This window comes from Telmatherina bonti (genome assembly GCF_933228915.1).
Source record: "Telmatherina bonti genome assembly, chromosome: 5".
NCBI classification, from domain to species: domain Eukaryota; kingdom Metazoa; phylum Chordata; class Actinopteri; order Atheriniformes; family Telmatherinidae; genus Telmatherina; species Telmatherina bonti.
This window is the reverse complement of record NC_136623.1, coordinates 3832216-4077215: the sequence shown is the minus strand read 5'-3', so window position 1 is coordinate 4077215 and position 245000 is coordinate 3832216. Positions and strand designations below refer to the sequence as shown.

The 245000-nt window shown below is 49.8% G+C and overlaps 6 protein-coding genes across 12 annotated transcripts in view; 1 reads left to right on the top strand and 5 right to left on the bottom strand.

The window, feature by feature from the left end:
* Window positions 1-29913, bottom strand: part of dennd4b (DENN/MADD domain containing 4B) — a 52449-nt gene extending 22536 nt beyond the window's left edge. Inside the window, exons 1-16 of one of the 2 annotated variants that reach the window (XM_079240412.1) lie at window positions 29772-29913; window positions 13801-14139; window positions 9866-10121; window positions 9155-9224; window positions 8195-8364; window positions 7839-8080; window positions 7683-7749; window positions 4742-4800; window positions 4489-4633; window positions 4022-4197; window positions 2364-2464; window positions 2073-2288; window positions 1841-1986; window positions 1631-1764; window positions 1444-1558; window positions 364-570 (exon numbers count right to left, since the gene is read on the bottom strand). In XM_079240412.1, coding sequence (XP_079096538.1) covers window positions 364-570; window positions 1444-1558; window positions 1631-1764; window positions 1841-1986; window positions 2073-2288; window positions 2364-2464; window positions 4022-4197; window positions 4489-4633; window positions 4742-4800; window positions 7683-7749; window positions 7839-8080; window positions 8195-8364; window positions 9155-9224; window positions 9866-10121; window positions 13801-14120 — 2424 coding nt within the window. In that variant the 5' untranslated portion in view covers window positions 14121-14139; window positions 29772-29913. The remainder of the gene's footprint in view (window positions 1-363; window positions 571-1443; window positions 1559-1630; window positions 1765-1840; window positions 1987-2072; window positions 2289-2363; window positions 2465-4021; window positions 4198-4488; window positions 4634-4741; window positions 4801-7682; window positions 7750-7838; window positions 8081-8194; window positions 8365-9154; window positions 9225-9865; window positions 10122-13800; window positions 14140-29771) is intronic. The other variant, XM_079240413.1, reaches the window with a different exon arrangement.
* Window positions 29914-37402: 7489 nt separating this feature from the next.
* On the bottom strand, window positions 37403-83018 carry LOC306756499 (CREB-regulated transcription coactivator 2; the record flags this gene model as incomplete). Of its 2 annotated transcripts, XM_079241241.1 has the most annotated exons (16): window positions 37403-38455; window positions 38674-38824; window positions 40297-40368; window positions 49623-49793; window positions 49859-50053; window positions 50140-50609; window positions 51974-52242; window positions 52529-52578; window positions 56958-57037; window positions 57145-57171; window positions 59677-59780; window positions 60592-60660; window positions 78571-78632; window positions 78842-78958; window positions 79444-79545; window positions 82851-83018. In XM_079241241.1, 16 exons carry the CDS (start codon window positions 83016-83018, stop codon window positions 38265-38267), a joined length of 2298 nt encoding a protein of 765 aa, XP_079097367.1. In that variant the 3' UTR covers window positions 37403-38264. The 2 variants fall into 2 exon arrangements, with proteins under 2 accessions (XP_079097367.1, XP_079097368.1); XM_079241242.1 differs by lacking the exon at window positions 60592-60660.
* A 5755-nt stretch (window positions 83019-88773) lies between these two features.
* slc39a3 (solute carrier family 39 member 3) lies at window positions 88774-93985 on the bottom strand (the record flags this gene model as incomplete). Its single annotated transcript, XM_079240533.1, has 4 exons — window positions 88774-89451; window positions 91299-91429; window positions 91545-91668; window positions 93923-93985. 4 exons carry the CDS (start codon window positions 93983-93985, stop codon window positions 88774-88776), a joined length of 996 nt encoding a protein of 331 aa, XP_079096659.1.
* A 9635-nt stretch (window positions 93986-103620) lies between these two features.
* Window positions 103621-132890, bottom strand: LOC306755942 (histidine N-acetyltransferase-like; the record flags this gene model as incomplete). Its single annotated transcript, XM_079240532.1, has 4 exons — window positions 103621-104169; window positions 132119-132343; window positions 132615-132734; window positions 132813-132890. The coding sequence occupies 4 exons, from the start codon at window positions 132888-132890 to the stop codon at window positions 103621-103623; spliced, it is 972 nt and encodes a 323-aa protein (XP_079096658.1).
* Window positions 132891-137144: 4254 nt separating this feature from the next.
* On the bottom strand, window positions 137145-156011 carry creb3l4 (cAMP responsive element binding protein 3-like 4). Of its 4 annotated transcripts, XM_079239951.1 has the most exons (12): window positions 155900-156011; window positions 154767-154866; window positions 154624-154670; window positions 154399-154491; window positions 153240-153498; window positions 153050-153153; window positions 152810-152899; window positions 152632-152738; window positions 152208-152276; window positions 140891-140975; window positions 140666-140759; window positions 137145-140437 (listed from the first exon to the last, which is right to left on the bottom strand). In XM_079239951.1, exons 2-12 carry the CDS (start codon window positions 154834-154836, stop codon window positions 140148-140150), a joined length of 1308 nt encoding a protein of 435 aa, XP_079096077.1. In that variant the 5' UTR covers window positions 154837-154866; window positions 155900-156011; the 3' UTR covers window positions 137145-140147. The 4 variants fall into 4 exon arrangements, with proteins under 4 accessions (XP_079096077.1, XP_079096078.1, XP_079096079.1 ...); XM_079239952.1 differs by lacking the exon at window positions 154767-154866 and having other exon boundaries at window positions 155900-156004; XM_079239953.1 differs by lacking the exon at window positions 154767-154866 and having other exon boundaries at window positions 154576-154670; window positions 155900-155998.
* Window positions 156012-186830: 30819 nt separating this feature from the next.
* Window positions 186831-245000, top strand: part of LOC306756480 (atrial natriuretic peptide receptor 1-like) — an 83320-nt gene continuing 25150 nt past the window's right edge. Inside the window, exons 1-21 of one of the 2 annotated variants that reach the window (XM_079241214.1) lie at window positions 186831-187150; window positions 195846-196646; window positions 209942-210129; window positions 210365-210478; window positions 213928-214063; window positions 224010-224104; window positions 226245-226380; window positions 226929-227013; window positions 227120-227237; window positions 227353-227427; window positions 227672-227749; window positions 232707-232811; window positions 232896-232967; window positions 233144-233306; window positions 233485-233640; window positions 235743-235911; window positions 236558-236704; window positions 237077-237200; window positions 238410-238478; window positions 238582-238756; window positions 239728-239826. In XM_079241214.1, coding sequence (XP_079097340.1) covers window positions 195872-196646; window positions 209942-210129; window positions 210365-210478; window positions 213928-214063; window positions 224010-224104; window positions 226245-226380; window positions 226929-227013; window positions 227120-227237; window positions 227353-227427; window positions 227672-227749; window positions 232707-232811; window positions 232896-232967; window positions 233144-233306; window positions 233485-233640; window positions 235743-235911; window positions 236558-236704; window positions 237077-237200; window positions 238410-238478; window positions 238582-238756; window positions 239728-239826 — 3079 coding nt within the window. In that variant the 5' untranslated portion in view covers window positions 186831-187150; window positions 195846-195871. Of the gene's footprint in view, window positions 187151-195845; window positions 196647-209941; window positions 210130-210364; window positions 210479-213927; window positions 214064-224009; window positions 224105-226244; window positions 226381-226928; window positions 227014-227119; window positions 227238-227352; window positions 227428-227671; window positions 227750-232706; window positions 232812-232895; window positions 232968-233143; window positions 233307-233484; window positions 233641-235742; window positions 235912-236557; window positions 236705-237076; window positions 237201-238409; window positions 238479-238581; window positions 238757-239727; window positions 239827-245000 lie in introns of those variants that run through there. The other variant, XR_013771322.1, reaches the window with a different exon arrangement.

Below are 245000 nucleotides of genomic sequence, written 5' to 3'. Positions count from 1 at the left end.
CCAAGGCACCGTATGATGAAGAGCCACCTTCAGTGAAGCGAAGTGTTGGTGGACTATCAGAGAGCTTACACATGTCCTCATGTGTAATCATGTTAACTCCAGGTGGTAACCGGGATGGACCAGGATCGGTACCAGTTAAGATATTACCATTTAGAACCATGAACAAGGACAGTTAATACTGATCGGACAAAATAAAAACATGGCCCACGCGGCTCAGACGCTGATGAATAAACATCGGTCTCAGGTTGACAGCAGATGTTTGTCTGAACTAGTTCTCACCACTAACCCAGACTAACCAGCATCTAACTTGAACCAGAACCTGAGCTGAATTCTAACTGTGACCCAGCAGGGACCCGGTCTCACCTCATCCGGCAGCACCACCTTGCGGTTCTCCATGTGTTTGAGGACATCGTAGGCTGTGTGCAGGGCCCGGACCTTGGCGGTCTCAGCCCGGACGAAGGTGGGCAGGTAGATAAACCAGAGACCATAACAGTGACCCAGCAGACACTTGGACCACATGTCCGGAACCGCAGAGTACTTCTGAGCTCGCTTCTGGGCCAACTTGATTTCCTGCAGACACAAAAAAAACCATCCAATCAGAACCCAAGGAACCTTTCTTTCTGTTTTTCCTGGAACTGCTGAGCAGTAATGTTCCAGCCTGGTTCTTTATGTGGTCCAGAGACAGTCCAGAACCACCAGAGACAGTCCAGAACCACCGGAGAACAAGCAGAAGCTGAGCTGTAATACAACTTCCCAACATAAGCTGGCGGTAACGTGCCAGTTAGACGTCGTTTTATTCCGTTTTTATTTTGGCCGATTGTGTACAGCACTTTCTTTGGATTCTGGTTGTTTTGAAGGGCTTTATAAATAAAGTTGAGTTGAGTTCAACGAACTTTAATAAGTAGAAGACACGAAGCTAGCTGCTAGCATGTAGCTAAAGTTTCATAAAAAAGAAGACCGAGATGGTGCCAAAACACCTAAAAGGTAAAAATATTGCAAAAGAACAATCCAGTTCATAAAGTTTGTTTTTGTAAACGGAGGTAACACAGTAGAACCGAGAAGTCTGTATGGAGCTAGCGCGAAGTGCGTTAGCACTTAAAGAAAAGGGAAGTACTTAAATTTCTAAAGAAATTATAAATTTGTTTCATTTTAAACTTCTATTTTCATCTCCTCACCATTTTTTTGTGCAGTAAAATCAAACATTTAGAGGATTCTGGGTTTCTGTCCTCCGATTCCTCTCGAAGCAACATGGTTTTATGTCCACGCCATCTTTTTGACCAGGACCTAAAGCTTACAGGACTTATTGAGCTCAATCCAATATCAGTAGTTTGGTTTTGTTTTCCGGCAGAAGTTTGGTTAATGTCAGCCTCTGCATCTTTTCCCATGTGGTCGGACAGGATAAACTGTCAGGAATCCAGGTTCCTGGCCGAATAATTGCATTACCTGTTTGGTGCGTCGGGGGGCGGGGCTACTGGGGGCGCTGCCTTTAGCTGGGACCCGGAGCTGGTCCTGGGGTCGGTCGAACAGCTCTGGTTTCAGGGTGGGGAATGTCTCGTAACTAGACACACAAGGAGAAAGCGGTCAGCGGTTGGACGATTCAGCTCCGCCCAGTTGCTGGTTTTAAGCGTACCTGTAGACGGCGGGGCTCTCAGAACCATCGGCCTCCTGCGGCTCTTCGGGAGGCATGATGAAAACGGTGTGCTCTCCGCAGTGAGTTTCGTCTAGATCGATCAGCCTCACTTCCTCCGGCTTCTCCACGTCCACCTGATCACACAAACACAAACGTTACCCCGGTGCTGGGGCGGCCAGTTTCTGAGGATCCAACCTCCTGCACACCCACCTTCTGAACGCATTCGTCGAAGAACTCCAGGCAGGCGTGTCGGTCGCTGACGAAGGAGCACTCCTCGATGAACTGCGTGAACATCTGAGTTCGGGTCAGCTGGGTGTAGAACTTCTGCTGGGTCCGGTCCCTAGACTTCAGGAAACCTGGAGGAAGAACCATCGACAAAGATCACGTGATGCAGTGGAGCTCCTCAGAGTTTCATGGTTCAGTTTCAGAAGCACCAGCGCACCCTGCAGGTTGAAGAGGGAGCTGCAGTCGGTGGTGGTGTCCGATGGCGCCGCCGTGATGGGCAGCAGGAAGGCTCGGTACCCTCGTAGCAGGCAGCTCATGAAGCGCAGGAAGGCCTCCTGGATCTCCAGCTCCAGCTGCTTCTGACGCCTGTAGATCTGGTCGTAGTCAGTCAGCAGGAACTCCAGCGTCGCCTCCTCCTGGCCAGGACTGCAAACTGCAGGACAGAGGACAGCGTGCACGTGTGATGGAGGGAGAACTGGGCAGGATGAGCGTGCATGTGGTTACTCACTCTTCTCCAGGGTCCTGTGGAGGTTTGTCAGGGTGTTGAGCAGGGTCTTGCCGGGTTTCCTGGGTAACGATCGCCATGACAACGGCTTCTTGTCCTCTGACCTGAGACAGAAGGAGGAGACAGACTCCATCAGCACATTAAGGAATCAGTTTATTGGTTCTTAAAAAGCCGTTCTAAACATCACATGTGAGAGAACACAGAACACAGCGGATAAGCGATCATCTGTTGGTGATGCAGCGGTGTTGGTTTAGTCCACTATGATGTCCATCCATCCATGTTAATCATCTCATCCATGTTCCTCCGTCCCTACATCGGACCTGTTCCAGCCTGGGTTCCAGGTAGGGTCTGTCCCTCCATTGGACCTGTTCCGGTCCAGGTTTCAGGTAGTGTGATCCAAACATATCACCAGTACTTTCGCATGGTCTGCGTGCCACTCCCACAAGTCTCATGCAAATAAAAAAGCGCTGCTCGTGGTTGGCTTAGCACCAGGCCTCATCGCATCGTGCTATTTCACACTCTTTCGTCCATTTCTCTGTACAGGCAGAGCTGAGTCCTCTGGCCTCTGTTAAACCCTGATACTGCTTTGCATCTCTGGACCTCCGACATGCTACCGCAGTGAAGCTCCTGGAATCTGTTCCTCCACTGAGCGCCCCTCGTCAAGCTCTTCATGTCGACCTCTTCTCCCTTTTCCTTCATGTCTTCTGTTACAGAGCCGAGACCGTCAGTCCGGTGGATTCAGATTCTAGTCAAGGGTCTCTGGAACCTGATGCCTTTCAGCGTCTGTTTTACGCTTCTGTACCAGAAGCTTCTGGCCACGTTGTCATGGTCGATGTATAGAGGTGTGTTGTGGAGTTTAATCTGTTTAATCTTCCTTTTAGTATCTTCTCTTTGCTGTCAAATGGCTGGAAGTAGATGATTATGGACTGAGGTGTCTGACCAAGACCAGGTCTCTTCCCTGCTGCTCGATATGCCCATTGAATTAGCAGGTTGGTCCTGGGGGGCAGAGTTCATTATTTAGGTAACAGGTCCTCAACAAAGCGGGGAACCGAGTCCCCTTCCGCCACCTCAAAATCCCCAAAAATCCAAACATTGTTCCTCTGCATCTACTCTCTAGATCTGTTAACTTGTCTTGTAGTTTTCTTTGCTGGTGTAGTTTCAGTAGAGCTTCTTTGGCCTCCATGTTGAATGTCTGGAGCTCCTCGGCCTGCATTTGGACTTCAGTGAGATTTCTCCTCGTCACTCAGCTCTTAGCTTGTTGTTAACATCTTCTCTGAAACTAGCAAACTCCTGTTTGAAGCTCAGATTAAGAGATGTAGCATTTTTAATTCTTCTTTCAGTTCCCGTACTTCTTTGGTAGTGTCCGTCAAATATTTAGCATTGAGATGTCTCCCTGAGATCATCTTCGCTATCCGCCGTCTTTTCCCTGTGCGTTTTTGGTTGGCTCTTTAAATTCTCCGACTCATTCCCCCGCTTCTAACTCTTCAAGTTAGACTCTTCTCTTAACTCTTCACATTGAATTCAAGTTTTTGTAATTTAGGGGTCATTTGTTCCCTTGAGAACAGTGAAAGATGGAATCTATGCTGCCACTCCTCTTGCCACTCAACCAAAATCCAAAATTCACAAGTTTTAATCTGGGTTCAGGTTGGAGTTGGACTCACTGGAAGATGGTGTTGGTGTCCAGGTCCACACAGACCACTTCAGCAGGGGGGTCGTACAGATCAAAGTAGCTGGAGTGGACGCCGACGATGAAGGGCATGGGTGCCAGAAGGACATCGGCCAGTCTCAGTGGACACAGAGGGATGTAGGGACAGATCCAGCGTAGAGGAAATGTCATCTGGGAGAACAAAGGTAGGTTTTTTTAGGAGACACTAACAACGTCTGCACCATGAAACCATCTGATCAACAACAAGATCAAGAAAACAAACCCACTGTCCAGTTCATACCAGACTAGCCCACACCAGACTGGGCGGGACATGAAACCAACAAACTGGGCCTCTGGTTGAAAACTGGACTATGAATTATTCAGTTTTAGTTTTATGCCTGCAGTTGGATCCTGTAGTGCTCCTGGATGCTAACTGTTAGCTGCTAGGCAGAAGACACCAGCATCCACGCCAGAGTGTCTTACCGAGACGAATGCCTCGCTGACGGAGGTCAGGACGTCAGGTCGCAACGAGTGCAGCAGTAGTTTGTGTTCGGTGAGGACGGCAAGCAGCAGCGTGCAGGCATTCTCTGGACCGAGGTTCTGAAGAAGCTTCAGGAAGCTCGCGCCACTGTCACACACACACACACAGATTATAAACAGGCTCCACCCACCTGAGATGCACCTGGTCACAAAACAAGCTCTACATGATGTCGACTGTGTGATGCTATCAGCTGACCTGAGAGGGAGGGGAGAGGACACCGGCTGGCATAGCAGCAGGTTGTCGTATGGTGAAAGCTGCAACACAAACGCACCATGAACACACTCGTCTTTAAACAACGGATCAGTAATTTGTGCTAGGGAGAAGTTACCCCGTTTACCCTGCAGGACGGTTACCCCGTTTACCCTGCAGGACGGTTAACCCGTTTACCCTGAAGGACGGTTACCCCCTTTACCCTATAGGACGGTTACCCCCTTTACCCTGTAGGACGGTTACCCCCTTTACCCTGCAGGACGGTTACCCCGTTTACCCTGCAGGACGGTTAACCTGTTTACCCTGAAGGACGGTTACCCCCTTTACCCTGCAGGACGGTTAACCTGTTTACCCTGCAGGACAGTTAACCTGTTTACCCTGCAGGACGGTTACCCCCTTTACCCTGCAGGACGGTTACCCCGTTTACCCTGCAGGACGGTTACCCCGTTTACCCTGCAGGACGGTTAACCCGTTTACCCTGAAGGACGGTTACCCCCTTTACCCTATAGGACGGTTACCCCCTTTACCCTGTAGGACGGTTACCCCCTTTACCCTGCAGGACGGTTACCCCGTTTACCCTGCAGGACGGTTAACCTGTTTACCCTGAAGGACGGTTACCCCCTTTACCCTGCAGGACGGTTAACCTGTTTACCCTGCAGGACAGTTAACCTGTTTACCCTGCAGGACGGTTACCCCCTTTACCCTGCAGGACGGTTACCCCGTTTACCCTGCAGGACGGTTACCCCGTTTACCCTGAAGGACGGTTACCCCGTTTACCCTATAGGACGGTTACCCCCTTTACCCTGCAGGACGGTTACCCCGTTTACCCTGCAGGACGGTTAACCCGTTTACCCTGAAGGACGGTTACCCCGTTTACCCTATAGGACGGTTACCCCCTTTACCCTGTAGGACGGTTACCCCCTTTACCCTGCAGGACGGTTACCCCGTTTACCCTGCAGGACGGTTAACCTGTTTACCCTGAAGGACGGTTACCCCCTTTACCCTATAGGACGGTTACCCCCTTTACCCTGTAGGACGGTTACCCCCTTTACCCTGCAGGACGGTTACCCCGTTTACCCTGCAGGACGGTTAACCTGTTTACCCTGAAGGACGGTTACCCCCTTTACCCTATAGGACGGTTACCCCCTTTACCCTGTAGGACGGTTACCCCCTTTACCCTGCAGGACGGTTACCCCGTTTACCCTGCAGGACGGTTAACCTGTTTACCCTGAAGGACGGTTACCCCCTTTACCCTATAGGACGGTTACCCCCTTTACCCTGTAGGACGGTTACCCCCTTTACCCTGTAGGACGGTTACCCCGTTTACCCTGAAGGACGGTTACCCCCTTTACCCTAAAGGACGGTTACCCCCTTTACCCTATAGGACGGTTACCCCCTTTACCCTGTAGGACGGTTACCCCCTTTACCCTGAAGGACGGTTACCCCGTTTACCCTGCAGGACGGTTACCCCCTTTACCCTATAGGACGGTTACCCCGTTTACCCTGCAGGACGGTTACCCCCTTTACCCTATAGGACGGTTACCCCGTTTACTCTGTAGGACGGTTACCCCCTTTACCCTGAAGGACGGTTACCCCGTTTACCCTGCAGGACGGTTACCCCCTTTACCCTATAGGACGGTTACCCCGTTTACCCTGCAGGACGGTTACCCCCTTTACCCTGAAGGACGGTTACCCCCTTTACCCTGTAGGACGGTTACCCCCTTTACCCTGTAAGACGGTTACCCCGTTTACCCTGTAGGACGGTTAACCGGTTTACTCTGCAGGACGTTTACCCCGTTTACCCTGAAGGACGGTTACCCCGTTTACCCTGCAGGACAGTTATCCTGTTTACCCTATAGGACGGTTAACCGGTTTACCCTGCAGGACGGTTACCCCCTTTACCCTGTAGGACGGTTACCCCCTTTACCCTGCAGGACGGTTATCCCGTTTACCCTGCAGGACGGTTATCCCGTTTACCCTGAAGGACGGTTACCCCGTTTACCCTGAAGGACGGTTACCCCGTTTACCCTGCAGGACGTTTACCCCGTTTACCCTGAAGGACGGTTACCCCGTTTACCCTGCAGGACGGTTAACCTGTTTACCCTGAAGGACGGTTACCCCCTTTACCCTAAAGGACGGTTACCCCCTTTACCCTGTAGGACGGTTACCCCGTTTACCCTGCAGGACGGTTACCCCCTTTACCCTGCAGGACGGTTACCCCCTTTACCCTGAAGGACGGTTACCCCCTTTACCCTGTAGGACGGTTACCCCCTTTACCCTGTAGGACGGTTACCCCGTTTACCCTGTAGGACGGTTACCCCGTTTACCCTGAAGGACGGTTACCCCCTTTACCCTGTAGGACGGTTACCCCGTTTACCCTGTAGGACGGTTACCCCCTTTACCCTGTAGGACGGTTACCCCCTTTACCCTGTAGGACGGTTACCCCCTTTACCCTGTAGGACGGTTACCCCGTTTACCCTGCAGGACGGTTATCCCGTTTACCCTGAAGGACGGTTACCCCCTTTACCCTGTAGGACGGTTACCCCCTTTACCCTGTAGGACGGTTACCCCCTTTACCCTGAAGGACGGTTACCCCGTTTACCCTGTAGGACGGTTACCCCGTTTACCCTGAAGGACGGTTACCCCGTTTACCCTGTAGGACGGTTAACCGGTTTACTCTGCAGGACGTTTACCCCGTTTACCCTGTAGGACGGTTACCCCGTTTACCCTGTAGAACGGTTAACCGGTTTACTCTGCAGGACGTTTACCCCGTTTACCCTGTAGGACGGTTACCCCGTTTACCCTGCAGGACGGTTAACCTGTTTACCCTGAAGGACGGTTAACCTGTTTACCCTGCAGGACGTGCAGGGTAAAGGGGGTAACACTATGAAATGGCAGGTCATTGGATGTTGGCTGAGGTTGGTACCTGAACGAGGATGCGGGGACGTTGAGGGGAAGGAAACGGGACGTTGTGCATGAAGCTGGAGATGTGTCTGTAAACACACAGAAAACCAACATTCTTTAACTCTTTAGAACGTTTTCTTCACTGCCTCATGTGGACATAAAGATGCTGTGTACGAACTTCTCCAGGGGTAGTACGTGCGGTCCAGAGATGGAGTATCTGTAGACGAAGGTGAGGAACTTCTGGAAGACGGTGAAGAATGGCCAGTGGGACAGGACGCAGATGCTCTTCTTCACCTGGAGACTGCGGCTGGTGATTGGCCGCCGGTCCACCACGCTGAGCAAGCCAAGCCGGATGCTCTGCCGCTCCGACAGCAGCTCCCGAGAGAACACCTCGTAGAACTGGATGGCAGCACCGTAAACCTGCAGAATGGAGGAGGACTCAAGTTTCACATGTTCCAAACCAAGAAGATTCCAATGATTGATTGCTTCACCAGATAAATTAATACAGGTGTCCTGTGTGATGGCCCCGCCCACCTTGTCCCCGGAAGCGGAAGTGAAAACGAAGGTGGAGAAGACAGGCAGCTGATACTTGGAGTTAAGGGGCCAGCTCTCCACGGTAACGCCCATCGGCAGACAGAAGACCGGCACAGACTCGGGAAGTGGGAACGAGTCCAGGTCCTCCTCCGGGTACCGACTGATCAGACCTGAAAGACAAGAGGTTTCCTGTTACCAAGGTTCCTGCTGACAGGTCAGGTTTAGATGGACTGAGGGTTCAGATGGAGGGTTCAGATGGAGGGTTAGGGTTCAGATGGAGGGTTCAGATGGAGGGTTAGGGTTCAGATGGAGGGTTCAGATGGAGGGTTAGGGTTCAGATGGAGGGTTCAGATGGAGGGTTAGGGTTCAGATGGAGGGTTCAGATGGAGGGTTAGGGTTCAGATGGAGGGTTCAGATGGAGGGTTAGGGTTCAGATGGAGGGTTAGGGTTCAGATGGAGGGTTCAGATGGAGGGTTAGGGTTCAGATGGAGGGTTAGGGTTCAGATGGAGGGTTCAGATGGAGGGTTAGGGTTCAGATGGAGGGTTAGGGTTCAGATGGAGGGTTAGGGTTCAGATGGAGGGTTAGGGTTCAGATGGAGGGTTCAGATGGAGGGTTAGGGTTCAGATGGAGGGTTAGGGTTCAGATGGAGGGTTCAGATGGAGGGTTAGGGTTCAGATGGAGGGTTAGGGTTCAGATGGAGGGTTAGGGTTCAGATGGAGGGTTAGGGTTCAGATGGAGGGTTAGGGTTCAGATGGAGGGTTAGGGTTCAGATGGAGGGTTCAGATGGGGGGTTAGGGTTCAGATGGAGGGTTCAGATGGGGGGTTAGGGTTCAGATGGAGGGTTCAGATGGGGGGTTAGGGTTCAGATGGAGGGTTAGGGTTCAGATGGAGGTGATGTGATGGAAGCAAACCTGGACCAGATCCAGGTAAACATCAGGTGTGGGTGGACAGGTACTCACCGGCTTCGAACACCAGGGCGTTGGCTTTGGCCACGGCTCTCTTGTAGCAGATGAACAGAGCTGGACCCCACTGCAGATATAAATATGCTGGATGAACAGAACCGGGTTGTTGCTTCTGATCTTTCTCTGCTGAAGGTCAGACCCACTTGGTTTCTGAACTGGAACTGATCCAATACCAGCAGAGCCATCCCAGAACTCAGGACTATAAAAAATACCAGCTCATTCTGATCCAGCAGCTGGAGGCATGGTTTCCATGGTAACATGATGCCCAACGTGAAGGCAGCAGGTTTCCAGCAGAACAGATTCCCTCTGAGTTCTGGTCTAACGGTGGACCACTGGTTCTGGTTCCAAACTGGTTCAGAGATGAAATTATTGAAAGATCTCTGCATTCTGATCACATTAATCACTGATCAGAAACAGTTTAAATATTTAGTTCTAGTTTTTTCAGAACCAGAATCTCTCAGAACCTCGGACAGTGTGGTTCTGAGCGGGTTCTCTTGGTCCGAACTGAAACACTGCATTCTGCATTGGTTACCGTGGCGATGCGGAGAGCATCAGTTACTATGGCGACATGTTTGTTACCGTAGCGACATGTAGGGCATCCTTTGCCTTGGCAACATGTTTGGCATCAGTTACCATGGTAACGTTGGCGGGTTAACCTCCAGTCTGTGGGTCATCACACTGTGGCCCCAGAAGCTTCCCAGAACTCACCATGCCCGTGTTGAGGTTCTTCTCGACCCGACAGAATGTGTGTGGAGCCACCTCTCCCTTGCTGGGCAGCAGCAGGGCGATGTCGGTCACACCCAGCGTGTGGAGGCCCTGTGAGTCCAGAGCTCGGCGGTACATCAGGAAGACCCGGTGGGCTGTCGGCGCCCCGCCAGAGCTCAGGCTGGCTGAGCGACTGTAAGGAGTGGTCTCGACGACGTACCAACCCTGTTTCAGCTGCTCCTTCCCCTCATATAGAACCCTGCAGGGACAAAAACCATCAAAACCACCCCCGCGCCATTTCCACAGGGTTCTGGATGTGGAGCAGTCTGATCCATTCGTTCAATTCCAGAATCTTCCAGCTCTGTAAGTCAGTTCAACCTACAGCTGCTGAAATTATGCACTTTTCATTCAGGCAAACGTTTGGTCAGATCTTCAGGCACTGAGCCTCAGCGACCCAGATGGCAACGTTTTAACCGTAGACATCATAAACATAGACGCTGCGTCACGCTGCCAAAACGAGCTGACGTCTCGTCACGCCGCCATCTTGGATGGGTCTACATGAACAGCACAGGCCTAATTTCATCTTCATGGACGACAATGCTCCTGCTCATCGAGGCCGCATCATCAGGGAACGGCTGTTGGAGACTGGTGTACCTCAAATGGAACGGCCTGCACTCTCTCCAGACCTGAATCCCATTGAAAACCTGTGGGATCAGCTGAGCCGTCGTGTAGAGGCTCGAGACCCTGCACCCCAGAACCTCAATGACCTGAGGGCTGCCCTTCAAAAAGAGTGGGATGCCATGCCTCAGCAGGCAATAAGTTGCCTTGTGAACAGCATGAGACGTCGTTGTCAAGCTGTAATTGATGCTCAAGGGCACATGACCAGATATTGAGACGTTCAAATTTTTTGTTGTGGTGTAACTACCATTGTTGTTACCTTTTGTGTTGAATGAATTTTTTGAGATGAGGAAATCAGTAGTGCATCCTTCTACTTAAATGTCTTACTTTTATGATATTATATCACTGTAGCATGAACATATTGCATTTTCCATAAATTTCACCTGAAAGCCAAATATCCCTAACTTTTTGTGAGTAGTGTAAATAAATGTATAAATGAATTTGATACTAACATGTTTGTTTATAGATGAATTTGGATTTATCTATTTCTATCTGGTCAAATAAATTATTATTCAACCTTGTGAAATGTAATTCCACACGTTCTGATTGAAATATTTCACCGGTTATTGCAACCATATGCTGATATGCATATCCACCAAGGCCTTTAAAAAGTTCCTGGATCCAAACGGTGATCCGGATCACCACCAGAATTAAAACAGTTCTTCCTTTTCACATTTCCAACAAGGCCTGAAAATTTAATGAAAATCTGTCCAGAACTTTTAAAGTTATCTTGAACACAAACAGACAAACAGATAAAGTAAAAACATGACCTCCATGGTGGAGGTAATTATGCTTCCATGTAAAACTCTCTTTGTGAAACATCAATATCATATTTTTCCAAAAACACCTCATAGGAGCAAAATTTATCATTTAGTAAATTATTCACTGTGTTAACATTATTTATAAACCAGTTATGTAGAAAAGTGTTTTGTTTGTGTGTAATATATACGTGTTGTTCCACAGAAAACAGTTATGTGGGGAAACTACATCGACCCTGCAGCAAGACTCGAAAGCAGAGACCCATCCAATATGGCGGAGACCCATCCAATATGGCGGAAACCCATCCAATATGGCAATGAAGCTGGTCCACTCTCCAGCGTTAAATGAGGCGTCTACGTATATGTGATGTCTATGGTTTTAACTTCTTCATGTCTGACCCGTTTTAAGTCGCCAAGTCGCCAAATAACACCTTGATTCACCAACTGAAGACCTGAATGAGGACTGATCAATCAGCTGATCAGAGTGACTGATCAGCTGATTGATCAGCTCCTGTCAGCCAATCACAGGGCAGTAAAAGCATTCATAAAACATGTCATCAGTCCCTCCTCCCTCTGCTCAGATGGAGGGAAGATCTTCCTCCCTCGCCATGACGATGATGATGGTGATAATGACAATAATGGTGATGATGGTGATGGTGATAATGATGATGATGATGATGGTGATAATGACGATGATGGTGATGCCATAAATCCAGCCTGACCTGATGACCTTTGCGATCAGATGTGAGACATCTTCCCGGTCCACCACTAAACCCGTCATGTGATGATGGGAGAGAGGATTCCCATCATCATCATCATCATCAGCTGTCATGCAGAATGAGCTGATGAAGATGAAGATGAAGATGAAGGCTGCTTCCATGTTGCATAATTCTGCTGTTACATAACCAGCAGCTTCATACGAGCCTGCAGGGTCAGAGAGACCGCTTCCCGTCCTGGACCTCCCTACGGACCAGGACCGATCCCAGACCAGGACCTCCCTACGGACCAGGACCTCCCTACGGACCAGGACCGGTCCCAGACCAGGAACTCCCTACGGACCAGGACCTCCCTACGGACCAGGACCGGTCCCAGACCAGGAACTCCCTACGGACCAGGACCTCCATACGGACCAGGACCGGTCCCAGACCAGGAACTCCCTACGGACCAGGACCTCCCTACGGACCAGGACCGGTCCCAGACCAGGAACTCCCTACGGACCAGGACCTCCCTACGGACCAGGACCGGTCCCAGACCAGGAACTCCCTACGGACCAGGACCGATCCCAGACCAGGACCTCCCTACGGACCAGGACCTCCCTACGGACCAGGACCGGTCCCAGACCAGGAACTCCCTACGGACCAGGACCTCCATACGGACCAGGACCGGTCCCAGACCAGGAACTCCCTACGGACCAGGACCTCCCTACGGACCAGGACCGGTCCCAGACCAGGAACTCCCTACGGACCAGGACCTCCCTACGGACCAGGACCGGTCCCAGACCAGGAACTCCCTACGGACCAGGACCGGTCCCAGACCAGGAACTCCCTACGGACCAGGACCTCCCTACGGACCAGGACCGGTCCCAGACCAGGAACTCCCTACGGAACAGGACCGGTCCCAGACCAGGAACTCCCTACGGACCAGGACCTCCCTACGGACCAGGACCGGTCCCAGACCAGGAACTCCCTACGGAACAGGACCGGTCCCAGACCAGGAACTCCCTACGGACCAGGACCTCCCTACGGACCAGGACCGGTCCCAGACCAGGAACTCCCTACGGACCAGGACCGGTCCCAGACCAGGAACTCCCTACGGACCAGGACCTCCCTACGGACCAGGACCGGTCCCAGACCAGGAACTCCCTACGGACCAGGACCGGTCCCAGACCAGGAACTCCCTACGGACCAGGACCTCCCTACGGACCAGGACCGGTCCCAGACCAGGAACTCCCTACGGACCATGACCGGTCCCAGACCAGGACCTCCCTGCGGACCAGGACCTCCCTACAGACCAGGACCTCCCTACAGACCAGGACCTCCCTACGGACCAGGACCTCCCTACGGACCAGGACCGGTCCCAGACCAGGACCTCCCTGCGGACCAGGACCTCCCTACGGACCAGGACCTCCCTACGGACCAGGACCTCCCCACAGACTAGGACCTCCCTACAGACCAGGACTGGTCCCAGTCCAGGACCAGAACCCATCCTGGACCACAGACCAGGACCTGTCAAAGACCAGGACCCGTCCCAGACTGGGACCAGGACCCGTCCCAGGCCAGGACCATGACCCGTCCAAGACCAGGACCCATCCCAGACCAGGACCCGTCCCAGACCAGGAACAGGACACGTCCCAGACCAGGACCAGGACCCGTCCCAGATTACAGAAACTGTTCCCAAACAGATCCAAACTAGTCCTGAACCAGTCCATCTCAGCCCAAAGTCAGGTCCCTAATGCGTCCAAGAGAAGTCCAACACGAGACCTGAAGCTGTCCGGGGTCTTACCCCAGGTCCAGTATGGGTGGTTTGTCCCGCCCTCTCCGGTAGCACAGGTACAGGTGTGGGTTGTTGATGAGCCCAGCGCTCAGCTCAGCAGAGTGGCCCCCCAGCGTCTTCTCGATGCAGGTGAAGCCCTCTGGGACTTCCTCTCCCAGACCCCGAGCGATCACCACCAGGTCCGTCACCGGCTCCGCTGCCCGGACCGAGGAGGGCGCAGACGAGGAGGAGGCCTTGCCGTCCTCGTCCAGGGGCCTCCAGGGCCCCGTAGGGTGGAGACCTGCTACCACAAAGTAGTCCACCAGCTGGGGACACTTCTCCTCCGTCATGCCTCCTGTCTGGCCTCCACTGCAGGACACAGAGAGGTTCAGCTTACAGAGACATGCTGCTGGGAACAAAGACAAGCTCTTCATTCAGAACACAGAAAATTCTTTTCAAGTTATAAAATAAATGGAATGAAAGAAGATTTCATTTCATGTTTAATAAAAAAAAACCAAGAAATTCACAATAAAAAGGACAAAAATGAAGCCAGTAGCTTCAACGTTCGTGTCACCTTGAGCTCCTGCCTGACCGGTCCACTGACCATCCCAGTCCAGGACTCAGTAGGTTTCAAGTCCACTAGACTGGGTCCGGTCGGGGACTGGGTCCGGTTGGGGACTCGGTCTGGTCCTGATGGAGGTTTTCCTTCCTGGTTCTGTTCCTGATGGAGGTTTTCGTTCCTGGTTCTGGTCCTGATGGAGGTTTTGCTTCCTGGTTCTGGTCCAGATGGAGGTTTTCCTTCCTGGTTCTGGTCCAGATGGAGGTTTTGCTGCCTGGTTCTGGTCCAGATGGAGGTTTTCCTTCCTGGTTCTGGTCCTGATGGAGGTTTTCCTTCCTGGTTCTGGTCCTGATGGAGGTTGTCCTTCTGGTTCTGGTCCAGATGCATGTTTTGCTTCCTGGTTCTGGTCCAGATGGAGGTTTTGCTTCCTGGTTCTGGTCCTGATGGAGGTTTTGCTTCCTGGTTCTGGTCCAGATGGAGGTTTTCCTTCCTGGTTCTGGTCCTGATGGAGGTTTTCCTTCCTGGTTCTGGTCCTGATGGAGGTTTTCCTTCCTGGTTCTGGTCCAGATGGAGGTTTTGCTTCCTGGTTCTGGTCCAGATGGAGGTTTTCCTCCCTGGTTCTGGTCCTGATGGAGGTTGTCCTTCTGGTTCTGGTCCAGATGCATGTTTTGCTTCCTGGTTCTGGTCCAGATGGAGGTTTTGCTTCCTGGTTCTGGTCCTGATGGAGGTTTTGCTTCCTGGTTCTGGTCCTGATGGAGGTTTTCCTTCCTGGTTCTGGTCCTGATGGAGGTTTTCCTTCCTGGTTCTGGTCCAGATGGAGGTTTTGCTTCCTGGTTCTGGTCCAGATGGAGGTTTTCCTCCCTGGTTCTGGTCCTGATGGAGGTTGTCCTTCTGGTTCTGGTCCAGATGCATGTTTTGCTTCCTGGTTCTGGTCCAGATGGAGGTTTTGCTTCCTGGTTCTGGTCCTGATGGAGGTTTTGCTTCCTGGTTCTGGTCCTGATGGAGGTTTTGCTTCCTGGTTCTGGTCCTGATGGAGGTTTTGCTTCCTGGTTCTGGTCCTGATGGAGGTTTTGCTTCCTGGTTCTGGTCCTGATGGAGGTTTTGCTTCCTGGTTCTGGTCCTGATGGAGGTTTTCCTCCCTGGTTCTGGTCCAGATGGAGGTTTTGCTTCCTGGTTCTGGTCCTGATGGAGGTTTTCCTTCCTGGTTCTGGTCCAGATGGATGTTTTGCTTCCTGGTTCTGGTCCTGATGGAGGTTTTCCTTCCTGGTTCTGGTCCAGATGGATGTTTTGCTTCCTGGTTCTGGTCCAGATGGAGGTTTTGCTTCCTGGTTCTGGTCCTGATGGAGGTTTCTTATTATAATAAACTGGACTGATGCGGATCATGGTGAACCGGTCTGACTGGATTATAACTTTGCCTGTAAATCGTTTCTGTACAAATGATGCGCGGTAAACACAAAAACGCCTTCAGGTCCAGTTTTACCAAACATGAAAAGAGAGTCTAGAATCCTGAGAAAACTGGATTTCATGTATAAGGTCATGACAACACCATGTGGTTCATCAGGTCTTTAAATAAAGGAGTCACCTCCTCCTGCATGGACGCGCCCCCCAGATCTGTCATCACAGGGTGAGAGCGAGAGGAAGACCTTCACAGGGACAGAAGGGAGGGGGTGAAGGTCGGATAGAAAACAGGAAGAGGATGGGCAGCCTGCTTCCTGGTGACATGGCATCATGTATGACTAGAATGCTGCTGGTAAGAACACAGATCACCTGGAAACATCCCGGCTGGACCATCCTGGTCCACAGAGCCCGCCATAGCTACAACGTAGCTCAGAGACCTCAGAAAAGATGGCAAAGCAGCTTCATGCCAGAGATCTGTCCAACAGTTTTCTGTGACTGGAGTAAAGTTCAGATAAAGATGGTTTTACAGGAAGTCAGGGAAGACTGAAATGTTACGATTTGCTGCGTCAGCTGCATAAATAATGCCTCTTCTGCAGTCATGAAGCAAGTTCCCTCTTCCGGAAACAGCCCAACCGATCGGATTCATGACCTGATCGCTTGCTTTACTCGCCCTAACCCACCTGCAACGTTCGGCTTCGTTCTTCATCTTTGTGGTTTGCAGAAGCTGAAATAGATCGGACATGAAAGTTCATTCCTCTGAGCTGCTGAGGAGACTGATTTCATCTCCCGAACTTCCCCTTTTGACACCAGAATGAAAACATGGTGGAAAACCCAGAGATTTCCTCACCGCTTCCTCTGGTAGTCACACGTGTGGCCATGGCAGCCCAATCTGATCCTGCACCAACCAACAACCACAACCTCCATCCAACATCATCACACGGGACGAAATTCAGCCTGATGGACATTAGATACGCACATTAGATCAGGTTTTTGGCTCAGCAACTACATGGACCAAAAGTAATCTGATCAGAGGATGGATACACTGATCAATCAGAAGCTTTACATGACAGACAGGCTTACTATGATGTAAGCAATGTGGACTGACTGGAGAAGAAAACAAAGAAGAAAAAAGATGAAGATGAGGAAGTACAAGAAAGATTTTATCTTAGAGAAATATATGGAACAATATTGTGTATCTGTGTTAAAAACTTGTTATTTTAAGCCTTTAGATCACCAAGATAATCAACAATCCAGTTCCCACTGGGCTCCACATTGGGCCCCTGTTGTTCAGTATCTACACGTGGAGTTCCACCAGGCTCCACGTTGGGCCCCTGTTGTTCAGTATCTACATGTGGAGTTTCACCAGGCTCCACGTTGGGCCCCTGTTGTTCAGTATCTACATGTGGAGTTCCACCAGGCTCCACGTTGGGCCCCTGTTGTTCAGTATCTACACGTGGAGTTCCACCAGGCTCCACGTTGGGCCCCTGTTGTTCAGTATCTACATGTGGAGTTTCACCAGGCTCCACGTTGGGCCCCTGTTGTTCAGTATCTACACGTGGAGTTCCACCAGGCTCCACGTTGGGCCCCTGTTGTTCAGTATCTACATGTGGAGTTCCACCAGGCTCCACGTTGGGCCCCTGTTGTTCAGTATCTACATGTGGAGTTCCACCAGGCTCCACGTTGGGCCCTATTGTTCAGTATCTACACGTGGAGTTCCACCAGGCTCCACATTGGGCCCCTGTTGTTCAGTATCTACATGTGGAGTTCCACCAGGCTCCACGTTGGGCCCCTGTTGTTCAGTATCTACATGTGGAGTTCCACCAGGCTCCACGTTGGGCCCCTGTTGTTCAGTATCTACATGTGGAGTTCCACCAGGCTCCACATTGGGCCCCTGTTGTTCAGTATCTACATGTGGAGTTCCACCAGGCTCCACGTTGGGCCCCTGTTGCTCAGTATCTACATGTGGAGTTCCACCAAGCTCCATGTTGGAAGTGAAACAGAGAAAGTTCCTCCTGATTAAAAAAAATAGATGACATGTTCTGACCTGCAGAGCTGTTGTGACATGAGAATCCGAATAGGACGTCCAGCCCCGTCCGACTAGGATGTTCTACTCCTTCCGACTAGAACATACAGCTGCGTCCGACTGAAACGTACAGCTGCGTCCGACAAGGACGTCCGGCTCCCTCCGACAAGGACGTCCGGCTCCCTCCGACAAGGACGTCCGGCTCCCTCCGACAAGGAGGTCCGGCTCCGTCCGACAAGGAGGTCCGGCTCCGTCCGACAAGGAGGTCCGGCTCCGTCCGACAAGGAGGTCCGGCTCCGTCCGACAAGGAGGTCCGGCTCCGTCCGACAAGGAGGTCCGGCTCCGTCCGACCAGGACGTCCAGGTCCGTCCGATTAGGACGTGTAGGTCCGTCCGACTAGGATGTCCGGGTCCGTCCGACTAGGACGTCCGGGTCCGTCCGACAAGGACGTCCGGGTCCGTCCGACTAGGACGTCCGGGTCCGTCCGAATAGGACGTCCGGGTCCGTCCGAATAGGACGTCCGGGTCCGTCCGAATAGGACGTCCGACTCCGTCCGACAAGGAAGTCCGACTCCGTCCGACAAGGAAGTTCGACTCCGTCCGACAAGGAAGTTCGACTCCGTCCGACAAGGATCTTCGACTCCGTCCGACAAGGATCTTCGACTCCGTCCGACAAGGATCTTCGACTCCGTCCGACAAGGATCTTCGACTCCGTCCGACAAGGAAGACCAGGTCCGTCCGACAAGGAAGACCAGGTCCGTCCGACAAGGAAGACCAGGTCCGTCCGACAAGGAAGACCAGGTCCGTCCGACAAGGACGTTAAACTCCGTCCGACTAGGACGTCCAGCTCCATCCGGCTAGAACGTCCTGGACTATCTGACTAGAACCTCAAGGTCCGTCTGACTGACTGACCGTCTCAGGGGGACAACCAATTCTGTGTGCAGTGCTGTGATGGAGTAAACAAAGCTTTCACTTCTAGTTTTTCAAGTGAAATGTGGATCTGAGAAACCACAGCTGAGGAGGAAGGAGGTCTGAAAGGAGGGTTTTATTCCTCCTCCATACGTGGAGGTGACGTATGGACAACTCGTGCCAACAACAACTAGTGCCGTGTCACCCTAACACAAAGACTCCCTGTCTCATCTGGGTGTCATGACAACACAGCATCTCTCTGGCACTCTTGCATCTTTTCTCTACAACTCCACTGAACATGGATGACATCACCAAGCCACATGACTGCCTAAGAATCTGCATGTTCATCACTTTCTGCTCCAAACATCTGAACCATAAACCGTCTTTTATAAACAGTCTGTGGTCTTAACGCATCCCTGAACCACATCAGGATCAACACTAGGGTCGATACCAGGATCATCACTAGGACCAACACTAGGGTCGATACCAGGACCATCACCAGGACCAACACTAGGGTCGATACCAGGACCATCACCAGGACCTACACGAGGGTCGATACCAGGACCTACACTAGGGTCAATACCAGGACCATCACCAGGACCTACACTAGGGTCGATACCAGGACCATCACCAGGACCTACACTAGGGTCGATACCAGGACCATCACCAGGACCTACACTAGGGTCGATACCAGGACCATCACCAGGACCTACACGAGGGTCGATACCAGGACCTACACTAGGGTCAATACCAGGACCATCACCAGGACCTACACTAGGGTCGATACCAGGACCATCACCAGGACCTACACTAGGGTCGATACCAGGACCATCACCAGGACCTACACTAGGGTCGATACCAGGACCATCACCAGGACCTACACTAGGACCATTACCAGGACCTACACTAGGGTCGATACCAGGACCTACACTAGGGTCGATACCAGGACCATCACCAGGACCTACACTAGGGTCAATACCAGGACCATCACCAGGACCAACACTAGGGTCGATACCAGGACCATCACCAGGACCTACACGAGGGTCGATACCAGGACCTACACTAGGGTCGATACCAGGACCATCACCAGGACCTACACTAGGGTCGATACCAGGACCATCACCAGGACCTACACTAGGGTCGATACCAGGACCATCACCAGGACCTACACTAGGGTCGATACCAGGACCATCACCAGGACCTACACGAGGGTCGATACCAGGACCATCACCAGGACCTACACTAGGGTCGATACCAGGACCATCACCAGGACCTACACTAGGGTCGATACCAGGACCATCACCAGGACCTACACGAGGGTCGATACCAGGACCTACACTAGGGTCGATACCAGGACCATCACCAGGACCTACACTAGGGTCGATACCAGGACCATCACCAGGACCTACACTAGGGTCGATACCAGGACCATCACTAGGACCTACACTAGGGTCGATACCAGGACCATCACCAGTTGGACTCAACTCAATCTCCCATCCTGAGCAAGCACACTGGCAACAGCGGGAAGGAAAAAACTCCCTTTTAACAGGAAGGAAACCTCCGGCAGAACCCGGCTCAGGACAGGCAGCCATCTGCCTCTGCTGTGTGGGGGGAAGAGGACAGAAAGACAACAGACAACAGGAACTGCTACTCCCGGCCAGGGAGACCTGCTAAGACAGGAGACATACATATTAATGATGCAACACTGTTATTGGGGGTGGGCGGGGGGGATAAAAGAGAGAGATAAAGAGAAAGAAGCTCAGTGTATCAGGAAATGTCCCTCAGCAGTCTAAACCTATAGCAGCATAACTAAGGGATGCTAACCATCCCTAGCTATAGGACTTATCAAAAAGATAAGTCTTCTTCAGCCTCGTCTTAAAGGTGGGGAGGGTGTCTGCTTCCCTAACACTAACTGGGAGCTTATTCCATAAGAGAGGGGCCTGATAACCAAAGGCTCTGCCTCCTGCTCGGCTCTTTGAGACTCTGGGAACCACAAGTAAGCCTGCAGTCTGCGAACGAAGTACTCTGCTTGGTATATAAGGAACAATGACGTCTTTGATATATAGTGGTGCCTGGTTGTGGAGGGCTTTATATGTAAGGAGAAGGATTTTAAATTCTATTCTAGATTCAACAGGCAGCCAATGAAGAGAGGCTAAAACTGGAGAAATATGATCTCTCCTGCTGGTTCTGGTCAGGACTCTGGCTGCAGAATTCTGGATCAGCTGAAGGCTTTTCAGGGCATATTTAGGACAGCCCAGTAATAGAGAGTTACAGTAATCTAGTCTCGAAGTAACAAAAGCATGAACCAGTTTTTCTGCATCACCCTGAGACAGAATGTCCCTAATTTTGGCTTTATTACATAAATGAAAGAAGGCCGTTTTAGTAACCTGCTTAATATGTGGGCCAAAGGACAGGTCCGAGTCAAATATAACTCCAAAGTTTCTCACTGTAGCACTGGAAGCTAAAGTAATGCCATCCAGGTTCATTACAAAACCGGAAAATTTAGCTCTGAGTTTTTCAGATCCAACGAGAATTACTTCAGTCTTATCTGAGTTTAAGACGAGAAAATTTCTAGACATCCAAGTCTTTATGTCTATGAGACAATTTTGTAGCCTATTGGGCTGATTTGTTTCATCTGGTTTAAAGGATAAGTATAGTTGAGTATCATCTGCATAACAATGAAAGTTTATTCCAAGCTGTCTAATAATTTTGCCTAAAGGGAGCATATATAGCGTGAAGAGTACTGGTCCAAGTACAGAACCTTGAGGAACTCCATGACTTACTGTAGTTTGTGAGGAGGACTTGTCATTTACATGAACGAACTGAAGTCTATCAGATAAATATGATTTAAACCAGCTTAACGCTGTACCTGTAATTCCAATCACCTGTTCTAGTCTCTGTAACAGAATGTTATGATCGACTGTATCAAATGCAGCACTAAGATCAAGCAAGATAAGTACGGACACAAGTCCTTTGTCTGAGGCCATAAGAAGGTCATTAGTAACTTTCACCAATGCCGTCTCAGTGCTATGATGAGCTCTAAATCCTGACTGAAACTCTTCACATAAATTATTTCTGCTCAGGTGGGCATGTAGCTGAGCGGAAACTATTTTCTCCAGAATTTTGGACATAAACGGGAGGTTAGATATAGGTCTATAATTTGCTATCACCTCTGGATCCAGAGATTGCTTTTTAAGTAAAGGCTTGATTACAGCAGTTTTAAATTATTGTGGTACATATCCTGTCACTAAAGACATAATGACAAGATTTAGTAGTGATGTATTAATTAAAGGGAAAATGTCCTTAAAGAGGCTCGTTGGGAGAGGATCTAAGATACAGGTGGATGATTTAGATCAGAGGTGTCCAGCTCCGGTCCTCGAGGGCCAGAATCCTGCAGGTTTTCTATGTATCCCTGCTCAGACACACCTGATTCAAATTAACTAGTAGTAGAGCTTAATCAGTTGTGCACGTCACTGGCTGTTTGATCCATTTAGTGGAAGCTAGATGTGTTGGAACAGGAATACATGGGAAACCTGCAGGACAGCGGCCCTCGAGGACCGACTTTGGACACCCCTGATTTAGATGAAGCTATTATTTTAGTTAATTCAGAGGGTTGGACAGGACAGAAACTATTTAGACACAAGTCAGATCCTGGTTCTAAGGATGCTTCGGAGACCACAACAGGCTCAACATTATAAGTAGAAGGAAGAGTATTGTGGATTTGATCTCTAATAGTATCAATTTTATTCCTGAAAAAATACATGAAATCATCACAGCTAAGTGAGAAAGGAATACATGGCTCCACAGCGCTCCGGCTCCTAGTAAGCCTAGCTACAGTGCTGAAAAGAAACCGAGGGTTGTTTTTGTTTTCCTCTATCAATGATGAATAATAAGCTGTTCTTGCCGTACGTAAGGCTTTTTTGTATACGCTTAAACTTTCTTTCCAGGTTAAGTGAGACTCCTCTAGTCCTGATGAACGCCATCTGTTTTCCAAACGCCTTGATGCCTGTTTTAGAGCTCGAAGCTGGGAATTAAACCAGGGAGCCTTCATAATCTTACCTAATTTCTTCTTCTTTAGGGGAGCAACATTATCCAAGGTTGTACGCATTGAAGCTGTTATAGTATCAGCATGTTGATCAATCTGAGCAGGAGTAAAGCTTAAAGGGGGACTCTCAGTCATGCTAACACATGGTAGATGTGAAAAAATTGATTCAATTGATTGTTTAAATTTTGTAATATTATTGTCTGATAAACATCTACTATAGTAGAATTTATTTTTGGTCAGTGAGTAATCAAATAAAGTGAATTCAAAGGTTAACAAGAAGTGATCGGACAAGACAGGGTTTTGAGGAAATACTTTGAGCTTATCAGTCTCAATACCAGATGTTAGAACCAGATCAAGAGTATGACCATGAGAGTGAGTGGCTACATTGACATTTTGTGAAAACCCAATTGAGTTTAGAATAGAGCTAAAGGAAATGTTTAAACTACCATTTTCATGGTCAACATGAATATTAAAATCACCTAGTACAATGACCTTATCAGTAGTCAGCACTAACTCAGACAAGAGATCAGAGAATTGGGTCAGAAACTCGGAGTAAAGGTCCAGGTGGGCGATACACTAATGCTAAAAGGAGCGGTTTCTCTGAATTCCATTTTGGATGAGATAAATTTAATGTCAGGAATTCAAAGGATATATAGTTAGTTTTGTGCTTAGGATTAATTAATAATTCTGACTGAAAAATAGCTGCAACACCTCCTCCTCTGCCTGTAGTTCTAGGAATGTGAAAGTTTAAATAGTTAGCTGGCGTAGCTTCATTAATACTAACATAATCCTCTTGCTGTAACCAGGTTTCCGTAAGACAGAATAAATCAATGTGGTGATCACCTATCAAGTCATTGACTAATAAAGACTTATTTGGGAGGGATCTGATATTCAGAAGGCCACACTTTATTGTCTTATTTTCAGATTTTATTAGATCTATTGTTTTTATTTTTATGAGGTTTTCACGATTAACCCCAGAAGTGTTTTTGTGTTGTTTAATTCTTACTGCTGGGGAGGTGTATAAGGTCAGAATGGGGTTTTGGGTGGGCGGCGGCAGGTGGGAAGCTGCAGAAAAGTGTGTAGGACTACAATTCTGCCTCCTGGTCCCAACCCTGAGTTGTCAATTTAGCTGACTAATAAAAGAGTCCATATTGCTAGATAAGAGAGCGGCTCCATCCAACGTGGGATGGATGCCATCTCTCCTAATAAGACCACGCTTTCCCCAAAAAGTGCTCCAATTATCTATAAAATACAAGGACCATCACCAGGACCTACACTAGGGTCGATACCAGGACCATCACCAGGACCTACACTAGGGTCGATACCAGGACCATCACTAGGACCTACACTAGGGTCGATACCAGGACCATCACCAGGACCTACACTAGGGTCGATACCAGGACCATCACTAGGACCAACACCAGGGTCGATACCAGAACCATCACTAGGACCTACATTGGATTAATACCAATATCAACACCAGGACCTACATTGGATCGATACCAGAACCATCGCCAGGACCTACATTGGATCGATACCAGGACCATCACTAGGACCTACACTAGAGTCGATACCAGGACCATCACTAGGACCAACACTAGGGTCAATACCAGAACCATCACTAGGACCTACATTGGATCGATACCAGGACCATCACCAGGACCTACATTGGATCGATACCAGGACCATCACTAGGACCTACACTAGGGTCAATACCAGAACCATCACCAGGACCTACATTGGATTGATACTAGGACCATTACCAGGACCTACATTGGATCGATACCAGGACCATCACTGGGAATACTAGGGTCAATACCAGGACCATCACTAGGACCAACACTAGGGTCAATACCAGAACCATCACTAGGACCTACATTGGATTGATACTAGGACCATTACCAGGACCTACATTGGATCGATACCAGGACCATCACTGGGAATACTAGGGTCAATACCAGGACCATCACTAGGACCAACACTAGGGTCAATACCAGGACCATCACTAGGACCAACACTAGGGTCAATACCAGAACCATCACTAGGACCTACATTGGATCGATACCAGGACCATCACCAGGACCTACATTGGATCGATACCAGGACCATCACTAGGACCTACATTGGATTAATACCAATATCAACACCAGGACCTACATTGGATCGATACCAGAACCATCGCCAGGACCTACACTAAGGTCGATACCAGAACCATCACCAGGACCTACATTGGATCGATACCAGGACCATCACTAGGACCTACACTAGGGTCAATACCAGAACCATCACTAGGACCTACATTGGATCGATACCAGGACCATCACAGGGAATACTAGGGTCAATACCAGAACCATCACTAGGACCTACATTGGATTGATACCAGGACCATCACCAGGAACAATATTTCTTATTGTTCATGATTACAGAATGTATCGACTACTATCAGGACGAGGAACCACTTCACCCAAAGGAACATGTCTCTGAACAGGAGGACCTACTTCAGATTGAAATTAAGTTAATCATATTGTAATTATAAATTATAATATTGTACAATATAATAAATGTGTTGTATAATATGCAATATAAATTAAATAGCTACAGGAAAAAAATGAGGTGGTCCTGTTGGCTTCATCTGGTCGTGATCTCCAGCTCTCACCTGAGCGATTCGCGGCCGAGTGTGAAGCAGCTGGGATGAGAATCAGCACTTCCAGATCTGAGACCATGGTCCTCAGCCGGAATAGGGTGGATTGCCCTCTCCGGGTCGGGAGTCAGGTCCTGCCTCAAGTGGAGGAGTTTAAATATCTCGGGGTCTTGTTCACGAGTGAGGGAAGGATGGAGCGTGAGATCGACAGACGGATCGGTGAGGCGTCTGCAGTAATGCGGACTCTGCGCCGGTCTGTCGTGGTGAAGAAGGAGCTGAGCCAGAAGGCGAAGCTCTCGGTTTACCAGTTGATCTACGTTCCTACCCTCACCTATGGTCATGAGCTGTGGGTCGTGACTGAAAGAAGGAGATCTCGTATACAGGCGGCTGAAATGGGTTTCCTCCACAGGGTGGCCGGGCTCTCCCTTAGAGATAGGGTGAGGAGCTCGGTCATCCGGGAGGAGATCAGAGTAGAGCCGCTGCTCCTCCGCATCGAGAGGAACCTGTTGAGGTGGCTCGGGCATCTGGTCAGGATGCCTCCTGGACCTCCCTGGTGAGGTGTTCCAGGCACGTCCCTCTGGGAGGAGACCCGGGGAAGACCCAGGACACGCTGGAGGGATTATATCTCTCGGCTGGCCTGGGAACACCTCGGGATCCCCCCGCAGAGTTGGCAAATGTGGCTGGGGAGAGGGAAGTCTGGGCTTCCCTGCTTAGGCTGCTGCCCCCGCGACCCGACCCCGGATAAGCGGCACGAAGATGGATGGATGTTTACTTCACAGCTGTGTGAACTAATAACAGTAAATATGTTCTAAGTTTAATATAAACAAAAAATAAATAAATTCTATTTTTTATAATATATGAAATATTTACATATGTATTTGCAATGCTAATTTTATTAACAGCATCATCGCTGAGATAAAGTTGTTTTCATTTAACAATAAATCAAGCATCATAATCTTTTAACGCAAGAACAATGAGACGAATAATATTATAGTTTTGAGGCGTTGATTGCAGGAGATACCAGACCCCCCCCAGACCCCCAGACCCCCACAGTCTGCAGCTGACCTGGTTTACTGCTCCGACCAGCTGAAAGTGGAGGAGCTGCAGCTCCTGGAGGAGATTTAAATATCTGGAGTCTAAATTTAGAGCATCCACGGAGCGCCGGCAGCATCATGGGGACGGAGAGGACGCAGTCAGCTTCCATAATTACTTCAGCAGGATGATGCAGCAAAGGTGACGTAAACGCCACGGAGAGGTCTCTGGGTTCCAGCCGACGTCTGGCCGGCCCGTCAGATCAGCTGCTGGTCTAAAGGAGCACGTCGTGGTTTTTCTGCAGCGTCTGGAAACATGTCAAACTGGCAGGACCAAGTACCTCCAGGACCTGGCGTTGGAGTGGGAAACATGTAAAACATGCAGGACCAAGTACCTCTAGGACCTGGCGTTGGAGCGGGAAACATGTAAAACATGCAGGACCGAGTACCTCCAGAACCTGGCGTTGGAGCGGGAAACATGTAAAACATGCAGGACCGAGTACCTCCAGAACCTGGCGTTCCAGTAAGTGAATGAACTGGTCTGTGTGGAGTCACCAGACAGCTGATGCCGCACAGCTGCTGGTTGGAAATCTGCAGAAGAAGAAGTTCCAACAGGAAACAATTGTGGTGGACATCCACATAGGAACCTGAAGACAGTTCTCCAGGAATTACATCTGGGAATACCTGGAATTATCAGTCATATCTGGGAAAACCTGGAATCATCCATCTAGGAAGAAGCGGATCAAGCGCCAGGTCAGGTTCTCCGCATCTTCATCGGACAGTAAATGCAGCGTCTGTTCCAGTATTTGTGGTATTCCCATCTTTTCCGGGACGTTTTTCCATCAACGATGAAACGTTTGTGGGGAGATCCAGTCGTTAATCCCGTTACATAAGCGTGTGCACAGCCTTCAGAGAACACGCGTGACACGATGCAGCCGTCACACTACCGAGTGTGAGGGATGCTGGGCTCAGACGGAACAACCCACGTGTTGCATAACGTCCTGTGCTCAGACGGAGGCAGTGAACGCAGCGCTGCTTCTGTCAGCTCTTCACCGCGGAAACACAAGCTGCTGCTGCCCAGTGCATGCTGGGAAACGCCCAGCTCCACCAGTCTGGAGCCTTTCCCACTTCTGGGTGTCGCTAAGCAGGACTCTGCTGACTTTATTGATCGGATTCAGATCAGAAGGATCAGACAATCATTTCTGATCAAAAATCACAGCATGAGTCTTCCTCATTAAAAACAAAGGAAAAAATTATCAGAAATTATAAAGAAATAATTAAAACTCTTCTGGACTAAATAAATAAATACTTTTTCACGTTTTTATCTTTTCACAAAATAAAATAAATACATTTTAAAATAAACTTCATGTAAAAAGTAGAAATAAAAACAAAATGAAGCTGCAGAGTTTTCCTCAGAGCGTCTTCTTCCTGCAGCGACACATTCCTGGCGAGACGCGACACGTCCCGACATCTTCCTCCCGACCAGCGGGTACCTGAACGCACCACATTCCCAACCAGCAGCCTCTGCTCACGCCTCCTCGTCACATGACCCCCAACGCCGTCCCACCTCACCAAGTCACATGACCCCCAACGCCGTCCCACCCCACCAAGTCACATGACCCCCAACGCCGTCCCACCCCACCAAGTCACATGACCCCCAACGCCGTCCCACCTCACCAAGTCACATGACCCCCAACGCCGTCCCACCCCCACCAGGTCACATGACCCCCAACGCCGTCCCACCCCCACCAGGTCACATGACCCCCAACGCCGTCCCACCCCACCAAGTCACATGACCCCCAACGCCGTCCCACCCCACCAAGTCACATGACCCCCAACGCCGTCCCACCCCACCAAGTCACATGACCCCCAACGCCGTCCCACCCCCACCAAGTCACATGACCCCCAACGCCGTCCCACCCCCACCAAGTCACATGACCCCCAACGCCGTCCCACCCCCACCAAGTCACATGACCCAACGCCGTCCCACCCCCACCAGGTCACATGACCCCCAACGCCGTCCCACCCCACCAAGTCACATGACCCCCAACGCCGTCCCACCCCCACCAAGTCACATGACCCCCAACGCCACCCCACCAGATCACATGACCCCCAACGCCGTCCCACCCCCACCAAGTCACATGACCCCCAACGCCGTCCCACCCCACCAAGTCACATGACCCCCAACGCCGTCCCACCCCACCAGGTCACATGACCCCCAACGCCGTCCCACCCCCACCAGGTCACATGACCCCCAACGCCATCCCACCCCCACCAGGTCACATGACCCCCAACGTCACCCCACCAGATCACATGACCTCCAACGCCGTCCCACCCGAACCAGTCCAGAACCAGAACTCCTCCCAATACAGAAAGGATGGCCTCAGATCTGGCCGCCATTTTCCAGCTGATCCAATTGGCGGAGGAGGCAGAGCTCTAATCCCGAACAGAACCTTCTATTCCCATCAGAACTTTAACTGGAACATGTCTTAAGCTCCCCCCCCCCCCGTATGAGCCAACTGGGTCTGGTTCGGGCCTGGTTCAGAACCAGAACTTAAACAGCTGGGGAGCGGTTCTGGGACACTAAGATCTGGTCTGTCTGGGCCGGTTCGGTCCACCATACAGCAACTCTGACCTGGTTTTGGGACTGCAGTCTGGTTTTGCACCTGCAGCGTCTGGTCATGTGACACAAACACACTTCCTGTCAAACCGCAGAGAGCAAAACTTCCTGTTGGGGGGGGCGTTGGGTCCGGGGCAGAACCCCATCTGGGTCTGGGTCTACAGAAGCACCAGCATTAACTCACAACGGAAACCGGAACCAGAATCTGGTCTGTGTGTCTGGGTGTGTGTGTGTGTTGGGGGGGGTAGACCTGCAACCAGGCCTCATCAGCTGCAGCCCCACATCCCTGTGCGGGTTCCATTATCGGACAGAACTCCCCACGGTTTCCCGGAACCTTTCACCGCGTTTGTCTCCAGAACCGAACCGGTAGAGACCGTGGCGGTTTACCGGCACACCGCGGTGGAGCCACAGGGTTCCATTACCGGACGCAGAGCTGAACACACCTCGGTCTTCAGAACCGTTCTGGTTCACGACCCGTTAAAACCCCGTTAACCAGAACCGGGAACAGCAGGTCTGGCTCCAGGTTTCAGCAGAAACTCGTCAAATAAAAACCAGGAGAAAGACGCAGCGTGGTGCGTTCAGGCGCAGCGTGGTGCGTTCAGGCCCAGTTCTAACAGAAACAACGACACCGGAGCTTCTGACGGAGGTGTGTCCGATAATTGGCGCACCACGGTTCCGTTAAACGCGCTGCCTTCTACCGTTGCTTGCTGAGCGGCTAGCCGCGCGCAGCTGACCCGGTTCGGTCCCACTCCGCACCGGAACCGAGGCGGACCTACCTGCTTGTCTGAGCTGGTTTGTCCCGCAGGCGACTGGAAGAACCATGGTCAGGTTATTTTCTCACATGGACGTCCATGTTCGCAGGAAGGCTCGAACAGGCGCAGCGCGCGACTATCACCGTCAACACTGCCGATCTCTTCCGGTACCAACTTACAAAATAAAAGCACGACAGGAAGTAGACCAGAGCTGACGGTAACTATCAAAATAATTGTCATTGGTCGGTTTTTTTGTTGTTGTTTTTTTTGTTTTTTTTTGCTGATTTCACTGCAAAATAGTCTAAATATACGTCTTTATACTGACTTTATTTTAACTCAAGCATCTCATTAGCCTAGTAGAGAGTCCTATTCCATCCTATGCAAACACAACAGCAACTTTATTTAGTTTATAGACACTGCTCAAAAAACTAAAGGGAACACCTAAACAACACGATGTAACTCCAAGTCAACCAGACTTCTGTGAAATGGAACTGTCCACTTAGGAAGCAACACTGACTGACAATCAGTTCCACCTGCTGTTGTGCAAATGGAATAGACAACAGGTGGAAATTATAGGCAACTGGCAAGACACACCCAATAAAGGAGTGGTTCTGCAGGTGGAGACCACAGACCACTTCTCAGTTCCGATGCTTTCTGGCTGATGTTTTGGTCTGAATGCTGGCGGTGCTTTCACTCTAGTGGTAGCATGAGACGGAGTCTACAACCCACACAAGTGGCTCAGGTAGTGCAGCTCATCCAGGATGGCACATCGATGCCAGCTGTGGCAAGAAGGTTTGCTGTGTCTGTCAGCGTAGTGTCCAGAGCATGGAGGCGCTACCAGGAGACAGGCCAGTACATCAGGAGACGTGGAGGAGGCCGTGGGAGGACAACAACCCAGCAGCAGGACCGCTACCTCCTTCTTTGTGCAAGGAGGAACAGGAGGAGCACTGCCAGAGCCCTGCAGAATGAGCTCCAGCAGGACACAAATGTGCATGTGTCTGCTCCAACAGTCAGAAACAGACTCCATGAGGGTGGTATGAGGGCCCGACGTCCACAGGTGGGGGTTGTGTTTACAGCCCAACACCGTGCAGGACGTTTGGCGTTTGCCAGAGAACACCAAGATTGGTAAATGACCTCATGTGGCTGGAGTGTGTCAGCAGTTCCTGCAACACCAAGGCATTGATGTTATGGACCGGCCCGCCCGTTCCCCAGACCTGGATCCAGCTGAGCACATCTGGGACATCATGTCTCGCTCCATCCACCAACGCCAAGTTGCACCACAGACTGTCCAGGAGTTGGCGGATGCTTTAGTCCAGGTCTGGAGATCCCTCAGGAAAACATCCGCCGCCTCATCAGGAGCATGCCCAGGTGTTGTAGGGAGGTCATACAGGCACGCGGAGGCCACACACACTACTGAGCCTCATTCTGACTTGTTTAAAGGACATTACATCAAAGATGGATCAGCCTGTAGAACTCCAAATCCAGACCTCCATGGGTCGATATGTTTGATTTTCATTGATAATTTATGTGTGATTTTGTTGTCAGCAGATTCAACTATGGAAAGAACAAAGTATTTAATAAAATATTTAATTCATTCAGATCTACAACGTGTTACTTTAGTGTTCCCTTTGTTTTTTGAGCAGTGTATTTTAAAGTTTGCCTAGATATGGTCATGCATAATATAATGGATTTATAACAGTAATAAGTTGTTTTAGCCTGTAAAACGCTTAATATTTTTTTTTCTTTTTATGTGTTTATTTCATGGTTTTTGTGTTTTTTCCACTGATCATCTCTAGGATGTGGAAGTTCATTCATTCATCATCCTAACCGCTTCATCCGATGAAGGGTGGCGGGGAAGCCGGAGCCTAACCCAGGACAGGCAGGATACACCCTGAACAGCTCGCCAGTCCATTGCACGGCCTAAATACGGTCATATATAATAAAATGTTTTCTTAGAAGTAATAAAAGGAAAAATTGTTTGAGTCTGTAAGATAAAGTTTTTTTTATATTGCGCTTTTCATAGACACAAGGTCACAAAGTGCTTCACAACATAAAAACTGCAGCGTGTGGAAAAAAATAAAGAAATAAAAACAGTATAATACACAGCAGTGTCACAGAGTCTTTTGGAGCCATAATGCCTGAGCAAATATGTTTTTGAGAGGTCTTTAGAAGCATCTAGAGAACCCAGAGGGTGCAGATCCTGGGGAAGCTCATTCATAAAACGCATGTTTTATTTCTTTTTATGTTTTTTATTTCATGGTTTTTTCACTGATCATCAGGATGTGGAAGTTGCTCATGTGGATTATCTGTTTTACTGCTTGGCACAGGGCGTCCAAAGTCGATCGAGGGCCACTGTCCTGCAGGATTTCCATGTATCCCTGCTCCAACACACCTGACATCCATTAAATAGACTGCACAGCCTATGAAGTTCTGCAAAACAAGTGATTAGTTTGACTCAGGTGTGTTGGAGCAGGGATACATGGAAAACCTGCAGGATTGTGGTCCTGGAGGACCGGAGCTGGACACCCTGGCGTTAGCATGTATTTAGCTGTGACGATAAGTGCAATGTTTTTTCCAGATGTTTAATGTTTGTTTGGGAGACAGAATCCGTGATCTGAAAGATTCTTCTGCACCTGAAGGTGGAGAAAGTTTAAATGTGAAGGTCAGGTATCAGTAAAAGTTCCTCTGCAGACTGCAACAGGATGGATTTCCCTGATCAAACCCTGGTTGATGGGGAAATGTGCTTTAACATAAGGGTGGAAACAGAACAAACTGCAGATGGTTGCTGCTGCCAAGACGTGTCAATGTCCCACTGGGGGACAGATAACGTCTGATCCGATCTTTCCAAGGTAACTTTAAGAGATGGAAAGAATTAGTGATGCTATATATTCAGACTTTTATGAAGAGGTGACAAAGCAGAGGTCCTCATCAGTGCACCTGATTGGTCCGCCTGGTTTTGGTGTCCACCCACAGACTTACAGGCTGATTGGTTAATCGCCGAACCAGTGAGGAAGATTTTATCAGTCCAGGTTTAATCTTGATGTGAGTTTTATTCATGTTGATAAAATCAAAAGTTGATCTGAGGTTTTAGTTACGTCCGTTTCCATGGTAACAGCGAGGCTTGTTTAACGGGATGAAACATAAGGTGGGTTCTGCTGGAGCAAACAGCTGTGTTAACCCTCCGGAAGCGTTACCCATTCAAGTGATTGTTTTCTACCATTGCGTGAATCCCACCAGCTGCAGCTGCAGCAGACCACCACCTGATGGTGCTGTGTTTATGTACTACAGTTGTCGTGGGTCCAGTTGTCCTTGGAAAGGTGTCTGCACCCAGAACCGCAAGTTGTCTTTTGTTCTATTCTCTTCTAGTCATTCAGCAGACGCTTTTATCCAAAGCGACTTATAAATAAGTAAAAACACAGCAGGAAATCAAACAGCAGAGGACATCGTAGGAAGGTGCTGGTGGACTGCTGGAGTCCAGTTGGACGCCGGTCTTGTGAGTGTAGAGCTACAGGCTTTTCTTCCCACACCCCACAATATTACATTTGTTAAAATACAAGAATGAATACCATAATATTTGTTCCAAAGAACTGGGCTAAGTTCTCCAGCTCCTCTGACAAACAGTTAAACTAAGTTCAGAAACGAACAGCTGAGTCTTCATCTTGAAGCAGATCAGGACTCTGCAGAGCGGACAGAGTTCGGCAGGTCTGGTGGTGGTTTCATCCAACGTTGTCATGGTAACGCTAGGCGTCTTCTAGCTGTGGAGAGGGAGTGTAGGTCTGGATTAGGGAGTGGAGGTAGACGGGAGACGTTTCAGTTATTGTTTTGTAAACCAGAAGCAGAGCTCTGAATCTGATGCTCTGCAACTGGAAACCAGTGAAGCGCGATTAGCAGCGGAGTGACATGAACCCGTTTGGGTTGGTTGAAAACCAGACGCGCTGCTGGTTCTGGATCATCTGCAGAGGTTTAACCAGCATGCAGGCAGACCTGCCAGTAGGGAACTGCAGTAATCCATGTGTGAGATGACCAGAACCTGAACCAGAAGCTGAGTTGTGTGTTCTGTCAGGTACGTCTGATTCTCTTGATGTTGTAGAGAGCATATCAGCAGGTACGGGCAACCGAGGCAACATGGACCTTAAAGGTCAACTGGTCACCCACCATGACACCCAGATTCCAGGCAGCAGACGTAGGAACAAGTGTGATAGAGTGGAGCTTCACGTATCTGCAGAGGTAATGAAGGATCAGCTGGACAGACAATGAGCTCTGTCTTGGACAGATTGAGCTGAAGGTGGCGATCCTTCATCCATGCAGAGATATCAGCAAGACAAGCTGATATTCTCAGAGAAACGTTGTGTCGTCTGGTGGGAAGGAGAGGAAAAGCTGAGTGTCATCTGCATAGCAGTGGTAGGAGAAGCCATGAGAGCTTCTAACTGCACCGAGTGAGGAGGTGTATGGTGGAAAGAGAAGAGGGCCGAGCACCGATCCCTGAGGCTCCCCTGTTTTCATGTGATCTGGACACTTCTCCTCACCAGGATACTCTGAAGGAGCTTCCTGAGAGGTAGGACGTGGACCACGAGAGGACAGATCCAGAGATACTGAGCTCAGAGAGTGGAGAGGAGAATCTGATGGTTGGCTGGGTCAGAAGCAGCAGACTCGAGGACTGACCGGTAGATCTGGTCCAGCAGGACCAGGACTAACCAGTGGATCTGGTCCAGCAGGACCAGGACTGACCAGTGGATCTGGTGGTAGGGAACCAGTAGCAGACAGGAGACCAGTTCCAGTGGAGTGAAGCCAGACTGATGTGGATCTAACTGGTTTCTATCATGGAGGAACTGGGAGACTGAAGACGACCCGCTCCAGTAGTGTGGACATGAACGGCACCAGTGGGACCAGTCGGTAGTTTCCATCTGGACTGGGTTGAGTGTGGGTTTCTTCAGCAGTGGGGTGACCCGAGCCTGCTGAAAGTTATCAAAATTCTTTTTGTGTCGTCTTCATCAGTAACTGTGTTGCGGCGGCGGCGCATTCATTTAAAAAAATTGCATCAATATCTTTACTTTATTGATCATTATCAGCTAAATCGGCTGCTGTTGGCATGGTGACGTCTTGATGTCTGACTTGGTACTGACGTCACCTCCTCCAGAGACAACTGGAGTCACCCGTTTTGGTCCATCGGTGGGAATAAAAGAGACGTCCTGGATTCGAGGTCTGTTTCCAAACTCAGGACGCACCAAACAAACCGACAGGTTGGTGGAAATGAAAAGAATGAAAGTCATCTTTCATCTGTTTATTTTCTGGAAAATAATGTGAATATACATTTTCTTTAAAAATCTCTCCTGTTAGCTTCTGGAAACAATATTTACAGCTCAGCCTTCCAAGTTGTCAAACAAGAAAAACAGGAATGGAAACAAAACAAACAAACTATCAACATCAATAATGTCAGAAATTATGATACATCATACAAAATATTAAAAATATAAAATATGGCCTGAAACTGATCCCTAATCTGTGTGCACGAACACACACGCAGAACGCCTGGCTGGTCAACAGCTCCTCCTACAGGCCTAGTCTGGAACTGCACATAAACTCATTTCAACTTTAAAGGAGAATAACAACACACACACACACACACACACGCACACACACTCGGGGAGTGTTGTTTCAGATGTTGTGGACATTTTGGACACTGAACGTTTTGGACATCGTGGACACTATGGACGTTTTGGATATTGTTGGACTTTGTGGACATTAGTGGACGCACACATTAACAGTGTTAACTTGTTAAAGCGGCTCTATGATGCTATGTCTAGCTTTCTACGGTGATATCGTGATGAATCCTCATCAGACACGTGAACGGTGCCGTTTTTTTATCACCTAATTTTGGAGTTTTCCCGCATTCTACGTTCGGTTTCCATGGAAACGATTGGTTTTTAAGGGTTTTGGTCGTCTTCTCTCGGTTGTGCACGTTCACGAGAAGAAAGACACGCCCACCTTCACTGCTCGGTATAATTACTCCTAGCAATGACCAATCAGACGCAGCGGGCAGGACATAGGGCGGAGCTTCCTCTGATGGCGTGTTTCTGGCTGATCACAGAGGATCAATACAAGATGAATAAAGAGGTTTGTGGAAAATGATTACTTCTTGTCCTTCTGGACTGGATTAAAATACATAAGACCCAAATGAGACAACCAGGACCTCCAACTGGTTCCATTGGTCACAGGTTGTGTACAGCTGTCCAGTCCAGCTGGTCCCGGTTCTGGTTCTGGTCCAGGTGTAGCTCAGACAGAACCTCTCCGGTTCCAATCACGACCCGTCTCTGATGCATTGATCCCAGAGTCTATAGACTGGCCGACCTGGGACCACATGGGACGTGTGAACGGTTCTGATCAGACAGTAAAGGTCAGTACGGCGGGTTATTGATCCGTCTGCAGCCCGGCCCGACCAGCAGGGGACAGCAGTCTGACTCCAAACCTTCATCTTCATCACTTTCAACTCAGATCAGCTGAGCAACGCGACTGACTTTCATTTTTCTCTGTCTAAGCTGAAACTCCATCCGGTTTGTTTGCACCTGGAACATTTTCAGAACTTTCCAGGACTTCCCAGAACTTTTCAGGCTGTGCTGCCTTCACGTCCCCCAAATTTCATGTTTGCTGTCATTTTGATCCGTCAGCTCATCAGCTTAACCTGCGTTTGTTTAAAGGGAGCTGCATAAAGATTCACTCTGCGCACGTGTGTGCACGTGTACATGCACGCGTGTAATTCACTGCTGTTTTTAAAAATACATATTATATCTGAAAAATATTTACAAACAAAAATAGAAAAATTTTCTGAATATTTTAAGTTACAGAAAAATACGAAAGTGGCTGCAGCAAGCGAGGGGGCGGGGCTTAGAGCTGTCAATCACAGTGACTGGGTGGAGTTAAAGGACCATCCCACCAATAATCTCAGAGCTTTTAGTTGACGTAGTGACGGAGTTCGGGCCTGAAATTAATCTGGAAACTGAAGAAATGATGAAACGTGTCCGATCGTCAAAACGCTCAAATACAAAAAATAAAAACAAATCTCAAGTTGGTACAAGTCGAGGACCAGTTCACGGTCCCGAGTCGGAACTGGTCGAGGACCGGTTGACGGTCCCGAGTCGGAACTGGTCGACGACCGGTTGACGGTCCCGAGTCGGAACTGGTCGACGACCGGTTGACGGTCCCGAGTCGGAACTGGTCGACGACCGGTTGACGGTCCCGAGTCGGAACTGGTCGACGACCGGTTGACGGTCCCGAGTCGGAACTGGTCGACGACCGGTTGACGGTCCCGAGTCGGAACTGGTCGATGGTCCCGAGTCGGAACTGGTCGACGACCGGTTGACGGTCCCGAGTCGGAACTGGTCGAGGACCGGTTGACGGTCCCGAGTCGGAACTGGTCGATGGTCCCGAGTCGGAACTGGTCGACGACCGGTTGACGGTCCCGAGTCGGAACTGGTCGACGACCGGTTGACGGTCCCGAGTCGGAACTGGTCGATGGTCCCGAGTCGGAACTGGTCGACGACCGGTTGACGGTCCCGAGTCGGAACTGGTCGACGACCGGTTGACGGTCCCGAGTCGGAACTGGTCGATGGTCCCGAGTCGGAACTGGTCGACGACCGGTTGACGGTCCCGAGTCGGAACTGGTCGACGACCGGTTGACGGTCCCGAGTCGGAACTGGTCGACGACCGGTTGACGGTCCCGAGTCGGAACTGGTCGACGACCGGTTGACGGTCCCGAGTCGGAACTGGTCGACGGCCGGTTAACGAGTCAACGGTCCCGAGTCGGAACTGGTCGATGGCCGGTTAACGAGTCAACGGTCCCGAGTCGGAACTGGTCGACGGCCAGTTAACGAGTCAACGGTCCCGAGTCGGAACTGGTCGACGGCCAGTTAACGAGTCAACGGTCCCGAGTCGGAACTGGTCGACGGCCAGTTAACGAGTCAACGGTCCCGAGTCAGAAGCAGTCAACAACCAGTTGGTGGAAGAGCCCTTTAAATCTACACCAGAGGGGGCGGAGCTCTGCGCCGAAGGCTGTCGGGTTTCTGTGACATCACAGTGCATCCGACACACACACACACACACACACACACACACACACACACACACACACACCCACGTCATTCATCAACGCCACGGTTCCCATCAGAGACCAGATCAGGAACCAGTTTTTACTGGTTTCAGATGGGAACTCAATCCGGACCGATCTCGACCAGATGGGGACCGATCTGGACCTGATCCGGTCTGGAACGGCAGATGGACGGGGGTCTTGGCGAGACCACCGCAGCCTGAATGATGGCTGACTTCCTGTCAACATGGCGGCAACAGCAGAAAGCGGCGCGGCGCCGCCAACGGCGACGGTGGCAGTTCAAGCTTTTCCAAGTGCTGCTGGTTTTTTACAGGAAGTGATGTCACCATGACTCATCAGTGAGCAGAGACCGCTGGAGGACCTGACGAGTTGGGTTCTGGACCAGGACCATCCTGAGGATGCGGTTCCCAGCGGGGTCACTTGAGCCGGTCGGACCGGAAGGAGTCCTCCACTGCCGGGTCGGCGAGCATCAGGTCCCCCTCCAGCATGTCCAGAGACAGCGGGTCCATCCGGAGCGGGTCGTCCAGGCTGAAAGGGTCCATCTCAAAGCCGGGGACATGGGACAGAGCGCTGGTGATCTCCTTGGACAGACCCGTCTGGAAGTCACCTGCAGGGACCAGACGGGAAGGTTACACTGGGTCAACTGGGATGGAGACAGCGGGTCCGACCCGTTTCGTGTCCCGATGCGGATTCTGGACTCGGGATCTGATCCAGGCTGTGTACCGGTTCCACAAATCCAGATCTCCCCACCAGGACACCAAAAGCTCCTGACTCCAGGACAGATGTGTGGCTGAACAGTGACCATGACCAACAGTGACATGTGACCTGTGAGGATGATGTTGGGGACGTCGTGGCGTCTGTCTCCGCTGCCGTAGTTCTGGTTCTGGTTGTTAAGCAGCTGCTGGTTCCCGGGGTCCGGCAGCTCCACGGTGCTGCTGCAGCTCAGACCGCCGTCAGACCGGGTCTCCGCCGGAAACTGGAGCAGGTGCAGAGGGGGAGGAGTTACAAGCTGCAGGTATTTTACAGCACAAAACACCTGATTTCAATAAAGGTGACGGGGAAGGACCGGTCCCGCATGTGGACCGGGTTGGATCCGGTTCTGAGAACGTCTGCCCAGGCAGGTCTTCCGTGTCCAGATGGATCGGAACCATTTTTAGATTTAAAGCGTCAAACACCCTGCAGACAAACCAAAGTCTGAGGGACAGTTAAGGCATCATCCAGGTACTGGACTGGGACAGTAAGGGCATGGTCCGGGTACTGGACGGGGACAGTAAGGGCATGGTCCGGGTACTGGACTGGGACAGTAAGGGCATGGTCCGGGTACTGGACGGGGACAGTAAGGGCATGGTCCGGGTACTGGACTGGGACAGTAAGGGCATGGTCCAGGTACTGGACGGGGACAGTAAGGGCATGGTCCGGGTACTGGACGGGGACAGTAAGGGCATGGTCCAGGTACTGGACGGGGACAGTAAGGGCATGGTCCGGGTACTGGACTGGGACAGTAAGGGCATGGTCCAGGTACTGGACGGGGACAGTAAGGGCATGGTCCGGGTACTGGACGGGGACAGTAAGGGCATGGTCCGGGTACTGGACGGGGACAGTAAGGGCATGGTCCGGGTACTGGACGGGGACAGTAAGGGCATGGTCCAGGTACTGGACTGGGACAGTAAGGGCATGGTCCGGGTACTGGACTGGGACAGTAAGGGCATGGTCCGGGTACTGGACGGGGACAGTAAGGGCATGGTCCGGGTACTGGACGGGGACAGTAAGGGCATGGTCCGGGTACTGGACGGGGACAGTAAGGGCATGGTCCGGGTACTGGACTGGGACAGTAAGGGCATGGTCCGGGTACTGGACAGGGACAATAAGGGAATGGTCCAGGTACTGGACGGGGACAGTAAGGGCATGGTCCGGGTACTGGACTGGGACAGTAAGGGCATGGTCCGGGTACTGGACTGGGACAGTAAGGGCATGGTCCAGGTACTGGACGGGGACAGTAAGGGCATGGTCCAGGTACTGGACGGGGACAGTAAGGGCATGGTCCAGGTACTGGACGGGGACAGTAAGGGCATGGTCCAGGTACTGGACGGGGACAGTAAGGGCATGGTCCAGGTACTGGACGGGGACAGTAAGGGCATGGTCCAGGTACTGGACTGGGACAGTAAGGGCATGGTCCGGGTACTGGACAGGGACAATAAGGGAATGGTCCAGGTACTGGACGGGGACAGTAAGGGCATGGTCCGGGTACTGGACGGGGACAGTAAGGGCATGGTCCAGGTACTGGACTGGGACAGTAAGGGCATGGTCCGGGTACTGGACAGGGACAATAAGGGAATGGTCCAGGTACTGGACCGGGACAGACACGCCGGATCAGACTCAGGTGACGCTGTAACATGTGACATCACTGTGACATCACTGATGACATCAGGTGTATGACATCATACGTACCTGCTGGTTGGGTTTTCCTGCCAGCTGCAGACTCAGGTACGGGTCGTCCAGCAGGGAGCTGAACAAGGCATCCTGGGAAACAGAAATAGTCTCGTTAGACCAAGAGGACAAACGGATCAGGGAAGGAAGCCACCAGATCCCAACGCTCCCGACAGCGTTTTCCGACAGCGCTCCCGCTCTGCTGACGGAGGCACAAGTTTTCAGTTGGAATTTGCAAGAAGAAAAACTGAAACTGAGAAACAAACGTGAACAAAGACAAGTTTTTTTTTTAACCTCCAGAGACAAACGGTGACGCCACGGCGGCTCGGACCATACAAGGCCCTAAAACGCCACCAGGTGGCACCACATGAACCACTTCTTTCATGTTTATATGAGCCACGATTCAGAAAACCGGATCCAGATGTTCTCAGAGGCAGAATGAAAGTGAATAGAGACAAACCAGACCAACTGAACCAAAACCAGTCCGGTCTTCAGAAAGCTGGATTCTGAGTACACTGTTCCCACCTGGAAGAATCTCTGACTCAATAAACATCCAATTCATGAAAATGGAGTCACTCAAAGGACTCGAATCCGTGGACACGAGTCGGATCTATGGACACGAGTCGGATCCGTCGACACGAGTCAGATCTACAGAGATGAGTCGGATCCGTGGACACGAGTCAGATCTATGAAGATCAGTCAGATCCGTGGACACAAGTCAGATCCATGGATACGAGATTGGCTCTATGGAGAGGAGTCGGCTCTCTGGAGACAAGTCGGATCTGTGGACACGAGTCGGCTCTATGGAGACGAGTTGGATCCGTGGACACGAGTCGGCTCTATGGAGATGAGTCGGATCCGTGGACACGAGTCGGCTCTATGGAGACGAGTCAGATCCGTGGACACGAGTCAGATCTATGGAGACGAGTCGGATCCGTGGACACCAGTCGGCTCTATGGAGATGAGTTGGATCCGTGGACACGAGACAGATCTATGGAGACTAGTCGGATCCATTGACATGAGTCGGATTGGTGGACACGAGTCGGATCCGTGGACACGAGTCGGAATCGTGGAGAGGAGTCGGATTCGTGGAGACGAGTCGGATTGGTGGAGACGAGTCGGATTGGTGGAGAAGAGTCGGATTGGTGGAGAAGAGTCGGATCCGTTGACACAAGTCGAATCTGTGGAGACGAGTCGGAACTATAGAAACGAGTCAGATCCATGGAGACGAGTCAGCTCTCTGGACACGAGTCAGATCCATGGAGACGAGTCGGCTCTCTGGACACGAGTCGGATCTGTTGACACGAGTCGGATCCGTGGAGATGAGTCGAATTCGTGGAGAAAAGTCGGATCCGTGGACACGAGTCAAATTCATTGACACAAGTCGGATCTATGGAGACGAGTCGTAACTGTGGACACGAGTTGGATCTATGGAGACGAGTCGTAACTGTGGACATGAGTCGTATCCATGGAGAGGAGTCGGATCCGTGGACACGAGTCGGATCTATGGAGACTAGTCGGATCTATGGAGACGAGTTGGCTCTGTGGACACGAATCGGATCTATGGAGACGAGTCGGATCCGTGTACACAAGTCGGCTCTCTGGAGACGAGTCGCATCCGCGGACACCAGTCGGCTCTATGGAGACAAGTCGGATCCGTGGACACGAGTCGGATCTATGGAGACTAGTTGGATCTATGGAGACGAGTCGGCTCTGTGGAGACGAGTCGGATCCGTGGACACGAGTCAGAAATATGGAGACTAGTCGGATCTATGGAGACGAGTCGGATCCATTGACACGAGTCGGATCCGTTGACACAAGTCGGATCCGTGGACACCAGTCGGATCCGTGGACACCAGTCGGATCCGTGGACACGAGTCGGATCCGTGGACACCAGTCGGCTCTATGGAAACAAGTCGGATCCGTGGACACGAATCGGATCTATGGAGACGAGTCAGATCCGTGGACACCAGTCGGCTCTCTGGAGACGAGTCGGATCCGTGGACACCAGTCGGCTCTCTGGAGACGAGTCGGATCCGTGGACACCAGTCGGCTCTATGGAGACAAGTCGGATCCGTGGACACCAGTCGGCTCTCTGGAGACGAGTCGGATCCGTGGACACCAGTCGGCTCTCTGGAGACGAGTCGGATCCGTGGACACCAGTCGGCTCTATGGAGACGAGTCGGATCCGTGGACACCAGTCGGCTCTATGGAGACGAGTCGGATCCGTGGACACCAGTCGGCTCTATGGAGACGAGTCGGATCCGTGGACACCAGTCGGCTCTATGGAGACAAGTCGGATCCGTGGACACCAGTCGGCTCTATGGAGACAAGTCGGATCCGTGGACACCAGTCGGCTCTATGGAGACTAGTCAGATCTATGGAGACTAGTCGGATCTATGGTGACAAGTCGGATCCGTGGACACGATTCGGATCTATGGAGACGAGTTGGCTCTGTGGACACGAATCGGATCTATGGAGACGAGTCGGATCCGTGTACACAAGTCGGCTCTATGGAGACAAGTCGGATCCGTGGACACCAGTCGGCTCTATGGAGACAAGTCGGATCCGTGGACACCAGTCGGCTCTATGGAGACAAGTCGGATCCGTGGACACCAGTCGGCTCTATGGAGACAAGTCGGATCCGTGGACACCAGTCGGCTCTATGGAGACGAGTCGGATCCGTGGACACGAATCGGATCTATGGAGACGAGTCAGATCTGTGGAGACGAGTCGGCTCTGTGGAGACAAGTCGGATCCGTGGACACGAGTCAGATCTATGGAGACTAGTCGGATCTATGGAGACGAGTCGGATCCGTGGACACGATTCGGATCTATGGAGACAAGTCGGATTCGTGGAGACGAGTCGGATCCGTTGACACAAGTCACATCCGTGGAGACGAGTCGGATCTATGGAGACAAGTCACATCCGTGGACACGAGTCGGATCCGTGGAGACAAGTCGGATCCGTGGAGAGGAGTCGGATCTATGGAGACTAGTCGGATCCGTGGACACGATTCGGATCTATGGAGACGAGTTGGCTCTGTGGACACGAATCGGATCTATGGAGACGAGTCGGATCCGTGTACACAAGTCGACTCTATGGAGACGAGTCGGATCCGTGGACACGAATCGGATCTATGGAGACGAGTCGGATCCGTGTACACAAGTCGGCTCTATGGAGACGAGTCGGATCCGTGGACACCAGTCGGCTCTATGGAGACAAGTCGGATCCGTGGACACCAGTCGGCTCTATGGAGACGAGTCGGATCCGTGGACACCAGTCGGCTCTATGGAGACGGGTCGGATCCGTGGACACGAGTCGGCTCTATGGAGACGAGTCGGATCCGTGGACACGAATCGGATTTGTGGAGACGAGTCGGATCTATGGAGACGAGTCGGCTCTATGGAGACGAGTCGGCTCTATGGAGACGAGTCGGATCCGTGGACACGAATCGGATCTATGGAGACGAGTCGGCTCTGTGGAGACGAGTCGGATCCGTGGACACAATTCGGATCTATGGAGACAAGTCGGATTCGTGGAGACGAGTCGGATCCGTTGACACAAGTCACATCCGTGGAGACGAGTCGGATCTATGGAGACTAGTCGGATCTATGGAGACGAGTCGGATCCGTGGACACGATTCGGATCTATGGAGACAAGTCGGATTCGTGGAGACGAGTCGGATCCGTTGACACAAGTCACATCCGTGGAGACGAGTCGGATCTATGGAGACAAGTCGGATTCGTGGAGACAAGTCGGATCCGTGGAGAGGAGTCAGATCTATGGAGACTAGTCAGATCTATGGAGACTAGTCGGATCTATGGTGACAAGTCGGATCCGTGGACACGATTCGGATCTATGGAGACTAGTCGGATCTATGGAGACGAGTTGGCTCTGTGGACACGAATCGGATCTATGGAGACGAGTCGGATCCGTGTACACAAGTCGGCTCTATGGAGACGAGTCGGATCCGTGGACACCAGTCGGCTCTATGGAGACAAGTCGGATCCGTGGACACCAGTCGGCTCTATGGAGACGAGTCGGATCCGTGGACACGAGTCGGCTCTATGGAGACGAGTCGGATCCGTGGACACGAATCGGATCTGTGGAGACGAGTCGGATCTATGGAGACGAGTCGGCTCTATGGAGACGAGTCGGATCCGTGGACACGAATCGGATCTATGGAGACGAGTCGGATCTATGGAGACGAGTCGGCTCTGTGGAGACGAGTCGGCTCTGTGGAGACGAGTCGGATCCGTGGACACGAGTCAGATCTATGGAGACTAGTCGGATCTATGGAGACGAGTCGGATCCGTGGACACGATTCGGATCTATGGAGACAAGTCGGATTCGTGGAGACGAGTCGGATCCGTTGACACAAGTCACATCCGTGGAGACGAGTCGGATCTATGGAGACAAGTCGGATTCGTGGAGACAAGTCGGATCCGTTGACACAAGTCACATCCGTGGAGACGAGTCGGATCCGTGGAGACAAGTCGGATCCGTGGAGAGGAGTCGGATCCGTGGAGAGGAGTCAGATCTATGGAGACTAGTCAGATCTATGGAGACAAGTCGGATCTATGGTGACAAGTCGGATCCGTGGACACGATTCGGATCTATGGAGACTAGTCGGATCTATGGAGACGAGTTGGCTCTGTGGACACAAGTCGGCTCTATGGAGACGAGTCGGATCCGTGGACACCAGTCGGCTCTATGGAGACAAGTCGGATCCGTGGACACCAGTCGGCTCTATGGAGACAAGTCGGATCCGTGGACACCAGTCGGCTCTATGGAGACAAGTCGGATCCGTGGACACCAGTCGGCTCTATGGAGACAAGTCGGATCCGTGGACACCAGTCGGCTCTATGGAGACAAGTCGGATCCGTGGACACCAGTCGGCTCTATGGAGACAAGTCGGATCCGTGGACACCAGTCGGCTCTATGGAGACGAGTCGGATCCGTGGACACGAATCGGATCTATGGAGACGAGTCAGATCCGTGGAGACGAGTCGGCTCTGTGGAGACAAGTCGGATCCGTGGACACCAGTCGGCTCTATGGAGACGAGTCGGATCCGTGGACACGAATCGGATCTATGGAGACGAGTCGGATCTATGGAGACGAGTCGGCTCTGTGGAGACGAGTCGGATCCGTGGACACGAGTCAGATCTATGGAGACTAGTCGGATCTATGGAGACGAGTCGGATCCGTGGACACGATTCGGATCTATGGAGACAAGTCGGATTTGTGGAGACGAGTTGGATCTATGGAGACAAGTCGGATTCGTGGAGACAAGTCGGATCCGTTGACACAAGTCACATCCGTGGACACAAGTCGGATCCGTGGAGACAAGTCGGATCCGTGGAGAGGAGTCGGATCCGTGGAGACGAGTCGTAACTGTGGACACGAGTCGGATCTATGGAGACGAGTCGGATCCGTGAACACAAGTCAGATCTATGGAGACTAGTCGGATCTATGTTGACAAGTCGGATCCGTGGACACGATTCGGATCTATGGAGACGAGTCGGATCTATGGAGACGAGTCGGATCCGTGAACACAAGTCAGATCTATGGAGACTAGTCGGATCTATGTTGACAAGTCGGATCCGTGGACACGATTCGGATCTATGGAGACGAGTCGGATCCGTGGACACCAGTCGGCTCTATGGAGACAAGTCGGATCCGTGGACACCAGTCGGCTCTATGGAGACAAGTCGGATCCGTGGACACCAGTCGGCTCTATGGAGACAAGTCGGATCCGTGGACACCAGTCGGCTCTATGGAGACGAGTCGGATCTATGGAGACGAGTCGGCTCTGTGGAGACGAGTCGGATCCGTGGACACGAGTCAGATCTATGGAGACTAGTCGGATCTATGGAGACGAGTCGGATCCGTGGACACGATTCGGATCTATGGAGACAAGTCGGATTTGTGGAGACGAGTCGGATCCGTTGACACAAGTCACATCCGTGGAGACGAGTTGGATCTATGGAGACAAGTCGGATTCGTGGAGACAAGTCGGATCCGTTGACACAAGTCACATCCGTGGACACAAGTCGGATCCGTGGAGACAAGTCGGATCCGTGGAGAGGAGTCGGATCCGTGGAGACGAGTCGTAACTGTGGACACGAGTCGGATCTATGGAGACGAGTCGGATCCGTGAACACAAGTCAGATCTATGGAGACTAGTCGGATCTATGTTGACAAGTCGGATCCGTGGACACGATTCGGATCTATGGAGACGAGTTGGCTCTGTGGACACGAATCGGATCTATGGAGACGAGTCGGATCCGTGTACACAAGTCGGCTCTATGGAGACGAGTCGGATCCGTGTACACAAGTCGTCTCTATGGAGACGAGTCGGATCCGTGGACACCAGTCGGCTCTATGGAGACAAGTCGGATCCGTGGACACCAGTCGGCTCTATGGAGACAAGTCGGATCCGTGGACACGAGTCGGCTCTATGGAGACAAGTCGGATCCGTGGACACCAGTCGGCTCTATGGAGACGGGTCGGATCCGTGGACACGAGTCGGCTCTATGGAGACGAGTCGGATCTGTGGAGACGAGTCGGATCTATGGAGACGAGTCGGCTCTATGGAGACGAGTCGGATCCGTGGACACGAATCGGATCTATGGAGACGAGTCGGATCTGTGGAGACGAGTCGGCTCTGTGGAGACGAGTCGGATCCGTGGACACGAGTCAGATCTATGGAGACTAGTCGGATCTATGGAGACGAGTCGGATCCGTGGACACGATTCGGATCTATGGAGACAAGTCGGATTCGTGGAGACGAGTCGGATCCGTTGACACAAGTCACATCCGTGGAGACGAGTCGGATCTATGGAGACAAGTCGGATTCGTGGAGACAAGTCGGATCCGTTGACACAAGTCACATCCGTGGAGACGAGTCGGATCCGTGGAGACAAGTCACATCCGTGGAGACGAGTCGGATCCGTGGAGACAAGTCGGATCCGTGGAGAGGAGTCGGATCCGTGGAGAGGAGTCAGATCTATGGAGACTAGTCAGATCTATGGAGACTAGTCGGATCTATGGTGACAAGTCGGATCCGTGGACACGATTCGGATCTATGGAGACTAGTCGGATCTATGGAGACGAGTTGGCTCTGTGGACACGAATCGGATCTATGGAGACGAGTCGGATCCGTGTACACAAGTCGGCTCTATGGAGACGAGTCGGATCCGTGGACACAAGTCGGCTCTATGGAGACAAGTCGGATCCGTGGACACCAGTCGGCTCTATGGAGACAAGTCGGATCCGTGGACACCAGTCGGCTCTATGGAGACGGGTCGGATCCGTGGACACGAATCGGATCCGTGGAGACGAGTCGGATCTATGGAGACGAGTCGGCTCTGTGGAGACGAGTCGGATCCGTGGACACGAGTCGGCTCTGTGGAGACGAGTCGGATCCGTGGACACGAGTCAGATCTATGGAGACTAGTCGGATCTATGGAGACGAGTCGGATCCGTGGACACGATTCGGATCTATGGAGACAAGTCGGATTCGTGGAGACGAGTCGGATCCGTGGAGACAAGTCGGATTCGTGGAGACGAGTCGGATCCGTTGACACAAGTCACATCCGTGGAGACGAGTCGGATCCGTGGAGAGGAGTCGGATCCGTGGAGAGGAGTCGGATCCGTGGAAAGGAGTCGGATCTATGGAGACGAGTCGAATCCGGGGACGCGAGTTACTCATGGAAAATAGTCTAGTTCACAGCAACACGTCGGATCGTGGTTTTGTGTTCCTGTCGCTCTACCAGACTGTATGAGGCTGAAACAGAATCCCTGGAAATCTCAGTTTTCCGACGTTTTGTCCCAGTCAGACGTCTGATCAGAAGATAAAATCTTTGTGAGACAGTTCACTCGAGTCTCTGTGCACTCAGTCCTGGACTCTACAAATCTCCAGAAGCTGGTCCTGGTTCAGAGTCTCTCTGGTTCCACCGCGGCATGAGACCAGACAGTAAACATGACGCCGACAGGTGACTGAACCAGGTGATGAGTTCATGGCGAACATCAGCGGTGTTTCTCTGGCCGTTGGCTAAGTGGCTCCCAGAAACATGTAATTGTGTGAAGACATTGTAAACATGACGAGCAACAGCAGCAGGTTACAAAACGACCAGCTCTGACTGGATTATACAACTGAACCACTTCCAGAACACAACATAACCAGATTAATGCAAATGGATTCATCAGCTGAGTCTAATCAGGCATCTCCAGACAGAAAACACCCAAACTGACTCAAAGTGCTTATCAAACACACCGCTGCTCCATGTTTTCCAGCTTCTGCTTTACTTTAACCCTGAAACCTCCACCAGACCTCCCCGAGGACTCCCCACCGTCAGGAACCTGCAACTGGTCATGTGACCCTCCAGCTGGTCTACGGAGGTTTTCCAGCGTTTCTATCCGTCCAGGAGGTTTACAATCCAGACACAACATGTAGTGTTTATTCAGAGACTCTAGATGGTAAATCCACCATTATTTATCACATCTTCATCACCATCACTACCATGTTGCTAAGAGACCTCTATTTCCACCTGGACATGATGATGAAGACACTTCCTGTCAGACTTTCCACCAATCAGAGAGCTTAAACTGACGGTAACGTCCAATCAGGAGCAGCCAAAGATCAACAAGTGATGAGAAAAGCAGGAAAATAATGATCCTCTATGGCTGGAATAAAGCCAGGAAGACGTTTGGGATGCAGCTGAGGTGGAGGTGCTGCAGTGAGGACAGCAGGTAGATAGGAGCAGGAAGATGTGTGGAAACATGGAAACTGTGTGTGTGTGTGTTTCAGACGGGGGAGAATGATGTGCAGATGAGAAAAGGCTTGGTCACTGGTGATGTCTCCATGGAAACATCTTGTGTCCATGGAAAGCATGGGACCTTTCTCTTCACCAGCAGTCATGACTCATCAGATGGGACGGTACTGGACTCATTGTTGGATCCTGCGGCCCGGACTGAACCGAATCACATGGGACCCCGAGCCATGGGTCTGGACCCGGATCTGGATCTGGATCTCGACCCCGAGCCATGGATCTGGATCTTGATCTGGAACCGGAACCGAATCTGGACCCCGAGCCATGGATCTGGATCTGGACCCGGAACCGGATCTGGACCCCGAGCCATGGATCTGGATCTTGATCTGGAACCGGAACCGAATCTGGACCCCGAGCCATGGATCTGGATCTGGACCCGGAACCGGATCTGGACCCCGAGCCATGGATCTGGATCTTGATCTGGAACCGAATCTGGACCCCGAGCCATGGATGTGGACCTGGATCCGGACCCGGGATGTGAGGGGGTGTCCGGATGCTGCTGACTCACGTTGTAAAGGTCGGAGGTCAGGTTGATGTGCTGATGCTGCTGGACGCCGCCGGCTTGCTGCTGCTCCGCTTCCTGTTTGACCTGACAAAGAAAGGACGAGGTGGTCTGGGTGCCCGGGTCCAGCACGCCAACAGGCTTCACGGGCGCGTTGATCTGCGGTCCCATCGGGCCCTGCGGGGACACAAGCCAGGTCAGAACCATGCGGTTGACCGGGAAGCAGACGAGCCGCGTCCTACCGGTCCGAAGTGCTGCTGCACGTTGCGCAGGTTCTGCAGGTGGAGCTGTGGTTGCTGAGCAACGGGTCGCGGCTGCTGGAGACGCTGCAGCGGCTGCTGAGCGACGGGGAGCGGCGGGTGCTGGTGGGTCTGGCTGAGGGGGTACGGGGGAAGGCGCTGGTCCAGAGGCAGCTTACTGGTGTCCAGCGGGACGCCCTGCAGGGACAACAGAAGAAGAAAAGTGGGACTTCCTGCGGAGCGGCGGGATGACTTCCTGTCAGCACGGCGTGCGTCTCTCTCACCTGTGTGATGGAGGACAGGGTGGGGGACATGGTGGGGGAGAACTGCTTGGAGTGATGCCGCCGCGCCTCCCCTCCCATGGGCAGAATGAGCGGCGACAGCTGGGCTCGTCTCCGTGGTGACGTGCTGAGGGCGGGCTGAGCTTGACTGTTGAGAAGTGCCGAATAGGAGGAGGCGACAGTTCCGGCCCCGCCCACTCCACCACTGTAGGTGTGGTTACTGCTGGACACGGACTGGAGGGAGGAGTTACTGAGGGATGAGTGCAGCGATTGGCTGCTGAGTGAAGATGGGAGGGAGGGGGAGGAGCTGAGCGACGACTGCAGGGAGGGGTTGCTTAGCGACGACTGCAGGGAGGCGGAGCTCAGAGAATTAGAAAAGGAGTGGCTGCTCAGAGATGATTGGATGTTGGGGTTGCTAAGCGACGACTGTAAGGAGGGGTTACTGAGCGCGCTCTGTAGAGATGCCAGCAGTCCTGAGGAGAGAAGAAACATGAAGCGGTCAGAACCAAATCCTGCTGATGTGGATCCAGTCCACATCCTGTATAGAGTCACATCAGATCCAGTCCAGATCTAGCCCAGAGCCACGTCGGATCCAGTCCAGATATAGTCCAGATCCAGTCCAGATCTATATCCAGATCCAGTCCAGCTCTTGTCCAGATCCAGTCCCGATCTAAGTCCAGATCCAGTCCCGATCTAAGTCCAGATCCAGTCCAAATCAAGGTCCAGATCTAGATCCACATTCAGTCCAGATCTAGGGTCAGATCTATATCCAGATCAAGTCCAAATCTAGGTCAAGATCAAGATCCAGATCCAGATCCATGTCAGATCTAGTCTAGACCAAGATCCAGATCCAGTCCAGATATCGTCCAGATCTAGATCAGATTCAGATCCAGATCCACAGCAGATTCAGTCCAGGTCTAGATATAGTCCAGATACACGTCAGATCCAGATCTAGATCCACGTCAGACCCAGATCCAGATCAGATCCAGTTTAGATCCACGTCAGATCCAGACCAAGTCAGATCTAGTCCAAAACCAGCAAAACCAGCGAGACCAGCGAGTCCAGAGAGACTAGCAAAACCAGCGAGTCCAGCGAGTCCAGCGAGACCAGCGAGACCAGCGAGTCCAGCGAGACCAGCGAGACCAGCGAGACCAGCAGGCTGTTTGCAGCTGAGCTGCTCTCCAGGTGATCAGATCAGGTGGAGACATCAGGTGTCCTCCAGGATCCCCGGCTTCGCAGCTGTAACTCGGTCCAAACCCGGCTGGACATCTACTCCCTCGTCCTCGTACCGGTCCTTCTGCTTCACAGCGTGAAACTGGTCCAGGTTCAGCCCTGAGACAAGCGGACAGCAGCTTCTGTCCTGCGGTCGCCACCATAAACCCTTCCCGCCTCCCTCCTCTCAGAACGTGCCTTAAATTTAGCGCCTAGCGGATGGTTTCATGTCGCCCCCCCACTGGCGGATGGTTTCATGTCGCCCCCCCACTGGCGGATGGTTTCATGTCGCCCCCCCACTGGCGGATGGTTTCATGTCGCCCCCCGCTGCCGGGCGGTTTCATGTCGCCCCCCGCTTCCTCTGCTAACACGTCATTCAGCCCAGCTCCTCAGTTTCTGGACCAGAACCGCCTGATCCAAGCACCTCTGAGACCTTTACAGAACGCAGAGCCTCAAGTGACACCTGCAAGGCATTGTGGGTAAAAAGCCTCTCCTTTCCTTCATGAAGGATGCTCCTAAAGGAGACAATGCAGGAAGCAGGAAGTCCTTTTTAAAGCCTTTACAACAGCCTGACTCCGCCCCTTTCCAATGAAATGACCAATCAGACCAGGCTGCTTGGACCCACCTGGTGCAGGCTGGTGGAAGCTGCCGTTTCCTCCAGGTGTGTTGGCGGCGTTGATGCCCAGCTGGGTGAGGGTGGAGGCCAGGTTCCCGGTGCTGCTGCCCCCGCTCAGAGAGGAGGATCCTGGGTATCCGGGTTCGTCCTGGTCCAGCGGCGTGGGAAGCGGGGAGGGGAAGTGGAGGCTAGAGAGGTCGGGGAGCGAGCCGCCGGTGTTCAGAGCCAAGGGGATGCCGTGAGCTGGTGTGGATGGCTGCTCCGGTGACGTGAAGATGCTACGAAGGAACAGAAGTAATGTCACACTGGTTTTATTTAATCTCGTCTGTCGTTTTTATATCTGCTACCATGACAACCTCATGACAACATCCTGCATTGCTGAAAGAAACAGTTTAAAAACAACGTGTGTTCCACCTGCTGGTAGACCGGGATTTACAGTCCAGTAGAATTACTCAGGACTTCTAGATCTGATCCGATCCTGTTTTTATGTCTCCGAGTTGTTTTTACATGTCCTGTCTCAGAGTCATTTCCATCTGTCCCGTCTGTGTCCTTCAGGTGACTTACTTGATGCCAGGAACTTCACATGACTTTGGTCGGGACGACAATAAGGGAAGCTGAAAGAAAAAACATGAAAAACTGAGTTCTAGTTTGATAAAATCCAGAATTAAAGAAACGAATTGTTAAGTTCATTCAGATTCCAGAATAAAAGCCTCCAACCATGCAAAATACTGGGACTATGTGTCCTTGGCACACATGGATAGATGGATGGATGAAGGATGGATGGATGATGGATGGGTAGATGGATGGATGGATGGATGGATGAAGGATGGATGGGTGGATGGGTAGATGGACGGATGAATTATTGGGTGGATGATGGATGGATGGATGATGGATGGGTAGATGGATGGATGATGGGTGGGTGGGTGGATAGATGGATGGATGGTGGGTGGGTGGATGGATGGATGATGGATGGATGAATGGGTGGATGATGGATGGATGAATGGACGATGGATGGATGGATGGATGGGTGGATAATGGATTATTGGGTGGATGGTGGGTGGATGGATGGATGGATGAACGGTGGGTGGATGGATGGATGATGGGTGGATGGATTATTGGGTGGATGGATGGATGGATGGACTGATGGGTGGATGATGGATTATTGGGTGGATGGTGGGTGGATGGATGGATGGATGAATGGTGGGTGGATGGATGGATGATGGGTGGATGGATGGATGGATGGATGGGTGGATGGTGGGTGGATGGATGGATGGATGAACGGTGGGTGGATGGATGGATGATGGGTGGATGGATTATTGGGTGGATGGTGGGTGGATGGATGGATGGATGAATGGTGGGTGGATGGATGGATGATGGATGGGTGGATGGATGGTGGGATGGATGGATGGGTGGATGATGGATGAATGAATGGACGATGGATGGATGGATGGATGGATGGGTGGATAATGGATTATTGGGTGGATGGTGGGTGGATGGATGGATGGATGGATGATGGATGGATGGACGGATGGAGGGGTGGATGATGGATGGATGGATGATGGGTGGATGGATGGATGGTGGGATGGGTGGATGATGGATGGATGGATGGATTATTGGGTGGATGATGGATGGATGGATGGATGGGTGGATTATTGGATGGTGGATGGATTATTGGGTGGATGGATGGGTGGTTGAATGGATTATTGGGTGGATGATGGATGGATGGATGTATGGTGGGTTGGGTGGATGGACGGATGGATGGTGGATGATGGATGGATGGATGGGTGGATGGATGGATAATTGGGTGGATGGTGGATGGATGGATGGATGGGTGGATGGGTGGATTATTGGGTGGATGGATGGATGGGTGCATGATGGATGGATGGGTGCATGATGGATGGATGGATGGGTGGGTGGATGGATTATTGTGTGGATAGTGGATGGATGGATGGATTATTGTGTGGATAGTGGATGGATGGATGGATTATTGGGTGGATGATGGATGGATGGATGGGTGGAAGGATGGATTATTGGGTGGATGATGAATGGAAGGATGGATGGTGGGTGGATGGGTGGATGGATTATTGGGTGGATGACGGATGGTGGATGATGGATGATGAATGGATGGATTATTGGGTGGATGATGGATGGTGGGTGGGTGGATGGATGGATGGATGATGGATGTATGGATGGATTATTGGTGGATGATGGATGGTGGGTGGATGAATGGATGGGTGGATGGATGGATTATTGGGTGGATGGTGGATGGATGGATTATTGGGTGGATGATGGAAGGATGGATGGGTGGATGGATGGATTATTGGGTGGATGATGGATGAATGGATGATGGATGGATGGATGGGTGGATGGATGGATTATTGGGGGGATGATGGATGGATGGATGGATGGATGGTGGGTGGATGGGTGGATTAATGGGTGGATGGATGGATGGGTGGATGGATGGATTATTGTGTGGATAGTGGATGGATGGATGGATTATTGGGTGGATGATGGATGGATGGATGATGGATGGGTGGATTATTGGGTGGATGGTGGATGGATGGGTGGTTGGATGGATTATTGGGTGGATGATGGATGGATTGATAGATGGGTGGGTGGGTGGATGGATAAGTGCGTGGGTGGATGGATGAGTGGGTTGGTGGATAGGTGGGTGGGTGGATAGATGGGATGGATGGATGGATTATTGGGTGGATGATTGATGAATGGATGGGTGGGTGGATGATGGATGGGTGGATGGATGGATTATTGGGTGGATGATGGATGGATGGATGGATTATTGGGTGGATGATGGATGGATGGATAGGTGGATGATGGATGGGTAGATGGATGGATTATTGGGTGGATGGTGGATGGATGGGTGGTTGGATGGATTATTGGGTGGATGATGGATGGATGGATGGATTATTGGGTGGATGATCGATGGATGGATGGTGGGTGGATGGATGGATGGATGGGTGGATGATGGATGGGTGGATGAATGGATTATTGGGTGGATGATGGATGGATGGATGGATGGACGGTGGGTGGATGATGGATGGATGGATGTATGGGTAGATAGATGGATTATTGTGTGGATAGTGGATGGATGGATTATTGGGTGGATGATGGATGGATGGATGGATGGGTGGATGATGGATGGATGGATGGGTGGGTGGATGGATCGATGGATGGGTGGGTGGGGGGATGGATGGATGAGTGGGTGGGTGGATGGATGGATAGATGGGTGGGTGGATAGATAGATGGATGGGTTGGTGGATAGGTGGGTGGGTGGATAGATGGCTGGGTGGATGATGGATGGATGGATGGATTATTGGGTGGATAGATGGATGGGTTGGTGATGATGGATGGATGGGTGAGTGGATGGATGGATTATTGGGTGGATAGATGGATGGGTGGGTGGGTGGATGGATGGATGGATGGATGGGTGGATGGGTGAGTGGGTGGGTGGATGGATCGATGGATGAGTGGGTGGGTGGGTGGATGGATGGATAGATAGGTGGGTGGATAGATGGATGGATGGATGGATGGGTGGATGGATGGATATAGGTGGGTGGATAGATAGATGGATGGGTTGGTGGATAGATGGCTGGGTGGATGATGGATGGATTATTGGGTGGATAGATGGATGGGTTGGTGATGGATGGATGGGTGGTTGATGGATGGATGGATGGGTGGATGGATGGATTATTGGGTGGATGATAGATGGATGGATGGATGGGTGGATGGGTGGATGATGGATGGATGGGTGGGTGGGGGGATGGATGGATGAGTGGGTGGGTGGATGGATGGATAGATGGGTGGGTGGATAGATAGATGGATGGGTTGGTGGATAGGTGGGAGGGTGGATAGATGGCTGGGTGGATGATGGATGGATGGATGGATGGATTATTGGGTGGATAGATGGATGGGTTGGTGATGATGGATGGATGGGTGAGTGGATGGATGGATGGGTGGGTGGGTGGATGGATGGATGGATGGATGGGTGAGTGGGTGGGTGGATGGATCGATGGATGAGTGGGTGGGTGGGTGGATGGATGGATAGATAGGTGGGTGGATAGATGGATGGATGGATGGATGGGTGGATGGATGGATATAGGTGGGTGGATAGATAGATGGATGGGTTGGTGGATAGATGGCTGGGTGGATGATGGATGGATTATTGGGTGGATAGATGGATGGGTTGGTGATGGATGGATGGGTGGTTGATGGATGGATGGATGGGTGGATGGATGGATTATTGGGTGGATGATAGATGGATGGATTATTGGGTGGATGATAGATGGATGGATGGGTGAATGGATGGTGGGTGGATGATGGATGGATGGAGGGATGGATGGGTGGATGGATGGATTATTGGGTGGATGATGGATGGATGGATGGATGGATTATTGGGCGGATGGATGGATGGATGGATGGGTGGATTATTGGGCGTATGGATGGATAGATGGATGGGTGGGTGGGTGGATGGATAGATGGATGGGTGGATGGATGAGTGGGTGGGTGGGTGGATGGATGGATGGATGGATGGGTGGGTGGATAGATGGATGGGTGGGGGGATAGATAGATGGATGGGTGGGTGGATAGGTGGGTGGGTGGGGGGATAGATAGATGGATGGGTGGGTGGATAGGTGGGTGGGTGGATAGATGGATGGGTTGGTGGGTGGATGGATGGATGGGTTGGTGGGTGGATGGGTGGACAATGGGTGGGTGGATGGGTGGGTATGTGGATAGAGGGATGGGTGAGTGGATGGATTATTGGGTGGATGGATGATGGATGGGTGGGTGGATGGATCATTGGGTGGACTGTGGATGGATGATGGATGGGTGGGTGGATGGATCATTGGGTGGACTGTGGATGGATGATGGATGGGTGGGTGGATGGACTATTGGGTGGACTGTGGATGGATGATGGGTGGATGTCATGGAAGGCGGATGAACCAGGTCCAGGACAGTGGGTGGTGTCTGACTTCACCTTCTTGGTGTCCCAGGGTTTGAGCAGTTTGCCTTCATCCAGGACGTTCTCCTCAATGGGAGGAACCGGATACGGGAATGCTGCGGAACAAGAAGAGGTTCCAGATATTTCTACGGTAACCGATGGGTTCACATAGACAGCAGCATGGAGGAACAGAAGGTAATGATGCAGATTGGGATCAACTCACTTCTTCTGCCGTCCCCATCTCCGAGACCTGCAGGACCAGAGAACAGGTTCGTCATTTTACCCTCCAGTCCGGGTCGGATCTCAGGAGTCCAGACCGGAAACCTGGACCAGGAGTCTCGACTGGAACCTGGACCAGGAGTCCATACCTGAAACCTGGACCAGGAGTCCCGACTGGAACCTGGACCAGGAATCCATACCTGAAACCTGGACCAGGAGTCCCGACCGGAAACTTGGACCAGGAGTCCCGACCGGAAACCTGGACCAGGAGTCCATTCCTGAAACCTGGACCAGGAGTCCCGACCGGAAACCTGGACCAGGAGTCCCGACTGGAACCTGGACTAAGAATCCCGACTGGAACCTGGACCAGGAATCCCGACTGGAAACCTGGACCAGGAGTCCCGACTGGAACCTGGACCAGGAGTCCATTCCTGAGACCAGGACCAGGAGTCCCGACCGGAAACCGGGACCAGGAGTCCCGACTGGAACCTGGACTAAGAATCCCGACTGGAACCTGGACCAGGAATCCCGACTGGAAACCTGGACCAGGAATCCCGACTGGAAACCTGGACCAGGAATCCCGACTGGAAACCTGGACCAGGAGTCCCGACTGGAAACCTGGACCAGGAGTCCCGACTTGAACATGGACCAGGAGTCCCAACTGGAACCTGGACCAGGAGTCCCGACCAGAAACCTGGACCAGGAGTTGTGACTGGAACCTGGACCAGGAGTCCATACCGGAAACCTGGACCAGGAGTCCCGACTGGAACCTGGACCAAGAATCCCGACCGGAAACCTGAACCAGGAGTCCAGACTGGAAACCTGGACCAGGGGTCCCGACCGGAAACCTGGACCAGGAGTCCCGACCGGAAACCTGGACCAGGAGTCCCGACCGGAAACCTGGACCAGGAGTCCCGACTAGAACCTGGACTAAGAATCCCGACTGGAACCTGGACCAGGAGTCCCGACTGGAAACCTGGACCAGGAGTCCATACCTGAAACCTGGACCAGGAGTCCATACCTGAAACCTGGACCAGGAGTCCCGACTGGAAAACCTGAACAAGGAGTCCCGACTGGAACCTGGACTAAGAATCCCGACTGGAACCTGGACCAGGAGTCCCGACTGGAAACCTGGACCAGGAGTCCCGACTGGAAACCTGGACCAGGAGTCCAGACCGGAAACCTGGACCAGGAGTCCCGACCGGAAACCTGGACCAGGAGTCCCGACCGGGAACCTGGACCAGGAGTCCCGACTGGAACCTGGACCAGGAGTCCAGACTGGAAACCTGGACCAGGAGTCCATACCTGAAACCTGGACCAGGAGTCCCGACTGGAACCTGGACCAGGAGTCCCGACTGGAAACCTGGACCAGGAGTCCCGACCGGAAACCTGGACCAGGAGTCCCGACTGGAACCTGGACCAGGAGTCCCGACTGGAACCTGGACCAGGAGTCCAGACTGGAAACCTGGACCAGGAGTCCAGACTGGAAACCTGGACCAGGAGTCCATACCTGAAACCTGGACCAGGAGTCCCGACTGGAAACCTGGACCAGGAGTCCCGACTGGAAACCTGGACCAGGTGTCCCGACTGGAAACCTGGACCAGGAGTCCCGACTGGAAACCTGGACCAGGAGTCCATACCTGAAACCTGGACCAGAAGTCCCGACCGGAAACCTGGACCAGGAGTCCCGACCGGAAACCTGGACCAGGAGTCCCGACTGGAAACCTGGACTAAGAATCCCGACTGGAACCTGGACCAGGAGTCCCGACTGGAACCTGGACCAGGAGTCCCGACTGGAAACCTGGACCAGGTGTCCCGACTGGAAACCTGGACCAGGTGTCCCGACTGGAAACCTGGACCAGGAGTTCCGACTGGAAACCTGGACCAGGAGTCCCGACCGGAAACCTGGACCAGGAGTCCCGACTGGAAACCTGGACTAAGAATCCCGACTGGAACCTGGACCAGGAGTCCCGACTGGAAACCTGGACCAGGAGTCCCGACTGGAACCTGGACCAGGAGTCCAGACCGGAAACCTGGACCAGGAGTCCCGACTGGAACATGGACCAGGAGTCCATACCGGAAACCTGGACCAGGAGTCCCGACTGGAACCTGGACAAGGAGTCCAGACCAGAAACCTGGACCAGGAGTTCTGACTGGAACCTGGACCAGGAGTCCATACCGGAAACCTGGACCAGGAGTCCCGACTGGAGCCTGGACTAAGAATCCCGACCGGAAACCTGGACCAGGAGTCCCGACTGGAGCCTGGACTAAGAATCCCGACTAGAACCTGGACTAAGAATTCCGACTGGAACCTGGACCAGGAATCCCGACTGGAAACCTGGACCAGGAGTCCATACCTGAAACCTGGACCAGGAGTCCCGACTGGAAACCTGGACCAGGAGTCCCGACTGGAGCCTGGACCAGGAGTCCCGACTGGAGCCTGGACCAGGAGTCCAGACCAGGAACCTGGACCAGGAGTCCAGACCACGAGTCTGGAACCTCTCTGGTGGACCATGAGGTGTGTTTGTGGTCTCACCGCAGTGTCTGGCCTGGACGGTGAGGCCGGCCCCTCCCGTGTTGAAGGGGTCTCCGGTGGGGGGGTTCATGGCGCTGGTGTGGAGGGCCGAGTCAGAGTTGGTCCTGGGGGGCCGAGAGACATAGAGAGTGAAAAGCAGATACTGTGAGAGAGACTCGGTCCAACATCCCCACAGAACCGTCCAGAACCGGTCAGAACCGTCTGGAAGCACCTGATCCTCCAGACCTCCTCATCGTCAGCTACGCAGGAGAAGAGAGGAGGAGGAGGAAGAGGAGAACGAGGAGGAGCAGGAGGAAGAGGAGAACGAGGAGGAGAACGAGGAAGAGGAGAACGAGGAGGAGCAGGAGGAAGAGGAGAACGAGGAGGAGAATGAGGAAGAGGAGAACGAGGAGGAACAGGAGGAAGAGGAGAATGAGGAGGAGCAGGAGGAAGAGGAGAACGAGGAGGAGCAGGAGGAAGAGGAGAACGAGGAGGAGCAGGAGGAAGAGGAGAACGAGGAGGAGCAGGAGGAAGAGGAGAACGAGGAGGAGAACGAGGAAGAGGAGAACGAGGAGGAGAATGAGGAAGAGGAGAACGAGGAGGAACAGGAGGAAGAGGAGAATGAGGAGGAGCAGGAGGAAGAGGAGAACGAGGAGGAGCAGGAGGAAGAGGAGAACGAGGAGGAGCAGGAGGAAGAGGAGAACGAGGAGGAGCAGGAGGAAGAGGAGAACGAGGAGGAGCAGGAGGAAGAGGAGAACGAGGAGGAGAACGAGGAAGAGGAGAACGAGGAGGAGAATGAGGAAGAGGAGAACGAGGAGGAACAGGAGGAAGAGGAGAACGAGGAGGAGCAGGAGGAAGAGGAGAACGAGGAGGAGCAGGAGGAAGAAGAGGAGGAGGACCAGGAGGAAGAAGAGGAGCAGGAGGAGGAGGATTCACCTGTTGAGTGCGGTGGTGGGGAGACGGAACGACTGGCTTTTATCTCCGGGGAAGTTTCCAGACCAGTTCCTTTTCGATAAGAACAAAACGTTAATTCCTCCAGAGAGGAAGGAGGGAAGCAGCGGCGAGGGCCAGGAGGGCGAGGAGGAGCAGCAGGAGGAGGAGGAGGGCGAGGAGGAGCAGGAGGGGGAGGAGGAGCAGGAGGGGGAGGAGGGGGAGGAGGAGCGGGAGGGGGAGGAGGGGGAGGAGGGCGAGGAGGAGCGGGAGGGGGAGGAGGGCAAGGAGGAGCGGGAGGGCCAGGAGGGCAAGGAGGAGCAGGAGGGCCAGGAGGAGGAGGAGGGCGAGGAGGAGGAGGGCGAGGAGGAGCAGGAGGGGGAGAAGGGCGAGGAGGAGCGGGAGGAGGGGGAGGAGGAGGAGGAGGAGGGCAAGGAGGAGGGCGAGGAGGAGGAGGAGGGCGAGGAGGAGGAGGAGGGCGAGGAGGAGGGCAAGGAGGAGGGCGAGGAGGAGGAGGAGGAGGGCGAGGAGGAGGAGGAGGGCCAGGAGGAGGGCGAGGAGGGCCAGGAGGGCAAGGAGGAGGGCAAGGAGGAGAGCGAGGAGGGCAAGGAGGAGGAGGGCAAGGAGGAGGAGGGCAAGGAGGAGGGCGAGGAGGGCAAGGAGGAGGAGGGCAAGGAGGAGGGCGAGGAGGAGGAGGGCGAGGAGGAGGGCGAGGAGGAGGAGGGCGAGGAGGAGGAGAAGGGCGAGGAGGGCCAGGAGGAGGGCGAGGGTGAGGAGGAGGGCCAGGAGGAGGGCGAGGGTGAGGAGGAGGGCCAGGAGGAGGGCGAGGGTGAGGAGGAGGGCCAGGAGGAGCAGGAGGAGTGTAGGTGCTAAAAGCCGAGGAAGGAGGACACAAAGTCTCCAGAACTGGCTAGAGCCGGAACCAGAATACTGGACCAGAAGCAGGTCCTAACCAGACATGACCAGAAGCAGGACTTAACCAGACCGGACCAGAAGCAGGTCCTAACCAGACCGGACCAGAAGCAGGTCCTAACCAGACCGGACCAGAAGCAGGACTTAACCAGACCGGACCAGAAGCAGGTCCTAACCAGACCGGACCAGAAGCAGGACTTAACCAGACAGGACCAGAACCAGGACTTAACCAGACAGGACCAGAAGCAGGTCCTAACCAGACAGGACCAGAAGCAGGACTTAACCAGACAGGACCAGAACCAGGACTTAACCAGACAGGACCAGAAGCAGGTCCTAACCAGACAGGACCAGAAGCAGGACTTAACCAGACAGGACCAGAAGCAGGACTTAACCAGACAGGACCAGAACCAGGAGTTAACCAGACAGAACCAGAACCAGGTCCTAACCAGACCAGACCAGCGCCACACCGGACCAGACTGGATCAAACAGGAATCGCCTGGGTCAGCTCAGAACCATACCAAAACCAGCCAGAACCAGCCAAGACCACAGGATGAGACCAAAGGTCAAGCCGGGACCACACCAGAACCGGACCAGAACGAGTCTGGAACAGAAATGACAGGTGGGATTTAGCAGACCAGTTCAAGGTGCAAGTTAGAAGCAGCCGTGGTTCTGTTAGAAGGAAAGGCAGCGGAGAGACCGGATCAGAACCGGAAAGAGAGCAAGAAGGAGCACAATGATGCCAGACGGAGACCGTGGAGCGGGAGGTCACCCGGTGCTGCCTTTGGGTACCAACACCTGGAACTAAACCGGACCAAAACCGGTCCAGATTGTTCCCAACACAGAACAAAACTTTCACCTTTACATGTTTGAGACGGAGCTGGATTACATCCATCACCTGCTATGAGTCACAGAAACAAGTCAGAGTCACGTAAACAAGTCAGAGTCACGGAAACAAGTCAGAGTCACGGAAACAAGTCAGAGTCACGTAAACAAGTCAGAGTCACGTAAACAAGTCAGTCACGTTAAGTCAGAGTCACGTAAACAAGTCAGAGTCATGGAAACAAGTCAGTCACGGAAACAAGTCAGAGTCACGTAAACAAGTCAGAGTCATGGAAACAAGTCAGTCACGGAAACAAGTCAGAGTCACGTAAACAAGTCAGAGTCACGTAAACAAGTCAGTCACGGAAACAAGTCAGTCACGTTAACAAGTCAGAGTCACGGAAACAAGTCAGAGTCACGGAAACAAGTCAGTCACGGAAACAAGTCAGAGTCACGGAAACAAGTCAGAGTCACGGAAACAAGTCAGTCACGGAAACAAGTCAGTCACGGAAACAAGTCAGAGTCACGGAAACAAGTCAGAGTAACAGTAACGGAAACGAGTCACGGAAACGAGTCAGAGTCACGGAAACGAGCCAGAGTCACAGAAACGAGTCAGTCACAGAAACGAGTCAGAGTCACGGAAACAAGTCAGAGTCACGTAAACGAGTCAGAGTCACGGAAACAAGTCAGAGTCACGGAAACAAGTCAGAGTAACAGTAACGGAAACGAGTCACGGAAACAAGTCAGTCACGGAAACAAGTCAGTCACGGAAACAAGCCAGAGTCACAGAAACGAGTCAGAGTCGCGGAAACGAGTATGAGTCACGGAAACGAGTCAAGAGTCACGGAAACGAGCCAGAGTCACGGAAACGTGCCAGAGTCACGGAAACGAGCCAGAGTCACGGAAACGAGTCAGTCACGGAAATGAGTCAGTAACAGTAACGGAAACGAGTCAGTCACAGAAACAAGTCAGAGTCACAGAAACAAGAGTCACGGAAACGAGCCAGAGTCACAGAAATGAGTCAGTCACGGAAACGAGTCAGTCACGAAAACAAGTCAGAGTCACGGAAATGAGTCAAGAGTCACGGAAATGAGTCAAGAGTCACGGAAACGAGTCAGTCACGGAAACGAGTCAGTCACGAAAACAAGTCAGAGTCACGGAAATGAGTCAAGAGTCACGGAAACGAGTCAGTCATGGAAACGAGTCAAGAGTCACGGAAACGAGTCACGGAAACGAGCCAGAGTCACGGAAACGAGTCAGAGTCACGGACACAAGTCAGAGTCAGGGAAATGAGTCAGTCACGGAAACAAGTCAGTCACGGAAACAAGTCAGAGTGACAAAGGAGTCAGAGTGACGTAAAGGAGTCAGTCACGGAAATGAGCCAGAGTCACGGAAACAAGTCAGAGTCACGGAAACGAGTCAGTCACGGAAATGAGTCAGAGTAACAGTAACGGAAACGAGTCACAGACAAGTCAGTCACGGAAACGAGTCAGAGTCACAGAAACAAGTCAGAGTCACGGAAACGAGTCAGTCACAGTAACGGAAACGAGTCAGTCACGGACACAAGTCAGAGTCACAGAAACAAGTCAGTCACGGAAACAAGTCAGTCACAGTAACGGAAACGAGTCAGTCACGGACACAAGTCAGAGTCACGGAAACAAGTCAGAGACACAGAAACAAGTCAGAGTGACGGAAACAAGTAAAAGTCACGGAAACAAGTCAGTCACGGAAACAAGTCAGTCACTGAAACGAGTCAGAGTCACAGTCACGGAAAACGAGTCACAGAAACGAGCCAGAGTCACGGAAACGAGCCAGAGTCACGGAAACGAGCCAGAGTCACGGAAACGAGTCAGAGTCACAGAAACGAGTCAGAGTCACGGAAACAAGTCAGAGTTGCAGAAACGTGTATGAGTCACGGAAACGAGTCAGAGTCACAGTAACGGAAACGAGTCAGTCACAGACACAAGTCAGAGTCACGGAAACAAGTCAGAGTCACAGAAACAAGTCAGAGTCACGGAAACAAGTCAGAGTCACAGAAACAAGTCAGTCACAGAAACAAGTCAGAGTCACGGAAACGAGTCAGAGTCACAGTAACGGAAACGAGTCACAGAAACAAGTCAGAGTCACGGAAACGAGTCAAGAGTCACGGAAACGAGTCAGAGTCACTGAAACGAGTCAGTCACCGAAACAAGTTAGTGTCACGGAAACGAGTCAAGAATCACGGAAATGAGTCAGTCACAGAAACAAGTCAAGAGTCACGGAAACGAGTCGGAGTCACGGAAACGAGTCAGTCACTGAAACGAGTTAGTGTCACGGAAACGAGCCAGAGTCACGGAAACGAGTCAGTCACTGAAACGAGTTAGTGTCACGGAAACGAGCCAGAGTCACGGAAACGAGTCAGAGTCTCGGACAGAAGTCAGAGTGACAGAAAGGAGTCAGTGACGGAAAGGAGTCAGAGTCACGGAGTCAGTCACGGAAACGAGTCACAGTAACAGTAACGGAAACGAGTCAGTCACAGAAACAAGTCAGTCACGGAAACAAGTCAGTCACGGAAACGAGTCAGTCACGGAAACGAGACAGTCACAGTAACGGAAACGAGTCAGTCACGGACACAAGTCAGAGTCACGGAAACAAGAGTCACGGAAACGAGTCAGTCACAGTAACGGAAACGAGTCAGTCACGGACACAAGTCAGTCACGGAAACAAGAGTCACGGAAACGAGTCAGAGTCACAGAAACAAGTAAGAGTCACGGAAACGAGTCAGTCACGGAAACGAGTCAGTCACGGAAACGAGTCAGTCACGGAAACGAGTCAGTCACGGAAACGAGTCAGTCACGGACACAAGTCAGAGTCACAGAAACGAGTCAGAGTCACGGAAACAAGTCAGAGTTGCAGAAACGTGTATGAGTCACGGAAACGAGTCAGAGTCACAGTAACGGAAACGAGTCAGTCACAGACACAAGTCAGAGTCACGGAAACAAGTCAGAGTCACAGAAACAAGTCAGAGTCACGGAAACAAGTCAGAGTCACAGAAACAAGTCAGTCACAGAAACAAGTCAGAGTCACGGAAACGAGTCAGAGTCACAGTAACGGAAACGAGTCACAGAAACAAGTCAGAGTCACGGAAACGAGTCAAGAGTCACGGAAACGAGTCAGAGTCACTGAAACGAGTCAGTCACCGAAACAAGTTAGTGTCACGGAAACGAGTCAAGAATCACGGAAATGAGTCAGTCACAGAAACAAGTCAAGAGTCACGGAAACGAGTCGGAGTCACGGAAACGAGTCAGTCACTGAAACGAGTTAGTGTCACGGAAACGAGCCAGAGTCACGGAAACGAGTCAGAGTGACAGAAAGGAGTCAGTGACGGAAAGGAGTCAGAGTCACGGAGTCAGTCACGGAAACGAGTCACAGTAACAGTAACGGAAACGAGTCAGTCACAGAAACAAGTCAGTCACGGAAACAAGTCAGTCACGGAAACGAGTCAGTCACGGAAACGAGTCAGAGTCACGGAAACGAGACAGTCACAGTAACGGAAACGAGTCAGTCACGGACACAAGTCAGAGTCACGGAAACAAGAGTCACGGAAACGAGTCAGTCACAGTAACGGAAACGAGTCAGTCACGGACACAAGTCAGTCACGGAAACAAGAGTCACGGAAACGAGTCAGAGTCACAGAAACGAGTCAGTCACGGAAACGAGTCAGTCACGGAAACGAGTCAGTCACGGAAACGAGTCAGTCACGGAAACGAGTCAGTCACGGAAACGAGTCAGTCACGGACACAAGTCAGAGTCACAGAAACAAGTCAGAGTCACGGAAACGAGTCAGTCACAGTAACGGAAACGAGTCAGAAACAAGTCAGTCACGGAAACGAGCCAGAGTCACGGAAACGAGTCAGTCACAGAAACGAGTCAGAGTCACGGAAACGAGCCAGAGTCACGGAAACGAGTCAGAGTCACAGAAACGAGTCCATCACAGAAACAAGTCAGAGTCACAGAAACAAGTCAAGAGTCGCAGAAACGAGTCAGAGTCACAGTAACGGAAACGAGTCAGTCACGGACACAAGTCAGAGTCACGGAAACAAGTCAGAGTCACAGAAACAAGTCAGAGTCACGGAAACGGAAACGAGCCAAAGTCACGGAAACGAGTCAGAGTCACAGTAACGGAAATGAGTCAGTCACGGAAACAAGTCAGAGTCACGGAAACAGTATAAGTCACGGAAACAAGTCAGAGTCACAGAAACGAGTCAGAATCACAGTCACGGAAACGAGTCAGAGTCACAGTAACGGAAATGAGTCAGTCACGGACACAAGTCAGAGTCACGGAAACAAGTCAGAGTCGCAGAAACAAGTCAGTCACAGAAACAGTATAAGTCACGGAAACAAGTCAGTCACAGAAACGAGTCAGAATCACAGTCACGGACACAAGTCAGAGTCACAGAAACAAGTCAGAGTCACGGAAACGAGTCAGTCACAGTAACGGAAACGAGTCAGAAACAAGTCAGTCACGGAAACGAGTCAGAGTCACGGAAACGAGCCAGAGTCACGGAAACGAGTCAGTCACAGAAACGAGTCAGTCACAGAAACAAGTCAGAGTCACGGAAACAAGTCAGAGTCGCAGAAACGAGTCAGAGTCACAGTAACGGAAACGAGTCACGGAAACAAGTCAGTCACTGAAACGAGTCAGAGTAACAGTCACGGAAACGAGTCACAGAAACGAGCCAGAGTCACGGAAACGAGCCAGAGTCACGGAAACGAGTCAGAGTCACAGAAACGAGTCCATCACAGAAACAAGTCAGAGTCACAGAAACAAGTCAAGAGTCGCAGAAACGAGTCAGAGTCACAGTAACGGAAACGAGTCAGTCACGGACACAAGTCAGAGTCACGGAAACAAGTCAGAGTCACAGAAACAAGTCAGAGTCACGGAAACGGAAACGAGCCAAAGTCATGGAAACGAGTCAGAGTCACAGTAACGGAAATGAGTCAGTCACGGACACAAGTCAGAGTCACGGAAACAAGTCAGAGTCGCAGAAACAAGTCAGAGTCACAGAAACAGTATAAGTCACGGAAACAAGTCAGAGTCACAGAAACGAGTCAGAATCACAGTCACGGAAACGAGTCAGAGTCACAGTAACGGAAATGAGTCAGTCACGGACACAAGTCAGAGTCACGGAAACAAGTCAGAGTCGCAGAAACAAGTCAGAGTCACAGAAACAGTATAAGTCACGGAAACAAGTCAGAGTCACGGAAATGAGTCAGTCACGGAAACGAGTCGGAGTCACGTAAACGAGTCAGAGTCGCTGAAACAAGTATGAGTCACGGAAACGAGTTAGTGTCACGGAAACGAGTTAGTGTCACGGAAACGAGCCAGAGTCACGGAAACGAGTCAGTCACGGAAACAAGTCAGTCACGGAAACGAGTCAGTCACGGAAACGAGTCAGTCACGGAAACGGAAGCGAGTCAGTCACGGACACAAGTCAGAGTCACGGAAACAAGAGTCACGGAAACGAGTCAGAGTCACAGAAACAAGTAAGAGTCACGGAAACGAGTCAGTCACGGAAACAAGTCAGTCACGGAAACGAGTCAGTCACGGAAACGAGTCAGTCACGGAAACGAGTCAGTCACGGAAACGAGTCAGTCACGGACACAAGTCAGAGTCACAGAAACAAGTCAGAGTCACAGAAACAAGTCAGAGTCACGGAAACGAGTCAGTCACAGTAACGGAAACGAGTCAGTCACGGACACAAGTAAAAGTCACGGAAACGAGTCAGAGGCACAGTAACGGAAACGAGTCACAGAAACAAGTCAGTCACGGAAACGAGTCAGTCACGGAAACGAGTCAGTCGCAGAAACGAGTCAGTCGCAGAAACGAGTCAGTCACAGAAACAAGTCAGAGTCACGGAAACAAGTCAGAGTCGCAGAAACGAGTCAGAGTCACAGTAACGGAAACGAGTCACGGAAACAAGTCAGTCACTGAAACGAGTCAGAGTAACAGTCACGGAAACGAGTCACAGAAACGAGCCAGAGTCACGGAAACGAGCCAGAGTCACGGAAACGAGTCAGAGTCACAGAAACGAGTCCATCACAGAAACAAGTCAGAGTCACAGAAACAAGTCAAGAGTCGCAGAAACGAGTCAGAGTCACAGTAACGGAAACGAGTCAGTCACGGACACAAGTCAGAGTCACGGAAACAAGTCAGAGTCACAGAAACAAGTCAGAGTCACGGAAACGGAAACGAGCCAAAGTCACGGAAACGAGTCAGAGTCACAGTAACGGAAATGAGTCAGTCACGGACACAAGTCAGAGTCACGGAAACAAGTCAGAGTCACAGAAACAAGTCAGAGTCACGGAAACGAGTCAGTCACAGTCACGGAAACGAGTCAGAGTCACAGTAACGGAAATGAGTCAGTCACGGACACAAGTCAGAGTCACGGAAACAAGTCAGAGTCGCAGAAACAAGTCAGTCACAGAAACAGTATAAGTCACGGAAACAAGTCAGTCACAGAAACGAGTCAGAATCACAGTCACGGACACAAGTCAGAGTCACAGAAACAAGTCAGAGTCACGGAAACGAGTCAGTCACAGTAACGGAAACGAGTCAGAAACAAGTCAGTCACGGAAACGAGTCAGAGTCACGGAAACGAGCCAGAGTCACGGAAACGAGTCAGTCACAGAAACGAGTCAGTCACAGAAACAAGTCAGAGTCACGGAAACAAGTCAGAGTCGCAGAAACGAGTCAGAGTCACAGTAACGGAAACGAGTCACGGAAACAAGTCAGTCACTGAAACGAGTCAGAGTAACAGTCACGGAAACGAGTCACAGAAACGAGCCAGAGTCACGGAAACGAGCCAGAGTCACGGAAACGAGTCAGAGTCACAGAAACGAGTCCATCACAGAAACAAGTCAGAGTCACAGAAACAAGTCAAGAGTCGCAGAAACGAGTCAGAGTCACAGTAACGGAAACGAGTCAGTCACGGACACAAGTCAGAGTCACGGAAACAAGTCAGAGTCACAGAAACAAGTCAGAGTCACGGAAACGGAAACGAGCCAAAGTCACGGAAACGAGTCAGAGTCACAGTAACGGAAATGAGTCAGTCACGGACACAAGTCAGAGTCACGGAAACAAGTCAGAGTCGCAGAAACAAGTCAGAGTCACAGAAACAGTATAAGTCACGGAAACAAGTCAGAGTCACAGAAACGAGTCAGAATCACAGTCACGGAAACGAGTCAGAGTCACAGTAACGGAAATGAGTCAGTCACGGACACAAGTCAGAGTCACGGAAACAAGTCAGAGTCGCAGAAACAAGTCAGAGTCACAGAAACAGTATAAGTCACGGAAACAAGTCAGAGTCACGGAAATGAGTCAGTCACGGAAACGAGTCGGAGTCACGTAAACGAGTCAGAGTCGCTGAAACAAGTATGAGTCACGGAAACGAGTTAGTGTCACGGAAACGAGCCAGAGTCACGGAAACGAGTCAGTCACGGAAACAAGTCAGTCACGGAAACAAGTCAGTCACGGAAACGAGTCAGTCACGGAAACGGAAGCGAGTCAGTCACGGACACAAGTCAGAGTCACGGAAACAAGAGTCACGGAAACGAGTCAGAGTCACAGAAACAAGTAAGAGTCACGGAAACGAGTCAGTCACGGAAACAAGTCAGTCACGGAAACAATTCAGTCACGGAAACGAGTCAGTCACGGAAACGAGTCAGTCACGGAAACGAGTCAGTCACGGACACAAGTCAGAGTCACAGAAACAAGTCAGAGTCACAGAAACAAGTCAGAGTCACGGAAACGAGTCAGTCACAGTAACGGAAACGAGTCAGTCACGGACACAAGTAAAAGTCACGGAAACGAGTCAGAGGCACAGTAACGGAAACGAGTCACAGAAACAAGTCAGTCACGGAAACGAGTCAGTCACGGAAACGAGTCAGTCGCAGAAACGAGTCAGTCGCAGAAACGAGTCAGTCACAGAAAAAAGTCAGAGTCACGGAAACAAGTCAGAGTCGCAGAAACGAGTCAGAGTCACAGTAACGGAAACGAGTCACGGAAACAAGTCAGTCACTGAAACGAGTCAGAGTAACAGTCACGGAAACGAGTCACAGAAACGAGCCAGAGTCACGGAAACGAGCCAGAGTCACGGAAACGAGTCAGAGTCACAGAAACGAGTCCATCACAGAAACAAGTCAGAGTCACAGAAACAAGTCAAGAGTCGCAGAAACGAGTCAGAGTCACAGTAACGGAAACGAGTCAGTCACGGACACAAGTCAGAGTCACGGAAACAAGTCAGAGTCACAGAAACAAGTCAGAGTCACGGAAACGGAAACGAGCCAAAGTCACGGAAACGAGTCAGAGTCACAGTAACGGAAATGAGTCAGTCACGGACACAAGTCAGAGTCACGGAAACAAGTCAGAGTCACAGAAACAAGTCAGAGTCACGGAAATGAGTCAGTCACAGTAACGGAAACGAGTCAGAAACAAGTCAGTCACGGAAACGAGTCAGAGTCACGGAAACGAGCCAGAGTCACGGAAACGAGTCAGTCACAGAAACGAGTCAGTCACAGAAACAAGTCAGAGTCACGGAAACAAGTCAGAGTCGCAGAAACGAGTCAGAGTCACAGTAACGGAAACGAGTCACGGAAACAAGTCAGTCACTGAAACGAGTCAGAGTAACAGTCACGGAAACGAGTCACAGAAACGAGCCAGAGTCACGGAAACGAGCCAGAGTCACGGAAACGAGTCAGAGTCACAGAAACGAGTCCATCACAGAAACAAGTCAGAGTCACAGAAACAAGTCAAGAGTCGCAGAAACGAGTCAGAGTCACAGTAACGGAAACGAGTCAGTCACGGACACAAGTCAGAGTCACGGAAACAAGTCAGAGTCACAGAAACAAGTCAGAGTCACGGAAACGGAAACGAGCCAAAGTCACGGAAACGAGTCAGAGTCACAGTAACGGAAATGAGTCAGTCACGGACACAAGTCAGAGTCACGGAAACAAGTCAGAGTCGCAGAAACAAGTCAGAGTCACAGAAACAGTATAAGTCACGGAAACAAGTCAGAGTCACAGAAACGAGTCAGAATCAGTCACGGAAACGAGTCAGAGTCACAGTAACGGAAATGAGTCAGTCACGGACACAAGTCAGAGTCACGGAAACAAGTCAGAGTCGCAGAAACAAGTCAGAGTCACAGAAACAGTATAAGTCACGGAAACAAGTCAGAGTCACGGAAATGAGTCAGTCACGGAAACGAGTCGGAGTCACGTAAACGAGTCAGAGTCACGGAAACGAGTTAGTGTCACGGAAACGAGCCAGAGTCACGGAAACGAGTCAGTCACGGAAACAAGTCAGTCACGGAAACGAGTCAGTCACGGAAACGGAAGCGAGTCAGTCACGGACACAAGTCAGAGTCACGGAAACAAGAGTCACGGAAACGAGTCAGAGTCACAGAAACAAGTAAGAGTCACGGAAACGAGTCAGTCACGGAAACAAGTCAGTCACGGAAACAATTCAGTCACGGAAACGAGTCAGTCACGGAAACGAGTCAGTCACGGAAACGAGTCAGTCACGGAAACGAGTCAGTCACGGAAACAAGTCAGAGTCACAGAAACAAGTCAGAGTCACAGAAACAAGTCAGAGTCACGGAAACGAGTCAGTCACAGTAACGGAAACGAGTCAGTCACGGACACAAGTAAAAGTCACGGAAACGAGTCAGAGGCACAGTAACGGAAACGAGTCACAGAAACAAGTCAGTCACGGAAACGAGTCAGAGTCACGGAAACGAGCCAGTCACGGAAACGAGTCAGTCGCAGAAACGAGTCAGTCACAGAAACAAGTCAGAGTCACGGAAACAAGTCAGAGTCGCAGAAACGAGTCAGAGTCACAGTAACGGAAACGAGTCACGGAAACAAGTCAGTCACTGAAACGAGTCAGAGTAACAGTCACGGAAACGAGTCACAGAAACGAGCCAGAGTCACGGAAACGAGCCAGAGTCACGGAAACGAGTCAGAGTCACAGAAACGAGTCCATCACAGAAACAAGTCAGAGTCACAGAAACAAGTCAAGAGTCGCAGAAACGAGTCAGAGTCACAGTAACGGAAACGAGTCAGTCACGGACACAAGTCAGAGTCACGGAAACAAGTCAGAGTCACAGAAACAAGTCAGAGTCACGGAAACGGAAACGAGCCAAAGTCACGGAAACGAGTCAGAGTCACAGTAACGGAAATGAGTCAGTCACGGACACAAGTCAGAGTCACGGAAACAAGTCAGAGTCGCAGAAACAAGTCAGAGTCACAGAAACAGTATAAGTCACGGAAACAAGTCAGTCACAGAAACGAGTCAGAATCACAGTCACGGAAACGAGTCAGAGTCAGTCGCAGAAACGAGTCAGTCACGGAAACAAGTCAGAGTCACGGAAACAAGTCAGTCACGGAAACGAGTCGGAGTCACGGAAACGAGTCAGAGTCGCTGAAACAAGTATGAGTCACGGAAACGAGCCAGAGTCACGGAAACGAGCCAGAGTCACGGAAACGAGTCAGTCACAGAAACAAGTCAGAGTCACGGAAACAAGTCAGAGTCGCAGAAACGAGTCAGTCGCAGAAACGAGTCAGAGTCACAGTAACGGAAACGAGTCACGGAAACGAGTCAAGAGTCATGGAAACGAGTCAAGAGTCATGGAAACGAGTCAAGAGTCATGGAAACGAGTCAAGAGTCATGGAAACGAGTCAGAGTCACAGTCACGGAAACGAGTCACAGAAACGAGCCAGAGTCACGGAAACGAGTCAGAGTCACAGTAACGGAAACGAGTCAGTCACGGACACAAGTCAGAGTCACAGAAACAAGTCAGAGTCAGGGAAACAAGAGTCACGGAAACGAGTCAGAGACAGTAACGGAAATGAGTCAGTCACGCACACAAGTCAGAGTCACGGAAACAAGTCAGAGTCGCAGAAACAAGTCAGAGTCACAGAAACAATATAAGTCACGGAAACAAGTCAGAGTCACAGAAACGAGTCAGAATCACAGTCACGGAAACGAGTCAGAGTCACAGTAACGGAAACGAGTCAGTCACGGAAACGAGTCAGTCACGGACACAAGTCAGAGTCACAGAAACAAGTCAGAGTCACAGAAACAAGTCAGAGTCACGGAAACGAGTCAGTCACAGTAACGGAAACGAGTCAGTCACGGACACAAGTAAAAGTCACGGAAACGAGTCAGAGGCACAGTAACGGAAACGAGTCACAGAAACAAGTCAGTCACGGAAACGAGTCAGTCACGGAAACGAGTCAGTCGCAGAAACGAGTCAGTCACAGAAACAAGTCAGAGTCACGGAAACAAGTCAGAGTCGCAGAAACGAGTCAGAGTCACAGTAACGGAAACGAGTCACGGAAACAAGTCAGTCACTGAAACGAGTCAGAGTAACAGTCACGGAAACAAGTCACAGAAACGAGCCAGAGTCACGGAAACGAGCCAGAGTCACGGAAACGAGTCAGAGTCACAGAAACGAGTCCATCACAGAAACAAGTCAGAGTCACAGAAACAAGTCAAGAGTCGCAGAAACAAGTCAGAGTCACGGAAACGGAAACGAGCCAAAGTCACGGAAACGAGTCAGAGTCACAGTAACGGAAACGAGTCAGTCACGGACACAAGTCAGAGTCACGGAAACAAGTCAGAGTCACAGAAACAAGTCAGAGTCACGGAAACGGAAACGAGCCAAAGTCACGGAAACGAGTCAGAGTCACAGTAACGGAAATGAGTCAGTCACGGACACAAGTCAGAGTCACGGAAACAAGTCAGAGTCGCAGAAACAAGTCAGAGTCACAGAAACAGTATAAGTCACGGAAACAAGTCAGTCACAGAAACGAGTCAGAATCACAGTCACGGAAACGAGTCAGTCACAGTAACGGAAACGAGTCAGTCACGGAAACGAGTCGGAGTCACGGAAACGAGTCAGAGTCGCTGAAACAAGTATGAGTCACGGAAACGAGTTAGTGTCACGGAAACGAGCCAGAGTCACGGAAACGAGTCCATCACAGAAACAAGTCAGAGTCACAGAAACAAGTCAAGAGTCGCAGAAACAAGTCAAGAGTCGCAGAAACGAGTCAGAGTCACAGTAACGGAAACGAGTCAGTCACGGACACAAGTCAGAGTCACGGACACAAGTCAGAGTCACGGAAACAGTATAAGTCACGGAAAAGTCAGAATCACAGTCACGGAAACGAGTCAGAATCACAGTCACGGAAACGAGTCACAGTCACAGTAACGGAAACGAGTCAGTCACGGAAACAAGTCAGAGTCACGGAAACAAGTCAGTCACGGAAACGAGTCGGAGTCACGGAAACGAGTCAGAGTCGCTGAAACAAGTATGAGTCACGGAAACGAGTTAGTGTCACGGAAACGAGCCAGAGTCACGGAAACGAGTTAGTGTCACGGAAACGAGTCAGTCACGGAAACGAGTCAGTCACGGAAACGAGTCAGTCATGGAAATGAGTCAGAGTCACGGAAACGAGTCAGTCACAGTAACGGAAACGAGTCAGTCACGGACACAAGTCAGAGTCACGGAAACAAGAGTCACGGAAACGAGTCAGTCACAGTAACGGAAACGAGTCAGTCACGGACACAAGTCAGAGTTACGGAAACAAGAGTCACGGAAACGAGTCAGAGTCACAGAAACAATTAAGAGTCACGGAAACGAGTCAGTCACGGAAACAAGTCAGTCACAGAAACAAGTCAGTCACGGAAACAATTCAGTCACGGAAACGAGTCAGTCACGGAAACAATTCAGTCACGGAAACGAGTCAGTCACGGAAACGAGTCAGTCACGGACACAAGTCAGAGTCACAGAAACAAGTCAGAGTCACGGAAACGAGTCAGTCACAGTAACGGAAACGAGTCAGTCACGGACACAAGTAAAAGTCACGGAAACGAGTCAGAGGCACAGTAACGGAAACGAGTCACAGAAACAAGTCAGTCACGGAAACGAGTCAGAGTCACGGAAACGAGCCAGTCACGGAAACGAGTCAGTCGCAGAAACGAGTCAGTCACAGAAACAAGTCAGAGTCACGGAAACAAGTCAGAGTCGCAGAAACGAGTCAGAGTCACAGTAACGGAAACGAGTCACGGAAACAAGTCAGTCACTGAAACGAGTCAGAGTAACAGTCACGGAAACGAGTCACAGAAACGAGCCAGAGTCACGGAAACGAGCCAGAGTCACGGAAACGAGTCAGAGTCACAGAAACGAGTCCATCACAGAAACAAGTCAGAGTCACAGAAACAAGTCAAGAGTCGCAGAAACGAGTCAGAGTCACAGTAACGGAAACGAGTCAGTCACGGACACAAGTCAGAGTCACGGAAACAAGTCAGAGTCACAGAAACAAGTCAGAGTCACGGAAACGGAAACGAGCCAAAGTCACGGAAACGAGTCAGAGTCACAGTAACGGAAATGAGTCAGTCACGGACACAAGTCAGAGTCACGGAAACAAGTCAGAGTCGCAGAAACAAGTCAGAGTCACAGAAACAGTATAAGTCACGGAAACAAGTCAGTCACAGAAACGAGTCAGAATCACAGTCACGGAAACGAGTCAGAGTCAGTCGCAGAAACGAGTCAGTCACGGAAACAAGTCAGAGTCACGGAAACAAGTCAGTCACGGAAACGAGTCGGAGTCACGGAAACGAGTCAGAGTCGCTGAAACAAGTATGAGTCACGGAAACGAGCCAGAGTCACGGAAACGAGCCAGAGTCACGGAAACGAGTCAGTCACAGAAACAAGTCAGAGTCACGGAAACAAGTCAGAGTCGCAGAAACGAGTCAGTCGCAGAAACGAGTCAGAGTCACAGTAACGGAAACGAGTCACGGAAACAAGTCAAGAGTCATGGAAACGAGTCAAGAGTCATGGAAACGAGTCAAGAGTCATGGAAACGAGTCAAGAGTCATGGAAACGAGTCAGAGTCACAGTCACGGAAACGAGTCACAGAAACGAGCCAGAGTCACGGAAACGAGTCAGAGTCACAGTAACGGAAACAAGTCAGTCACGGACACAAGTCAGAGTCACGGAAACAAGTCAGAGTCGCAGAAACAAGTCAGAGTCACAGAAACAATATAAGTCACGGAAACAAGTCAGAGTCACAGAAACGAGTCAGAATCACAGTCACGGAAACGAGTCAGTCACGGAAACAAGTCAGAGTCACGGAAACAAGTCAGAGTCACGGAAACAAGTCAGTCACGGAAACGAGTCGGAGTCACGGAAACGAGTCAGAGTCGCTGAAACAAGTATGAGTCACGGAAACGAGCCAGAGTCACGGAAACGAGCCAGAGTCACGGAAACGAGTCAGTCACAGAAACAAGTCAGAGTCACGGAAACAAGTCAGAGTCGCAGAAACGAGTCAGAGTCACAGTAACGGAAACGAGTCACGGAAACAAGTCAAGAGTCACGGAAACGAGTCAGAGTCACAGTCACGGAAACGAGTCACAGAAACGAGCCAGAGTCACGGAAACGAGCCAGAGTCACAGAAATGAGTCAGAGTCACAGAAACGAGTCACAGAAACAAGTCAGAGTCGCAGAAACAAGTCAGAGTCGCAGAAACGAGTCAGAGTCGCAGAAACAAGTATGAGTCACGGAAACAAGAGTCACGGAAACGAGTCAGAGTCACAGTAACGGAAACGAGTCACGGAAACAAGTCACGGAAAGAAGTCAGTCACGGAAACGAGTCAGAGTCACAGTAACGGAAACGAGTCACCGAAACAAGTCAGAGTCACGGAAACGAGTCAAGAGTCACGGAAACGAGTCAGTCACAGAAACAAGTCAGTCACAGAAACAAGTCAAGAGTCACGGAAACGAGTGAGTTAGGGATGCACCGATCCACTTTTTGGGAGTTCCGATCAGATAACAGTATCTGAAACTGAATATCTGCCGATATCAAATCTATTTATGTAATCATTATTATAACTGCTGTTATAACTGTATAAGATTTCATTAGGTTCTAATAAATGACCCATCCTTTATGAAGTTACCTCGCCAATGCAAATATAATAACATTAAAGATCAAAAAATTTCAACAGGTTTTATTTTGATTTGGCACATTTTACCTAAATACAACTATAAATGTGTGGTTTTGAAACAGAGATCCAGCTTTTAGTGCCGTGTTCCTCATCGCATGCGGCCCACTGACTTGCGGCCTGTAAAGCAGCCCCTGGCTTTCTGAAAATGCATCTAAACAAGTCATAATGATCCTCAACGCTGCAGTTCTCTCCACAAACAAGAGCTGCAGGCTGCTTGCAGAAACTTTGCTGTCCTAACGGCCCTGATTGACTGTCAGAGTTGCTAGTTTTGGTTGATTTCAGCTGCACTGAACTCCGCCAAAGAGCTGCTCCGTCGGTAGCTCCGTGTATATATTGAAAAAGAAACGGCCACATTCTGAAGGCATTATTGTATTTTCACCATATACTGTTGCATGAGAATGCCGTTACTGCGTGCAACATTTAGGATAACCATTCCTTGCTAAAAACCTAATGTTACTGATTTGGCAACGTAGCAGGACACGTAGCATGGGAACGCTTTTTTTGCGGGATGGCGGCTCTCCTCTTGTTCTATTCTATTCTATTCTACAGTCATTCAGCAGACGCTTTTATCCAAAGCGTCTTACATATAAGTGAGAACAACACAAGCAGGAAACCAAACAGTAGAGGACATCGTAGGAAGGTGCTGGTGGACTGTCCAGTTGGACGCAGGTCCTAGACTAGACAGTTTAGACTGGTGGAAGACCAGACGTGGTAAGGATCCACTGCAGAGGTTTAACCAGCATGCAGGCAGACCTGCCAGTATGGAACTGCAGTAATCAATGTGTGAGATGACCAGAACCTGAACCAACAGCCGAGTCGTGTGTTCTATCAGGTACGTCTGATTCTCTTGATGTTGTAGAGAGCATGTTGGCAGATACGGGCAACCGAGGCAACATGGACCTTAACATGCTTGGTATCGAGCCGATACTGATGCTGGTATTGGTATCGGTGCATCCGTAGTCATGGAAAAGAGTCAGATTCATATTGGATTCCAAGAAATGATTCATGGAAAAGAGTCTGCTTTAGTGAAACGGACATGAAGCTCGCTGAATCCGGTATGGATTAATGAAGCTTATCTAAACCACTTCAGGTGACACAGAGAGGCTGCAGCAGCAGTGGGAGCAGATATGGAAACAAAGCAAACAAGCATCTCTGTGGACAGACACGTCTCCATGGAGACAGAGGGGTGGGGGGGTAACACACGGCACCTTCTCCAGCTGGCGTCAGGTGGGGGCGACAGGTAAGCTGAGTTGTATGGAGAGTTGTCCACCTGAGGAGAAGCTGGTGAAGGAAACAACGCTGCACCGTCATACATCATCATTTCCTTCACAAATAAACAATGTTAACAAGAAACCACATCACCGAATCCACCGTGGAAAATAGCTCCCATCCTCTCCCCAGCACCATCTCGCCGAGCACAAAGTCACATAAACACAACATGGAGAAGAGAAGCTCACCCAGAGCAGTCTGAAAGGATACTGGTCGGTTCCGGTAGGGTCGGACAGGCGAGATGAAGCGCCGGTCTCTCTGGACCCTCTCCACCAGACCGTGATGCCGGGTGGACCGGTTGGACTCCAGCGTGGAGGGGAAGGAGCCCTGAGACGGACAGGAACAGCACCAGTCAGAGAGGAAAACGAAACAGAAAATCTCCTGTCCAGGAGAGACATCCAGATCTCTGAGAGGCAGAGGATTCATCCAATCAGATCACAGAAACAAAACCGGGACAGAAAGAGTCTCCGTCTGTCCCACAGCGCTGGACGAATAAAATGTCTTCCTTTACATCCCATCATCCAGCCTGCAGAGGAGGACGAAGAGGGCAGGGATGCCCTTATTTCACATCTGGTTCGGCTGACTGGAGGAGAAACTCAGAGGTGGATCCAGTCCAGTGAAGCCAGACAGAACCGAATACGCAGGACTTATCTGTTTGACCTGTAACCATGGTAACAGTACACTGATACAGCTGCATGCTTGGAAAGATGAGAATAAATGATAGATCACCATGACAACCTGGATGAGGATGCAGGAAACCAACTGGATAGGAAGTGATGTCACAAGTGAGAGCAGACTAGTGGGTGAGTCACCTGGAAGTCCTGAGGGTTCCTGCCAATCTGGTTAACGTTGGGTAAGGAACCTCCGTAGTACTGGCCCTGGTTCCTGGCGATACGGATCTTCTGGGCCTGGAGCTGCAGGACACGGAGACAGGTGTCACATTCGGAATAACGGGAACAGAAACATGGATCAGATGCAGGTCTCTTGAGCCGTGTGGGTCTGGCTGTATGAGCTCCATAGACCCCATCAGACCATCTACTTCAGTATGTTACATCAGACTGATGCTTCTTAGCATGTGCAGGTCATGTGATCTGCGCGTATCAATAGGCTAAGTCTCAATTTGATCTTTTACCCCTTCCCCTATCCCTAACCCTCGGCCCCCCAGTGGAGGGGTAAGGGACAAGTGGTGAAAATGTTCCCCTAAGAAATGGGACACCACTCCACCGTGACGACGTCATCAAGCTGCGGCACTCTAGCTGCTACGCAATCAGAGGCGAGTGATTGTTTTCCAAGATGTCGTCAGCCGTGCTATTTTCTGCTGTCTGGCCAATCGGTATATCTCCCATTTTTTCTCTGCTTGTTGGCCAGTCACCTTTCCTTCCAACCACACCGCCTTTATGAATGTTCTGTATCGAAAGTAGATCCAGAACATTTCATCAGCCCAATGCGTTCCATTACAAGGGTCAGATACAAGTTGTCTATGAGATACATATGCATAGCTTGATTTTTTTTTTTTTTTTTAATGTAGATATAAATACAGACTGTAGCAGTAATTGTATAAAAATGTTAATGCTGCGTAAACTGCATAAACGGGAACTACTGTCCCTGGAACGTTGTTTTGCAAACATTGTATTCACAACATGGGAATTGAACGTGTAACTTCTTTATGTAATTATAACTTAAAAGAGGCTTTTTAACAGAAATTAGTACAAGAACAGGAATGTAAACGATAAACTCCTCTCTTTCTGCTCGGTAGTGGATAAGTGCCCTCGTGTGTTCTGGTGTCCCTGGTTAGAACATATGATACAATTTAGCAGTGAGCACAGAAGTAAAGGAAATGCTGCAACATATAGATGATTGTCCCTGAAAGAAAACAGCCACAGTGGTTTTATGTGTTCATATATCAAACCAGCAGTTCAGCAAATGCTAGCCTCTTGTGCTAACTGTAGCAAACTTTCACAGAGCAGAACATACCATCGTAAAATAAAACGCCGTAATTTCAGTCTTGTTATTGAATCGTATTTTAATGCTGAAAATACTTAAATGTGTAAACCTCTTTTTCAGCATTGGTAGACATGTTGCCGGTGAACGCGCTGGACAGGAACTAGAAACTGGCAGCCGTACGCTTCTACACCTTCTTCAATGAAGTGTGGTCCTGGAACATCTTCACTTTAAGGGGTGTGTAGCCCTCACCCTTCCCCTTAGCCTTTGTCCAAAGGAGAATTGGGATACCTCTTCCCCCCACAGGATTACGCAATATGGAGGGATAGGGCTCAGTGGAAGGGGGAGAACTGAGAATCACCCTTATAAGTTACATCCTCAACATTCAGTCAAATGTCCACGACACTAAGGTGGTGTTCACCTCAGATGCAGGTACTACAGGGAACCTCAGCCACAGGGAACCCTAGCTACGGGGAACCCTAGCTACGGGGAACCTAAGCTACGGGGAACCCTTGCTACGGGGAACCCTAGCTACGGGGAACCTAAGCTACGGGGAACCCTAGCTACGGGGAACCTAAGCTACGGGGAATCTAAGCTACGGGGAACCCTAGCTACGGGGAACCCTAGCTACGGGGAACCCTAGCTACGGGGAACCTAAGCTACGGGGAACCCAAGCTACGGGGAACCTAAGCTACAGGGAACCCTTGCTACGGGGAACCCTAGCTACGGGGAACCCTAGCTACGGGGAACCCTAGCTACGGGGAACCCAAGCTACAGGGAACCTAAGCTACGGGGAACCTAAGCTACGGGGAACCCTAGCTACAGGGAACCTAAGCTACGGGGAACCCTAGCTACGGGGAACCCAAGCTACGGGGAACCTAAGCTACGGGGAACCCTAGCTACGGGGAACCCTAGCTACGGGGAACCTAAGCTACGGGGAACCCTAGCTACGGGGAACCTAAGCTACGGGGAACCCTAGCTACAGGGAACCTAAGCTACGGGGAACCCTAGCTACGGGGAACCCAAGCTACGGGGAACCTAAGCTACGGGGAACCCTAGCTACGGGGAACCCTAGCTACGGGGAACCCTAGCTACAGGGAACCCTGTATCCGCCATGGGGAACCAGACAGAGTCCAGGTCCACCTGGAAGGCAGATGAGCGAGTAAAGCCCAGCTAATCATCAACTCCGACTCCAGATGTTGATTAAACGTCCAGTCGGTTCAAACTGGTCCTGGATGGTCCTGAAGCCTGTAGCTGATTAAATATTGGCAGATCCTGACACAGAACCGGACCAGACCTGCCATGGTTCAGAAACCCAGCATCACACCTGACGGTAACTATGGCGATCTGAACATAGAGGATACAGCGGCAGCACAGGGTGAGAACGGTCCAAAGTCCAGACCTGGACATGTATCTGGGTCCTGATCCAAACATCTCAACCAGGGCGTCCAGCTCCGTGCCTCCAGGACCACAATCCTGCAGGTTTCCCCGTCTCCCAGCTTCAACACCAATGAACCAATCCTGAAGCAGAGCTTCACTGGCTGTAGGAACCTCAAAGAGAACCAGGTGCGTTGGAAACATGGAAAACCAGCAGGATTGTGGCCCTCCAGGTCTGAACTTGGACACCCCTGATTTTTGTTTTGGACAAAGGCAGGAAAGTCATGAACGCACCACGTCTTCCAGTCCCAAACCAGGACAGTATGGAGAATAAAACTGGTTTAGTCCCAGTCTGCCTGGACACGAGCTGCTCAGGTGGCCCATGTCAGGCTGGTAACTTACACGGCAGCTCAGGTAGGAACATCCTGGAGGTCAGGTGTGCACACCTGCCTGAAAACTCCCCCCTTTTTCTTTACCAAAAAGACGTGTTAGTTTAAAAATACCGAGGACGAAACCAGCCGATAAACACATCCAACATGATCATATTATTCTATCATCAGCTGTTAAATAAAGGTGATTTATATGAAAGGAAACTGTGAAATTTCGTATTTTCTGGCCGGAGTTCGGCGGGACGTCCTCGGCGTCCTGCGGGGTGACAGCTGGCACAGTAAACAAGCAGTTAGCCTGGGAGCTAACGGTGGCTAAGGGCGCATCGGAACCGGCGGAACCGGACTCCTGCTACCGGATACAAACCGACCGCTTCGCGCTCGCAGACTGGTATCCACTACGAACACATGTGATCCACGCAAAGCGCCACGCAGACACGCTGGGAACGCGGAGCCCGGCCGAGGCCTCGCTTCCTCCGGCAGCTCTCCTCCTCCTGCCTCCGTCTCAGACTCACCCTGGTGGAGGTGATGTCCATCATGACCTCCTGGAAAGCGGCTGTCTCCTCCGCCTGCCGCTGGGTGTGCAGGGCTATCTTCTCACTAAACTTGCGGGGATTGGAGGCCCCGGAGCCGGGGACCGAGCTGGGTCCGGGTCCGCAGCCCGCTGAGCCCGTCGCAGACATCTTCACCGAGCGGACGGGACGACTTGACGTAGTGGAACTACTTCCAGCAGAGAGGGGCCACAAGCGAAGAGCTCTCACTCTGATGCTCTCATATACACCCAAAACACTAGATTTTCTAACTCTTGGAAACCATCCATCCATCCATTTTCTAAACCGCTTAATCCAATTCAGGGTCGCGGGGAAGCTGGAGCCTATCCCAGCCGGCTTTGGGCGACAGGCAGGGTACACCCTGGACAGCTCGCCAGTCCATCGCAGGGCCACACAGAGAGATGAACAACCACTCATGCTCACTCATTCCTAGGGGCAATTTAGAGTAACCAATTAACCTAACATGCATGTCTTTGGATGGTGGGAGGAAGCCGGAGAACCCGGAGAGAACCCACGCAGACACAGGGAGAACATGCAGACTCCACACAGAAAGGCCACTGACCAAACCCCTCTCCAGCCAAGGATCGAACCGGTGACCTTCTAGCTGTGAGGCCACAGTGCTAACCACCGTGCAGCCCTCTTGGAAAACAGATAAATGAAAAAATATGAAAATGACCCAGAAACCAAATGAGTCAGACTGAAGCTGTTAAGTGGTTTTAATAAACCAACACCCGACAGGAAGCAGTTTTATAGATGTCCGCAGGATCATTTTTCTCCTTTTGTTCTATCAAACAGATAAGTTCAGCCCTCATTTTACACCCAGAAGAGGCGTTGTGAAATCACCAGAGAACAGCTGGTTTCTACCTCAGCCTGTTTGCAACAGGGGGAACTCTGGGATTCAGGATTGCGAGCGGGGTGTGGGTCATCCTGTTTCTTGGACGACCTTTGTGTGGGGAAAGATGGTGGTAGCACGCCACCTGCTGGCGAGTCGCAGTTATTGCATGGTGAAATCACAGGAGCCAACTTCCTCTGATGGTTGAGATTAAAGCAGCTATGCTTTAAAATGTTTTTTTGTTTCTTTTTTTTTTTAGAAGAGGAATTTATGTATATATAAAAAACTCCTCTCTCACCCACCTCTCCCATCTCCCAGGGTAGGGCGGGTGGCTGTTCATCTCTCCAGCTCCGGTTCTCTACCAGAGTCCTGGGAGCTTGAGGGTCCTACGCAGTATCTCAGCTGTTCCTAGGACTGATCTCTTCTGGATGGAGATGTCTGATGTTCCACCAGGTATCTGTTGGAGCCACGTCTCCAGTGTGGGGGGCAAGGCCCCCAGTGCTCCCATCACTATGGGTACTACTGTTGCTTCCACCCTCCAGGCCTTCTCCAGGTCTTCCTTGAGGTCTTGGTACTTCTCCAGTTTCTCCTTTTTCCTGATATTTCCATCATTGGGGATGGATACATCGATCACTACGGCTTTCCTCTGCTGCTTCTCCATGATCACTATGTCCGCTTGGCTGGCCACCACCATTTTATCTGTCTGGATCTGGAAGTCCCAGAGGATCTTAGTCCTCTCATTCTCCACCACCTTGGGGGGAGTTTCCCACTGGGACTTAGGGGTCTCCAGTCCATATTCTGCACAGATGTTCCTGTACTCTATGCAGCTACTTGGTTATGGCGCTCCATGTATTCTTTGCCTGCCAGTATCTTCCACCCTGCTGTGAGGTGCTGGATTGTTTCAGGGGCTCCTTTTCATAGTCTGCACCTGGGATCCTGCCTGGTCTGGTAGATCTGGGATCCTGCCTGGTCTATGTAGGTCTGGGATCCTGCCTGGTCTGGTAGATCTGGGATCCTGCCTGGTCTGGTGGATCTGGGATCCTGCCTGGTCTGGTAGATCTGGGATCCTGCCTGGTCTGGTGGATCTGGGATCCTGCCTGGTCTGGTGGATCTGGGATCCTGCCTGGTCTGGTAGATCTGGGATCCTGCCTGGTCTGGTAGACCTGGGATCCTGCCTGGTCTGGTGGATCTGGGATCCTGCCTGGTCTGGTAGATCTGGGATCCTGCCTGGTCTGGTAGACCTGGGATCCTGCCTGGTCTGGTAGACCTGGGATCCTGCCTGGTCTGGTAGACCTGGGATCCTGCCTGGTATGGTAGATCTGGGATCCTGCCTGGTCTGGTGGATCTGGGATCCTGCCTAGTCTGGTAGATCTGGGATCCTGCCTGGTCTGGTGGATCTGGGATCCTGCCTGGTCTGGTAGATCTGGGATCCTGCCTAGTCTGGTGGATCTGGGATCCTGCCTGGTCTATGTAGGTCTGGGATCCTGCCTGGTCTGGTGGATCTGGGATCCTGCCTGGTCTGGTGGATCTGGGATCCTGCCTGGTCTGGTAGATCTGGGATCCTGCCTGGTCTGGTAGATCTGGGATCCTGCCTAGTCTGGTGGATCTGGGATCCTGCCTGGTCTATGTAGGTCTGGGATCCTGCCTGGTCTGGTGGATCTGGGATCCTGCCTGGTCTGGTAGATCTGGGATCCTGCCTGGTCTGGTAGATCTGGGATCCTGCCTGGTCTGGTAGACCTGGGATCCTGCCTGGTCTGGTAGACCTGGGATCCTGCCTGGTCTGGTGGATCTGGGATCCTGCCTGGTCTGGTAGACCTGGGATCCTGCCTGGTCTGGTAGACCTGGGATCCTGCCTGGTCTGGTAGACCCTCTCCAGCCATTGATAGGACTTGTTTATATCGGCCACTTCGGTGATCTGCCGGTGGTACATCCCATGCAGGGGCTTTTCCTCCCATGATGGTTCTTCCATCACGTGTTCCTCCAGACTCCATTGTCTGAGACGTTCACTAAGTCCTTCATCCCTCGGTGCCCTCTTCCTGATGTATTCGTGGAGCTTGGATGTTTCATCTTGGGTGGTGGCCTTGATGCTCACTAGTCCCCGGCCCCTTCTTTGCTCTTAGTGTATAGTCGCTGGACACTGGACTTCCATGTTTAGACGTCTGTGGTCTGAGCTTCCTCCTTTGGCCAGCTTATTATCCCAGCAGGGTATCGGATCACTGGCAGGGCGTAGCTGTTAATTGGCCGGATCTTGTTCTTGCCATTGAGCTGACTTCTCAGTACTTGCCTCACTCGTTGCAGGTATGTAGCTGTGGCAGCTTTCCTTGTGGCTTCTTCATGGTTACCATTCGCCTGTGTTATGCCCAGGTACTTGTAGCTTTCCTCCACATCTGTTATCCTGCCCTCTGGGAGTGCAATGCCCTCCGTATGGATTACCTTCCCTCTCTTTGTGATCATCCGCCCACATTTCTCCAGTCTGAATGACATTCCGACGTCCCTGCTGTAGATCCTGGTGGTGTGGATCAGTGAGTCGATGTCCCGCTCATTCCTAGCGTACAGCTTGATGTCATCCATGTACAGGAGGTGGCTGATGGTGGTTCCATTCCTGAGTCGGTATCCATAGCCAGTCTTGTTGATTAGTTGGCTGAGGGGGTTCAGGCCGATACATCAAATCAAATCAAATCAAAGATACTTTATTTATCCCCAAGGGTAAATTCAAGAACATATATATGTATAAAGTTTATATATACATATATATAAATACACTGCTAAAAAAACTAAAGGGAACACCTAAACAACACTCTGTAACTCCAAGCCAACCAGACTTCTGTGAAATGGAACTGTCCACTTAGGAGGCAACACTGACTGACAATCAGTTCCACCTGCTGTTGTGCAAATGGAACAGACAACAGGTGGAAATTATAGGCAACTGGCAAGACACACCCAATAAAGGAGTGGTTCTGCAGGTGGAGACCACAGACCACTTCTCAGTTCCGATGCTTTCTGGATGATGATTTGGTCTGAATGCTGGCGGTGCTTTCACTCTAGTGGTAGCATGAGACGGAGTCTACAACCCACACAAGTGGCTCAGGTAGTGCAGCTCATCCAGGATGGCACATCGATGCCAGCTGTGGCAAGAAGGTTTGCTGTGTCTGTCAGCGTAGTGTCCAGAGCATGGAGGCGCTACCAGGAGACAGGCCAGTACATCAGGAGACGTGGAGGAGGCCGTGGGAGGACAACAACCCAGCAGCAGGACCGCTACCTCCTTCTTTGTGCAAGGAGGAACAGGAGGAGCACTGCCAGAGCCCTGCAGAATGAGCTCCAGCAGGACACAGATGTGCATGTGTCTGCTCTGTCAGAAACCTGCCTCCAGCAGGACCGGTTTGGCAGTGGGTCAGTAATGGTGTGGGGGGGCATTTCTTTGGAGGGCCGCACAGCCCTCCATGTGCTCGCCAGAGGTAGCCTGACTGCCATTAGGTACCGAGATGAGATCCTCAGACCCCTTGTGGGACCATATGCTGGTGCGGTTTTTGAAACTGCTCTGTCTAAAACCTAAAAACAGCACAGAATGTGGTGTCCACTGATGGAATCGAACCTGCGGACTCACCGGATTGTGGGCTTTTTTTTTCTTATTTGTATCTTCTGCATTTTCATTTTCCAGATACATTTGGGACGGATATTTCCCCGCCACTTTCTTCCAGAATGCGCTCGTCAGTAAACATTTCAAACTTCACCAAAAACATTTCATATTTTTTTATTTCTTTTCTATGATAATTTTACATTTAAAACAACCTTTTTCTTTTCATACATCCCAGCGTCTGAGCCTCCGTGAGGTTTCTGAAAAGCTGAATTGAAGCTCATTGGGTGGTTTCCACTGTCACTTTACAAGAACTGTTTCAGCACCATCATCGGAGATCTTTCAAAATCAAAAGCTTTAAAAAAAAAAGGTATATTTAGGAAAAAGTCTGACTTGATAGAGATAATCCTTTTGTCTGTTACACTTTCCCTGATGTAGAAATGCATGTGCGTACGCACAAATGAAGATACACACATGTATTAGCCAACCAGCTAATGGAGGTAACCAGGCTAAAGCTTAGTTGTTAAGTGGCTAAAAACTGGTTGTTCTATGTTCCTCCTTCTTGAACTGGAAGTTCAGGTACCTGTTAATCAAAAGGACACGCCCCTAATTATACTGAATTTTGATTTGAAATTACCTCTAAACAGAGAAGTTAGAAAAATAATTCACTCTCCACTACAGTTGTCATATTTCTACCGTAAACATGTTTATTTCTGTCGTAAACGTGTTTATTTCTGCCGTAAACGTGTTTATTTCTGCTGAGAAGTTGGTCTTTTTAACATGGGAGTCTATGGGGATTTGTTCTGTTTTGGAGCCCCTAGTGGATGAAGGGGGAACTGCAGCATCCTGCTCATGCTGTATAAAGCAGGGGCGCCCAGCTCCAGTTTGATCCTCGATCCAGCAGGTTTTCCAGTTATCCCAGCTCTAACACACCTGACTTGAATGATTTGTGTCGTTGTGCAGAACCTTCTTGGCTGTTGGATCCATTTCAGGTGTAGCAGCAGAGATGAATAGAAAACCTGCAGGACCCTCGAGGACCCGCTGTAGACCCTCCTGGCATGAAGCGTCTCCACAGAGTGCCGCTGCAGCAGGAGGACAATGATGATGGTCAGAGAGCAAGATGAAGACTCGTGCTGGTGGTTGGAACTTCATTGTGTTTGTTCAGATAAACACGTCTTTCAAACATCAGCGTTGCCATGGAAACCGAGCGAAAAGATGCCCTGATTTGCTGAGATGAAACTGGGCCAGAAGAATAATATTCGGTTTAGTCCGCCGACGCTCCAATCAGACAGATCTGGCTCAGATCTGGACCGTAACGCTCAGATCAGTTCCAGTCCAGCGTCTCCTTCAGTTTGTGGTTCTGATCCATATCTGGACTCCAGATCCAGATCTCCAAGGACTCTGTGTGTCCAGCAGAGAAGACCTTGGTTCATCACAGATCTAAAACTGTTTGTGCCGATGTGTCGGCTATGTTACCATGGTTACATCTTGATGAAGAGCACACCGGTTACCACGGTGAAACCCAGCAGCATCATGGCCACCTTGGGGATGCAGCTCCTGGAGGAAGCCAGCTCGTGGGGCAGGATCTCCATGAAGGTGATGTAGATGAAGGTCCCGGTGGCCAGTCCCTCCAGCGAGCAGCGGGCCAGCTGATGCTGGGGGGACGTCCTGGTCTCAGAGAGACCGACGCCCAGTGCGATGCCCAGCGGGGACATGACAGCGAACAGCAGCAGGCATCCGACCACCGCCGAGCGCCGCAGGCGGCCCTGACACAGCTGGAAGCTCAGGCTGAAGGAGATGATGCTCTTGTGGATCATCAGGGCCACACAGACCTCCAGGACCTCTTGGCCCTCTTCCAGCAGCCCCACTGCCAGGCCTTCGAATACTGAGTGCAGGGACAGCGAGAAGACCAGAATGAAGGCTCGCAGTGCCGACTGGGAACCGAAGTCCGCATGGACGTGTCCGTCAGACCCAAAAGAACCCAGACGGTAGCGGTGGGGACGCCCCGCCTCCGCCTGTACGCTGGAGTCCACCATCAGAGCCCGGTGCTCCTCCGAGTGAGACGAAGACCGGTCCTTGAAGGCCAGGACCATCTGCTCCAGGACCAAGACGAGGAAGAAGCCCATGGCCACAATGAACTCTGGCAGAGGGAACTGGAGCTGAGACGGGAAGAGAAGACGGTCAGAAAATTGTCTCGTCCACACGGTTACCACAGCAACCAATCCAAAGAGTTTATGCTGATTTATGAATAAAGGCCATTTTGGTTTAAGGTCACATGGTTGCTGTTTGTTTTATGTTAATCAGTTCCAATAAAAACATAAAAATAATATCATGGTGATGTCATTAATATGATCATCATTACAGTATGTTTAAATTATGGTCTATGTGATGGAGGGACGGACGGAGAGACGGATGGATGGATGGACAGAGGGATGGATGGATGAATAATGGATGGATGGATGGATGGATGGATGAATAATGGATGGATGGATGGATGAATGAATAATGAATGGATGGATGGATGGATGGATGGATGAATGAATAATGAATGGATGGATGGATGGATGATGGATGAGTGGATGGATGGATGATGGATGGATGGATGGATGATGGATGAAGGATGATGGATGGATGGATGAATAATGGATGGATGGATGAATGAATAATGAATGGATGGATGGATGATGGATGGATGGATGGATGGATTGATGGATGGATGGATGGATGAAGGATGAGTGGATGGATGAATAATGGATGGATGGATGGATGAATGAATAATGAATGGATGGATGGATGAAGGATGAGTGGATGGATGGACGATGGATGACGGATGAAGGATGATGATGGATGGATGAATAATGAATGGATGGATGGATGAAGGATGAGTGGATGGATGGATGATGGATAAAGGATGATGGATGGATGATGGATGGATGGATGGATGAATGAATAATGGATGGATGGATGATGGATGAAGGATGATTGGATGAATAATGGATGATGGATGGATGGATGGATGGATGGATGAATGAATAATGGATGGATGGATGATGGATGAAGGATGATTGGATGAATAATGGATGGATGGATGGATGGATGGATGAATGAATAATGGATGATGGATGAAGGATGATTGGATGAATAATGGATGATGGATGGATGGATGGATGAATGAATAATGGATGGATGGATGATGGATGAAGGATGATTGGATGAATAATGGATGGATGGATGGATGGATGGATGGATGAATGAATAATGGATGATGGATGAATAATGGATGATGGATGGATGGATGGATGAATGAATAATGGATGGATGGATGATGGATGAAGGATGATTGGATGAATAATGGATGGATGGATGGATGAATGAATAATGGATGGATGGATGATGGATGATTGGATGAATAATGGATGGATGGATGATGGATGATGGATGAAGGATGATTGGATGAATAATGGATGGATGGATGGATGGATGGATGAATGAATAATGGATGATGGATGAATAATGGATGATGGATGGATGGATGGATGAATGAATAATGGATGGATGGATGATGGATGAAGGATGATTGGATGAATAATGGATGGATGGATGGATGAATGAATAATGGATGGATGGATGATGGATGAAGGATGAATAATGGATGGATGGATGATGGATGAAGGATGATTGGATGAATAATGGATGGATGGATGATGGATGATGGATGAAGGATGATTGGATGAATAATGGATGGATGGATGGATGGATGGATGAATGAATAATGGATGATGGATGAAGGATGATTGGATGAATAATGGATGATGGATGGATGGATGGATGAATGAATAATGGATGGATGGATGATGGATGATGGATGAAGGATGATTGGATGAATAATGGATGGATGGATGATGGATGATGGATGAAGGATGATTGGATGAATAATGGATGGATGGATGGATGGATGGATGAATGAATAATGGATGATGGATGAAGGATGAGTGGAACATCTGACCACGATGCCGGCGCTGCTGAAGGCGTCCCTGATGCCCTGCAGGAAGTCTGGCAGCAGGTCCAGCAGACATGTTGCCAGGAACACACCTCCTGCAAAACAGCTGATCAGACTCAGCAGCCGCCGCCGAACATCTGAGAGGAAACACCTTCATCATCACCATGGTTACCATATACTGAGATAAAACAAAGTCACATGATCACACACACAACTTGGAAAGTCCTTCCGGGACCTTCTTCATGGACTTACCGGGGTCCACGGTGCAGCGACCCGTCCTCCGGACCACACAGAGGGGAACCAACCCGAACAGCAGCGTGACGGACAGCAGCACCGCCAGCGCTCCCAGTTTGATGTCCAGGGCGGGGACGTCCCGCTGCAGCATATCCACGCCAGGAGACATGAGGACAGGGACGGAAGATCTGTCCGCCAGCGCCTTGTCTTCAGTCAGACCTTCTCCACGGACTCAGAACCAGAACCTGTTGGACCAAAGAGAACCTGGTTAAATTATATAGATCAGTAAAGCTGATCTTCCATCATCCGTTTTCACATCACATATCATTTTATGTCCTGGTTCTGGTCCTGATGGAGGTTTTGCTCCCTGGTCCTGGTTCTGATGGAGGTTTTCCTTCCTGGTTCTGGTCCTGATGGAGGTTTTGCTCCCTGGTCCTGGTTCTGATGGAGGTTTTCCTTCCTGGTTCTGGTCCTGATGGAGGTTTTCCTTCCTGGTCCTGGTTCTGATGGAGGTTTTCCTTCCTGGTTCTGGTCCTGATGGAGGTTTTGCTCCCTGGTCCTGGTTCTGATGGAGGTTTTCCTTCCTGGTTCTGGTCCTGATGGAGGTTTTCCTTCCTGGTCCTGGTTCTGATGGAGGTTTTCCTTCCTGGTTCTGGTCCTGAAGGAGGTTTTCCTTCCTGGTTCTGGTCCTGAAGGAGGTTTTCCTTCCTGGTTCTGGTCCTGATGGAGGTTTTTCCTTCCTGGTTCTGGTCCTGATGGAGGTTTTCCTTCCTGGTTCTGGTCCTGATGGAGGTTTTCCTTCCTGGTTCTGGTCCTGATGAAGGTCCTCCTTCCTGGTTCTGGTCCTGATGGAGGTTTTCCTTCCTGGTTCTGGTCCTGATGGAGGTTTTCCTTCCTGGTTCTGGTCCTGATGGAGGTTTTCCTTCCTGGTTCTGGTCCTGATGGAGGTTTTCTTTCCTGGTTCTGGTCCTGAAGGAGGTTTTCCTTCCTGGTTCTGGTCCTGATGGAGGTTTTCCTTCCTGGTTCTGGTCCAGATGGAGGTTTTCCTTCCTGGTTCTGGCCCTGATGGAGGTTTTCCTTCCTGGTTCTGGTCCTGATGGAGGTTTTCCTTCTTGGTTCTGGTCCTGATGGAGGTTTTCCTTCCTGGTTCTGGTCCAGATGGAGGTTTTCCTTCCTGGTTCTGGTCCTGGTGGAGGTTTTCCTTCTTGGTTCTGGTCCTGATGGAGGTTTTCCTTCTTGGTTCTGGTCCTGATGGAGGTTTTCCTTCCTGGTCCTGGTCCAGATGGAGGTTTTCCTTCCTGGTTCTGGTCGTGGTGGAGGTTTTCCTTCTTGGTTCTGGTCCTGATGCAGGTTTTCCTTCTTGGTTCTGGTCCTGATGAAGGTCCTCCTTCCTGGTTCTGGTCCAGATGGAGGTTTTCCTTCCTGGTTCTGGTCCAGATGGAGGTCCTCCTTCCTGGTCCTGGTCCTGATGGAGGTTTTCCTTCTTGGTTCTGGTCCAGATGGAGGTTTTCCTTCCTGGTTCTGGTCCAGATGAAGGTTTTCCTTCCTGGTCCTGGTCCTGATGGAGGTTTTCCTTCTTGGTTCTGGTCCAGATGGAGGTTTTCCTTCCTGGTTCTGGTTCTGATGGAGGTTTTCCTTCCTGCCTCTGGTCCTGATGGAGTTTTTACTCCCTGCCTCTGGTCCTGATGGAGTTTTTACTCCCTGGTTCTGGTCCTGATGGAGTTTTTACTCCCTGGTTCTGGTCCTGATGGAGTTTTTACTCCCTGGTTCTGGTCCAGATGGAGGTTTTCCTTCCTGGTTCTGGTTCTGATGGAGGTTTTCCTTCCTGCCTCTGGTCCTGATGGAGTTTTTACTCCCTGGTTCTGGTCCTGATGGAGTTTTTACTCCCTGGTTCTGGTCCTGATGGAGTTTTTACTCCCTGGTTCTGGTCCTGATGCAGGACAATCTGATGTCATTGATACGGATCATGCCTGGATCCTGATGAACTGGACTAAACTTGGTTTTGTGAACTGGATCTGTATCAATAAAGCTTATTAAATAGAAGATTATTTATTGGGAAGTAATCTGATTACTCTCACCAGTCTGAACTTCATCAGAACTTTTGATGCTTCGGTTCGACCTGCACCACGTGACCTCCCGGCGCCCAGCTGCGCGTGTCAGTAGTTTCTTTCCAAAGTCCAGCAAACCAGAACCGGAACAAAAGTTCTGCCTGAAGTCGGGTTAACGACACCGAGCCTCGCTGGGTCCCGGATCTTATTCTGTCCCGGTTTTAACCGGTTAGTTCCGAGTCCAAACGCGCCTGTGAGACCTACCTGTCTCACGGTCCAAGACTTCTCCTCCCTCTGGTCTCATGTGGTTCGGGAACTGGTGACTGCGAGTCCAGATGTGAGACCTACCTGTTTCTGGTCCACGGGGTTCGGGAACTGGTGACTCAGTTCCATCAGCTGATCCCGCCTCATGATGGCTGCCGTCAAGTTGGCGGCAACAACACACAAAACAACTTCCGGTTTTCCTCATCCGGCGGCAACAAGAAACAACTGTTTTTCCCAAATCAGTTGCCTTTCTTTCTCTTTCTCTTTTCAAGAGCAAATATACACAACCCAGACAAAACAGGATAAATAAACGTCCTCATGCCACACCAAAATAATGTTTTCATGTTTAGAAAACTGAAGAAAGTCGATAACGAAAGATGGGCAGGTTTTACATCCTGAATCAGAGGAAGCAAACGGCAGCGATCATGCATCACTTGAGCTCATTCTCCAACTAATTCCTGTCGCCTTCGTGGTCTTTTATTTTGGCGGTCCCAGCCATGACTTCCTGGCTGTAACTTGACGGGGCTGCAGCTGGAGGAGGATCCTTCCAGTTCCTCAGGAATCCGGGAACACATGGAGTCACCCTTTTACCACAAAGGTCCCAGAATCCCAGCTGGAGATCCCTCAGTGAGTCTGAGTCTGACAGAAAAGTCCAGAACCAGTCCGAGGGGATCAGAACCGGGGACTGGGTTTCTATTAATGCAGTTAGAGAGACAGTGTCCAGCAACCCACATGAAATTGCGTATCTCTTCCACAGGGCAGTAAGTGCATGTGATGATGAAAGTGAGCTTATCTTTCCTGTGTGACGTGTGTCTGCCTCAGCTTCTTTAACACAGCATTAACTCTGCAAACTCAGCACATTTAATCCAGAAAGATCCTCAACGTTTTATGAGAATCCTCAGAAGTAGTAACTTATAAAGTCTGGTCTGACTGGCAGAGAATTCAGTCGCTTTGTGTGAGTTGTAGGCAGACGTCCTGCCGGACCTTCAAGCTGCCAGGCCCCACGTCAGAAACAGCTTCTGCTATCATCTGTTGATAATCCACTCTAATCTGCTATCATCTGTTGAAAAACCACTCTAATCTGCTATCATCTGTTGATAATCCACTCTAATCTGCTATCATCTGTTGATAATCCACTCTAATCTGCTATCATCTGTTGATAATCCACTCTAATCTGCTATCATCTGTTGATAATCCACTCTAATCTGCTATCATCTGTTGATAATCCACTCTAATCTGCTATCATCTGTTGATAATCCACTCTAATCTGCTATCATCTGTTGATAATCCACTATAATCTGCAATCATCTGTTGATAATCCACTCTAATCTGCTATCATCTGTTGATAATCCCCTAATCTGCTATCATCTGTTGATAATCCACTATAATCTGCAATCATCTGTTTATAATCCACTCTAATCTGCTATCATCTGTTGATAATCCCCTAATCTGCTATCATCTGTTGATAATCCACTCTAATCTGCTATCATCTGTTGATAATCCACTATAATCTGCAATCATCTGTTGATAATCCACTCTAATCTGCTATCATCTGTTGATAATCCACTCTAATCTGCTATCATCTGTTGATAATCCACTATAATCTGCAATCATCTGTTGATAATCCACTCTAATCTGCTATCATCTGTTGATAATCCCCTAATCTGCTATCATCTGTTGATAATCCACTATAATCTGCAATCATCTGTTGATAATCCACTCTAATCTGCTATCATCTGTTGATAATCCGCTCTAATCTGCAATCATCTGTTGATAATCCACTCTAATCTGCTATCATCTGTTGATAATCCCCTAATCTGCTATCATCTGTTGATAATACACTATAATCTGCAATCATCTGTTGATAATCCACTCTAATCTGCTATCATCTGTTGATAATCAACTCTAATCTGCAATCATCTGTTGATAATCCACTATAATCTGCAATCATCTGTTGATAATCCACTCTAATCTGCTATCATCTGTTGATAATCAACTCTAATCTGCTATCATCTGTTGATAATCCACTATAATCTGCAATCATCTGTTGATAATCCACTCTAATCTGCTATCATCTGTTGATAATCCCCTAATATGCTATCATCTGTTGATAATCCACTCTAATCTGCAATCATCTATTTATAATCCACTCTAATCTGCTATCATCTGTTGATAATCCCCTAATCTGCTATCATCTGTTGATAATCCACTCTAATCTGCTATCATCTGTTGATAATCCACTATAATCTGCAATCATCTGTTGATAATCCACTCTAATCTGCTATCATCTGTTGATAATCCACTCTAATCTGCTATCATCTGTTGATAATCCAATCTAATCTGCTATCATCTGTTGATAATCAACTATAATCTGCAATCATCTGTTGATAATCCCCTAATCTGCTATCATCTGTTGATAATCCACTCTAATCTGCTATCATCTGTTGATAATCCCCTAATCTGTTGTCATCTGTTGATAATCCAATCTAATCTGCTATCATCTGTTGATAATACACTCTAATCTGCTATTATCTGTTCATAATCCCCTAATCTGTTATCATCTGTTGATAATCCACTCTAATATGCTATTATCTGTATTATCTGTTCATAATCCACCAATCTGCTATTATCTACTATAATCGACCATTAAATGGTATGAAAGCAAAAGTTACAACAAACATAAATGTGTCGTATTTTCTTTTTCTGTTTTAATACTGTTTGTATCAGATAAAATTCATAGTTACTGAAATCTGTATCAGTTTATGGCAAAATCTACTCAAAATTCTGTTGAACACAATCCTATATTTGTCTTCTGTCCCCAGCTGGACATTTCTTGCAATGCATTCATTTTGACATGTCACTCATGCCATAAAATGAGGGACAGGTCAGTTCCACACTTCCCTTTTCACCATACACCTCCTTGCAGTTAGAAGCTCTCATGGCTTCTCCTACCACTGCTATGCAGATGACAATCAGCTTTTCCTTTCCTTCCCACCAGACGACACAACGTTTCACTGAGAATATCAGCTTGCCTTGCTGATATCTCTGCATGGATGAAGGATCGCCACCTTCAGCTCAATCTGTCCAAGACAGAGCTCATTGTCTGTCCAGTCGATCCTTCATTACCTCCGCAGATACGTGAAGCTCCACTCTATCACACTTGTTCCTGCTGCCTGGAATCTGGGTGTCATGGTGGATGACCAGCTGACCTTTAAGGTCCATGTTGCCTCGGTTGCCTGTACGTGCCGATTTGCTCTCTACAACATCAAGAGAATCAGACGTACCTGACAGAACACACGACTCAGCTTCTGGTTCAGGTTCTGGTCATCTCACACATGGATTACTGCAGTTCCCTACTGGCAGGTCTGCCTGCATGCTGGTTAAACCTCTGCAGATGATCCAGAACCATGTCTGGTCTTCAACCAGTATAAACGGGCTCATATCACTCTGCTTCTAATCCCACTTTACTGGTTTCCAGTTGCAGAGCATCAGATTCAAAGCTCTGCTTTTGGTTTACAAAACAATAAGTTAAACGTCTCCCATCAATCTTCACTCCTTCATCCAGAGCTACACTCCCTCTCCACAGCTACGCTCTACCAGTGGACGACGCCTAGCATTATCATGACTACCATGACTGTTCCGTGGCTCTATTGCTGAGGCGGCCAGCCGGAGCTGTGGCTGTAAGGTCGTTGGTGCCTGTCGTGGCGGTAATCCCAGGACTCGTTGGTGGACACCAGCAGTGAGGGATGCCGTCAAGCTGAAGAAGGAGTCCTATCGGGCCTTCTTGGCCTGTGGGACTCTGGAGGCAGCTGATGGGTACCGGCGGGCTAAGCGGCATCCGGCTTCGGTTATTGCCAAGGCAAAAACTCGGGCATAGGAGGAGTTCAGCGAGGCCATGGAGAAAGACTTCCGGACGGCTTCGAGGAGATTCTGGTCCACCATCCGGCGGCTCAGGAGGGGGAAGCAGTGCTCCATCAATACTGTGTACAGTGGAGATGAGGTGCTGCTGACCTCAACTCGGGATGTTGTGGGTCGGTGGAAGGAATACTTCGAAGACCTCCGCAATCCTACCAACACGTCTTCCGATGAGGAAGCAGAGCTGGTGGACTCAGGGGTGGACTCTCCTATCTCTGGGGCTGAAGTCGCTGAGGTGGTCAAAAAGCTCCTTGGCGGCAAGGCCCCGGGGGTGGATGAGATCCGCCCGGAGTTCCTTAAGGCTCTGGATGCTGTGGGGCTGTCCTGGCTGACAGGCCTCTGCAGCATCGCGTGGACATCGGGGACAGTGCCGCTGGACTGGCAGACTGGGGTGGTGGTCCCCCTTTTTAAGAAGGGGGACCGGAGGGTGTGTTCCAATTACAGGGGAATCACACTCCTCAGCCTCCCTGGTAAGGTCTATTCAGGGGTCCTGGAGAGGAGGGTCCGCCGGATAGTCGAATCCCGGATTGAGGAGGAGCAGTGTGGTTTTCGTCCTGGTCGTGGAACAGTGGACCAGCTCTATACCCTCTTTGGGGTCCTGGAGGGGGCATGGGAGTTTGCCCAACCAGTCTACATGTGCTTTGTGGACCTGGAGAAGGTGTTCGACCGTGTCCCCCGGGGGGCTCCTGTGGGGGGTACTCCGGGAGTATGGGGTACCGGACCCCCTTGTACGAGCTGTCTGGTCCCTGTACGACAGGTGTCAGAGCTTGGTCTGCATTGCCGGTAGTAAGTCGGATTCGTTTCCGGTGAGGGTTGGACTCCACCAAGGCTGCCCTTTATCACCGATTCTGTTCATAACTTATATGGACAGAATTTCTAGGTGCAGCCGAGGTGTTGAGGGGATCCGGCTTGGTGGCCTCAGGATTGGGTCCCTGCTTTTTGCAGATGACGTGGTCCTGTTGGCTTCGTCTGGTCGTGATCTCCAGCTCTCGCCTGAGCGATTCGCAGCCGAGTGTGAAGCAGCTGGGATGAGAATCAGCACCTCCAGATCCGAGACCATGGTCCTCAGCCGGAATAGGGTGGATTGCCCTCTCCGGGTCAGGAGTCAGGTCCTGCCTCAAGTGGAGGAGTTTAAATATCTCGGGATCTTGTTCACGAGTGAGGGAAGGATGGAGCGTGAGATCGACAGACGGATCGGTGCGGCGTCTGCAGTAATGCGGACTCTGCGCCGGTCTGTCGTGGTGAAGAAGGAGCTGAGCCAGAAGGCGAAGCTCTCCATTTACCAGTCGATCTACGTTCCTACCCTCACCTATGGTCATGAGCTGTGGGTCGCGACCGAAAGAAGGAGATCTCGTATACAGGCGGCTGAAATGAGTTTCCTCCGCAGGGTGGCCGGGCTCTCCCTTAGAGATAGGGTGAGGAGCTCGGTCATCCGGGAGGAGATCAGAGTAGAGCCGCTGCTCCTCCGCATCGAGAGGAACCAGTTGAGGTGGCTCGGGCATCTGGTCAGGATGCCTCCTGGACCTCCCTGGTGAGGTGTTCCAGGCACGTCCCTCTGGGAGGAGACCCTGGGGAAGACCCAGGACACGCTGGAGGGATTATATCTCTCGGCTGGCCTGGGAACGCCTCGGGATCCCCCCGCAGAGTTGGCAAATGTGGCTGGGGAGAGGGAAGTCTGGGCTTCCCTGCTTAGGCTGCTGCCCCGACCCCAGATTAGCGGCAGAAGATGGATGGATGGATGGTTCCACAATGGTGGAACAACCTGCCGATCTGCAGAGTCCTGAGCTGCTTTAAGCTGCTGACGCCGCTCTTCAGTTCTGCACTTAGTCGAACTTTTGCTCAGAGCAGATGGAGAACCTAGTCCAGTTCTCTGCAGCAAACACTGTAAGATTTATTGTTTCTGTATTTTAACAAAGGGACTGTTGCAGAAAGGAAGGGAACAATAGAGATATGCCTCCAGTTCTACTTGGTAACACCTGCATCCAACTGGACTTGCACCAGTCTGACCAGCACTGATCTATGATGTTCCTACTGTTACTGTTTGATTTCCTTATGGTGTTCTCACTCTTGGATAAAAGCGTCTGCTAAATTATTACAGAAACGAATAGACTAGACTAGACTAGTCTAGACTAGGATAGAATAGAATCGAATCGAATCGAATCGAATCGAATCGAATAGAATAGAATAGAATAGAATTTTAATGTTCTCATTCTACATTTTGTCTCAAGCTGCTTGTATTCAGGATTTAACGTTCAAGCTTTGAGGGAGCTGGAGAATTATAAATGAGTCAGCCTCCAGAAAGTTGCTGCTCGACCTGCATGGGAACAGATTCATTTACTTCATCTGAAAACAAAGAAAGTCCCACAAAGATTCACTTGTTGGTTCATTTTATTTAGTCTGAAAAAAATTCAGAAACATTCAGAAAACAACCTGCTGACTTTGCAGCTCAGGCATTTCCTGACACTCAGCTGGCTTTGTTGGTGCCTTGTTGTGTAAAATAAACATCATATGAGATCATAAACTGTGAACTTTATGATCCATCTCCATGCTGGCCGGTCCGTCACGTGGAGACACTAAAACAGACTTTCCGTCTGAAGAAGCTGATCAGGAACTTATAAAAAATTACTTTTGAAAATGTTAAAAGAAAAAAATTAATATTTTTCCTGAACAGCTTTATTTTATGAAATATTCACTGAAAAGGATATTTTGTTGGATACAAACGTCTGAACAGTCCGATGACAGAGAGAGTCCCTTCTGTGATCTGGTCCTCTTAAGACCTTCCGATGAAAATCCCACAAAAGACCCGCTGGGTAAAAACCACGACACAAGTCACCTAAGCTGCCAGAAAGCCAACGAGGAAAGTCGGTTGTCGCAATGAAATGGATGTAAACAAAGTATTCGCAGAACTCCAGAAAAGCGCTGATAGTGTTTGAATTCCCAAACCAACATTTTAAATCATAAAGAGTTCTGTTCTCTGGCCCGGTTGGGGACTTGGTCCAGTTAGGTGGTGCAAAATTTTGGGCTGTGTTTCTGTACATGCTGCACTACTCAGACCTTTTAGTGTGCATTCCCATTAGGACAGTCTACCAGACCTGGTCCGGTTGGGAATTTGGTCCGGTTGGGGACTCGGCCCAGTTGGGGACTCGGCCCGAGTGGAAACTTGGTTCGCTAGAGCAGGTGCTGCACCACCAATTACTGCAGGAGAAAACCAGACAACCACCGAAGAAGAAAACTGCTGCATCTACTGGTTAATGCAGAGCGCCTAGTGTTTCCATCAGAGTGAAGCATGAAGATGGATGAGATCCGGTCTGGGGTTCATCAGGCTTCGTCCATATGCGACTTCAAGCGGTTTTTCCCGTCCAGAGATGCATAAAGCTCCATCACTGCTCCACGTCTGTAAACATCTTTGTACGCCTCCATCCTCATACTTCCACGCATCTTTACTTTGCTGTGGTTGTTTTGGCAGTTCATCCACCAGTGGGCAGCATCCATTAAGTTTTTCCCAGCTTGTGATACACCTGACTCAAATGAAATGGATCCAACAGTCCAGAGCCAGCTGTGTTGAAGCAGGGAAACATCTGAACCCAGAGTGAGCTTCCTAATCTCAGGCTGCAGTTAAACCGTTGCATCTTGCTTCGTAAAACACAAAGAAAACTTTGTTTCCAAGATTCATCACAAAAGTTCCACGACCACATTTACCCATTAACACGGTAAGGTTTATTTAGTCACATAATTAAATCACAAAATACACAACAAACGGATTTAAGACAAACTAAAAGGTACAGGCTGAAGTGCCATGCTTAGATTTAAGCATCAACATGTTGTTGTATTACAAAAGAATTTTTAACAAAACCAAAAAGAAACTAAGAAAAAAAAACAAGAAGAAAAAATAATCAGTAAACAATCAAATGAAAGAGTAATGAAGCAAAACTCAAAAGATGTATAATCTACAAATAATTCTCGAAGCCCTTAAAAATCATCTTCAGAACCGTCTTCTTGAAAACCAGAAATGTATCATAAGTTCTGAAACAGCGTCATTCCAAGATGGAATCCCAACAACAGTTTAACATCTCCTTTTAGTTTCTTTTCGGACTTTGGTACCGAGAATTACTTTCTGAAGTCATAATTTATCTCTTGGAAATGAAAAAAATCTATGTATGCTGGCTGGAGTGACTTTGTCTTAGCTCTATACAACAGGTACATTGTTTTTTAATAAACCAAATAATTGAGTTTTAAAACGTGATTTTGTAAAAAGCAGTGAGTAATATGTGCAAAGTCCTCTCCAGGACCCCTGAATAGACCTTACCAGGGAGGCTGAGGAGTGTGATTCCCCTGTAATTGGAACACACCCTCCGGTCCCCCTTCTTAAAAAGGGGGACCACCACCCCAGTCTGCCAGTCCAGCGGTACTGCCCCCGATGTCCACGCGATGCTGCAGAGGCCTGTCAGCCAGGACAGCCCCACAGCACAGCAGACCAGAGATAGGAGAGTCCACCCCTGAGTCCACCAGCTCTGCTCCCTCATGGGAAGACATGTTGGTAGGATTGAGGAGGTCTTCGAAGTATTCCTTCCACCGACCCACAACGTCCCGAGTTGAGGTCAGCAGCTCCCCACCTCCACTGTACACAGTATTGATGGAGCACTGCTTCCCCCTCCTGAGCCGCCGGATGGTGGACCAGAATCTCCTCGAAGCCGTCCGGAAGTCTTTCTCCATGGCCTCGCCGAACTCCTCCCATGCCCGAGTTTTTGCCTTGGCAACAGCCGAAGCCGCATGCCGCTTAGCCCGCCGGTACCCATCAGCTGCCTCCAGAGTCCCACAGGCCAAGAAGGCCCGATAGGACTCCTTCTTCAGCTTGACGGCATCCCTCACTGCTGGTGTCCACCAACGAGTCCTGGGATTACTGCCACGACAGGCACCAACGACCTTACAGCCACAGCTCCGGCTGGCCGCCTCAGCAATAGAGGCACGGAACACAGCCCATTCAGACTCAATGTCCTCTGCTGAAGGTGGGAGTTGAAGCTCGCTCTGACAGGGGACTCAGCCAGACGTTCCCAGCAGACCCTCACAACACGTTTGGTCTGCCAGATCTGACCGGCTTCCTCCCCCACCATCTGAGCCAACTCACCACCAGGTGGTGATCAGTTGAAGCTCCGCCCCCCTCTTCACCCGAGTGTCCAAGGCATGCCTACATGTTTGTATCATCTGCAAATATAATAACGTTCAATAAATTCAAAACATTACAAATATGAATACAAAGCAAAAGCTTGGGGCCGATTACAGAACCCTGCGGTATGCCGCAAGGATCTTTCTAAATTATGAAACAGTATTCTTGATTTCTACACATTGTCTCTGTTCTCCAAATAACTCCTCCGCCAAGAATAAACTACACCTCTGAGTTCATACTTCTCCATTTTTTAAATAATATACTATGATCTGTGGTATCAAACACCTGCAAATCAATGAAAATACAGATAGCATTGTTATTGTCGCTTTTGTTATTTCTTCTACCAACTCCTTAACTGAGGAAGTGGTTCGGTTCCTCCGGAACCGTCCTGCTGATCACTGGGCGATGCATAGTTTTCGGTGAAAAGATCAAATAAATTTTCCAATATTTTTGGACTATAACTGTCAACACAATGTTGGTCTCCATTTTTAAATATTGGTATTAACTTTGCTGTTTTCAAACTATTTGGAAAAATACCTTTTTGAAAGGACAGAAGAAAAATATAATGTAGAGGTTTTAGAATAATCCCTGAAGTCCAGAACCACCGAGACTCGACAATGACCTCTGAGGTTTTCCATGATCTCCCAAGAACCATCTCAGTTGGATGATTCCACTTCAACTCACTCGTCAGTCCTGAACCAGTTCAGAGGTCGGTCTCCAGTATCACCTCCTCCCAGTAGTCCTTAAGAAAAGACACACTGGATTTATTCTGGCAGAACTGGTGCAACCCAGACCAAACATCTGGGTCCACGTAGATGTTGCAGACCAGGTAGCCTCGGACGCTTGGCAGCAGCGCTCTGAGCTGAGCCAGAAACACGCCGCACACTGCAGCTAAATGCCCGCCAAAGATGTTGATGTTGATGCGCAGGGCGTCATCGCGAAAAGGAACGGCATACGGCGGCGTGCACAAGCTAAGGGCGGAGGGTTCAGACTCCCGGTCTGCGATGTAGATCAGCCCCCTGCGGCGCAGCACCTCCAGGTTGGCCTGCACTGGCTTCAGAGGCTCCCAGTCGTTTATGATGGTTTTCCCGGGCAGCAGGGTAGAAACCACGTGGTTGCTCAGGATCAGGGTCTCTGCCTGCTGCTGGTTCAGAATAACTGGACTCTGAGAAGTGGTCTGTTGGAGTCTGGACTGCAGCTCGCCAATAAAGGGTCCGAGGTCGGCCGCCTCGCAGCACAGAGACAAGATGGCCTGCAGAGTCAGAGTCAGAGTCAACACGAGGAGCTCAGATTATTTTCTGATTTAACACTTTAAACCATGCAGACGTGATGTTTCCAAGGAGACGTGATGTTTCCAAGGAGACGTGACGTTTCCATGGAGACGTGTCTTCAGGACAGCCTGAAGACACGTCTCCTTTCACGTCACACGTCAGCTTTCAGATTATGAGGATAAATTATGTCAAACACATTCATCAACAGATCTGCGGTGTTCAGGCCAACAATGAGCTGCTATACAAGGAGCCTTTCAGACCGGCAGATGTGTTTCTCCAGTCTATTCTTGCTTCTCCTGATTCTGCCTTCTGATTCACAATCAGCTCATATTTAACATGAAATGCTAAAAGCATCCAAAAGCTTTTGGAGTTGCAGGATAGAAAATGTTGTGGATATAAATACAGACATGCAGCAGCTTCACAGTTTGGATTAAAACGGCCACGGCTTCTCTATCCATGCTGCTGGAAATATTGCAGCTAAAATGGGACCAAAGGGTTCAAGTCTCAGTCTTCTTCTCTTCGACACTCATTAACGTGAATCTTCAGAAACATTTCAAACTAAACCTCGTGACTGATCAATAATTAACACCTTTGTGCTCAGTGCCTCTGTCCTCGGTGACATCAAACATCCTGCTGGACATCGTGTAGTTGCGCCAAATGGCGGATCACACACACACACACACAGCCATAGCACGCACCTTTTAAGTAGACAATATTAGGTTGCAGAGTGATGGCATCATATCTCTACCTCCAAATTCAATAAAGTCCAAGTGTCTAATGTAAAATAAATACCTCAGTTATTAACTTTCAAATTTAAATTCACCAAGGAAGCTAAAGTTGTCATCTCTACTGTCTCTTCCATGAAGTTTAAGAGATGTTAGAACCTGGAAGCAGTTAAGCTTTTACCTGTGACATCACACTCAGCAGCCAAAAAACATTCTCAAGGTCAAATGAATAAAAATAAATAAATGTTTTAACAATTTACATCCGCTTCACCTATCTTCCTGATGTTAATATGGTCATGTATGGTTCCCATAACTGCACAAATTTTTCTAGTTTACCTTTGGAAATATAAGTCAGTCTCTCCAGTCCAATATTTTCTGAAAGTCCCCTTTACATTGTGTAATTGTAGGTGGCTCCATATTCTTCCAGTTTAAAGCAATTATCCTCCTGGCATGCAACAATCCAAAATCCAGCAGTTGAATTCGTTTTTTAGTCTGTGGAACATTTTCTGGATATATTCCCAGTATACATAGTCTGGCACATAGTGGCATTTTGATTCCAAATATTTCAGACAAACACTTCAGATTGCTTTCCCAAAACCTTTGTATGTCCAGGCATTTCCATAGGGGAATGCCTGGACAATGGATGAATGTTCCTTTATCGTTACAACATTTTGTACATGTGTCAGGAATATTGCCATATGGTGAAGTTTTTCAGGAGTTACATAGACCCTTGTTGATCATTTATATTGCAGGATTTTTAGTTGTGTATTTATAGTTTGTTTTTGAGCCTTAAAACATGCCTTATTCCATTCTAATTCATCTATATATTATGGTATATCAGTTCTCCATGGGTTTAATTTGTCTGTAGTAGACTCTTTAGAATGTGACATTATGAAATTATAATATTTAGACAATCATCCTTTTTCTTTGTTTTTTCTAATTAATTCCTCAATTAAACATAATTTAGAAATATATATATAATATCAGAAGATCTAGATGACATGAAACTTTTTAATTGTAAATATTTAAAGAAGTGTTTTGAAGGAATTTGATTTGTCACACTGATCTTGAAATGTAAGCAACATTCCATTAACATACAAATCTTTAACAGTATGAATGCCTTTCATTTTCCATGTTTTAAATCCACCATCATTTTTACCAGGTGTAAACTGATCGTTACTCCACAAAGGGGAAAACTGGGAGAGAGTTGTAGATTCTTCTCCATGTTCATGAGCTGTGTGCCAGATAGCAACAGTATTCCTTCAAAAAAGGGTTTTTAGTTTAGTTTAGTTTTTTTTTTTAATGTTTTCAAGTCTGCAGAGTAAAGGTAGCTATATATTGGTAAATCTGGAATCGACTCTTGTTCAATATTCACCCAAGTTGGGAAAGACTTTGGCTGTGTCTCAATTCGTTAGTGCATAGTGCGCACTACGCACTTTTCTCTGTAGTACGGTGGGTAAGTACTGTCCCAAATGGAACATGGACGTAGAGCACTAACCAGTAGAGACGAACTCACATTTGACCACAATTCTTCTGCCGCCAAAAGTAAAACAAAGCGCTAAATTAGGAGAATGAATTTGCTTCTCATGAAACTCCATCGCATTAAAGGTGACGAAGGATCCTCCTCCGATTGGCTGAACATGAGTTGGTACGTATATTTATTTACTTATAACGTGTATGACCCGCCTGCATACGTACCCAGAGTGCGGACCTGTTGCCAGTCCTGCTTCATTGTTGGCTCATCGTTTCAGAGACGGTTCGTCCCACTAAATTCTTTTTAGGAAGTTGTAATAAATAAATGAACAAATCCAGCAAACATAACTTTATGTATCATATCATCATATATTATGGCCTACAGTAGAGGGATCTATCTCAGTTTTTAACAATACAAGGCAACATCAGACCGTCATGTGTCGCTGCATGTCTCCCACACGCTTATTAATATAATAAAGTTTAAATCAAAACAATAATAAAACAGCTTTTAAATATGCAAAGATATTTTCAGTATAAAAATGTCCTTTACATGAAACACGTGTTTTAACTGGTGTTTACTCTGATGCTGTCTGAATCCACCTGCAAGCTCGCTTCAACTGCTGCCTGTCACAAGCCAGGTGTGTGTGGAGAGGTCTTCCAGGATCCTAGAGACCAGGTGGAGGTGCGTCTTTCAGGATCCCAGAGACCAGGTGGAGGTCCGTCTTTCAGGACCCTAGAGACCAGGTGGAGGTCCGTCTTTCAGGATCCTAGAGACCAGGTGGAGGTCCGTCTTTCAGGATCCTAGAGACCAGGTGGAGGTCCGTCTTTCAGGATCCCAGAGACCAGTTGGAGGTCCGTCTTCCAGGATCCCAGAGACCAGGTGGAGGTCCGTCTTTCAGGATCCTAGAGACCAGGTGGAGGTCCGTCTTTCAGGATCCTAGAGACCAGGTGGAGGTCCGTCTTCCAGGATCCCATAGACCAGGTGGAGGTCCGTCTTTCAGGATCCTAGAGACCAGGTGGAGGTCCGTCTTTCAGGATCCTAGAGACCAGGTGGAGGTCCGTCTTCCAGGATCCCATAGACCAGGTGGAGGTCCGTCTTTCAGGATCCTAGAGACCAGGTGGAGGTCCGTCTTTCAGGATCCTAGAGACCAGGTGGAGGTCCGTCTTTCAGGATCCTAGAGACCAGGTGGAGGTCCGTCTTTCAGGATCCTAGAGACCAGGTAGAGGTCCGTCTTTCAGGACCCTAGAGACCAGGTGGAGGTCCGTCTTTCAGGACCCTAGAGACCAGGTGGAGGTCCGTCTTTCAGGACCCTAGAGACCAGGTGGAGGTCCGTCTTTCAGGATCCCAGAGACCAGGTGGAGGTCTGTCTTTCAGGATCCTAGAGACCAGGTGGAGGTCCGTCTTTCAGGATCCTAGAGACCAGGTGGAGGTCCGTCTTTCAGGATCCTAGAGACCAGGTGGAGGTCCGTCTTCTAGGATCCTAGAGACCAGGTGGAGGTCCGTCTTCCAGGATCCTGGAGACCAGGTGGAGGTCCGTCTTTCAGGATCCTAGAGACCAGGTGGAGGTCCGTCTTTCAGGATCCTAGAGACCAGGTGGAGGTCCGTCTTCCAGGATCCTAGAGACCAGGTGGAGGTCCGTCTTTCAGGATCCTAGAGACCAGGTGGAGGTCCGTCTTTCAGGATCCTAGAGACCAGGTGGAGGTCCGTCTTTCAGGATCCTAGAGACCAGGTGGAGGTCCGTCTTTCAGGATCCCAGAGACCAGGTGGAGGTCCGTCTTTCAGGATCCTAGAGACCAGGTGGAGGTCCGTCTTCCAGGATCCCAGAGACCAGGTGGAGGTCCGTCTTCCAGGATCCCAGAGACCAGGTGGAGGTCCGTCTTCCAGGATCCCAGAGACCAGGTGGAGGTCCGTCTTTCAGGATCCTAGAGACCAGGTGGAGGTCCGTCTTCCAGGATCCCAGAGACCAGGTGGAGGTCCGTCTTCCAGGATCCTAGAGACCAGGTGGAGGTCCGTCTTCCAGGACCCCAGAGACCAGGTGGAGGTCCGTCTTCCAGGACCCCAGAGACCAGGTGGAGGTCCGTCTTCCAGGACCCCAGAGACCAGGTGGAGGTCCGTCTTCCAGGATCCCAGAGACCAGGTGGAGGTCCGTCTTCAAGGAGCCTAGAGACCAGGTGGAGGTCCGTCTCTCAGGATCCCAGAGACCTTGTGGAGGTCCGTCTTCTAGATTCCTAGAGACCAGGTGGAGGTCCGTCTTTCAGGATCCTAGAGACCAGGTGGAGGTCCGTCTTTCAGGATCCCAGAGACCAGGTGAAGGTCCGTCTTTCAGGACCCGAGAGACCAGGTAGAGGTCCGTCTTTCAGGACCCTAGAGACCAGGTGGAGGTCCGTCTTTCAGGATCCTAGAGACCAGGTGGAGGTCCGTCTTTCAGGACCCTAGAGACCAGGTGGAGGTCTGTCTTTCAGGATCCTAGAGACCAGGTGGAGGTCCGTCTTTCAGGATCCCAGAGACCAGGTGGAGGTCCGTCTTTCAGGATCCTAGAGACCAGGTGGAGGTCCGTCTTTCAGGATCCTAGAGACCAGGTGGAGGTCCGTCTTTCAGGATCCTAGAGACCAGGTGGAGGTCCGTCTTTCAGGACCCTAGAGACCAGGTGGAGGTCTGTCTTTCAGGATCCTAGAGACCAGGTGGAGGTCCGTCTTTCAGGATCCCAGAGACCAGGTGGAGGTCCGTCTTTCAGGATCCTAGAGACCAGGTGGAGGTCCGTCTTCTAGGATCCTAGAGACCAGGTGGAGGTCCGTCTTTCAGGATCCCAGAGACCAGGTGAAGGTCCGTCTTTCAGGATCCTAGAGACCAGGTGGAGGTCCGTCTTCCAGGATCCTAGAGACCAGGTGGAGGTCCGTCTTTCAGGACCCCAGAGACCAGGTGGAGGTCCGTCTTTCAGGACCCTAGAGACCAGGTGGAGGTCCGTCTTTCAGGATCCTAGAGACCAGGTGGAGGTCCGTCTTCCAGGATCCCAGAGACCAGGTGGAGGTCCGTCTTCCAGGATCCCAGAGACCAGGTGGAGGTCCGTCTTTCGGGATCCTAGAGACCAGGTGGAGGTCCGTCTTTCAGGATCCTAGAGACCAGGTGGAGGTCCGTCTTTCAGGATCCTAGAGACCAGGTGGAGGTCCGTCTTCGAGGATCCTAGAGACCAGGTGGAGGTCCGTCTTTCAGGATCCTAGAGACCAGGTGGAGGTCCGTCTTCCAGGATCCCAGAGACCAGGTGGAGGTCCGTCTTTCAGGATCCTAGAGACCAGGTGGAGGTCCGTCTTCCGGGATCCCAGAGACCAGGTGGAGGTCCGTCTTTCAGGATCCCAGAGACCAGGTGGAGGTCCGTCTTTCAGGATCCTAGAGACCAGGTGGAGGTCCGTCTTCCAGGATCCCAGAGACCAGGTGGAGGTCCGTCTTCCAGGATCCCAGAGACCAGGTGGAGGTCCGTCTTCCAGGATCCCAGAGACCAGGTGGAGGTCCGTCTTTCAGGATCCTAGAGACCAGGTGGAGGTCCGTCTTCCAGGATCCCAGAGACCAGGTGGAGGTCCGTCTTCCAGGATCCTAGAGACCAGGTGGAGGTCCGTCTTCCAGGACCCCAGAGACCAGGTGGAGGTCCGTCTTCCAGGACCCCAGAGACCAGGTGGAGGTCCGTCTTCCAGGACCCCAGAGACCAGGTGGAGGTCCGTCTTCCAGGATCCCAGAGACCAGGTGGAGGTCCGTCTTCCAGGAGCCTAGAGACCAGGTGGAGGTCCGTCTTCCAGGATCCCAGAGACCAGGTGGAGGTCCGTCTTCTAGGATCCTAGAGACCAGGTGGAGGTCCGTCTTCTAGGATCCTAGAGACCAGGTGGAGGTCCGTCTTCCAGGATCCCAGAGACCAGGTGGAGGTCCGTCTTTCAGGATCCTAGAGACCAGGTGAAGGTCCGTCTTTCAGGATCCTAGAGACCAGGTGGAGGTCCGTCTTCCAGGATCCCAGAGACCAGGTGAAGGTCCGTCTTTCAGGATCCTAGAGACCAGGTGGAGGTCCGTCTTCCAGGACCCCAGAGACCAGGTGGAGGTCCGTCTTTCAGGATCCCAGAGACCAGGTGGAGGTCCGTCTTCCAGGACCCCAGAGACCAGGTGGAGGTCCGTCTTCCAGGACCCCAGAGACCAGGTGGAGGTCCGTCTTTCAGGATCCCAGAGACCAGGTGGAGGTCCGTCTTCCAGGATCCCAGAGACCAGGTGGAGGTCCGTCTTCCAGGATCCTAGAGACCAGGTGGAGGTCCGTCTTCCAGGATCCCAGAGACCAGGTGGAGGTCCGTCTTCCAGGATCCCAGAGACCAGGTGGAGGTCCGTCTTCCAGGATCCTAGAGACCAGGTGGAGGTCCGTCTTCCAGGATCCCAGAGACCAGGTGGAGGTCCGTCTTCCAGGATCCTAGAGACCAGGTGGAGGTCCGTCTTCCAGGATCCCAGAGACCAGGTGGAGGTCCGTCTTTCAGGATCCCAGAGACCAGGTGGAGGTCCGTCTTCCAGGATCCCAGAGACCAGGTGGAGGTCCGTCTTCCAGGATCCTAGAGACCAGGTGGAGGTCCGTCTTTCAGGATCCCAGAGACCAGGTGGAGGTCCGTCTTTCAGGATCCCAGAGACCAGGTGGAGGTCCGTCTTCCAGGATCCCAGAGACCAGGTGGAGGTCCGTCTTCCAGGATCCCAGAGACCAGGTGGAGGTCCGTCTTCCAGGACCCTAGAGACCAGGTGGAGGTCCGTCTTCCAGGATCCTAGAGACCAGGTGGAGGTCCGTCTTCCAGGATCCCAGAGACCAAGTGGAGGTCCGTCTTCCAGGATCCCAGAGACCAGGTGGAGGTCCGTCTTCCAGGATCCCAGAGACCAGGTGGAGGTCCGTCTTCCAGGACCCTAGAGACCAGGTGGAGGTCCGTCTTCCAGGATCCCAGAGACCAGGTGGAGGTCCGTCTTCCAGGACCCTAGAGACCAGGTGGAGGTCCGTCTTCCAGGATCCTAGAGACCAGGTGGAGGTCCGTCTTCCAGGACCCTAGAGACCAGGTGGAGGTCCGTCGTTCACGATCCTAGAGACCAGGTGGAGGTCCGTCTTTCAGGATCCTAGAGACCAGGTGGAGGTCCGTCTTCCAGGATCCTAGAGACCAGGTGGAGGTCCGTCTTTCAGGATCCTAGAGACCAGGTGGAGGTCCGTCTTTCAGGATCCTAGAGACCAGGTGGAGGTCCGTCTTCCAGGATCCCAGAGACCAGGTGGAGGTCCGTCTTTCAGGATCCTAGAGACCAGGTGGAGGTCCGTCTTTCAGGATCCTAGAGACCAGGTGGAGGTCCGTCTTCCAGGACCCTAGAGACCAGGTGGAGGTCCGTCGTTCACGATCCTAGAGACCAGGTGGAGGTCCGTCTTTCAGGATCCTAGAGACCAGGTGGAGGTCCGTCTTTCAGGATCCCAGAGACCAGGTGGAGGTCCGTCTTTCAGGATCCCAGAGACCAGGTGGAGGTCCGTCTTCCAGGATCCCAGAGACCAGGTGGAGGTCCGTCTTTCAGGATCCTAGAGACCAGGTGGAGGTCCGTCTTCCAGGACCCCAGAGACCAGGTGGAGGTCCGTCTTCCAGGATCCCAGAGACCAGGTGGAGGTCCGTCTTCCAGGATCCCAGAGACCAGGTGGAGGTCCGTCTTCCAGGATCCTAGAGACCAGGTGGAGGTCCGTCTTCCAGGATCCTAGAGACCAGGTGGAGGTCCGTCTTTCAGGATCCCAGAGACCAGGTGGAGGTCCGTCTTCCAGGATCCCAGAGACCAGGTGGAGCTCCGTCTTCCAGGACCCTAGAGACCAGGTGGAGGTCCGTCTTCCAGGATCCCAGAGACCAGGTGGAGGTCCGTCTTCCAGGATCCCAGAGACCAGGTGGAGGTCCGTCTTCCAGGATCCTAGAGACCAGGTGGAGGTCCGTCTTTCAGGATCCCAGAGACCAGGTGGAGGTCCGTCTTCCAGGATCCCAAAGACCAGGTGGAGGTCCGTCTTCCAGGACCCTAGAGACCAGCTGGAGGTCCGTCTTTCAGGATCCTAGAGACCAGGTGGAGGTCCGTCTTTCAGGATCCTAGAGACCAGGTGGAGGTCCGTCTTTCAGGATCCTAGAGACCAGGTGGAGGTCCGTCTTTCAGGATCCTAGAGACCAGGTGGAGGTCCGTCTTTCAGGATCCTAGAGACCAGGTGGAGGTCCGTCTTTCAGGACCCTAGAGACCAGGTGGAGGTCCGTCTTTCAGGATCCTAGAGACCAGGTGGAGGTCCGTCTTTCAGGATCCTAGAGACCAGGTGGAGGTCCGTCTTCCAGGATCCTAGAGACCAGGTGGAGGTCCGTCCTTCAGGATCCTAGAGACCAGGTGGAGGTCCGTCCTTCAGGATCCTAGAGACCAGGTGGAGGTCCGTCTTCTAGGATCCCAGAGACCAGGTGGAGGTCCGTCTTCCAGGATCCCAGAGACCAGGTGGAGGTCCGTCTTTCAGGATCCTAGAGACCAGGTGGAGGTCCGTCTTTCAGGATCCCAGAGACCAGGTGGAGGTCCGTCTTTCAGGATCCCAGAGACCAGGTGGAGGTCCGTCTTCCAGGATCCCAGAGACCAGGTGGAGGTCCGTCTTCCAGGATCCCAGAGACCAGGTGGAGGTCCGTCTTCCAGGATCCCAGAGACCAGGTGGAGGTCCGTCTTCCAGGATCCCAGAGACCAGGTGGAGGTCCGTCTTCTAGGATCCTAGAGACCAGGTGGAGGTCCGTCTTCCAGGATCCCAGAGACCAGGTGGAGGTCCGTCTTCCAGGATCCCAGAGACCAGGTGGAGGTCCGTCTTTCAGGATCCTAGAGACCAGGTGGAGGTCCGTCTTTCAGGATCCCAGAGACCAGGTGGAGGTCCGTCTTCCAGGATCCCAGAGACCAGGTGGAGGTCCGTCTTTCAGGATCCTAGAGACCAGGTGGAGGTCCGTCTTTCAGGATCCCAGAGACCAGGTGGAGGTCCGTCTTTCAGGATCCCAGAGACCAGGTGGAGGTCCGTCTTCCAGGATCCCAGAGACCAGGTGGAGGTCCGTCTTCCAGGATCCCAGAGACCAGGTGGAGGTCCGTCTTCCAGGATCCCAGAGACCAGGTGGAGGTCCGTCTTCCAGGATCCCAGAGACCAGGTGGAGGTCCGTCTTCTAGGATCCTAGAGACCAGGTGGAGGTCCGTCTTCCAGGATCCCAGAGACCAGGTGGAGGTCCGTCTTCCAGGATCCCAGAGACCAGGTGGAGGTCCGTCTTCCAGGATCCTAGAGACCAGGTGGAGGTCCGTCTTCCAGGATCCCAGAGACCAGGTGGAGGTCCGTCTTCCAGGATCCCAGAGACCAGGTGGAGGTCCGTCTTCCAGGATCCCAGAGACCAGGTGGAGGTCCGTCTTCCAGGATCCTAGAGACCAGGTGGAGGTCCGTCTTCCAGGATCCCAGAGACCAGGTGGAGGTCCGTCTTCCAGGATCCCAGAGACCAGGTGGAGGTCCGTCTTCTAGGATCCTAGAGACCAGGTGGAGGTCCGTCTTCCAGGATCCTAGAGACAAGGTGGAGGTCCGTCTTCCAGGATCCTAGAGACCAGGTGGAGGTCCGTCTTCCAGGATCCCAGAGACCAGGTGGAGGTCCGTCTTCCAGGATCCCAGAGACCAGGTGGAGGTCCGTCTTCCAGGATCCTAGAGACCAGGTGGAGGTCCGTCCTTCAGGATTGTAGAGACCAGGTGGAGGTCCGTCTTCCAGGATCCTAGAGACCAGGTGGAGGTCCGTCTTCCAGGACCCTAGAGACCAGGTGGAGGTCCGTCCTTCAGGATCCTAGAGACCAGGTGGAGGTCCGTCTTTCAGGATCCTAGAGACCAGGTGGAGGTCCGTCTTTCAGGATCCTAGAGACCAGGTGGAGGTCCGTCTTTCAGGATCCTAGAGACCAGGTGGAGGTCCGTCTTCCAGGATCCCAGAGACCAGGTGGAGGTCCGTCTTCTAGGATCCTAGAGACCAGGTGGAGGTCCGTCTTCCAGGATCCCAGAGACCAGGCGGAGGTCCGTCTTCTAGGATCCTAGAGACCAGGTGGAGGTCCGTCTTCCAGGATCCCAGAGACCAGGTGGAGGTCCGTCTTTCAGGATCCTAGAGACCAGGTGGAGGTCCGTCTTTCAGGATCCTAGAGACCAGGTGGAGGTCCGTCTTCCAGGATCCCAGAGACCAGGCGGAGGTCCGTCTTCTAGGATCCTAGAGACCAGGTGGAGGTCCGTCTTCCAGGATCCTAGAGACCAGGTGGAGGTCCGTCTTCCAGGATCCCAGAGACCAGGTGGAGGTCCGTCTTCCAGGATCCCAGAGACCAGGTGGAGGTCCGTCTTCCAGGATCCTAGAGACCAGGTGGAGGTCCGTCTTTCAGGATCCTAGAGACCAGATGGAGGTCCGTCCTTCAGGATTGTAGAGACCAGGTGGAGGTCCGTCTTCCAGGATCCTAGAGACCAGGTGGAGGTCCGTCTTCCAGGACCCTAGAGACCAGGTGGAGGTCCGTCCTTCAGGATCCTAGAGACCAGGTGGAGGTCCGTCTTTCAGGATCCTAGAGACCAGGTGGAGGTCCGTCTTTCAGGATCCTAGAGACCAGGTGGAGGTCCGTCTTTCAGGATCCTAGAGACCAGGTGGAGGTCCGTCTTTCAGGATCCTAGAGACCAGGTGGAGGTCCGTCTTCCAGGATCCTAGAGACCAGGTGGAGGTCCGTCTTTCAGGATCCTAGAGACCAGGTGGAGGTCCGTCTTTCAGGATCCTAGAGACCAGGTGGAGGTCCGTCTTTCAGGATCCTAGAGACCAGGTGGAAGTCCGTCTTTCAGGACTCTAGAGACCAGGTGGAGGTCCGTCTTTCAGGATCCTAGAGACCAGGTGGAGGTCCGTCTTTCAGGACCCTAGAGACCAGGTGGAGGTCCGTCTTTCAGGATCCTAGAGACCAGGTGGAGGTCCGTCTTTCAGGACCCGAGAGACCAGGTAGAGGTCCGTCTTTCAGGACCCTAGAGACCAGGTGGAGGTCCGTCTTTCAGGATCCTAGAGACCAGGTGGAGCTCCGTCTTTCAGGATCCTAGAGACCAGGTGGAGGTCCGTCTTTCAGGACCCTAGAGACCAGGTGGAGGTCTGTCTTTCAGGATCCTAGAGACCAGGTGGAGGTCCGTCTTCCAGGATCCCATAGACCAGGTGGAGGTCCGTCTTTCAGGATCCCAGAGACCAGGTGGAGGTCCGTCTTTCAGGATCCTAGAGACCAGGTGGAGGTCCGTCTTTCAGGATCCTATAGACCAGGTGGAGGTCCGTCTTCCAGGATCCTAGAGACCAGGTGGAGGTCCGTCTTTCAGGACCCTAGAGACCAGGTAGAGGTCCGTCTTTCAGGACCCTAGAGACCAGGTGGAGCTCCGTCTTTCAGGACCCTAGAGACCAGGTGGAGGTCCGTCTTTCAGGATCCTAGAGACCAGGTGGAGGTCCGTCTTCCAGGATCCTAGAGACCAGGTGGAGGTCCGTCTTTCAGGATCCTAGAGACCAGGTGGAGGTCCGTCTTTCAGGATCCTAGAGACCAGGTGGAGGTCCGTCTTTCAGGATCCTAGAGACCAGGTGGAAGTCCGTCTTTCAGGACTCTAGAGACCAGGTGGAGGTCCGTCTTTCAGGATCCTAGAGACCAGGTGGAGGTCCGTCTTTCAGGACCCTAGAGACCAGGTGGAGGTCCGTCTTTCAGGATCCTAGAGACCAGGTGGAGGTCCGTCTTTCAGGATCCTAGAGACCAGGTGGAGGTCCGTCTTTCAGGATCCTAGAGACCAGGTGGAAGTCTGTCTTTCAGGATCCCAGAGACCAGTTGGAGGTCCGTCTTTCAGGACCCTAGAGACCAGGTGGAGCTCCGTCGTTCAGGATCCTAGAGACCAGGTGGAGGTCCGTCTTCCAGGATCCCAGAGACCAGGTGGAGGTCCGTCTTCCAGGATCCTAGAGACCAGGTGGAGGTCCGTCTTCCAGGATCCCAGAGACCAGGTGGAGGTCCGTCTTCCAGGATCCCAGAGACCAGGTGGAGGTCCGTCTTCCAGGATCCCAGAGACCAGGTGGAGGTCCGTCTTCCAGGATCCCAGAGACCAGGTGGAGGTCCGTCTTCCAGGATCCCAGAGACCAGGTGGAGGTCCGTCTTCCAGGATCCCAGAGACCAGGTGGAGGTCCGTCTTCTAGGATCCTAGAGACCAGGTGGAGGTCCGTCTTCCAGGATCCTAGAGACCAGGTGGAGGTCCGTCTTCCAGGATCCTAGAGACCAGGTGGAGGTCCGTCTTCCAGGATCCCAGAGACCAGGTGGAGGTCCGTCTTCCAGGATCCCAGAGACCAGGTGGAGGTCCGTCTTCCAGGATCCTAGAGACCAGGTGGAGGTCCGTCCTTCAGGATCGTAGAGACCAGGTGGAGGTCCGTCTTCCAGGATCCTAGAGACCAGGTGGAGGTCCGTCTTCCAGGACCCTAGAGACCAGGTGGAGGTCCGTCCTTCAGGATCCTAGAGACCAGGTGGAGGTCCGTCTTTCAGGATCCTAGAGACCAGGTGGAGGTCCGTCTTTCAGGATCCTAGAGACCAGGTGGAGGTCCGTCTTTCAGGATCCTAGAGACCAGGTGGAGGTCCGTCTTCCAGGATCCCAGAGACCAGGTGGAGGTCCGTCTTCTAGGATCCTAGAGACCAGGTGGAGGTCCGTCTTCCAGGATCCTAGAGACCAGGTGGAGGTCCGTCTTCCAGGATCCTAGAGACCAGGTGGAGGTCCGTCTTTCAGGATCCTAGAGACCAGGAGGAGGTCCGTCTTTCAGGATCCTATAGACCAGGTGGAGGTCCGTATTTCAGGACCCTAGAGACCAGGTGGAGGTCCGTCGTTCAGGATCCTAGAGACCAGGTGGAGGTCCGTCTTTCAGGACCCTAGAGACCAGGTGGAGCTCCGTCTTTCAGGACCCTAGAGACCAGGTGGAGGTCCGTCTTTCAGGATCCTAGAGACCAGGGGGAGGTCCGTCTTTCAGGATCCTAGAGACCAGGTGGAGGTCCGTCTTTCAGGACCCCGTCTTTCAGGACCCTAGAAACAAGGTGGAGGTCCGTCTTTCAGGATCCTAGAGACCAGGTGGAGGTCCGTCTTTCAGAATCCAAGAGACCAGGTGGAGGTCCGTCTTTCAGGACCCCGTCTTTCAGGACCCTAGAGACCAGGTGGAGGTCCGTCTTTCAGGATCCCGGAGACCAGGTGGAGGTCCGTCTTTCAGGATCCTAGAGACCAGGTGGAGGTCCGTCTTCCAGGACCCTAGAGACCAGGTAGAGGTCCGTCTTTCAGGATCCTAGAGACCAGGTGGAGGTCCGTCTTTCAGGATCCTAGAGACCAGGTGGAGGTCCGTCTTTCAGGATCCTAGAGACCAGGTGGAGGTCCGTCTTTCAGGATCCTAGAGACCAGGTGGAGGTCCGTCTTTCAGGATCCCAGAGACCAGGTGGAGGTCCGTCTTTCAGGACCCTAGAGACCAGGTGGAGGTCCGTCGTTCAGGATCCTAGAGACCAGGTGGAGGTCCGTCTTTCAGGATCCTAGAGACCAGGTGGAGGTCCGTCTTTCAGGATCCTAGAGACCAGGTGGAGGTCCGTCTTTCAGGATCCTAGAGACCAGGTGGAGGTCCGTCTTTCAGGATCCTAGAGACCAGGTGGAGGTCCGTCTTTCAGGATCCTAGAGACCAGGTGGAGGTCCGTCTTTCAGGATCCCAGAGACCAGGTGGAGGTCCGTCTTTCAGGACCCTAGAGACCAGGTGGAGCTCCGTCGTTCAGGATCCTAGAGACCAGGTGGAGGTCCGTCTTTCAGGATCCTAGAGACCAGGTGGAGGTCCGTCTTTCAGGATCCTAGAGACCAGGTGGAGGTCCGTCTTTCAGGATCCTAGAGACCAGGTGGAGGTCCGTCTTTCAGGATCCTAGAGACCAGGTGGAGGTCCGTCTTTCAGGACCCTAGAGACCAGGTGGAGGTCCGTCTTTCAGGATCCTAGAGACCAGGTGGAGGTCCGTCTTTCAGGATCCTAGAGACCAGGTGGAGGTCCGTCTTTCAGGATCCTAGAGACCAGGTGGAGGTCCGTCTTTCAGGATCCTAGAAACCAGGTGGAGGTCCGTCTTTCAGGATCCTAGAGACCAGGTGGAGCTCTGTCGTTCAGAATCCTAGAGACCAGGTGGAGGTCCGTCTTTCAGGATCCTAGAGACCAGGTGGAGGTCCGTCTTCCAGGATCCTAGAGACCAGGTGGAGGTCCGTCTTTCAGGATCCTAGAGACCAGGTGGAGGTCCGTCTTTCAGGATCCTAGAGACCAGGTGGAGGTCCGTCTTTCAGGACTCTAGAGACCAGGTGGAGGTCCGTCTTTCAGGATCCTAGAGACCAGGAGGAGGTCCGTCTTTCAGGATCCCAGAGACGAGGTGGAGGTCCGTCTTTCAGGACCCTAGAGACCAGGTGGAGGTCCGTCATTCAGGATCCTAGAGACCAGGTGGAGGTCCGTCTTTAAGGACCCTAGACCAGGTGGAGGTCCGTCTTTCAGGATCCTAGAGACCAGGTGGAGCTCCGTCGTTCAGAATCCTAGAGACCAGGTGGAGGTCCGTCTTTCAGGATCCTAGAGACCAGGTGGAGGTCCGTCTTTCAGGACTCTTGAGACCAGGTGGAGGGCCGTCTTTCAGGATCCTAGAGACCAGGTGGAGGTCCGTCTTTCAGGACCCTAGAGACCAGGTGGAGGTCCGTCTTTCAGGATCCTAGAGACCAGGTGGAGGTCCGTCTTTCAGGATCCTAGAGACCAGGAGGAGGTCCGTCTTTCAGGATCCCAGAGACGAGGTGGAGGTCCGTCTTTCAGGACCCTAGAGACCAGGTGGAGGTCCGTCATTCAGGATCCTAGAGACCAGGTGGAGGTCCGTCTTTAAGGACCCTAGACCAGGTGGAGCTCCGTCTTTCAGGATCCTAGAGACCAGGGGGAGGTCCGTCTTTCAGGATCCTAGAGACCAGGTGGAGGTCCGTCTTTCAGGATCCTATAGACCAGGTGGAGGTCCGTCTTTCAGGATCCTAGAGACCAGGTGGAGGTCCGTCTTTCAGGATCCTAGAGACAAGGAGGAGGTCCGTCTTTCAGGATCCTAGAGACCAGGTGGAGGTCCGTATTTCAGGACCCTAGAGACCAGGTGGAGGTCCGTCGTTCAGGATCCTAGAGACCAGGTGGAGGTCCGTCTTTCAGGACCCTAGAGACCAGGTGGAGCTCCGTCTTTCAGGACCCTAGAGACCAGGTGGAGGTCCGTCTTTCAGGATCCTAGAGACCAGGTGGAGGTCCGTCTTCCAGGATCCTATAGACCAGGTGGAGGTCCGTCTTTCAGGATCCTAGAGACCAGGTGGAGGTCCGTCTTTCAGGATCCTAGAGACCAGGTGGAGGTCCGTCTTTCAGGATCCTATAGACCAGGTGGAGGTCCGTCTTTCAGGATCCTAGAGACCAGGTGGAGGTCCGTCTTTCAGGATCCTAGAGACCAGGTGGAGGTCCGTCGTTCAGGACCCTAGAGACCAGGTGGAGGTCCGTCTTTCAGGATCCTATAGACCAGGTGGAGGTCCGTCTTTCAGGATCCTAGAGACCAGGTGGAGGTCCGTCTTTCAGGATCCTAGAGACCAGGTGGAGGTCCGTCTTTCAGGATCCTATAGACCAGGTGGAGGTCCGTCTTTCAGGATCCTAGAGACCAGGTGGAGGTCCGTCTTTCAGGATCCTAGAGACCAGGTGGAGGTCCGTCTTTCAGGACCCTAGAGACCAGGTGGAGGTCCGTCTTTCAGGATCCTAGAGACCAGGTGGAGGTCCGTCTTTCAGGATCCTAGAGACCAGGTGGAGGTCCGTCTTTCAGGATCCTAGAGACCAGGTGGAGGTCTGTCTTTCAGGATCCCAGAGACCAGTTGGAGGTCCGTCTTTCAGGACCCTAGAGACCAGGTGGAGCTCCGTCGTTCAGGATCCTAGAGACCAGGTGGAGGTCCGTCTTTCAGGATCCTAGAGAACAGGTGGAGGTCCGTCTTTCAGGATCCTAGAGACCAGGTGGAGCTCCGTCGTTCAGGATCCTAGAGACCAGGTGGAGGTCCGTCTTTCAGGATCCTAGAGACCAGGTGGAGGTCCGTCTTTCAGGATCCTAGAAACCAGGTGGAGGTCCGTATTTCAGGACCCTAGAGACCAGGTGGAGGTCCGTCGTTCAGGATCCTAGAGACCAGGTGGAGGTCCGTCGTTCAGGATCCTAGAGACCAGGTGGAGGTCCGTCTTTCAGGACCCTAGAGACCAGGTGGAGCTCCGTCTTTCAGGATCCTAGAGACCAGGTGGAGGTCCGTCTTTCAGGATCCTAGAGACCAGGGGGAGGTCCGTCTTTCAGGATCCTAGAGACCAGGTGGAGGTCCGTCTTTCAGGATCCTATAGACCAGGTGGAGGTCCGTCTTTCAGGATCCTAGAGACCAGGTGGAGGTCCGTCTTTCAGGATCCTAGAGACTAGGAGGAGGTCCGTCTTTCAGGATCCTAGAGACCAGGTGGAGGTCCGTATTTCAGGACCCTAGAGACCAGGTGGAGGTCCGTCGTTCAGGATCCTAGAGACCAGGTGGAGGTCCGTCTTTCAGGACCCTAGAGACCAGGTGGAGCTCCGTCTTTCAGGACCCTAGAGACCAGGTGGAGGTCCGTCTTTCAGGATCCTAGAGACCAGGTGGAGGTCCGTCTTCCAGGACCCTAGAGACCAGGTGGAGGTCCGTCTTTCAGGATACTAGAGACCAGGTGGAGGTCCGTCTTTCAGGATCCTATAGACCAGGTGGAGGTCCGTCTTTCAGGATCCTAGAGACCAGGTGGAGGTCCGTCTTTCAGGATCCTAGAGACCAGGTGGAGGTCCGTCTTTCAGGATCCTAGAGACCAGGTGGTGGTCCGTCTTTCAGGATCCTATAGACCAGGTGGAGGTCCGTCTTTCAGGATCCTAGAGACCAGGTGGAGGTCCGTCTTTCAGGATCCTAGAGACCAGGTGGAGGTCCGTCTTTCAGGACCCTAGAGACCAGGTGGAGGTCCGTCTTTCAGGATCCTAGAGACCAGGTGGAGGTCCGTCTTTCAGGATCCTAGAGACCAGGTGGAGGTCCGTCTTTCAGGATCCTAGAGACCAGGTGGAGGTCCGTCTTTCAGAATCCCAGAGACCAGGTGGAGGTCCGTCTTTCAGGACCCTAGAGACCAGGTGGAGGTCCGTCTTTCAGGACCCTAGAAACCAGGTGGAGGTCCGTCTTTCAGGATCCTAGAGACCAGGTGGAGGTCCGTCTTTCAGGATCCTAGAGACCAGGTGGAGGTCCGTCTTTCAGGATCCTAGAGACCAGGTGGAGGTCCGTCTTTCAGGATCCTAGAGACCAGGTGGAGGTCCGTCTTTCAGGATCCTAGAAACCAGGTGGAGGTCCGTCTTTCAGGATCCTAGAGACCAGGTGGAGGTCCGTCTTTCAGGACCCTAGAGACCAGGTGGAGGTCCGTCTTTCAGGATCCTAGAGACCAGGTGGAGGTCCGTCTTTCAGGATCCTAGAGACCAGGTGGAGGTCCGTCTTTCAGGATCCTAGAGACCAGGTGGAGGTCCGTCGTTCAGGATCCTAGAGACCAGGTGGAGGTCCGTCTTTCAGGATCCTAGAGACCAGGTGGAGGTCCGTCTTTCAGGATCCTAGAGACCAGGTGGAGGTCCGTCTTTCAGGATCCAAGAGACCAGGTGGAGGTCCGTCTTTCAGGATCCTAGAGACCAGGTGGAGGTCCGTCTTTCAGGATCCCAGAGACCAGGTGGAGGTCCGTCTTTCAGGACCCTAGAGACCAGGTGGAGCTCCGTCGTTCAGGATCCTAGAGACCAGGTGGAGGTCCGTCTTTCACGATCCTAGAGACCAGGCGGAGGTCCGTCTTTCAGGATCCTAGAGACCAGGTGGAGGTCCGTCTTTCAGGATCCTAGAGACCAGGTGGAGGTCTGTCTTTCAAGATCCCAGAGACCAGGTGGAGGTCCGTCTTTCAGGACCCTAGAGACCAGGTGGAGCTCCGTCGTTCAGGATCCTAGAGACCAGGTGGAGGTCCGTCTTTCAGGATCCTAGAGACCAGGTGGAGGTCCGTCTTTCAGGATCCTAGAGACCAGGTGGAGGTCCGTCTTTCAGGATCCTAGAGACCAGGTGGAGGTCCGTCTTTCAGGATCCTAGAGACCAGGTGGAGGTCCGTCTTTCAGGACCCTAGAGACCAGGTGGAGGTCCGTCTTTCAGGATCCTAGAGACCAGGTGGAGGTCCGTCTTTCAGGATCCTAGAGACCAGGTGGAGGTCCGTCTTTAAGGACCCTAGAGACCAGGTGGAGGTCCGTCTTTCAGGATCCTAGAAACCAGGTGGAGGTCCGTCTTTCAGGATCCTAGAGACCAGGAGGAGGTCCGTCTTTCAGGATCCTAGAGACCAGGTGGAGGTCCGTCTTTCAGCATCCCAGAGACCAGGTGGAGGTCCGTCTTTCAGGATCCTAGAGACCAGGTGGAGGTCCGTCTTTCAGCATCCCAGAGACCAGGTGGAGGTCCGTCTTTCAGCATCCCAGAGACCAGGTGGAGGTCCGTCTTTCAGGATCCTAGAGACCAGGTGGAGGTCCGTCTTTCAGAATCCAAGAGACCAGGTGGAGGTCCGTCTTTCAGGATCCCAGAGACCAGGTGGAGGTCCGTCTTTCAGGATCCTAGAGACGAGGTGGAGGTCCGTCTTCTAGGATCCTAGAGACCAGGTGGAGGTCCGTCTTTCAGGATCCTAGAGACCAGGTGGAGGTCCGTCTTTCAGGATCCTAGAGACCAGGTGGAGGTCCGTCTTTCAGGATCCTAGAGACCAGGTGGAGGTCCGTCTTTCAGGATCCTATAGACCAGGTGGAGGTCCGTATTTCAGGACCCTAGAGACCAGGTGGAGGTCCGTCGTTCAGGATCCTAGAGACCAGGTGGAGGTCCGTCTTTCAGGACCCTAGAGACCAGGTGGAGGTCCGTCTTTCAGGACCCTAGAGACCAGGTGGAGGTCCGTCTTTCAGGATCCCAGAGACCAGGTGGAGGTCCGTCTTCCAGGACCCTAGAGACCAGGTGGAGGTCCGTCTTTCAGGATCCTAGAGACCAGGTGGAGGTCCGTCTTTCAGGATCCTAGAGACCAGGTGGAGGTCCGTCTTTCAGGATCCTAGAGACCAGGTGGAGGTCCGTCTTTCAGGATCCTAGAGACCAGGTGGAGGTCCGTCTTTTAGGATCCTAGAGACCAGGTGGAGGTCCGTCTTTCAGGATCCTATAGACCAGGTGGAGGTCCGTCTTTCAGGATCCTAGAGACCAGGTGGAGGTCCGTCTTTCAGGATCCCAGAGACCAGGTGGAGGTCCGTCTTTCAGGACCCTAGAGACCAGGTGGAGGTCCGTCGTTCAGGATCCTAGAGACCAGGTGGAGGTCCGTCTTTCAGGATCCTAGAGACCAGGTGGAGGTCCGTCTTTCAGGATCCTAGAGACCAGGTGGAGGTCCGTCTTTCAGGATCCTAGAGACCAGGTGGGGGTCCGTCTTTCAGGATCCTAGAGACCAGGTGGAGGTCCGTCTTTCAGGATCCTAGAGACCAGGTGGAGGTCTGTCTTTCAGGATCCCAGAGACCAGGTGGAGGTACGTCTTTCAGGATCCTAGAGACCAGGTGGAGGTCCGTCTTCCAGGACCCTAGAGACCAGGTGGAGGTCCGTCTTTCAGGATCCTAGAGACCAGGTGGATGTCCGTCTTTCAGGATCCTAGAGACCAGGTGGAGGTCCGTCTTTCAGGATCCTAGAGACCAGGTGGAGGTCCGTCTTTCAGGATCCTAGAGACCAGGTGGAGGTCCGTCTTTAAGGACCCTAGAGACCAGGTGGAGGTCCGTCTTTCAGGATCCTAGAAACCAGGTGGAGGTCCGTCTTTCAGGATCCTAGAGACCAGGAGGAGGTCCGTCTTTCAGGATCCTAGAGACCAGGTGGAGGTCCGTCTTTCAGGATCCTAGAAACCAGGTGGAGGTCCGTCTTTCAGGATCCTAGAGACCAGGAGGAGGTCCGTCTTTCAGGATCCTAGAGACCAGGTGGAGGTCCGTCTTTCAGCATCCCAGAGACCAGGTGGAGGTCCGTCTTTCAGGATCCTAGAGACCAGGTGGAGGTCCGTCTTTCAGGATCCTAGAGACCAGGTGGAGGTCCGTCTTTCAGAATCCAAGAGACCAGGTGGAGGTCCGTCTTTCAGGATCCCAGAGACCAGGTGGAGGTCCGTCTTTCAGGATCCTAGAGACCAGGTGGAGGTCCGTCCTTCAGGATCCTAGAGACCAGGTGGAGGTCCGTCTTTCAGGATCCTAGAGACCAGGTGGAGGTCCGTCTTTCAGGATCCTAGAGACCAGGTGGAGGTCCGTCTTTCAGGAGCCTAGAGACCAGGTGGAGGTCCGTCTTCCAGGATCCGAGAGACCAGGTGGAGGTCCGTCTTTCAGGATCCTAGAGACCAGGTGGAGGTCCGTCTTTCAGAATCCAAGAGACCAGGTGGAGGTCTGTCTTTCAGGATCCCAGAGACCAGGTGGAGGTCCGTCGTTCAGGATCCCAGAGACCAGGTGGAGGTCCGTCTTTCAGGATCCCAGAGACCAGGTGGAGGTCCGTCTTTCAGGATCCCAGAGACCAGGTGGAGGTCCGTCTTTCAGGATCCCAGAGACCAGGTGGAGGTCCGTCTTTCAGGATCCTATAGACCAGGTGGAGGTCCGTCTTTCAGGATCCTAGAGACCAGGTGGAGGTCCGTCTTTCAGGATCCTAGAGACCAGGTGGAGGTCCGTCTTTCAGGATCCTAGAGACCAGGTGGAGGTCCGTCTTTCAGGATCCTAGAGACCAGGTGGAGGTCCGTCTTTCAGGATCCTAGAGACCATCCTGAGACCAGGTGGAGGTCCGTCTTTCAGGATCCTAGAGACCAGGTGGAGGTCCGTCTTTCAGGATCCTAGAGACCAGGTGGAGGTCCGTCTTTCAGGATCCTAGAGACCAGGTGGAGGTCCGTCTTTCAGGATCCTAGAGACCAGGTGGAGGTCCGTCTTTCAGGATCCTATAGACCAGGTGGAGGTCCGTCTTTCAGGATCCTAGAGACCAGGTGGAGGTCCGTCTTTCAGGATCCTAGAGACCAGGTGGAGCTCCGTCTTTCAGGATCCTAGAGACCAGGTGGAGGTCCGTCTTTCAGGATCCTATAGACCAGGTGGAGGTCCGTCTTCCAGGATCCTAGAGACCAGGTGGAGGTCCGTCTTTCAGGATCCTAGAGACCAGGTGGAGGTCCGTCTTTCAGAATCCAAGAGACCAGGTGGAGGTCCGTCTTTCAGGATCCTAGAGACCAGGTGGAGGTCCGTCTTCTAGGATCCTAGAGACCAGGTGGAGGTCCGTCTTTCAGGATCCTAGAGACCAGGTGGAGGTCCGTCTTTCAGGATCCTAGAGACCAGGTGGAGGTCCGTCTTTCAGGATCCTAGAGACCAGGAGGAGGTCCGTCTTTCAGGATCCTAGAGACCAGGTGGAGGTCCGTCTTTCAGGACCCTAGAGACCAGGTGGAGGTCCGTCGTTCAGGATCCTAGAGACCAGGTGGAGGTCCGTCTTTCAGGACCCTTGAGACCAGGTGGAGGTCCGTCTTTCAGGACCCTAGAGACCAGGTGGAGGTCCGTCTTTCAGGATCCTAGAGACCAGGTGGAGGTCCGTCTTTCAGGATCCTAGAGACCAGGTGGAGGTCCGTCTTTCAGGATCCTAGAGACCAGGTGGAGGTCCGTCTTTCAGGAGCCTAGAGACCAGGTGGAGGTCCGTCTTCCAGGATCCGAGAGACCAGGTGGAGGTCCGTCTTTCAGGATCCTAGAGACCAGGTGGAGGTCCGTCTTTCAGAATCCAAGAGACCAGGTGGAGGTCTGTCTTTCAGGATCCCAGAGACCAGGTGGAGGTCCGTCGTTCAGGATCCCAGAGACCAGGTGGAGGTCCGTCTTTCAGGATCCCAGAGACCAGGTGGAGGTCCGTCTTTCAGGATCCCAGAGACCAGGTGGAGGTCCGTCTTTCAGGATCCCAGAGACCAGGTGGAGGTCCGTCTTTCAGGATCCTATAGACCAGGTGGAGGTCCGTCTTTCAGGATCCTAGAGACCAGGTGGAGGTCCGTCTTTCAGGATCCTAGAGACCAGGTGGAGGTCCGTCTTTCAGGATCCTAGAGACCAGGTGGAGGTCCGTCTTTCAGGATCCTAGAGACCAGGTGGAGGTCCGTCTTTCAGGATCCTAGAGACCATCCTGAGACCAGGTGGAGGTCCGTCTTTCAGGATCCTAGAGACCAGGTGGAGGTCCGTCTTTCAGGATCCTAGAGACCAGGTGGAGGTCCGTCTTTCAGGATCCTAGAGACCAGGTGGAGGTCCGTCTTTCAGGATCCTAGAGACCAGGTGGAGGTCCGTCTTTCAGGATCCTAGAGACCAGGTGGAGGTCCGTCTTTCAGGATCCTAGAGACCAGGTGGAGGTCCGTCTTTCAGGATCCTAGAGACCAGGTGGAGGTCCGTCTTTCAGGATCCTAGAGACCAGGTGGAGGTCCGTCTTTCAGGATCCTAGAGACCATCCTGAGACCAGGTGGAGGTCCGTCTTTCAGGATCCTGGAGACCAGGTGGAGGTCCGTCTTTCAGGATCCTAGAGACCGGTTGGAGGTCCGTCTTTCAGGATCCTAGAGACCAGGTGGAGGTCCGTCTTTCAGGATCCTAGAGACCAGGTGGAGGTCCGTCTTTCAGGATCCTATAGACCAGGTGGAGGTCCGTCTTTCAGGATCCTAGAGACCAGGTGGAGGTCCGTCTTTCAGGATCCTAGAGACCAGGTGGAGGTCCGTCTTTCAGGATCCTAGAGACCAGGTGGAGGTCCGTCTTTCAGGATCCTAGAGACCATCCTGAGACCAGGTGGAGGTCCGTCTTTCAGGATCCTGGAGACCAGGTGGAGGTCCGTCTTTCAGGATCCTAGAGACCAGGTGGAGGTCCGTCTTTCAGGATCCTAGAGACCAGGTGGAGGTCCGTCTTCCAGGATCCCAGAGACCAGGTGGAGGTCCGTCTTTCAGGATCCCAGAGACCAGGTGGAGGTCCGTCTTTCAGGATCCTAGAGACCAGGTGGAGGTCCGTCTTTCAGGATCCTAGAGACCAGGTGGAGGTCCGTCTTTCAGGATCCTAGAGACCAGGTGGAGGTCCGTCTTTCAGGATCCTGGAGACCAGGTGGAGGTCCGTCTTTCAGGATCCCAGAGACCAGGTGGAGGTCCGTCTTTCAGGATCCTAGAGACCAGGTGGAGGTCCGTCTTCCTAAAGGCTCTGGAAGGAGGTGAAGTACGTCCACCGTCCTCCACAACATCTGCATGAGCAGCGGTGACCTTCTGGAGCCAGATGATGATGATGATGAAGATGTCAGGAGGGCAGCTGGGGAACAACCAGCAGGAGAACCAGCAGCATCTCCAGGAACCGTCTGTGAGGCTGATGAGAGGCAGAGGATGGTAATGATGTGTTACTCCCCAGATCATGACTGCATTTATATCTGAACAATAAATAATTTGGCGAATGGGAAACAAATTGTGTGTCTCTATATGATGAAGATCTACAACGAACTTCTCTTTACATTTTTCTAATATAATTAAATATTTGGTAATGATTAATTTATTACCATACACAAACACACGAAACATTCAGTAAATATTACATGACACCAACTACAACGTAAACTAAACACACACACACACACACACACACACACACACACACACACACACACACTCGATGGATTTTCAATCAGGGACAGACGAGGTGGAGCCATGCAGAAGAAAGTTACACACTTTGCATTCTAATAATCAAACCAACTAAATTCACTACTATGTTTATTTTATATCTATATTTTCTCGTTCAGTCTCAGCAGTTCAGATCTGACGATACGATGCAGATTTATGGCATCAGTGGTAACCATAGTAACGGACCGCGCTCTAAAAACTGGCGCTATATCAGTATTAATAGTTTACGTTATAAACACCACAATGTTTCATCTGGACGTTCAGCAAGGATGAATGAACATACAGAACCTATAACATTCATCATTTATAACACATATAACCTGTATACGTCCACTACAGCGGATAAAAACTGCTAACAGTGTGCTAACCTACGGTGCTAACTACCGAGTCTGACAAATGGTCAGATCCATAACTGTCGTCAGGGATAGATTAGCAGGCTGCAGTATACATCACCATCATAACGGAATAATTAAATACTTACATTTATACAAATGAATCCCCGCCTGGACCGGCGTTAAACTCCGCCATTATTTACCTGGTAAACTGATGGAAAGTCCATCCTCTTCCTCTACGTCAGCAAAATGGCGTCGATTTAGTGCGCGAAGTGTCCATCGTTCCACACTGCATTTATGGGCGGGTTTAGGGCAGCATCCGGGTACTTTCAGTGCACTGAGTTTTTGGCACAAAAGTCAGTGTAAACGCACTACACACTGAAACATAGTGCGCCAAGTAGTGTTAGTGCGCTGATTGAGACACAGCCACAGTGTCGCTAATGCTAGCTGGGCTGCCATATAATACCATCTTAAATTTGGAAGTTGAAGCCCTCCTCTGTCATAGGGTAGGTATAATAATTTATACCGAAGTCTTGCTTTCCTATTGTTCCAAATAAATTGACTAAATAACTTATTTAAATTATCAAAAAATGACATTGGTAATGCCAAGGGGAGAGTCTGAAAATAAAACAAAAGTTTTGGCAAAATTGACATTTTTATCACATGTATTCGTCCTATCATTGATATGGGTAGATTTGACCACCTGTTCAACATTTCTGTAACCTCGTTTACTAAGGGGTTATAATTTGTAGAAATAATTTTATTTAAATCTGGCGTAATTTCAATGCCTAAATATTTAAAACCATTTATAGCAATTGTAAATTCTGTGTGTACAGGGGGTTCCTTTTTTCTTCCTCATTCAAAAACATGAGTACTGATTTTGTATTGTTATTTTATAGCCTGAAATCTTTCCAAATTCTTCAAGTAAACTCACCAAATTGGGAATAGTGTTCTTTAAATCTATCAAAAACAGAAAGATTTTGTTTGCAAACAAAGAGATAAGATGACTCAGATCTCCAATCTTGATGCCTGATATTCCTCCGTGAGTTCTCACTGCTATGGCCAATGGTTCCAAAGCTAAAGTGAAAAGTAACAGGGATAAAGGACGTCCTTGTCTAGTTGAACGTTGCAGATTAATGGGTTCTGAAATATTATTATTAGTTAATATTTTTCCAGTGGGATTTGTGTAGAGCAACCTAATCCACTTAATAAATGACTCTCCTAACTGTACCTTGGAAGCAATTTAAACAGATAGTCCCACTCCATTCTGTCAAAAGCTTGACAGGCATCTACTGCCAGCATTGCAGTGTCTTTGGATTCATGTTTTTCATATAGAATATTTAGTACACATCTGATATTATGGTAGCCTTGTCTCATTTTGATAAAACCTTGTTGATCATCAATTATCAACTTTGGCATGTATTATTCTTATCTTTTTGAAAGTATCTTACATAAAATTTTCATATCACATCCCATTACACTTGTTGTAACACCCACAAAACTGATCCCCCTATATGATGAACATTCTGTAGATTGTTTGGTTTTAAAATGAATGTTATAGTGGCTAGTCTTAATGAGTCCCGGAGTTTAGCTATATCAAAGGAATCTCTAAACATATTAAGGAGTGGTTGTCCGGCAGTCCATCTGGTCCAGGAGCTTTACCACTATTCATTTCTCCTATAGCTTCTATTAATTCTTTGGTTGTAAGAAGGCTGTCAAGAAGTACCTTGTCATCGTCTGAGAGTGTTCGAATTGGTAACTTATTTAATAAATTCTGGACTTCCTCATTTGGACTACATTCTGATTGGTATAATAATTTATAAAACTCTTGAAAGCTTTCATTGATCTCAACTGGATCATTAGGAATTTTATCTCCAGTTGACTTTATACTAAGTATTGCTCTTCCAGCCTGTTGTTTTTTTAATTCTCTAAGCCAATAGTTTGCCTGCTTTTTCTCCCTGGTCATAAAACATTTGTTTTGTCCACATTAGACTTTTAGCTACTTTGTCAGTTGTTAGTTTATTATATCACTGCATTCAGAAAGTTCATTTTCTAGCAATTTAATTTGACTATCTAATTGGATAATTTCTTGATTATGTTTTTTATTTTTGGTACTGGTGTAACTAATAATCTCTCCTCTAATATATGCTTTGAAAACTTCCCAACTGATACAAGCCGATGTTTCGTTCATATTAAGCTCAAAAGAATCATCAATACATTTTTCAACAAAATTAACAAAAGTCTTTTAACATAAAGGTTTGCAGTTTCCATCTTTTTGAATATCCATTTCCCTTACCAAATTGTATTTTCATAGAGACCAGTGCATGATCACTTAAGACAATGCTGTTCTACTAACATTTTTCCACATGAGATTGCAATTCGATTGATATTAAAAAGTAATCAATACGAGGCTGTTTTCGAGATGCTTTAGAAACATGAATACTGCCTGTTTGGATTAAAAACCCTCCAAATCTCTTTTGATCTAAGATCCCGAATATAGTTATTACGTAGTTTTATGGTTTTGACGTGTGTTATCTTTTTGAGAAGACCTATCTAGTGTTGGATCCAAGGTCCAGTTGAAATCTCCACCTATAAAATTCTGTCCCTCTAGATTGGAAATATCTAAGAATAATTTTTTTTAAAAAGATGGTGAGTCTTCATTGGGACCGTAAACATTAATGAAATTGATTTTCTGTGACAGGACATTTCCTTGTATCATAATATATCTCCCACCTGTATCTACTATAAGCTTTGATTTTTGAAATGGTATTGATTTGCGTATTAAGATAATAACCCCTCTTGCATGACTCGTAAATGGAGCGTGGAAAACCTGGCCTGGCCATCTTTTAGTCAACATTTTGTTAGGAGTGATATTTTGGAGTAAATAAGCAGCCACCATGAACACCACCCTGCCCCCTCCCCACTGATGAATTTCATCTTCTATTTACCGTGCACGTGGAGAGGACGTTGCTAGTAGCTGTTCGCCGCTTCTCTGTATATTCTGCTGTACACTACAGTACATCACCACAGTAAAAACTAGATTGAACTGGTACTTTGCAGTACTCTGCCAGCTGTAAAGTATCCGGTATTAACCCGCAAGGACCAGTCCATTCTGAACTTCTTTTGTCTTCTGATGAGAACGGCAGCTGAAACTTCTTCTACAAAACACAAAATGTCTTCTGTCTCCATCTTCTCTCATTGAGGAGTCTCGTTGGATGAGATTTTACCAGAATTATGGCTTAAGCACTAAACACCATTAAATGGCATCAACTGCAAATCATAGTTCAACTTGTCAAAATTTTAGAAATATCACTTATATTGAGGAAAACACGGTGATGGAAACTCGGCTTGTGACACCATGTAGATCAGCTTTTAAGGTTTCTGGAGCTGAACTCACATCTGAACTGTGGGAATACAAGGTCTTTCTGAACATTAGACATTTGGTCTGTTTGGCCTCTTTGTGGAACTGGACTGACTGAAGGGAGAACTTCTGTAGGGACCAAAAAGGGACGAATGAGACTGGAAGGGTCATTGATTCAAAGTGGATAAAAGAGGCAGAATCCAGACATGTCATGGTGATAGACAGATGGAGACAATTCCTCAGTGTCTGGCTGACTGTAACGCACCTCTTTAGCAACGAGTCTGTATTTGGCTAGCGTTTGTGGTGAAGGCTGGTCTCCTCGGCTCAACCTGGCAATGCAGGCTTCTGGGTGATGGCGGCGGACGTAATCGCTGACGTGCCTCTGGAGGGCGCCAGCGATGCCACTGCCTCTCAGATCAGGAGCCACTCTGCGACCCTGAAACACGACGGACTGACCGTCGTCCACCAGCAGGGCGGACTCCAGACCCACCTGCAGGCGGAAACAGATACATTGACTCCAGTCTTTCGATTAGTTTAAATTGAAAGGCCCCAAGTGAAACCCATATGAGCAAACACAAGAGAGGTCACCATGGAAACTGCAGACAAACCCATGTGAGACCCTTACCTGCAGCCCAAATTTAACCCTTATGGGCCCCAACCAGACACGCTGGCCGGGATATGGGTCCACACGTCAGGATTATGTCAGGGATTTTACACGAGACTAAAGGAAGAAGATGCCATAAAACTGTCAGCAAACCTACCACTCTGTTCTTCATCCTGGCAATAAAGACGACTCGTCCAGGCTCCTGTAGCCAGCGGTGATAGAAAGCAGACATGTAGTCCAGCCCGTTGTAGTCATCAGAGGTGCAGAGCTTCAGGACCTGCATCATAAAACACACATTTTTTTCTAAGTCATGATGCTGCAACTTTCTGACACAACAAGACTAAACAGTTTTCACAGTGATCTCTGGTGGTGAAACCTGCTGAAAGTCCTGGTCCTCCGCCAGGCTGAACTCCAGATCACAGTCTGCAGACATCCAGATGCTGGTCTGGTTCTGGTTTACAGCTGATGCAGGAGATCTTTTAGAGAGTTTTGATGGTCTCCAGAACACTCTGGCTCTTTCTACGGCTTCCTGCTGGAGCGTTTCTGATCCTGGCGACACAAAGGAAGCTGGACTGCAGGTGCGTGGATATAAAAAAGGGATATGAGGGCTGTGTTCAAGATCCACAACGCTTCTGCTGTCCGAGGTTTTATTCATGTAAATGTGAATAATTTAATATGACATTCTCACATTTTACTAACAAAAGCTAGTTTTTCAGATTCTTTACCTTTTATGTTGTCGTCCTGTCAGAAATCCAGTTTTAACTCTGTTCAGAGGAAACATTTCCTTGTGAGATGAAAACTTTGTTTTGATCTCTGATGACATGGAAAAGCTCAAAAACAAACAAATAATATTCTAGTAGGTGGTAAACTTGATAATATTCTCATTAGAAACCAAACTGAGGCTAAAAACAAATACTGACTTTATTCTGCAGGTGACTGTGAATGCACCTCTGTGCTGGGTTTCCATTGGCTCCCTGCATCCAATCAGATTAAACTGCAACCTGCAGTAGCTAAACGGCAACACCTGCTGTTGAGGTTTGACACCACAGCTGGAAATAAAGCAGGAAAAAAACATAGCAAAGATTCCAACAGGTTGGAACCAATCAAACAGGATGTCTCACAGTTTCTGAAGAACCCTAAAGCCCTTTATTTTTTTCCTTGTTTAAGCCTGCTTTTGTTTTTGTGTTTTTGCTGAGAGTTTTTATTAAACGTCTGTTTCTCTGCATCCTGTTTGCCTCTTGAGCCTGCAGTTGGGTCCATACCTCCACCGCCTCTGACAGAATCTCATGAGAAACCAGGTTTGTCTGCACTGTTCAGATTTAATCTTCGGATTTAAGAATCTCTGTTAATTTGTGTTGATGAGTGATGATTCAATAACATAAATATGAACTTTTTTTTTCTTAAAACACAGATGTAGAAGCAAAGATAGAAAGTTTCAGGTTAAACACAGATTTTTATTTCTGTTTAACAGAACATTTTACAGTTCTACGGTTTCTAAAAGAAACATTAAATGTGAGACAAACTTCTTGTAACTAACAGCTGTCCCGGTCGTCCAGCGGAAAGGATGTTTCCGTCTGAAAACTGATGTCATTTGTTTTAGACATATTTTTAGTAGAAATATAGAACAACACTGGCAACATCACCGCATGTGTGTGTATAATGTGTGTATGACGTGTGTATGATGTGTGTATGATCTTTGTATGACGTGTTTCTGACGTGTGTATGACGTTTGTATGACATGTGAATGATGTTTGTATGACGTGTATGAAATGTTTATGATGTGTAAATGTGTGTATGATGTTTGTATGACGTGTGTATGACGTCTGTATGACATGTAAATGTCTGTATGATCTTTGTATGAAGTGTATGACATGTGTATGAAGTGTGTAAATGTGTGTAAATGTGTGTATGATCTTTGTATGACGTGTGTCTGACGTGTGTCTGACGTGTGTCTGACGTGTATGATGTGTAAATGTGTGTATGATGTTTGTATGACGTGTGTATGATGTTTGTATGTCGTGTATGAAATGTGTATGATGTGTAAATGTGTGTATGATGTTTGTATGACGTGTGTATGACGTCTGTATGACATGTAAATGTCTGTATGATCTTTGTATGAAGTGTATGACGTGTGTATGAAGTGTGTAAATGTGTGTAAATGTGTGTATGATCTTTGTATGACGTGTGTCTGACGTGTATGATGTGTAAATGTGTGTATGATGTTCGTATGACGTGTGTATGACGTTTGTATGACGTTTGTATGACATCATTCACGTTTGTATGATGTGTTAATCTGCATATGACGTTTATATGTGTGTAAACGTGTGTGTCGTGTAAATGTGTGTATTTAGTTTGAATGACGTATGTATGACGTTTGTATGACCTGTGTATGATGTGTGCATGACGTATAATATGTGTATAACGTGTATATGACGTGTATGAAGTGTGAAAATGTGTATATGACGTGTGTATGACGTGTGTATGATGTGTGTATGATCTATGTATGACGTGTTTCTGACGTGTGTATGACGTTTGTATGACATGTGAATGATGTTTGTATGACGTGTATGAAATGTTTATGATGTGTAAATGTGTGTATGATGTTTGTATGACGTGTGTATGACGTCTGTATGACATGTAAATGTCTGTATGATCTTTGTATGAAGTGTATGACATGTGTATGAAGTGTGTAAATGTGTGTAAATGTGTGTATGATCTTTGTATGACGTGTGTCTGACGTGTGTCTGACGTGTGTCTGACGTGTATGATGTGTAAATGTGTGTATGATGTTTGTATGACGTGTGTATGATGTTTGTATGTCGTGTATGAAATGTGTATGATGTGTAAATGTGTGTATGATGTTTGTATGACGTGTGTATGACGTCTGTATGACATGTAAATGTCTGTATGATCTTTGTATGAAGTGTATGACGTGTGTATGAAGTGTGTAAATGTGTGTAAATGTGTGTATGATCTTTGTATGACGTGTGTCTGACGTGTATGATGCGTAAATGTGTGTATGATGTTCGTATGACGTGTGTATGACGTTTGTATGACGTTTGTATGACATCATTCACGTTTGTATGATGTGTTAATCTGCATATGACGTTTATATGTGTGTAAACGTGTGTGTCGTGTAAATGTGTGTATTTAGTTTGAATGACGTATGTATGACGTTTGTATGACCTGTGTATGATGTGTGCATGACGTATAATATGTGTATAACGTGTATATGACGTGTATGAAGTGTGAAAATGTGTATATGACGTGTGTATGACGTGTGTATGATGTGTAAACGTGTGTATGATGTGTGTATGAAGTGTGCAAATGTGTTTATGACGTTTGTATGATATGTGTATGACGTATGTATGACGTGTATATGACGTATAATGTGTGTATGATGTGTGTATAACGTGTGTATGACTTTTGTATGACGTGTGTATGATATATAAATGTGTGTATGACATGTGTATGACGTGTGGATGAAGTGTGTATGATGTGTAAATGTGTGTATGACGTGTGTATGACGTATGTATGACATGTGTATGACATGTATATGACGTGTAAATGTGTGTATGACGTGTGTATGACGTATGTATGACATGTGTATGACATGTATATGACGTGTAAATGTGTGTCTGACGTGTGTATGACGTGTATGATGTGTATGACGTGTATGACGTGTGTATGATGTGTGCAAGATGTGTGTATGACGTGTGTATGAAGTGTGAAAATGTATTTGACGTGTATGACGTTTGTATGGCGTGTTTATGATGTCTAAATGTGTGTATCGCATGTGTATGACGTGTGTATGAAGTGTGTATGACGTATAAATGTGTTTATGACGTTTGTATGTCATGTGTATGACGTGTGTATGATGTGTGTATGATGTGTGTATGATGTGTAAATGTCTGTAAATGTGTGTATGACTTTTGTATGATGTTTATATGACGTGTGTAGGACATGTGTAAATGTGTATATGACGTGTTTATAATGTGGATATGACGTGTGTATGACGTGTGTATGATATGTAAATGTCTATGACGTTTGTATGACGTGTGTATGACGTGTAAATGTGTGTATGACGTGTGTATGTCGTGTATGTCGTGTGCATGTTGTGTGTATGACGTGTGTATGAAGTGTGAAAATGTGTTTATGACGTGTGTATGATGTTTGTATGTTTGTACGACGTGTGTATTTTGTGTGTATGACGTATAATGTGTGTATGATGAGTGTGTGAAATGTGTATGATGTGTAACTGTGTGTATCATATGTGTATGACCTGTGTATGAAGTGTTTCTGACATGTATAAATGTGTGTATGATGTTTGTATGATGTGTGTACTACGTGTGTATGACGTGTATAATGTGTAAATGTGTGTATTACTTTTGTATGATGTGTGTATGACGTGTGTATGACGTGTGTATGACATATGTCTGACGTTTGTATGACATGTGTATGACGTATGTATGATGTGTATATGACGTGTGTATGACACGTGTATAACGTGTGTATGACGGTTGTATGACGTGTGTATGACGGTTGTATGACGTGTGTATGATGTGTATATGACGTGTGTATGACACGTGTATAACGTGTGTATGACGGTTGTATGACGTGTGTATGACGGTTGTATGACGTGTGTAGGACGTGTGTAAGACGTGTGTATGACATGTGTATAACGTGTGTATGACGGTTGTATGACGTGTGTATGACGTGTGTATGACGGTTGTATGACGTGTGTAGGACGTGTGTAAGACGTGTGTATGACGTGTAAATGTGTGTATGATGTTTGTATGATGTGTGTACTACGTGTGTATGACGTGTATAATGTGTAAATGTGTGTATTACTTTTGTATGATGTGTGTATGACGTGTGTATGACGTGTGTATGACATATGTCTGACGTTTGTATGACATGTGTATGACGTATGTATGACGGTTGTATGACGTGTGTATGACGTGTGTATGACGGTTGTATGACGTGTGTAGGACGTGTGTAAGACGTGTGTATGACATGTGTATAACGTGTGTATGACGGTTGTATGACGGGTGTATGACGGTTGTATGACGTGTGTAGGACGTGTGTAAGACGTGTGTATGACATGTGTAAATGTGTGTATGACATTTATATGACGTGTGTATGACGTGTGTATGATGTGTAAATGTGTGTATCATGTGTGTGACGTGTGTATGATGTGTGTATGACGTGAATGATGTTTGTATGATGTGTATGATATGTGAATGTGTATATGACCTTTGTATGATGTCTAAATGTGTGTATGACGTGTGTACGACATGTGTATGACGTGTAAATGTGTACATGTCATTTGGATGATGTATGGAAGACGTGTGTATGACGTGTGTATGACATGTATGACGTGTATGACGTATGTATGACATATGTATCAAGGTGTATGACGTGTGTATGAAGTGTGTATGACGTTTGTCTGACATCTGTATCACGTTTGTATGACATGTATGAAATGTGTATGATGTATGAATGTGTATATGACGTTTGTATGACGTGTGTATGATGTGTATATGACGTGTGTATGACGTGTTTATGATATGTAAATTTCTGTATGACATGTGTATGACGTATGTATGATGTTTGTATGACGTGTATGACGTGTGTATGATGTGTATATGACGTGTGTATGACGTGTGTATGACGTGTGTATGAAGTGTGTATGACATGTACATGTGTGTATGATCTTTGTATGACGTGTGTATGACATGTGTATCACGTCTGTATGACGTGTGTATGACGTTTGTATGACGTTGGTACGACGTCTGTACGATGTGTGTATGACATATAATGTGTGTATGACGTGTGTACGACATGTAAATGCGTGTATGACCGCTGTATGACGGTTATATTACGTTTGTATGAGGTGTGTATGACGTGTAAATATGTGTATGACGTTTGTATGACGTCTGTATGACGTGTAAATGTGTGTATGACCGTTGTATGACCGTTGTATTACGTGTGTATGACCTGTGTATGACGTGTAAATATGTGTATGACGTTTGTATGACGTGTGTATGACGTGTAAATGTGTGCATGATGTGTAAATGTGTGTATGACGTTTGTATGACGTGTGTAGGATGTGTAAATGTGTGTATGACGTTTGTATGACGTGTGTAGGATGTGTAAATGTGTGTATGACGTGTAAATGTGTGTATGACGTTTGTATGACGTGTGTAGGATGTGTGTATGACGTTTGTATGACGTGTGTAGGATGTGTGTATGACATGTAAATGTGTGTATGACGTGTAAACGTGTGTATGACGTTTGTATGACGTGTGTAGGATGTGTGTATGACGTTTGTATGACGTGTGTAGGATGTGTGTATGACATGTAAATGTGTGTATGACGTGTAAACGTGTGTATGTTGTGTATGACGTTTGTATGACGTGTGTATTGTGTTTAGGGAGCCTTCTCCTTGCAGCGACATCCATGTTTAACTGTAATCTAGTAGACTGGACCTCCTGGTGCCGCCGCACGAGGCTGTGGATTCTTCCATACGATTGTCAAACTTTAGTAGCTTTAGTAGCAAACTTTAGTCATCAGTATAAGGTTGTTTCTGGTGGACACGTCTTCAGGAGTTTATGGAACTTTATGGAACAGAAACTCTTGGTGGAAATAGAAGAGCTTTTCCCAGAACTTAATCCATCTTTACCTCCTTCCCAAAAGGACACGTTACTGGACTAACCCAAAATATTAGCACATTTTCTCCAACAGTATTTCTACAGCATGATGACAGTTTTAACTGGAACCAGAACTTGTTGGTGGTTCAGGTGGGTTTTAGGTCCGTATGAACTATCCACACGGTCCAGATAAAGTCGGTGCTATTCATTTGTTATACCTCTAATCACACAAACTGGGTTCTCCCAGAACCAATTTCTGTTTTGGATTATCACCCTGATATGAGTGAACAGAATCCTCCTGACGGCTTGTTTTTATTTCGGGTAACCCACCGTCTTCCTCAGAAAACACAAAGGTTAGCCTGCTACGCTAACATCCTGCTAACAGGAAACTTCACGCCTGCATCAGGTCAGGAGCCAGGGCCAGGTATGTTAGCTGGGTTATGAGTTGGTGTGGTCAGTTAGTTTTTCACTAAGTTTCATTCAGTTAGCTGGTTGACGGATTGGTTTAGTGGTCAGGTGATGTTTGGTGTGTTAGCTTGCACCAGTTGGTTGGTTGTCAGGTCAGTTAGTTGGTTGTGTGATGTTTCTGTCTGCAGGACATGTCCAGCTGGCCTCCATCTCAGAGGACAGCGACTGAAGCTGCTTTCAGAAGGATCATTAGATTAGTGATAAAACTTTAGGAATAGCTGCGGCATTAGCATTAACCCAGAATGTCCGCGACCTGAAATCCCAGAACAAAAGAAGATTTATTTTGCATGTATAAATGTTACAGCTTCAGTCCCCTTCCCCCCTTCAGAATCTTGCTTTCACTTTGTTAAGGGCCTCGCTTACCACAGTCTCATGTCCACGTGGTCACAACCTGGCAACCGCTCACAGAGTTAGCTTAGCATGAAGACCAGATACATACGCTAAGCTAACCATCAGCTAACTGTGGATTCATATCTCATCTGATGTTTTTGGGACTGTAACTGGTTTAGTTTGGGTGAACAACCTCTGCCAGTCCTCGTTGAGCTGAACAGGATATCCAGTCTGTCTGACTACATTTCATCGGTGTGAGCCAGCTTTGTTGCGTCGTAGCCGCCATTCTCTGCAACTGTTTCAGTCCCTCCAGGTACAACAGCCGAGCTGCGCCCTGATTGGCTCAATTCTCCATCAGCACCTGCTTCCCCCAGCAGTTCCATTGGTTCCTGGAAGACAGCTGTGCTCTCAGGATGTCCTGATTGGCCTAGCTCAGAGAGCGGTGGCGAGGAGTTGGAGGGGACTGCTGGACCGCCATCGTCCGCCGGCAGCGAGGAGGAAGGATCCGTCAGGATGTTTCTAGAAAGAACTGAGAAAAGATCCAACATGTCAGACCTGATGTTTCATCTGCGGATAGTTCAGGCATCAGGATCCTCCCGGATCAGTTCCTGCCGTAGAAACACAGTTGCCACAAAAAGTAATCTGATTACTGATGATTTCCTTCAGCAGTATCTTAGTTACTTTACTGATTACTTTACTTTAAAAGTAACCAGGTTTGACTGCAGGTTACTGCAATCAGATGCTGCAGCAAACTCGCCTCCTATTGGTCGGTGGTCGTCGTCTGCAGCTGGACGGCGGCTGAACGGGCTGAAACTCGGCAAGATGATGAGACTCAGAGACACCAGGAGGATCTGAGGACACAACATCTGTCTTTTAGTTCCCACAGCCTCTAGCTGTTCAGCCAGAACCAGGTCCTGGAAACCAGTCTGATGTGGATTCTAACTGGACTGTGAGTCCAGTGAGAGTCCAGTGAGTTTCGTACCAATAAACAGGTGCTGGTCTGCGCTCCTTTACTGACCGTCTGCTTGATGAGGGACTGGAGTTGTCTCAGCTGGACCAGCAGAGACCTGAAGACCCAGAAACACACAACTGCTTCAGTTTCTCATCAGTTCACCAGCACCCTTCCTGAAGCGGATCTAGACTGGATCAGGAGCGGATCTAGATCGGATCTGAAGCGCATCTAGACCTGAACTGAAGCGGATCTAGACCTGATCTGAAGCGGATCTGGGCCGGATCAGAAGGGGATCTAGACCGGATCAGAAGCGGATCTAGACTGGTTCAGGAGCGGATTGAGACCGGATCAGGAGCGGATCTAGACCGGATCAGAAGCGGATCTAGACCGGATCAGAAGCGGATCTAGACTGGATCTGGTGTGGATTTAGACCGGATCTGAAGTGGATCTAGACTGGATCTGGTGTAGATTTAGACCGGATCTGAAACGGATCTAGACCGGATCAGAAGCGGATCTAGACTGGATCTAAAGTGGATCTCGACTGGATCTGAAGTAGATCTAGACTGGATCTGGAGTGGATTTAGACCGGATCTGAAGCAGATCTAGACCGAATCAGAATTGGATCTAGACCGGATCTGAAGCAGGTCTAGATTGGATCAGAAGCGGATCAAGATCTGAATCTGAAGTGGATCTAAAGTGGATCTAGACCGGATCAGAAGCGGATCTAGACAGGATCAGATGCGGATCTAGACCCGCTTCTGAAGCGGCTCTGAAATAGATCTAGACCGGATCTGAGGTGGATCAGGAGCGGATCTAGACCGGATCTGAAGCGGATGTAGACCGGATCAGGAGCGGATCTAGACCGGATCTGAAGCGGATGTAGACCGGATCAGGAGCGGATCTAGACCGGATCTGAAGAAGATCTAGACCGAATCAGAATCGGATCTACACCAGATCTGAAGCAGATCTAGATTGGATCAAAAGCGGATCTAGATCCGAATCTGAAGTGGATCTGAAGTGGATCTAGACCGGATCTGAGGTGGATCAGGAGCGGATCTGAACTGGATCAAGACTGGGTCTGAAGCAGATCAGAAGCGGATCTGAAGCGGATCTAGACCGCATCTAATGCGGATCTAGACCGGATCTGAAGCGGATCTAGACCAGATCAGGAGCGGATCGAGACCGGATCAGGAGCGGATCTAGACCGGATCTAAAGCGGATCTAGACTGGGTCTGAAGCAGATCTAGACCGGATCTGAAGCGGATCTAGACCAGATCAGAAGCGGATCTGAAGTGGATCTAGACCGGATCTGAAGTGGATCTAGACCGGATCTGAAGCGTATCTAGACCGGATCTGAAGTGGATCTTGACTGGATCTGGAGTGGATCTAGACCGGATCTGAAGTGGATCCGGATCGGATCTGAAGTGGATCTGGACCGGATCTGAAGTTAACCTAGACCGGATTTGAAGTGGATCTGGACCGGATCTGAAGCGGCTCTAGACCGGATCTGAAGCGGATCTATACTGGATCTGGTGTGGATCTGGACCGGATCTGAAGCGGATCTAGACCGGATCTGAAGCGGATCTATACTGGATCTGGTGTGGATTTAGACCGGATCTGAAGCGGATCTGGACCGGATCAGAAGCGGATCTAGACTGGATCCAAAGTGGATCTCGACCGGATCTGAAGTGGATCAGAGCTGGGGATCTGAAGCGGATCTGAAGTAGATCTGAAGTGAACCTAGACCGGATCTGAGGTGGATCTAGACCGGATCAGAAGCGGATCTAGACTGGATCTAAAGTGGATCTCGACTGGATCTGAAGTGGATCCGAGCAGGGGATCTGAACCGGATCTGAAGTAGATCTAGACCGGATCTGAGGTGGATCTGAAGCAGATCTAGACCGGACCTGAAGTGGACCTAGACTGGATCAGAAGCGGATCTAGACTGGATTTAAAGCGGATCTGAAATAGATCTAGAACGGATCTGAGGTGGAACAGAAGCTGATCTGAAACAGATCTGAAACGGATCGAGACCTGATCTGAAGTGGATCTAGACCGGATCTGAAGTGGATCTAGACTGGATCTGGAGTGGATTTAGACCGGATCTGAAGCAGATCTAGACCAGATCAGAATCGGATCTAGACCGGATCTGAAGCAGATCTAGATTGGATCGGAAGCAGATCTAGATCCGAATCTGAAGTGGATCTAGACCGGATCAGAAGCGGATCTAGACAGGATCAGATGCGGATCTAGACCCGCTTCTGAAGCGGCTCTGAAATAGATATAAACCGGATCTGAGGTGGATCAGGAGCGGATCTAGACCGGATCTGAAGCGGATGTAGACCGGATCTGAAGCGGATCTAGACCAGATCAGAAGCGGATCTGAAGCGGATCTCGACTGGGTCTGAAGCAGATCTAGACCGCATCTAAAGCGGATCTGAAGTGGATCTAGACCAGATCAGAAGCGGATCTGAATTGGATCTAGACCGGATCTGAAGCGGATCTAGACCGCATCTAAAGCGGATCTAGACCGGATCTGAAGCGGATCTAGACCGGATCAGAAGAGGATCTAGACTGGATCCAAAGTGGATCTCGACTGGATCTGAAGTGGATCCGAGCAGGGGATCTGAACCGGATCTGAAGTAGATCTAGACCGGATCTGAGGTGGATCTGAGGCAGATCTAGACCGGACCTGAAGTGGATCTAGACCAGATCTGAGGTGGATCAGGAGCGGATCTGAACTGGATCTAGACTGGGTCTGAAGCAGATCTAGACCGGATCTGAAGCGGATCTAGACCGGATCAGATGCGGATCTAGACTGGATCTGGTGTGGATTTAGACTGGATCCAAAGTGGATCTCGACCGGATCTGAAGTGGATCCGAGCTGGGGATCTGAAGCGGATCTGAAGTAGATCTGAAGTGAACCTAGACCGGATCTGAGGTGGATCTAGACCGGATCAGAAGCGGATCTAGACTGGATCTAAAGTGGATCTCGACTGGATCTGAAGTGGATCCGAGCAGGGGATCTGAACCGGATCTGAAGTAGATCTAGACCGGATCTGAGGTGGATCTGAAGCAGATCTAGACCGAATTAGAATCTGATCTAGACCGGATCTGAAGCGGATGTAGACCGGATCAGGAGCAGATCTACACCAGATACGGAGCGGATTGAGACCGCATCAGGAGCGGATCTAGACCGGATCAGGAACGGATCTAGACCGGATCTGAAGCGGATGTAGACCGGATCAGGAGCGGATCTAGACCGGATTTGAAGTGGATCTAGACTGGATCTGGAGTGGATTTAGACAGGATCTAGACCGGATCTGAATTGGATCTAGACCAGATCAGGAGCGGATCGAGACCAGATCAGGAGCGGATCTAGACCGGATCTGAAGCGGATCTAGACTGGGTCTGAAGCAGATCTAGACCGGATCTGAAGTGGATCTAGATTGGATCTGAAGCATATCTAGACCGGATCAGAAGTGGACCTAGACTGAATCTGAAACAGATGTAGGCCGAATCAGAATCGGATCTACACCAAATCTGAAGCAGATCTAGATTGGATCAGAAGCGGATCTAGATCCGAATCTGAACTGGATCTGAAATAGATCTAGACCGGATCTGAGGTGGATCAGGAGCGGATCTAGACCGGATCTGAAGCGGATGTAGACCGGATCAGGAGCGGATCTAGACCGGATCTGAAGCGGATGTAGACCGGATAAGGAGCGGATCTAGACCGGATCTGAAGCAGATCTAGACCGAATCAGAATCGGATCTACACCAGATCTGAAGCAGATCTAGATTGGATCAAAAGCGGATCTAGATCCGAATCTGAAGTGGATCTGAAGTGGATCTAGACCGGATCTGAGGTGGATCAGGAGCGGATCTGAACTGGATCAAGACTGGGTCTGAAGCAGATCTAGACCGGATCTGAAGCGGATCTAGACCAGATCAGAAGCGGATCTGAAGCGGATCTAGACCGCATCTAATGCGGATCTAGACCGGATCTGAAGCGGATCTAGACCAGATCAGGAGCGGATCGAGACCGGATCAGGAGCGGATCTAGACCGGATCTAAAGCGGATCTAGACTGGGTCTGAAGCAGATCTAGACCGGATCTGAAGCGGATCTAGACCAGATCAGAAGCGGATCTGAAGCGGATCTGAAGTGGATCTAGACCGGATCTGAAGTGGATCTAGACCGGATCTGAAGCGTATCTAGACCGGATCTGAAGTGGATCTTGACTGGATCTGGAGTGGATCTAGACCGGATATGAAGTGGATCCGGATCGGATCTGAAGTGGATCTGGACCGGATCTGAAGTTAACCTAGACTGGATTTGAAGTGGATCTGGACCGGATCTGAAGCGGATCTAGACCGGATCTGAAGCGGATCTATACTGGATCTGGACCGGATCTGAAGCGGATGTAGACCGGATCAGGAGCGGATCTAGACCGGATCTGAAGCGGATGTAGACCGGATCAGGAGCGGATCTAGACTGGATCTGGAGTGGATTTAGACAGGATCTAGACCGGATCTGAAGTGGATCTAGACTGGATCTGAAGCAGATCTAGACCGGATCTGAAGCGGATGTAGACCGGATCAGGAGCGGATCTAGACCGGATCTGAAGTGGATCTAGACTGGATCTGGAGTGGATTTAGACAGGATCTAGACCGGATCTGAAGCGGATGTAGACCGGATCAGGAGCGGCTCTAGACCGGATCGGAAGTGGATCTAGACTGGATCTGGAGTGGATTTAGACAGGATCTAGCCCGGATCTGAAGTGGATCTAGACCAAATCAGAAGCGGATCTGAAGTGGATCTAGACTGGATCTGAAGCAGATCTAGACCGGATCTGAAGCGGATCTAGACCAGATCAGGAGCGGATCGAGACCAGATCAGGAGCGGATCTAGACCGGATCTGAAGCGGATCTAGACTGGGTCTGAAGCAGATCTAGACCGGATCTGAAGCAGATCTAGATTGGATCTGAAGCATATCTAGACCGGATCAGAAGTGGATCTAGACTGAATCTGAAGCAGATGTAGGCCGAATCAGAATCGGATCTACACCAAATCTGAAGCAGATCTAGATTGGATCAGAAGCGGATCTAGATCCGAATCTGAAGTGGATCTGAAGTGGATCTAGACCGGATCAGAAGCGGATCTAGACAGGATCAGATGCAGATCTAGACCCGCTTCTGAAGCGGCTCTGAAATGGATCTAGACCGGATCTGAGGTGGATCAGAAGCGGATCTAGACCGGATCTGAAGTGGATCTAAACCGGATCTGAAGTGGATCTAGACTGGATCTAGACTGGATCTGTAGTGGATTTAGACAGGATCTAGACCGGATCTGAAGTGGATCTAGATCGGATCTGAAGCGGATCTAGACCAGATCACGAGCGGATCGAGACCAGATCAGGAGCGGATCTAGACTGAATCTGAATCAGATCTAGACCGGATCTGAAGTGGATCTAGACTGGATCTGAAGTGGATCTAGACTGGATCTGGAGTGGATTTAGACCGGATCTAGACCGGATCTGAAGTGGATCTGGACCGGATCTGAAGCGGATCTAGACCGGATCTGAAGCGGATCTAGACCAGATCAGAAGTGGATCTGAAGTGGATCTAGACCGAATCTGAAGTGGATCTAGACCGGATCTGAAGCGGATCTAGACCGGATCTGAAGTGGATCTGGACCGGATCTGAAGTGGATCTAGACCGGATCTGAAGTTAACCTAGACCGGATCTGAAGTGGATCTCTAGACCAGATCTGAAGTGGATCTAGACTGGATCTGGTGTGGATTTAGACCGGATCTGAAGCGGATATAGACCGGATCAGAAGCGGATCTAGACTGGATCCAAAGTGGATCTCGACCGGATCTGAAGTGGATCCGAGCTGGGGATCTGAAGCAGATCTGAAGTAGATCTGAAGTGAACCTAGACCGGATATGAGGTGGATCTAGACCGGATCAGAAGCAGATCTAGACTGGATCTAAAGTGGATCTCGACTGGATCTGAAGTGGATCCGAGCAGGGGATCTGAACCGGATCTGAAGTAGATCTAGACCGGATCTGAGGTGGATCTGAAGCAGATCTAGACCGGACCTGAAGTGGATCTAGACTGGATCAGAAGCGGATCTAGACTGGATTTAAAGCGGATCTGAAATAGATCTAGAACGGATCTGAGGTGGATCAGAAGCTGATCTGAAACAGATCTGAAACGGATCTAGACCTGATCTGAAGTGGATCTAGACCGGACCTGAAGCAGATCTAGACCGAATCAGAATCGGATCTAGACCGGATCTGAAGCAGATCTAGATTGGATCAGGAGCGGATCTAGATCCGAATCTGAAGTGGATCTGAAGTAGATCTAGACCGGATCTGAGGTGGATCTGAAGCAGATCTAGACCGGACCTGAAGTGGACCTAGACTGGATCAGAAGCGGATCTAGACTGGATTTAAAGCGGATCTGAAATAGATCTAGAACGGATCTGAGGTGGAACAGAAGCTGATCTGAAACAGATCTGAAACGGATCGAGACCTGATCTGAAGTGGATCTAGACCGGATCTGAAGTGGATCTAGACTGGATCTGGAGTGGATTTAGACCGGATCTGAAGCAGATCTAGACCAGATCAGAATCGGATCTAGACCGGATCTGAAGCAGATCTAGATTGGATCGGAAGCGGATCTAGATCCGAATCTGAAGTGGATCTAGACCGGATCAGAAGCGGATCTAGACAGGATCAGATGCGGATCTAGACCCGCTTCTGAAGCGGCTCTGAAATAGATCTAGACCGGATCTGAGGTGGATCAGAAGCGGATCTAGACCGGATCTGAAGTGGATCTGGACCGGATCTGGAGCGGATCTAGACCGGATCTGAAGTTAACCTAGACCGGATCTAGACCGGATCTGAAGCGGATCTAGACTGGATCTGGTGTGGATTTAGACCGGATCTGAAGCGGATCTGGACCGGATCAGAAGCGGATCTAGACTGGATCCAAAGTGGATCTCGACCGGATCTGAAGTGGATCCGAGCTGGGGATCTGAAGCGGATCTGAAGTAGATCTGAAGTGAACCTAGACCGGATCTGAGGTGGATCTAGACCGGATCAGAAGCGGATCTAGACTGGATCTAAAGTGGATCTCGACTGGATCTGAAGTGGATCCGAGCAGGGGATCTGAACCGGATCTGAAGTAGATCTAGACCGGATCTGAGGTGGATCTGAAGCAGATCTAGACCGAATTAGAATCTGATCTAGACCGGATCTGAAGCGGATGTAGACCGGATCAGGAGCGGATCTACACCAGATACGGAGCGGATTGAGACCGCATCAGGAGCGGATCTAGACCGGATCAGGAACGGATCTAGACCGGATCTGAAGCGGATGTAGACCGGATCAGGAGCGGATCTAGACCGGATTTGAAGTGGATCTAGACTGGATCTGGAGTGGATTTAGACAGGATCTAGACCGGATCTGAATTGGATCTAGACCAGATCAGGAGCGGATCGAGACCAGATCAGGAGCGGATCTAGACCGGATCTGAAGCGGATCTAGACTGGGTCTGAAGCAGATCTAGACCGGATCTGAAGTGGATCTAGATTGGATCTGAAGCATATCTAGACCGGATCAGAAGTGGACCTAGACTGAATCTGAAACAGATGTAGGCCGAATCAGAATCGGATCTACACCAAATCTGAAGCAGATCTAGATTGGATCAGAAGCGGATCTAGATCCGAATCTGAACTGGATCTGAAATAGATCTAGACCGGATCTGAGGTGGATCAGGAGCGGATCTAGACCGGATCTGAAGCGGATGTAGACCGGATCAGGAGCGGATCTAGACCGGATCTGAAGCGGATGTAGACCGGATAAGGAGCGGATCTAGACCGGATCTGAAGCAGATCTAGACCGAATCAGAATCGGATCTACACCAGATCTGAAGCAGATCTAGATTGGATCAAAAGCGGATCTAGATCCGAATCTGAAGTGGATCTGAAGTGGATCTAGACCGGATCTGAGGTGGATCAGGAGCGGATCTGAACTGGATCAAGACTGGGTCTGAAGCAGATCTAGACCGGATCTGAAGCGGATCTAGACCAGATCAGAAGCGGATCTGAAGCGGATCTAGACCGCATCTAATGCGGATCTAGACCGGATCTGAAGCGGATCTAGACCAGATCAGGAGCGGATCGAGACCGGATCAGGAGCGGATCTAGACCGGATCTAAAGCGGATCTAGACTGGGTCTGAAGCAGATCTAGACCGGATCTGAAGCGGATCTAGACCAGATCAGAAGCGGATCTGAAGCGGATCTGAAGTGGATCTAGACCGGATCTGAAGTGGATCTAGACCGGATCTGAAGCGTATCTAGACCGGATCTGAAGTGGATCTTGACTGGATCTGGAGTGGATCTAGACCGGATATGAAGTGGATCCGGATCGGATCTGAAGTGGATCTGGACCGGATCTGAAATTAACCTAGACCGGATTTGAAGTGGATCTGGACCGGATCTGAAGCGGATCTAGACCGGATCTGAAGCGGATCTATACTGGATCTGGACCGGATCTGAAGCGGATGTAGACCGGATCAGGAGCGGATCTAGACCGGATCTGAAGCGGATGTAGACCGGATCAGGAGCGGATCTAGACTGGATCTGGAGTGGATTTAGACAGGATCTAGACCGGATCTGAAGTGGATCTAGACTGGATCTGAAGCAGATCTAGACCGGATCTGAAGCGGATGTAGACCGGATCAGGAGCGGATCTAGACCGGATCTGAAGTGGATCTAGACTGGATCTGGAGTGGATTTAGACAGGATCTAGACCGGATCTGAAGCGGATGTAGACCGGATCAGGAGCGGCTCTAGACCGGATCGGAAGTGGATCTAGACTGGATCTGGAGTGGATTTAGACAGGATCTAGCCCGGATCTGAAGTGGATCTAGACCAAATCAGAAGCGGATCTGAAGTGGATCTAGACTGGATCTGAAGCAGATCTAGACCGGATCTGAAGCGGATCTAGACCAGATCAGGAGCGGATCGAGACCAGATCAGGAGCGGATCTAGACCGGATCTGAAGCGGATCTAGACTGGGTCTGAAGCAGATCTAGACCGGATCTGAAGCAGATCTAGATTGGATCTGAAGCATATCTAGACCGGATCAGAAGTGGATCTAGACTGAATCTGAAGCAGATGTAGGCCGAATCAGAATCGGATCTACACCAAATCTGAAGCAGATCTAGATTGGATCAGAAGCGGATCTAGATCCGAATCTGAAGTGGATCTGAAGTGGATCTAGACCGGATCAGAAGCGGATCTAGACAGGATCAGATGCAGATCTAGACCCGCTTCTGAAGCGGCACTGAAATGGATCTAGACCGGATCTGAGGTGGATCAGAAGCGGATCTAGACCGGATCTGAAGTGGATCTAAACCGGATCTGAAGCGGATCTAGACTGGATCTAGACTGGATCTGTAGTGGATTTAGACAGGATCTAGACCGGATCTGAAGTGGATCTAGACCAGATCACGAGCGGATCGAGACCAGATCAGGAGCGGATCTAGACTGAATCTGAATCAGATCTAGACCGGATCTGAAGTGGATCTAGACCGGATCTGAAGTGGATCTTGACTGGATCTGGAGTGGATTTAGACCGGATCTAGACCGGATCTGAAGTGGATCTGGACCGGATCTGAAGCGGATCTAGACCGGATCTGAAGCGGATCTAGACTGGATCTGGTGTGGATTTAGATCGGATCTGGATCTAGACTGGATCTAGACTGGATCTGGTGTGGATTTAGACCGGATCTGAAGTGGATCTCGACCGGATCTGAAGTGGATCCGAGCTGGGGATCTGAAGCGGATCTGAAGTAGATCTGAAGTGAACCTAGACCGGATCTGAGGTGGATCTAGACCGGATCAGAAGCGGATCTAGACTGGATCTAAAGTGGATCTCGACTGGATCTGAAGTGGATACGAGCAGGGGATCTGAACCGGATCTGAAGTAGATCTAGACCGGATCTGAGGTGGATCTGAAGCAGATCTAGACCGAATTAGAATCTGATCTAGACCGGATCTGAAGTGGAGCTAGACTGGATCAGAAGCGGATCTAGACTGGATTTAAAGCGGATCTGAAATAGATCTAGAACGGATCTGAGGTGGATCAGCAGCTGATCTGAAACAGATCTGGAACGTATCTAGACCGGATCTGAAGTGGATCTAGACTGGATCTGGAGTGAATTTAGACCGGATCTGAAGCAGATCTAGACCGAATCAGAATCGGCTCAAGACCGGATCTGAAGAAGATCTAGATTGGATCAGAAGCGGATCTAGATCCGAATCTGAAGTGGATCGGAAGTGGATCTAGACCGGATCAGAAGCGGATCTAGACAGGATCAGATGCGGATCTAGACCCACTTCTGAAGCAGCTCTGAAATGGATCTAGACCGGATCTGAGGTGGATCAGAAGCGGATCTAGACCGGATCTGAAGTGGATCTAAACCGGATCTGAAGTGGATCTAGACTGGATCTGGAGTGGATTTAGACAGGATCAGGACCGGATCTGAAGTGGATCTAGACCAGATCAGAAGCGGATCTGAAGTGGATCCAGACCGGATCTGAAGCAGATCTAGACCGGATCTGAAGCGGATCTAGACCAGATCAGGAGCGAATCGAGACCAGATCAGGAGCGGATCTAGACCGGATCTAAAGCGTATTTAGACTGGGTCTGAAGCAGATCTAGACCGGATCAGAAGCGGATCTGAAGTGGATCTAGACTGAATCCTAAGTGGATCTAGACTGGATCTGAAGCGGATCTAGACCAGATCTAAAATGGATCAAGACTGGATCTGAAGTGGATCTAGACCGGATCTGAAGTGGATCTTGACTGGATCTGGAGTGGATTTAGACCGGATCTGAAGTGGATCTGGACCGGATCTGAATTGGATCGAGACCAGATCTGAAGTTAACCTTGACCGGATCTGAAGTGGATCTGGACCGGATCTGAAGCGGATCTAGACCGGATCTGAAGCGGATCTAGACTGGATCTGGTGTGGATTTAGACCGGATCTGAGGTGGATCTAGACCGGATCAGGAGCGAATCGAGACCAGATCAGGAGCGGATCTAGACCGGATCTAAAGCGTATTTAGACTGGGTCTGAAGCAGATCTAGACCGGATCAGAAGCGGATCTGAAGTGGATCTAGACTGAATCCTAAGTGGATCTAGACTGGATCTGAAGCGGATCTAGACCAGATCTAAAACGGATCAAGACTGGATCTGAAGTGGATCTAGACCGGATCTGGAGTAGACCGGGTCTAAGCCGGTCGGTGATGAGTGAAGGTTCCTACATGTTGTGGTTCTCCAGCTGCTCCACAGTCCTCTGCAGCTCCTTGTTCTGAGCCGAGCACGCCGCTGCCCTGCAGACACACATCCTGTCACACTTCCTGTTTCCACAATAAAACTTCATCAGATTTATTGTAGTTTTCAACCCATTTCTGAGATTCTGCTTCGGTTTTATTTCAGGGACTCTTTGGTCCTGATTTACTCATATTTACGCGTTTGTGTTCTTATAAATAATAAACAACGTAAAATGTAATGAATGTTGTTTATTGTGAAAGTATGAAGTTCTGCAGCTGAACACGACGCTGCATCAGCTACAGGTCCGCCTCCTGGACCGGATCCTGCAGAGTCCGCCTCCTGGACCGGATCCTGCAGAGTTCGCCTCCTGGACCGGATCCTGCAGAGTCTGGGAGGCGGACCCACATCTATCACCTGCTCTCCAGACCGTCGATGTACTCCTTCCTCCTCCGCCGGCTGTCCTGAGCTGACTGCTTGTTCCGGATTTTCCTCCGAACTTTCTTTAGGACTCGGTCTTCGGCCTGCAGGAGAGAACTGGATCAGAACCAGCAGCAGCTTCAACTTACTGGTCTTCACACGGTCCCAGTCTCACCTTGGTGAGAGGAAGGTTGCTGGGAAGAGAGATGCCCTCCTCCGTCAGGAGCTTCTGCTCCTCCTCGGTCAGATGGAGCTCCGGGAACAGCTGCAGGAGGGGTGGGGGGGAGGAGGGAGGAGGGGGACGGGAGGAGGAGGGGGAACAAGGGCAGAAGGAGAAACAGAGGAAGACGAAGATGTAGATGAAGATAACAGAGAAGAAGAAAAAAGAAGTTGTCACCCTGACTTCCTGTCTCACCAGGTTTTGGTCGTCCGGGTCGGCAGCGGTCCGGCCCAGCGGGTCCACCGGCAGCTCGGTAACGATGCAGGAATCTGACAGCAGCACCTGAGAGCTCCACCCACCTGCAGGAGGACGAGACGTTCAGGGAAAATCAGACAACAGGATTTTACTCTGGTGCTGATTCTGAACCGGTTCTGACTGGACTCACCCAGCTCGATGGAGACCACGTTGTCAGGTCCAGGTTCCGTCTGGGTTCCGCTCAGTCCGCTGATGTCATAAACCACCTGGTAGATGGTCGCTGGGGGCAGCTTACCGGCCATAGCTGTCACCACGGCAACGGGACTCCCAACTTCCTCGGAGATGCCGCTGTCGCTTTCCGACGACAAGTCGGCCGGCGGTCCGCAGTCCAAGACCCGGTTTGGATCGACGCCGTGGAGAACGTCGTCTGATTCGCTGCTGCTGAACGTCTGTGGAGTCAAAGAATCACATTTAAATGCCTGGAACTTCCGAGAACACGCAGGAGAACACGCAGGAGAACACGCAGCAGAACACGCAGGAGAACACGCAGGAGAACACGCAGGAGAACACGCAGCAGAACACGCAGGAGAACACGCAGGAGAACACGCAGCAGAACACGCAGGAGAACACGCAGCAGAACACGCAGGAGAACACGCAGGAGAACACGCAGCAGAACACGCAGGAGAACACGCAGGAGAACACGCAGGAGAACACGCAGCAGAACACGCAGGAGAACACGCAGGAGAACACGCAGCAGAACACGCAGGAGAACACGCAGCAGAACACGCAGGAGAACACGCAGGAGAACACGCAGCAGAACACGCAGGAGAACACGCAGGAGAACACGCAGCAGAACACGCAGGAGAACACGCAGCAGAACACGCAGGAGAACACGCAGCAGAACACGCAGGAGAACACGCAGCAGAACACGCAGCAGAACACGCAGGAGAACACGCAGCAGAACACGCAGGAGAACACGCAGCAGAACACGCAGGAGAACACGCAGGAGAACACGCAGCAGAACACGCAGGAGAACACGCAGCAGAACACGCAGGAGAACACGCAGGAGAACACGCAGCAGAACACGCAGGAGAACACGCAGGAGAACACGCATAGAAATGCTGGTCTGGGAATGCCGGGCCTGGTGGACTTGACCTCTTGTTCCACCCCAGTCTGGGTTTGGGGCTGAGTGAGGCTGGACCTCCTGAGACCACGTTTCCAGGAAGTCTTGGGATGGAAAGCCGGTTCCAGGAACCTGCTGAGCAGGTCCAGACAGTTTGGACCCTACAGCCAATCACGTGTCAGTAAACACACCGCCTGAGGCTCGTCATGTGACCCTCTGTACTCACACCGTCGGGGTCTTCCACCCAGTTCTGCAGGGGCGTCCAGCTTCCCGCCGTCACGTCTCCCAGGAACAGCTCACCGCTCTCCGCATCCATCACCTGTAACCACACAGATCATGTCTTGCTCTGATTGGCAGACGGGGTTGCCGTGGCAACGGTAATCCCAGCAGTCCGTCAACTTACAGCGTTAATTTCTGATCAATCTGATTTATTAACAGCAGCATGACACACCTGCAGGCGGGATGAAGATGATGATGATGAAGATGATGATGCAACACCTGGGAATCAACAAAAAGCACACGGATCAGGAGGCGGAGCAGCAGGAGGACATCCTGGTGGACACGCCCACAAAAACACACAGAGAGAACACACACAGCGCCGTGTCGGGTTGATCCAAGACCTGATCCACATGTTCTTGTGGTCCACCAGATAAAACGTCACCATGACACCGAGTCAGAGATGAAAACACTCCATCTGTCCACACGGAAACATTTAGACCAATCAGAGCAGGCAGGGCCTGTCAGGAGGCGGGGCTTAAACATGTCAGACAGGAATAAAGAGTCGGATGTCAGAAACTGAACCAGGACCAGGACCGGGACGAGTCTTGTCCAGATGAATCTGTCAACAGACGCTGGTTCTGATCAATGTTTCCAGACCGAACCAGGACGGAAACGGAGCAGAACCTGAACAGAGTCCAGGTGAGCTCCCTGATGCCACTGATCCATCATCATTCATGTCTGGTTATCTGGTCCTGGATCTGGATCTGAACCAGGTTTTAAAACATCAGAATCCTCTAAATCTTTAGTTTTAAACCAGAAGCAGAAAAAAACCACCGGAACATGTTCTGGTCTGGAAAGTCCCACAAAGAAAACCTGATCTCATGGACTGGTGATCCCGGTCTGGACCGGTTCTCCAGCACCGTTACCATGGTATCTTAGCTGGGACGCATCGAAGCCACGATGATGGACCAGAATCCTGACTGATGATCCAGACATACAGAAAGAACCGAGACTCCATCCTGGTTCATGGACAACTGAGAACCACTGATCCAGACCACTTTACAGGAAGAGCATGAGGATTTTGGACCAGGACTCTGGACCGGAACCAGGAACCAGGACTCTGGACCAGGACTCAGGACTCTGGACTCTTGATCTGGGTTCAGGACCAGGACTCAGGATCCGGGTTCAGGACAAGGTCAGGACCAGGACTCTGGACCAGAACTCAGGACCAGGACTCAGGATCCGGGTTCAGGACCAGGACTCCGGACCAGGAACTGGCATCACACTCAGGACGGTGTGATGCCAGTTGACTGGAAACTGGTCAGCAGGTCCTGGACGGTCCTGGTTCCTGGTGAACCTTCTGGGAAAATATTTCTAATGATCCGGACTGATCGATAATTAAAACTGATTTTCTCCTCCCTCCGCTTCCTGGAATCCACAAACTTTCCAAGACTTTCCAGACCTGTTCCCAGTTGATCCGGATCCGCAGAGCAGAGGTTCGTACTCACCGCTCACAGTCCGGATCCTGTAGTGGACCTGCGTCCGGTTCTTCATTAACGACTCGCCGCCGAGTCGCTCTGGAGAAGTCCAGCTGCTCTGAAAACTCCTCCTGCTCCTCCTCCTCCTCTGCTTCGTCAGATCACCGCGTCACGCGCAGCTGTGTCGCCTCCTGCAGGACGGGAGACTTCCGGTTTAATCAGAGACAATTAAAAACAAAATAGAAACAGATAAGAGGCTTCTCAATCCACACTTCGAAGTGCGGAATCGTCGGCTGCGTGCGTCATCATGGTGCGCCAAGTGCTGTCCCAATTCAAAAGCTCCTTCAAATCCGCACTTCGTTTGGCTCCAGATCAGCTTAAAACGAAGGATACAAGAGATGTATCCTTTGCACCCTCTCTTATCCCAGAATCCATTGCGCTCCTGCTATAAGATAATAAGCAGCAGAGCGCCGGTGTAGGTACCACACCAGCAAGACCGTTTATTTATTTATTTTTATGTATAAACACACATATTGTGTCCAATAACCACAATGGATTTCATTCCAGTCGTCTTCAGATGTCATTGTCAGCTTTCATTAAAGAAAAGGCTGAATTTATTACAGTCACTCAGATAATTTTCCACTTAAGTTAAGTCAGCTTGACAGGATGAGCTGTCAGCCAGAGGAGAGCTCGTCTAAATCGCCTCCTGTTGCTCATTTACACACAAAGGAAAATAAAAATAAATCAAAGTTTAATTACTGGCACCATTTTCTGTCATTTAAAAAATATTTTTGTGGCAGAATGGGATCAGTAACTAGATAAACTTGGCATATGTAGTTGCTAGGCAACGGAGGACTGGAGCACTATGGGTAATTCTCGTCCACTAGAGAGGCCGTCTCATTTTACTGGCAGTAAGCTCACTTCGGTGTGTGCAGACCACGTAGAACGCTTCATTGCCTACGCAGTCTGCGCACTTGGAAGTGTGCAGACCCTGAATTGAGAAACACCCAGAGAACAACAAATCAGAAGAAAGTACGTATTCCAAGAAGGGACAAAAATAAATATATTTTTGGGGGGGGTTCTGAACTTCCCTCTTTGTGTCTGGGACGTTTGGACATCATCTTCACTTCTGATTTGAGCTCCAACATGGATGTCAGGTTGGAAACTTTTCCTACCTCGCAAAGAAGAATGGGGTGCGGGGGGGACCCCAGTTTAGTTCGTTCGGAAAGATCTTACTGTTACTGTAAGATGGTATCTACTGCCGAAGGAGGGATTCTGGCATTTTATGTAGTTTATCGGCAGGTTTACGCGCCGCAGGAGGGATTCTGGTGTTTTATGTAGTTAATCGGCAGGTTTACGCGCCGCAGGAGGGGTTCTGGTGTTTTATGTAGTTAATCGGCAGGTTTACGCGCCGCAGGAGGGGTTCTGGTGTTTTATGTAGTTAATCGGCAGGTTTACGCGCCGCAGGAGGGGTTCTGGCGTTTTATGTGGTTTATTGGCAGGTTTACGCGCCGCAGGAGGGATTCTGGTGTTTTATGTAGTTAATCGGCAGGTTTACGCGCCGCAGGAGGGGTTCTGGCGTTTTATGTGGTTTATTGGCAGGTTTACGCGCCGCAGGAGGGATTCTGGTGTTTTATGTAGTTTATCGGCAGGTTTACGCGCCGCAGGAGGGATTCTGGCCTTTTATATAGTTTAGCGACAGGTTTACGCGCCGCAGGAGAGATTCTGGCCTTTTATATAGTTTAGCGGCAAGTTTACGCGCCGCGGGTGGGATTCTGGACCACTCCTCAAGTCTTCTCTAGATCAGTCAGGTTTCTGTTCCGTCACTGAGAAACACAGTTTGAGCTCCATAGTTTCTAGTTGGTTTATGCCCGGAGACCGGCTAGGCCACTCCAGAACCTTAACATGCTTCTTACGGAGCCGCTCCTTGGTGAACTCATGTTGGAAGACCCGACCCATCTTCAATGCTCTGACTGAGGGAAGGAAGTTGTTTCCCAACATCTGGCAACACATGGCCCTGGTCATCCTCTCCTTTATACTGTGCAGTGGTCCTGTCCCATGTGCAGAAAACACCCCCACAGCATGATGCTACCACCCTTCTGCTTCACAGTAGGGATGGTGTTTTTCAACATTTTTCTTCCTCCAAACACAGCGAGTAGAATTAAGACCAAAGAGTTCTATTTTGGTCTCATCTGATCACATGACCTTCTCCCAGGACTCCTCTAGATCATCCAGGTGGTCACTGGCAAACTGAAGACGGGCCTGAACATGTACTGGTTTAAGCTAGGGAACCCTTTGTGCCATGCATGATGTTAAACCATAATGTCTTTGTGTCTTACCGACATTAACCATGGAAACAGTGGTCCCAGCTCTTGTCAGGTCATTGACCAGCTCCTCTCGTGTAGTTCTGGGCTGATTCCTCCCCTTTCTGAGGATCATTGAGACCCCATGAGGTGAGCATGGAGCCGCAGTGGGAGGGAGACTGACAGTCATGTTTAGCTTCTTTCATTTTCTAACAATTGCTCCAACAGTAGATCTTTTTTCACCAAGCTGCTTGGCAGTTCCCTCGCAGCCCTTTCCAGCCTTGTGGAGGTCTATGATGTTGTCTCTGGTGTCTTTGGACTGCTCTTTGGTCTTGGCCATGTTAGTAGTTGGAGTCTTACTGATTGTATGGGGTGGACAGGTCTCTTTCTGCAGCTAACCGCCTCAAACATGCGCTTCTGATGTAGGATAATAAGTGAAGTGGAGGTGGGCTTTTTAAAGGCCCAGTGAGGTCTTGTCTACACATAACAGGGATCTCACAAAACAATATATTTTTCTCTGATTTCGCCTGTCGTCCACATCAAAATACAGATGTCTGCATCAAAAACAATGGTTTTAAAAACCACCAAGCAAAGTGAAGATGTGTGAATACCCCATCTGCACATCTGCATGTGGACATATATAACCGAGTATTGGGTTTGTAAACGTCACCGTCCGTGACAGAAAATGCCATGACGTCACATGTGCAACCTTTGTTAATGGAACCGAGGGTCTTTTATACTTTTATAATATATGAAACAAGAAAAGGAAGAAATTCTGTGGAACTGGCAAAGCCTTCATCTTCATCTTCTGCCGCTTATCCGGGGTCGGGTCACGGGGGCAGCAGCCTAAGCAGGGAAGCCCAGACTTCCCTCTCCCCAGCCATATTTGTCAACTCTGCGGGGGGATCCCGAGGCGTTCCCAGGCCAGCCGAGAGATATAATCCCTCCAGCGTGTCCTGGGTCTTCCCCGGGGTCTCCTCCCAGAGGGACGTGCCTGGAACACCTCACCAGGGAGGTCCAGGAGGCATCCTGACCAGATGCCCGAGCCACCTCAACTGGTTCCTCTCGATGCGGAGGAGCAGCGGCTCTACTCTGATCTCCTGCCGGATGACCGAGCTCCTCACCCTATCTCTAAGGGAGAGCCCGGCCACCCTGCGGAGGAAACTCATTTCAGCCGCCTGTGTTTTTTTTGTTGCATCTTTATCCTTCTCCCTTTCGGTGAAGTGTAGAGATACTTCTTTTTTTTCCAACACCCACCCATCCTTCCTGATGTCATCTTTCCCTCATTTATAAGGCAGAGCCGGTTAAAAAACTGGCTGCAGGGCCGAAGTATCAGTTAATTCTGTAAACTGTCTGTATGTGTAACCTTGGACGAGCTGACTTTAACCTTCAATTTCCCCTTGGAGATAAATAAAGTATCTTTGATTTGATTTATGAGATCTCGTTCTTTTGGTCACGACCCACAGCTCATGACCATAGTTGAGGGTAGGAACATAGATCGACTGGTAAATCGATCTTCTTCACCACGACAGACCGGCGCAGAGTCCGCATTACTGCAGACGCCACACCGATCTGTCTGTCGATCCCACGCTCCATCCTTCCCTCACTCGTGAACAAGACCCCGAGATATTTAAACTCCTCCACTTGAGGCAGGACCTGACTCCCGACCCGGAGAGGACAATCCACCCTATTCTGACTGAGGACCATGGTCTCAGATTTGGAGGTGCTGATTCTCATCCCAGCTGCTTCACACTCGGCTGCGAATCGCTCAGGTGAGAGCTGGAGATCACGACCAGATGAAGCCAACAGGACCACATCAAAAAGCAGAGACCCAATCCTGAGGCCACCAAGTCGGATCCCCTCAACACCTCGGCTGCACCTAGAAATTCTGTCCATATAAGTTATGAACAGAATCGGTGATAAAGGGCAGCCTTGGCGGAGTCCAACCCTCACTAGAAATGAATTCGACTTACTACCGGCAATGCGGACCAAGCTCTGACACCTGTCGTTGCTTGGTTTAAAAGTCCAATGCGTACGTGTCCTCTTCTTAAAGATACCATTGCGAGTCAGACACAGAATGGGAATGCCCAACATTTCCGCTTGAGAACGCGTACCAGGACTAAATCCCCAGGGGCCAAGACCGATGGTTCCTGCAGAGAAGGAGAACAGACTGGCAGATCATTGCTTTTAACAACAGATTTATTGTTAAACATTTTTATCATCCAATCTGCTTATGTATTTTCTTGGTCGGCCTTAGGTTCATCATCCCCAAACATTGGCAGTTTAAAAGCTCTTCCATGCACAATTTCAAAAGGGGTCAATCCATTTCCATCTGTAGGCATGATACGCATATACAGTTTAACTAAGTCTAAACAATCAACCCATTTAGAAAGGGGAAAAATAAGTACTTAACAATACTTATTGTTGACATGCATTCAACTCAATAAAATCCATGTGCAAAAACTGAAAAGGATGTTCTGCTCTGGGAAATGATCCTCTCTTTGATCTGGCATTTCCCTGGGAATTGTGTTTACAACAAATAAGACTAGCTCTGCAAAAATTATGTGAAAAAGAAACAAAACCAAAAGCATAAAAACATCTTGACACAACAGCGTGCATAATAGCTGTAGCAACATGTGCTGGACCATGGCTTAATATAGCTAAAGTTTTAAAAAGACTTTTTGGTAACACGGGTTTGTTCTGAATGACATAAACATCATCCTTCAGGTCGTCTCCTGCAGTTAACCAAAGCTGCTTCTCAGCTGTGGGTGCTGCATGTCTTTAATGATCGAAACATCAATGTGTGTATGCCGACTCTCTGTATATAATGTTTTTAGACCGTGCACTCCAGTTGAGCTGAACACTTGCACACAGCAATCTTCTCTGGCAACATACTGCCTTTAAGAAGTCTGTTATCAAAGATGCGTGCTGAACCGGCTTTCCAGATGATGTTACCATCGCTCTACGCTCTCATTGAGCTGCAAAGAAATGTAAGGTCCATCCATCCATCCATCCATCTTCTGCCGCTTATCCGGGGTCGGGTCGCGGGGGCAGCAGCCTAAGCAGGGAAGCCCAGACTTCCCTCTCCCCAGCCACATTTGCCAACTCTGCGGGGGGGATCCCGAGGCGTTCCCAGGCCAGCCGAGAGATGTAATCCCTCCAGCGTGTCCTGGGTCTTCCCCGGGGTCTCCTCCCCGAGGGACGTGCCTGGAACACCTCACCAGGGAGGCGTCCAGGAGGCATCCTGACCAGATGCCCGAGCCACCTCAACTGGTTCCTCTCGATGCGAAGGAGCAGCGGCTCTACTCTGAGCCCCTCCCGGATGACCGAGCTCCTCACCCTATCTCTAAGGGAGAGCCCGGCCACCCTGCGGAGGAAACTCATTTCAGCCGCCTGTATACGAGATCTCGTTCTTTCGGTCACGACCCACAGCTCATGACCATAGGTGAGGGTAGGAACGTAGATCGACTGATAAATCGAGAGCTTCGCCTTCTGGCTCAGCTCCTTCTTCACCACGACGGACCGGCGCAGAGCCCGCATTACTGCAGACGCCGCACCGATCCGTCTGTCGATCTCACGCTCCATCCTTCCCTCACTCGTGAACAAGACCCCGAGATATTTAAACTCCTCCACTTGAGGCAGGACCTGACTCCCGACCCGGAGAGGGCAATCCACCCTATTCCGGCTGAGGACCATGGTCTCAGATTTTGAGGTGCTGATTCTCATCCCAGCCGCTTCACACTCGGCCGCGAATCGCTCAAGCGAGAGCTGGAGATCACGACCAGACGAAGCCAACAGGACCACGTCATCCGCAAAAAGCAGGGACCCAATCCTGAGGCCACCAAGTCGGATCCCCTCAACCCCTCGGCTGCGCCTAGAAATTCTGTCCATATAAGTTATGAACAGAATCGGTGATAAAGGGCAGCCTTGGCGGAGTCCAACCCTCACCGGAAACGAATCCGACTTACTACCGGCAATACGGACCAAGCTCTGACACCTGTCGTACAGGGACCGGACAGCTCGTACAAGGGGGTCCGGTACCCCATACTCCCGGAGTACCCCCCACAGGAGCCCCCGGGGGACACGGTCGAATGCCTTCTCCAGGTCCACAAAGCACATGTAGACTGGTTGGGCAAACTCCCATGCCCCCTCCAGGACCCCAGAGAGGGTATAGAGCTGGTCCACTGTTCCGCGACCAGGACGAAAACCACACTGCTCCTCCTCAATCCGGGATTCGACTATCCGGCGGACCCTCCTCTCCAGGACCCCTGAATAGACCTTACCAGGGAGGCTGAGGAGTGTGATTCCCCTGTAATTGGAACACACCCTCCGGTCCCCCTTCTTAAAAAGGGGAACCACCACCCCAGTCTGCCAATCCAGCGGTACTGCCCCCGATGTCCACGCGATGCTGCAGAGGCGTGTCAGCCAGGACAGCCCCACAGCATCCAGAGCCTTAAGGAACTCCGGGCGGATCTCATCCACCCCCGGGGCCTTGCCGCCAAGGAGCTTTTTGACCACCTCAGCGACTTCAGCCCCAGAGATAGGAGAGTCCACCCCTGAGTCCACCAGCTCTGCTCCCTCATGGGAAGCCGTGTTGGTAGGATTGAGGAGGTCTTCGAAGTATTCCTTCCACCGACCCACAACGTCCCGAGTTGAGGTCAGCAGCCCCCCATCTCCACTGTACACAGTATTGATGGAGCACTGCTTCCCCCCCCTGAGCCGCCGGATGGTGGACCAGAATCTCCTCGAAGCCGTCCGGAAGTCTTTCTCCATGGCCTCGCCGAACTCCTCCCATGCCCGGGTTTTTGCCTCGGCAACGGCCGAAGCCGCATGCCGCTTAGCCCGTCGGTACCCATCAGCTGCCTCCAGAGTCCCACAGGCCAAAAAGGCCCGATAGGACTCCTTCTTCAGCTTGACAGCATCCCTCACTGCTGGTGTCCACCAACGAGTCCTGGGATTACCGCCACGACAGGCACCAACGACCCTGCAGCCACAGCTCCGGCTGGCCGCCTCAGCAATAGAGGCACGGAACACAGCCCATTCGGACTCAATGTCCCCCGCCTCACCCGGGACATGTTCGAAGCTCTGCTGAAGGTGGGAGTTGAAGCTCGCTCTGACAGGGGACTCAGCCAGACGTTCCCAGCAGACCCTCACAACACTTTTGGGCCTGCCAGCTCTGACCGGCTTCCTCCCCCACCATCTGAGCCAACTCACCACCAGGTGGTGATCAGTTGACAGCTCCGCCCCCCTCTTCACCCGAGTGTCCAAGGCATGTGGCCGCAGGTCCGACGATACGACTACAAAGTCGATCATTGAACTGCGGCCCAGGGAGTCCTGATGCCAGGTGTACATATGGACACTCTTATGCTGGAACATGGTGTTCGTTATAGACAATCCATGACGAGCACAGAAGTCCAATAACAAAACACCATTTGGGTTCAGAGGGGGGGGACCATGCCTCCCAATCACTCCCCTCCAGGTCTCACTGTCATTGCCCACGTGAGCATTGAAGTCCCCCAGCAGAATAATGGAGTCCCCAGAAGGAGCACCCTCCAGCACTCCCTCCAAGGACCCCAGAAAGGGTGGGTACTCTGAACTGCTGTTCGGCGCATAAGCACAGACAACAGTCAGGACCCGTCCCCCCACCCGGAGGCGGAGGGAAACTACCCTTTCATCCACCGGGGTAAACCCCAACGTGCAGGCACCAAGCTGGGGGCTGATGAGAATGCCCACACCTGCTCGGCGCCTCTCACCATGAGCAACTCCAGAGTGGAAGAAGGTCCAGCCCCTCTCGAGGGTACTGGTTCCAGAGCCCAAGCCATGCGTCGAGGTGAGTCCAACTATATCTAGTCGGAACCGCTCAACCTCGCGCACAAGCTCAGGCTCCTTCCCCACCAGAGAGGTGACGTTCCACGTCCCTAGAGCCAGCTTCTGCAGCCGGGGATCGGACCGCCAGGGTCCCCGCCCCTTGCTGCCGCCCAGCTCACATTGCACCCGACCCCTACGGCTCCTCCCGCAGATGGTGAGCCCACGGGAGGTGGGGCCCATGTAACCCTTTCGGGCTGAGCCCGACCGGGCCCCATGGGCGAAGGCCCGGCCACCAGACGCTCGCTCTCGTACCCCACCTCCAGGCCTGGCTCCAGAGGGGGGTCCCGGTAACCCGCGTCCGGGCAAGGGAACATTTATGCCCAGGTTTGTCGTCGTCATAGGGGTCTATGAGCCGTGCTTGGTCTGAAATGTAAGGTTGCAAAAGCAAATTGTCTATCTGTATAGATCCTAACTGATTTTCCTTCAGCTTGTTTACATGGTCGTGTTAAAGCTATTATTTCTGCTGTTTGTGCTGACAGGCTCGATTAAATTTGTTCAGCTTCCACAATTTCTTTTTGTGTAACAACAGCAAAACCCATTCACTGTCTGCCCCGAAGATCTTTAGAACTCGACCCATCAACGTAGAGGACCAGACCACAACCAAGAGGTGTACCTTGCAGATCAGGTCTGGGCTTGCACAATCTCTCTGTTAAAGCTTGGCAGTCATGTTTTACAATCTTCCTCAGACGGGATCAATGTTGCTGAATTCCGTTTTAGAGCATTTTATTGTCAAATGTGGCTGAGACAATAATGTAGCAACTAAAAATAAATGTCTAGCTGGTGACAGAAAAGTCATTGTGTTTGCATGAGAAGAATTTCCACCTCGTGAGGGACTAATAATGTTAATGGATGAAACGAGACAATTTCAGCCGTTGCTTGAACACCCAGTGCTGCGGCGCAAGCAACTTTCACAAATGGAGGTAACACACTCAACACGGGATCAAGTCTTTTGGAATAAAACCCTATGGGTTTTAGTTTCTATCCACGTTCTTGAGCTAACATTGAAGTCATGAAATTCCCTTTACAGTCCACAGTTTGAATAAATGTCTTTGAGTAATCTGGCAAACTCAGAACCGTAGAACTTGTCATGGCTTGTTTCAGAACCTGTAAAGCCTGTGAGGACTCTGGTGTCCAGGTCAGCACATCTGACATGGACTTTGGCTGCTCGTATGTTATCTCCAATAGGGGTTGAGTAATTTCTGCATAGTTAGGAATCCAAGCTCGACAGAAATTACACAGACCAAGAAACTGCATCATTTGTTTCTTGGTCACTGCTTGTGGTGTGTTTAATATCGCTTCCTTTCTGTATTCACACGGTCTTCTCCCTTCACCACTTATTAAATGGCCTAAGAACTTCACTTCCTCTTTTACCCACTGAAGTTTTTTGAGTGAGACGTTGTTTCCGGTATCAGCTAAGAATCTGAGAAGTTTGAGTGACATTTCTATACAGTTTTCTTCGCAGTTTGCCGCTACGATGATATCATTGATGTAGGAAATTACCTGTGAATGGGCAGGGACTTGAAATCCAGCCAAACAATTCTGGATGGCTGCTGAAAAAAATAGTTGGAGAATCACAAAAACCCTGTGGTAATCTAGTAAATGTGTACTGTTTTCCTTCAAATGTAAACCCGAACCAACCTCTGGACTCTTTTTGAACTGGAATAGAGAGATATGCGTTACTTAAATCTATCACTGTGAAAAATTTCTGTGAAGGTTTCAAATTCTTAAGGACCATGTGCAGATCTGTCATGTGTTGTTAGCTGAGCTGGCCATTTGTTGACTGACAGAAAATTTTTTCATCTGATAGACTTATATCTGGCATTCTGGAATTTAAGACTGATTTATCTGCTCCTGTATCACATAAAAAGGAAATTTTCTTGCCATTTACTTTGAATGTTATCATTGGTTTTCTCTTCATGCTTTGGTAAAAAAAACTTTATTTCTGCAGCAGAGATGTCTACAATGCAGACAGATCCTCGCTGCTTCTCTAGAGCTTCCTGGTTTTTCAAATGTCATCCTGTCCTGATGAGTCATGTGGAGGCGGTCTATTGAATTCAGCTGGGTGCACTCTGCAGTTCCTGGCCATGTCACCTTTCCGGATGCATCTCCAGCACTCCAAGTCTCTCCCAAACTGACTTTGTCTTTTCCCCCTGCCTTTTCCCATCCAACCTCTGGTTGGTGGCCCTGTATAGAACACTTGTGGCTGTTCTACACCATTTGTTTCACTCACAAAAATTGATCCAGTTGTGAGATTCTTAGATTTCTTCCGTCGAATAACAGTTTAAGCAAGCTGCGCCGAATTCATGCACTCTGTCAGAGTTCCTGTTGCATGATTAACGTCATGTTTTCTGATAAAGTCGGCTATGCATGGTTGTAACCCAGACATCAGTGCTTGCTTTAGCTGTCTCATATAAGGAGTGTCCTCCCCTGCCTGTTCCGGGATTCCACTATGTTTTTGAAAAATGTCCTCCAAATGATTTCTATACGCATAGACGTCCTCATTTTCAGCCTGTTTACACTGGGCTAGTTTGTTAGTCTGGCATCAGTCAAAATGTCTGTCTCAGTCTCGCATAAACTGCCTCAGTTTGGTCAATTAAAGCCTGTAGCCTGTTACGTGTGATTCAGCACAGTTCCATTTGCCTGTGTACCAGTGTATTGTTCCCGGACCCTCGACCAGTCATATGTCAGGCATTTTTTAAAAGTTGTTTCAATTTCCCGTCCATCAAGAAAGTAAGACTGTCTGTCTGAGGCTGTGATGCTTGTTTATGAAGTTCTCTACATTTATCCGAGGGTCACCCAGGCTTTTACATTTGTCAGTACATTCCTGGTCTGTCCAAGGTCGGTAGACACGTATTGTGCGTTCTCGGTCATTTTTTTTTTCTTTTTTTTTTTTTTTTGTCTTGTCCAGCATTTAGGCAAGCAGAATGATGGTCTGGATGTTCTGCTGAGCAAATTTTCTCTGCCAAGGGAAGCTTTATAGATATAATGATCCCCTTGACTTTCTGAATTTTTATTTTATTTCTATGTTTATTTTGTATTGTTGTTTGAATTGTAGAGTTTGTACTGCTGGACCAGAGAGGACAGACGAAAGACAGAAAGAGAAAGGAGAAAAAACACCTCATAAAAAAAGGGAAAGAGATAAAGGGAGAGAAAAGGGAGAGAAAAAAAACAACAACTAAAAAATAACCCAAAAACAAAAAGAAAGAAATCAACCTACAGATGTATACATACACACATACAGGCACACACATACATATACACACACATACACACGCATACATACACATACATATACACACACGTATACACACATAATATATATATATCCACATATATATATATACATATGTACACATATACATATACACATACATACATATACACACACACCTCTATGCACACACATACACACACATACATACGTACAAACATATACGCACTTGCCAGTATTAACACATATACATACACATACAAGCCAACTTTAGATCATAGTAACTAAACTATGAATCTAAAAAGTTAAATATAAATGAGAAACAAACAGAAATGAGAAAACCAGCTGCTGTTAGTGAATAAACCTGCAGACGACTCGGTGACTGTGTCACATGCAGAACATGCAGAGTGGAACGTGTTCAGAGAAGATCATGCCAGTGTGACCCTTCCCACACAAAGGCAAGAGGCACGCCAGGAGTACCCCCGAGACCCGGGCCATCGGCAGCCACCCCCAGGCGCAGACCCCAACCGCCCCACCCCGGAGCCAGCCATGCACCGACCCAGGAGGAGGCAGAGGGGGGTCCCAGCCAGAGTCCCCCGCAGTCAGGGGGAACAGGCCCCAGCAGGCCCGGACCAGCGAGGACCAGCCCCGCCGGGCACCGGCCCCCCAGGGCAGACAGAGCGCGGGCCCCACGGCCCCAAGAGCCCAGAAGCAACCCCCCACCCCCGCAGGCAGAGGGCCCGGCCCACACCGACGGAGGGCCGGGATCCCCAGACCGCCACCGAGCGGCAGCCAGGCCGCACCCCAGTGCACCAGCAGCGCTCCCCGAGCACCAAGACCCTCCACGCACCCACGCACACAAACACACACACACACACACATACGCACACACATGTGCACACATGCACCCACCCACACCCACACACATCCACACTTCCTCCTTAAACACACCCTATACACCCATTCTCTTACACACGCTCAAACTCACACTCTCCTACCCCCGTTCTTTATACACACACACCCCCTCACACACACATCCCTGCTCCCTCTATAATCACCCATTCTTCCATACACGCATACCCCACTCTACACACACACACCTCCCTACACCCCTCTATCCACATTCACAGTCCTCATTGTACACCCACCCCATCACTTCCCCGTACCACCAACATAACCCCACATACACACCCCCACCCATCTGCATACACCCCCCCTTCCTCCTATCCCAGCGGCCATCCACTTTCCTAAATTCTTTCACCCTGATCCCCCCACCCCCCCTCTACCCTAACATTCAGTCACCACTTCATCCATTGGCTCATGCACGCCCTCACCTTTCTTTCCCAACGTGTCCCCTGTGAGATACCCCCAGGGGAGCAGGGGATAGGAGGGCCCCGATCAGGGCCCCACAACTACCCCCCACCACTGTCAATGCCCCCCCACCACTCCACACATGCAGCCGATCCAGCACCACCCAGGGCCAGCAGCAGTCCCACCCCCGCCAGGCCAGCCCAGACCCAGGCCCCCTGAACAGCACCACTCCCCCGCCCAAACTCCTCCGGCACAGCCCCAGAAATAGGGGCGTGGGAGGACCCCATTGTCACCCCCTCCCTCCCAGCTTATGAATGATTGTGAAGTGTGTGTTGTTTGCAATTAAAACTGGGAATAAGTAGCCACATCATGTTGGGAGCGGGACCACCAAAGCAGCCCCGCCCACCGCACACTGCATGGCCCGCCCCCCAAAATATGTCCATGTGTTGTCAGTGTGTGTTTTTTTTGTTATGTTGACTAAGTGTAATTAAAACTGGGAGGTGAACCGATGCTGGGTGCAGCGATCGAAACCACCTTGATGGCCTCTCTCACCATCCAGAGCAACGTGTCCACCTCCCAACGCCCTGCCTGTATGTGGTGGAAGAAGGGAAGGAGGGGGGTCCAGGGATTTAGGTCCCGAGGGAAGCGCGCCTCCCTCAAGAAGATGAGCCACCTGCGGCACGAGGCACGTCCCCCATTCCCGGGGCCCCCGAAGGCCAGGACAGGCCAAGGGCAGCTGCCCCAACAACCAGGGCCCTCAGCAACACCAACAAAGGAGCCGCCACCGGCCCCAGAAGGCACCAACGAACCACATGCAAAAGTGTGGGGGGGGGGCAAGGAAGAGGAGGGGCGGGAGAAGGAGAGACAGACCAAGGGCCCACCGCCCCCACACCCCCAGGAGACGCCCCCACCCAGAGACACGTTGCATTCCCTTCTCCTTTACACACCAACACATTCACACCCCCTCACCATCAGCCTGGTATACACACACATCTACACACACACACACACACCTACAGACCCACACATACATCTATACACATACACTCGGTCATTATTGAGGCCGTAATGAGGGTTTGCGACCTCTATCAGGGGAAAAGTCTCTGCTGTCGCTTGGTTTGCTATTCCATATTCCCTCTTTTGCTCTGTTAAGCATGGATACAGACCTGATTTCCTTGTCAACTTATCTGACTGTTCTGTCACTACTGCATTTACTTGTACTATTTTGTCAACTCGGTCTGTTTTCCCTGTCAGTCCACCTATCTTAGCTTTTCTAGTGATTATCTGACTGCACTTCTCTGTTATCTCTCTCTCTGCTCCTTCTGCCTCCTGCTTCTGCCTGGTTAGTCTGAGTTCTCTCTGGGTCTGTTCTGGCATCTTGCCTAATTTTTCTTCTCTCCTCACCGCATCTGATGCGACCAACGTCTCCTCGTCTGACTTCACAACAGCAACTGTTTGTTTATTCTCTGATCATCTTCGAGCTTGAGTTAACCATAATCTTGACATCCTGAGGTGAAACTCTTTCCTGCTTCTTTTTCCCCGTACGCTCTGCAACTTCCACCGTTAATCTTCCTGCAAATTTAGTTCTTGCTCCATTTCCTTAGAAATTTTGTGCTGCCAGGGAAATTTTGTTCCATGAACTTTCCATCTCCCTCTAAGGCAGTCTTACTGTTTTTTGTTCCCATAATGACAACTTGTGCTCTGTACAGACTACGTGTCTGTTAGAGCATAAATCAAATCCACTCCTTTTGTATACTTCACAAGATCAGATGTTTTTAACACCGTCCCATGATTCCACAAGAGTGGTACTCACACTCACAAACTTTCCTTACACATACACACACGCGAGGTGAGAAAAGGAGAGAAGGAAAAAAAAGAATGACCTAACTCTTGCTATAGGCTCAGTTCCGGCGGAGTTACCAACACATTTTTAACCTCCTTATTCGGCGGAGATGCCGTTAACCTCCTTAAAGAAAGGCGGAGAAACCTTCCTGCTAACAAAATTAATTAGTTAACGAACCTCTTAACCTCTTCAAAAAAAGTCGGAGAAACCTTCTTGCTAACTAAATTAGTTAACAAACCACTTATTTACCTACTTAAGGTGGAGAAACCTTTTGTTAACTAAATCAATTAGTTAACGGACCACTTATTTACCTCCTTAAGGTGGAGAAACCTCTTGTTGACTAAATTAATTAGTCAACGACCCCTTGTGGTAACTAGCTTAACTAGTCAACCAACCTCCTCCTAGGCAGAGATGCCTCACTTAGAAAGAAAGAAAACCCTTATTTCACCTCTTCACGTCGTCTGGCTCCAGATGTTCGAAATTCCGTCAACCGATGTCCAGTGAGGAAAGTTGGGTACACCGCTGGCCAAGTGATGAATTCACGCCACAGGACTTTGTCACAGGACTCACTCGCGCCCCGGCTGTCAACAGACTAAACGGTGTGTTCCCCCCCCCATCCTCAGCTGTCATTGACCTTGGAATCCGACTCGAAGGACCAAATACACTACTCACAAAAAGTTAGGGATATTCAGCTTTTGGGTGAAATTTCACAACAAGCCTAAAATGCATTCAAACCTGTACAGGTGAACTTAATGTGATCTTCTCTAAGCTTTTGAATGCACATGTCCAACTGTTAAATGTTTCAATAAATTTTGCACAAGTTGCTGTTCTCTAACAAGGAGCTTAACGGCAAAAATCACGGCAGGTGTGTGATCCTTGAATTGACCAATAAATGTCCTGGTTCAATTAAAGCTGGTGTTTAAACAGTTGTCCTCATCATGCTGTTCACATTTTGACATCATGAGACCAAGACGACACCTAACAATGGAACAACAGTCCCTTGCCATTGCGATGCTTCTAACAGGACGTTCTCAGACAGAAGTGGCCACTGATCTTGGAGTGTCACGGAGTGTCATCAGCAGGTTGCAACAGAGATATTGAGAGACTGGAAGAGTCACAGAAAGGTCTAGAAGTGGACGTCCTTTGGCCACATCCCGTGCTGATGACCGCTACATTGTGAATACTGCCCTGAGAAACCGGATGATGAATGCCACTCAACTCCAGGCACGTTTAAGAGAGGTGAGAGGCACCCAAGTGTCACATCAGACCATTCGAAACCGTTTCCATCAGCGTGCTCTGCGTGCTAGACGACCTGCACGGGTACCTGACCACACCACCAGGCACAGGCATCATCGTCTTGCATGGGCCAGGGAGCATTTACGCTGGACGTGGAACCAGTGGGCCTCAGTGCTGTTCTCTGATGAAAGTCGATTCACACTGAGCAGAAATGATGGCCGGCAACGATGTTGGAGACGTCAGGGAGAGCGCTATACATCAGCCACTGTTGTCACCAGGCGAGCTTTTGGTGGTGGCGGTGTTACAGTGTGGGCAGGGGTGTCCACTTGGTACAGAACTGCCCTACACTTTGTGAATGGTACAGTGACAAGCCCATACTACCTGAATAACATCATTAATCCAGTGATTGTGCCCCTACATAAACAGCACAGGCCTAATTTCATCTTCATGGACAACAATGCTCCTGCTCATCGAGGCCGCATCATCAGGAAACGGCTGTTGGAGACTGGTGTACCTCAAATGGAATGGCCTGCACTCTCTCCAGACCTGAATCCCATTGAAAACCTGTGGGATCAGCTGAGCCGTCATGTAGAGGCTCGAAACCCTGCACCCCAGAACCTCAATGACCTGAGGGCTGCCCTTCAAGAAGAGTGGGATGCCATGCCTCAGCAGGCAATAAGTCGCCTTGTGAACAGCATGAGACGTCGTTGTCAAGCTGTAATTGATGCTCAAGGGCACATGACCAGATATTGAGACGTTCAAATTTTTTGTTGTGGTGTAACTACCATTGTTGTTACCTTTTGTGTTGAATGAATTTGAAGAGATGAGGAAATCAGTAGTGCATCCTTCTACTTAAATGTCTTACTTTTATGATATTATATCACTGTAGCATGAACATATTGCATTTTCCATAAATTTCACCTGAAAGCCAAATATCCCTAACTTTTTGTGAGTAGTGTATGTTAAGTTTAAACCCTTAACATCTGAACATAATTATCATTAAATAAGGGGGAAGCCAGACGAGACGATCTTGTTCAACTTGCAAGGAGGCTCATCTCAGAAGTCTGAGCTTCAAAAAACCTCCAAGCCATTGATTGAAAGATATCACGTGACATTCATACAAGTTAATACAATTCAGTGTGTGTGTGTGTTTGCTTGGTTTAAAAGTCCAATGCGTATGTCCTGATAGGACAATGCGTATGTGTGCTCTCCTTAAAGATACCATTCTGATAGGAACTGAATGGTTATCAAATTTGGTCAGACCACTCTGACCTTGCACGTCACTGGAATGTCCTGCTTATCCAAACAGCACACAGAGGAAAACTTTTAACTTGTACATGTGGATTAATGAAGACCAATGTAAGGTTAATAAAGATGATCATAATATGAATTGAAAATATAACTGAAATTCCCAACAACTGGCACAGCCACCGTCTTTTATTAGTCAGCACAGTCAAACTTTCACCAGCAACACATCGCAGACCTCCTGTCTGGCCTTTTCAAAATAAAAGTACACCACTTACTGAACTCATGAACTCTTTTACATTTCCACCAGCATGGACGTCCTCGAAACTTTGATGGCATTATCTGTTGTCCAGGCGCTTGTGTTTGTTTTTACAAGCTTCATCTTTCAACCCTTTCAGTGCTTCTTAAAACTGTGTAAATAAAGTTTGATTAATATAGTCACAATATAGAAAGATTACAACTGTGTTACTGTCCATAGAGGTGTGGGGAACCAATAGCAGGACAGAGGCAGGAGGCAGACAAGGTGCAGGAACAGAATTTAATCCTTAAACTTAACGGAAGACAAAACAGACATCACAGGCAACTCCAGACAAGGAACAAGCACTGAGAACAGAAACCAAGTGGCATAAATACAGACAGAAACAAAAGACAGAGGTGTACTGAATAGACAAATTGAAACCAAATGAAATAAGGAACAGTAGACAACAGGAAACAAGGCACGACAGAACTAAACAAGAAATACTACAAACAAAGAGGAAACTAGAACTAAAAAAAAAAAACAAACCCCACATCATGAAGAACTCTTTGGGAACAGGAATCCTAGGAGAATCATCCCTTTCTGGGCCACCCTTAGACACAGGAGCCAAAAGAGGAGGGTCCTGGCCTGGGACACCGGTGGCTTGCCTAGACCTGGGGATACCCATGGCAGGTAGCAATGCACCAGATGTGTACCAAGGAGCAGGAGGTGGGGCACTAAATGGGGACCATGGAACAGGTGGCTACATGGAGAACCTGTAGAGGAACATGAAGTAGTAAAGGAACATTCTGAAGTGCCTGAGTGGCAAGAAGGTGTCCAGGGAAAGAACATCTGACATTCAAGATGGCCACAGGTGTTGTTACAGTTTTCCTACGGTACACCTTGTTTGTTGATTTTATACCCTCTATAGCTGATTTAGACCTCAAAATGCTAACAGGAAGTAGTACTGTAGCAATGTAGTACTGTAGCGGTGTAGTACTGCAGCAGTGTAGTACTGTAATAGTGTAGTACTGTAGCAGTGTAGTACTGTAGTACTGTAGCAGTGTAGTACTATAGTACTGTAGCAGTGTAATACTGTAGCAGTATAGTACTGTAGCAGTCTAGTACTGTAGCAGTGTAGTACTGTAGCAGTGTGATACAGTAGCAGTGTATTACTGTTGCAGTGTAATACTGTTCCAGTGTAGTACTGTAGCAGTGTAGTACTGTAGCAGTGTAATACTGTAGCAGTGTAGTACTGCAGCTGTATAGTACTGTATCGGTGTAGTGCTGTAGTACTGTAGCAGTGTAATACTGAAGCAGTGTAGTACTGTAGCAGTGTAGTACTGTAGCAGTGTGATACTGTAGCAGTGTAGTACTGTAGCAGTGTAATACTGTTGCAGTGTAGTACTGCAGCAGTGTAGTACTGTAGCAGTGTAGTACTGTAGCAGTGTGATACAGTAGCAGTGTAGTACTGTAGCAGTGTGATACAGTAGCGGTGTAATACTGTTGGAGTGTAATACTGTTGCAGTGTACTACTGTAGTACTGTCACAGTGTAGTACTGTAGCAGTGTAATACTGTAGTACTGTAGAAGTGTAATACTATAGCAGTGTAGTACTGTCACAGTGTAATACTGTAGCAGTGTAATACTGTCGCAGTGTAGTACTGTAGCAGTGTAGTACTGGGGCAGTGTAGTGCTGCAGCAGTGTAGTACTGTAGCAGTATAATACTGTTGCAGTGTAGTACAGTAGCAGTGTAGTACTGTAGCAGTGTAGTACTGTAGCAGTGTGATACAGTAGCAGTGTAGTACTGTAGCAGTGTAGTACTGTAGCAGTGTGATACAGTAGCGGTGTAATACTGTTGGAGTGTAATACTGTTGCAGTGTAGTACTGTAGTACTGTCACAGTGTAGTACTGTAGCAGTGTAATACTGTTGGAGTGTAATACTGTTGCAGTGTAGTACTGTAGTACTGTCACAGTGTAGTACTGTAGCAGTGTAATACTGTAGTACTGTAGAAGTGTAATACTATTGCAGTGTAGTACTGTCACAGTGTAAAACTGTAGCAGTGTAATACTGTCGCAGTGTAGTACTGTAGCAGTGTAGTACTGTGGCTGTGTAGTGCTGCAGCAGTGTAGTACTGTAGCAGTGTAGGACTGTAGTACTGTTCAGTGTAATACTGTAGCAGTGTAGTACTTTTGCAGTGAAATACTGTAGCACTGTAGTACTGTCGCAGTGTAATACTGTGGCAGTGTAGTACTGTAGTACTGTCGCAGTGTAATACTGTAGCAGTGTAGCACTGTAGCAGTGTAGTACTGTGGCTGTGTAATACTGTAGCAGTGTAGCACTGTAGCAGTGTAGTACTGTAGCAGTGTAGTACTGTGGCTGTGTAATACTGTAGCAGTGTAGCACTGTAGCAGTGTAGTACTGTAGCAGTGTAGTACTGTGGCAGTGTAATACTGTAGCAGTGTAATACTGTGGCTGTGTAATACTGTAGCAGTGTAGCACTGTAGCAGTGTAGTACCGCAGCAGTCTAATACTGCAGAAGTCTAGTAATGTATCGGTGTAGTACTGTAGCAGCGTAGTACAGTAGCAGTGTAATACTGTAGCAGTTTAGTACTGTAGTACTGTATTAGTGTAGCAGTGTATTACAGCAGCAGTGTAGGACTGTAGCAGTGTAGTACTGCAGCAGTGTAGTACTGTAGCAGTGTAACACAGTAGCAGTGTAACACTGTTGCAGTGTAATACTGTCGCAGTGTAGTACTGTAGCAGTGTAGTACTGCAGCAGTGTAGTACAGTAGCAGTGTAGTACTGTAGCAGTGTAATACTATAGCAGTGTAGTACTGTAGCAGTGTAGTACTGCAGCAGTGTAGTACTGTAGCAGTGTAGTACTGCAGCAGTGTGGAACTGTAGCAGTGTAGTACTGTAGCAGTGTAATACTTTGGCAGTGTAGTACTGTAGCAGTGTTATACTGTACCAGTGTAATACTGTGGCTGTGTATTACTGTAGCAGTGTAATACTGTCGCAGTGTAGTACTGTTGCAGTGTAGTACTGTTGCAGTGTATTACTGTAGCAGTATAATACTGTCGCAGTGTAGTACTGTTGCAGTGTAGTACCGCAGCAGTCTAATACTGCAGAACTGTAGTAATGTATCGGAGTAGTACTGTAGCAGTGTAGTACTATAGTACTGTAGCAGTGTAATACTGTAGCAGTGTAATACTGTAGCAGTATAGTACTGTAGCAGTCTAGTACTGTAGCAATGTAATACTGTTGCAGTGTAATACTGTTCCAGTGTAGTACTGTAGCAGTGTAGTACTGTAGCAGTGTAATACTGTAGCAGTGTAGTACTGCAGCTGTATAGTACTGTATCGGTGTAGTGCTGTAGTACTGTAGCAGTGTAATACTGAAGCAGTGTAGTACTGTAGCAGTGTAGTACTGTAGCAGTGTAATACTGTAGCAGTGTAGTACTGTAGCAGTGTAATACTGTTGCAGTGTAGTACTGCAGCAGTGTAGTACAGTAGCAGTGTAGTACTGTAGCAGTGTAGTACTGTAGCAGTGTGATACAGTAGCAGTGTAGTACTGTAGCAGTGTAGTACTGTAGCAGTGTGATACAGTAGCGGTGTAATACTGTTGGAGTGTAATACTGTTGCAGTGTACTACTGTAGTACTGTCACAGTGTAGTACTGTAGCAGTGTAATACTGTAGTACTGTAGAAGTGTAATACTATAGCAGTGTAGTACTGTCACAGTGTAATACTGTAGCAGTGTAATACTGTCGCAGTGTAGTACTGTAGCAGTGTAGTACTGGGGCTGTGTAGTGCTGCAGCAGTGTAGTACTGTAGCAGTGTAGTACTGTAGCAGTGTAGTACTGTAGCAGTGTGATACAGTAGCAGTGTAGTACTGTAGCAGTGTAGTACTGTAGCAGTGTGATACAGTAGCGGTTTAATACTGTTGGAGTGTAATACTGTTGCAGTGTAGTACTGTAGTACTGTCACAGTGTAGTACTGTAGCAGTGTAATACTGTAGTACTGTAGAAGTGTAATACTATAGCAGTGTAGTACTGTCACAGTGTAAAACTGTAGCAGTGTAATACTGTCGCAGTGTAGTCGTGTAGCAGTGTAGTACTGTGGCTGTGTAGTGCTGCAGCAGTGTAGTACTGTAGCAGTGTAGGAGTGTAGTACTGTGCAGTGTAATACTGTAGCAGTGTAGTACTTTTGCAGTGTAATACTGTAGCACTGTAGTACTGTCGCAGTGTAATACTGTAGCAGTGTAGTACTGTAGTACTGTCGCAGTGTAATACTGTAGCAGTGTAGCACTGTAGCAGTGTAGTACTGTAGCAGTGTAGTACTGTGGCTGTGTAATACTGTAGCAGTGTAGCACTGTAGCAGTGTAGTACTGTAGCAGTGTAGTACTGTGGCTGTGTAATACTGTAGCAGTGTATCACTGTAGCAGTGTAGTACTGTAGCAGTGTAGTACTGTGGCAGTGTAATACTGTAGCAGTGTAATACTGTGGCTGTGTAATACTGTAGCAGTGTAGCACTGTAGCAGTGTAATACTGTGGCAGTGTAGTACTGTAGCATTGTAGCAGTGTAATACTGTGGCAGTGTAGTACTGTAGCAGTGTAATACTGTAGCAGTGTAGCACTGTAGCAGTGTAATACTGTGGCAGTGTAATACTGTGGCAGTGTAGTACTGTGGCTGTGTAATACTGTAGCAGTGTAGCACTGTAGCAGTGTATTACTGTGGCAGTGTAGTACTGTAGCAGTGTAAAACTGTAGCAGTGTAGCACTGTAGAAGTGTAATACTGTGGCAGTGTAATACTGTGGCAGTGTAGTACTGTGGCTGTGTAATACTGTAGCAGTGTAGCACTGTAGCAGTGTAGTACTGTAGCAGTGTAATACTGTAGCAGTGTAATACTGTGGCAGTGTAGTACTGTAGCAGTGTAGCACTGTAGCAGTGTAATACTGTGGCAGTGTAGTACTGTAGCAGTGTAATACTGTAGCAGTGTAACACTGTAGCAGTGTAATACTGTGGCAGTGTAATACTGTGGCAGTGTAGTACTGTGGCTGTGTAATACTGTAGCAGTGTAGCACTGTAGCAGTGTAATACTGTGGCAGTGTAGTACTGTAGCAGTGTAATACTGTAGCAGTGTAGCACTGTAGCAGTGTAAAACTGTGGCAGTGTAATACTGTGGCAGTGTAGTACTGTGGCTGTGTAATACTGTAGCAGTGTAGCACTGTAGCTGTATAGTACTGTATCGGTGTAGTGCTGTAGTACTGTAGCAGTGTAATACTGAAGCAGTGTAGTACTGTAGCAGTGTAGTACTGTAGCAGTGTAATACTGTAGCAGTGTAATAGTGTTGCAGTGTAATACTGCAGCAGTGTAGTACAGTAGCAGTGTAGTACTGTAGCAGTGTAGTACTGTAGCAGTGTGATACAGTAGCGGTGTAATACTGTTGGAGTGTAATACTGTTGCAGTGTACTACTGTAGTACTGTCACAGTGTAGTACTGTAGCAGTGTAATACTGTAGTACTGTAGAAGTGTAATACTATAGCAGTGTAGTACTGTGGCTGTGTAATACTGTAGCAGTGTAGCACTGTAGCTGTATAGTACTGTATCGGTGTAGTGCTGTAGTACTGTAGCAGTGTAATACTGAAGCAGTGTAGTACTGTAGCAGTGTAGTACTGTAGCAGTGTAATACTGTAGCAGTGTAGTACTGTAGCAGTGTAATACTGTTGCAGTGTAGTACTGCAGCAGTGTAGTACAGTAGCAGTGTAGTACTGTAGCAGTGTAGTACTGTAGCAGTGTGATACAGTAGCAGTGTAGTACTGTAGCAGTGTAGTACTGTAGCAGTGTGATACAGTAGCGGTGTAATACTGTTGGAGTGTAATACTATTGCAGTGTACTACTGTAGTACTGTCACAGTGTAGTACTGTAGCAGTGTAATACTGTAGTACTGAAGAAGTGTAATACTATAGCAGTGTAGTAATGTCACAGTGTAATACTGTAGCAGTGTAATACTGTCGCAGTGTAGTACTGTAGCAGTGTAATACTGTTGCAGTGTAGTACTGCAGCAGTGTAGTACAGTAGCAGTGTAGTACTGTACCAGTGTAGTACTGTAGCAGTGTGATACAGTAGCAGTGTAGTACTGTAGCAGTGTAGTACTGTAGCAGTGTGATACAGTAGCGGTGTAATACTGTTAGAGTGTAATACTGTTGCAGTGTAGTACTGTAGTACTGTCATAGTGTAGTACTGTAGCAGTGTAATACTGTAGTACTGTAGAAGTGTAATACTATAGCAGTGTAGTACTGTCACAGTGTAAAACTGTAGCAGTGTAATACTGTCGCAGTGTAGTACTGTAGCAGTGTAGTACTGTGGCTGTGTAGTGCTGCAGCAGTGTAGTACTGTAGCAGTGTAGGACTGTAGTACTGTTCAGTGTAATACTGTAGCAGTGTAGTACTGTAGTACTGTCGCAGTGTAATACTGTAGCAGTGTAGCACTGTAGCAGTGTAGTACTGTAGCAGTGTAGTACTGTGGCTGTGTAATACTGTAGCAGTGTAGCACTGTAGCAGTGTAGTACTGTAGCAGTGTAGTACTGTGGCTGTGTAATACTGTAGCAGTGTAGCACTGTAGCAGTGTAGTACTGTAGCAGTGTAGTACTGTGGCAGTGTAATACTGTAGCAGTGTAATACTGTGGCTGTGTAATACTGTAGCAGTGTAGCACTGTAGCAGTGTAATACTGTGGCAGTGTAGTACTGTAGCACTGTAGCAGTGTAATACTGTGGCAATGTAGTACTGTAGCAGTGTAATACTGTAGCAGTGTAGCACTGTAGCAGTGTAATACTGTGGCAGTGTAATACTGTGGCAGTGTAGTACTGTGGCTGTGTAATACTGTAGCAGTGTAGCACTGTAGCAGTGTAATACTGTGGCAGTGTAGTACTGTAGCAGTGTAATACTGTAGCAGTGTAGCACTGTAGCAGTGTAATACTGTGGCAGTGTAATACTGTGGCAGTGTAGTACTGTGGCTGTGTAATACTGTAGCAGTGTAGCACTGTAGCAGTGTAGTACTGTAGCAGTGTAATACTGTAGCAGTGTAATACTGTGGCAGTGTAGTACTGTAGCAGTGTAGCACTGTAGCAGTGTAATACTGTGGCAGTGTAGTACTGTAGCAGTGTAATACTGTAGCAGTGTAACACTGTAGCAGTGTAATACTGTGGCAGTGTAATACTGTGGCAGTGTAGTACTGTGGCTGTGTAATACTGTAGCAGTGTAGCACTGTAGCAGTGTAATACTGTGGCAGTGTAGTACTGTAGCAGTGTAATACTGTAGCAGTGTAGCACTGTAGCAGTGTAATACTGTGGCAGTGTAATACTGTGGCAGTGTAGTACTGTGGCTGTGTAATACTGTAGCAGTGTAGCACTGTAGCTGTATAGTACTGTATCGGTGTAGTGCTGTAGTACTGTAGCAGTGTAATACTGAAGCAGTGTAGTACTGTAGCAGTGTAGTACTGTAGCAGTGTAATACTGTAGCAGTGTAGTACTGTAGCAGTGTAATACTGTTGCAGTGTAGTACTGCAGCAGTGTAGTACAGTAGCAGTGTAGTACTGTAGCAGTGTAGTACTGTAGCAGTGTGACACAGTAGCGGTGTAATACTGTTGGAGTGTAATACTGTTGCAGTGTACCACTGTAGTACTGTCACAGTGTAGTACTGTAGCAGTGTAATACTGTAGTACTGTAGAAGTGTAATACTATAGCAGTGTAGTAATGTAGCAGTGTAGTACTGTGGTGTGTAGTGCTGCAGCAGTGTAGTACTGTAGCAGTGTAATACTGTTGCAGTGTAGTACTGCAGCAGTGTAGTACAGTAGCAGTGTAGTACTGTACCAGTGTAGTACTGTAGCAGTGTGATACAGTAGCAGTGTAGTACTGTAGCAGTGTAGTACTGTAACAGTGTGATACAGTAGCGGTGTAATACTGTTGGAGTGTAATACTGTTGCAGTGTAGTACTGTAGTACTGTCACAGTGTAGTACTGTAGCAGTGTAATACTGTAGTACTGTAGCAGTGTAATACTGTAGTACTGTAGAAGTGTAATACTATAGCAGTGTAGTACTGTCACAGTGTAAAACTGTAGCAGTGTAATACTGTCGCAGTGTAGTACTGTAGCAGTGTAGTACTGTGGCTGTGTAGTGCTGCAGCAGTGTAGTACTGTAGCAGTGTAGGACTGTAGTACTGTGCAGTGTAATACTGTAGCAGTGTAGTACTTTTGCAGTGTAATACTGTAGCACTGTAGTACTGTCGCAGTGTAATACTGTAGCAGTGTAGTACTGTAGTACTGTCGCAGTGTAATACTGTAGCAGTGTAGCACTGTAGCAGTGTAGTACTGTGGCTGTGTAATACTGTAGCAGTGTAGCACTGTAGCAGTGTAGTACTGTAGCAGTGTAGTACTGTGGCAGTGTAATACTGTAGCAGTGTAATACTGTGGCTGTGTAATACTGTAGCAGTGTAGCACTGTAGCAGTGTAATACTGTGGCAGTGTAGTACTGTAGCAGTGTCGCACTGTAGCAGTGTAATACTGTGGCAGTGTAGTACTGTAGCAGTGTAATACTGTAGCAGTGTAGCACTGTAGCAGTGTAATACTGTGGCAGTGTAATACTGTGGCAGTGTAGTACTGTGGCTGTGTAATACTGTAGCAGTGTAGCACTGTAGCAGTGTAATACTGTGGCAGTGTAGTACTGTGGCTGTGTAATACTGTAGCAGTGTAGCACTGTAGCAGTGTAATACTGTGGCAGTGTAGTACTGTAGCAGTGTAATACTGTAGCAGTGTAGCACTGTAGCAGTGTAATACTGTGGCAGTGTAGTACTGTGGCTGTGTAATACTGTAGCAGTGTAGCACTGTAGCTGTATAGTACTGTATCGGTGTAGTACTGTAGTACTGTAGCAGTGTAATACTGAAGCAGTGTAGTACTGTAGCAGTGTAGTACTGTAGCAGTGTAATACTGTAGCAGTGTAGTACTGTAGCAGTGTAATACTGTTGCAGTGTACTACTGTAGTACTGTCACAGTGTAGTACTGTAGCAGTGTAATACTGTAGTACTGTAGAAGTGTAATACTATAGCAGTGTAGTAATGTCACAGTGTAATACTGTAGCAGTGTAATACTGTCGCAGTGTAGTACTGTAGCAGTGTAGTACTGTGGTGTGTAGTGCTGCAGCAGTGTAGTACTGTAGCAGTGTAATACCTTTGCAGTGTAGTACTGCAGCAGTGTAGTACAGTAGCAGTGTAGTACTGTACCAGTGTAGTACTGTAGCAGTGTGATACAGTAGCAGTGTAGTACTGTAGCAGTGTAGTACTGTAGCAGTGTGATACAGTAGCGGTGTAATACTGTTGGAGTGTAATACTGTTGCAGTGTAGTACTGTAGTACTGTCACAGTGTAGTACTGTAGCAGTGTAATACTGTAGTACTGTAGAAGTGTAATACTATAGCAGTGTAGTACTGTCACAGTGTAAAACTGTAGCAGTGTAATACTGTCGCAGTGTAGTACTGTAGCAGTGTAGTACTGTGGCTGTGTAGTGCTGCAGCAGTGTAGTACTGTAGCAGTGTAGGAGTGTAGTACTGTGCAGTGTAATACTGTAGCAGTGTAGTACTTTTGCAGTGTAATACTGTAGCACTGTAGTACTGTCGCAGTGTAATACTGTAGCAGTGTAGTACTGTAGTACTGTCGCAGTGTAATACTGTAGCAGTGTAGCACTGTAGCAGTGTAGTACTGTAGCAGTGTAGTACTGTGGCTGTGTAATACTGTAGCAGTGTAGCACTGTAGCAGTGTAGTACTGTAGCAGTGTAGTACTGTGGCAGTGTAATACTGTAGCAGTGTAATACTGTGGCTGTGTAATACTGTAGCAGTGTAGAACTGTAGCAGTGTAATACTGTGGCAGTGTAGTACTGTAGCAGTGTAATACTGTAGCAGTGTAGCACTGTAGCAGTGTAATACTGTGGCAGTGTAATACTGTGGCAGTGTAGTACTGTGGCTGTGTAATACTGTAGCAGTGTAGCACTGTAGCAGTGTAATACTGTGGCAGTGTAGTACTGTAGCAGTGTAATACTGTAGCAGTGTAGCACTGTAGCAGTGTAATACTGTGGCAGTGTAGTACTGTGGCTGTGTAATACTGTAGCAGTGTAGCACTGTAGCAGTGTAGTACTGTGGCAGTGTAGTACTGTGGCTGTGTAATACTGTAGCAGTGTAGCACTGTAGCAGTGTAATACTGTGGCAGTGTAGTACTGTGGCTGTGTAATACTGTAGCAGTGTAGCACTGTAGCAGTGTAATACTGTGGCAGTGTAGTACTGTAGCAGTGTAATACTGTAGCAGTGTAGCACTGTAGCAGTGTAATACTGTGGCAGTGTAATACTGTGGCAGTGTAGTACTGTGGCTGTGTAATACTGTAGCAGTGTAGCACTGTAGCTGTATAGTACTGTATCGGTGTAGTGCTGTAGTACTGTAGCAGTGTAATACTGAAGCAGTGTAGTACTGTAGCAGTGTAGTACTGTAGCAGTGTAATACTGTAGCAGTGTAGTACTGTAGCAGTGTAATACTGTTGCAGTGTAGTACTGCAGCAGTGTAGTACAGTAGCAGTGTAGTACTGTAGCAGTGTAGTACTGTAGCAGTGTGATACAGTAGCGGTGTAATACTGTTGGAGTGTAATACTGTTGCAGTGTACTACTGTAGTACTGTCACAGTGTAGTACTGTAGCAGTGTAATACTGTAGTACTGTAGAAGTGTAATACTATAGCAGTGTAGTAATGTCATAGTGTAATACTGTAGCAGTGTAATACTGTCGCAGTGTAGTACTGTAGCAGTGTAGTACTGTGGTGTGTAGTGCTGCAGCAGTGTAGTACTGTAGCAGTGTAATACCTTTGCAGTGTAGTACTGCAGCAGTGTAGTACAGTAGCAGTGTAGTACTGTACCAGTGTAGTACTGTAGCAGTGTGATACAGTAGCAGTGTAGTACTGTAGCAGTGTAGTACTGTAGCAGTGTGATACAGTAGCGGTGTAATACTGTTGGAGTGTAATACTGTTGCAGTGTAGTACTGTAGTACTGTCACAGTGTAGTACTGTAGCAGTGTAATACTGTAGTACTGTAGAAGTGTAATACTATAGCAGTGTAGTACTGTCACAGTGTAAAACTGTAGCAGTGTAATACTGTCGCAGTGTAGTACTGTAGCAGTGTAGTACTGTGGCTGTGTAGTGCTGCAGCAGTGTAGTACTGTAGCAGTATAGGAGTGTAGTACTGTGCAGTGTAATACTGTAGCAGTGTAGTACTTTTGCAGTGTAATACTGTAGCACTGTAGTACTGTCGCAGTGTAATACTGTAGCAGTGTAGTACTGTAGTACTGTCGCAGTGTAATACTGTAGCAGTGTAGCACTGTAGCAGTGTAGTACTGTAGCAGTGTAGTACTGTGGCTGTGTAATACTGTAGCAGTGTAATACTGTGGCAGTGTAGTACTGTAGCAGTGTAATACTGTAGCAGTGTAGCACTGTAGCAGTGTAATACTGTGGCAGTGTAGTACTGTGGCTGTGTAATACTGTAGCAGTGTAGCACTGTAGCAGTGTAATACTGTGGCAGTGTAGTACTGTAGCAGTGTAATACTGTAGCAGTGTAGCACTGTAGCAGTGTAATACTGTGGCAGTGTAGTACTGTGGCTGTGTAATACTGTAGCAGTGTAGCACTGTAGCAGTGTAGTACTGTAGCAGTGTAGTACTGTGGCTGTGTAATACTGTAGCAGTGTAGCACTGTAGTACTGTAGCAGTGTAGTACTGTGGCAGTGTAATACTGTAGCAGTGTAATACTGTAGTACTGTAGAAGTGTAATACTATAGCAGTGTAGTAATGTCACAGTGTAATACTGTAGCAGTGTAATACTGTCGCAGTGTAGTACTGTAGCATTGTAGTACTGTGGTGTGTAGTGCTGCAGCAGTGTAGTACTGTAGCAGTGTAATACTGTTGCAGTGTAGTACTGCAGCAGTGTAGTACAGTAGCAGTGTAGTACTGTAGCAGTGTAATACTGTGGCAGTGTAATACTGTAGCAGTGTAGCACTGTAGCAGTGTAATACTGTAGCAGTGTAATACTGTAGCAGTGTAGTACTGTAGCAGTGTAGTACTGTGGCAGTGTAGTACTGTAGCAGTGTAATACTGTGGTGGTGTAGTACTGTGGCAGTGTAATACTGTAGCAGTGTAGTACTGTAGCAGTGTAGTACTGTAGCAGTGTAGTACTGTGGCAGTGTAGTACTGTAGCAGTGTAGTACTGTAGCATTGTAGTACTGTGGTGTGTAGTGCTGCAGCAGTGTAGTACTGTAGCAGTGTAATACTGTAGCAGTGTAATACTGTGGCAGTGTAGTACTGTAGCAGTGTAGTACTGTAGCAGTGTAATACTGTGGCAGTGTAGTACTGTAGCAGTGTAATACTGTGGCGGTGTAGTACTGTGGCAGTGTAATACTGTAGCAGTGTAGTACTGTAGCAGTGTAGTACTGTGGCAGTGTAGTACTGTAGCAGTGTAATACTGTGGTGGTGTAGTACTGTGGCAGTGTAATACTGTAGCAGTGTAGTACTGTAGCAGTGTAGTACTGTAGCAGTGTAGTACTGTGGCAGTGTAGTACTGTAGCAGTGTAGTACTGTGGCAGTGTAGTACTGTAGCAGTGTAATACTGTGGCGGTGTAGTACTGTGGCAGTGTAATACTGTAGCAGTGTAGTACTGTAGCAGTGTAGTACTCTAGCAGTGTAATACTGTGGCGGTGTAGTACTGTAGCAGTGTAATACTGTGGCGGTGTAGTACTGTGGCAGTGTAATACTGTAGCAGTGTAATACTGTGGCGGTGTAGTACTGTGGCAGTGTAATACTGTAGCAGTGTAGTACTGTGGCAGTGTAGTACTGTAGCAGTGTAGTACTGTGGCAGTGTAGTGCTGTAGCAGTGTAGTACTGTAGCAGTGTAGTACTCTAGCAGTGTAATACTGTAGCAGTGTAGTACTGTAGCAGTGTAGTGCTGTAGCAGTGTAGTACTCTAGCAGTGTAATACTGTGGCGGTGTAGTACTCTAGCAGTGTAGTACTGTGGCAGTGTAATACTGTAGCAGTGTAGTACTGTGGCTGTGTAGTACTGTATTACTGTTGCAGAATACTGTTATAATGGTCATTAGCAGTATTTGTCCCTCCCTGTCATCAGTCTTTCCGTTTGTCTCCTGGCTTGGTTAAGAAAAAAGTCCTCATGCCTTCATCATCCTCCTCATCCTCCTGAAGACCCTGGAAGTTCTCCTACTTTTCCATTCCAGTCCTGGAACTGCACTAAAACTCTGACCTGCGAATCCTTCAAGACTGAAGGGTCCGTTTTTCTTTCCATCCATCCGTCATCAACACGCAGCTCTTCCGGTGGCCGTTTGGGGTCATTTCTGGATGAGAAGCTCAAAGTGCTCCACACAGAAGCACCAGCAGGGGCCGCTGGGACACCAACCTGGTCCCTGGACACCGTCTCAGGAGGTTTTAGTGTCGTTCAGGTCTAAGGATCAGGTTACCGGTCTGGTTTTGGGGGGCGGGTTCCTTCCAGAATCCAGTTTCCTCCCTTGTTCCTCCTTTCCTGTCTCCTCATCCTCCTCCCTTCCTCCCCCTCCCTCCCCGTGCCTCGCAGCTCTCCGCCCCGTCAGTCCGCAGCCTGGATCCGGTTTCTGCTGTCAGACCCTCACGCGCTGCTCTGCCGGACTTACCGGATCTGGATCTGAAGCTGCAGGTCTGCAGAAGCCTCTCCACCTGGACAGCTGATCTCGGGGATCCTTGTTGCCCTCGCGGTGGATCCTGAGGAGCGTGCACGCGCTCTTGGGCTAGTCAACGTGCTGTGAGTGCGCGCGCTGCACGTGTGGAAACTGTGACAGGTGAAGAGAAACTTTGTGGGCCTCCGGAACCAGACCAGACCACTTCTCTGGGTTTCTGCAGCGTTATTGGCACGAGACGGCACCGCACGCGCGCCATGGTCGCGTTCACGCGGGAGCAGGCGCCCGCTGAGGTACAGACACGCGCGTCTGATCACACGTATCGATCAACATTTGAGATGCTTATTGATCTGCGGGAGGCGCTGTGTGCGCGCGCAGGGTCCAGCTGAGGTCCAACATGTGGAGCAGAAAACAGAAGTCATCCGAAAAGTTTCGTCACGTTTGGATGAAACTTTGTTGTCTTTAAAGTCTGGACCAGAACCAGGAGGGAAAACCTCCATCAGGACCAGAACCAGGAGGGAAAACCTCCATCAGGACCAGAACCAGGAAGGAAAACCTCCATCAGGACCAGAACCAGGAGGGAAAACCTCCATCAGGACCAGAACCAGGAGGGAAAACCTCCATCAGGACCAGAACCAGGAAGGAAAACCTCCATCAGGACCAGAACCAGGAGGGAAAACCTCCATCAGGACCAGAACCAGGAAGGGAAAACCTCCATCAGGACCAGAACCAGGAAGGGAAAACCTCCATCAGGACCAGAACCAGGAAGGAAAACCTCCATCTGGACCAGAACCAAGAAGGAAAACCTCCATCAGGACCAGAACCAGGAAGGAAAACCTCCATCTGGACCAGAACCAAGAAGGAACACCTCCATCAGGACCAGAACCAGGAGGGAAAACCTCCATCAGGACCAGAACCAGGAGGGAAAACCTCCATCAGGACCAGAACCAGGAAGGGAAAACCTCCATCAGGACCAGAACCAGGAAGGGAAAACCTCCATCAGGACCAGAACCAGGAAGGAAAACCTCCATCTGGACCAGAACCAAGAAGGAAAACCTCCATCAGGACCGGAACCAGGAAGGAAAACCTCCATCTGGACCAGAACCAAGAAGGAACACCTCCATCAGGACCAGAACCAGGAAGGAGGACCTTCATCAGGACCAGAACCAGGAGGGAAAACCTCCATCTGGACCAGAACCAAGAAGGAAAACCTCCATCAGGACCAGAACCAGGAAGGAGGACATTCATCAGGACCAGAACCAGGAGGGAAAACCTCCATCAGGACCAGAACCAGGAAGGAAAACCTCCATCAGGACCAGAACCAGGAGGGAAAACCTCCATCAGGACCAGAACCAGGAGGGAAAACCTCCATCAGGACCAGAACCAGTAGGGAAAACCTCCATCAGGACCAGAACCAGGAAGGGAAAACCTCCACCAGGACCAGAACCAGGAAGGAAAACCTCCATCAGGACCAGAACCAAGAAGGAACACCTCCATCAGGACCAGAACCAGGAAGGAGGACCTTCATCAGGACCAGAACCAGGAGGGAAAACCTCCATCTGGACCAGAACCAAGAAGGAAAACCTCCATCAGGACCAGAACCAGGAAGGAGGACCTTCATCAGGACCAGAACCAGGAGGGAAAACCTCCATCAGGACCAGAACCAGTAGGGAAAACCTCCATCAGGACCAGAACCAGGAAGGAAAACCTCCATCAGGACCAGAACCAGGAGGGAAAACCTCCATCTGGACCAGAACCAAGAAGGAAAACCTCCATCAGGACCAAAACCAGGAAGGAGGACCTTCATCATGACCAGAACCAGGAGGGAAAACCTCCATCTGGACCAGAACCAAGAAGGAAAACCTCCATCAGGACCAGAACCAGGAAGGAAAACCTCCATCAGGACCAGAACCAGGAAGGAGGACCTTCATCAGGACCAGAACCAGGAGGGAAAACCTCCATCAGAACCAGAACCAGGAAGGGAAAACCTCCATCTGGACCAGAACCAAGAAGGAAAACCTCCATCAGGACCAGAACCAGGAGGGAAAACCTCCATCTGGACCAGAACCGAGAAGGAAAACCTCCATCAGGACCAGAACCAAGAAGGAAAACCTCCATCAGGACCAGAACCAGGAAGGAAAACCTCCTTCAGGACCAGAACCAGGAAGAAAATCCTCCACCAGGACCAGAACCAGGAAGGAAAACCTCCATCAGGACCAGAACCAGGAAGGAAAATCTCCTTCAGGACCAGAACCAGGAAGGAAAACCTCCATCAGGACCAGAACCAGGAAGGAAAACCTCCATCAGGACCAGAACCAGGAAGGAAAACCTCCACCAGGACCAGAACCAGGAAGGAAAACCTCCATCAGGACCAGAACCATTAGGGAAAACCTCCATCAGGACTAGAACCATTAGGGAAAACCTCCATCTGGACCAGAACCAGGAAGGAAAACCTCCATCAGGACCAGAACCAGGAGGGAAAACCTCCATCAGGACCAGAACCAGTAGGGAAAACCTCCATCAGGACCAGAACCAGGAAGGAAAACCTCCATCAGGACCAGAACCAGGAAGGGAAAACCTCCATCTGGACCAGAACCAAGAAGGAAAACCTCCATCAGGACCAGAACCAGGAAGGAAAACCTCCATCAGGACCAGAACCAGGAAGGGAAAACCTCCATCTGGACCAGAACCAAGAAGGAAAACCTCCATCAGGACCAGAACCAGGAAGGAAAACCTCCTTCAGGACCAGAACCAGGAAGAAAATCCTCCACCAGGACCAGAACCAGGAAGGAAAACCTCCATCAGGACCAGAACCAGGAAGGAAAATCTCCTTCAGGACCAGAACCAGGAAGGAAAACCTCCATCAGGACCAGAACCAGGAAGGAAAACCTCCATCAGGACCAGAACCAGGAAGGAAAACCTCCACCAGGACCAGAACCAGGAAGGAAAACCTCCATCAGGACCAGAACCATTAGGGAAAACCTCCATCAGGACTAGAACCATTAGGGAAAACCTCCATCTGGACCAGAACCAGGAAGGAAAACCTCCATCAGGACCAGAACCAGGAGGGAAAACCTCCATCAGGACCAGAACCAGTAGGGAAAACCTCCATCAGGACCAGAACCAGGAAGGAAAACCTCCATCAGGACCAGAACCAGGAAGGGAAAACCTCCATCTGGACCAGAACCAAGAAGGAAAACCTCCATCAGGACCAGAACCAGGAAGGAAAACCTCCATCAGGACCAGAACCAGGAAGGGAAAACCTCCATCTGGACCAGAACCAAGAAGGAAAACCTCCATCAGGACCAGAACCAGGAAGGAGGACATTCATCAGGACCAGAACCAGGAGGGAAAACCTCCATCAGGACCAGAACCAGGAAGGAAAACCTCCATCAGGACCAGAACCAGGAAGGGAAAACCTCCATCTGGACCAGAACCAAGAAGGAAAACCTCCATCAGGACCAGAACCAGGAAGGAAAACCTCCATCAGGACCAGAACCAGGAAGGGAAAACCTCCATCTGGACCAGAACCAAGAAGGAAAACCTCCATCAGGACCAGAACCAGGAAGGAGGACATTCATCAGGACCAGAACCAGGAGGGAAAACCTCCATCTGGACCAGAACCAAGAAGGAAAACCTCCATCAGGACCAGAACCAGGAAGGAAAACCTCCATCAGGACCAGAACCAGGAAGGAAAACCTCCATCAGGACCAGAACCAGGAAGGAAAACCTCCATCAGGACCAGAACCAGGAAGGAAAACCTCCTTCAGGACCAGAACCAGGAAGGAAAACCTCCTTCAGGACCAGAACCAGGAAGGAAAACCTCCATCAGGACCAGAACCAGGAAGGAAAACCTCCATCAGGACCAGAACCAGGAAGGAAAACCTCCATCAGGACCAGAACCAGGAAGGAAAACCTCCATCAGGACCAGAACCAGGAAGGAAAACCTCCATCAGGACCAGAACCAGGAAGGAAAACCTCCACCAGGACCAGAACCAGGAAGGAAAACCTCCATCAGGACCAGAACCATTAGGGAAAACCTCCATCAGGACTAGAACCATTAGGGAAAACCTCCATCTGGACCAGAACCAGGAAGGAAAACCTCCATCAGGACCAGAACCAGGAGGGAAAACCTCCATCAGGACCAGAACCAGTAGGGAAAACCTCCATCAGGACCAGAACCAGGAAGGAAAACCTCCATCAGGACCAGAACCAGGAAGGGAAAACCTCCATCTGGACCAGAACCAAGAAGGAAAACCTCCATCAGGACCAGAACCAGGAAGGAAAACCTCCATCAGGACCAGAACCAGGAAGGGAAAACCTCCATCTGGACCAGAACCAAGAAGGAAAACCTCCATCAGGACCAGAACCAGGAAGGAAAACCTCCTTCAGGACCAGAACCAGGAAGAAAATCCTCCACCAGGACCAGAACCAGGAAGGAAAACCTCCATCAGGACCAGAACCAGGAAGGAAAATCTCCTTCAGGACCAGAACCAGGAAGGAAAACCTCCATCAGGACCAGAACCAGGAAGGGAAAACCTCCATCTGGACCAGAACCAAGAAGGAAAACCTCCATCAGGACCAGAACCAGGAAGGAAAACCTCCATCAGGACCAGAACCAGGAAGGGAAAACCTCCATCTGGACCAGAACCAAGAAGGAAAACCTCCATCAGGACCAGAACCAGGAAGGAAAACCTCCATCAGGACCAGAACCAGGAAGGAGGACCTTCATCAGGACCAGAACCAGGAGGGAAAACCTCCATCAGAACCAGAACCAGGAAGGGAAAACCTCCATCTGGACCAGAACCAAGAAGGAAAACCTCCATCAGGACCAGAACCAGGAGGGAAAACCTCCATCTGGACCAGAACCGAGAAGGAAAACCTCCATCAGGACCAGAACCAAGAAGGAAAACCTCCATCAGGACCAGAACCAGGAAGGAAAACCTCCTTCAGGACCAGAACCAGGAAGAAAATCCTCCACCAGGACCAGAACCAGGAAGGAAAACCTCCATCAGGACCAGAACCAGGAAGGAAAATCTCCTTCAGGACCAGAACCAGGAAGGAAAACCTCCATCAGGACCAGAACCAGGAAGGAAAACCTCCATCAGGACCAGAACCAGGAAGGAAAACCTCCACCAGGACCAGAACCAGGAAGGAAAACCTCCATCAGGACCAGAACCATTAGGGAAAACCTCCATCAGGACTAGAACCATTAGGGAAAACCTCCATCTGGACCAGAACCAGGAAGGAAAACCTCCATCAGGACCAGAACCAGGAGGGAAAACCTCCATCAGGACCAGAACCAGTAGGGAAAACCTCCATCAGGACCAGAACCAGGAAGGAAAACCTCCATCAGGACCAGAACCAGGAAGGGAAAACCTCCATCAGGACCAGAACCAGGAAGGAAAACCTCCATCAGGACCAGAACCAGGAAGGGAAAACCTCCATCTGGACCAGAACCAAGAAGGAAAACCTCCATCAGGACCAGAACCAGGAAGGAAAACCTCCTTCAGGACCAGAACCAGGAAGAAAATCCTCCACCAGGACCAGAACCAGGAAGGAAAACCTCCATCAGGACCAGAACCAGGAAGGAAAATCTCCTTCAGGACCAGAACCAGGAAGGAAAACCTCCATCAGGACCAGAACCAGGAAGGAAAACCTCCATCAGGACCAGAACCAGGAAGGAAAACCTCCACCAGGACCAGAACCAGGAAGGAAAACCTCCATCAGGACCAGAACCATTAGGGAAAACCTCCATCAGGACTAGAACCATTAGGGAAAACCTCCATCTGGACCAGAACCAGGAAGGAAAACCTCCATCAGGACCAGAACCAGGAGGGAAAACCTCCATCAGGACCAGAACCAGTAGGGAAAACCTCCATCAGGACCAGAACCAGGAAGGAAAACCTCCATCAGGACCAGAACCAGGAAGGGAAAACCTCCATCTGGACCAGAACCAAGAAGGAAAACCTCCATCAGGACCAGAACCAGGAAGGAAAACCTCCATCAGGACCAGAACCAGGAAGGGAAAACCTCCATCTGGACCAGAACCAAGAAGGAAAACCTCCATCAGGACCAGAACCAGGAAGGAGGACATTCATCAGGACCAGAACCAGGAGGGAAAACCTCCATCAGGACCAGAACCAGGAAGGAAAACCTCCATCAGGACCAGAACCAGGAAGGGAAAACCTCCATCTGGACCAGAACCAAGAAGGAAAACCTCCATCAGGACCAGAACCAGGAAGGAAAACCTCCATCAGGACCAGAACCAGGAAGGGAAAACCTCCATCTGGACCAGAACCAAGAAGGAAAACCTCCATCAGGACCAGAACCAGGAAGGAGGACATTCATCAGGACCAGAACCAGGAGGGAAAACCTCCATCTGGACCAGAACCAAGAAGGAAAACCTCCATCAGGACCAGAACCAGGAAGGAAAACCTCCATCAGGACCAGAACCAGGAAGGAAAACCTCCATCAGGACCAGAACCAGGAAGGAAAACCTCCATCAGGACCAGAACCAGGAAGGAAAACCTCCTTCAGGACCAGAACCAGGAAGGAAAACCTCCTTCAGGACCAGAACCAGGAAGGAAAACCTCCATCAGGACCAGAACCAGGAAGGAAAACCTCCATCAGGACCAGAACCAGGAAGGAAAACCTCCATCAGGACCAGAACCAGGAAGGAAAACCTCCATCAGGACCAGAACCAGGAAGGAAAACCTCCATCAGGACCAGAACCAGGAAGGAAAACCTCCACCAGGACCAGAACCAGGAAGGAAAACCTCCATCAGGACCAGAACCATTAGGGAAAACCTCCATCAGGACTAGAACCATTAGGGAAAACCTCCATCTGGACCAGAACCAGGAAGGAAAACCTCCATCAGGACCAGAACCAGGAGGGAAAACCTCCATCAGGACCAGAACCAGTAGGGAAAACCTCCATCAGGACCAGAACCAGGAAGGAAAACCTCCATCAGGACCAGAACCAGGAAGGGAAAACCTCCATCTGGACCAGAACCAAGAAGGAAAACCTCCATCAGGACCAGAACCAGGAAGGAAAACCTCCATCAGGACCAGAACCAGGAAGGGAAAACCTCCATCTGGACCAGAACCAAAAAGGAAAACCTCCATCAGGACCAGAACCAGGAAGGAAAACCTCCTTCAGGACCAGAACCAGGAAGAAAATCCTCCACCAGGACCAGAACCAGGAAGGAAAACCTCCATCAGGACCAGAACCAGGAAGGAAAATCTCCTTCAGGACCAGAACCAGGAAGGAAAACCTCCATCAGGACCAGAACCAGGAAGGGAAAACCTCCATCTGGACCAGAACCAAGAAGGAAAACCTCCATCAGGACCAGAACCAGGAAGGAAAACCTCCATCAGGACCAGAACCAGGAAGGGAAAACCTCCATCTGGACCAGAACCAAGAAGGAAAACCTCCATCAGGACCAGAACCAGGAAGGAAAACCTCCTTCAGGACCAGAACCAGGAAGAAAATCCTCCACCAGGACCAGAACCAGGAAGGAAAACCTCCATCAGGACCAGAACCAGGAAGGAAAATCTCCTTCAGGACCAGAACCAGGAAGGAAAACCTCCATCAGGACCAGAACCAGGAAGGAAAACCTCCATCAGGACCAGAACCATTAGGGAAAACCTCCATCAGGACTAGAACCATTAGGGAAAACCTCCATCTGGACCAGAACCAGGAAGGAAAACCTCCATCAGGACCAGAACCAGGAGGGAAAACCTCCATCAGGACCAGAACCAGTAGGGAAAACCTCCATCAGGACCAGAACCAGGAAGGAAAACCTCCATCAGGACCAGAACCAGGAAGGGAAAACCTCCATCTGGACCAGAACCAAGAAGGAAAACCTCCATCAGGACCAGAACCAGGAAGGAAAACCTCCATCAGGACCAGAACCAGGAAGGGAAAACCTCCATCTGGACCAGAACCAAGAAGGAAAACCTCCATCAGGACCAGAACCAGGAAGGAGGACATTCATCAGGACCAGAACCAGGAGGGAAAACCTCCATCAGGACCAGAACCAGGAAGGAAAACCTCCATCAGGACCAGAACCAGGAAGGGAAAACCTCCATCTGGACCAGAACCAAGAAGGAAAACCTCCATCAGGACCAGAACCAGGAAGGAAAACCTCCATCAGGACCAGAACCAGGAAGGGAAAACCTCCATCTGGACCAGAACCAAGAAGGAAAACCTCCATCAGGACCAGAACCAGGAAGGAGGACATTCATCAGGACCAGAACCAGGAGGGAAAACCTCCATCTGGACCAGAACCAAGAAGGAAAACCTCCATCAGGACCAGAACCAGGAAGGAAAACCTCCATCAGGACCAGAACCAGGAAGGAAAACCTCCATCAGGACCAGAACCAGGAAGGAAAACCTCCATCAGGACCAGAACCAGGAAGGAAAACCTGCTTCAGGACCAGAACCAGGAAGGAAAACCTCCTTCAGGACCAGAACCAGGAAGGAAAACCTCCATCAGGACCAGAACCAGGAAGGAAAACCTCCATCAGGACCAGAACCAGGAAGGAAAACCTCCATCAGGACCAGAACCAGGAAGGAAAACCTCCATCAGGACCAGAACCAGGAAGGAAAACCTCCATCAGGACCAGAACCAGGAAGGAAAACCTCCTTCAGGACCAGAACCAGGAAGGAAAACCTCCATCAGGACCAGAACCAGGAAGGAAAACCTCCTTCAGGACCAGAACCAGGAAGGAAAACGATCTTTGTCAGATCTGTGGAGGAGGTTGTTCCTGGTGCGGTTCTTCTGGGCTTTCTCTCAGGAGGATGCTGAATCGGCTGCAGGTGCAGCAGACCTGCTACAGCCGTTCCAGCTCAGATGGATGGGATCAGATCCTGTCCAACGTTGCCGTTGTCCCCCTGACCACAACAACGGGAAGGACTCCTAGTCAGGAGGACGGCTTGTCAGCAGCGGCATGTCTTCATGTGTTTTCTCTTTGTGTGTGCAGGCATAAACACCTGGTGGTGGACGTGGATGACCTGCCAGGCAGAGATGTCCTGTTTCAGGGGGGGCAGTGCTCTGCTCCTGCTCCTGGTTCTTCTGGACCTGCAGGCTGAAGCGGAGCGAGAGTCCCGGCGCCGCAGCCTGAGACGCCATGCTCGAGGTCATCATGAGGACCGGCCGCTGACGAACATCACACTGGCGGTCATCCTACCTCAGAGCAACACGGACTACCCATGGGCGTGGCCTCGTATTGGCCCCGCCCTGAAGCAGGCCATCAGGACCATCAACTCCGACCCCAATCTGCTCCCCAACCACCAACTCATCTATGCCTTCAAGAACAGCGAGAACCAGGACGGGATCTGCTCCGAGTCCGTGGCCCCACTCATGGCGGTGGACCTGAAGTTGGCCCACGACCCCTGGGCCTTCATTGGGCCGGGCTGCTCCTACACCTCCGCCCCCGTGGGCCTCTTCACCACCCACTGGAATATCCCCTTGATCACGGCCGGCGCTCCGGCTGTGGCGTTTAACGGCGAGGTCTATCCCTCTATCACAAACACTGGCCCCACCCATAAGAAGCTGGGGAGGTTCGCCTTGCGGATCTGCGAGCGCTTCGGATGGCGAGAACACGTGACGCTCATGTTCAGTGACAACAAGGTGGACGACCGGCCGTATTACTTCGCCATGGAGGGCCTGTACACGGAGCTGGAGAGCATCAACATCACCACCATCGACAGCGTGTTCGAGGAAAACAAGCAACCCATCAACTACTCCCAGATTCTGTCCGACATCCAGAACAGCGGTCGAGGTGAGTCTACCGGTCTGAGTGGTTACCATGGCAACAGGTGATGCTGCCCACGATTGTGTGTGTTGTTAATTATGCTAGAGGTCAATAAAGACTGAGGAGTCTTCCTCAGATGATCACCTGGTTTCTGACCAGACTGGGATTGATAAAAAAAAAAACATGGTTTGTATTTGTGGACACTGTGGACTCTCCTACCAACAGGACCAGCAGTATGTAGTGGTGATGGTCATGTGACCCTCCAGCTAGTCTACGGAGGTTTTCCGGCGTTTCTATCCGTCCAGGAGGTTTACAATCCAGACACAACATGTAGTGTTTATTCAGAGACTCTAGATGGTAAATCCACCATTATTTATCACATCTTCATCACCATCACTACCATGTTGCTAAGAGACCTCTATTTTCACCTGGACATGATGATGAAGACACTTCCTGTGAGACTTTCCACCAATCAGAGAGCTTAAACTGACGGTAACGTCCAATCAGGAGCAGCCAAAGATCAACAAATGATGAGAAAAGCAGGGAAATAGTGATCCTATATAGAAACATCACATCTCCATGGAAACATCAGGTCACCATGGTAACATCACGTCTCCATGGGAAGATCATGTCTCCATGGAAACATTATGTTCTCATGCTGACCAGGATTAAAAGTTTCAGATTTCAGCTCTAAGGGTCATACAGCTTCCTGTTGTCCTTCAGTCTCCATCAGCAGCATTTTGTTTTCTATTGATTATGATCAGTAGAAGTCAATGGATCATCTGAGTCAATGTGAATTTTCTCATGAAATTTCATGGTTTCATTCTACAGGTTTAATAAAAAGCTCAGAGTGACATGCAGTTCAAAGTTCTGCTGATTGATCGCTGATAAGAGGTTGATAAGACAGGAAGGTGTGCGCCTCCTTTATGACTCTGCTTTGCTTTCCTGTTTTAAATCACGTCTTTACTTCCTGAAATATGAGATAAATTACTGACATGTATGAACCTAAAACTTCCCAGTGATGGAAATATTCCACCTGACTGGGAAAACTGGGGATTTCTGTTGGTATCTATTCAGGAAATTAGTTAGGTGGAGCGGTTTTTTATGTGATGACCTGGGAGAGGGCTGCACGGTGGTTAGCACTGTGGCCACACAGCCAGAAGGTCACTGGTTCGATCCTTGGCTGGAGAGGGGTTTGGTCAGTGGCCTTTCTGTGTGGAGTCTGCATGTTCTCCTCGTGTATGCATGGGTTCTCTCCAGGTACTCCGGCTTCCTCCCACCATCCAAAGACATGCATGTTAGGTTAATTGGTTACTCTAAATTGCCCCTAGGAATGAGTGTGAGTGGTTGTTCGTCTCTCTGTGTGGCCCTGCGATGGACTGGCGAGCTGTCCAGGGTGTACCCTGCCTGTCGCCCAAAGCCAGCTGGGATAGGCTCCAGCTTCCCCACGACCCTGAATTGGATTAAGCGGTTTAGAAATGAATGACCTGGGAGAGAGAAGTTGGGAGAACTTTTAGGGATGACAGAAATTACAGATCAGTTTGGTTAAAAAAAAACCAAAAAACAGTGATCTGTAATTTCTGTCATCCCTAAAAGTTCTCCCAGCTTCTCTCTCCCAGGTCATCACATAAAAAAACAGCTCCACCTAACTAATTTCCTGAATAGATACCAACAGGAAATTAGGTGGAGCGGTTTTATTTTATTTTATTTATTTTTTCTTTTTTTATGCCTTTGGTTTTTCCAACATCCCCTCCCTGAGCCGTCACCTTATTGTGGTGGAGGGGTTTGTGCGTCCCGAAGATCCTAGCAGCTATGTTGTCGGGGGCTTGATGCCCCTGGTGGGGTCACCCATGGCAAACAGGTGTCTAAGGGAGGGACCAGACCAAGCACGGCTCATAGACCCCTATGATGAGGACCAACCTTGGCATGAATGTTCCCTTTCCCAGACGTGGGTCACCGGGACCCCCCTCTGGAGCCAGGCCTGGAGGTGGGTTACGAGAGCGAGTGTCTAGTGGCCGGGCCTTCGCCCATGGGGCCCGGTCGGGCTCAGCCAGAAAGGGTTACATGGGCCCCACCTCCCGTGGGCTCACCATCTGCGGGAGGAGCCGTAGGGGTCGGGTGCAGTGTGAGCTCCTTTCCCCACCTCTCTAGTGGGGAAGGAGCCTGAGCTTGTGCGCGAGGTTGAGAGGTTCGGGCTAGATATAGTTGGACTCACCTCGACGCATGGCTTGGGCTCTGGAACCAGTACCCTCGAGAGGGGCTGGACCTTCTTCCACTCTGGAGTTGCTCATGGTGAGAGGCGCCGAGCAGGTGTGGGCATTCTCATCAGCCCCCAGCTTGGTGCCTGCACGTTGGGGTTTACCCCGGTGGATGAAAGGGTAGTTTCCCTCCGCCTCCGGGTGGGGGGACGGGTCCTGACTGTTGTCTGTGCTTATGCACCGAACAGCAGTTCAGAGTACCCACCCTTTCTGGAGTCCTTGGAGGAAGTGCTGGAGGGTGCTCCTTCTGGGGACTCCATTGTTCTGCTGGGGGACTTCAATGCTCACGTGGGCAATGACAGGGAGACCTGGAGGGGAGTGATTGGGAGGCATGGTCCCCCCCCCTCTGAACCCAAATGGTGTTTTGTTATTGGACTTCTGTGCTCGTCATGGATTGTCCATAACGAACACCATGTTCCAGCATAAGAGTGTCCATATGTACACCTGGCATCAGGATTCCCTGGGCCGCAGTTCAATGATCGACTTTGTAGTCGTATCGTCGGACCTGCGGCCACATGCCTTGGACACTCGGGTGAAGAGGGGGGCGGAGCTTCAACTGATCACCACCTGGTGGTGAGTTGGCTCAGATGGTGGGGGAGGAAGCTGGTCAGATCTGGCAGACCCAAACGTGTTGTGAGGGTCTGCTGGGAACGTCTGGCGGAGTTCCCCGTCAGAGCGAGCTTCAACTCCCACCTTCAGCAGAGCTTCAACCATGTCCCGAGTGAGGCGGGGGACATTGAGTCTGAATGGACTGTGTTCCGTGCCTCTATTGTTGAGGCGGCCGGTCGGAGCTGTGGCTGTAAGGTCGTTGGTGCCTGTCGTGGCGGTAATCCCAGGACTCGTTGGTGGACACCAGCAGTGAGGGATGCCGTCCAGCTGAAGAAGGAGTCCTATCGGGCCTTCTTGGCCTGTGGGACTCTGGAGGCAGCTGATGGGTACCGGCGGGCTAAGCGGCATGCGGCTTCGGCTGTTGCCGAGGCAAAAACTCGGGCATGGGAGGAGTTCGGCGAGGCCATGGAGAAAGACTTCCGGACGGCTTCGAGGAGATTCTGGTCCACCATCCGGCGGCTCAGGAGGGGGAAGCAGTGCTCCGTCAATACTGTGTACAGTGAAGGTGGGGAGCTGCTGACCTCAACTCGGGAAGTTGTGGGTCGGTGGAGGGAATACTTCGAAGACCTCCTCAATCCTACCAACACGTCTTCCCATGAGGAAGCAGAGCTGGTGGACTCAGGGGTGGACTCTCCTATCTCTGGGGCTGAAGTCGCTGAGGTGGTCAAAAAGCTCCTTGGCGGCAAGGCCCCGGGGGTGGATGAGATCCGCCCGGAGTTCCTTAAGGCTCTGGATGCTGTGGGGCTGTCCTGGCTGACCCACCTCTGTAGCATCGCGTGGACATCGGGGACAGTACCGCTGGATTGGCAGACTGGGGTGGTGGTCCCCCTTTTTAAGAAGGGGGACCGGAGGGTGTGTTCCAATTACAGGGGAATCACACTCCTCAGCCTCCCTGGTAAGGTTTATTCAGGGGTCCTGGAGAGGAGGGTCCGCCGGATAGTCGAAACCCGGATTGAGGAGGAGCAGTGTGGTTTTCGTCCTGGTCGTGGAAAAGTGGACCAGCTCTATACCCTCTTTGGTGTCCTGGAGGGGGCATGGGAGTTTGCCCAACCAGTCTACATGTGTTTTGTGGACCTGGAGAAGGCATTCGACCGTGTCCCCCGGGGGCTCCTGTGGGGGGTACTCCGGGAGTATGGGGTACCGGACCCCCTTGTACGAGCTGTCCGGTCCCTGTACGACAGGTGTCAGAGCTTGGTCCGCATTGCCGGTAGTAAGTCGGATTCGTTTCCGGTGAGGGTTGGACTCCGCCAAGACTGCCCTTTATCACCGATTCTGTTCATAACTTATATGGACAGAATTTCTAGGCACAGCCGAAGTGTTGAGGGGATCCGACTTGGTGGACTCAGGATTGGGTCCCTGCTTTTTGCGGATGACGTGGTCCTGGTCGTGATCTCCAGCTCTCGCTTGAGCGATTCGCGGCCGAGTGTGAAGCGACTGGGATGAGAATCAGCACCTCCAAATCTGAGACCATGGTCCTCAGCCGGAATAGGGTGGATTGCCCTCTCCGGGTCAGGAGTCGGGTCCTGCCTCAAGTGGAGGAGTTTAAATATCTCGGGGTCTTGTTAACGAGTGAGGGAAGGATGGAGCGCGAGATGGAAAGACGGATCGGTGCGGCGTCTGCAGTAATGCGGACTCTGCGCCGGTCTGTCGTGGTGAAGAAGGAGCTGAGCCAGAAGGCGAAGCTCTCGATTTACCAGTCGATCTACGTTCCTACCCTCACCTATGGTCATGAGCTGGGGGTCGTGACCGAAAGAACGAGATCTCGTATACAGGCGGCTGAAATGAGTTTCCTCCACAGGGTGGCCAGGCTCTCCCTTAGAGATAGGGTGAGGAGCTCGGTCATCCGGGAGGAGATCAGAGATCAGAGTAGAGCCGCTGCTCCTCCACATCGAGAGGAACCAGTTGAGGTTCCTCTCGATGCGGGCATCTGGTCAGGATGCCTCCTGGACCTCCCTGGTGAGGTGTTCCAGGCACGTCCCTCTGGGAGGAGACCCTGGGGAAGACCCATATTACGCTGGAGGGATTATATCTCTCGGCTGGCCTGGGAACGCCTCGGGATCCCCCCGCAGAGTTGGCAAATGTGGCTGGGGAGAGGGAAGTCTGGGCTTCCCTGCTTAGGCTGCTGCCCCCGCGGCCCGACCCCGGATAAGCGGCAGAAGATGGATGGATGGTTTTCCAACATATAATGCTAAACTTGGATTTTTCTAAGTATTCTTTTGGTTTCTTTGCTATTCCTCCTTCAGAGCGCTGCAAAGCATGGATGGATGGATGGATGATAATTAATGGATGGATGGATGAATGGATGGATAGATGATAATGAATGGATGGATGGATGGATGGATGGATGGATGATGGATGGATGGATGGAGGGATGGATGGATGAATGGATGGATAGATGATAATGGATGGATGGAGGAAGGGATGGATGGATGGATGATAATGGATGGATGGATGGATGAATGATGGATGGAGGGAGGGAGGGAGGGATGGATGGATAGATGATAATGAATGGATGGATGGGGGATGGATGGATGGATGGATAGATGATAATGAATGGATGGATGGGGGATGGATGGATGGATGGATGATGGATGGATGGATGGATGGATGATAATGGATGGATGGATGGATGAATGATGGATGGATGGATGGATGGAGGGAGGGATGGATGGATGGATGGATGGACGGATGATAATTAATGGATGGATGGATGAATGGATGGATAGATGATAATGAATGGATGGATGGATGATAATGGATGGATGGATGGATGAATGATGGATGGATGGAGGGAGGGATGGATGGATGGACGGATGATAATTAATGGATGGATGGATGAATGGATGGATAGATGATAATGAATGGATGGATGGATGGATGGATGGATGGATGGATGATGGATGGATGGATGGATGATGCCATGTCCATCGAGGATGTAACATCCATCACAGCGATGCACTGCTGAACTTGTGTAAATTGGTCATGTTTTGAATCATACCACGGTGGTAACATCAAGATCAGCTACAGAATCTGACCGGATCAGACCTACAACCAAGTCAGACCTCTGTCTGGACCAATCAGAGATCAGCAGTGGTTCTGTCCAACTCCTCCAGATTGTGTGTTTGTCAGGAAATGCCTCCAGATCTGACAAGAGCTGGATCAGGGACCCCAGCTAATAAACACCCTGTCAGTGAGTTTAATGACTCCCTGGGGACCAGAAAGAGATGCCAGCTGCAGCAACATTTGCTTATGTGAGTGATCCACATACTCAGATCCAGTATTCAAATTGCACATCTAGGACATGGTCTTTGTGTCCAAACAAGAGGACCTACTTTGTCCTGGTCTTAAACCAGGTTTAGGCTTCCTTTGCTTCACAGGTTCAATTGATCATTTTATGACTATTTCTTTGTAATTGGTCAGATTCAGAGGGACCGGTCCGCAGAACCATGATTAAAGTCCGTCAATGTCAGCTATCTGATTGGTGGAAACTAAAGAGGAAGTTGTCCATCACAGATGTACCCACTACCGGTTCTGGGGGTTAAAGAGAGAGGGATGGATGGATGAGTGATGGATTGATGATGGATGGATAAATTGTGAATGGATGGATGACAATGAATAGATGGATGCATGGTTCGATAGATGGATGGTTGGATGGATGGATGATGGACGGATGAATGGGTGGATGAGTGATGGATGGATAAATGGGTGGATGGATGAATGGGTGGATGATGGATGGATGGATGGGTGGATGATGGACGGATGAATGGGTGGATGAGTGATGGATAGATAAATGGGTGGATGGATGAATGGGTGGATGATGGATGGATAAATTGTGAATGGATGGATGATAATGAATAGATGAATGCATGGTTCGATAGATGGATGGTTGGATGGATGGATGATGGACGGATGAATAGGTGGATGAGTGATGGATAGATAAATGGGTGGATGGATGAATGGGTGGATGATGGATGGATGGATGGGTGGATGATGGACGGATGAATGGGTGGATGAGTGATGGATAGATAAATGGGTGGATGGATGAATGGATGGATGATGGATGGATAAATTGTGAATGGATGGATGATAATGAATAGATGAATGCATGGTTCGATAGATGGATGGTTGGATGGATGGATAGATAGATAAATGGGTGGATGGACTGGGGAATAACCAGTCTGGGAAACCTGAGCTGAACTCACGTCTCTGCGTTTTGGAGCAGCTGATGTCACATGACCATCTCTGGTTACCATGGTGGCGAAGCGAAAACCCAATCATGCTGAACAAATGTACCCTTAAGGTCGTGCCTCTGCCTCCTTTTCCTGCCGGCTGCCAACGTTCCCGCCCATCTGGCAGCGGTTAAAGATTAATATGCTGGAATCTGAGCGGAGCAGCTGGTTCCACACGATGCAGACGTGTAGGGATGATTTCATGCTTCGGTGCGTTTCCTGTCCCGGCCTGGGAACTCTGACTCGGAGAGACGAGCCGCTGTCAGCTCTGAGCCTGAAAACAGGGATGTGGGAGCTGGAAGCACGCAAGATGAAGTCTGGATTTTACCTCCCTCTTCTGATTTGCTGGACACTGAAACCACATTGATCATGTTAAATCAGAGAAGAGTCAAGGTTTCCATGGTAACATGTTTTCCAATTTCCTGCCGGTGTTCAGATTCGCTGCTCCTGGTGCTTTAGTTTACCTTTTCAGGAGGTATCCAGATCCTGGTCTAGATCTGGAAACTGCACCGGATCTGGATACCTCACCGGATCCTAGTCTGAGTCTAAACTTATCTTCACCTGAAGATTTTTCTTTGGTTGATATCACATGATTTTTAGAACATCGAACTGGAATTATGATATAATGGATGCAAAGAAACTAATCAAGAGAAAACCAAAAACAGCTTCTGGCTAATCCTCGGACGTGACGTGGGACTGGTTCTGATGGAGGAAGGTGACGTGGGACTGGTTCAGGTGGAGGAAGGTGACGTGGGACTGGTTCAGGTGGAGGAAGGTGACGTGGGACTGGTTCTGATGGAGGAAGGTGACGTGGGACTGGTTCTGATGGAGGAAGGTGACGTGGGACTGGTTCAGATGGAGGAAGGTGACGTGGGACTGGTTCAGGTGGAGGAAGGTGACGTGGGACTGGTTCTGATGGAGGAAGGTGACGTGGGACTGGTTCAGATGGAGGAAGGTGACGTGGGACTGGTTCAGGTGGAGGAAGGTGACGTGGGACTGGTTCTGATGGAGGAAGGTGACGTGGGACTGGTTCTGATGGAGGAAGGTGACGTGGGACTGGTTCTGATGGAGGAAGGTGACGTGGGACTGGTTCTGATGGAGGAAGGTGACGTGGGACTGGTTCAGATGGAGGAAGGTGACGTGGGACTGGTTCAGATGGAGGAAGGTGACGTGGGACTGGTTCTGATGGAGGAAGGTGACGTGGGACTGGTTCTGATGGAGGAAGGTGACGTGGGACTGGTTCTGATGGAGGAAGGTGACGTGGGACTGGTTCAGATGGAGGAAGGTGACGTGGGACTGGTTCAGGTGGAGGAAGGTGACGTGGGACTGGTTCTGATGGAGGAAGGTGACGTGGGACTGGTTCTGATGGAGGAAGGTGACGTGGGACTGGTTCAGGTGGAGGAAGGTGACGTGGGACTGGTTCTGATGGAGGAAGGTGACGTGGGACTGGTTCAGATGGAGGAAGGTGACGTGGGACTGGTTCTGATGGAGGAAGGTGACGTGGGACTGGTTCAGATGGAGGAAGGTGACGTGGGACTGGTTCTGATGGAGGAAGGTGACGTGGGACTGGTTCAGATGGAGGAAGGTGACGTGGGACTGGTTCTGATGGAGGAAGGTGACGTGGGACTGGTTCTGATGGAGGAAGGTGACGTGGGACTGGTTCAGATGGAGGAAGGTGACGTGGGACTGGTTCTGATGGAGGAAGGTGACGTGGGACTGGTTCTGATGGAGGAAGGTGACGTGGGACTGGTTCAGATGGAGGAAGGTGACGTGGGACTGGTTCTGATGGAGGAAGGTGACGTGGGACTGGTTCTGATGGAGGAAGGTGACGTGGGACTGGTTCAGATGGAGGAAGGTGACGTGGGACTGGTTCAGGTGGAGGAAGGTGACGTGGGACTGGTTCTGATGGAGGAAGGTGACGTGGGACTGGTTCTGATGGAGGAAGGTGACGTGGGACTGGTTCAGATGGAGGAAGGTGACGTGGGACTGGTTCAGATGGAGGAAGGTGACGTGGGACTGGTTCTGATGGAGGAAGGTGACGTGGGACTGGTTCAGGTGGAGGAAGGTGACGTGGGACTGGTTCAGGTGGAGGAAGGTGACGTGGGACTGGTTCTGATGGAGGAAGGTGACGTGGGACTGGTTCAGGTGGAGGAAGGTGACGTGGGACTGGTTCTGATGGAGGAAGGTGACGTGGGACTGGTTCTGATGGAGGAAGGTGACGTGGGACTGGTTCTGATGGAGGAAGGTGACGTGGGACTGGTTCTGATGGAGGAAGGTGACGTGGGACTGGTTCTGATGGAGGAAGGTGACGTGGGACTGGTTCTGATGGAGGAAGGTGACGTGGGACTGGTTCAGATGGAGGAAGGTGACGTGGGACTGGTTCAGATGGAGGAAGGTGACGTGGGACTGGTTCTGATGGAGGAAGGTGACGTGGGACTGGTTCTGATGGAGGAAGGTGACGTGGGACTGGTTCAGATGGAGGAAGGTGACGTGGGACTGGTTCTGATGGAGGAAGGTGACGTGGGACTGCAGAGACCTCCGTTTGAAGCTGAATACACGATGTCAGCTATTTACACGGTTACATCTGTAATTTTTCTCCAGTTCTAAACATAGACTGTACATAAAAAGATGGGCGGAGCCTCCGTGACGTCACCCGTAGGTTTCTGAAGAGCTGAATTGAAGCTCGGTGGGCGGTGTGTACATATGTATCTATGTATGTATGTGTATGGATATGTATGTGTATGTATATATATATATATATATATATATATATATATATATATATATGTGTATATGTATGTATGTATGTATGTATGTGTGTATATATGTATATATATATAATGTATGTGTGAGTGTATATACATATATATGTAGGTGGGTATGTATGTGCATATACGTGTATGCATTGATCTCTTTCTTTTGTTTTTTATGTTCTCTTTTCTGTTCTCTTTCTGTCCCTTTCCTGTCCTTTCCGGTCCAGCAGCATAAACTCTGTAATACAAACTATTATCCAAAGCAAATAGAAAAATAAAATAAGAATCAAGAAATACAAGGGGATCATTACATCTATAAACGTTCCCTTTGGCAAAATAAATTTGCTCAGCAGAACATCCAGAACATCAGTCTGCTGCTTAAATGCTGGACAAGACAAAAAAAAAAAAAAAGAAGCTCGGTGGGCGTCTCCTACCATCTCCATGTTGGCAGCGTCATGCGCGTCGTCTCACCCAGAAAATACAAATATGGGCAAAGATGTGGAGCTGAGAGGGGGGCTGTGAGTGTCATGGTGGATGACACTCACCCTAAATATGCTGAACTTCGAGATTAAATTACGTTTAAACGGGTGAGTTAGAAAAAAATTCACTCCCCCCACAGTTGTCATGAAGGTAAACCTGACATATTAAACCTAAAATGGATTTTTGTACCAGGCTGTAAACATGTTTATTCCCGCTGTAAACATGTTTATTCCCGCTGTAAACATGTTTATTTCTGCTGTAAACATGTTTATTCCCGCTGTAAACATGTTTATTTCTGCTGTAAACATGTTTATTTCTGCTGTGAAGTTGGTCTTTTTAACATGGGAGTCTATGGGGATTTGCTCTGTTTTGCAGCCTCTAGTGGATGAAGGGGGAACTGCAGTTTTATGCACTTCCGCATCGGCTTCACTTTTAACCTCCGTAGGTTGCTGCTTGGTTCTAACGTTACATAAAAACAGTCCACCAGGAGGCATTAACTCTGTTTTCAGGACAGAGTCCAGGTAGAACTGGTCTAGAGTCCACATCAGAGACCCGACTTTGATTCAGCCAGTAATGGTGATGGGTGGAGGGTCATGTGACCAGTTTGGAGGACAGCTCCTGGACCAGGTTGTATTTGTGTATGAGCCGGTCAGCCATCCGTCTGTCCAGGACTCAGCAGACCTGTCCGGTTCTGACAGATCAGACAGGAAACATTAAGGATGAGAGCCGGATGAAGTCTTTCCATGATCCCTCCCTCCCCCCATCCAGAGAATCCCTCAGGGTTACCTGATACCTGAGCATCATCATCAGGATGGATTACTTCATCCTCGTCGTCTCAGAGGAAACAGGAGGGGCAGAAACATGGAAGAATCCTGGCTTCCCTCCACACGCCTCTGATGTTTAATAATAAAACAGCATCGTTCATCGTCCTGGTTTCGGACAAGTTTCCATGCTGCAGCATCTTCCCGATATTTCCTCTCTGTGTTTTATTGGACTGTAAATACGGATGACATGCAGAGTTCAGACATGCCACCAGCTTGTCTTTAAACCAGAAACAGTTCAAGCCAAAGATACAGAAATCATGTCCAGTTTAAGGCTTCATTTCTGCTACATGATGGACAGAAAGACAGACGTCCATTTAAACGCTGTCACATGTTTGCGTCGTCATACTCAGCTTTTATCCTGCCGTGTGCCGTGGAGCGGTGGCGAAACGGACCCAAAGGCAGACAAGAGGCAAAAAGTGCAAGGCAGGGAGAATGATGAGACTCTTCATGAGATAACCAGAGGACGGACACAGCCAGCAGCATGTGTGCAGAGAAAACACAGCGACACCCAGGTGTGATGGATCAGCTGACCCAACCCAGGTGTGATGGATCAGCTGACCCAACCCAGGTGTGATGGATCAGCTGACCCAACCCAGGTGTGATGGATCAGCTCAACCAACCCAGGTGTGATGGATCAGCTGACCCAACCCAGGTGTGATGGATCAGCTCAACCAACCCAGGTGTGATGGATCAGCTGACCCAACCCAGGTGTGATGGATCAGCTCAACCAACCCAGGTGTGATGGATCAGCTGACCCAACCCAGGTGTGATGGATCAGCTCAACCAACCCAGGTGTGATGGATCAGCTGACCCAACCCAGGTGTGATGGATCAGCTCAACCAACCCAGGTGTGATGGATCAGCTCAACCAACCCAGGTGTGATGGATCAGCTGACCCAACCCAGGTGAACGAACCAAACGCGACACCATGTTTGGTAATAAGTCAGCTCATCCACTAGGGGGCTGTGCTGAGTTCAGAGTTCTGACGCCAGGTGGGAGCGGCAACGCAACGAATAGTAGTGACCATCAATGGTCACCAGACGGATCGAAATAGACCACAATGCATTGCAGCAGGAGCTCAGTGATGCGAACAACAAAATCGGTTCAGAAAAAACTACAGAGGATTTATTTTCCATATTTGTGGAATCAATACGCAACGTAGGAAGAATAAAATACAATAAGAAAATAAAAGATAAATTTTATTCACACAAGTTTGGATTGGATTTGGAATGGTGTATGGTGGTTGCCGTGGTGACAGCTGGTCATGTGATCTGCTTTGTGTCCGAAAGGCCAACAGAATGACTGGACCATGAGGCGTAGGAAAGAACGGGTTCTGTCCGTCTGTCCGTCCGTCCGTCTGTCTGCATCGACCATAATCAGGCCTTAAACTGTAAGAGTGCTCCAGACAGTTTCCAGGCGGGTTGTGTGTGATGGGAAGTAAACATCATGTATGTTTAGAGACATACAGGAGGTCGGGTCGTCTGCTGAGTCAAAGCTGAGTCATGATGACGATGATAAAGAGGATGACTCCAGCTGATGCCTCCATTTTGGAGCCTGTTCAGCATCTGGGTCTGAAAGGACATCCCAGTGTCCCACGACACTCATCACAGGTTAAAGCTGCTGTGGGACGACTCCTGGTAACCATGGCGACAACAGTTGCAGAGTCATCTTTGGTGAATGGAGTCAAACTTGCAGATGGAGGCCTGAGATGTGAGGATGAGAGGACAGGAAGGACACGCGCCGTAGTTATGGATCAGTATTTATAGTTTAGCTTGAGGACGACACACACACGCACACACACACACACAGATGGACGGGTGATCAGACAGATCAGCTTTCAGCTCTGATCTCAGATGCGGGGAGATTGTCCAGCATCAGTCAGAAGCTTTTAGTCCTGCAAGCTTTCTGTGGTTTCATTTCCTGTTCGAGGACATTAAAACCGGGAGCAATGAGGGGGGGGGGGGAGGGGGGGGGGGCGGGGGTTGGGGTCTTCATCAGGCCCTTCTGGTACCGGGTTGGTCCACATTTTGTTTAGGCGCTGCAGAGTTGTGGTGACACATGGCATCTTCTTCGTGTTGACACCAAACCAAACGTCCTCTTGTCCTCGTCTGGTTGGAGTTTATCTTCAGTCCAGCTTGAATTTAATCTTCCTCCTCCTCTTCCTCTGCAGTGATGTTTGTCTGCTGTTCTCCGGACATCTTCAGGAAGCTGATGATCCAGTTCTGGAGGGCGGACCTTCCTCACCAGGAGTATGTGTTTCTATACATTGACCTGTTTGCCGACAGTCTGAACTCCAAGCATCAGCAGCCGTGGGCCCGCGGCGACGAGGACGACACCATCGCCAAGAAGGCCTTCCAGGTACCAAGTACTCCATCACGGTGGGACTGGATCTACAGACCTGGTCTGAGACTGTCTGGAATCACAGAATATGATACATCAGGTCCAGAACGTCATGTTTCAGGTCTTCTTTCCTGAACAGGAACTAGACATCAGAACCAGTCAGGTCCAGCTGGAGGTCATTAGGTGCTGATGTGACCTGAAACTGGGAACACTGGGAACACAGTGGTACTTACTCAGCTGTCTCTGTGTCCAGGTGGTGAAGATCCTGACTTACAGGGAGCCTCAGAATCCAGAGTATCCTCAGTTTGTCAGGAACCTGAAGAAGGACGCCCTGGAGATGTTCAGCTACAGCATGGAGGACTCTCTGGTAGGATGATGAGGATGATGATGATGAAGATGATGAGGGTGATGATGATGATAATAATGATGAAGATGATGAGGATGATGATGATGAAGATGATCCATCCATCCATCCATCTTCTGCCGCTTATCCGGGGTCGGGTCGCGGGGGCAGCAGCCTAAGCAGGGAAGCCCAGACTTCCCTCTCCTCAGCCACATTTGCCAACTCTGCGGGGGGATCCCGAGGCGTTCCCAGGCCAGCCGAGAGATGTAATCCCTCCAGCGTGTCCTGGGTCTTCCCCGGGGTCTCCTCCCAGAGGGACGTGCCTGGAACACCTCACCAGGGAGGTCCAGGAGGCATCCTGACCAGATGCCCGAGCCACCTCAACTGGTTCCTCTCGATGCGGAGGAGCAGCGGCTCTACTCTGATCTCTGATCTCCTCCCGGATGACCGAGCTCCTCACCCTATCTCTAAGGGAGAGCCTGGCCACCCTGTGGAGGAAACTCATTTCAGCCGCCTGTATACGAGATCTCGTTCTTTCGGTCACGACCCCCAGCTCATGACCATAGGTGAGGGTAGGAACGTAGATCGACTGGTAAATCGAGAGCTTCGCCTTCTGGCTCAGCTCCTTCTTCACCACGACAGACCGGCGCAGAGTCCGCATTACTGCAGACGCCGCACCGATCCGTCTTTCCATCTCGCGCTCCATCCTTCCCTCACTCGTTAACAAGACCCCGAGATATTTAAACTCCTCCACTTGAGGCAGGACCCGACTCCTGACCCGGAGAGGGCAATCCACCCTATTCCGGCTGAGGACCATGGTCTCAGATTTGGAGGTGCTGATTCTCATCCCAGTCGCTTCACACTCGGCCGCGAATCGCTCAAGCGAGAGCTGGAGATCACGACCAGGACCACGTCATCCGCAAAAAGCAGGGACCCAATCCTGAGTCCACCAAGTCGGATCCCCTCAACACTTCGGCTGTGCCTAGAAATTCTGTCCATATAAGTTATGAACAGAATCGGTGATAAAGGGCAGCCTTGGCCGAGTCCAACCCTCACCGGAAACGAATCCGACTTACTACCGGCAATGCGGACCAAGCTCTGACACCTGTCGTACAGGGACCAGACAGCTCGTACAAGGGGGTCCGGTACCCCATACTCCCGGAGTACCCCCCACAGGAGCCCCCGGGGGACACAGTCGAATGCCTTCTCCAGGTCCACAAAGCACATGTAGACTGGTTGGGCAAACTCCCATGCCCCCTCCAGGACCCCAAAGAGGGTATAGAGCTGGTACACTGTTCCGCGACCAGGACGAAAACCACACTGCTCCTCCTCAATCCGGGATTCGACTATCCGGCGGACCCTCCTCTCCAGGACCCCTGAATGGACCTTACCAGGGAGGCTGAGGAGTGTGATTCCCCTGTAATTGGAACACACCCTCCGGTCCCCCTTCTTAAAAAGGGGGACCACCACCCCAGTCTGCCAATCCAGAGGCACTGTCCCCGATGTCCACGTGATGCTGCAGAGGCCTGTCAGCCAGGACAGCCCCACAGCATCCAGAGCCTTAAGGAACTCCGGGCGGATCTCATCCACCCCCGGGGCCTTGCCGCCAAGGAGCTTTTTGACCACCTCAGCGACTTCAGCCCCAGAGATAGGAGAGTCCACCCGAGTCCACCAGCTCTGCTTCCTCATCGGAAGACGTGTTGGTAGGATTGAGGAGGTCTTCGAAGTATTCCTTCCACCGACCCACAACGTCCCGAGTTGAGGTCAGCAGCTCCCCACCTCCACTGTACACAGTGTTGATGGAGCACTGCTTCCCCCTCCTGAGCCGCCAGATGGTGGACCAGAATCTCCTCGAAGCCGTCCGGAAGTCTTTCTCCATGGCCTCGCTGAACTCCTCCCATGCCTGAGTTTTTGCCTTGGCAATAGCCGAAGCCGGATGCCGCTTAGCCCGTCGGTACCCATCAGCTGCCTCCAGAGTCCCACAGGCCAAGAAGGCCCGATAGGACTCCTTCTTCAGCTTGACGGCATCCCTCACTGCTGGTGTCCACCAGGGAGTCCTGGGATTACCGCTACGACAGGCACCAGCGACCTTACAGCCACAGCTCCGGCCGGCCGCCTCAGCAATAGAGGCACGGAACACAGCCCATTTGGACTCAATGTCCCCCGCCTCACTCGGGACATGTTCGAAGCTCTGCTGAAGGTGGGAGTTGAAGCTCGCTCTGACGGGGGACTCAGCCAGACGTTCCCAGCAGACCCTCACAACACGTTTGGGCCTGCCAGATCTGACCGGCTTCCTCCCCCACCATCTGAGCCAACTCACCACCAGGTGGTGATCAGTTGAAGCTCCGCCCCCCTCTTCACCCGATTGTCCAAGGCATGTGGCCGCAGGTCCGACGATACGACTACAAAGTCGATCATTGAACTGCGGCCCAGGGAATCCTGATGCCAGGTGTACATATGGACACTCTTATGTTGGAACATGGTGTTCGTTATGGACAATCCATGACGAGATCAGAAGTCCAATAACAAAACACCATTTGGGTTCAGAGGGGGGGGACCATGCCTCCCAATCACTCCCCTCCAGGTCTCACTGTCATTGCCCACGTGAGCATTGAAGTCCCCCAGCAGAACAATGGAGTCCCCAGAAGGAGCACCCTCCAGCACTCCCTCCAAGGACTCCAGAAAGGGTGGGTACTCTGAACTGCTGTTCGGTGCATAAGCACAGACATCAGTCAGGACCCGTCCCCCCACCCGGAGGCGGAGGGAAACTACCCTTTCATCCACCGGGGTAAACCCCAACGTGCAGGCACCAAGCTGGGGGCTGATGAGAATGCCCACACCTGCTCGGTGCCTCTCACCATGAGCAACTCCAGAGTGGAAGAAGGTCCAGCCCCTCTCGAGGGTTCTGGTTCCAGAGCCCAAGCCATGCGTCGAGGTGAGTCCAAATATATTTAGCCGGAACCGCTCAACCTCGCGCACAAGCTCAGGCTCCTTCCCCACCAGAGAGGTGATGTTCCACGTCCCTAGAGCCAACTTCTGCAGCCGGGGATCGGACCGCCAGGGTCCCCGCCCCTTGCTGCCGCCCAGCTCACACTGCACCCGACCCCTACGGCTCCTCCCGCAGATGGTGGGCCCACGGGAGGTGAAGATGAAATGATGATGAGGATGATGATGAAGATGATGATGAAGATGAGGATGATGAAGATGATGAGGATGATGATGATGATGAGGATGATGATGATGATGAGGATGATGACGGAGATGATGAGGGTGATGATGATGATGATGATGATGATAATGCTGATGATGAAGATGAGTGGAGGGAGGTCATGAGGAACTTTGATCTGATTGAAGCTCCAATCAGAATAAAATCAGCTGATCAATCAGAGTATTGATCCTGCATAAAGCTGTCAGCTCCTTGCTGTAATGATTCCAGATGTTATTATGGGATGTTTCCTCCATCTTCCCACCAGATGAACATCATTGCCGGAAGTTTCTACGACGGCCTGATCCTCTACGCCCGTGCTCTGCATGAGACCGTGTCGCCGTCTGGCGCCCGGCCCGGAGGAACAGCGGTCACCAGCCGGATGTGGAATCGAACCTTCTACGGTCAGTGAACAAAGTTTTGCAGACCTGCTGGTCGCCATCTTTCTGTCGCTAACGTCAGCGGCGTGAACGCAGCAGAACGCCGGTCGGCTGCTGCTGGTTTCCACTTCATCCGTTTTCCAGATGGAAACATTTCCCTCATAATTCTGATTAAATCTTTATTTTATGGAGTTTCCACCCCGGAGCCAGCCGGCATCTGCCAGCCAGAGCCCCCCCATCCAGTCAGGGGGAGCCGGTGGGACCGAGCCTGAAAACCCCCCCTCTATCACACTTGTTCCTGCTGCCTGGAATCTGGGTGTCATGGTGGATGACCAGTGGACCTTTAAGGTCCATGTTGCCTCGGTTGCCCGTACCTGCTGATATGCTCTCTACAACATCAAGAGAATCAGACGTACCTGACAGAACACACGACTCAGCTTCTGGTTCAGGTTGTGGTCATCTCACACATGGATTACTGCAGTTCCCTACTGGCAGGTCTGCCTGCATGCTGGTTAAACCTCTGCAGATGATCCAGAACCAGCAGCGCGTCTGGTTTTCAACCAACCCAAACGGGTTCATGTCACTCCACTGCTAATCGCGCTTCACTGGTTTCCAGTTGCAGAGCATCAGATTCAGAGCTCTGCTTCTGGTTTACAAAACAATAACTGAAACGTCTCCCGTCTACCTTCACTCCCTAATCCAGACCTACACTCCCTCTCCACAGCTACGTTCCACCAGTGAAAGACTCCTCGTGTTACCACCAATACGTGGGACTAAATCACCAGCCAGACTCTTTTCCTCTGTTGTTCCACGATGGTGGAATGATCTCCCAAACTCTGTCCGCTCTGCAGAGTCCCTGTCTACTTTTAAGACCCAGTTGAAGACTCAGCTCTTCAAGGAGAACTTCAACACTTAGTATAGCTTTATTTGTTGGAAAGTTGGAGAACTTAGTCCAGTTCTTTGCAACAAACATTATGGTATTAATTGTTTGTGTTGTAACATAGGTGATATTATGGGATGGGAAGGGAGTAAACAAAACAAAAAAAAACCTGTAGTTTCATGGAAGGACCACTGGACAGTGGGGCGGCTGTAGCTCAGGAGTTGTCCTTCAACTGGTAAGTTGGGGGATCGATTCCAGGCTTCCCCTGAAATGCCGAAGTGTCCTAGGGCAAGACACTGAACCCCAAACTGCCCCCCGATGTGCCTATCGGGGTATGAGTGTGTTGAGTGAGTGTGTGTGCGAATGGGTGAATGTGACAAGTAGTGTAAAGCGCTTTGAGTGGTCTGTATGACTAGAAAAGCGCTATAGAAGTACAAGTCCATTTACCAGCATCTTCCTACCATGTCCTCTACTGTCTGATTTCCTGCTTGTGTTGTTCTCACTCGTATGGAAGTCACTTTGGATAAAAGCGTCTAAATGACTGTAGAATAGAATAGAACAGAACAGAAACAAGCAGATGGAGCATCCAGGAGGCAGACTTCTGTCGGGACAATGCTGAGGTTTAACGCGACCGCCCGCCCTTAGAGTGGAACTATTCTGTGCATTTCAGGCTAATTTATTATTATTTCTGAGACCAGAAGGGCTGGGATTGATGGAGTTATTGTCACAAATGGCTTTATTTACTTCAGACCGACCCTCTCCGTAGGCTGTCAGATCACCCTGCGGGCAAAACGAGTGGATTGAGACTCTTCCGCATTAAGCCCCGCCTCCCGCCACTGCACTACATCGGGAGCGCGCACCGCACCTGCTTTCACCGTCATTGTAACGTCTCATAAACAGAAGGATTAGGCTCATATGAACTCAATAAAAAAACAAACTACCATGTCAACACATAGCATCCAGCCCTACATGTTGGAACCTGAATCAGAGCCTGAAAACGAAGTGGAAAACAGCAACCCACAGCAACGAATGCAGCAGGATGTCTCTCTTTGGTAAACTCACCAGCCATCGTTGGAAATAACTTTATCCCACGTTTTCCACCCGCCTGATGTATTTGTACATGCCCTTGTTAACCAGTAGAAGGTAACCAATCACTGAACCTTATCCCCCGGGACGTCACAAGGATTTCCACATAGAAAAAAACTCTAAAACAACACGTTTTTCGTCGCCATGGAAACTGAACGGAGAGAATGCTGGAACTCAACCTCAAACTCAAACATGCGTTTAGGTGATAAAAAAAACAGTGTCGTTCACATGTCTGATGAGGATTCAACACTGTAACACTGTAGAAAGCTCAGAAAACTCCACATACCAGAATAGGAACCCTTTAATGTCAGACCAGATGCAGCTTCTGATGCAGGACAATGCTCGTCCTAATGCGGCTGGACTATCTCAGCAGGTCCTGCATGATGAAAGTTTGATGCTATAGACCTGAATCCTGTCCAGCTCCTCTGGAACATCATGTCCAGTTCCATCCAGACTGGCTAGGAGTTGACTGACACCTGATCCAGGTGGAACCCTCCATGTTGCTCCTTCTCCAGTCTGTGTGACCTTCTCCAGACCTGTCAGGGGTATGGGTTCTGAGGTATTTTTCAGGTTCCATCAGAGGGTGAAAGAGGAACCTTTTCTGGAGGGTGATGTTTTTCCCCACAGGTGTGCAGGCCTGTGGAAGATTTGTGATCTACTACCCAGCACTATGTCTGGAGCTCACTGCCAGTCCCTTGAGCGTTGAGCCTTGTGGTAAAACTGACGCCCTCCAGGGATTTCCTGTGTCCTCCAGCTTTCTCGAGAAACTTTAAGAATTCTTTTTTTTCCAGAAAACCACATCTTGGATTCCCCTGAGCTCCCCGTGATTTCCTCCCAGCGGCATTCATCTCCAGCAATCACTTCTTCCATAACCAATAACCTGGAATTTTCTCCTAGCTAAATTGACAACTCAGGGTTGGGACCAGGAGGCAGAATTGTAGTCCTACACACTTTTCTGCAGCTTCCCACCTGCCGCCGCCCACCCAAAACCCCATTCTGACCTTATACAACTCCCCAGCAGTAAGAATTAAACAACACAAAAACACTTCTGGGGTTAATCGTGAAAACCTCATAAAAATAAAAACAATGGATCTAATAAAATCTGAAAATAAGACAATAAAGTGTGGCCTACTGAATATCAGATCCCTCCCAAATAAGTCTTTATTAGTCAATGACTTGATAGGTGATCACCACATTGATTTATTCTGTCTTACGGAAACCTGGTTACAGCAAGAGGATTATGTTAGTATTAATGAAGCTACGCCAGCTAACTATTTAAACTTTCACATTCCTAGAACTACAGGCAGAGGAGGAGGTGTTGCAGCTATTTTTCAGTCAGAATTATTAATTAATCCTAAGCACAAAACTAACTATAAATCCTTTGAATTCCTGACATTAAATTTATCTCATCCAAAATAGAATTGAGAGAAACCGCTCCTTTTAGCATTAGTGTATCGCCCACCTGGACCTTACTCCGAGTTTCTGACCCAATTCTCTGATCTCTTGTCTGAGTTAGTGCTGACTACTGATAAGGTCATTGTACTAGGTGATTTTAATATTCATGTTGACGATGAAAATGATAGTTTAAACATTTCCTTTAGCTCTATTCTAAACTCAGTTGGGTTTTCACAAAATGTCCATGGAGCCACTCACTCTCATGGTCATACTCTTGATCTGGTTCTAACATCTGGTATTGAGACTGATAAGCTCAAAGTATTTCCTCAAAACCCTGTCTTGTCCGATCACTTCTTATTAACCTTTGAATTCACTTTATTTGATTACTCACTGACCAAAAATAAATTCTACTATAGTAGATGTTTATCAGACAATAATATTACAAAATTTAAACAATCAATTGAATCAATTTTTTCCCCTCTACCATGTGTTAGCATGACTGAGAGTCCCCCTTTAAGCCTTACTCCTGCTCAGATTGATCAACATGCTGATACTATAACAGCTTCAATGCGTACAACCTTGGATAATGTTGCTCCCCTAAAGAAGAAGAAATTAGGTAAGATTATGAAGGCTCCCTGGTTTAATTCCCAGCTTCGAGCTCTAAAACAGGCATCAAGGCGTTTGGAAAACAGATGGCGTTCATCAGGATTAGAGGAGTCTCACTTAACCTGGAAAGAAAGTTTAATTGTATACAAAAAAGCCTTACGTACGGCAAGAACAGCTTATTATTCATCATTGATAGAGGAAAACAAAAACAACCCTCGGTTTCTTTTCAGCACTGTAGCCAGGCTTACTAGGAGCCGGAGCGCTGAGGAGCCATGTATTCCTTTCTCACTTAGCTGGGATGATTTCATGTATTTTTTCAGGAATAAAATTGATACTATTAGAGATCAAATCCACAATACTCTTCCTTCTACCTATAATGTTGAGCCTGTTGTGGTCTCCGAAGCATCCTTAGAACCAGGATCTGACTTGTGTCTAAATAGTTTCTGTCCTGTCCAACCCTCTGAACTAACTAAAATAATAGCTTCATCTAAACCATCCACCTGTATCTTAGACCCTCTCCCAACGAGCCTCTTTAAGGACATTTTCCCTTTAATTAATACATCACTACTAAATCTTATCAATATGTCTTTAGTGACAGGATATGTACCACAATCATTTAAAACTGCTGTAATCAAGCCTTTACTTAAAAAGCAATCTCTGGATCCAGAGGTGATAGCAAATTATAGACCTATATCTAACCTCCCATTTATGTCCAAAATTCTGGAGAAAATAGTTTCCGCTCAGCTACATGCCCACCTGAGCAGAAATAATTTATGCGAGGAGTTTCAGTCATGATTTAGAGCTCATCATAGCACTGAGACAGCATTGGTGAAAGTTACTAATGACCTTCTTATGGCCTCAGACAAAGGACTTGTGTCCGTACTTATCTTGCTTGATCTTAGTGCTGCATTTGATACAGTCGATCATAACATTCTGTTACAGAGACTAGAACAGGTGGTTGGAATTACAGGTACAGCGTTAAGCTGGTTTAAATCATATTTATCTGATAGACTTCAGTTCGTTCATGTAAATGACAAGTCCTCCTCACAAACTACAGTAAGTCATGGAGTTCCTCAAGGTTCTGTACTTGGACCAGTACTCTTCACGCTATATATGCTCCCTTTAGGCAAAATTATTAGACAGCATGGAATAAACTTTCATTGTTATGCAGATGATACTCAGATATACTTATCCTTTAAACCAGATGAAACAAATCAGCCCAATAGGCTACAAAATTGTCTCATAGACATAAAGACTTGGATGTCTAGAAATTTTCTCGTCTTAAACTCAGATAAGACTGAAGTAATTCTCGTTGGATCTGAAAAACTCAGAGCTAAATTTTCCGGTTTTGTAATGAACCTGGATGGCATTACTTTAGCTTCCAGTGCTACAGTGAGAAACCTTGGAGTAATATTTGACCCTGACCTGTCCTTTGGTCCACATATTAAGCAGGTTACTAAAACAGCCTTCTTTCATTTACGTAATATAGCCAAAATTAGGGACATTCTGTCTCAGAGTGATGCAGAAAAACTGGTTCACGCTTTTGTTACTTCGAGACTAGATTACTGTAACTCTCTATTACTGGGCTGTCCTAAATATGCCCTGAAAAGCCTTCAGCTGATCCAGAATTCTGCAGCCAGAGTCCTGACCAGAACCAGCAGGAGAGATCATATTTCTCCAGTTTTAGACTCTCTTCATTGGCTGCCTGTTGAATCTAGAATAGAATTTAAAATCCTTCTCCTTACATATAAAGCCCTCCACAACCAGGCACCACTATATATCAAAGACCTCATTGTTCCTTATATACCAAGCAGAGTACTTCGTTCCCAGACTGCAGGCTTACTTGTGGTTCCTAGAGTCTCAAAGAGCCGAGCAGGAGGCAGAGCCTTTGGTTATCAGGCCTCTCTCTTATGGAATAAGCTCCCAGTTAGTGTTAGGGAAGCAGACACCCTCCCCACCTTTAAGACTAGGCTGAAGACTTATCTTTTTGATAAGTCCTATAGCTAGGGATGGTTAGCATCCCTTAGTTATGCTGCTATAGGTTTAGACTGCTGAGGGACATTTCCTGATACACTGAGCTTCTTTCTTTTTCTCTTTATCTCTTTCTTTTACCCCCCCCCCCCCCCCCCCCCCTCCCCCCATAACAGTGTAGCATCATTAACATGTATGTCTCCTGTCTCAGCAGGTCTCCCTGGCCGGGAGTAGCAGTTCCTGTTGTCTGTTGTCTTTCTGTCCTCTTCCCCCCACACAGCAGAGGCAGATGGCTGCCTGTCCTGAGCCGGGTTCTGCCGGAGGTTTCCTTCCTGTTAAAAGGGAGTTTTTTCCTTCCCACTGTCGCCAGTGTGCTTGCTCAGGATGGGAGATGGAGTTGGACTCAACTCAATCTGTTGGTTTCCTTATATAGGCTGTTATGAATTGGCCTTCATTATGTTTTCCCCTCTGTCTGTAAAGCATCTTGAGATGGCATTGCCGTGATTTGACGCTATATAAATAAAGTTGAATTGAGTTGAATTGAATTCACTGGCAGTCCTCTGGATCTGGTTGTCTTGGTGCTGCCTGTCCGCCCTCCATCGAAAAGACCTTCACTGGCTCCCACTGCCAACACCAGTCCTCTCGGATCACCTGACATCACCCTGATTCACTGCAACTCCAAACAAAGAACCCAGCCTTCGGGTCTTCCGGAACCACCCCCTTCCAATAAAACTTATTCTAATTCTCCAGGATTGCTTGGTCTCGCATGTGGGTCAGACATGTTCACACCATGACAGTCCCTGCATGACCATCAGACATTTTATAGACCATGGTCCCTCAAGGACCAGCTTTATGTCCTGGATGTTTTGTTTTGGTGTGTGTAAACCTGCGAGACGTCACACTGAGAACAGACCTGCTGCTGGTGACCCAGATCAATCATTCATTTTTAATAGCTCATAAACATTAATCTTCACACGCTTTCTCACACTCACTCGTTCCTGGAAAGCTAAATGTCTTACCAGGAACTCGTAAAACTTGTCATGTGACTCCGGCGGCCCGTCATAGCTCGTGTTGCCAGGGTCATGTGACTGACATGTATTCCAGTTCAGGTTGGCAGGAAGCTGGAGCTTCTCCCGTCATTAGCCGGCGAGAGGTCGGAACACACGGACAGTTTGCCGGTCTGTCACAGGATGTCCAAACCGAAGTGTGTGTTGGTGTGTGTGTTTGTGAGCTTAATGAGATTGTTGACATTTCAGTTTCATCCAATCAGCTCGTCTCTAAATGTCATCCTCCGACTGGCTACGACACGTGCCTCATCACATGACCTCTGGCCCCGCCCCCACAGCTCAATATGTGTGATGTGAGAGTTGAAACAGCCTAAGTGTGTTTTGATTTTGCAGAGGTCTCACACACACACACACACACACACACACACACACACACAGACACCACACACACACACACACACACACACACACACACACAGACACCACACACACACCCCACACACACACACGCACACACACACACAGACACCACACACACACACCCCACACACACACACACACACACACACACACACACACACACACACCACACACACACACACTAATCATCCTGCCACACAGTTTTAACTGTCAGTTCATTAGATTCTAGTTGAAACAAGTTCACCGTGTGGATCAAACCAGTCCAGTTTAAAACAACCCAGTTCATAAAAACCTCCATCAGGACCAGAACCAGGAAGGAAAACCTCCATCAGGACCAGAACCAGGAAGGAAAACCTCCATCAGGACCAGAACGAGGGAGGAAAACCTCCATCAGGACCAGAACCAGGAAGGAAAACCTCCATCAGGACCAGAACCAGGAAGGAAAACCTCCATCAGGACCAGAACCAGGAAGGAAAACCTCCATCAGGACCAGAACCAGGAAGGAAAACCTCCATCAGGACCAGAACCAGGAAGGAAAACCTCCATCAGGACCAGAACGAGGGAGTAAAACCTCCATCAGGACCAGAACCAGGAAGGAAAACCTCCATCAGGACCAGAACCAGGAAGGAAAACCTCCATCAGGACCAGAACCAGGAAGGAAAACCTCCATCAGGACCAGAACCAGGAAGGAAAACCTCCATCAGGACCAGAACCAGGAAGGAAAACCTCCATCAGGACCAGAACCAGGAAGGAAAACCTCCATCAGGACCAGAACGAGGGAGGAAAACCTCCATCAGGACCAGAACCAGGAAGGAAAACCTCCATCAGGACCAGAACCAGGAAGGAAAACCTCCATCAGGACCAGAACCAGGAAGGAAAACCTCCATCAGGACCAGAACCAGGAAGGAAAACCTCCATCAGGACCAGAACCAGGAAGGAAAACCTCCATCAGGACCAGAACGAGGGAGGAAAACCTCCATCAGGACCAGAACCAGGAAGGAAAACCTCCATCAGGACCAGAACCAGGAAGGAAAACCTCCATCAGGACCAGAACCAGGAAGGAAAACCTCCATCAGGACCAGAACCAGGAAGGAAAACCTCCATCAGGACCAGAACCAGGAAGGAAAACCTCCATCAGGACCAGAACCAGGAAGGAAAACCTCCATCAGGACCAGAACGAGGGAGTAAAACCTCCATCAGGACCAGAACCAGGAAGGAAAACCTCCATCAGGACCAGAACGAGGGAGGAAAACCTCCATCAGGACCAGAACCAGGAAGGAAAACCTCCATCAGGACCAGAACCAGGAAGGAAAACCTCCATCAGGACCAGAACCAGGAAGGAAAACCTCCATCAGGACCAGAACGAGGGAGGAAAACCTCCATCAGGACCAGAACCAGGAAGGAAAACCTCCATCAGGACCAGAACCAGGAAGGAAAAAACCTCCATCAGGACCAGAACCAGGAAGGAAAACCTCCATCAGGACCAGAACCAGGAAGGAAAACCTCCATCGGAACCAGAATCGGGGAGAAAAACCTCCATCAGGACCAGAACCAGGAAGGAAAACTTCCATCAGGACCAAAACCAGGAAGGAAAACCTGCATCAGGACCAGAACCAGGAAGGAAAACCTCCATCAGGACCAGAACCAGGAGGAAAACCTCCATCAGGACCAGAACCAGGAAGGAAAACCTCCATCAGGACCAGAACCAGGAAGGAAAACCTCCATCAGGACCAGAACCAGGAAGGAAAACCTCCATCGGAACCAGAATCGGGGAGAAAAACCTCCATCAGGACCAGAACCAGGAAGGAAAACCTCCATCAGGACCAAAACCAGGAAGGAAAACCTCCATCAGGACCAGAACCAGGAAGGAAAACCTCCATCAGGACCAGAACCAGGAGGGAAAACCTCCATCAGGACCAGAACCAGGGAGGAAAACCTCCATCAGGACCAGAACCAGGAAGGAAAACCTCCATCAGGACCAGAACCAGGAAGGAAAACCTCCATCAGAACCAGAACCAGGAAGGAAAACCTTCATCAGGACCGGTCTGGTTTTCAACCAACCCAAACGGGTTCATGTCACTCCGCTGCTAATCGCGCTTCACTGGTTTCCAGTTGCAGAGCATCAGATTCAGAGCTCTGCTTCTGGTTTACAAAACAATAACTGAAACGTCTCCCGTCTACCTTCACTCCCTAATCCAGACCTACACTCACTTAGTCCAGTTCTTTGCAACAAACATTATGGTATTAATTCTTTGTATTGTAACATAGGTGATATTATATGGTGGGAAGGGAGTAAACAAAAAGGAAAAAAAACCAAAAACCTGTAGTTTCATGGAAGGACCTGCGTCCAACTGGACAGTCCACCAGCATCTTCCTACCATGTCCTCTACTGTCTGATTTCATGCTTGTGTTGTTCTCACTCGTATGTAAGTCACTTTGGATAAAAGCGTCTAAATGACTGTAGAATAGCATAGAATAGAATAGAAGTTCTTGTAGAGGTTCCTGCAGTGGGGGAAATAGTTTACGAGACGTGATCCTGAACCTTTGGTTCTGGTCTGAGTTTGGGTTGGCAGAGTATTGATTGACATGACTTTGTGTTGTTCAGGTGTTACAGGACTGGTCCAGCTGGACGAGAACGGGGACCGAGAGACAGACTTTGCCCTGTGGGACCTGATGGACTCCAATAGCACAACCTTCCAGGTAAACACACATCGACATGGTTAATACATCCAGAACCAGACGGGAGTCAGATCCAAGCAGGACCACAACCAGGTGCACGATCAGAATCAGGTTCAGAATGAGAATTAGAATCAGGATTGGAATTAAAAACAAGATAGGAATGAAAATTACACTGGGAACAGATTGGATTTAGAATCAGTATCAAGATTCGGATCTGAATCTGAACCCAACTGATCAGAACAATGTTATCCAGTAGGTTTAAGGACCCCCTGCATGTTTTATACGTAACCCTAGGTAGTCCACTACCTGTGCACTTGATCCAGTCCCTACCGATATCCTGCAGAGTATGTCTATAGGTTAACACACCTGGATGAAATAAAGGTCTCGTTAACAGGCTGAAACGAACTTTATGAGGAGTTTATTAATCTGACTCAGGTGTTTTGGAGGACCTGTCTACAACAGGGCAGTGGATCCTGAGGACCTGGAAACACTAGCTGTGTCCCAGTTCAGGGTCTTTGACATAGGCTAAGAAGAGTTCTACGTCGTCTGTACACTCCTAACTGCACCTACCGTCAGTGAAACGAGACGGCCTATCTCGTGTACGAGAATTACCCATAGTGGTCCAGTCCTTCGTTGCCTAGCAACTGCATATTGCAACGTTTATCTAACTACTGATCCACAAAAACACAGAAATACTTTTTAAATGTCAGAAAATGGTGCCAGTAATTTTTTTTCTTATTTATTTTTTATTGAGCACTGGTATTACACGGTATGTCAAAAAACACAGGTACAGAGGAAGATCATCAGATCATCAGCACTTTCTAACAGTAATTCCCCACCCTAGAACATAAGGACATCCACAGTGATAAGGACCTTCATGAATATACATATATATATATATATATATATACATATATATATATATATATATATATATATATATATATATATATATATATATATATATATATACATATATATATATATATATACATATATATATATATATATATATATATATATATATATATACATACATATATATGTATATGTATATATATGTATATATGTATATGTATGTATATATATGTATATGTATGTATATGTATATATATATACATATATATATACATATACATATATACATATATATACATATACATATATATACATATGTATACATACATATATATATATACATATACATATATACATACATATATATATACATATATACATACATATACATATATATACATATATACATACATATACATACATATACATATACATATATATACATACATATAGATATACATATATATACATACATATAGATATACATACATATAGATATATATATATATATCTATATGTATGTGTATACATATATATATATATATGTGTATACATACATATATATATATATATATATATATATATATATATATACATATATATATATATATATATATATATATATATATATATATATATATATATATGGTTTAAAAAAAAGGTGTTAAGTTTTGGCTCTTCACAGCAAATTTTGTGCACTCTGTATGGATAATTATGTCACAGATACAGATCCAAGAGGAGCTGTTATGTGGTGGCTCCAGTAATGTTCATTTGATTTCTTTCCCTTTGTGTGTAAATGAGCAACATGAGGAGGAGGCGGTTTAGACGAGCTCTCCTCTGGCTGACAGCTCATCCTGTCAAGCTGACATTAACATCAATGGAAAATAATCCTTGTCAGATGACTTTAATTTGTGGTTATTGGACACGCTGTCCTCCCAGCTTGACTGCTGGGACAAATATGTGTGCTTATACATGAAAATAAATAAACGGTCTGGCTGATGCGGTACAAACACCGGCGCTCTGCCGCTCATTCTTTTCTATCAGCAGAGCAATTAAATCTTGGGATAAGAGAGGGCGCTTAGGATGCATCTCTTGTAGACTGTGTTTTAAGCTGATCTGGAGCCAAACGAAGGGAGGACTGGGAGGAGCCTTTGAACTCGGACAGAACTTGGCGCCACTATGACATATGCAGCCGACGGATCCACACTTGGACGTCTGCAGAACCTGAATGGAGACACAGCCTCTTTTAGGGTATGACTAGAACTGATCTCTGCCTCCTTCTGGTCTTGTGGTGGTCCTGCAGATCGCTCTGGTCTACAACGGTTCTGAGGAACAGCTGATGGAGGTTCCAGGAACGTCTCTGCACTGGCTGGGCGGAGCTCCGCCTCCAGACATTCCTATCTGCGGGTTCAAAAACGACAACCCCGTCTGTCTCACAAGTCAGTGAACTGCCAACACGTCCAACACGACTAACGTGTCCAACACATCCAATGTGTCCAACACAACTAAAGTGTCCAACACATCCAACGTGTCCAACACGTCCAACGTGTCCAACACGTCCAATGTGTCCAACGTGTCCAACACATCCAACGTGTCCAACACATCCAATGTGTCCAACACAACTAAAGTGTCCAACACGTCCAACGTGTCCAACACGTCCAATGTGTCTAACACGTCCAACGTGTCCAACACATCCAACGTGTCCAACATGTCCAATGTGTCCAACACGTCCAATACGTCCAACACGTCTTAAATGTCCAACATGACTAACGTGTCCAACACGTCCAACGTGTCCAACACGTCCAATGTGCTCAACACGACTAACGTGTCCAACCCGTAAAATGTGTCCAACACGTCCAATGTCTCCAACACATCCATCGTGTCCAACGCGTCTAACAAGTCTAATGTTTCCAACACGTCCAATTTTTCCAACACGTGTCTCTGGGGACACTACTCCACATTGACCATCTGTTTGTCTCCCTGTCAGAAACCATCACCATCCACCAGATGGTGTCCATCGTGGTGTTCTTCATCCTCACCATGATGCTGACCATCACCGTCTTTATCTACAGGTGAGAACGGGATCAGGTGAACCTGTGGACATGTAAAGGTTCTGATGACCCTCAGTCCACAGTTGTTATGATACTGATGTTGTCATGGTGATGTTCTCTGCTGCAGGAGGATGAAGCTGGAGAAGGAACTGGTGGCTCAGCTATGGAGGATTTCCTGGGAGGACATCCAGAAGAGCAACCTGGATAAAGTTCTGCGAAGTGGCAGCAGAATCACACTGTCTCTGGTAAGCGTGCACGCGCGCACACACACACACACACACACACAGAGGAATGGTGGTTTGACCTGTCCTCTGTCTGTCCTCAGTTGTCTGACATCTCATATGTCTTCTGTTTCCTCAGAGAGGATCAAACTACGGATCCCTGATGACTGGAGACATAAACCTGCAGGTGTTTGCAAAGACCGGGTACTACAAGGTGATGGAGATGATGATGACGATGATCATGTTGATTTTGATGGTATTGATGATAAAGATGATGAAGATGAGCTGCTGAAAGATGAGTCGGCTATAAGAAACGAGAAAGAACTGGTTCATCCAGGAACTTTCCATAAAACCTGATTTGGTCTAGAAGTGTTGAACCAATCAGATCCCTGTTTTCGAGTCCCTTTCAAAGAAAGCGTTGTCATTGGCTCTGATTGTCATGTCTTGGTTTTTTCCAGGGAAACATTGTGGCCATTAAATACAGCAACAGGAAACGCATCGAGCTGAACAGAGACGTCCTGTTTGAGCTCAAACACGTGAGTGTCTGGAAAATCTGATCCAGTTCTGGACTGGTCTGTCCTGGACTGGTCTCTCTGAGTGATTTCTTATTCAGTCCTGGACCTGGTCTAGTTACTTATTATAGTAAGTCTCTACGCTTGTGTGTGTTAGCATGCATTAGCGTTTGTTAGCATGGGTTCATGTGTTTGCATTTGTTAGCCTATGCTAGCATATTTTAACATGTTAGCATGCAAATCATTTGTTAGCGGTGTTCATTAATCAGTTGATTTTTATTGCAGCTCAGAACAGCACTCCAGCTGACCAAGGCGTTTAACATAAAACATTAGAATAAAGGAAATATAATAGAAAGTAGTAAAAGGACAACACTGATTAAGACACAGAAAGTACTAAAAGTATAAAACACATTCAAACAAAATACAAGTAAAAGTTCTTTTTAAAAAAAAAGGTCTGAAGTTTGGCCTTGAACAGAGGCCAGTGTGAGGAAGAGTGTTCCATGTTATCCAACCAGGAACTGAAGAGGACCAATCCCTCATTGCTGGCACCTGGACCGAGGTACCTCTACCAGGCTCTGACCAATATAGCTCTGACCAGTATGGCTTTGACCAGTAAAGCTCTGCTGGAGTTTAAACAGCGCTTCATCATGCTGGTCCAGCTTGTGCTGTTCTGAAGACAAGCAGCAGATGGAAGATGGATTAATAGCAACCTATGAAACGCTGCCGCATGCCAGTTAGGAGGCCGTCTCTGGATCACTGCTGCTGACGACAGGCTGTACTCTGGACAACAGACCAAGCTGGACGAAACTTGTTCCAAACAGAATCGACCTGATTGGTCAGCTTCCAGCGACAGCCCAGTAGACTGTTAACCACCTGACTGAGGTGGGGGGCTGAAAGACCGAGACTGGGAACATCTGGCTTACTGGAGGCATCAAACAAAATCCGATTCAGGAAGTTTTCAGAGAGCCAGTCCAACGTGGAGAGTCTGGATTGGCTGGCGGTTCGCAGGTCACCTGCATATTTATGAAGACATTCCATAATTGGTCCTAAAGGCAACAAGAATAATGAGAACAGGACCCAGAATGGATCCCTGCGGCACACCAGAGGTCAACGGAGTTCAAGAAGAGGACAAGTCACCTATCAAGCCGGATGGCCAACCAGCAGAGCCAGACCAGAATGAAGACTGAATGGCCAGCTGTGTCAGAGGCTGCTGTGAGGTCCAGTCTGACTGTGGGAACTGTTCTGGGGCAGGCTCCACCCCTCCTCGCCCAACACCATTAGATGAAAAAGGTGTGCTAACCGCCGATAAAACACAGCAGAAGAAGATAAACAGTTGTACAAAAGCGTAGCGCTGTCACCCACAATGTGAAACATATTACATGACAATTAGATATCAGTAAATTACACGGTTTTAACGCTGCAGTAAAACGCGTTGCATGGGTTGATTTGTTTAATCTGCCTGAGCGACTCCACCTGGGCCATCAGACAGACCCCTCCCTGAAGGACTCCACCTGGGCCATCAGACAGACCCCTCCCTGAAGGACTCCACCTGGGCCATCAGACAGACCCCTCCCTGAAGGACTCCACCTGGGCCATCAGACAGACCCCTCCCTGAAGGACTCCACCTGGGCCATCAGACAGACCCCTCCCTGAAGGACTCCACCTGGGCCATCAGATAGACCCCTCCCTGAAGGACTCCACCTGGGCCATCAGACAGACCCCTCCCTGAAGGACTCCACCTGGGCCATCAGACAGACTCTTGCCTGAAGGACTCCACCTGGGCCATCAGACAGACTCTTGCCTGAAGGACTCCACCTGGGCCATCAGACAGACTCTTGCCTGAAGGACTCCACCTGGGCCATCAGACAGACTCTTGCCTGAAGGACTCCACCTGGGCCATCAGACAGACTCTTGCCTGAAGGACTCCACCTGGGCCATCAGACAGACCCCTCCCTGAAGGACTCCACCTGGGCCATCAGACAGACCCCTCCCTGAAGGACTCCACCTGGGCCATCAGACAGACTCCTCCCTGAAGGACTCCACATGGGCCATCAGACAGACTCCTCCCTGAAGGACTCCACCTGGGCCATCAGACAGACCCCTCCCTGAAGGACTCCACCTGGGCCATCAGACAGACCCCTCCCTGAAGGACTCCACCTGGGCCATCAGACAGACTCTTGCCTGAGGGACTCCACCTGGGCCATCAGACAGACCCCTCCCTGAAGGACTCCACATGGGCCATCAGACAGACCCCTCCCTGAAGGACTCCACCTGGGCCATCAGACGGACTCCTCCCTGAAGGACTCCACCTGGGCCATCAGACAGACTCCTCCCTGAAGGACTCCACATGGGCCATCAGACGGACTCCTCCCTGAAGGACTCCACCTGGGCCATCAGACAGACCCCTCCCTGAAGGACTCCACCTGGGCCATCAGACAGACTCTTGCCTGAAGGACTCCACCTGGGCCATCAGACAGACCCCTCCCTGAAGGACTCCACCTGGGCCATCAGACAGACCCCTCCCTGAAGGACTCCACCTGGGCCATCAGACAGACCCCTCCCTGAAAGACTCCACCTGGGCCATCAGACAGACTCTTGCCTGAGGGACTCCACCTGGGCCATCAGACAGACCCCTCCCTGAAGGACTCCACCTGGGCCACCAAACAGACTCTTGCCTGAGGGACTCCACCTGGGCCATCAGATAGACCCCTCCCTGAAGGACTCCACCTGGGCCATCAGACAGACCCCTCCCTGAAGGACTCCACCTGGGCCATCAGACAGACTCTTGCCTGAGGGACTCCACCTGGGCCATCAGACAGACCCCTCCCTGAAGGACTCCACCTGGGCCATCAGACAGACTCTTGCCTGAAGGACTCCACCTGGGCCATCAGACAGACCCCTCCCTGAAGGACTCCACCTGGGCCATCAGACAGACCCCTCCCTGAAGGACTCCACCTGGGCCATCAGACAGACTCTTGCCTGAAGGACTCCACCTGGGCCATCAGACAGACCCCTCCCTGAAGGACTCCACCTGGGCCATCAGACAGACCCCTCCCTGAAGGACTCCACCTGGGCCATCAGACAGACTCTTGCCTGAAGGACTCCACCTGGGCCATCAGATAGACCCCTCCCTGAAGGACTCCACCTGGGCCATCAGACAGACTCCTCCCTGAAGGACTCCACATGGGCCATCAGACAGACCCCTCCCTGAAGGACTCCACCTGGGCCATCAGACAGACCCCTCCCTGAAGGACTCCACATGGGCCATCAGACAGACTCTTGCCTGAAGGACTCCACCTGGGCCATCAGACAGACTCTTGCCTAAAGGACTCCACCTGGGCCATCAGACAGACTCTTGCCTGAAGGACTCCACATGGGCCATCAGACAGACCCCTCCCTGAAGGACTCCACCTGGGCCATCAGACAGACCCCTCCCTGAAGGACTCCACCTGGGCCATCAGACAGACTCTTGCCTAAAGGACTCCACCTGGGCCATCAGACAGACCCCTCCCTGAAGGACTCCACCTGGGCCATCAGACAGACTCTTGCCTGAAGGACTCCACCTGGGCCATCAGACAGACTCCTCCCTGAAGGACTCCACCTGGGCCATCAGACAGACTCCTCCCTGAAGGACTCCACCTGGGCCATCAGACAGACTCTTGCCTAAAGGACTCCACCTGGGCCATCAGACAGACCCCTCCCTGAAGGACTCCACCTGGGCCATCAGACAGACTCCTCCCTGAAGGACTCCACATGGGCCATCAGACAGACCCCTCCCTGAAGGACTCCACATGGGCCATCAGACAGACTCTTACCTGAAGGACTCCACCTGGGCCATCAGACAGACTCCTCCCTGAAGGACTCCACATGGGCCATCAGACAGACCCCTCCCTGAAGGACTCCACCTGGGCCATCAGACAGACCCCTCCCTGAAGGACTCCACCTGGGCCATCAGACAGACTCCTCCCTGAAGGACTCCACCTGGGCCATCAGACAGACTCTTGCCTAAAGGACTCCACCTGGGCCATCAGACAGACCCCTCCCTGAAGGACTCCACCTGGGCCATCAGACAGACCCCTCCCTGAAGGACTCCACCTGGGCCATCAGACAGACTCTTGCCTAAAGGACTCCACCTGGGCCATCAGACGGACTCCTCCCTGAAGGACTCCACCTGGGCCATCAGACGGACTCCTCCCTGAAGGACTCCACCTGGGCCATCAGACAGACTCTTGCCTAAAGGACTCCACCTGGGCCATCAGACAGACTCCTCCCTGAAGGACTCCACATGGGCCATCAGACGGACTCCTCCCTGAAGGACTCCACCTGGGCCATCAGACAGACTCTTGCCTAAAGGACTCCACCTGGGCCATCAGACAGACCCCTCCCTGAAGGACTCCACCTGGGCCATCAGACAGACCCCTCCCTGAAGGACTCCACCTGGGCCATCAGACAGACCCCTCCCTGAAGGACTCCACCTGGGCCATCAGACAGACCCCTCCCTGAAGGACTCCACCTGGGCCATCAGACAGACCCCTCCCTGAAGGACTCCACCTGGGCCATCAGACGGACTCCTCCCTGAAGGACTCCACCTGGGCCATCAGACAGACCCCTCCCTGAAGGACTCCACCTGGGCCATCAGACAGACTCCTCCCTGAAGGACTCCACCTGGGCCATCAGACAGACTCCTCCCTGAAGGACTCCACCTGGGCCATCAGACGGACTCCTCCCTGAAGGACTCCACCTGGGCCATCAGACAGACTCCTCCCTGAAGGACTCCACCTGGGCCATCAGACGGACTCCTCCCTGAAGGACTCCACCTGGGCCATCAGGACAGGACAGGAAGTTCTGTATTCAATGCTCAGGGGATTTGTCTGGCAACATGGAGTCCCAACAGATATTCCCACTGAAGCACCCGCTCCAGGAATTTCCATGTGTTGCAGGATCTGTGAGTCATGTGACCAGTTTCTTTGTTCCTGTTCAGATGCGAGACGTTCAGAACGAACACCTGACCAGGTTCATCGGAGCTTGCATTGACACCCCCAACATCTGCATTGTCACAGAGTACTGTCCTCGGGGAAGTCTGCAGGTCTGTCCAACTGTCTATGTAAACATCTGTTCACGTATTTTTCTGCTGCTGGATTCCTGTGTTTCCTTGTGCTTGTGTTCCCAGGACATTCTGGAGAACGACAGCATCACTTTGGAGTGGATGTTCAAATATTCTCTCATCAATGATATCATAAAGGTATCTTCCTCCGGTCCTATTCGATGGGTGTTGATTGTCCTGCGTCTCTAAAGTTTCTGATTGGACGGATGTTGAATGTCCTGCCTCTCCATAGTATCATATTGGATGGGTGTTGACTGTCCTGCGTCTCTAGAGTATGCTATTGGACGGGTGCCGAGTGTCCTCTGTCTCTTCAGGGCATGGTGTTCCTCCACAACAGTGTTATCTCGTCTCACGGGAAGCTGAAGTCGTCCAACTGTGTTGTAGACAACCGCTTTGTCCTGAAGATCACCGACTATGGATTGTCCAGCTTCCGATCAGAGGGAGACTCTGGAATTGATGCTCATGCGTACTACGCTCGTAAGATTCTTCTTTTTTACAGTTTGCTTATTCTTTGAACCTTAAGCTAATTCTTGGTTTGGTGGAAACTGACCCGATTCTGCTGTTTCGGCTCTATGAGAAATAAAGCTGATTCTGGTTCTGATTCTGAAAGATGAATCAAAGTCCTCCTGTCTGGCTCTGATCTGACGTCCTGCAGAGAGGCTGTGGATGTCTCCAGAACTGCTTCGGATGGAGCGTCCCCCTCCTCAGGGGACACAGAAAGGGGACGTCTACAGCTTTGGCATCATCCTCCAGGAGGTGGCGCTGCGACGAGGAGCCTTCTTCTTGGAAGGAGGCCTGCTCAGCCCGAAAGGTAAAACTTGTTTCATGATAGGTCACATGGTCCAAATGAGGTATCCTTTGATTAATTGGTTCAAAATTTCCAAGTGGGAAAAATAAAAGGAACCAGAAGCTGGCCTGGTTCTGTCTGCTGATGAGTTCATGTCCTGCTGTTCCACCTGTCAGCTGAGATATTTCATCCTGTTGGCTTCAGCCATTCTCTCCCAGTGGTCAGTAAATGCAACCGGCAGAAGTGGTGAGACAAACATGTTTGACAGTGAGATCCAGCTGTGTCACATGTTTATGTTACACCGTTTTGCCCTTCAAGACTTATAAAACAGTGTCCTGGGTTTCCTGAATACCTTTAACACTTATTCCATAAATACCTCTATTATTTATGTATGACTGTGTGACTGTTAAAATAAAGAACTTATAGGTAATAGCTTCTAACAAGATGCCCCTGTTTAATGAACAATGGTTTGCAACATCATGACCTGAGTAGCCTTAGCAAAACACATAGTTGTAGTCGGCCCACTTTATAACCACGTGAAAAGTAAAATAACCAAAAAGAAAATAGCCGGCACCTGTGGTGATCGTTGCAGGGCTGAGATGGTGGCGCCAGTAGGTCCACCAGTGGACAGAAAAATGTGATGCGATCGAAACCGGGCGCGTTTACTCACGCCAACACAGTTATGCATCCTGTATGAAGGCGCAGTTGTTTGGTTTTGCTTTTTCCCAAACGAAGACCAGCGCTTCTTTCGCAGTTTCCAGAGGGTTGGAATACCCTAAGCCAGACTTTCACAGTCCGCAAGGCAAACGGCAGCTGTACGTCCTCATCAGCGACCATGCAGCGCAGCTCCTCACAGTTGTAAGCGTGAAGATGTCCCATGAAAAGTCCACTGTTTCAGCATACCTGCCTTTTCTCTCCTGCCTGGCTAATTAAGAGCAGGTCCAACGCAACATCGTGTTACAGAACCTCTCATCTTACTGGGTTCTTCCGCTTCTCGTTGTGACGGAACACTAGAGCCATGGACGGTGGAAAGTTCGAGAGCTCGAGCCGTTACTTCTTCTCTCAACCTGTTCCGACCTGAGCATGATTGTCCTGCCCCCGCACCAATAAAGTCCTGGTAGTTCTCGGGGGAACCAGGAGTAAACAAACGTCATGTAAAGTTAGATTGTCTCTCCTGTCACCACATTGTTTCCCCACATTTTCATGTAACATTCAAGGTAATTGGAAAACAGACAACTCACATTTACAAATCAAATAAACATCCATGAACAATACATATCAATAAAAGTACAACCAAACAATGAAAATATGCAAAACATGTTTATAGAAAAACCCACGGGTTACATTCAGAATAAAGTGCAGCTATACAAGTCCCTCCTCTCATACGCAGTTCAGAGTAACAGGTTTATAGAGTGCTCTGACCAGTCAGCACAGCGACTGAGCACAGTACACTGACATCATGCTAATATCACGCTAACATAAATAACATCCTACTAGCATGATGCTAACAGCCAAACAGAACCAATAAAAGTTCCCATATCTGATATTCAATGAATGCAGCATGATGTGAAGTTGTGGGTGAAGCTAAAGAGTTAAGATGGATGGATCTGTTCTGACCCGGTTCTGAGATGGACCAGAAGCATGTAGGTCTGACCCGGACACTGAAAGACAAAATTAGGCCTAAAATGGACAGATGGGACAGACGAAGACAAATAAAAATAACCTCTAAGACAGAGGTGTCCAGCTCCGGTCCTCGAGGGCCAGAATCCTGCAGGTTTTCTATGTATCCCTGCTCAGACACACCTGATTCAAATTAATTAGTAGTAGAGCTTAATCAGTTGTGCACGTCATTGGCTGTTTGATCCATTTAGTGGAAGCTAGATGTGTTGGAACAGGAATACATGGGAAACCTGTAGGACAGCGGCCCTCGAGGACCGACTTTGGACACCCCTGCTCTAAGACAATAGTTTCATGTCTGAAATGTTCCTTTGGTTAGAACTTCTTTAGACTCTGATGCTCAACTTTAACTAGACTCTGAGGTCCTGTATACAGTTCTGATTTTGACCTTCATCTTCTTCCTGTTTTTGTCTCTGAGTGAGACCTGATGGTGTTGAATATCTCCACAGAGATTGTGGACCGGGTGATTCTGGGCGAGTGGCCCTGCCTGAGGCCCACCGTCGACCCCCAGAGCCACACCCCAGAGCTGGGTCAGCTGATGCAGCGATGCTGGGCTGAGGAGCCCACAGAGAGACCGGACTTCAACCACATCCGCCTGTTGCTGCGCAAGCAGAACAAGTAAGACCCGGTTCTGGGAACATCTCTGTTTTTTCCTCCATGCAGCTCTAAACATCCACATATGACCGACACAAGTGAGCCAATCAGAGCAGATACCTGACAAATACCTTTAAGTTGTTTCTTTGTCTTCATAGGTATTTCTGGAATATTAGTTTATCCTGAATCGGCCACTGATCTGTAGACCTTTAGTTGTGTCCGCTACAACCAGAACGTGGACCAGAGACCCCAAAACTACCCACTTCCAGTGATCTAATCAATTTCTTACTGCTGAAGCTGTTCTAGAGCAGCACCTGGTTGTTGGTAGCAGTACTACACCTTAGGCCATGTTGGTGGAGACTTCCTGTCTCGAACTCGGTCCATAATGTCGTAACGCGGACCATACTGTCAGTAACGCGGACCACAATGTCGGTAACGCGGACCACAATGTCGGTAACGCGGACCACAATGTCGATAACGCGGACCACAATGTCGATAACGCGGACCACAATGTCGATAACGCGGACCACAATGTCGGTAACGCGGACCACAATGTCGATAACGCGGACCACAATGTCGATAACGCAGACCAAAATGTCGATAACGCAGACCACAATGTCGATAACGCGGACCACAATGTCGATAACGTAGACCTGGGTCATGTCTTCAGGGAGTCCAGGACGAACATCTTGGACAATCTGCTGTCTCGCATGGAGCAATACGCCAACAACCTGGAGGAACTGGTGGAGGAACGAACTCAAGCTTATCATGAGGAGAAACGCAAAGCCGAAGCCCTGCTGTACCAGATACTACCACAGTAAGTACTACAATACCACATTTGTACCAGATACTACCACAGTAAGTACTACACTACCACATTTAGTACCAGATACTACCAGAGTAAGTACTAGACTACCACATTTGTACCAGATACTACCACAGTAAGTACTACACTACCACATTTAGTACCAGATACTACCAGAGTAAGTACTAGACTACCACATTTAGTACCAGATACTACCAGAGTAAGTACTATGCTACCACTCAGCTGTACCAGATACTACCACAGTGAGTACTACACTACCACATTTAGTACCAGATACTGCCACAGTAAACACTACAGTACTACAGTTTGAATCAAATACCACTCGATTATGTGCATGATTTTTCATTGTTTGTTGGTCGTCAGCTCGGTAGCGGAACAGCTGAAGCGTGGAGAGACAGTTCAAGCCGAAGCCTTCGACTCAGTCACCATCTACTTCAGTGACATTGTGGGCTTTACTGCCATGTCTGCAGAGAGCACCCCGATGGAGGTACAACACCCAGCAGGCTGGTCTAGCATTGACATTGGTAACAGAAGGAAACTGTTAGCTTAGTTTAGCATGGAGACTGGTAACAGAAACTGTTCGCTTAGTTTAGCATGGAGACTGGTAACAAAAGGAAACGTTAGCTTAATTTAGCATGGAGACTGGTAACAGAAGGAAACTGTTAGCTTAGTTTAGCATGGAGACTGGTAACAGAAACTGTTCGCTTAGTTTAGCATGGAGACTGGTAACAAAAGGAAACGTTAGCTTAATTTAGCATGGAGACTGGTAACAGAAGGAAACTGTTAGCTTAGTTTAGCATGGAGACTGGTAACAGAAGGAAACTGTTAGCTTAGCTCAGCATGGAGACTGGTAACAGAAACTGTTCGCTTAGTTTAGCATGGAGACTGGCAACAAAAGGAAACGTTAGCTTAGTTTAGCATGGAGACTGGTAACAAAAGGAAACGTTAGCTTAATTTAGCATGGAGACTGGTAACAGAAGGAAACTGTTAGCTTGGCTCAGCATGGAGACTGGTAACAGAAACTGTTAGTTTTGTTTAGCATGGAGACTGGTAACAGAAGGAAACTGTTAGCTTAGTTTAGCATGGAGACTGGTAACAGAAGGAAACTGTTAGCTTAGTTTAGCATGGAGACTGGTAACAGAAGGAAACTGTTAGCTTAGCTCAGCATGGAGACTGGTAACAGAAACTGTTAGTTTTGTTTAGCACGGACACTGGTAACAGAAGGAAACTGTTAGCTTAGTTTAGCACGGACACTGGTAACAGAAGGAAACTGTTAGCTTAGCTCAGCATGGAGACTGGTAACAGAAACTGTTAGTTTTGTTTAGCACGGACACTGGTAACAGAAGGAAACTGTTAGCTTAGTTTAGCATGGAGACTGGTAACAGAAGGAAACTGTTAGCTTGGCTCAGCATGGAGACTGGTAACAGAAACTGTTAGTTTTGTTTAGCATGGAGACTGGTAACAGAAGGAAACTGTTAGCTTAGTTTAGCATGGAGACTGGTAACAGAAGGAAACTGTTAGCTTAGTTTAGCATGGAGACTGGTAACAGAAGGAAACTGTTAGCTTAGTTTAGCATGGAGACTGGTAACAGAAGGAAACAGGGGATGGCTACAACTGGCTGTTTCTAAATATTGAAAATACCTGGATTAACCGTCTGTGTGTGTGTATTTGTGTGTGTGTGTGTGTCTGTGTGCAGGTGGTGACTCTGCTGAACGACTTGTATACCTGCTTTGATGCGATCATCGACAATTTTGATGTTTACAAGGTGAGAACCTTCTTCCTGTGGAGTCTGGACCAGTCCTCAGATCTGCACGTTAGGATCCATAACGACCCCGTCAGATTGACTCATGGTCCTCTGGTGCCCCCAGGTGGAGACCATTGGTGACGCCTACATGGTGGTGTCGGGGCTGCCGGTGAGGAACAGGAAGCTGCACGGTAGAGAAATTGCCCGCATGGCGCTGGCTTTGCTGGACGCCGTCCAGACCTTCAAGATCCGCCACCGGCCAGAGCAGCAGCTGAAGCTGAGAATAGGAATCCACAGTGGTGAGGGTCCCACACCTGAACCGGATCACCACATTAACATCTGAACTAGGATGTTGAAAACCAGCCACAGAGCTCAGACTGTCTGGTTTTAATTCATCCTCCTGAAAATCTTCCTTAGAAATTATGCATAAATCATGTAAAGCAGCGTTTTTTAACCCCAGTCCTCGAGGCCCACTGCCCTGCATGTTTTAGTTTCTACTAACTCTAGTACAGATTAATTGAACTGCTTGCCAAGTTCTATGAAAGCCCAATAATGAGCCGCTGACTTGAATTTCCCCTCTGGGATGAATAAAGTATTCTTGATTGATTGATTAATTTGAGTCAGGTGTGTTGAAGTAGGGTTACCTATAACATGTGCAGTGCAGTGGGCCCCGAGGACCAGGATTAGGGAAAACTGCTGTAAAGCAGCTTGTTTACCTGCAGCAGTAGCAGGGAATTTATTGTCCCAGTTGTTAGACTGGGCTTGGTAGTTGGTGGACACAAACGCAGGATCAATGTAGATAAGAAGTTTTTAATTCCTCTCAGACAGGTAGCGAGAAAGAGAATCAGGATCAAAGCCTGTTACGGGAAAGACAAGATTACACAATACAACGAAACGCATGAGGATAACGAGGGGACACAGGTGATCTCCATAATGGCAGGGGCAGGAGAATCCTGGGAAATGTAGTCTAGGCCGATGATCAGTAGGCAAGTGAGGCTGAGCGAAACAGAGGAGGAGCAGACACCAGTGGAATGAAAAAATAGAAAGGAAGAGGAGTTGGTGTCGTTATTCTTCCAGATCTCTGAAAGCATCTCAGACAACATTCTTCTTTTGATGATCAGCTGCAGCGTATCTGTAGTTTTGATTACAGGGAAACAATAAAAGTAAAGACTAAATGCCCCGTCTAACCTGGAGGAAGGAGGCAAATGATTCAGAAAAGTGACTATTCTGTAATTCTAATGCACAGTAATGATGTACATGTGCTGCACAGGTCCGGTGTGTGCAGGAGTTGTGGGTCTGAAGATGCCACGCTACTGTCTGTTCGGTGATACGGTCAACACGTCGTCACGCATGGAGTCTACAGGGGAAGGTAACTGAACTTCAACAATCTGGGTTTAATGGTCTGTTCTCTGATTGGTCCATCTGGTGTGTCACATGATACAAAGCTGAGAGGAGGAGACTCAGAGTTCAGCCTCAGGATGTGTATGGGTACAAATAAAGGAGAGGAGGATGTAACAGGTATGGATGAGTGGATGGATGGATGGCTAATAGATGGCTGGATGGATGGATGGATAAGTGTGGGTGGATGGATGGATAAGTGTGGGTGGATGGATGGATAAGTGTGGATGGATGGATAAGTGTGGGTGGATGGATGGATAAGTGTGGGTGGGTGGATGGATAAGTGTGGGTGGGTGGATAAGTGTGGGTGGGTGGATGGATAAGTGTGGGTGGGTGGGTGGATAAGTGTGGGTGGATGGATGGATAAGTGTGGGTGGGTGGGTGGATAAGTGTGGGTGGATGGATGGATAAGTGTGGGTGGGTGGGTGGATAAGTGTGGGTGGGTGGATGGATAAGTGTGGGTGGGTGGATAAGTGTGGGTGGGTGGATGGATAAGTGTGGGTGGGTGGGTGGATAAGTGTGGGTGGATGGATGGATAAGTGTGGGTGGGTGGGTGGATAAGTGTGGGTGGGTGGATGGATGGATAAGTGTGGGTGGGTGGATGGATAAGTGTGGGTGGGTGGATGGATAAGTGTGGGTGGGTGGATGGATAAGTGTGGGTGGGTGGATGGATAAGTGTGGATGGATGGATAAGTGTGGGTGGGTGGATAAGTGTGGGTGGATGGGTGGATAAGTGTGGGTGGGTGGGTGGATAAGTGTGGGTGGGTGGATGGATAAGTGTGGGTGGGTGGGTGGATAAGTGTGGGTGGGTGGATGGATAAGTGTGGGTGGGTGGATGGATAAGTGTGGATGGATGGATAAGTGTGGGTGGGTGGATAAGTGTGGGTGGATGGGTGGATAAGTGTGGGTGGGTGGATGGATAAGTGTGGGTGGGTGGATAAGTGTGGGTGGGTGGATAAGTGTGGGTGGATGGGTGGATAAGTGTGGGTGGGTGGATGGATGGATAAGTGTGGGTGGGTGGATGGATAAGTGTGGGTGGGTGGGTGGATAAGTGTGGGTGGGTGGGTGGATAAGTGTGGGTGGGTGGGTGGATAAGTGTGGGTGGGTGGATGGATAAGTGTGGGTGGATGGATAAGTGTGGGTGGGTGGATGGATAAGTGTGGGTGGGTGGATGGATAAGTGTGGGTGGATGGGTGGATAAGTGTGGATGGGTGGATAAGTGTGGGTGGATGGATAAGTGTGGGTGGATGGATGGATAAGTGTGGGTGGGTGGATAAGTGTGGGTGGGTGGATGGATGGATAAGTGTGGGTGGATGGATAAGTGTGGGTGGATGGATGGATAAGTGTGGATGGGTGGATAAGTGTGGGTGGGTGGATGGATGGATAAGTGTGGGTGGGTGGATGGATAAGTGTGGGTGGGTGGGTGGATAAGTGTGGGTGGGTGGGTGGATAAGTGTGGGTGGATGGATAAGTGTGGGTGGATGGATGGATAAGTGTGGGTGGGTGGATAAGTGTGGGTGGGTGGATGGATAAGTGTGGGTGGGTGGGTGGATAAGTGTGGGTGGGTGGATGGATAAGTGTGGGTGGATGGGTGGATAAGTGTGGGTGGGTGGGTGGATAAGTGTGGGTGGGTGGATGGATAAGTGTGGGTGGATGGATAAGTGTGGGTGGGTGGATGGATAAGTGTGGGTGGGTGGATGGATAAGTGTGGGTGGATGGGTGGATAAGTGTGGATGGGTGGATAAGTGTGGGTGGATGGATAAGTGTGGGTGGGTGGGTGGATAAGTGTGGGTGGGTGGATGGATAAGTGTGGGTGGGTGGATAAGTGTGGGTGGGTGGATGGATAAGTGTGGGTGGGTGGATAAGTGTGGGTGGGTGGGTGGATAAGTGTGGGTGGGTGGATAAGTGTGGGTGGGTGGGTGGATAAGTGTGGGTGGGTGGATGGATAAGTGTGGGTGGGTGGATGGATAAGTGTGGGTGGGTGGATGGATAAGTGTGGGTGGGTGGATGGATAAGTGTGGGTGGGTGGATGGATAAGTGTGGGTGGATGGATGGATAAGTGTGGGTGGGTGGATGGATAAGTGTGGGTGGGTGGATAAGTGTGGGTGGGTGGATGGATAAGTGTGGGTGGGTGGATGGATAAGTGTGGGTGGATGGATAAGTGTGGGTGGGTGGATGGATAAGTGTGGGTGGGTGGGTGGATAAGTGTGGGTGGGTGGATGGATAAGTGTGGGTGGGTGGATGGATAAGTGTGGGTGGATGGGTGGATAAGTGTGGGTGGGTGGATGGATAAGTGTGGGTGGGTGGGTGGATAAGTGTGGGTGGATGGATGGATAAGTGTGGGTGGGTGGATGGATAAGTGTGGGTGGGTGGATGGATAAGTGTGGGTGGATGGATAAGTGTGGGTGGGTGGATGGATAAGTGTGGGTGGGTGGATGGATAAGTGTGGGTGGATGGATAAGTGTGGGTGGGTGGATGGATAAGTGTGGGTGGGTGGATGGATAAGTGTGGGTGGATGGATAAGTGTGGGTGGATGGGTGGATAAGTGTGGGTGGATGGGTGGATAAGTGTGGGTGGGTGGATGGATAAGTGTGGGTGGGTGGATGGATAAGTGTGGGTGGATGGATAAGTGTGGGTGGATGGGTGGATAAGTGTGGGTGGGTGGATGGATAAGTGTGGGTGGGTGGATGGATAAGTGTGGGTGGATGGATAAGTGTGGGTGGATGGGTGGATAAGTGTGGGTGGATGGGTGGATAAGTGTGGGTGGGTGGATGGATAAGTGTGGGTGGGTGGATGGATAAGTGTGGGTGGGTGGATAAGTGTGGGTGGATGGATAAGTGTGGGTGGGTGGATGGATAAGTGTGGGTGGGTGGATGGATAAGTGTGGGTGGATGGGTGGATAAGTGTGGGTGGATGGGTGGATAAGTGTGGGTGGGTGGATGGATAAGTGTGGGTGGGTGGATGGATAAGTGTGGGTGGGTGGATGGATGGATAAGTGTGGGTGGGTGGATGGATAAGTGTGGGTGGGTGGGTGGATAAGTGTGGGTGGGTGGATGGATAAGTGTGGGTGGGTGGGTGGATAAGTGTGGGTGGGTGGGTGGATAAGTGTGGGTGGGTGGGTGGATAAGTGTGGGTGGGTGGATGGATGGATAAGTGTGGGTGGGTGGATGGATAAGTGTGGGTGGGTGGGTGGATAAGTGTGGGTGGGTGGGTGGATAAGTGTGGGTGGATGGGTGGATAAGTGTGGGTGGGTGGGTGGATAAGTGTGGGTGGGTGGATGGATAAGTGTGGGTGGGTGGATGGATAAGTGTGGGTGGGTGGGTGGATAAGTGTGGGTGGATGGATGGATAAGTGTGGGTGGGTGGATAAGTGTGGGTGGGTGGATGGATAAGTGTGGGTGGGTGGGTGGATAAGTGTGGGTGGATGGGTGGATAAGTGTGGGTGGGTGGGTGGATAAGTGTGGGTGGGTGGATGGATAAGTGTGGGTGGGTGGATAAGTGTGGGTGGGTGGGTGGATAAGTGTGGGTGGGTGGATGGATGGATAAGTGTGGGTGGGTGGGTGGATAAGTGTGGGTGGGTGGGTGGATAAGTGTGGGTGGGTGGATGGATGGATAAGTGTGGGTGGATGGATGGATAAGTGTGGGTGGGTGGGTGGATAAGTGTGGGTGGGTGGATGGATAAGTGTGGGTGGGTGGATGGATAAGTGTGGGTGGATGGATGGATGGATAAGTGTGGGTGGATGGATGGATGGATAAGTGTGGGTGGATGGATAAGTGTGGGTGGGTGGGTGGATAAGTGTGGGTGGGTGGGTGGATGGATAAGTGTGGGTGGGTGGGTGGATGGATAAGTGTGGGTGGGTGGATGGATAAGTGTGGGTGGGTGGATGGATAAGTGTGGGTGGGTGGATGGATAAGTGTGGGTGGGTGGGTGGATGGATAAGTGTGGGTGGATGGATGGATGGATAAGTGTGGGTGGATGGATAAGTGTGGGTGGGTGGGTGGATAAGTGTGGGTGGGTGGGTGGATGGATAAGTGTGGGTGGGTGGGTGGATGGATAAGTGTGGGTGGGTGGATGGATAAGTGTGGGTGGGTGGATGGATAAGTGTGGGTGGGTGGATGGATAAGTGTGGGTGGGTGGGTGGATAAGTGTGGGTGGGTGGATAAGTGTGGGTGGGTGGATGGATAAGTGTGGATGGGTGGATAAGTGTGGGTGGGTGGGTGGATAAGTGTGGGTGGGTGGATGGATAAGTGTGGGTGGATGGATGTATAAGTGTGGGTGGATGGATGGATAAGTGTGGGTGGATGGATGGATAAGTGTGGGTGGGTGGATGGATAAGTGTGGGTGGATGGATGGATAAGTGTGGGTGGGTGGGTGGATAAGTGTGGGTGGGTGGATGGATAAGTGTGGGTGGGTGGGTGGATAAGTGTGGGTGGGTGGATGGATAAGTGTGGGTGGGTGGATAAGTGTGGGTGGATGGATAAGTGTGGGTGGGTGGATGGATAAGTGTGGGTGGATGGATGGATAAGTGTGGGTGGATGGATGGATAAGTGTGGGTGGGTGGGTGGATAAGTGTGGGTGGGTGGATGGATGGATAAGTGTGGGTGGGTGGATGGATAAGTGTGGGTGGGTGGATGGATAAGTGTGGGTGGGTGGATGGATAAGTGTGGGTGGGTGGATGGATAAGTGTGGGTGGGTGGATGGATGGATAAGTGTGGGTGGGTGGATGGATAAGTGTGGGTGGGTGGATGGATAAGTGTGGGTGGGTGGGTGGATAAGTGTGGGTGGGTGGATGGATAAGTGTGGGTGGGTGGATGGATAAGTGTGGGTGGGTGGGTGGATAAGTGTGGGTGGGTGGATGGATAAGTGTGGGTGGGTGGGTGGATAAGTGTGGGTGGGTGGATAAGTGTGGGTGGGTGGGTGGATGGATAAGTGTGGGTGGGTGGATGGATGGATAAGTGTGGGTGGGTGGTGGATAAGTGTGGGTGGGTGGATGGATAAGTGTGGGTGGGGTGGATAAGTGTGGGTGGGTGGGTGGATAAGTGTGGGTGGGGTGGATAAGTGTGGGTGGGTGGGGTGGATAGTGTGGGTGGGTGGATAAGTGTGGGTGGGTGGGTGGATGGATAAGTGTGGGTGGGTGGTGGATGG

Bases quoted from the DNA above. Each gene is read 5' to 3' on its own strand.
- creb3l4 (XM_079239951.1), bottom strand. From the start codon at position 154,836: ATGGTGACGTTTTATCTGGTGGACCACAAGAACATGTGGATCAGGTCT. The intron at 152,900-153,049 runs GTGAGACAGGAA...CCCCTCCTGCAG, and splicing joins ACCCGGACGACCAAAACCTG to CTGTTCCCGGAGCTCCATCT. The intron at 152,277-152,631 runs GTGATAGATGTG...GTGTGTCTGCAG, and splicing joins ATCGACGGTCTGGAGAGCAG to GGCAGCGGCGTGCTCGGCTC.